At 40.8% G+C, this 274971-nt stretch overlaps 4 protein-coding genes and 1 pseudogene across 6 annotated transcripts; 3 read left to right on the top strand and 2 right to left on the bottom strand.

Annotated features, from left to right (window-relative positions):
• The first annotated feature begins 17629 nt into the window (after positions 1-17629).
• Positions 17630-56352, top strand: LOC140499584 (cytochrome P450 4F2-like). The gene is made up of 13 exons (XM_072601197.1): positions 17630-17723; positions 22439-22655; positions 38207-38351; positions 43919-43972; positions 44309-44436; positions 45267-45388; positions 51333-51603; positions 53912-53978; positions 54153-54282; positions 55052-55185; positions 55400-55464; positions 55746-55828; positions 56026-56352. The coding sequence occupies exons 2-13, from the start codon at positions 22440-22442 to the stop codon at positions 56234-56236; spliced, it is 1626 nt and encodes a 541-aa protein (XP_072457298.1). The 5' UTR covers positions 17630-17723; position 22439; the 3' UTR covers positions 56237-56352.
• A 39554-nt stretch (positions 56353-95906) lies between these two features.
• On the top strand, positions 95907-116285 carry LOC140502194 (cytochrome P450 4F2-like). Its single transcript, XM_072606510.1, has 12 exons — positions 95907-96122; positions 101188-101332; positions 107189-107260; positions 107578-107705; positions 108530-108651; positions 111165-111435; positions 113927-113993; positions 114168-114297; positions 115066-115199; positions 115414-115478; positions 115751-115833; positions 116031-116285. Exons 1-12 carry the CDS (start codon positions 95907-95909, stop codon positions 116239-116241), a joined length of 1644 nt encoding a protein of 547 aa, XP_072462611.1. The 3' UTR covers positions 116242-116285.
• Positions 116286-129689: 13404 nt separating this feature from the next.
• On the bottom strand, positions 129690-202330 carry LOC140499583 (cytochrome P450 4F2-like). The gene is made up of 13 exons (XM_072601196.1): positions 202222-202330; positions 178794-179010; positions 151948-152092; positions 139160-139213; positions 138702-138829; positions 137690-137811; positions 133014-133284; positions 131924-131990; positions 131525-131654; positions 130924-131057; positions 130619-130683; positions 130263-130345; positions 129690-129993 (listed from the first exon to the last, which is right to left on the bottom strand). Exons 2-13 carry the CDS (start codon positions 179007-179009, stop codon positions 129801-129803), a joined length of 1608 nt encoding a protein of 535 aa, XP_072457297.1. The 5' UTR covers position 179010; positions 202222-202330; the 3' UTR covers positions 129690-129800.
• On the top strand, positions 179115-179959 carry LOC140502193 (dolichol-phosphate mannosyltransferase subunit 1 pseudogene; annotated as a pseudogene).
• Positions 202331-220092: 17762 nt separating the features above from the next.
• On the bottom strand, positions 220093-272577 carry LOC140499582 (ultra-long-chain fatty acid omega-hydroxylase). Of its 3 annotated transcripts, none has more exons than XM_072601193.1 (13): positions 272335-272577; positions 252776-252998; positions 240531-240675; positions 234206-234259; positions 233898-234025; positions 233394-233515; positions 232611-232878; positions 231801-231867; positions 229875-230004; positions 229076-229209; positions 221892-221956; positions 221367-221449; positions 220093-220816 (listed from the first exon to the last, which is right to left on the bottom strand). In XM_072601193.1, exons 2-13 carry the CDS (start codon positions 252995-252997, stop codon positions 220609-220611), a joined length of 1626 nt encoding a protein of 541 aa, XP_072457294.1. In that variant the 5' UTR covers position 252998; positions 272335-272577; the 3' UTR covers positions 220093-220608. The 3 variants fall into 3 exon arrangements, with proteins under 3 accessions (XP_072457294.1, XP_072457295.1, XP_072457296.1); XM_072601194.1 differs by lacking the exon at positions 272335-272577 and adding an exon at positions 265467-265729; XM_072601195.1 differs by lacking the exon at positions 252776-252998 and having other exon boundaries at positions 272335-272477.
• Positions 272578-274971: the final 2394 nt, after the last annotated feature.

Genomic DNA, 274971 nt, shown 5'->3' with positions numbered 1-274971 from the left:
GGGGCAACACATACATGTACACGTATGTACCCTGGATAGACAGCTTTGGGGATACTGTGTTCAGGTCTAGGTGGTACATTTTAGGAAGAACTTGACCTGGTTCAGCATTGGTATGGGCATCCATGATGTTACTTTGTCCTGCTGCCCCCCAGGATGACTGGCCTCTAGTGAATATGTTCTCCCAATTAACCTAAATAACCTGCATAAAAACTATTAATAACCCAATAACCAAACCCTCTTTCTTTGGTATCTCAGTATTCTCTTCAAGAATAGGCCCCCCTACTATTAGCATACTGCAATTTTTTTAAAAACTCAAGAGACACAATTTCTGGGTAATTAATAATTTTATTAACAATGCTAGGGTTTTAATAATAAAAAGAATGGTCATTTGGCCATCTCTCTCTTCGACCAAAGATGATTCATGGTGGTGGACTCATAGTTTAAATATGCCTTGGAAGGGTGAGGTTCCTGACGGTGGCAATCCAATCAACTCTGATTGGTTGACAGTTAATGAGGTGTAGACTTTATGAAGAGAAGTCCTTACAATGAGGGGCTAGGAGAGTGACATCATGTCCCTTTTGGACTAAGAGACTATCTTCTCCCAGACTACCCTCAGTCTTGGGCAATCGAGACAGAGGATATACCTGTACCCAAAGCTGCTTGAATGGAACACCATGGGGTCTGACCACAACTGAGGAGAAAGTTCAACCTTCAGAGACTGAGCTTTGAAATGAACCTTCTTAAAAAAGGAGGAACTCTGGATCTTCTCAAATCATTGTTTATTAGTAATTATTTCTCCCTTTGAGTTGTACCATAAGGCTGAATGTGTACTTGGCTCTTTGTGAAGTGAAAGAGGGACTTCCTGAATTGTTTGACTGTGGTCCATCAGTCCTAATTTCATTTACTTTGGAGGTGATTCCAAACCACAGGGTGGCACTATGACCATGGGAGTCTGATGGAGTCTGTGGAAAGGAGGTGACAGTGAGGCTAGAGAACTTCCCTGAAAAAGGGCTCACCAGAGAGAAGAGGATTGCATTGATTCTTTATGGGTGGTTGTTAATCTTTTATGTGTTTTCTTTACTTCTTTATGCCAGAGTTATCAAAGAGGAGGATTCTGGGCAGCATCAGGCCCACAACATTCTAGAGTACTACATGAACTAGATTAAAATGTAAAGGAAAAATATTAAAAATAAATAAAGCTACAACAAAACATAATGTCAATATATGAGTTTTCTAGTTAATATATGACCCAAAGGGATACTTATGTAAGCCCTCTATATTGAGTCTAATACCAGTGGTTTATGGGGACTTATGAGTCATTTTCATATTTTCTATTTTCTGCAGGGTAGAATAAAGTCTATGAATTGTGCAAGTGTTTGGTAGTTAGGCATCCTGCTTACTCATATTTGTGGAGAACAAAGCATGAATTATATTCTGATATTTCCCAGAGCAAACTCCAACTGTGGAGCTCATAAGTTAAGAAAGAAAGATCTTAGGGCTGCTATTCAGATTAAACCTAGTTCGTATAAACCCAGAGTTTAAGGGACTTGAAGTCCTGGGTTGCAAATACTTGACTCTTTCTAGTATTTTTCATGTAAATCAAAATCATGTTTAAAGAATTTGTCTTCTTTCTTTTGTCTGGAAATTGGGGACAACATTTGTCCATCTTCAGCTCTCTAGTATGTCTTCTTTTCTCAATGGAAGCCCAAAGATTATAGAAAGCATCATGATAGTCATACTCATATCTATCCATTTTCAATTTAGGATGATGTACTTTGGGGTCTGATGGCTTGGGTTTCTTGAGGATGATTTGGTGTTGTCTTTTTAGATCCTTCCTAATCAGAGGTTTCAACTACTTTTAGGAAGCTAAGTGACACAGTGGATAGAGCACTTGGCCTGAAGTTAGGAAAGACCTGAGTTGGAATTCAGCCTCAGACACTTACTAGCTGTGTGACCCTGGGCAAGTCACTAAACATCTATTTGCCTCAATTCTCTTCTATAAAATGTGAATATAACAGTACCTACCTCCCAGTGCTGCTGGGAGGACCAAGTGAGATAATAATTATAAGGTGCTTAACACAGTGCCTGGCACATAGTAGACATTATATATAATAACTTTATATTTATTATTAATAACATACATATGACATTATATATGCATAACATTATATATGTAACAATATAAAATATAACTATAATGTTAGCTGTGATTACTATTATTTCAGCCATTTTTGTTCTGCTTCTCTCAATCTGATAATCATTATCATTGTTGGAGAAAGAATCAAGAAGTGAGTGGTGCCGTCTTCTGTCCATTATTCATGATCGTCTTTCCATTCATTCCAAGCAGAGGCCTGATTCCTTTCTTAGTCTTCCATTGGTAACCAGCATCTTTTATTGTTTTAAAGGGTTTATGTTTATATCAATGTGGGTACTCCCTCCATAGGTATAACATATGGCCCAATCCTTCCTCTCTTAATAGTTACTTTGTTTGGTTTCTTCCAATATCAGCTTAGCTTAGCTCAGGATGAATTTATCTCAGGATAAAACCATCTTTTGTCTCAGTTCTTCCCTAGCCCTTAGTCATTGAATGGGTGTTGCCTCAGACAAACTAAGGCTTGGAAAAGACCTCAATTTAGAAAAGCCAAGGTCATCTATTTCTTCCTGGGCTATTTCCAGTCCTCTTGACTTTTGTCTTGCCACTGGATTTTGATGATTCTGGAGGACAGAGTGAGGCTGATCACTTTACACAGCTCTGTCTCATGTAAATCCAGTTCACTGATAAGTCGAGACAAGACTCTCATGATGTCATTGGCTCCCTTCCAGAATGAAGGAAGAAGGAGAAACAACAAGAAACTCATCTACAGAAATGTCTTCATCATGGAGACGGCTTCAGCTGTGATATCCAACACATTCTCACCACCCTCAGTTGCCTCTCCCCTGGAGGGCAGAGCAACCAGCTTCTCCCATTGCTTCCTTCTGCAGAGGGCTGCTCAGAATTTCCAGCCAACTCTTCATTTCCCATTCACTGCTCTGCTTGCTTTTGACTATGCAAACAACATCCCATAGAAGACCCTCTCCTCCCTCCTTTTGTGGATTATCTTCCCCAATTAGATTGTCAACTCCTTGAGGGTAGAGATTGTCTGTCTTTTTCTTATTTGTATTCTCAGTGCTTAGCGCAAGGCCTGTCACATAGGAGGCACTTAAATATTTGTTGACTATTGGACCATACAAGAAAAGCTTATCCATGTCTGAGTGAAAATCATCTATACAGAAAATGTGCCCAGACTTTAACAACTTTCTAGGAAATCCTTATTTTACAGATGAAGAGACTGAGATCTAGAAAGACAACTTGTCCGAAGCAGTAATAGTAGTATCAGAATTTTTACTTATCTGATAGAGAGTTCCCATTTTCATTCTGAAACAGGCCCATGTTTCTGATATTCTGGCTTCCCATCTTCCCATGCATAACTCTGCTCAGGGGACCCAAACAGTATCTCCTTACACTCAGGCATTTCAAGTCCACCTAGAGTCACCTAATTTTGATAGAACCTATTTAATGGACCCCTGTAACCTTGTCACCATCCCATCCTCTGGACTCATGTAGCTGGTAAAAAAATTTTGGAGGTTATTATGGCTTGGAGGTGCCCTGAAGTTTGTAGACTCTCAGAAACCACTCAGGTGTACCTAGAACTAAACTTCAAGAAAGTTCCTGAAGCACTTAGAACCCTAAAATCCTGGATTTTAAAGAGGCTTTACCGAATACATGAATCTCACCTACTTTCAGAGATGTAGACCCAGCCTTGGAATGCTCCTATAGCAAAAATTCTTAAGCTGGGGTGTGTGAATTAGTTTTGAGAAAAATAATTTGAACTGTATTTCAATATAATTGGTTTGTAATCCCATGGATTTTATTTTGTGCGTTTAGAAACATTATTCTTAACAGGGGTTCATAGCCTTTGGTTGTTCAGACATTTCTGACTCTTTGGGACCCCACAGACCATATAGCATTCCAGTACTGTCCTTGGGATTTTCTTGGCAAAGATACTGGTCTGTCATTTCCTTCTCCAGTGGATAAAGGCAAATAGAGGTTAAATGATTGAGAGAGGTTAAGTAAGATATTGTCTGAGGCTGGATTTGAACTCAGAACTTCCTTACTCCAGACCCAGTACTCTATCCACTGTGGCACTTAGTTGCTTCCAATGCCTCCATGGGTTCTGCCACACTACTAAAATGACCTGCAACCCCCAAAGGTTAAGAACTCCTATAGAATCTCCTTCTTAGTCTCCCTTACCTTCACTGCTTCATCAGGCTCTATATAGTCTTTCTCCATACTGCATCTCATACATGTAAACCAGAAGCTTTCTTTTTTTCCCAGCAGTTAGACTTCTTTGATATGCCTAGAACTACCCATCGATACTCCTGGACATACTTAGGATCTAAGAGACTCCCCTAACAAATGTTGAAGCAGTCACATACACATTCCTAGATGTTAGAATGCACAAGATTGCCCTGACGTGCCCAGAACCAGAGCTACTTTCAGAGATATTCAGAATCTTAGACAGCCTGTCGATATATTTCACCACAGCAATGTTTCAAAATACAGGTAAAGTCAGGAGATGAAGATGTAAGCGTAGAACCAACCACAGAAATATGCCTCAACTATCTGGAAGATGATAGAGAACTGGATTTGGCATTGGGGAACTGAACTCAGATTGCAGGTCTGCTTTTTTATTATTTGGGAGACTCTGGGCAGATTCCTCACCCAATTCAGGGAGCAGTTTCTTCATCTTCAGAAATAGAGGGTTGGAAAAGATGCTTAAAATCCTTTCCAGTTCTACATATAAACTTACAGTCCTATGTGAACATGCTTTGTTTACCATAAAGTGCTGCGAATTTTTGAAAAATAGCAAAGGAATTATTATGCATGAGAACTGTAAATAAGGATACTCCTAGAAACATGTAGAACCTAGGAATAACTTCCTTAATGAAAATACAACCAAATACAAAATATACTTAGAGACTTTTAGAACCCCAAAGATACTCTTGATCCAGAACAATGATACTCCTAGAAGTATCAGGGAGAGAGCTAGGTGGCACAGTGGATAGAGCTGGGGCCTGGAATAAGGAAGACCAGCTTTGAAATCCAGTTTCAGACACTTAATAGCTTTGTGACCCAGGCAAATTGATTAACCTCTTTTTGACTCAGTTTCTTCATAGGTAAATTTGGGATAAAAATAGCACCTACCTCCCAGGGTTCTTTGCACACTTAGCACAGTGGTATATAGTGTGTACTGGTCTTTAGTAAGTGGTATATAAATGTTACCTGTTATTTTTAACTGTTATTGCAAATTCCTTTGTAGCACTAGGAACTAGCTTGGAGAGCTCTTCCTCACCAATGAAAAGAAAGAAACCAAGAATTACTCCTTTCTCTTCCTCATAGAAGCATTTTCAAAATGATTCTTTAAAGGTTCAAGTGTGTACAGTCTTATTTGTCTTGTGAAGTCTGGATTCAAAGGACCACACTTAAGGTTTTTCCTCATCCAAAAGGATGGTAGGAGCTATCTGTTCACCAAGAAAGTAACCTTCCATGGTCTTATTTTTTTTCCCTTTTTTAGGCATTTTCCCAACCAGTTACTTGACTTTTGGGTCCTTTGTCAAGAGTAGGGTATACTCTGGGAATCTGTAATATCTCAGTTCCTCCAAGGTGGCACAATCCAAAATGTACACTGGTCTGGGAGGAGGAAGATATTTTTGTGCCCAGACTCTTAGCAGAGTTTCCTCTCCACAGCCACCTGGCCTCCAGTTCTGCCAAGCCAGCAGTTGGGGGTGGGATTCAGTCAAGCTGTGGGGGCAGAGCCGCCATTCAGTGTGAGACAAACAACAGCTCCCTCAGGGCCTCTACACAGGGCTGAGATAATAATTAGCTCCTCAGCTCCCCCAGGGTGTTTACGATCCAACAATGGATGTGCGCTGCGGCTGAGGTGGGAACCTCCACTGCCCACCCAATGTGGCCTCTGCAGCCACTGCCTGAGGCCAGAGCTATGGGAAGGCCCTTCTCCCTTCCCAGCCAGCTGAAAAAAACCTTGTCACTGACCTTTGGCACCTGTGGGTTGAGGGATCTTCGAACCTGCTGCTGCTGGGACTGGGGATTCCAGGACTGAGGATTCTGCCCACGAGGGCTGTTCTCAAGACGTGAACCACACGGCCAACGCTAGGCTGGGCTCCGCTCCTCATCCAGTGCAACACTTTTCCCATGGGCCTTTCAGGTCACCCTGGGCTGGAAATCTCTCTGTTGTTCTCCACTTCTGCTGCACCAAAATTTGTTGAGAGTCCCTCTCTACAGGTATTTTATGGGCTGTGTGGGGAGAGCCTGCATTTTTGTGTCTTTCTACTCCACCATCTTGGCTCCACACCTGGAATGAGCTCTTTAGATAAGAATAAGATAAGAATTGATTCAACCAAGAGAAAGCTCTCACTCTTACCCAGGGGGAGATTCTTTGAAGTCTCTCAGGAGGCAAGTTGGAAATCAGGGTCTTGTTGAAGCACTGATCCCTCTATATGTCTGCTGTTTCCCAAAGTCTTTTCTGTCTCTCCATGGTCTCTCCCCAAAAAGAGTCTAAAACCATGTGTGTCTCCAAGAATACAAATGGCAAAAACAGGTATACAGGTACAAGGTACATGCCACATATCCATCTTCACAGAATTTCCAGCAACATAACTCAATAAAGAGTACCTACAGTGATTCTGTTGGTGTACATTGACTTTCATTCAGTAATTAAGAAACTCCAGGTCCTCTGGGGAAAGGTTGTCTTGCTCTGATAACAAGTTACCCTCAGAAGATATGCTTACTCACTCTGAGCTAATTGAGACAGTGATTGTGAACACTGACAACAACTGAGCTCTGACCCAGTTCATTGGTGACAAACAAGATGATATTACATGGAAAGGAAAGGAATCTCTCTATTCCCTGGAGACATGGCTGATACATGCTGCAGAAAAAAGCATTTGCCAGAGATCATCAGATTCAAAGGTCATCTACTTATTGATAGCCCACTGTAATGATTTAACCTATACCCCAGGGGGAAATAATCTAGGTTAATTACTTCACCATAGTACACACCATTTAGGTTCACAAAACCCTGAGAGATATCTCTTCAGTTATCAATCAATTTTTTAAAAGCAGTAAGCACTTATTATGTGCCAGGCACTAAGATAAGCTTCATCTTTATTGAGGTGAACCATGTCCACTGTTTCTTTTCTCCTTGCTCTTGATCACCCTCCTGTTTCTTATACTTTTCCTTTTGGAGTTTTGCTTAATAGTTACTTTTTCTTTCATGCTAGTTCTTTAATTCTTCCTCTCTTTTTTTTATTTTCAGTTAGATAAGTGGAGTCCTCCTTCTTCTCCTCCTCTTCACCTTGTTCTATTCATTGGGTTTTTTTTATTTCATTTTCTGCATCTCTTTCTAGAGAGGATTTTTTTCTTCATTCTCTTCACTATCCTTCCTCTCCTCATTTCTCCTCTAAATACTATTCTCTGGTTCATAACCCTTGTATTTAGCTAGTCCCTCTCTGCTCTCTACATTCCTTATGGAATCAAAACTTTCATGGCACCCAATTTGGGCTCTCCCCTCCAAATAGTTTTTGCCACTGCAATGCAGTTTCCCCTCAACCCTCTTTTCCATTGCCTCTTGTCCCAGAAAAATGCCAATTCTTGTAGGTGATACAGAATAGGACTTCTTAAACTTTTTCCATTTGTGACCTTTTTACATTCAAGAAATTTTTACTCGACCCCAAGAATATGGCACATAAAATAGGTATACAAATCAAACATTTCCTGATAGTAAATCATAAAGAAATTTATTTTAAAACAGTCCTTTGGTATACACATAATTTTTACCATTTTTAAAGATGAAAGAAAATTTACATACTAATGATATGGATGTGCTTGTTTAATATTACACAAAGAATTAAAGATTGGTAGAATATTCAATATTTAATACTGATATTTTGGTCATTGTGCCTTCAGAAGCCTCCTACCACTGCCAAATTTTTGGCAACCTCCGCATTTGGTTTGAGATCAAGAACCACAGTTTAAGAAGCACTGAATAGAAGATAAAAACCCATGGCAAGACCCTCCCTCCTCCCCAGTAATATAGTCCATCACTGACTTATGACCTCTCCTTCCTCACCATTTGTCTCCTCCCTGGTCCATATCTCTTACTCCTCCAGGCACTAGTTGCTCCTAGAAGTTCTGACACACCCTCTCCTGAGTCAGGATGAGTGGTGTCTCTAAGGAACAAATCCCTACAGATAAAATCCAGTGCAAGATCCCCATTTTCCTTCACAGAACATCTCTCTTCACTCATGAGAGCATTCATCAGTGGCATCACATCCTACCATCAAAATGGGAACTCTTACTTTTCTCCCCTTTTAATTTCTCTCCCTACCTTTTCACCCACTTCCCTACAGACTCTCCTTTTCACAAGAGACTACAGCAGTCATCTTCTTCCCATTGCTAGCCTACAACTTGAGCAAGGCACATTACATACTCTCTCTGTCCACTTTCTGTCCCCCTTTTCATGCATTCTTTCATTTTATAACTTAGTCACACACATACACACACACACAAATTGATCTACCTCAGATTTTTTTATTCAGTTGTGTCTGACTCTTTGTGATCCTATTTGGAGTTTTTTTGACAGAGATATTGAAGTGATTTGCCATTTCCTTCTCGAGATCATTTTACATATGAGAAAACTGAGGCAAACAGGATGAAATGACTCCCAGGGTTACCCAATTTATAAGCATCTGAGGACAGATTTGAACTCATGAAGACAAGTCTTCATGACCTCAGACTCAGTATACTCCACTGTTCTACCCAGCAGCCCTCATATGGGAGGCAAAAAACTTAGTCGATAATGCCCCAGACCCAACTCTACACCATCATCTTCATCTGATATCTGACTTCTTTCCTCCCTCCTAGTGCATATTAGAATGAAGTCTGGGGAGGAGCCAAGATGGCGGAGTAGAAAGACACACATATGCTAGCTCCAAAACCCACAGCCCATAAAAGACCTGTAAAGAAGAACTCCCAACAAATTCGGGAGCAGTAGAAGCCACAGAACAACAGAGCAGACAAGATTTCTGTTCCAGAGAGACCTGAAAACCTGACACGAAACGTCTGTCACACACCAGACCCAGAGCAGAGCCCAGCCCTGCCTTGGCCACGTGGCACCGAGAGGAGCAGATCCCAGCAGGCTTCAGGGACAGAATCTCCAGTGGCCCCACAGGTCCCTCCACCCACAGGTGACAAGGGTTAGTGAGAGGGTCTCTTTGGCTGGTCGAGAGGGGAATGGGGTATCCCCATAACTCAGGCCCCCTCGGGAGGCAGCAGCAGAGGCGGCAGTGGACAAGGCCTCCCAAAGCAGGCAGGAGCTTGGATCCATTGTTGAAGGTCTCTGCATAAACCCCCTGAGGAAACTAAGCCCTGTGAGGTGGCCCTGCCCCCACCTGAGCACCTGAACTTAACCTCACACTGAATAGCAGACCCTGCCCCCACCCAAAGCCTTGACGCTGGGAAGCAGCATTTGAATCTCAGACCCCAAGAGCTGGCTGGGCGGATCTGGAGGCCAAGTGGGTGTGAAGAGGAAGCTCAGAAGTCAAGTCACTGGCTGGGAAAATACCCAGAAAAGGGGCAAAAAATAAGACCATAGAAGGTTACTTTCTTGGTGAACAGGTATCTCCTCCCTTCCTTACTAATGAGGAAGAACAAAGCTTACCATCAGGGAAAGACACAGAAGTCAAGGCTTCTGTATCCCAAACATCCAAAATAAATATTCCATGGACTCAGGTCATGGAAGAGCTCGAAAAGGATTTTGAAAATCAAGTTAGAGAGGTGGAGGAAAAACTGGGAAGAGAAATGAGAGAGATGCAAGAAAAGCATAAAAAGCAGGTCAACACCTTGCTAAAGGAGACCCAAAAAAATGCTGAAGAAAATAACACCTTGAAAAATAGGCTAACTCAATTAGCAAAAGAGGTTCAAAATGCCAATGAGGAGAAGAATGCTTTAAAAACCAGAATTAGCCAAATGGAAAAGGAGGTTCAAAAGCTCACTGAAGAAAATTGTTCTTTCAAAATTAGAATGGAACAGATGGAGGCTAATGACTTTATGAGAAACCAAGAAATCACAAAACAAAACCAAAAGAATGAAAAAATGGAAGATAATGTGAAATATCTCCCTGGAAAAACAACTGACCTGGAAAATAGATCCAGGAGAGACAATTTAAAAATTGTGGGACTACCTAAAAACCATGATCAAAAAAAGAGCGTAGACATCATCTTTCATGAAATGATCAAGGAAAACTGCCCTGAGATTCTAGAACCAGAAGGCAAAATAAGTATTCAAGGAATCCACAGATCACCGCCTGAAAGTGATCCAAAAAGAGAAACTCCTAGGAACATTGTGGCCAAATTCCAGAGTTCCCAGGTCAAGGAGAAAATACTGCAAGCAACTAGAAAGAAACAATTCAAGTATTGTGGAAATACAATCAGGATAACACAAGATCTAGCAGCTTCTGCATTAAGGGATCTAAAGGCATGGAATATGATATTCCAGAAGTCAAAGGAACTAGCACTCAAACCAAGAATCACCTACCCAGAAAAACTAAGTATAATACTTCAGGGGAAAAAAATCATCTTTCAATGAAATTGGGGACTTTCAAGTATTCTTGATGAAAAGACCAGAGCTGAAAAGAAAATTTGACTTTCAAACACAAGAATGAAGAGAAGCATGAAAAGGTAAACAGCAAAGAGAAGTCATAAAGGACTTACTAAAGTTGAACTGTTTACATTCCTACATGGAAAGAAAATATTTGTAAGTCTTGAAACTTTTCAGTATCTGGGTAGTGGGTGGGATTACACACACACATGCACACAGAGCACAGGGTGAATTGGATAGGATGGGATCATATCTTTAAAAAATGAAATTAAGTGGTGAGAGAGAAATATATTGGGAGGAGAAAGGGAGAAATGGAATGGGGCAAATTATCTCTCATAAAAGAGGCAGGCAAAAGACTTTTCAGTGGAGGGAAAAAGAGGGGAGGTGAGAGAAAAACATGAAGTTTACTCTCATCACACTTGACTCAAGAAAGGAACAAAATACACACTCATTTTGGTATGAAAACCTATCTTACAATACAGGAAAGTGGGGGATAAGGGGATAAGCAGGGTGGGGGGGATGATGGAAGGGAGGGCATGGGGAGGAGGGAGAAATCTGAAGGCAACACTCTTGGGGAGGGACAGGATCAAAAGAGAGAATAGAAGCAATGGGGGCAGAATAAGATGGAGGGAAATATAGTTAGTCTTACACAACACAACTATTATGGAAGTCATTTGCAAAACTACACAGATATGGCCTATATTGAATTGCTTACCTTCCCAAAGGGAATGGGTGGGGCGGGAGGGATGAAGAGAAGTTGGAAATCAAAGTTATAGGAATAACTGTGGGGTACTGTTCTTGCTACTAGGAAATAAGGAATACAGGTAATGGGGTATAAAAAGTTATCTGGCCCTACAGGACAAAAGAGAAGATGGGGACAAGGGAAGGGAGGGATGACAGAAGAGAGGGCAGATTGGTGATAGGGGCAATTACAATGTTCTGTGTTTTGGGGTGGGGGGAGGGGACAAATGGGAAGAGAATTTGGAACCCAAAATTTTGTGAAAATGAATGTTAAAAGTTAAATACATAAATTGAAAAAAAAAAAAAAGGAAAGGAAAAAAAAAGAATGAAGTCTGATCAGATGGTTCTGTTCCTAGCTAGCTTATCTGTAGCCCAAACACTATTAGTGCTGCCACTACCACAACAAGAAAATGCTGCAAAGTTCCATATGTTCTAACGTTACTGTGTTTCCTTTGTCTTTACTAATTACCATTAAACAACACAATTAATGAAACAGTGTCTAGCTATGATGTAATAGACAATACCACCAAAACAAAAAGAAAAGCAAATCCTTACATTTTAATGATAAAAAAAGGAATGAAGTCTCTTAATAATCTCTTTACTGTCACTGTTGCTATTGCTATCCTTTCCTACTTCATTCATTTGCTTTTCTTGCATTTCTGTTATCTGGAGTGTTTAATAAGTAAATAATGCCTTCAGGTCTGGTTTTTTTTCTAAGAATGTTCCAAATCCCCTTTATTATTGATTGTCCCTATTTTTGTATTTATGGATAAGCTTAGGTTTTCAGGGGAAGTAACCATAGGCTACCTCTTGAGCTCCATTACTCTTTGAACACATTATTTCATTCCCTGCTACTTTTTCTAGTGAGGACAGAATAATCTTGCTAATCAAATTTCTTTTCCTTTTTATTTGAAAGTTTTCTTCCTGGTCATTTGCATAATTTGCTGTTTCTAAAGGAAATTGTTCAATTTAACCACTTGAAGTTTACAGTCTTTGATTTGTTTGTGTTTTTTTCTGGAAGCAGTGTACAGATTCTTTTTATTGGTATTTTGCTTTTTGTATTCAGAAGTTCTGGGCAGTTTCCTTGTATTATTTTTTATACTATGCTCACATTTTACAGATACTTAGCTTTTTTTTTAACTCTTCTTGTTTTTCTGGGTGAGCTATAATCCTTAAGTGGTTGCTATATGTGCTGTCTTCAAGAATTAATATATTTTGCTTATATGGAGAACATGCTTTCTGTTAATGTTCTTGGTTTTTCTTTTCTACTTTTCTTCTTCAATATTGTCTTTTACTTCTGTGTATTCATATTACCAATCAGTTGTCTCCTTTTTTGTTTCTTTGGTGGCTGTGCTATGGATTCAGGTTTTTCTATTCTGTACATTATTTCTACTGGACAGGCTATAAACTCTGCTCCCACAATTCTCATTTCTCTTTTAAAATACTCAAGAACCACATGTTGCAATTCCAAGCTTTCCCCAAGGAGCCAAGATGGAAGAGTACAAAGATGCACATATTCTAGCTCTTCCCCCACAGCCCAAGCTTTCCCCAAAATCTGCAGCATCAGGTATTCAATCACTTTCCTTTGTTCTGAAATATTTATTTACAGATGTCTGAAATCACTTCTTAGCTCTGGAGGCCATGTTTCCCTCTGCTGTTAACATCTTCCCTAATGGTATATTAGTGCATGTTTAAGTTCTTTGATTTTTCTTCCTCCTGAGGCCTTAGGTAATTCCACTCTTTTGTTTCTTTATTTACCTCTATTGCTCATTTTCTGACTCCTTTCCTTCTGATGGTGTCCCGGGACTAGATCTCAAAACTCCTAACTTCCTCCCATGCTGAGCAATTCATAGTTCACTAATTTAGTTCTCTTTCACAAATAAATGACTTTTGGAGGAAGAGAACTAGTCACAACTGAAAGGTGTATCTTTTCTTCAAGCATATAATGGAGTGCCGCACATTCACCTCCACACACATAGTACCCTACCCTGTTCCAGGTCTCTGACTCACTAATATAAAGCACTGTCATGATGTTGCTGTGGCAACCTGGGCAAATTTCTGCCATGTGGATCTTGGACTTCCAAACCACTGGGGAAAGGATTGAGTGAAAATTTAGGGTTAAATTCTATTACAAGTCCCTATCTGTCTCTCCCCTCTCATGCAAGGCTCTGTTGCAACACAAAATGTTTCCAAGGCACTTTCTATGAAGACCTCAGCAAATTTTCTGCAATTTCGAGTTTGGATCTCCAGGACACTAGAAGAGAGAAGGGGTTAGGGTGTGATGTTGTTTTTTTGCAATCCCACATATAAGATCAGCTAGTGCAGCCTCTCTGCAGAAGCTGATATGTGTTCGTCCTTTGTTGCCAAAGAAGACCATGCCATCAGAGAAATGATGACATGACTTGCTCTTGACTTTGTTTTGAGTGAGGGAGGGCTGTGCAGGTCACCAGCCTCACTTCTCCTCCAGAGCCATCTGAATCCAGTGACCAGATGTTCATCAAGATGACTGGAGATGACTCAGGATGAGGCAATTGGGGTTAAGAGACTTGCCCAAGGTCACACAGTTAGTGAGTGTCAAGTGTCTGAGGTGAGATTTGAAATCAGGTCCTCCTGACTCGTGCACTGGTGTTCTTTCCACTGCACCACCTAGCTGCCCCTGCAGAAGGTGATGGGCAATATGGAAAGGGGTGTGGACTGAGTCTGAGAATAGCACTAGTTCACAGACTTTTTAGCCATCTTTGATGATCATCCTACACAATAAGAACAATAGAAATTGTTTTATCTCTAGCACACCACTTCTCTTTTGGAAAGGTCTGAGCATTTGTAAAGAACAAAGAAAATGTCTCTATTTTATTGGTCATGTGACTAGGAAGTTATTATATATATGCACGTATATATATATACATATACATAATGACTTATATGTAAAATAAATAAATATTATGTGTAATATATATAAATTAAATATATAACATTACTTCCTGGTCACATAAATATGTATATGAAATCTATGTTCTTATTACTTCCATAAGTGGTCCTAATTCCACTCTATAATAACAGGAAAAAGAAGGTTTAGTTCCCCTTCTACTTGATGGCTTTTTAATCCCTAAAAATATCAGTAATAGGTAAGAGTTGAACTGAGAGACTCCCAGAAGAGAAGACAGGAAAGTTCAGAAACAAAGTTCAAAGTTTAGCACATGATAAAGGACAAGAATCAGTTAACATAGTCTCTAAGAAGAATTCAAAGGAGAGATTACTTCAGCCTAGGCCTTTGTACTCCCTGTTTTATATCCTGACAAAAGAGAACTTCATACCTCCTAACTGACAATGAGAATTTGAGGATAAGTTCTGCTTTCCTTACAGGAAAGAATCTGATAAGTTATCACACCTTTAGTAAATTTGTGGGATGGAGGGAAGAAAACAAGAATTTTATTAAATATCTACTATGTGCTGAGCACCTTACAAATATTGTCTCATTTGATCCTCACAACAACACTGCAAGATAGATGCTATTATTTTCCCTATTTTACAGTTAAGGTAATTGAAGCAAAAAGGTTAAATGACTTTCCCAGGGTCACATAATGTCTGAGGCTAGATTTGAACTCATATGGAGAATTAAATGCTATAAAGTTCTGAAGATAATCATATGTTCTACTACTGGTACCCCACTTCTTCTCACCTTGTCCAGCACCCTCTACTAGAATGCATGGACCATTACCGGGGACATTAATCCATTCAACTTTGGAATTGGCAATTTGGGGCTGAGCAGTCTTGTTTGATGACCAGATGAGCTTAGTCCATTCTCTTTAACTGACTCCTAGGCCATGCTTTATAAACCATCCAGCCATCCCACTGTCTACTTGACCATCTTGTCTTCTGCTCTGTCACCATTCCGCATGCTCTTTCCTTTCACCTTACTTTTCTGCTATTACTCTGAGGATCAAACCAACACTGTCATTTCTCCCAGAAAGAGAGCCTCATTTGGCTGCCCAATGGATCAATTCTCACTATCCTGACCTTTGGTCACCACTGTGTTGTATTCCTTTATTAAAATATAAGTTCTGGGGGAGAAAGTACTCTGACTTTTTATATTTTTATCTCCAGAATTTTGTCTGACATATAGTAAGCACATAATAAATGTTTCTTCATTCATTCACCCAAAGTGAGGCACCAAAGAAGATTTTTTTAATAATATATTATTTTTCCCCAACTGCACATGAAAACAATTTTTAATATCCATTGTTCTTCAGAAAAATGATATATGTTGGAAATGTTGGAAAATTGGAACACTATTGCATTGTTGGTGGAGTTGTCAACTGATCCAAGTGTTCTGAAAGACAATTTGGAATTATGCCAGAAGGGATATCAAACTGTGCATACCTTTTGACCTAGCAATACCACTTGTATGCCTGTATCCCAAAGAGATCATAAAAATGGGAAAAGGACCCAGATATGCAAAAATATTTATGGCATCTCTTTTTGTGTTGGCCAAGAGTTGGAAATTGAAGGATTCCCATCAACTGGGGAATGGCTGAACAAGTTGTGGTATATGAATGCAATTATATTATATTATGTTATGTTATGTTATATCATATTATATTATATTACATTACATTATAATACTATTGTTCTATTAGAAATGATGAGCAGGTAGACTTCAGTAAAACCTGGAAAGACTTACACGAACTGATGCTGAATGAAGTGAACAGAATTAGAAGAACACTGTATACAGTGATAACTACATTGTGTGATGATTGACTTTGATAGATATAGGTCTTCTCAGCAATGCAAGGATCTAAGATAACACCAAAAGACTCATTACAGAAATTGCTATCCACATCCATAGAAAGAATTATGTAATTTGAATACAGATGAAACCATGCTATTTGTTCTCTTCTGTTTGTTTCTTCTTTCTCTTGGTTCTTCTCATTGCTTCTAATTCTTCTTTACAACATGATTAATGTGAAAATATGTTTAATATGAATGTATAAGTAGAGCCTATATCAGATGGCACACCATCTTGGGGAATGGGGAAGGGAAGTAGTGGGAGAAAATTTAGAACTCCAAATCTTATGAAAGTGAATGTTGAAAACAAAAAAATTAAAATTTTAAAAAATAAATAAATAAAATGAGTTGTTTTTCTTTAAGTTTTGATTTTCAAATTCTATCTCCTCCTCCCTCCTCACCACTCTCCCTGTGACAGTAAGAAATCTGATATAGGTTATACATATGTAATCATGAAAAATATTTCCTTATTAGTCATTTTGTGCAAGAATATTCTACAAAAAGAAAAAAGAAAAGAAAGAAAAAAGTGGAAAAGAGTATTCTACAGTCCATATTCAGATCAATTCTATCTCTGGAGACACATAGCATTTTTCATCATAAAGTCTATGGGATTGTCTTGAATCATTGCATTACTGAGAATAGCTAAGTCATTCACAGTTGATCATCCTGCAGTATTGCTGTTACTGGGTATAATGTTCTCCTGGTTCTGCTCCCTTTATTTGCTTCAGTTTCAGGTTCCAAAAACGGTCTTAAGAAAAGGCTGAAGAGCAGACAGAAAGGATTGTAGCTTCTGCTTCACAGAAGAAACACCCCTCCCTGTGCATAGTGGAGGTAAATACAAGATCTGGAAACACAATCCTCCTTATGTGAGTGGTTACTAGGTATTAGGCCATTGCCAGGGTCAATAAACAACAGGGAGCGTGGGAGAGCAATGCTTAGTGGAGAGCTGAAAAAAACAGGCCCTGGTGAGTGGTGGGAGACAGCAGAGTAGATAGGAAGAAGGCTGAGACTGAGACAAATAAGTTAGGGGACAGTGCCTGGAGGGCTTTCCTCTTCACCCATTCAGCTGGCACAAGACTGAGAGGGAGAGAAGAGAAGAAGAGCTGGGAGGGAGGCCTGGAAGTTAGTGGAGGAAATTAATTTAGAAACCTGGGCTCCTTTCTCTCTCACCCTTTCACCTAATGATGCTCAACTCTTGGTCTCATCAAATAGACTTGATCTTTTTTGACCCTTGCATCCAGCCACCTCCCTCTCCTCTGCCAGCCTCCACCCAGGTACTGCTCCTTCCCTGTGGCCCTTCCCTTGGTCTCTTTCCTGTGAAGGTGGAGTCTGGGTAGGGATATAAGAACAGTAGAGCCTTCTCTCTGACTTTAGAAGGCAGTGAGGAGCGAGTAGATTCCTAGGAGAGCAGCTGAAGTGTGACCTTGAGCTCCCAGTGCTACCTTCCTCTGAGACTGAGACAGAAACTCAGAGACACAAGGTACTGTCTAAAAAGAAAAGGTTGAGATCAAAGATGGGGTTGGACAGGGAATCTCTCTAATCTGTGGAGGGAAAGATGAGAAAGGGATTGAGGATGGGGGTAGATACAGGAAGCTGAGAGGAACTGTGGCAGAGGAGAGAGTAAAAGCTGGGGGAACAGGAGGCACTAGAGAAGTGGGAGTGGGGAGAACCAGGGGATACAGTTGCAGGGAGAATGGAGGTTGGGGAAAATCTGAGCACAGGGAATTCTCAGTATAAACAGGCTTCACTGTGAGCTGGGTACAGAGTCCATCCAAGAGAGAAAGAGATGGAGACAGGTCAGACTGGGGCCCTGGGGATTGCCAACTAGAAACCCAACTGGCAGTCAGAAAGAAAGAACAGTGTCATAAAGGGGAGGCAGGAATCACAGCCCTGATAATAATGTCAAATTAGTCCAAAGGGGAGGCTTTGAGATTTAAGGAGGGATTATATAAGGAAAAAGGAAGAAACTGAGGCTTGTCAGTCTCCAAATCTTACTGGGAGGGGCAAGTTCTCTCTTTTCTATTATACGTCTTTGTAACTAATCTTTGACTCACCCCCAAATCCCAATCCTTTATTCTCTGCCTTCTTTTGTACTTTTTGTCCCATTTCCTCCCCACCTGTACTCAGGTCTCTAGGGTAATATTTACCATTCATTGTCTGTGGCAAGTGTTTACCAGGCCACAGAATCTTTTTTTTTTTTACTGATTATTCCTTTTTAATTTTAATCAAAGGAAAGTTTTATTTTTTAAAAAGGAAAAAACTGAAATACATGAATCAGCAACCATTAGTGCCAAAGAGATATGTAAATCCTTGAAGTCATTTAGGATCTTGAGTGCAAAGGCCTCTCAGGCACAGTCTACTCCACAAGTTCCATCTTGGACCACTGCTCTTCTCAGGCTGCTCCTTAACAATGGACAGGCATATGCCATTTATTCCTCTGTCCCAGTCAGTCATAAACCTGGTTTGGATCAGAAAAGGACAAAGGACAAATTTCTGAGTACGTCCCTAGAAATATCCTTCCAGGTTTCCATGGAATTCTTAACAACTACTCTTCAGATCCAGTCATTCATCCAGTTCTGAATCAAACTGCTCTCCTCTCACCAATAGCTGTTCATCTTATGAAAAAGTAGTGTGAGATACTTCATCAAAATCCAGTTCTACCACATCCAGAGCATTCTTCTGACTTGCCAATCTAGTTATTGTGCAACAAATCAAAATGAGGTTGATCTGGCATGATCTATTCTTAATGAAGTCATGTGGCTTTAAGGATTGCTGCTTTTCAGTTCTTTTGTGGTGGCAAAGAATTGGAAATTAAAGGGATTCCAATGCACTGGGGAATGACTGAACAAGTTGTGGTACATGATAGTGATGGAATGCTATTGTGGTATAAGAAATGATGAGCAGGCTAATTTCAGAAAAACCTGGAAAGACTTACATGAACTGATGTGGGTCAAAAAGTACAAAAGAAGGCAGAGAATAAAGGATTGGGATTTGGGGGTGACTCTGATTAGTTATAAAGACGCATAATAGAACTGTTGGAAAGATAAGGGAATAAGAGAAGGAAGGGGCTGATAGAGGGGAGGGAAGACTGGGAAAGTGGTAGTCAGAAGCAAAACACTTGAGGAGGGACAGCATTAAAGGAGAAATAAAGAGAGAAGGATAAATGAGGGACAGGGAGAATAGGATGAGGGAAATACACAGTAACCATAACTGTGAAAACAATTTACAAGAAGTTTCTCTGATAAAGGCTTCTTTTCTCAAATATATGGAGAACTGAGTCTAATGTATAAGAATGCAAGTCATTTCCCTACAGATAAATGATCCAAGGATATAAAGAGGCAGTTTTCAGATGAAGAAATCCAAGCTATCTATAGTCATATAAAAATGTTCAAAATCACTACTTACTGAGAAATGGATGTTAAAAAACTCTGAGATACCACCTCACACCTATCAGATTGGCTAATAAGACAGAAAAGGAAAATGACAGATGTTGAAGGGGATGTAGGGAAGCTGGGACACTCAAGGATTGTTGAAGTTGCAAAAATGATCCAACCATTCTGGAGAGCAATTTGGAACTATGCCCAAAGGGTTATAAAACCACATATAACCTTTAACCCACCAATACTACTATTGAGTCTAAATCCCAAAGAGATTTTTTTATAAAGGAGCAAGAACTACTGATGCAAAAATATTGATAGCAGCTTTTTTGTGGCATAGAGAATTGAAAATTGAGGGGATGCTCATAAATTGTGGAATGTTTGAACAAGTTGTGGCCTATGATTATGATGGAGTACTATTGTGATATAAGAAATTATGAAAGAATTGGTTTCAGAAAATATGAGAAGATCTGTATTAACTGATGCAAAGTGAAATGAGAAGAACTAGGAAATCATTGTCCACAGTAATAGCAATTCTGTGATGATGATCAATTGTGAAAAGACTTAGCTACTCTAATCAACAAAATGATCCAAGACAATAATGATTCAGGATGCAAAAATGAAACCTGATGAACTTTGAATGCAAACTGAAGTGTAACCTTCTAGCTTTATTGCTTTTTGTGATATAGTTCAGATGGAAATGTATTTTGCATGATTTCCACATGTATAATTGATAACATTGTGCTTGCCTTTTCAATAAGTGGTGGAGAAATGAGAGGGAGGGAGAGAATTTGGAACTCAAAATTTAAAAAGAAAGGAATGCTAAAAATAAATAAGGATTTTTTAAAAAAGAAAGTTATCTCCTCCAGCTTCTCTACCATTCTCAAAATCCTTTGAGTCATCCTTAGTAGTAACTTAATAATAAAAGTCTCCAGTATTTTCAACCCTGTAGAATATGATTTATTCTAATCTGATTACTTTAACTTCTTAAAGGCAATTAGATGTTCTTATCTCGATATTTCTCTTAGATGTCCATTCCTTCTTAGCAATTTTGGCTTTATCCTTCTCAGTCCAACAATTAGTTTCTTTGAAATATAAAACAGAAGCAACAATAAAAAAAGGCCAAATAGTTCATCTGTCTCACTGTTGTACTCTATTATCATCCCACATCCCCTGAACAGTTACTTTAGCCCTTCTTTCATCCTCCTTTTGCCTCCAACATAACTAAAACATCCTTTTTGATTATTTTTACCATTTAGTATAAACCTCAGTTCATTCTGGGATTTATTACTCCTAGCACCATTTTTATAGTTTGGTGATATACTTTTGTAATCATACTAAGTGACTTAACATTGTTTCCCTTTTCTACCTAAGACTTTTAAAAATCTGAGTAGGTTGATGAATTCTCTAGAGGATTTCCCATTTTCTTTCTCATCAGAGTAATTTGTGTTTGTGTCTTCAGAATGTGATTATTGAGAGCTTTCCCCTCCCCCTTGAAAGTCAATTCTAATCCAGAATATTAGATAATTGGATCTTACTGATGCTTTCTCTAAATCCTTTGTAATTGACTCTCTCAAAATCTAGATTATGTAGTAGTTCTTAACTTCCCTTTCCTTTCATGATGGCCTGGTCACTTTCTCCCAAAATTCCCATTATTTCTACTTCAGCAACCACTTCTGCCTCATTGGTCAAAATCAGGCTCAGATAAGCAATTTTCCTAATTATTACCTCTACCTTTTGAGGGATGAAATGATAATTAAGATAAAAATAATAGCTTGCATGCGCATATTACTTGTTCTTTAGTCCTTCCAACTCTATGTGAAACCATAGACTTTATTCCTGAGGTTTTCTTGGCAAAGGTAGGAATGGTCTACCATTTCCTTCTCCAGTATTCCCATTTTACAGATGAGGAACTGAGGCGAATAGGGATTGAGCAACCAATTCAGTGTCATACAGCTAGTAAGTGTCTGAGGCTGGATTTGAACTGAGATCTTTTTTTCAGGCCTGGGGCTCTATTCACTAAACCACCTAGTTGTCTTTAGACTAGCTTACAGCTAATGTCCGCTTTCTGAAATTACTTTCTTTTTATATTGTATGTATCTTGTAGAGACATTGTGATAAAAGTGGCCTGAAACTAGAAACTCTTTCCTCTTAGTGTGTATTTAATAGGGACTCAAGGAAGTCCACGCCCCAAACCTTTCTTCACTTACCTCTTTGGAAACATGGGGCAGGGAACCTGAAGGACAATGAGGGTAAGAGAGGGTAAGAACTGGTCCCAGTAAGCACAGCCGGGAAACTGGGCATCCCTATTTCTCCACAACTGTCCTCTTACTCTATCTCTTCCCTTTCCTCATGACTTTCCCAGCCCTGATATCCTCCCTCCCTTTTCAAACCCTGTGACCCTTATTGATCCCACCTTCCTATGTCTTTCTTCTATATTCCAACTTTTATCTCTTATTCTTATGCCTCTTCCCCCACATCCCTCCCCATATTTCCTCCCCTTGGCCTTCCTTCATGTCTCTCACCTTATGTCAGTTATATGCAGGGATGTGTTGGCAAATGATTTACAACTGGCCTACTGGGGGGGTACGCATGATACATGTTTAGCTTTAATCTCCATCATTAATACTTTTCCATCACTTTTTAAAGTCTAGACAACAAACAAAACAATAAATCAGGTCTTTATTTGTCTAATTGTTAAATGTTCACTCTGAAAATTGAACAATTGGCTCAAGAGTTAACCCAGTTGGCTCCAGCACAGTTGCCTTCCCCTCCTGTTTTTCCCCACTAAGTTCTCATTTTTTATCTCTCTCTGCAGGATGTTGCCTCAGTCTGAGTGGGTGTCTCACCAGCTGGGCCTGGAAGGGCTGAGCCCTGGAGTTTCCTCAGGTCTGCTCCTGTGTTGCTTGGCACTCAGCACTTGGATCTTGGCCCATGTCTTGTCCTCTGTCTATAGATACTACACCATCTGCCAGTATTTTCGATGCTTCCCCCAACCACCCCTTCAGAACTGGTTCATTGGCCATCTGGGTCTGGTAAGTGGGGAATCTTGAGCCAAGAGCTTGGAACTCAGTGGAGAGATGAACTGATTAGACTAGGTATTTGAGGGGACTGAGGGGGCTAAGGAGCCTGAGTAGTTAAAGAATTAGAGTGGGAAAGAGAAAAGACAACGACCTGAGCAGATCTTCACAGGGGAAGAGTAACCTGGGCATCATGTGTTCCAAAGTCTTGGCTGATGCAAATAGAGAAAGGGCTTCTGGGAAATGTTCATGCTCCAAAAATGCTTATGAGGGGATACAGAGAAAGAAGCTGATTTCACAGTGTGATGTGGAGACACCAGGAAAGAGAGAGCTCAGGTTGAATGGGTGCCCAGAACTGAACACAACACTTCACGGTCCCAATGTGACCCACCCACCCCGGGACAGGAGCAGGGTGGGGGTGGGGGTGGAGCAGAAAGCAACAGGGTTCTCACTTCCCTTGTTGGGAATATCATGCATCTATTTATGCTGCGTGAGGTCACATCAGCTTTTTGGACCAGCGTGGTACAATGTTGACTCCTAGTAAGCATGTGTTCAATAAAATCCCCAGATCTTTCTCAGACAAATAAGTTCCAAATGCATCTATCTATACTGTAATCTAATCTATATGATCCAGAACAGAAGTGTCAAACATGTAGCTAGCATTCCTGAATGCAGCTGGAATCAGATTAAAATGCAATTGGAAAATACTTAGCAAAATTGATGGAATTGCAAAAGAACACGGATAACGTTAACATGTGGTTTTCTAAGTCAATATTGGTTGGTTGTTGTCCTTGTTCTCAAAGAGGACCAAAATGATATCACCATGATAAAGTCAAATTTCAATGTGTCCAACTGTGACTTATCAGACCAATACAAACTCGAAATGCTCTACCACATATTGGGCATAGATAGTCCATGTGAACCATTTGGGGTGGTTACTCCAAATTTGCACATCTCATATTCACTTTGTGTTGTCTCAATTCTGCTTTGCTCATAGAGCACAGCACCTTTTCTGATGTGGGCACACCATGCTGAGTGGTCCTATGCCAGTGTCTCCCATGTCACACAATCAAATCCAAAGTTCTTGAGAGAGACCTTGAGAGTGTCCTTGTAATCGCTTCTTCTGACCACCATGTGATCTCCTGCCCCATGTGAGTTCTCTATAAAATGGTCTTTTTGGCAAGCATATGATTTGCATTTGAACAATGTGGCCAGCCTATCAGAGTTCTGCTCTCTGAAGCATAGTTTGAATGCTTGGCAGTTTAGTTCAAGTAAGAACTTCAGTATCTGGTACTTTATCCTGCCAGATGATCTTCAGAATATTCCTAAGACAGTTCAAATGGAAGCAATTCAGTTTTCTGGCATGGTGCTGGTAGACTGTCCATGTATCACAGCCATACTATTGTGTTTGTCCTTCATTCTCATAGAGAACCATGACATCAAGATGATGAAATGACTTGCAATTGACTTTGATCTGAGGGAGGGAGGGCTGTGCAAGGTCACTAATCTCACTTTGTTCTCCTGAGCCATCTGGGTCCAGTGGCCTGATATTCATCAGGATGACTGGAAATGGTCCAGGATACAATGTGAGACCCTTTCAGGCTAAGGTCTTATCACGTTCTCACTTTGAGTGAGATACACCCATTCAATGAATAGGCTTCTTTAAGCAGTTACTCAAGGGATGGCCCCTTTAATAAAAAAAAAAAAAAATCAAACTGAGAAGGGAAGACCCTCAGGACTCTTGGGTCAAAGAGAAACAATTACTATTTATTAATTACATTTACTCTGTGCTAGGTGGGTGGGGACTTGTTGTCCAGTCTATGAGCTCCAGAGTGAATTGGGTTTAAGGCTTGATCTTTGAGCAAGAAATGTAGTCCAGTAATCCCAAAGGAAAAAAAAAAGTAATTTTTAGCCATGGAGTGTACCTTCTCCTGGGTAGAATACCAGAGGATAGGAGAGGAGAAAGAAAGAAAATGCAAACATTGACATAGAGGGTGTTAGCCCCCAGGATTGGACTTGCATTGTGTAAACCCAGAAATCTTGGGGAAAAGTGGAGTCTGGGTTACACATGTGAGCTTCTTGAACTCAAGGGCTGCTTTTGTTTTTTTCCTTTCACCCCCCCACCCAGTGTCTGAGAGGCAGAAAGTGAGAACACCAGCCTCACAGCCATGAAGACCTGGGTTCAAGTCCTGCTTTTGATGCATCTTAGCCATGGTCTAAGACCCTCAGTTGCAGAGAAGGTGATGAATAGCATTAGTAAAGGGAATGTCTCTACTAATGATATCAAAGGTGTAGCTCCTCTCCCTCTCCCTCTTCACAGTACCTTGAAAACACTAGGCATTTAATAAACATCATATTAAATCAATCAATGTCATTGTTCTGAGTTGCAAAATTATTTGCACATGGCCCAGCTAAAATCCCACCTTCAACAGAAAGTCCATTCCTATAGAATACTCTTTGATTCTATTGATAATCAATTCATCTTGTCTAGTTCTTGTTGACATATCGTTGTGTACATGTCTCCCCCATTCAACTGTGGGCTCCTCTAGACCAAAGACTGCCTTTTTCCTTTCTTTTTATCCCCACTTGGCACAGTGCCTGGCACATAGTAGGGACACTCATTTAATGAGTCCTAAAAGTACTGACTTTCGTCACTTAACACTGAACACACATTTCTCCCTGCTGAGAAATTAAGAGTCACAAAGCTGAGGATTTAACATGAAAACCAGTAGAAAATTAAGCTGGAAGTAATGCTTAGGTTACTGATCTCTCTATATCCTTAGGATTGTGGGTAGGGATGGAAAGTAGATAATAATACAAGTTTGCATTGTCTATGAATGTACAATTTCCAATGTACTTTCACACATAGCCTCCGAAGTGGGCAAGGCAGATTCTATAATCTATGGAGTCTTCTGTCTCTTGGTCTAGTGCACTTTATATCTACTCTGCCTCTCAATGGTGTAGTTAACCTTGCAGTTGCTCTCCCAGAAATTCTTAGGAAGGAGGGAGATTGGTAGATGACTCTTCACAAATAAAGGAGATAGCATCTCTTCTAATCTCTCTGTACCTGAAAAAAGTCCACTCAATCAATACAGAAATTAGATTTTACCCTTGAAATTTCTACCATCTTATCTTCACTGGCGGCTTTCCTGCAATTTTCCCAGCACAAGAAATGACAAAAACAACTAGGGGTTAGGTTAGTCTTCCAAAGCAGATAATTCTCTTAGGAAAGTTATAGGCATACAACAATGAGATCAGCACAACAGCTAGCTAGACCTTCAGTTTGGTAGTCAGTCAAATACCCCTTCTCTCCCAAACTTTTCTTTGGAACCTCCCAAACACTGAGCTAGCTCTGACAATACATGCATCAACCTCATTGTCAATGTATACATCCCTGGACAGTACACTACAAAGGTAAGAGAACTTATGCACAGCATTAAAAATTTCTCCATTTGTTGTAATTGATGGTTCCACATATGGATGGTGTGGTGGGGGTTGATGGAGCACCTGTGTTTTGTTGGTGCTCATTATTAGTCCAACATTAGTACAGGCAGCACAGAACTGATCCATACTTTGTTGCATCTCAGCTTCAGAGGCTGCATTGAGTGCACAATCATCTGCAAACAGAAAATCATGCACCAACACTCCCTCCACTTTGGTCTTGGCTTGCAGCCTTTTCAAATTAAAGAGTTTACCATTAATAAGGTAGCTGACCTTGATACTGTATTCATCCTCATTGAAAGCATTTGACAATATGGCTGAAAACATGATGCTAAAAAGCATGGGAGCAAGCACACAGCCCTGTTTCACTTCATTGGTGATTGGGAAGGCACGAGAGCATTGTCCACTATCCAGAACCTGGGCAAGCATAAAATTGATGTACCATACTGATGAACTTCTCTGGGCAACCAAATTTAGACGTAATTTTCCATAAGCCCTCATGACTAATAGTGTCAAAGACCTTGGTCAGATCCACAAATGTTGTGTACAGACCTCTCTTCTGCTCCTGGCATTTCTCCTGGAGTTGCCGGGCAGCAAATACCATATCAACTGTTCCTTGGCTCTTTCTGAAGCCACACTGGCTCTCAGGTAAATGACCATCTTCCAGGTGAAGGATCAGCCTATTAAGGAGGACTCTAGCAAGAACCTTGTCTGCAATAACTAAGAGAGAGACCTCTGTGATTGTCACAGGACAATCTATTCCTTTTACCCTTATAGAGATGGACCATGGAGGCACCCTTGAACTCCTGGGAGATAACCTCCTCTTGCCATATAACCTGGAAAATTTCAGTCAGCTTTTGTATGTCCTCCTACCTTCTAAATCTCAGCTGGAATAGAATGAGCACCAGGTGCTTTGCCACGTGAAAGGAACTTAATGGCACTCAAAACCTCTTCTTCAGCTGTAAGTTCACCTAAGCAAAGATTGACTTCAACCCGAGGCAAACTATCAATGACCGCAGCATTGATTGATGATAGTCTATTGAGAACACTATGGAAGTGTTCAGCCCATTTCTGTAGGATCATGTACTTATCACTAAACAATGTAACTCCATCAGTACTGAGTAGTTGTGACGCACCATAGGTTTTTGGTCCACAAATGGTTTTCAGGGTATCATAAAAGTACTTCAGATTGTTACTATCAGCATAAAACTGGATTTCATCTGCCTTTTTACTGAGTGAGGAATCCTGCATCTTTGCTTGTACTTTACTTTTGAGGGATGGACTATCCTGCTGGTAAATCCTGTGGAGTTCTCATTTCTCATTTAGCAGCTTCTGAATTTCCCCACCATTTTCATCAAACCAGTCTTGGTGTTTGAGAGTGTTCTGACCCAGATAAGCAAATGCAGTGCTCTACACCAAATCCCTGAAAGCTGCCCACTCCTTTTCTGCTCCACTGTTGCTAACTGTGCATTGGTTCAACTTTCCCTCCAATTTAGCAACAAACTGTTCTTACTCAGAGAAGATCTCTAATTTGTTGACATTAATTCTGTTGGTACTCATTTTGCCTTGAGATGGCACTTTTAATGAATGCAAATATTTAGCTTGAAAAAGATAAGTCTATGATCACTCCAGCACTCTGCACCACATGTTGCCTTCATCACTCTCACATCTTGTCTGTCTCTTCTCCTTACAATCACATAGTCTATTAGATGCCAATGTTTGTTGCGAGGGTGCATCATTGAAGTTTTATTGCATTTTGGTAAATGGAAAACAGTGTTGGTGATGAGAAGGTCATGAGATGCACAAGTCTTCAGCAGTAAATGACCATTGTTGTTGCTGTTTCCATTCCTCCCTAGGATTCCCTGCCAAGTCTGGTAGTCTGACTCTACTCCAGTATTAAAGTCACCCAGCATTATAAGCTTGTCCTCTTTTGACACATTGATGATAAGGGTCTCTAGGTGTTCATAAAATCTTTCTTTGACCTCATCAGGGTTTGTCATGGTAGGAGCATAGGCACTTATTATGGTGCCGTGGCATTTTCCTGCAAGTGGTAATTGCATTATAATGAACCTGTCATTCACTCTTTTTGGCAGGCATACCAGCTTGTTGACTAGATTAGTTTTGATTTCAAAACTTCACAGCATTCCCCTTCACTGTGGCCACTCCTGAAAATATGTGTATCCAACTCCAACAAACAGGCCTTCACTTGCCAGCCTTGCTTCACTCAGGGCTGTTATTTGGGTGTGATACCTGTTGAGTTCTTTTGCAACAAGAGCAGTTCTTCTTTCAGGTCTACTGAATTTTGTGTTGTCTATAAGTGTGCACATATTCCATGTACCAATGGTGAGTGAAATCATCTTTGCAGATGTTTTTATATGTTTTGTACATTTTTTGGTATTTTGACCACAGAGTACCTGCCTGCCATGGTAATCAGTCCAGGTTTGAGTAAGTAGACAGTTTTTAGGGCACCTTTTCTAGCACCCTTCCACACACAAAGAGGTGAGCAATACTATCCTTAAAAGGCTGCTCAGACACCCAGGGGGCTGCCAGATCCCACTGCTTCTTCTGGTGAGAAACAACCCTATGTCCTGGGCCACCTGTGTGTAGGTTTGTAAGTACAGCTCCCAGTATAACCTCACCTGCTGCCTCATCACTTGCCTGTTGCCACAGGACTTTAAGGTATAATAGTAAAATGGTTTTTGATTTGTGTGTAAATTGGATTTAAGTGAAGCAGAGTTGCACGAAGTCGTCAGCCTGACTCTCTCCTCCGGAGTCATTGTAGCCCAGTGGCAGGACAGAATCAAGACAACTGGTGATGGATCAGGATGCAGTGGATGACCTTGGAGTCCTCACAAGCTCTAAGTGCTCCACGTAGCCTGCTTCAGCTGCCTTCAAGGCCATTGGAACAAATTATTCTCATCTGCCCATTCCACTGGGGAAGTCTTCACATGCTTGGAGTAGACACCCCCTAACTTATCAGTGGGTTTGAGACCCCTTGGTTACTTTCAACCTGGTTTGGCCCATCTGCGAAACCAGTTTACTAAGATGTGGCTGCTGCACATGCTGCAGCTTCTTGGAGTCACAGGTGTGTTCAGGGAGGACCAATACCTTTGGTGTGATAAGTCAATTTAATACCCAGAGGGATCCTTATATGCACCACTAGGACAGAGGATTTAGAGTTGGAAAGGGATTTTAGAAATTACCAATCCAAATTTCTCATCATTACATATATATATATATATATATATATACACACACACACACACACACACACACACACACACATACAAAGATACATATATACACAAACATATATATATCTGAAAAAACTAAGGCCTAGAGAGATCAAATTACATATTCAAGGTCATGGAGGAGTAGATGCTCAGACTCCAAATATAGTATTTTTCCACTAGAGCATATTTCCCCAATGCCATCATGAAAGTCCTTGACTAACGCGTCATTGAAATCCAGGTATATCAAAGATTATAGCAATATCACAAAGATCAAACATTGTGACCAGGTAGGATTTACACCAGGAATACAGAGAGCATATCAATAACAAAATGAATAAAAATCATATAATTATAATAATAAATGCAAAAAAAAGATTTTGACAAAATACAACAGCCATTCCTATTTTTTAAGTCAATAGAAAGCATAGGGATCCGTGGAGTCTTTCTGAAACTAATAATTTCAAGTAATGTCTATCCAAAAGTAATTATTATCTATAATATGGATAAACTAGAAGCCTTCCTAATTAGATCAGCAGTGAAGCAAAGATGTCCATTATCAACATTATTATTCAATATTGTACTAGAAATGCTAGCTATAACAAGACAAGAAAAAGAAACTGAAAGAATAAAAATAGGCAATGAGGAAACAAAATTTTCACTCTTTGCTGATATGATGATATATTTAGAGAGCCTTAGAGAATCAACTAAAAAACTGTTGAAGCAATTAACAACTTCAGCAAAGTTGAATGCTATAAAACAAATCCACATAAAATATCAACATTTCTTTATACTACCAACAAAACCCTGTAGCAACAGATAAAAAGAGAAATTACATTTAAAATAACTGTAGACAGTATAAAATATGTGGAAGTCTCCCTGACAGGAAAAGACCAGAGATTATATCAACACAATTACAAAATGCTTTTCATACGAATAAAGAGAGATCTAAACAATTGGAGAAATATAAATTGCTCATATGCAGGCCAAACCATAGGGGTAACTAGGTGGTGCAGTGGATAGAACATCAGACCTGGAAACAGAAAGATCTGAGTTCAAATCCAGCTTCTAACACTCCTTACCTATGTGACCCTAGGCAAGTCATTTAACCCCAATTTGCCTCAGTTCCTCTTCTGTAAAATGAGGACACATTGGAGAAGGAAATGGAAAACCACTCCAGTGTTTTTGCCAAGAAAACCCCATGAATAAAACATGGGTTCCTATAGAGGCAGAGATGTGCATATTCATCCTTCATTGCTGAAGAAGACCATGCCATCAGAGAAATAATGGCATGACTTCACTTGACTTTGTTTTGAGTGAGGGAGGTCTGTGCAGGTCACCAGCCTCACTTCTCCTCCAGAGCCATCTGAATTCAGTGACCAGATATTCATCAGGATGAGGCAATTGGAGTTAAGTGACTTGTCCAAGGTCACACAGCTAGTGAGTGTCAAGTGTCTGAGGTGACATTTGAACTCAGGTCCTCCTGACTGGTGCTCTATCCACTGCACCACCTAGCTGCCCCCAAAGGGACAGACATGACTGTTGGGACTGGAAGCTCAATTCTGTGTGGACGGTCTCAGGCGGGTAAAAGTGGGACTTCTAAATCTTAGAGTCTTACGAGGCCCTCCATGAACAGCGGGGGTTCGAGAAGGTCAGACTGAGCTAGCTCGGCTAGCTCGGGTATTTCCGCCTCTCCCCCGGAGATACCTGATGGGTGGAGTCTCCCTGCCCTCGAGGTCGTCCCGGATTGGAGCACACCTAGTTACCTAACAGCATGGTATTGAGATGCAAACTGTGTGGCTGAAGATTAAGTAGGATTGAGGAAGCCAGAAAGCTCTCTCTTAGCACGTGTGGAGCCAAAGAGGATAGTAGGGCTCCGCTTCTTTTCTTTCCTCTCTCCCCTCCCCCTCTCTCCTCGCTTGTACTTCTACTTCCAATCCCTTAAGCTTAGCCTCCTTAGGAAATCTCCCCCTCTTCCTCCTAAGGAAGAGCCCCCTGCACTTGTAACCGAAACCCTGTAATAAAGCTCAACCCCTGTTCGACTCTGGAACGTCCTTTCTCTCATACGTGCATCCGGCGTGGCCAGCCGAAGACCTCGGAGGTGAGGTAGGAAAGACTCGGGTAGCCCAATACAGGCCTCTAGGCTTGGCAGTTGGCGCCCGAACAGGGACTGGGAGCGTAGATAATCCTGGGTGCTTTTGGGGTACACCCGGAAGGGGCTGTGAAAGAAGCGAGTCCCGAATCCTAGATTCAGAAGGAGAGAAAGTGGAGAGAAGCTTCCCAAACCCCTGGGAAAAGGGCAGAGATGGGGAATCTATTGCCAGTAATAAAGCCAGAGGAACAGGAGGTCTGGGCTGAGAAACTTCACAGGGAATGCAGGGAGGTCTTCCTTAGGAGGAAGAGGGGGAGATTTCCTAAGGAGGTTAAGCTTAAGGGATTGGAAGTAGAAGTACAAGCGGGGAGAGAGGGGGAGGGGAGAGAGGAAAGAAAAGAAGTGGAGCCCTACTATCCTCTTTGGCTCCACACGTGCTAAGAGAGAGCTTTCTGGCTTCCTCAATCCTACTTAATCTTCAGCCACACAGTTTGCATCTCAATACCATGCTGTTAGGTAACTAGGTGTGCTCCAATCCGGGATGACCTCGAGGGCAGGGAGACTCCACCCATCAGGTATCTCCGGGGGAGAGGCGGAAATACCCGAGCTAGCCGAGCTAGCTCAGTCTGACCTTCTCGAACCCCCGCTGTTCATGGAGGGCCTCGTAAGACTCTAAGATTTAGAAGTCCCACTTTTACCCGCCCGAGACCGTCCACACGGAATTGAGCTTCCAGTCCCAACATATCCCCTTCTTTGTTATGCGCGGAGCGCACCTGGCTCTAGAGCAAACAGTGGCTGGAGGCTGAGTGGATTAAGGAAGGCCTTTAGCCTATGAGTACCCTACAACAAGACTTCATTCACACAGAAATCTGCAGCTAGCACAACTGACAAAGGGAGGCATCAAATAAAACAAAGATGAAACTAAATGTCTGAGTTACAACAGGGGAAGTGCAATCAACTAATCCCAAAGCATATTTTAAGAGAAGCAGGTGGTGTAGGCGCCTTACATCACCACTCCCTTAATCTTGCAAATGGATCTATACAGGTGGAAAATTGGTCACCTCCTCCCCACCCAAGTGTTCTGGGTTTGTGACATGACTAAGCAACTGAACAGCTAAAGGTCAAGCCAACATAATAAAAATGACAATTCTACCTAAATTAACTTGCATATTCAGTGCCATAGCAATCAAACTATAAAAGGAATATTTTATAGAGTAATTGTAACAAAAATTCATCTAAAAGAACAAAGTGACAAGAATTTCAAGGGAATCAATGGGAAAAAATGTTAAGGAAGGCACCCTCATAGTTCTGGATTTAAAACTATATTATAAAGTGATGATCATCAAAACAATCTTATACTCACTAAGAATTAGAGTGGTAGGTCAATGGGATAGATTAGGTACACATACAGTGTTAAATGACCATAGTAATCTGCAGTTTGATGAACCCAAAGATCCAAGCTTCTGGGGTGAGAACTCAAGACTTGAAAAAAATTACTGAGAAAATTTGAAAGCAAATTGGTAGAAAATAGGCAAGACTAACATCTCACACTTCACACCAAGATAATGTCAAAATGGATAAGTGATTTAGATTTAAATACTGCTATCATAAGTAAATTAGGGGAGCATAGAAAAATGTGCATGTCAAATGTATGGGTAAGGGAAACATTTATGACCAAGTAAGAGACAGAAAGGACTATGTGGATAAAAAAATGATAATTTTGATTACATGAAATTAAAAAGCTTTTGCACAAACAAAACTAAGTCAGCCAAAATTAGAAATAAAATAGGAAAATGGGGATGGGATTAAAGGAAGTTGCTCTACTAAAGGCTTCATTTCTCAAATATATAGGGAATTGAGCCAGATTTATAAATATAAGAGGCATTCCCCAATTTATAAATTCTCAAAGAATATGAAAAGTCAATTTTTCGGAAGTAATCACTGCTATCAATAATCACATGAAAAAATTCTGTAAGTCACTATTAATACAATAAATGTACATTAAAACTACTCTTAGAGATTGCCTCACACCTATAAGATTGGCTAACATGACAGAAAAGAAATATGACAAATGCTGGAGGGGATATGGAAAACTTGGGACCCTAATGCACTCTTGACACTGAAGAATTGATTTGGCACTATGCCCAAAGAGCTATAAAACTATAAAACAAACTTTTTGGCTCAGTAATACCACTACTAAATCTATATCCCAAAGATATCAAAGAAAAGGGAAAATGTTGTATTTGTACCAACTATTTATAGCAGTTCATTTTGTGATGACAAAGAATTGGAAATCAAGGGCCTACTCCAGAGAGAGAATTGGTGAACTTTGAACGCAGTTTGAAGCATATTTTTAAATTTTTTCTTTATTTTTATTGTTTTATTTGTGGGTGTTTTTTTGCAACATGGCTAATATGGAAATATACTTTGCATGACTTCACATGGATAATGAATATCAAATTGCTTGCCTTCCCAAAGGTAGAAAGGTACAGAATTTGGAATTCAAATTTTTTAAATGATTATTAATTTTTTACATGTAATTGGGAAATATTTAACAAAATAAATAAAAATAATTAAAGCCAAAAAAAACCTCCCAGTATATTGTTAGTATGGCATTCCCTACCTTACCTGTTTGGCATGACATGTACCTTGTGAAACCTTGCTGGCTTTGAATGATCACTTCTCCTCTTTCTTAGTGCACATTTACCTTCACTTTAGTCATGTAATAGATAATTTTGAAAGGAATAGGCAAGAAGTTCCCTGCCCTGCCATTTGAAAATTCTACTGCCTTCCCATTTTGGAAGATCAGGACTCTTGATTATTTCCAGTTGTAAGCTACATATCCAGTTCTTCAAGACTTTTCATACCTGCCAGCTCTTGGCAGTGTCCTGGGACCTGTAGTTATCTGAAGACTGGTGACTGGATTTCCGCTCTCCATTCACCATTTTTGTTGCATTCGTCCAAATCTAGGTATCATTCTCCCTTAAAAGAGAAATTAACAAGACCTCAGTAACTCTACCTCTCTCTTTTATCTGTATCATCATCTTAATCATAGTAAGTGAAGGGCTTGTCTTTCCAGAAGTTTGATGAAAGGTAATGAGGTGTATAGTAAGGAGCATACTCAATTTGTTAGAGAGGAATCCAGTTCAAATTTAAGCTTTCCTATTTACTAAATGTAGGACCTTGAATAAGTCACTTCAGTTTTCTCAGATTTGTTTCCTCTACATAGTGAAGTGTTTGGAATAAATGAATTATAAAATGAAATAGCCTTTATAGAGCATTTGCCACTATGTGCCAAGCACTGTGGTAAGGGCTTATGCAAATATAAACAAGACTGTTCTGGCCTTCAAGGATCTTACATTCTCACAGGAGAAGACAACACCTAGAAGAGAGTGGTGGCCAGGGAAGAGTGTTTCAGAGAGGAAATTCAGAGAGATGGTGGGTGGAGTCCTACAAAAAGTAATCTGCAGATCTTTTCCAGGAATGATAGTGTTGATTGGATTACTGTCACTGTAAAAGATAATTCCCCAGGTCCCTAATATTTCAGATTCTATGTTTCCCTCTCCTTTTTCTCTTCATCATCACAGCAGTGAACCTTAGTTCCAGCCCTCTGAACTGCCCTTGATTCCCCATCAGTAGCATCTTCTTTCTTAGGAGCCTTCTGCTGGCCTCTAGGCTCTTTGTTTTACCTTTTAGTTGGGGCTTCTGGATCTCCCTTTCTTCAATGTGAAAAAAAAGAACTGTGATACTCTCCTCCTAACCTTTTCTTTTTCACATGGGTGAGACAAAAGTAAAGTAGTAAGAAAAAGGACTGAGGAACTTCCAGAAAGCGTGTCAAGTAGGGAGAAATTTTCAGTGACTTACAGTAGAATACAGCTGGATGGTATGGTGGGTAGAGTGTTAGACCTGGAGTCCAGAAGAGCTAAGTTCATTTCTGGTCTCAGACACTTACCACCCTGGGCAAGTCACTAAATCTCAGTCTGATTCTGTTTCCTCATCTGCAAAATATGGATCATAATAATAGTTTCTACCTCTCTAGGTTTTTGCAAAATTAAGTGAAATATTTGTAAAGGACTTTGGAAACCTTCAAGTTCTATATAAATGCTAGTTAGCAGCAGTAGAAGCTCTTTGTGGTTGATACTGTTTATTGATATTAATCAGAGATTGACTAAATCTTTTAATATCATTTTTGTTATATTTGTATATATTGTTGTCTTTCTTTGCTCTGAATCACTTTAGGGGCATTCTGTATTTCTTTGAAGTCTTCATTTTCATCATGTCTTTTGGTGCAGTAATATTCCATTATATTCCTAGGCCATAATGTATTCAATTGGACCCCAATCAATAACAATCCATTTTATTTCTAGTTTTTTGCTATCACAAAAAGTTTTGTGATTAATAGTGTGTTATGTAATAAGACCTTTTTTGCGTATGTGCACACTAGTGGGACCACTGAGTCAAAAAAGTATGAAAAAGTTAATGAATTTTCTAAGCTCATTCAAAATTGTTTCTCAGAATAGTCAAACCAAGTCACAATTTTACCAGCAATGTATTGTGTGCTTGACTTCTCAGTTTCTATAACATTTTTTGTTTCCACACTAGTGCATTGTTGGTGGATATGTGAACTGATCCAACCATTCTGGAGAACAATTTGGAATTTTATAGCCCAAAGGGCTATAAAACTGTGCATACCCTTTGACCAGCAATACCACTACTATGTCTGTATCCCAAAGAGATCATAAAAATGGGAAAAGGATACACATCTACAAAAATACATATAGCAGTTCTTTTTGGCAAAATGGCAAAGAATTGGAAATTGAGGGGATGCTATCAATTAGGGAACTGCTGAACAAGTTGTGCTATATGAATGTAATGGAATATTATTGTTTTGTCAGAAATGATGAGAAGGTAGATTTCAGAAAAACCTGGAAAGACTTACATGAACTGATGCATGAAGTGAGCAGAAATAGGAGAACATTATACACAGTAACAGCAACACTGGGTGAAGACCAACTTTGATAGACCTAGCTCTTCTCAGCAATACAATGATATAAGACAATTCCAAAAGACTCATGATGAAAAATGCTATCTACATCCAGAGAAAGAACTGAAAATGAATACAAAAAGAGTCTGAAGGCAGATTGAAGCATACCATTTTTTAAATTTTTTTCTGTCTCAATGTTTTTCTCTTTTTTTCTGATTCTTCCTCCAAGACATGACTAATGTAGAAATATGTTTAATAATAGTGGACAGGTATAGCCTATATCATATTTCATTCCAGCTTGGGGTGGTTGGAGGGGAGGAAGAGAGAAAAAATTGTAACTAAAAATCTTATAAAAGTGAAAAGCTATGTCTACATGTAGGAAAAAATAAAATACTATTAAGTGGGAGAGGAAAATGAGTTGAAGAGGAATACCTCTCCAGTATCTTTACCAAGAAAACCACAAATGGAGTCACAAAGAATTGAACATGACTAAAATGAATGAACAACAACAAAAGTAATATTAGGCAAGAAGTCTAAACATTGACAGTATTCAAAATTAATTTAAATTAGTTATTTCATTTACTGATTGAGTCATAAAATTGCCTCTGAACTAATTATGCACGTATATGTATGCATTTATGTACGTATATGAACGTACATATATCCAAAAACTGAGTTGAATTCAATAACTATTAAGTGTTTACTCTACTACATATAACTGTTAGAGATTAGGAATACAAATATGAAAAAAATGCTTTCTATAATAAAAGAGCTTATGTAAAAAGAAACGTTTCCATTTTTAATATTTTCCAATTTGATGGGTGAAACCCTGAAAGGTTTTTTTAACTCTTATTATCAGAGATTAAAACATTTCTTCAAAGGGCTATTTATTATTTGCATTTCTTCTGTAAACTATTCTTATTTTGCTATTTGAAATGGCTACTGGTCTTATACAAAGCATAGAGATTAGACTTGTGATTTCATCCATTAGGGAAGAACTAGATAAAGAAATTCCCTTTATCAAAGTAAACTAAGAATTTCCTAGAGCACTGAGAGAGTAAGTGCCAGTGTCCAGGCTCCCAAAGGCAGTATATATCACAACCAGGACTTGAACCCAAGTTTTCTTGGTTTCAAGACCAACTGTTCTTCCCAAGTCTTATACATTGTGCATCAGTTCCCTCTAAATCTTGAATAATAGACATTCCCCAAAGATATTGGATGAAAAGAATTTTATTTGTTTCAATTGAGTACTTTCATCCTGGAAAAAGAGAAAACTTAATGGGAAATGATGATTATGTTCAAGCTGTCATGAGGAAGATGAATTCAGTCTGCCCCCTTTAGCCCCAGATGAGAGAGCCAGGATCAGGGGGTAAAGGTGGAAAGAGGCCAAAATAGTCTTGCTATCAGAAACACTTCCCCCCAAACTGGAATTGTCCAGAAGTGGATTGGGTTCTTTTAGGAGGTGATGGGTCCCATGCACAGTAGGTCTTCAATCAGAGGCTAGAGAGCCACTTGGGTTTGTTATGAAAGAGATTTTTGTCTAGGTACAGGTGAAACCAAATGGCTTCTGAGCCATCCCCACCTCCACTGAATCTAAGAATCTCTCATAATTTAGCAATCCAGTAGTCTTTCTAGGATGCCACAATGGGCTCCCATGATGATTTCATTAAAAAGATGCCTCAGAAAAAGCACATGCTTCTGAACCCCTTAGATTCCTCTCCAGCCTGTCCCCATGATAGAGGGAGGAAGGAGACAATATTCATTGGTGGTTCTTTGAAACCTGCTTGGAAGTCATAACTGCACATTTTTTTGCTCATAGATAAACAACAAAGAGGAAAATTTGAAGCAGATTACCAATATTGTGGCCACCTTCAGGGAGGCCTTTCTACTCTGGATGGGACCTTTCCGTCCAGCGGTTTCACTCTGCCACCCTGACTACATCCGGCCTCTTACTTCTGCATCAGGTATGGAAATCCTAGAGGTCAGTGTTACTTTGACAACTTCTCACCCATATGGCCTTCTCCAGTGATCCAACCCCTCTCCATCATCTTACCCTCTTTTAATCCTCTATACTGTCGCATTAACCCTTCTCCTCACTTCCATTATACAAAGTCCCCTGGGTTCTCCAGGAACTGAAGCACCATTCTCAGTGTTCTGTCTTCCTTCTCTTTCTGCACTCAACAAATCAACTAAACAACCATTTACTAAGTACCTCCCACAGGCATCTCTATTTCTCTGTATAGTCCTCTATATCTGCCTCGTGCTCTATTTTTCTCTTTAGTAGTCCTTATTCACTTCCTTGCTTTCTATTATTCTTTGGATTCCCTGCCTTCATCAGTTCCCTTAGGGCTTCTTGGTCCTTCTGTCTTACTTCTACCTTATTCTTTCCTCCATCTTCTGTTTCCATCTCATATTGTCCATTTTTTTCCTAACACTAAACAACCACTAAGTTCCCCTAGGTATGCATAGGCTGAGAAAAGTGAGAGCAGAAGAGAGAGCAAAGAGCATTTTCCTCTATTGGGGATGAGTCTGAAGCTGTTGCTAGTGTGTCTTTCTCCCCTAGTGAGAGAGGGTGATGTTTGCAGCTACTTTCTGGCCATAACCAACAGCAAAGGAGAGTTTATTATGTGGACATGGAACGGCTGAGGTTGAAGGAGAATGTTAGGAGTTACTTTAGCCCCAAAGATCCTTTTTTATCAAGGAATTTTCTGCGTTGGAACAGAGAAACTTAATGATACATGAAAGGAGAGAGATCACTGTTCTCAGGAGGAGGAGGAGGAGTGGTAAAGGGGGGAAGTGACAGAGAAAGAGTGGGAGAGGGAATGATTATTTCTTTTGGGTAGAGTTCATTGACTTGTGGGCAGACTTTGAGGGCTTATACTCAGGGAGATGATATTAGCACTAGAAGCATGAGGATGTATGGTCTTGGGCAGAACCTGTGTTGCAGAGATATGGAGCTCAATCTTGCTTAGGCTCTCCCTGTGTAATAGCATTGAACTTAAAGTCGTAAGACCAGGGTTTAACTTTTAGGACTGCCACTTATTGGCTTTATGACACTAGATAAGTGATATTGGCTTCTCTAGCTCTGTTTCCTTATCTGTAAAACAAAGAAACTGAACTACAGAACTCATAAGGTCTTCAAACTCTGACACCCTGTGGTGTTTTTATTTGGAACACGAGAAGATAGCAATCAGCTGAAAAGTATCTTTGAGAGCTTACTGTGTGTCAGGCACTCTGCTAAGTACTGAAGATACAAAGAAAGGCAAACATAGTCATTGCCCTCAAGGTGCATATACTCTAAAGGGGGAAATAACATGGAAATCCCTACATAGGAAAAATAGATGGAAGTCTCAGAGGGAAAGGAATCTGCAAAGTCTTTGTAGAGGGTAGGATCTTAGTTCCAATTTGGAGGAATTCAGGGAATCCAACAGGTGATTAATGAAGTTAGCATATGATCTCAGTCTTCACAACATACAAGGTAGATACCATTATTATTCCCATTTTATAGATGAGGAAACTGAGAAGGAGGCATCATAATTGACTTACCTAGGGTCACATGACTGGCTGAGTATCTAAAATAAGATTTGAACCGAGGTCTTCCTGACTCCAAGTCCAGAACTCTATCCACTGAGCATGATGAAGGAGAACATTCCGGGAATTAGGGACACCCAGCACAAAGGCATAGAGAAAGGCAGATAGATAGTCCCAGAAGAACAGGAGACCCAACCGTGGAAGGTGGGTCTCACTAACTCACTAACTAGATAATTACCCTGTAAATTCAGTTAGATTCAATATCCATTTTTAAAACTCCTACTACATGCAAGGTATTATACTAGATATGGGATGCAAATGTTGTAACTGTTTCTTGCAGTTTATTTGCAGTTTCCTCTTTATTGTTTTTAAATTAGCTTTTTGAAGTCTTTTGTATTTTACCTCCCAATCATTTCTGGATGTTCCTGTACTGTGTCCTCTACCCTAACAGTCTTAACTTCCTTTCCATTTTCAGAGATTGTAAGGCACAGGTCAATGAATAGGCATAATTCTTACCCAACATCAGGAAGTATGGGTGAAAAACTCATAACATCATTTCCAGTAGGATTGTACCAATGCACTAGACATGCCATGTTGACTCCATTGTGTTTCTGCTATGTACATTAATATGAGACTGAAATACCCAGACCCTGTGCCTGTTGCGAGACGGCAAAGGAGCCATGCCATACTACCTGACTGCTGCTAAAGTCTCTGCCTTTGGCCAGAATGGAAACTTACAGGGAATACATAGAAAAACATTCCTCCCCATAAGATGTTAGCAAATTCCGAATCTTTTTGGTTCCTGTTTCAGTATGCCTATGCCTAGTCAAGTCAAACTCATAAACTATTATTAGGAGGTTACTTAAAGTTTCCTGTGCAATTATCTTTTTTATACTATATTATGGAAATGCTTGTTTTATTCCATAAATTAAAAAAAAATAAATGTCTTTAAAAACCTTTGTAGTCACCAGACACTAGTTACTTACTAGCTATCTAAATACTGGGCATACAAAGAAAGGCAGAAACAGTCACTTTTTTCAAGAAGCTCACAGTTTAGTCTCCATTCTGGAGAGCAATTTGGAACTATGCCTAAAGGGCTATAAAAATGTGCATACCCTTTCATCCAGCAATATCGCTTCTAGGACAGTATACCAAAGAGATCATAAAAATGAGAAAATGCCCCACATGTACAAAAATATTTATAGCAGCTCTTTTTGTGGTGGCCAAGAACTGGAAATCAAGGGGATGTCCATCAATTGGGGAATGGCTGAACAAGTTGTGATATATGAATGTAATGGAATAGTATTGTGCTATAGGAAATGATGAACAGGTGAACTTCAGAAAAACCTGGAAAGACTTGTATGAACTGATGCTGAGTGAAATGAGCAGAACTAGGAGAACATTATACACAGTAACAGCCACAGTGTGCGAGGGCTGTTTCTGATAGACTTAGTCCTTCACAACAATATAAGGATCTAAAACCCTCCCAAAGAACTCTTGATGCAAAATACCATCCATACCCAGAGAAAGAACTATGGAATTGGAATGCAGAAAGAAGCAGACAATTTTTTTCTTATGTTCTTGTTTTTCTTGTGTTTGTGTTTCTTGTGTTGTGTTTTTCTTGTGTTCTTTTGTATCGGTTTGGTTTCTCTCATGGTTTCTCTCATTGTTTTTAATTCTTTTATGCAACATGACTAATGTGAAAATGTGTTTAATAAGAATGTAGGTATAGAACCCATATAAGATTGCATGCCATCTCGGGGGGGGGGGGGAAGAAGGAGGAGAAAATTTAAAACCTATGGAAGTGATTGTTGAAAACTGAAAACAAATTAATTTTTAAAAACAAAAGAAGCTCATAGTCTAATTGGAGAGACAATATGTAAAAATAAACATGTACAAGCCAGATGTATACAGGATAAGTTGGAATAATCTATAGACAAAAGGCACTAGCATTAAGAGGAACTGTGAAAGGCTTCTTGGAGAAAATGGTTAAAAAAGCCTGGAATCAGAGATGAGAGGAGCAGAGCAGTCTAGGTTTGGGAGACAGCTTTCCTAGGGTTTCTGGTTGGAGGAGCAGCCAGAAGGGCCAGTGTCAGGAAATCATAGACCATATGAACATGAGTAAGGTGTGAGAAGACTGGAAAACATCTCTGATTCTGTAATTCTTTGGCATGTCTGGGATCCTCTCTGGGTGTAGCAGGTGTAGATCAGAGGCCATGTTCAGTGTTATATTTCCAACATGCTACTTTGGGTCATGTCTCTGGCTTTATGAGAGCTATATCTTGACAAGAAATCAGAGTATATCAAGTCTGTTTCTGGAATCATGCCTAGAGTTGTATAGGACTATGCTTGATGTGGGGCTATAATTATGTCTGGTTTATATCTGGATCCATGTTTCTAGAACCACATTCTGGGTATATCTGGGGCCATAGTGGCAACTATGGTAAAACTTGAGGCAACTGGTGGTAGGGTACATAAAGATTTGGGCCTGGAATCAGGAAGATCTCAGTTTAAAAATGGCATCAGACACTTTACCAGCTGTGTGATCATGAGGAAGTCACTTAATTTCTATTTGCCTCAGTTTCCTCAAAGTTGTTATGAGAATCAAATGAGATATTTGGAAAAGCACTTAGTAGGTTCTGTATAAATGCTTATTCCCTTGTCTTCCCTTGCCTCCCTTCCTCATGTGTGATGTTTCTGGGGCTACACTTGAGACCATATAGGACCATCCCTGAAGTATATTGGAAGCCATTTCTGAAACCATCAAGGTCATATGTGGAATGTACCTGGGCTATCTGAGCTGGCTTGGTACCGCGTATGAAATCATGCCTAGGTTACGTCTATAGTCATATCCAAAGATGATGCCTGGGCCCTGAATGGGATTGTATTTAATATTGTGTCTAGAGAGGTATGGAATTTGTGCACAGAGCCATGTCGAGGAGTGTCTAGGTCGTAACTAGATATACAAATTAGTATATACACTATTGTGTGTGAGCTCATGTCTAGAAGAGTGTCTAGGCCATATGTGGAAGTGTCCAAGTCCTGTGTGGCCAGGATGTGTGTCATGTGTTAGGGTATAAATGGTCTGAGCCATATCTTGGTGACTTATCTGGGCCATGCCTAAGAGGTCTGTGTGCTCTCTGGAGGATATCCGAGCCATGTTCAAGTTTGGTATTGCCCATGTTCAAGAACATCTGAGCCAAGTCTATGAAAGGAGGGTTCAGAATCATATGTGGTTAGTGTCTGAACTGTGGGGCTTGAGGACAGTGTCTCAGGGTTTGCTACAGCCCTTCCTTACACGTGTGTATGTAAGTATGTATATATGAACCATTATATCCAACATGATTTGAACAATATCTCAGTGATCCCTGGAGATATGCCTGGGGCCATGTCTGGATTATGCCTTAGGAATACAGAGCCATGTCTGATTGGTTCAGGGTGAGCCACACCTGGGCCATAGCCAGGGGTCAGCAGGTCCAAGGTGATTTGGGTCATTTCCAGGGTCTTTTATGGCCAAAATCCATCCAGCCTATCAGTATATATTGGGGTGTTCTCCTGCCTTCATTTTCCTACTCCTGTTCCACTCACTCTCCCACCTCCAGACTCACCCATTCCTCCACGTTACTCTGCTGCACTCTTGTTCTTTTTGTCCAGTCTGTACACGGTTTGAAGGGTGATTCTTTTGGTGCTGGGGAGGGGCAGAAGAAAGAAACTCCAGCCCCTGACCTTTCAGCATGGAACATTGGGACCCCAAGCCAAGGCTATATTGCCCTCCCTTGGCTTCTCCTTGGGTGTCATATGTTACAGCATATTCCTTACTCTACTTTCTCACTACATAGGGATATGTGTATAGAGTAAGCTAGCTATGCATATGTGTGTATACATATATATACTCATATATGTATATGAGTATACTCATATATGTATATGAGTATAATATATACTCATATTTGTATGTGTGTGTATTCATCCCCTTTGAAGAATTTATCTCTCTCAACAGCCTATATTGCACCCAAGGATGATCTTATCTATGGATTCTTGAATCCCTGGCTGGGTAAGTAATGAGTGTGGTCAAAAATAACACCAGGAAGCAGAGATAAGGCCCAAGAAAAAGACACTCAAGTGCCCTTAACCTACGGGACTGGGAATCCTGGGAGTGAGGTGTTTATAGGCAGGGATATGAACAGCTGGTGGGCTGGTGTGTGGGGAACTAAATCTTGAGGACCAGAAATAGGTGAGGGACTCAGGGCTAAGTAAATGGCTGAGATAAGGGGCAGGTGGATTCTACTGGGTTTGGAGCTCTCTGTAGGAATCTAAGTAAGGGTTCTGGGGGTGGCAAGGAAATGAGGGGATGGACCTAGGCTACTTCTACATCTTTCCCCCTCACCAGGGGATGGGTTGCTCGTGAGTAACGGAGACAAATGGAGTCAGCACCGGCGCCTCCTCACCCCAGCTTTCCACTTTGACATCCTCAAGCCCTATGTGAAGATATTTAACCAGAGTGCAGATATCATGCATGTGAGCCTGAAGGGGTCTCAAGTGGGTTGGGGAAAGAACATCAACCACAGCTAGATCCTACATTCAGCACCTACCCTCCTAGACCAACTTGGGTTACAACAGGTGTGATAGTGGACACAGAAGAGCTGTACCTAACAGAAGATGATGAGGGCTTTGCCCATGGTCAATGAACTTGGAAGATTCTGAATATAGAAACTACAGTGATTTAGTCCTCTAGAAACAACGAAGTCTTAGCAGTCCAATCAGCAAAAACTATAATTTAACATAAAATATTAATAACTGCCAGCTGGCAGCAGGGGTGAGCTCATTCCCTGCTTCACAGTTACCCAAATCCCCATCCCTCTGAGCAATGACCCCACACTCAATTCATGTGATCTCTGTTTCCTTCCCTGCTGAGGAGAGAGTGATTGCCACATGCCTTAGGCATGGTTAATAATAGTTGTCCATGCACAAAAATGTCTACTAATGGCTGTGAGACATCACACCATCCACCCTCTCTTACCAAATGTAGCTTGGCTTTAGAAGGGAGGCAGACCCCATAGACACCATCAACCAAGAGCTTCTTCTGCTACGTTTCATGGGGTAAATCACTTTGCAATCCCTCAAACACCATTAAGGACATACAGTAAATCAGGGGCAGAGTAGGAGCAAGACCTCAGTTGCTAAATCCTAGTTCTGACTCCATCCTTCTGACACATTATCACGGTGGCCCAAAGCTCCACTCTGCTGTCCATGGCAAAGGTTTCTCTCTGTGTGTCTAGAGAGACTGAGGTCATGAGGCCTGATCCTGGGAGGAGGCCAGCCCCATACTTTCTCTCTTTCTTTGACAGGCAAAGTGGAGGCGACTATGTGCTGAGGGTAGCACTTACCTGGATATGTTTGAGCACATCAGCCTCATGACCCTGGACAGCCTGCAGAAATGCATCTTCAGTCATGATAGCAACTGTCAAGAGTGAGTGCCCTTCTGGGACCTGGCTGTGGGGTCTCAGGAACTAGAGATGATATAGCCCCATGTGAACACATGGAAGCAAAATCTCCAGGGAGGGAGTGCACAGTACCAAGGACAATATCTGCAACAGTGAGGAAGGAGGGGCAGCTCAGGGCTGATCCGGTAAATGGAGTTCCCATAGATGACTGGCTACTCATGACTTTACTCCCTCAATTCCTGCTCTAAATCCTTACCAGACATGCTGCCTTTAAAACTTCCCCAGACCCATTTTTTTAAGGAAAGGCACCAGAGAAGTTTTCAATATCAATTATTTGCAAGTCAGGCAATTTCAATACAGTCTGAGCACTAAGCAGGTACTTAACTGTGGCATTGCTGTGCATTGTTTACAGAAGTCCCCAGTGACAAGTCTTGACTCATAATTAGGAGTCATTTCTTTTTGTTTCCCCTTTGCTACCTTTTCCACCTTCTGGGTCTCTAGTTTTCATTTCCTTTCAATACTAACCATCTTTTCCCCATCCAATTATCTTTCTGGTTCTTTTCTTTGAGTTCAATTTATCCTACAAGGGGCTATCTTGGTGGTGGGGTAGGTTACTAAGAAACTCAAGAGAAAAGACAGATGGGTGAAGTTGGACTGTTGACTGGGGAAGAGTAATGAAAGAAAATCCAGAGAGGAAGACAATTGGTAACATGTGATCTGATGTGAGGAAACAGTAATGTGCAAGCAGACAAGGCAGGGAGGACTCATCATCAAAGGTTTGTGCAGTGACCAAAGATTTAGCCAGAGACATTCAGCATCACATAGAGGGGACTCAATAACAGATATTTTACTTTCCTTCAAAAAATATTTAAAGTACACAAATTTGAAGTTATTTTTTATGTAGTATTACTTCCAGAATGTTTGTTACATAATTACCTGGTAATAGTGAAACTCAATAAATATATATAATATATTCATATACACATATATGTATATGTACCTACATATATGTTCATACATACACACCTGGTGACTGTGGCACAGCGGATAGAGTGCTGAGAGCTTGGAGTCAGGAAGACTCACCATCCTGAGTTCAAATATGGACTCAGACACTATCTATGTGACCATGGGCAAGTCATTTAACCCTGTTTTCTCAGTTTCCTCATCTGTAAAATTAACTGGAGAAGGAAATCACAAACCACTCCAGTATCTTTGCAAAGAAAATTCCAAATGGAATCATGAAGGGTCAGACACAACTGAAATGACTGAACAACAAAAACAACACATGTGTATGTGTGTATGACAAGATAAGATATTTTCTAGCAACATTCCATATGGAATAAACATGCAATCTCTTCTCCATTTGTATCATAATAGGATCATCTTCTGTCCTGTTCATATGGAAAGAATACTATCCTCTGAAATTAAACCTTACTGTCTCACTCTGCTGATGAGTAGATAATAGAGAAATATACACATATACAATAATGGGTGTGCCTTTACTCCATCTAATATATTCTCACACTATTAATTTCTTCATTAGATCTGCATACCCAGAGCTAATACTTAATTTAGACAACACTTGGTCATTGACTGGATCCCAGCCTTGAAATCTCTAATATTTTTTGTTCACTCATTTCAGTCGTGTCCAATTCTTCATGACCCCATTTGTGGTTTTCTTGCCATTTCCTTCCCCAGCTCATTTTACTGATGAGAAACTGAGGCAAACAGGGGTTAAATTATTTGCCCGGGGTCACACAGCTAGTAAGTGATTGAGGCCATATTTGAACTCAGGTCTTCCTCCCTCCAGGCTGAGCACTCTATGCATTGCACAGTCAAGCTACCTGATATAATTGTATATATGATGTAACTATTTATAAATAATATATACATATAATTCCAAATGTTACATTTAAAACTGTCCTTCTTGTTAGTGGTTCTTTCTGAACTTCCTTCTGTTCTCTTCTGTGCACTTTGAAATATTTCAAAAAATCTTTTTTTGCATCACTGTTGATAAGCTCTATCTTTCCCCCAAACCCTCCCCCAATTTATAATCAAAAGAAAAAACCCTTGTAATGAATAAGTAGTCAACTAAAGCGAATCCAAATAGTGCTGACCTACAAAAATGTGTATATCTCTTTCTGTGCCTTGAACCTATCACCTCTCTCTCAAGAAATAGATGAGTAATATATGTCATCATATATGGTACAGTTGTCCTCTGGAATCATAGTTAGTCATCACTTTGGTCAGAATTATAAAGGTTTTCAAAGTTGGGTTTTGTAAATTACATTTAATTTTCAGATCCCTAGTTTTCCCTCCCACCAACAATCCACCAACTCCAATTGAGGAAGAAAGAAAAACCCTCTTACAAATGTATAATAGTCAAGCAAAATAAATTCCCAAGTTGACCATGTCCCCCTCATTTGCACTCTAAATCCATCACCTTTCTAACAAGAAATTGGCAAGCTATTCCACCTTGAGTTCTCTGAAATTATGATTAATCATTATTCTTATCAGAGTTATTAAGTTTTTCTAAGTTGATTAACTTTACAACATTGCTGCTATTTTATAAATCATTCCTCTGGCTCTGCTCATTTTGTTCTGCATCAATTCATGCAAATCTTTCCAGATTTCTCTGAAACTATTCCCTCATCATCTCTTATGGCATAATAGTATTCTATCACCTTCATACGCTATAACTTTTTCAGCCATTTCCCCATTAATGGACAACCCTACAGCTTCCAAAGTTGGTTTTCTTTACAATGCTATCCTTATGTAAATCCATCTGATTTTGCTCACATCGCTCTGTGTGAGTTCAAATTCTCAGGGTTCTCTTTGTCATTTCTTGTAAAGCAGTAATATTCCATTTTATTCATGTATCACAATTTGTTCATCCATTCCCTCTCCCTTAAATTCTAGTCCTTTTCTTTGTCTTTTTCCTTCTCTAGTAAGACTCTAGACTTACTTTCCTAAATCACACACACATATTCATAAGTCAGATTCCTAAAGCGAGAATCGCTACATCTTTCCATGAGAATGCTATGGTACCACTTATGACAGTGGAATGGCTTTCTCTTCTGCTAAGGCTAATACCTCCATTCTAGTGTATTTCCTGCCCCCTACACCCTACTGTTAATCACCAATTATTAGTGCCCAGCTCTGTTTATCCAATTAGCATCAATTATAGTTTTCAAAATGATACTTACTTTAAAGATGGAGGATGAACAGATGTTATTTCTCCCACTACCTAGAGACACGTTTGCCCTGACTGCACCGCAATCTCTGGGAACAGTAGACTCAAACAATTCAGTTTTTACAAAGCATATATCTACCAAGTTCCTTTCTGAATTCTCCATAGCTAAAGGATGAATTGCTATCCCTCCCTCTTGGCTGACTTTGATTTGTGCTGATCAAGTCGCTTCCAGAAAATCTCCTAGACTTCTGATGACTCAAGTCCTAGGATCAACTCTGACTTCTGGATTTCTGTTGGCTTACCATTCTCACCTTTCAAAGCTCACTGGCCACCTTCAATCTAAGAGCAGGAAATAACCAAGACAAAAGTAATAGCAGGACCATGTACTCATGGGCTAAATGGTAGCTCTGGGTGAGAGACAGCCTGAGGTTCCCCCATTCCCCACCCCAGGACCTACAGCAGCTTGTCCTCCTTCTTGAACATCAGCTAGTCTAGAAAGTCAAAGCCAGGAGACTCTAGCTGGCTGTGTATTACCTCCTGAATGCATCTCAGTTCTGACTCCGTGGTGGATCACAAATGTTCCTCTTCACCATAGGGTGAGTGGACTAGAAGCAATTAAAGAATACAGAAGCTGCCCTCCCATGGGCAGCAGGGATTGCATCAACTGAGCATCCAACACACGTTCCTATGGATTCTTTTCAATGGTCAGTCCTCCTTTATGCTTTTAATCTTCCCCTCATTATAAGGAAGTTTATTTTGCTTGTAACTATTCCCTCCAGAGTATTGTCTCCCCTTTTAATTATCCCTTCTTCCTATCCCACCTTTTCCTGTTGAGTGTGAAAAATTTCTACACCAAATTCTTTGAGTCTGTCTGTGTGTTCAACATTCTTATGTCTGTTTCAGATAAGAGTGAGGTTGATCTGATCAATAATCAATCAATAAACATTTATTAAGTGCCTACTATGCGCCAGGCACTGTGCTAGATGGTGCCTACTCCTTGTACCCCTTTCTGCGTACGTGTATACTCTTCTGCATGCATCTCAATTGTGAGAAATAACTAGTTCCATGACCTCCTTTCTCCTTTCTACAGTAGTAGATTCTTTTTATCCTCCCTTCTCTTTTCCCTTTTCCAAACCACAAAATAGAACCAATACACTTCTAGGGCCTCTGTTTTATTTGTTTAACTCCCATACTATCATTTGAAGATGTTAGAATTTTAAAGAGACGGTTGTTTCTTCTTCTCTCCATCTAGGATATATTTTCCAGTGTCTTTAAAGCTAGAAAAAATTTTTATCATGCCTAGTGTCTTCTTTGGGTTACTCATCTCTTCAGGTTTAGTTCTTGAAATGGGGTTCTGTAACCCCTGCTGTACTTTTGAGTAGGCTGGTAAACCCTAGTTGGACTCACCCTGATTCCCCTGGATTCCTCTACATTCTTATACTTCCCAGGGTTAGGTCTCCTTGGATCTCTGAAGGTCAAGGCATTGAATCTTCAAGGCCTTCTGTGACATTGCAGGACAGAGTACTAGGAACCTCAGAGACATTGATCTGGTTGCCTAATCTGTCTGGCCTAAGTACTGTTGTGCCATCTTGGTCACTGCTATTCCTGGTGGCTTCTAAGGTCCCTGTTGTGTTTGTCCAAATATCATGGAGATTTCTCATGAGAACCCTGTGCTCTTGCTTTTTCCAGACACAGAGTTATAGATATATAACTTGACTGGAAGGTTGTTGGCTTGTTTGTGATGGTACTGGCTTTGCAAGTGAGCCTATTTCCTATGCTCATGAGATTCTCTTTGAATTTTTTGGCAATTCTTGGGTGGAAGACACCACTTCCTATAGTTTTTCCTTAGATATCTTGATCATTATTCAGTTGTGTATGAATTTCAGGTGTTTTCTAGAGTAAGGATATGGGAGTTGGGTATCCTGCCTCTGTTTAGATGAGAAATCTTTGCCTGTTTTCTTAGGCATACCTGTGTCAGAGGTCACAAGATTGGGTGGTCAGAGGTCACAGCTTATTGTAATAATAGTTTAGGCCAACAGCTGTGTGTTTCTAGAAGGAGGTACATCATTGCCCTAGTCTACATCTCCATCCATACTATTTCTCTATGCAGGGCAGCATTCAGTTCTGGGCATCACATTTTATGAAAAAATGCTGATAAAATGTAATATGTTCAGAAAATGGCAACTGGGATACTAAAGGAACCACAGATAATACTATAAAAACATCAACTGAAGAAGCAGGTGGAAGGATAATTGGTAGTCATCTTCAAGTAATAGAAGGGTAGACAAGGGAAGAGGGATTAGACTAGTTTTGGGTAGAAGACCCAGCATAATCAAAAGTAGTGAATGGAAATTGCAGAAGGCAGATTTGGATTTCATATGAAAAGAAAAAATTTTCTAACAAGACTGAAAAAAGTAGAATTTATAAATTCAAAAAGGAGTAAACTCCCCCTCACTTGAGGTCCTCAAGAAAAAGGGATCTTGTAGCATTGATTCCTGTCAAATTAAGGGTGGTTCTAAAAAAACAAACAAACAAACCTCAGTGGTCCCTTCCAGTTCTGAGATTCTATCATTCTGCTAACATTTTGGAGGAAGAATGGGTAGGAATGTGGGGACCAACAATGGTTTTGAGATGTGAGAAAGGTAATGACAATGATTAGGACAGGCAAACTTGGGGTGGAATTAGTTTGCAAGGACAATAAGGAGTTTGGTCTGAGCTACGTGGGTTCTCTTCCTAAGTGGCCCAGAGCCTGACCCTGCCCCTCCTACTTTGCACAGGAAGCCAAGTGCCTACATCTCCACCATCCTGGAGCTGAGTATCCTTGCACTGAAACGTTTCAATCAGTTTCTTCTATACTGGGATAGACTATACTTCCTCACCAGAGATGGAAAACGCTTCTCCCAGGCCTGCCACATTGTTCATGACTTCACAGATGCTGTTATCCGGGCCCGCAAACAAGTTCTTGCTGAACAGGGTCCTGAAGCCTTTCTCAAGAACAAGGGTAAAAGCAAGACCATGGACTTCATAGATGTGCTGCTGCTGGCCAAGGTGAGTTTGTGGGGAAAATGAAGTCTAGCAGGCTTGGGAAAGGGAGGGGAGGTGTTCAGGGGCATGCAAAGGGCTTCTCTGTAGAGAGAAAGTCATGGCCCTCTAGTATTAGACTTGGAGTCCGGTGTAGAGGGGTGGGTGACTTAGGCCCTCATTAAAACCATATTTAACTTTTTTCTGTCTTCTACAAAAAGCTTTTTCTTCTTCTCAGAAGCCCTAGTCTTTACAGCATCATATTGAAAAGGGCTTGTTCTTTGTACTGGTGTAGAATAGCTCTCTAAGCTGATTCCTGGTATTACAAAGGAATTTGCAATAATAGTTAAGAATAAAAGCTAACATTTATATACCACTTACTAAGTGTCAGTATATATACTATGTACCACTGTGCTAAGTGCTTTACAAGTCTGTGCATTTGATTATGTACATTTGATACTCGAAACAACCCTAGGAAGTAGTATCATTATTATCCCAAGTAATTCCTATGGGAAAACTGAAACAAAAAGAGGCTAATCTACTTGCCTAAAGTCACAAAGCTATTAAGTTTCTGAAATTGGATTTGAACCCTGGTCTTCCTGACACTAGGCCCAGGCTCTATCCACTGTGCCGCCTAGCTACCCCTGAAATACCTGGGAATATCTTTATGACTGGATCTCAATATGTCAAGAGTATCCTTAGAGTTCTAAAGGTATCTAACTATCTTTAGTACCTGGTTGTATTTTCATTAAGGAAATTATTTCCAGGTTCTATAGGTTTCTAAGAGTATCCTTATTTACAGTTCTCATGGATAATAACTCCTTTGCTACTTTTTTTTTAAATGCACAGCAGTTTATTGTAAACAAAGCACTTTCACATAGGATAATGGGTTTAGAGATAGTGCTGGAGAGAACTTTAAACATTTTCTTTTCCTTCCCTCTAATTCTGAAGATGAGGAAGGTGAAGCCCAAACTGAGGGATAATCTGCCCAAGGTCTCACAAATTGTAAAAAAAAAAAAAGAAAACCGGCAATTCAGGCACAGATCCCCAATGCCAAATCCAGGTCTCCATCAAGTTCCAGATAGCTTAGGCATATTTCTGTCTTTGGTTCTACGTGTATGTTCTCATCTTCTGGCTCTACGTGTGTAAACATTGCTGTGGGTAAGAATATCGGCAGGCTGTCTAAGATTCTAAATATCTCTAGAAGTAGCTCTGGTTGTAGGCATATCAGGGCAATCTTGTGCATTCTAACTGTATCCAGGAATGTGTGTGTGACTGGTTCTACATTTGTCAGGGGAGTCTCTTAGATCCCAGGTATATTCAAGAGCATCAGTGGGTAGTTCTAGGCATATCAAAGAAGTTTATCTCTGTTGGGAAAACACAAAGGTTCTGATTTACGTGTATGAGACACAGTATGGTAAAGACTATACAGACCTTGATGAAGCAGTGAGGGCAAGGGAGACTAAGAAGTAAGGAGATTCTAGAGGAAATCTTAACATTTTGGGATTGCAGATCACTTTAGTAGTGTGGCAGACCCTACGGAGGCATTGGAAGCAGCTAAGTGCCACAGTGGACAGAGCGCTGGGCCTGGAGTAAGGAAGATCCGAGTTCAAATCCAGACTCAGATGCTTACTAGCTTATTTAACCTCTGTCAATCACTTAACCTCTGTTTCTTTAATCCACTGAGAAGGGAATGGCAAACCACTCCAGTATCTTTGCCAAAAAATAAAATTTCCAAGGACAGTACTGGAATGCTATGGTCTATGGGGTCACAAAGAGTCAGAAATGACTGAACAACAAAAGCCTATGGACCCCTGCTAAGATAACGTTTCTAAATGCATAAAATAAAATACATGGGATTACAAAGGGAATGAATTATTCTGAGATACAACTCTATATTTTTCCTAAAATTAATTCACATTAATTTTAGGCTGCGCCTTCATCGCTAAAAGTAGATGAGGTTGACGTATGCAGTAAAGTCTCTGTTCAAATACAGGATTCTAGAGTTCTAAATGCTTCAGGAACCTTCTGGAAATCTGGTTCTAGGTACACCTGGGTGGTTTCTGAGAGTTCTACAAACTTCAGGGGACCTCCAAGGCATAAAAGCCTCCAAGGTTTTTAACAGCTACATGAGTCCAGAGGATGGCGTTAGGTGTATCCAGAGTTTCTGGGGTTGGTGACAACTTCACAGAGGTCAATTAAGTAGGTTCCAGTGAAATTAGGTGACTCTACATGTACTTGAAATGCCTGAGGGCAGGGAGATGCTGCTTGGATCCCCTGAGCAGAGTTATGCCTGGGAAGATGCCAAAAACTCAGAAATGTGGCCTTGTTCCAGGATGAAAATGGGAAGTCTCTGTCAGATAAGGAAATCCGAGAAGAAGCTGACACCTTCATGTTTGAAGGTAAGGGGGTAAATGGAGAAGGAGGGGCAAGGCTTAGACCTTCTTTGACCTCTTCTTTGACCAATACTGGCCTAGATATATGGGTATGTTTCTTCTTCCCACACAGTCTAGTAATGGGCATTTCTAACCATCACACCACTGCCCTGGGTCTGTTTTCCTCTCCCCACACTCCAGGGCATGATACAACTGCAAGTGGCATCTCCTGGGCCCTCTACAATCTGGCCCAGCATCAGGAACACCAGGACCGCTGCCGTCAGGAGATACAAGAGCTCCTGAGAGGTCATCAAGTGGAGGAGGTTGAATGGTCAGTGCAAGCTGAGGCTGGGGTTGGAACCATGGAGTCAGGGCTAGGGATTTCCTGAGGTGTGTGTAGTCAGAGGTTAAGCCTCTGTCTACCCTGTCCACAGCCAAGGACATTCCCAAATGAACCATCCCCAATGGTAATAGCAAAAGCTAGCATTTATATAGCACTTCGATGCTGGCCAAATATTTTACATACGTTGTCTCCACTGATCCTCACAACAACCCTGGGATGTAGATGCTACTATTAGCTCTTATTATCCCTGTTTTATAGATAAGGAAACTGAGGAAGACAGGTTAAGTGACTTGCCTAGGAATATATAGCTAGCAAGAGAATGAAGCAGGATTCAAACTCCCATCTTCTTAACTCTAAAGTCTTCACTCTGTCATCCCAACATGGCTGAAATTAATCCTTAGCAGATGATGGATCCCATTTACTCAAACAGGCTCCTCCTTACCAACAGACACATAAAGACAACCCAAAGCAGTTTAATTTCACAATCCACAACTGATTTCAGTTTAACTTAACAAAGCTTCTATCCAGGGCTAAAACATAGGGAAATTTTCTCTGTCAAAGCCCCCTTCCCACATTTCATCCACAGTTTTGTTAATATCCTCTAACATCTGATTATAAATGTCCCCAAGCTCTGATTAATAAGTTCCTTCAAGTTAACACCTTCCTCCCTGCCCCTGCTTTTTTCAACAAAAATTGAAGGGTTTATGTCCTCCCTTTCATCACTGTGGGTTTGGGCTAATGGTTCTTCTGTCCTCAGGGATGATCTGTCCCAGATGCCCTTCCTGACCATGTGTATCAAGGAGAGCATGAGATTGCACCCACCAGTTCCTTCTGTGTTCCGCCAATGTGCCAAGGACATCAAGCTCCCTGATAGTCGAATTATTCCCAAAGGTGCCTTGACTTAGTTCACATAGCAAAGGGAGGGAGAGTCATAGAATGGGGGAGGGGAAGTTTGGAGGAAGGGAGAATGGAAGATGGCAGATGGTAGGTTTTACCATGGGAAGGAGCCAAGGTAGTCACACTGCAGGGTTTAGAGGGTCATGTCCATAAGTGTAAGTATGGAATTTGGGGACCATACTATTCACTCTCTCTTCTCATCTTTTAGGGAATGTATGCCACATTAATATCTTTGGAACCCACCACAACCCAGTTGTATGGCCCAACCCTGAGGTACCAACCACAACCCTTCACCCCATGGCTAATCCAAGCTAAGGGTTAGGGATACTGGTAAGGTGGAACTGAGCCCCAGAAAGATCAAAAAGTAAGAACATCCCAGGTGGAACTTTCATGGCAGAGCTGGGAAAAACAGGAGGTGATATCTATATGTCCTTATGAAGTTCTCATACTCATTCTGAGTATGATCCCATTCTGGGAGAAGCCTATTGAGCTTTGGTGGATGTGACCCTGGGATAACCCCCACCAACCTCTCCAATCATGTCCCTGTATCCCAGGTCTATGATCCATACCGCTTTGATATCCAAAACACCCAGAAGATATCACCCCTGGCATATATGCCCTTCTCAGCTGGACCCAGGTAAGATAAGAACATCTATTTGTCCATTTACATCCTTGAGAGATATCCTCATCCCTCTAGGTCAGTTTGAGTAGCACCAAAGTTCCAAAAGAGATCCCACCTCTTTGGGTTATGGAGGCCCCATCCTCAGAGGGGTGGAGGAAGTGGGCAGGATTCTCAGAGACAGTTTGACTTCAGGGCCCCTCCACCTTGAACAGGAACTGCATTGGCCAGAACTTCGCCATGTCTGAGATAAAAGTTGTGCTAGCCCTCACTTTGCTGCGATTCCGCATTCTCCCTCATGAGAAACCAGTCCGAAGGAAGGCAGAACTGATCCTCAGAGCAGAGGATGGGCTGTGGCTGAAGGTGGAGCCACTACAGCATCCTTCTAGTACTGAGACTCACCTCCAAGGAATCCCTCAGAATTGATGGATAGACATTTTCTCTGGTCTTGAGCAGGCATTAGAACCTCATGGTTGCCTTCCTTTCCAATCATCCATGTCTTTATTGTTATTCTTCTAAATAAAACATAGTTTTACACCTCATATTTTGGCATTCATTGTGAGTCTCTATGCCAAGAAGGTCATGCTAGGAGCAGGGAATAGAAGCCAAGAATCTATGTTTTCAAACTTAGTCTCTAGGAAGAGGCAAGAAAGAGTTCAGAGATTTATATGCTCTAGCACCTCAGTCTCTGAGCTCTTAGCCCCTAGTCTAGGTAGATCAGTCATATTGACAAATTCAACCGTATTAATTATGAGAAATTGGACTATTTGACATATAAGATTCTTCCAATTCTACAATTATTGAACTCTTTCAATAATCACAGTGATTAACTGGAGAGATAGACTAGATCTAGCCTGGCAGACTCCCAGAGAAGGAAACTATATCAAAGAACATTCATTTATATACCTGCTATACCTAAGCAGGAAGCTCTCATTTATTATCCCTGACAAATGTTCACCCACTCTCTAATTGATAACATTTTAAGTATCTTTGAGAGCATTTGGCATTACCCTTTCCCCCATTCCTTTTTCTATCCTTTCAGTCAATCTCTGTTGTTCCTTTCTCTTTGTCATCTCATGCTACTTAAGGCTCAAGGCTGAAAGGATCTGTAGCTCCCAATTTGGTCTCTTACTGACCTTTCCCATTTTAAATGGTTAGTTTTTTATACCTGGCCTCTTACCTATTTTCTATCTTCTTGCTCAGTCTCAATTTTCTCTGGATATTGATATCTTCACAGAGCATAGATTATAGAGCCAAATTGGAAAGGATCTTGTATATTATCAACTCTAACATGTACCTGAAGAATAAATTATTCCAACAGCATCTTCTTTCTGAAGAAGTCCTTCCCTCCTTTTGATGGACAGCTCCAATAGTTTGCTTTTATTTTTTGTTTTTTGAAATACTATCAACACAAATCTTTCCCTAGCTGGTCCTAATTCTACTCTCCAGGTCCAAGCAAAACACATATTATCTTTCGCCCATCTCTCTTCCTAGTCCTTCAGTTCATGAATAACAAGAAGAATAAGTAATAGCTGAACTGAGTCTCAGCAGAGAAAGTAAATGAGAGTTCAGTTCAGTCTTGAGAAGTCCAACATTCAACAAACAGCTAATCGAAGGTTTGGAAAAACTAATTAATGGAAGGATTCCTTATTGGAGTTCATTTCACATGCTTGCTCTTATCCTAAATATTTGTACTTTCTGGTACAGCCTGGATGAGCAGAGAGCCAACACCTGGCTAAGAGAACTGAAAAACATTTTCTATCTATTGGCTGACAACGTTGATTTAAGAACTGCTGTAGCATCCCCTGTTGGGGAGAAATATATTAAACACAGCGCTTCTAGTAGATGAAGGATTGAATTACAAGTGGCAATGAAATTAGAACCTCAGCTGAGGACTCCGGCTCAGGCACAAGATGTTGCAAGAACAAATTTAAGAACAGACAAAATGAGTTATAGCATAACCTCTACAGAAGAAAGGCTTATTAATCACAACACCCTAGCTCCATGAAGGATGATGGAGGTGGCTAAAAGATCTGGTGAAAGAGCTGTAACCACAAAATACTCACTTAGTGTGTGTGTGCGTGTGTGTGCGTGTGTGTGTGTGTGTGTGTGTGTGTGTGTGGGAAATAGGGGCCTTCTTTAGTATGGGGTGGGGAGAGAGGGAAAGATATAGCTTGGAACTTAAAATGTAACAAAAAATTAAATTAAAGACAAATACAAAAATAAGAACTTTAACATTTTTAACCATACTACTTTTTTTTAAACTCAGGTATTTTTCATCATAGTAAATAAGTTACACATTCAATTCAAGTTTCTCTAGGTTCTCCTCTAGGCAAACATAGGTCCTATCCTGAGAAAATTCTTTGCTGACCCTATGATTATGACATAGGAGATATTGAATCAAAAGTACCCATGAGTGAAATTGTTATTTTTATTTTTCTAAGCAAGCCTCTCTGTAGTCTACTGGCATGTCTCATCTGGCCTGTAAGGCTTTTATTTTTTAAATCAGCTTCTCCTACATATTACAAGATCACAACTTCCCATGAGGCTTCATTCTTGTGTCAGTGGTTCAACAGTATAGTTCTTAATAAATCATAGGTAATAACTGCTCAATTCTAGAAAACTCCTTCCATCTTAAAAGTTCTTTGAACATGGACACAACAGGAGCATCTTTATCTTCTCTGGGTGGTGGCTCATCTCTTCTTGAGATATGATCTACAAACTTGACAGAAATTCTACAAAACTGACATTTAGCCATGAAAAATTTAGGCCATTTCCCTTTAGTTACTCCAACATTTGTATTCTTCCAAGAACCAAAGATATTATCAAGATATGCTGACATTTAGTTCATATATCCAACTACTTTCTCCACTGGTCTTTGGAAACTAACAGGTTTCCTGGACATTCCTTGCAGTATAAGATCAAACTGGTAAACATCCAGCTGAGTGTATAAAAGCAATCCTCTTGTCTTTTTCTGCTTTAGGAGTCAGGTATAAGCCACTGTAGAAATCCAGTTCTGAGAACCAGGGGCTGTCTGATGGATAACTCAGTATATCTTGAACTCTCATGATGGCATACTGTTTGACTTGGCTTCTTTATTCAAAGGCTAGAAGTCAATACACATTCATATTTTTCCATTCTTCAAAAATAACACTAGGGACAATTCATATTGCCTCTTGGATGATGGTGTGATGACACTATTAACCAGCAAATTCTTAAGATGGCTTCTGAGATTATCTATCCCAGACCACAGACATTTCCCTGAATGGTAAGGAATCAGTCAGTGAGCTTGAGCACATCCCATTCATACAGTAAAAACACATCTGTCTTCCTGATGAACTACCTCAATAACTACTTTTAGACTTCTATTATGAGGGAATCCCCAAAGTCCAATTTCTCTGGAAACTTTAGATGAAAAAAGCAAGTATTCCTGTGTACTTCTTGTCTCTGCATGATTTAATCCTCCTGCACAAGCCAAACAGATAGACTAAGCACTGAAGTATAGGGACCTAACTGGCTGTTTGCCATATTCTACTCATATCTGGAATTTGTGGTGAGTCTGCATGCACCAGCACCAGAGTGCCTTTAACCTTGATGACAACAGCAATTTCTTTGGGAAATTTTGAAGTTCCTTCAATGTATGCCAAGGATGAATGGTTTTGTCATTTAATTTTCAAGGACAAATCATTCCAGAGGCTCAAACTACACTTACTTCAAATGTCTTCTTAAAATGACTGTAATCTGATCATTCCTTTGGCTCCATTGTTCAGGACAATGATGTTGCCTACGTGATCCAGCTTCACTTTCTCTTTTGTCTAAGGCCTGATGAGTGGACCCCAGATCCCTAATCCCTCTAGGCGGAGATTTATGTATTCTAGAAGCACATTTGGTACTAGAGTTTCCTTCTTAGAATGGAAGTCATAGTCACCTAAATCTCTGGGTGACTTAGAGTGTGAATATCCTTATTCACCATCATCCTCAGTTACGTCACCCTCCAGAGAATCATAAAATGCTAGAACTTACATGTACTCTAGTTCACCTTGCAATCATTTTTTTATCTTTATACTACCTTTATTTCCCACCCTTTCTTTTCCCACCCACCCCCATCTCTAGCAAAGAATAACAAAGAAGAAAGCAATTCAGCAAAACTAACCTAAAAACAACCAAATCTGGGAATTTATACACGAATACATGCCTATTGCTCCCCATCTCTGCAAAGAAGGAAGAAAGGAAGATTCCTATATTTCCTCTTCGGAGACAAGTTTTGGTCACCATAGCTATACACCATCAAGGGTTGTAGGGTTTTGTTTCATTTTGTTTTGCTATTTTCACTTAAATTATTGTAGTCATTTTATATAGTTTTGCTAGTTCTAGTTACTTCATTCTAGATCAGTTCATTCAAGTATTCTCACATCTCTCTGTACTCTTTATGGTCATCATATTTAGGAGTAATATTCCAATATATTAATATATTCCAGTTTTATTCATTCTCAGTCAATGGGTATCTACTTTATTTTGAATTCTTTTCTGCAACAAAGAAAGACATTATATTTTGGTGTAGAGAGGACCTCTCTTTGGCCCCCTTGGGATATACTGCTCTGAGGCAAAGGGCATAGACATTTCAGTCACACCTTCTTGACTCAATCCAAATTGCCTTCCAGAAAGAGTGAATTGATTCACAGCTCTAACAACAGTATTAGTGTGTCTGTATTCACAAGGCAACTCCCTCTCCCCCAAAACATTACCTATTCCAGTCTTTTAGATCTTTAACAAATTTCAGACATGATCTATTTTAAAAAATAAGTCATGTGGGGAAGCAGTGAAATGTATTACAAAAGGCACTGGATTTGGTCAGAGGGCCTGAGTTCAAATTTTGACACTACTATTACTGCTTTGAATGAGTTGCTTTCTAGGCCTCAGTTTCCTCCATTATAAAATAAGGATTTCCTAGAAAGTTGATAATGTCCATTCCAGCTATAAATCTATGATTCTAAAAGACAATTTAAAAGTTGAAATGACTAGGAAATAAAATAACATGGTATGTTAGTAGTAGTGAGAATGAGGCATAACAGACAGGCAGCCAAATGCTGTTCTGATATCTGGAAGAAGATATTTAGATTATACATATCGTTTTCTGTGTGTTTATGTATGCATGTATGTATATACACAGCTATATATCCATACATATGTGTATATATACACATATCTGTATGTATGTCTGTGTGTGGACATATATGCATGGACATATGATGCATAAATATGAAAATACACCTATACTTTCATCTATATGTATGTATGAGCATATACGTGCAATGTGTCCATATATGTATGTGTGTATGCATATGCATGCCTCTGCTTTATGTGCACATGCACCAAAGTGGAGGGAGAGTTGGTGCATAATTTATTGTTTGCAGATGGCTTTGCACTCAATGCAGCCTCTGAAGTTGAAATGCAACAAAGTATGGATCAATTCTCTGCTGCTTGTGCTAATTTTGGCTTAACAATTAATACTAAGAAAACACAGGTGCTCCATCAGCCACCACCACATCATCTATATGTGGAACCATCAGTTACAGCAAATGGAGAAGTTCTGAATGCTGTGGATAAGTTGACTTACCTTGGTAGTATACTTTCCAGGGATGTACACATTGACAATGAGGTTGACACGCACATTGCCAGAGCTAGCTTGTGAGGCTCCAAAGGAAAGTGTGGGAGAGAAGAGGTATTAAACTGACTACCAACCTGAAGGTCTACAGAGCCATTGTTCTGACCTCATTGCTGTATGCTTATGAAACCTGGACAGTATACCAGGCCAGGAAACTGAATTGTTTCCATTTGAATTGTCTTAGGAAGATGCTGAAGCTTACCTGGCAGGATAAAATAACAGTCAATGAGATCCTTTTTCAAACTAATCTGGCAAGCATTCAAACTGCTGAAAGAGTGCAACTCTGATAGACAAAACACATGCTTGCCAAAAACACTATATCATGGAGAACTCATACAGGGCAAGCATTCACATGGTCAGAAGAAGCTATACAAGGACATTTTCAAAATCTCTCTTAAGAACTTTGGAATTGATTGTGTGGCATAGGAGACACCGGCTTAGCACAGCCCAGCATGGCATGGGAGAAGGTCTAGAAGCAAAGCAGAATTGAAGTAGCTCATACTAAATGTGGGAGGCACAAATTTAGAGAATCCACTCCAAATGTTTACCTGGACTATTTCTGTCCAATCTGTGGTAGAATATTCTAGATTCATATTGTGTGGGATGGCTCAGGTCCCTACTTAGATCAATTACTCAGAGGCCTCTCAAAGTGACGACAGAAAGTTTATTTACTAGATTCTTGAGAATCGGGACACTCCTACACCAGTTCATCTGGAGTAGGAAAGACAAAGACAAAGAAAAGGCAGTGATTTATATAGACCCTAACTCAAGTCCCTCCTCCCCCACTGACCATTATCCTCATTGGCTGAGAATATGATCTTACATTCTAGACACGAAATCTAACCAATCCCTTTTGAAATGAAGACATCGAGGAATTATGTAAGTTTTGTCCAGTCATTGAGACCCTAATACACTACACAGTTTTATATCCTTATGTGGAACTATTCTATTCTAAAAATATTGTAACCTTGAGCCTTTAGGCCTTACCTCACCCCTGGGGGAAGAATTACAATCTGAGAAGTCTTCACTAAACCTTTCCCACTCAATATTGATCTGATCAGCCACAATCAGATCCACTGTACCTTGACTCTAGCAGAGTGATGTCCTTTTGGTTCTCTAGAACAAAGGACAACAACCATATGCACATATATATGTATGTATTGTACTTATGTATACATACACACCCACTAAATCAGAGGAAGACCTCCTAGCACCCTGGGTGTATTTTGTATATAAGTGATTTGAACTCAGACATAGATAAGACTCTCATAGTATGGTCCAATAAATAAATATTTGTGTCTCCTGTGTGCCAGGCACTGGGCTAAACACTGAGAATACAGCTAAACAGGATGATGTTTGCAGAAACCAAACAGAGAAGTTATTAAGAGATGAAGGATTGGCCATATGCTCTACCTATGGAGGGAGTACCCACACTGATATGAACATAAACACATTAAATTAATAAAAGATGCTGGTTACCAATGGAAGACTAAGAAATGAATCAGACTTCTGCTTGGAATGAATGGAAAGAGGATCATGAATAACGGGCACAAGATGGCATCACTCACTTCTTGATTCTTTCTCTCCAACAAGCAAAATGATCATCAGATTGAGAGAGGCAGCACAAAAATGACTAAAATAATAATCATAACTAACATTATAGTATCTACTATGTGCCAGGCACTGCGTTAAATACATTACAATTATTATCTCATTTGATCCTCACAACAATACTGGGAGGCAGGTACTAATATTATCCACATTTTATAGAAGGAAATTGAGGCAAATAGAAGTTATGTGACTTGCCCAGGGTCACACAGCTAGTAACTGTCTGAGGCTGGATTTAAAGTCAGAACTTTCCTAACTCTAGGTCCAATGATCTACCCACTGTACCACTTAGCTTCCTAAAAGTAGTTGAAACCCCTGATAAGTAAGACAGCAGCAAATCACCATCAAGAAATCCAAGCCATCAGACCCCAAAGTACATCAATCTGAATTGAAAAATGTATAGTTATGAGTATGGTTGTCATGATGCTTCCTGTAATCTTTGAGACTCTATTGATAAAAGAAGACATACCACAGAGCTGAAGATGGACAAATGTTGTCCCCAATTTCTAAACGAAAGAAAGAAGACAAATTCTTTAAACTGAAGGTTAGTGATCTTGACTTTGATCTATAGGGAAAATACAAGAAAGATTCATTAAAGTGATAGTGTATGATGAGTGCTTTTGCAACCCAGAGCCTCTAGTCCTCTAAACTGTGGGTTTACACAAACTTGATTTAATCTTAATACTAATCACAAAATAGCATTTTTTTACTTATTAGGTCCACACCTGGAGTCCACCCTGGGAAATCTCAGAATATAATTTGTATTCAGTTCTCCACAAATACGAGTAAGCAGGATGTCCAGCTACCAGACACTTGGATAAGTCACAGAATTTGTTCTGCCCCGTGGAAAATACAGAAAATGAAAATGACTCATAAGATGCGTAAATAAGTAGTGTCAAACACAAATAGAAACAGGGGCTCACATAAGGATCCCTTTGAGCCTTATGTTGACTCTTCACTGGCAGCAGAGAAATCATTTCTCTCATTAGCTCCAGAAGCAAAGCGTTTCTCCACACTCTCCCCACTCCTCCACCACACACACCCAAGCTGAACAGTGGAGTAGTATAGGCTCTAATCTCTTTACTTAGGTTTTGATTCATCTACTTTTGTTTCCTAATGCCTTTTACTCAGCTTCTTCTCTCCTTTTCTATTCTCTGACTTCTAGTGCCTGAAAGGAGGGTCTCATCATGAGTGATGTTTACATTGAAAAACATAAAATTCACATTTGTATTATGTATAGCACAAATAGTTATTAGACTAAAATCCCATAGTACCAAAAGAGTTCTGCAATGCCTAGTTGCTCATCAATAAAGTCCCCAAAATAGTAATATTCAGATTAGCTGCTGGAAAACACTGTGTTGCAGTGGTCTCCATCATCACTCAGTTCTTTCGCATGTGAGTTGCTTTCAAACACATTTTCTTAGCTTTTCTATTTGCAAGTCTGTTTTCTCTAAGAACCCCAAACTATTTGGGTTGCTTCAAAGGATTTTCTTGTGTGTTTTTTTTTCACACAGATGCCCTTTTGTTTTGCTTTACAGAAAATAAAGCATTCACACAAGAAAAGCATAGTACCTTACACCTAAACACAACAATCTTAGGGCTGTTAGGTGTCACATTCACTGGATATAGCACCCAACCTGGAATCAGGAAGACTCATCTTCCTGAGAGCAAATCCAGCCTCAGACATTTACACGCAGTGGGGCCCAGGGCAAGTTACTTAACTTCTCTTTGCCTCAGTTTCCTCATCTGTAAAATGAGGATAATGACAGAGCCTTCCACAAAGGATTGTTTGTGAGGATCAAATGAGGTCATATTAGTGACCTTAGCACAGTATCTGGGACATAGTAGTCACTTTATAAATACTTCTTCCCTTCCCAGGCCCATTACTCCTTCATGACTGGAGTAGCGCAGATGCCGTCTAACTATTCTATTTCCAATTGATCCTGCACAGCTCCCATCCTCAAATTAGTCTCCATAAAGAGCTTCTCTGCACATAACCCACAGGTGGCTTCGAGTTAATTACTGAAATGATCTTTTTCTATAATGAAATTTACATGCTTTATTTTTGAAAATTGTAAAAATAGAAATTCAGATTTCACTACAGTCTTCGCATTTCATAAGAGGAACTGACTCTCCTCCATGCCAAATTCTAAAATTGACCTCAACACTTTCTATGTATATCAGAGCCTGTTCTCTGTCCCCTTTTAAATGTTTCTATTGAAAGCAATCTCTGCTCCCCTCCCTTCCCCAGGCACCAGGCTTGAAACTTCAATCATCTTTAATTCCATGTTCTCCTTCACTCACCTACATTATATTCAATCGTCAGTTCCTACTCATTCTACTTCCTCATCTCTCATCCCCCTCCTCTCATATTTGTCGACACCCCAGTTAAATCCTAGTCATTTTTCACCTGAATTACTGGATTATTTGTTAGTCTTCTTCCTTTCAGGTCTGAGTTCCTTATGGCTACTTCTCATGTTAAGAAATAAATCTTTCAAATACACAGGTGTGACCATATTACTCCATTATTCCAAAATCTCCAAAGGCTCCTCATTGCCTACAGAATATAATGCAAAATCTAGTATGGAATTCAAGGGCTGCCACAGCCTACCTTAAACCTATCTTTCCAGTCTGATTTCACATTCCTCCTCTTCACACACTGTATGCTACAGATAAACTGTCCCAGATTCTGCCTTCCCTTTCCAGACTAGAAATGGCTTTTCATTGACTTTCCCAGTCCACCATCTCAACTGAGCTATAATTCTTCCTTCACAACTTCCTGTCAAGATGGTTACCTAAATGGGAGAAAGACCACTGAGCTCCCAAATGCCTACTTCAAGGAAACCCTGAAGTTTAGACCAGACAAAATAACGGTCAGGAAATCCAATGGGAAGCAACGCAAAATGACTTCTTCAACCACAGGACTGTACAAATGGTCAGCCAGAAGCCTGTGAGCAATAGGAAAGGGGGTTCTTCCAGCAAAGCCAGTGCTCATGTGACCAAAGACAGCTCATGTGTAGTCCACAAGCTTCGATGTCTGGAGGCAACAAGAGAAGGCTCTCCTGAGAAAACAGCAATTCATATCAAGCCCTTCCTTCTCTGAACCCATGTAACCCTCATTTAAGCATACAATCTAACCTTGTATTTCAGTTCATTCCTAGTAAGATTAGAAGTCTTCAAGGGCAGACAACATAACCTAGAGTGGAGAGCTGAGTAAAAATATTTGGATTTCTATTGAGTTTACTCAGAACTCAAAGAGAGTGAAAAAGACCTCCAGGAGGCCTGATTGATCTTGCTATCTAGAGAAAATTGAGGAGAACCTGACTTCTGGGTTTAGGAGCCAGGTGGTATAAACATCGTAATGTTCAGCAAGGAAAGTAGTGCAGTTGATGTGAGAATTGGAAGGCAATCGCTGTACCTGGGGTTGGGTTGGCAGGTTGTAACTGGCATATACAGGTATACCTTGGAGAGATTATGGATTCAATTCTAGACCACCTCAATAAAGCAAATATTGCAATTAAACAAGCCACATGAATTTTTTTTGGTTTCCTAAAGCATATAAAAATTATTTTTACACTATACTGAAGTCTATTAAGTGTGGGATAGTATTATGTCTAAAGAAAAATCTAGGTATGTACATACCTAGATTTAAAAATATTTTATTGCTAAAAAAAATAAATGCTAATCATTATCTGAGCCTTCCATGAGTCATAATCTTTCTGTTGGTGAATGGCCTTGCCTCGTTGTTGACAGCTGATGGTAATTCCTGAAGATTGGGGTAATTCTGCCAATTTCTTAAAATAAAACAACAATGAAATTTACTTCATAGATTGACTCTTCCTTTCACTTGAACATTTAAAGGCCATTGTACAGTTATTAATTGGCCTAATTCAAAATTGTTGTGTCTCACGAAATAGAAAAGCCCAAGGTGAGGGAAAGACATGGGGGGATGACCATTCAGTGCAGCAATCAGAACACACACATTTATTGACTGGGTTTACCATCTTATGCGGGTGGCAGTTCATGATGCTCCAAAACAATTACAATAGTAGCACCAAAGATCACTGATCTCTGATCACCATAACAGATATAATCATGAAAATGTCTGAAATATAGAGAAAATTACCGAAATGTGACACAGAAAAATGATATGAGCACATACTGTTAGAAAAATGGTGCTGATAAACTTGTGTTTGACACAGGGTTGCCACAAGCCTTCAATTTGTTAAAAAAAAAAAAAGCAATATTTGCAAAGCACAATAAAGCAAAGTACAATAAAACAAGGCCTGTAACAGCTGAAAGAAGCAGGACATTCACTGCTGATGTTTGAAGGCTGGCCAAATCATATCATGTAGGCAGAGCTGCAAAGTGCTTAGAGAGGAGACAGATATGATACCATGAAAGAACAGCCTAGCTGTTCCTCTAGCTGTAGGGGATCTCTAAATATCTCTTCCTTTGCATCCATTGTTACATGTCTCCATTGCTTATAGGGACTAAGGGGATATTGTGTGCTCAAACATGTTAGGGCAGATGCTGCCTGCAACACACAGTAACTGCCATTTCATCTACCCAAGAAAGAAATCTTCAATGCGAGTGGGGACTCCTTCCAAGAGATGAGCTTTCATCCTGAGCCCCTGCAAAATGCCAAAGAAAGCAAGAGAAGGATGTCTTTTTATCATGGGGAACCACGTGAGGGCTACAGATCACATTCAGAGCTCTCTTTAGATTTAAAGGGAATCACTGGCTAGAAGTGAGGAGAACTGAGATCCAATCCAAGCCATGCTACTGTGTGAACGACTTTGTGTAATCTTACCAAGTCACTTTATTTCTCTGGGTCTCAACTTCCTTCCTCATCTGTAAAAAGGGGGATGATTACCACTGACCTCTCTGCCTTAAAGGATGCTGGGAGGAGATGAGGTCATGGACAGAAAATTGAGGTGAAAGGGTAAGTACTGGAGAAGGCTCACATGTGATGGTGACCGAGGTCTTTGCTCCACCATTTCAACCCCCTCAGGCTAAATTTAGGGAAAGAGACTGAGAGACATAACTAGGAACTTTTATAGCAATAACACCAACCATGAATGATGGTTGAGGTAAGGTACACTAAGTCATTCATCATTTGGGGTTCAGGGGAGATACGTAAGACCAAAATGCAACTTGAAATTGAGGGCACAAAGCAGAGTAGAGCCAGACTTTACCCAAGTCTACCTTTGATGACTTCCACATTTAACTGATTATTCTTACTTATTAGATCCTTAACTCCATTCCTTACTGAAGCACTGCAGCAACTTCTGATTTCTTTTTTTTCTTTGTGGAAAAGCCTTGGTCACCTTGCTGAGACAAATGGAGAAGACGCCAGCCCCTGCTGACCCCAGCTTTTCATTTAGACACCCTCGAGTCCTGTGTAAAGATCTTCAGCCAATCTACAAACATCATGCATGTTAGCCCAGGCAGCAGGTGGACAGAGAGAGTGCCAATAAGGTTGAAGCCTACACTGAGTGCATTCCCTGCTAGGCCCACCTGGACCACGTAAGGTGTGATCAGACATTTCACTTTACCATCTCTTCAAGTTATCGCCCCATGTATCTCCGCCCCTTTTCAGTCAGACTCCTAGAAGAAAGAAACCTCTTAATGCTCATTGCTTCCCCTTCCTCTTCTCTCACTAGCTGCTGAATCCCTTGGAGTCTGCCTTCTGCCCTCATCACTTAAGGGGAACTGCACTAAGGAAGTTACCAATGACTTTCTTAATCCTCATTATTCTTGATTAGCTTGATTAGCTTTTTATGGTTGAGTGATGAGATTGGAAACCATATTGCGAGGGGCTGAGCCATAAGAAGAGAAGAAGTGGAGAAGTTTGTCTATGAAAGGAACAAGATGTGAAGCAAGTAGGTTGAGGGAATGCCTTTGCACAGACAGAATTCTCTATGCAGAGAATTCATCTGTTCTTTGGACTTTCTCCATGTGACCATGTGGCTTGTTTAATTGCAATATTTGCTTTATTGAGGTGGTCTAGAATTGAATCCATAATCTCTCCAAGGTATACCTGTATATGCCAGTTACAACCTGCCAACCCAACCCCAGGTACAGTGATTGCCTTCCAATTCTCACATCAACTGCACTACTTTCCTTGCTGAACATTACAATGTTTATACCACCTGGCTCCTAAACCCAGAAGTCAGGTTCTCCTCAATTTTCTCTAGATAGCAAGATCAATCAGGCCTCCTGGAGGTCTTTTTCACTCTCTTGAGTTCTGAGTAAACTCAATAGAAATCCAAATATTTTTACTCAGCTCTCCACTCTAGGTTATGTTCTCTGCTCTTGAAGACTTCTAATCTTACTAGGAATGAACTGAAATACAAGGTTAGATTGTATGCTTAAATGAGGGTTACATGGGTTCAGAGAAGGAAGGGCTTGATATGAACTGCTGTTTTCTCAGGAGAGCCTTCTCTTGTTGCCTCCAGACATCGAAGCTTGTGGACTACACATGAGCTGTCTTTGGTCACCTTGGAGAATCCTGCGTTTCCTTCAAACCTCAGCTCAAGTGTCGTATTGAGTAACTACTTAAAGAAGCCTGTTCATTGAATGGGTGTATCTCACTCAAAGTGAGAATATGATAAGACTTTAGCCTAAAAGCCATGGTCTCATATTGCATCCTGGGCCATTTCCAGTCATCCTGATGAATATCAGGTCACTGAACCCAGGTGGCTCAGGAGAAGAAAGTGAGGTTGGTGACCTTGCACAGCCCTCCTTCACTCAAATCAAAGTCAACTGCAAGTCATGTCATCATCTTGATGTCATGGTCCTCTTCGAGAACGAAGGACAAAAGCAACAACAACAACAACCCCTCACAACGTAAAAAAAAATTACCTTGCATTTATTTTATGCACACTTTTGTAAGGCAGCTCAATCATTAGGTTGATAGAGTCCTGGACTTGGAGTCAAGAAGATCTAAGTTCAAATCCAGTCCCACATACTTGCTAGCTGTGTGACTCTGGGCAAATCATATAACTTCTGTCAGGCTCAATATCCCCATCTGTAAAATGGGGGTAACAATAGTATCTACCTCCCAGTATTGTTTCTAAACCTTTAAATACTATATAAATATTATTATTATTACTGTCACTATGACAACAGTGGCAACATGAACTTTGGAGTGGACCATACTCAGTTTTAAGTTCCCACCTCAACTTGTACTTGACTCATTCCCTATTTAATGTCATCTTCATGAGTTCTAGGATGCACTAGACACATGGATACATCCTTATTACTTAATAAAATGTAACCTATCCATCAGTCAATTAATTTAGCTGAGAACATTCACCAGTTCATCAAATCTCATTTATTTAGCCAACTGTAAAAAACTTCATTTTAATAGTGGTTATTCCTCTCTCTCTCTCTCTCTCTCTCTCTCTCTCTCTCTCTCTCTCTATATATATATATATATATATATATATATCTATATCTATATATATATATATATATATATACAGATATGTGTATATATATGTGTGTGTGTGTGTGTGTATGGGATTATGGGATATTAGAGGATTTTATATATATATATATATATCAAATCCCCTAATATTCCGTAATTAAATAAAGATTAGTTGGTAGATATGCAATTTTTCAGTGAATCAGTCAATAAACATTTATTTAGCACTTAATATGTGCCACACACTATGATAGAGGCATTGGGGTTACAAAGGAAGACAAAAGAGAAATCCTCATCACAAGGAGCTCACAGTCTAATGAAAGAGACAACATGTAAACAATTATGTATTAACAAGATATAGACAGGATAAATTAGAGGAAATCAGCAGAAGTAAGACATGAGAATTAAGGGTGATTGGGAAAAGCTTCTTATAGAAGGTGGAATTTTAGCTGGGACTTGAAGGAATTCAAGTAAAACCAGGAAGTGGAGTTGAGGAATTGAATTGAGAAGGAGGAGGAGTTGAAGTGGGAAAGAATTCTAGCCATGGATGACAGCCAACGAAAATATCTGGAGTCTGGAAACTTCCTGGTTTTATTCAAGGAATAGCAAGGAGACCAGTGTTACTGGATCAAAGAATACCTGGGAGATGGGGAGAGAATGTAGAGCATAAGAAGTTTGGAAAAGTGTAGGAAGGACTTTTAATGACAAATGAGGAATTTTATATTTGATCTTGGAGTTTATAGGGAGTCAGTGGAGTTTATTGAATAGGAAGGGTGATGTGGTCAGACTTGAGCTTTAGAAAGTTCATCACTGGTAGCTGAGGGTGACCTGGATAGAGAAGAAACTTTTGGCAGGGAAATAAATGAGGAGAATATTTCTATAGTCAAAGGTGAGGTGATGAGGGCCTACACCAGGCTGGCAGTAGTGTCAGAGGAGGAAAGACACATATGCAGAGATGTCATAAAGGTAAAACTGACCAGCTTTGGCAAGATATTGGATGTTGGTGGGATTGGGGGGAAGAGGTAAGAAAAACAGAGGAGTCAAGTATGACATATAGGTTGAGAGCCTAGATGACTGGAAGAATAAGGATACCTTCAATACAATAGTAAAGTTTGGAAGGAGGAGAGCTTGGAGGGAGAAAGATAATGAATTCAGTTTGAGACATGTTGAATTTAACCTGTCTTTGGGACAGCCAGTTTGGGATGCTTAATAAGTAGTTGGAGATATGAGTCTGGAGATCAGCAGAGAAGATAGAACTGGATGAGTAGATTTATTAGCAAAATCAATAATAAAACAAAGATAAGCATAAGTAATTAATTACCATATGCTACTGTGAAAAAACAATCATAGCCAGAGTTACCTCAGTCACTATAACAGCCAAGGACTTTTCTTCACTTCTGGAGATAGGATTTCACCGTTCAGTCCACTGAAGATATTGTCGTTGATTAGTTATTCAATCATGTCTGACTCTTCATGACTCCATGGACAGTAGTACTCCAGGTATTTCTATCTTCACTATTTCTCAAAGTCTGTCCAAGTTCATGTTCATGATTTCCATGAAACTTTCTAACCATCTCCTCCTCTCCTGTCCTCTTTTCCTTTTCTTCAACTTTCCCAACATCAGGGTCTTTTCCAATAGGTGTGATCTTCTCCTTACGTGGCCAAAGTATTTAAGCTTCAGCAATTGACCTTTCAGTGAAGAGCCTGAGTTAATTTCATTAAGTATTGATTGATTTGATCTCCTTGCTATCCAAGGGACTGTCGAAAGTCTTCTCCAGTACCACAATTCAAAAGCATTAATTTTGAGGCACTCAGCTTTCCTTATAGTCTGACTCTCATAGCCAAACATTCCTAAGTGCCTAATATCTACCAGGCACTATGCTAAGCATTAGCTATACAAAGAAAAATAAAATGCTCACAACTTAATCAGGGAGAAAACGTAGAAACAACTATGTAAAACAAGCAATATATGATTTGCTAGACAACTTTCAGTAAAATCTATTTTCTGTTCCTCAGTTTCTTCATCCATAAAGTGAGGCTGATACTTGTACTACCTACCTTGACATAGGTTTATTTTGAGGAAAGTCCCTTAATCTCACTGGAGTTGGAGAGATGTGTTCCATATTTTGACCCAGAGTTACAACACAATACTCTAAAAACGTTTTCCACAGAAATATTTTCCCCTCTTTTCTATCCTTCCTTAATAGTCATTAGCTGTCTTGTCAACATCTTTGGAACCCACCACAACCCAACTGTGTGGACCACCCTGACCAACCTACACCAGTTCCTCTCCTCATGATGTCCAAGCTAGGGGACAGTAACACTCATCTGGAATGGACCTGAGCTTCAGAACAGGTCATACAGTAGAATCACCTGGACATAATCCTCAGGACAGGTCTGGGGAGGGCAGAAAACCCTCATCACCTCTCTCCCTCCCCAATCCCAAGAAGATTCTGGTTTGTTTTGGTTTTTCCTAAGAATGGTGTGTCTGCCCTAATTATGATCTCTTCATTTGGAGGGAGTCTATTACTTTGGAGTAAATCTGGCATTGGATGTACTCCTGGCATTCCACCCCTGCTCCATCCTCTAGGTCTTTGACCCATACCCGTGACCCATGACTCCAACAACTCCCAGAAGATGCCAGTACTGGCATTTATACCCTTCTCAGCTGGATACAGATGAGGCCAACACACTTGCTTACCAAACATCCTCCCCAGATTCCATAGGAAATGTTTTCATCCCATTAGGTTTGAGTACACAGTTCTAATCTGTCATAAAACTCCTCTCCACAGAGAAAGAATCACTCTTCCATTTGACCTTGACATCCACTGTGACACTAATCAACACCTATGATGACCAACAATGTGCCTGTCATCCTACACACACACACACACACACACACACACACACACACACACTTTGCTCATGTTGTTAGTCACCACAAATCTTGAACAAAGACCATAGTTCCTCATCTCCACCTGCCCACTCTTTTTATATACTATTTGCCATTACATTTCATTTTTCTTGGATGATCTTCTTGCATCATGCCATGGTTCCTTCAGTTGTTCATTAATACTCAATTCATAATCCCATGGAAGAGAGAGGGGTTAATAAGAAATTGTCCAGATGGAGCCAAGATGGTAGAATAAAGGCAGCGACCCACCTGAGCTCTCGCCCAAACCTTTCCAAATACCTTTAAAAGTGACTCTAAAGAAATTATATACCAGAAGAACCCACAAAAAGATGGAATGAAGCAAATTTCTAAGTCAAGACAACTTGGAAGATCAGGAGAAAAGGTCTGTTGCACCAGGATAAAAGAGAAGTATGCTTGCACTGACAAGACCCCAGATAACCCAGAGTTGGCCTCAGGACAACTGAATCACTAACAGCAGTGAAAGTTTCCAGACCCCTTAGCCCACAGAAGCCAAAGAAAACTAAAAGGTCAGCAGGAAAAGTCTCTCCTTCCTGGGTGAGAATGGAGTGGAGTCCACCACAGGCTAAGCCAGCATAGCCCAAGCCACAGAAAACCAGAAGCAGGCCTTGGCATTGACTGAATCAGCAGTGGCAGCAGCTACTTCCAGAGCTCATAGCCCACTAATTGTAAGGAGGTTGAACAATTGGTCAGAAGGAGATTGCAGGGGTCTTTTTTGCTAGCACTGAGGTAGCACTCAGTTTCTTTGTCCATAACTGAAGGCAGGTCAAACTGGGTGACTGTTGAGGGCCAGGGTGGAGTGCGGTTGACAAGATCAGGATAGACCTTTGGGGAAACTGTTCTTTGAGACCATGCTCATTATCATCTGGAATGGCTCTCCATGCCCCCCAGATGTTGCTGTCTCCGTGAGACAAACAAGAGAATTACAGAAAACAAGGGGTATGTAAAATAGATGCCCTCTAGGCTAACAGTCTTTAAAGACAATAAGACTGGCCAAATCACTGGGACAGGAGATGAGCAGAATGTCATGTAGACTTGCAGTTTCTGTCTATATATACCCTAACCCTCGGATCAATAAATGGAATTGGTCTATCTTTTCCCACCTCCCGTATCTTTCTTCTTCACCACATCACCAAGCCGTGTTGGGGCGCAGGCCATCCGCCACAAGTGACTGTCTTAGGGTAAGAAGCACTAGCACAACAAAGTTTGTGGTGACAGAAGCAGGGGGATCCTCCTCAGTTCCAGGGGAAAAAAGAGTGGTTGTGGTTGTTCACAGACCAGAGCACAGGCTAGGAGAGTAGTAAACACCTCTCCTTGGATCATATCCCCTTGGAATAACTGAAAACTTACAAGTCCCTAGAATGAACTCTAAAAATAGCTGCACAAAACCCCTGAGGCCTGAAATAGTGTGCCCTCCATTCTGAAAGCAGAGCACTACTTCAGAAAAAAAAAGTTTAAAGTCAAGGAATAGACTGAGAAAATGAACAAACAATGGAAAAACTTTGACTTTTATGATGACAAGGAATATCAAAGCACACGCTCAGAAGACAAAACAGTCAAAGCTCCTACATCCAAAGCCTCTAAGAAAAATATGAATTGATCTCAGACCATGGAAGAGCTCAAAAAGAATTTTTAAAATTAAGTAAGAGAGGTAGAAGAAAAATTGGGAAGTGAAATGCAAGTGATGCAAGAAAAGTATGAGAAAAAAGTCAACAGCTTGGTTAAAAAAAAAGACAGACAAAATACTGAAGAAAATAACACCTTAAAAAACAGATTAGGCTAAAAACAGGTCCAAAAAGCCAATGAGGAGAAGAATGCCTTAAAAAATAAAAGTGGTCAAATAGAAAAAGGAGGTCCAAAAGCTCATGGAAGGAAATAATTTCTTGAAAATCATAATGGAGCAAATTGAAGCATTATGTGAAATTAAGAAACAGTAAACAAAACCAAAAGAATGAAAAAATGGAAGACAATGTAAAACATCTCATTGGAAAAACAATTGACCCAGAAAATATATCTAGAAGAGATAATTTAGAAATTATTGGACTATCTGAAAGTTGGAAATCAGGGTCTTGTTGAACATTAACCTCTCTACTTGTCTGCTGTTTCCCAACGTCTTTTCTCTCTCTCCATAGTCTCCCCCCAAAGGTTATACAAGTACAAGGGAACTGTTAATAACAGACCACATACATAGCTTCACGGTTTCCAACAACATACCTCAATAAAGAGTACCCTATAGTGACACACTGGCTTCCACTCAGCAATTAAGGAGCTCCAGGTATGGGGGGCAGAGCCAAGATGGCAGACTAGAAGGACAGACCTGCTCTAGCTCTCCACCCATAGCACATAAAATACCTGTGAAAAATGACTCTAAACAAATTCTAGAGCAGCAGAAGCCACAAAATGACAGAGTGAAACAGATTTCTAGCCCAAGACAACTTGGAAAGCCAGAAGGAAAGGTCTAAAACACCAGGCTCAGAATGGAGCACAGTGCAGCCTGGGCCACACAGCACAGACAGGACTAGAGCAGGTTCAGGGTGTGGAATCATGTGAAGCTGCGGTTCCCAGATTTCTCAAACCACAAATGCCAAAGATAGCTTCAAAGGTCAGTAAGAAAGCCTTTTCACCTGGGTGAGAGGGGAGAGTGGTCAGGCCCCAGTTCTGACCCCAGGGTGGCAGCCACTTCCATTTTTGGAGCCCTTGGAGGAATCAAGCAACTTATCTGAGTCTCAGTGCTGAGTAGCAGTCCTGGGGTGAGGATGAGCACTGGCTTGGTAGACTCGAGGTGGGTGTGGAGAGGGAATCCTACTGGCAGTACCAGGACAGGAAGAGTGCTTGTGGTTTCTCACAGACCAGAGTGCAGGCCAGGAGAGGAGTAAACTCCTCTTCTTTGATTGTGTCACCTTGGAGGAACTGAGAACTTACAGGTCCCTAGAGATATCTCAGAGAACAGCTGCATAAAACCTCTGAAGCCTAGGATGGTACACCCTCCACTTAACAAAGGACTCAAAAGTCAAGAAACTGGCTGGGGAAATGCTCCAAAAAAAGGGGAAAAATAAGACTATAGAAGGTTACTTTCTTGGTGAAAAGGTATTTTCTTCCATCCTTTCAGATGAGGAAGAACAAGGCATACCATCAGAGGAAGACATAAAAGTCAAGGCTTCTACATCCAAAACCTCCAAAAAACTATGAACAGTCTCAGGTCATAGAAGAGCTCAAAAAGGATTTTGAAAATCAAGTAACAGAGGTGGAGGAAAAGTTGGGAAGAGAAATGAAAGCAATGCAAGATAATCATGAAAAGCAAGTCAATAGCTTACTAAAAGAGACCCAAAAAAAATTGCTGAAGAAAATAACACCATTAAAAATAGACTAACCAAAATGGTAAAAGAGGTCCAAAAGAGGAGAAAAATGCTTTAAAAAGCAGAATTGGCCAAATGAAAAGGAGGCTCAAAAGCTCATTGAAGAAAATTGTTCTTTAAAAATTAGAATGGAGCAGATGGAAGCTAATGGCTTTATGAGAAACCAAGAAATTATAAAACAAAAATGAAAGAATGAAAAAATAGAAGACAATGTGAAATATCTCGTTGGAAAAACAACTGACCTGGGAAACAGATCCAAAAGAGATAATTTAAAAAATATGGGACTACCTGAAAACCATGATCAAAAAAAAAAGGCTAGGCATCATCTTCCAAGAAATTCTCAAGGAAAACTGCCCTGATATTCCAGAACCATAGGGTAAAATAGAAATGGAAAGAATTCACTGATCACCTCCAGAAAGAGGTACCGAAAGTAAAACTCCTAGGAATATTGTAGCCAAATTCCAGAGTTCCCAAGTCAAGCAGAAAATATTACAAGCAGTCAGAAAGAAACAATTCAAGTACTGTGGAAATACAATCAGGATAACACAGGATTTATCAGCTTCTACACTAAGGGATCGAGGGATTGGAATATGATATTCCAGAGGTTGAAGGAGATAGGATTAAAGCTAAGAATCACCTACCCAGAAAAACTGAGTATTAATACTTCAGGATGAAAAAATTAAATTTCAATGAAATAGAGGACTTCCAAGCATTCTTGTGGAAAAGACCAGAGCTGAATAGAAAATTTGACTTTCAAATACAAGAATTAAGAGAAACATGAAAAGGTAAACAGGAAAGAGAACCCTTAAGAAGTTCATTAAAGTTGAACTGTTTACATTCCTACCTGGAAAGGTGTTATTGGCAACTCATGAGACCTTTTTCAGTATTAGGTTAGAGGAAATGTGTATATATATATGTATACGTATATGTATATATGTAGGTGTGTATGAATATGTATGTATGTATGTATTTATTGTATATGTGTAGGTATGTATATATACATGGGTGTATACATGGGTGTATGTGTATATGTATATATGTATATACATAGACAGAGGGCACAGGGTGAACTGAATATGAAGGGAGAATATCTAAAAAAACAAAATCGCCTGTTGAATGGAACGTACTAGGAGTAAGAGAAAGGGAGAGATAGAATGTGGCAAACTATCTTACATAAAAGAGGAAAGAAGGAGCTTTACCAATGGAGGGGAAAAAGGGAGAGATGAAATAATTGAGCCTTACTCTCATGGGCTTGACTTAAGGAGGGAATAACACACCTCAATTGGATATGGAAATCCATTTTACCTTACAGGAAGGCAAGAGGGAAGGGAACAGGAAAGAGAAAATAATAGAAGGGACAGCAAATTGGAGAAAGGAATAATCAGAAGTAAACATTTTTGTGGGAGGACAGGTCAAGGGAGAGAATGAAATAAATGGAGGGCAGTATAAGATAGAGGTTAGTGGTTAGTCTTTCACAACATAACTATTATGGAAGTGCTTTGCATTGTTACACATGTATAACCTATATTGAAATGATTGTTTTCTCAGTGAGGATGGGTGGGGAGGGAGGAAGGGACAGAATATGGAATTCAAAGCTTTAATAATGAATGTTAAAAAATGTTTTAGCATGCAACTGGAAATTAAGATATACAGGCAATGGAGTATAGAAATCTGTTTTGCCCTACAGGAAAATAGAGGGGAAGAGGATGGGAGAAGGATGGGTAATAGAAGGGAGGACAGACTGGAGGAAGTGGTAGATGAGGTGCATGTTGTCTAGAGTGGGGGGTGGAGAGAGATGGGGAGAAAATTTTAAATTCAAATTCTTGTGGAAGTGAATGTTGAGAAATGAAAAATAAATAAATTATATATTAAAAAAAAAAAAGCAACTCCAGGCATTCTGGGGAAAGGTTGTCTTGCTCTTATGACAAGTTATCCTCAGAGAATATGCTTACTCACTCTGAGCTAATTGAGACAGTGATTGCGAAAACTGAGAACAGTTGAGCTCTGAACCAGTTCATTGATGACAAACAAGATGATGTTAGACATAAAGGAAAGGAATCTCTTGATTCCTTGGACACATGGCTGATACATACTGCAGAAAAAAGCATTTGCCAAAGGTCATCAAATCCAAGGGTCATCTACTTATTGATAGCCCACTGCAACAATTTAACCTTTACCCCCTGGGAGAAATAATCTAGGTTAATTATTTCACCATAGCACACACCATTTGGGAACAGAAAACCCTGAGAGATATCTCTTTAGCTATCAATCAATTAAAAAAAAACAGTAAGCACCTACTATGTGCCAGTCACTATACTAACCTATGTTTCAGCTTTATTAAGGTGACTCTGTGCCCACTGGTTCTTTTTCCCTCACTCTTGATCTCCCCACCTATTACTTACCCTTTTGCTTGTGGAGATTTACTTAATAGATACTTTTTTATTTCCTGCTTTAATCTAGTTCTTTAATTCTTTCTCTCTTTTTTTCTTCTCAGTCAAGTAGAATTCTCCTCCTTCTCCTCCTCTTCAACTTGTTTCATTCACTAGGGTTTTTTTTTCATTCTCCACATCTCTTCCTGGAGAGAATTTTTCTTTTTCACTCTCTTCACTCTCCATCCTCTCCTCATTTTTATTCTAAATCCTGTTCTCTGATTCATAACCCTTGTATTTATCTATTCCCTCTCTACTCTGTACATTCCTTGTGGAATCAAAACTTTCAAGGTACCCAATTTGGGCTCTCCCCTCCAAATACTTTTTGCCATTGTAGTGTACAGTTTCCCACACCCAGTGGCTTTTTCCATTGACTCTCCTCCTAGAAAAATACCAATTCTTGTAGGTGAAATAAAATAGGGTTTCTTAAACTTTTTCCACTTGCAACCCTGGGTATAAACGTGTGTAAAATACACCAGTCTCCTTCAGACCAGTTGTTCAACCCCCTAACAGTTTGTGGTGTATACAAATCAAAAATCTGCTGATAATAAATCATAAAGAAATGTATTTTAAAATAATTCTTTTCCTGGCATACATAAAATGTTACCATCGATTAATGATGAAAGCAAATTTGCATACTAAAGAGATGGATGTGCTTGTTTATTTTTACACAAAGAATTAAATCTTGGTGGAATATCTCATACTGATATTTTCATCACTATGCATTCAGAGAGCTCTTACTGATGCCAAATTTTTTGCAGGCTCCACATTCAGTTAAGATGAATGTTAAGACCCACAATTTAAGAAGAACTGAATAGAAGGCACAACCCCATGGCAGGACATCCTTACACAATTATATTGTCCATCCTTGGCTTATACTCTCCCTTTGGCCACCTTCCTTCCTCATTTATCTCAAAATCTCCTCCCTGGTTCCATGTTCCTTATTCCTCCAGGTACCAGTTGCCTCTAGAAGTTTTGACACACACCCCTCCTAAGTCAGGATGAGGGGTCTAAGCAACAAATCCATGCAGATAACATCCAGTGCAAGATTCCCATTTCCCTTCACAGACCATCTCTCTTCATCCATAGGAGTATTCATCAGTGACACCCCATCCTACCATCAAAATAAGCACTCTCACTGTTCTCCCTTTTTTAATTCTTCTCCATGCTTCTTTGCCCACTTCTCTACAGGGTCTCCTCTTCCCAAGAGACCAAAAGAGTTATCTTCCTCTCATTGCTAGCCTTCAACCTGAGCAAGGCACATTATATAACCTATCCATCTCTCCTCTCCCTTTTCATGCATTCTTTCATTTTGTAATTTAGTCACACGCACACACACACAGACACACACGCACAATTTGATTCACCTTGAAATTGTTGCTCAGTCATGTCCAGCCCTTCATGACCCCATCTGGGATTTTCTTGACAAAGATACTGGAGTGGTCTGCCATTTTCTTTTCCAGCTCATGTTACAGATGATGAAGCTAAGGCAAACAGGGTGAAGTCACTTTCCCAGGGTTACACAACTAATAAGTGTCTGAAGACAGATTTGAACTCAGGAAAATGAGTCTTCCTGACTCCAGGTCCAGTACTCTATCCACTGTTCTACACAGCTGCCCTCATGTAAGAGGCAAAAGATTCAGTCCATAATGCCCAAGATCCAGCTCTACACCATCATCTTCATTTGACATCTGGCTTCACTCCTGTCTCCTTGTGTACATTAGAATAATATCTCTTCAGATAATTCTATTCTAGTTAACAAACTCATTTGTAGCCTAAACACTATTAGTGTTACCACTCCTACAGCGAGAAAATGCTGCAGAGTTCCATATTTTTTATACTATTATGTTTCCTTTGTCTTTACAATTACCATTAAACCACACAATTAATGAAACGATATCTAGCTATGATGTAATAGACAATACCCCCAAAACAAAAAGAAAAACAAATCCTTACATTTATAATGATCTAAAAAAAATGAAAAAAGAATAATCTCTCTACTGTCACTGTTGCTGTTGCTTTCCTTTGCTACTTCATTCATTTGCCCATCCTGCATTTCTGTTATCTGGAGTGTTCAAGAACCAAATAATATCTTCAGGTCTGGTTTTCTTTCTAAGAATGTCTGGGTAGGTCACCCTAGGCTACATCTTAAGCTCTGTTACTCTTTGGAACACATTGTTTCATTGCCTCCTCATTTTTCTAGTGGGGACAGAATAATCTTGTTATTCAAATTTCTTTTCCTTTTTATTTAAAAGTTCCTCTTGGTCATTTGCATAATTTGCTGTTTCTGAATGAAATTGTTCAATTTAACCAATTCAAATTGTTTTTGATTTTTTCTGGAAGCAGTGTATGGTACTGCTTTGTACTGGTACTTTGTTTTTTGTGTTTAGAAGTTCTGGGTAGTTTTATTGTATTATTTCTTACACTATGTTCACATGTCACAGACAGGTAGGTTTTTTTGATTCATCCTGTTTTATATGTTTTGCTTATATGAAGAACATGTTTTCTTTTAATGTTATTGTTTTGTTTAGTTTTACTTTTGCTTTTCTTCTTCCAGATTGTCTTTTACTTCTGTGTATTCACATTCCCAATCAATTGTCTCCTTTTTTGTTTCTTTGGTGTCTCTACCACAGATTCAGATTTTTCTATTCTGTCCATTATTTCTTCTGGACAGGCCATAAATTCTCATTTCTCTTGTAAAACATTCAAGAACCATACGTTGTCATTCCAAGCTTTCCCCCAAATCTGCAGCATCAGGCTTTCAATCACTTTCCTTTGTTCTGTAGTATTTATTTGCAGATTCCTGAACTCATTTCCTAAGTCTGAAGACCATGTTTCCCTCTGCTGTTGATATGTTCCTTGTTGGTATAATTGTGCATGTTCAAGTTCTTTGATTTTTCTTTCTCCTGAGGCTTCAGGTAATTTCACTTTTTTGTTTCTTTATTTACCTCTATTGCTCACTTTCTGACTCCCTTCCTTCTGATGGTGTCTGTGAGACTAGATCTCAAAACTCCTAGTCTCCTCCCATGCTAAGAAATAATTCACTAGTTTAGGTCTCTTCCACAAATAAGTGACTTTTGGAGAGAGAGAACCAGCCCACTTGAGTGATGTGCTCTTTTCCTTGGTCTTATAATGGAGTGCCACACAACCATACACATATCCACAAATCCATAGTATCCTACCCTGTTCCAGGTCTCTGGCCCAGTAATATAGAGCACTGCCACACTATGACTGTGAGAACCTGGGCAAATTTCTGCCATTTGGACCTTGGACTTCCAAAGCATGGAGAAGAGATGACAGTGAAGATTTAGAGTTACAAGTGCCTGCCCTGCTCCCTCTGTTCTTCTACTCTCATGCAGGAAACTGTTACAACACAGAATACTTCCAACTTCTATGAAGTTCTCAGCAAATTTTCTGCAGTTTGGAGTTTGGATCTCCATGGCACTAGAAGAGCTATTATTATCACCATTTTACAGTTGAGGTAACTGAAGCAAAGAGGCTAAATGACTTGCCCAGGGTCACATAACTAGTAAATGGCTAAGGCTAGATTTGAATTCATAGGGAGAATTGAATAGTACAAGGGGGATAGGGTGTGATGTTTAGTTTTGTGGACAACTAACAGATAAGATGAGCTAGTGTAACCTCTCTGCAGAAGCTAATGGGCAATGTGGGAAGAGGTATGGAGTGAGCATGAGAATGCCATTAGTTCATAGAATTTTTAACCATCTTTGTGTTCTTGATGAACTAGACAATAGGGAGAAATTAAATTATTTTATCTCTAGCACATCACTTCTTTTTTGGAGAGGTCTGAGAGGTTGTAAAGATCAAAGAAAATAATGCCTCCATCTTATTGGCTGTGTGATTCAGAAGTTATTCTAGTTTTAGAAAATTAGAATGACTTCCAAATCACACAGTTCCATGAATGGTTCTAATCCTATTCTATAATTACAAGTAAGAGAAATATTATTTCCCCTTCTACTTTATGGCTTTTTAAAACCCTAATAACAGTAGTAGGTGAGAGTTGGACTGGGAGAGATTAAAGGAAAGTTCAGACAAAGTTCAGAGTTTAGCAGATAATAAAACACAAGAATCAATTAACATGATCTCTAAGAAGAATTCAAAGGAGAGATTATTTCAGCCCAGGCCTTTGTACTCTCTGGCATATATCCTGACTAAAAAGAACTTCCTAGCTATTAACTGACAATGAGAATTTGAGGATCACTTTTGCCTTCCCTACAAGGAAAAAGCTTCAAGTAAATTTTGGAAGTGGATAAAGGAACAAGAATTTTATTAAATACCTACTATGGGTCAGTTACTGTGCTGAACACCTTACAAATATTATTTCATTTGATCCTCACAACAACCCTGTGAGGGAGTTGCTATTATTATCCCCATTTTACAGTTGACGTAACTGAAGCAAAGAGGCTAAATGACTTGTGCAGGGTCACATAACTAGTAAATGGCTGAGGCTAGATTTGAACTTAGATGGAGAATTGAACACTTCAAGGTTCTGAACACAGCCATATGCTCTGCTACTGTTGCACCACATCTCCCCACTTTGACCAGCATCCCCTACACCAGACATCTAGAGGCCCAAGCCCATTGCTGGGGACATTAACACATTCAACTTTGGAATTGGTGACCTGGGGCTGAGCAGTCTTGTTGGATGATGAGATGAGCAGCGATGAGCTTAGTCCATTCTCTTTAACTGGCTCCTAGACCATGCTTCATAAACCATCCCACTATCCACTTGACCATCTTGTCATCTGCTCTGCCATCATTCTGCTTGCTCTTTCCTTTCACCTTGCTTTCCTCCTCTTGCTCTGACAATACAGTCAACACTCCCATTTTTTCCAGGAAGGGAGCCTCATTTGGTTGCCCAATGGATCAGTTGTCATTACCCTGACCAAAAAGGCACTCAACCACCACTGTGTTGTCTTCCTTTACCAAAATGTAAGCTCTGGAAGAGCAAGGACTCTGAAATTTTATATTTTTATCTTCAGAATTTTGCCTGACATATAGGAAGCACATAATAAATGTTTCTTCATTCATTCACTCAAACTGAGGCAACAAGGAATGTTTTCTTAAACAATATTTTCTTTTTCCCAAGTACATGTAAAAACTATTTTAATATTCATTGTTTTTTTAAGTTTTGAGTTCCAAATTCTATCCCTCCCTCCCTACCACTCTCTCTGAGAAATAAGCAATTAGACATAGGTTACATATGCGCAAACATGGCAAACATTTCTTAATTAGTCATTTTGTTCAAGAACACTACAAAAAAAAGAAAAGAAAGAAAAAGAGTATGATTCAGTCTGTATTCAGAAAATATCAATTCATTCTCTGGAGACAGATAGCATTTTCTATGATGAGGCCTATAGGACTGTCTTGGATCATTGCATTGCTGAGAACACCTAAGTCATTACCAGTTGATGATCATACAATATGGCTGCTACTGTGTAAAATTGCAGTTCCTGTAGGTCCCAAAATAAGATTTTAAGAAAAAACTGAAGAACAGACAGAAAAGATTGTAGTTTCTGCTCCACAAAAGAAGCACCCCTCCCAGTGAATAGTGGAGGTAAATACAAGATCTGGAACCATTGTCCTCCTTGTGTACATGGTTACTAGATATTAGCCCATTTCCAGAGTCAATAAAAAGCAGGGAGCATGAGAGCAATGCTTAGTGGAGAACTGGAAAAAACAGCCCCTGGTGAGTGGTGGGAGACAGCAAAGGAGATAGGAAGAAGGCTAAGGCTGAGGCAAGTAAGTTAGGGACGGTGCCTGGAGGGCTTTCCTCTTCACCCACTCAGCTGGCACAAGACAGAGCGGGAGAAAAGAGAAGAAGAGCTGGGAGGGAGGCCTAGAAGTTAGTGGAGGGAATTAATTTAGAAACCTGGGCTCCTTTCTCTCTTACCCTTTCACCTAATGATGCCCAACCCTTGATTTCATCAAATAGACTTGATCTTTTTTGGCCCCTGCATCCAGTCACCTCCCTCTCCTCTGCCAGCCTCCACCCAGGTTCTGCTGCTTCCCTGTGGCCCTACCTTGGTCTTTTTCCTGTGAAGGTGGAGTCTGGATGAGGTATAAAAGAACAGTAGAGCCTTCTCTCTGACTTTAAAAGGCAATGAGGAGCGAGTAGATTCCTAAGAGAGCAGCTGAAGTGTGACCTTGAACTCCCAGTGCTACCTTCCTCTGAGACTGAGAAAGACAGAGACTCAGAGACACAAGGTATTGTCTAAAAAGAAAAGACTGAGATGAAAGAATGGGATTGGACAGGGAGTCTCTCTAATATGTAGGGGACAAGATGAGAAAGGGATTAAGGATGGGGGTAGATACAGGAAGCTTAGAGGAACTGAGGCAGAGGAGAGAGTAAAAGTTGGGGGAACTTGAGAGGCACTAGAAAAATGGGAGTGGGGAGAACCAGGGGATACAGTTGCAGGGAGAATGGAGGTTGGGGAAAATCTGAGCACAGGGAATTCTCAGTATAAACAGGCTTCATTGTGAGCTGGGTACAGAGTCCATCCAAGAGAGAAAGAGATGGAGACAGGTCAGACTGGGGCCCTGGGGATTGCCAACTAGAAACCCAACTGGCAGTCAGAAAGAAGGAACAGTGTCATAAAGGGGAGGCAGGAATCACAGCCCTGATAATAATGTCAAATTAGTCCAAAGGGGAGGCTTTGAGATTCAAGGAGGGATTATACGAAGAAAAAGGAAGAAACTGGTGCTTGTCAGTCTCCAAATCTATTATACTTCTTTAATCATTGACTCACCCCCAGATCCCAATTCTTTATTCTCTGCCTTCTCTTGTACGTTTTCTCCCATCCCTCCTCATCTGTACCCAGGTGTCTGGGGTAATATTTACCATTCATTGTCTGTGCAAGTATTTACCAGGCCACAAAAATTTATTACTGATGGTCATTATTCCTTTTTAATTTTAATCAAAGGAAAGTTTTATTCTTAAAAAAGAAAAACTGAAATACATGAATCAGCAACCATTAGTGCCAAAGAGATATGTAAATCCCTGAAATCATTTAGAGTCTTCAGTGCAAGGGCATCTCAGGCGGAGTTTACTCCACAAGTTCTGTCTTGGACAACTGCTCTTCCCAAGGTACTCCTTAACAAAGGACAGGCATGTGTCTTCTGTCCCAGTCAGTCATAAAACTGGCTTGGATCAGAAAAGGACAAAGGACAGATCTCTGGATACTTCCATAGACCTATCCTTCTAGATTTCCATTGAACTCTTAACAACTACTCTTCAGATCAAATCATTCAACCAGTTTGGAATCAACCTAACTGCTTTCTCACCAATAGCTCTACATCTTACGCAAAAATGGTGTGAGATACTCTGCCAAATGCTTTGCTAAAATCCAGTTCTACCATGTCTACAGCATTCTTCTGACTTGCCATTCAGATTATTCTGTAACAAATGAAAATGATGATAATCTGGCATGATCTATTCTTTTTTGGGGGAAGGGGGAATTAATTTATTTGTTTTCAGTTTTCAACAATCACTTCCATAAGTCTTAAATTTTCTCCCCCTGCCCTTCTTCTCCCTCCCTGAGACAGCTTCCAATCTTATATGGGTTCTACACATATACTCATGTGAAACATATTTTCACATTAGTTATGTTGCATAATAGAATTAAAACAAATGGGAGAAATCATGAGAAAAACGTAACATAAGAGAAAATAGTCTGCTTCATTCTGCATTCTGATTCCATAGTTCTTTCTCTGTATGTGGATGGCATTTTGCCTCAAGAGTCCTTTGGAAATGTCTTAGGTCCTTGAATTGCTGTGAAGGGCTTAGTCTATCAGAAACAGTCCTCGCACACTGTGGCCACTACTGTGTATAATGCTTTCCTGGTTCTGCTCATTTCACTCGGCATCAGTTCTTCCAAGTCTTTCTAGGTTTTTCTGAAGTATGACTGTTCATCATTTCTTATAGCACAGTAGTATTCTATTACATTTATATACCACAACTTGTTCAGCCATTCCCCAATTAATGAACATTCCCTCAATTTCCCTTGGAGGATTTCATTCAAATTTCCATTGAAATTCCATTCCAATTTCTTGGCCACCACAAAAAGAGCTGCTATAAATATTTTTGTATATGTGGGACCTTTTCCCATTTTTATGATCTCTTTAAGATACAGCCTTAGAAGTAATATTGCTGGTCAAAGGGTATGCATGATCTATTCTTAATGAAATCATGTTGGCTTTAAAGATTGCTGCTTTTCAGCTCTTTTGTGGTAGTGAAGAATTGGAAATTGAAGGAATTCCCATGAACTGGGGAATGGCTGAACAAATTGTGGTACATGATAGTAATGGAATATTTTTGTGGTATAAGAAATGACAAGCAGGCTAATTTCATAAAAACCTGGAAAGACTTATGTGAACTGATGCCAACTGAAATGAGCAGAATCAAAAGAACATTGAACATAGTAATAGCAATATTATATGGTGATCAACCATAAATGACTTAGCTATTCTCAATAATAGAGTGGTGCAAGACAATTCCAAAGGACTCATGACAAAAAATGCTATTCACATCCAGAGAAAAAACTGATGACGTCTAAAAGCCAATCAAAGCATACTCTTTTTAATTTTTAATTTTAATTTAATTTTAGTTTTTCTTTCTCTTGATCTGTTTCTTTCTTCTTTATATCATTTTGCATCAGTTCATGTTAGTCATAAATTCTTCTCTGTATTCATTACCTTTCGTGTGTCTTATGGCAGAGTAATATTCCACTGTATTCATATACCACTCTTTATTTTACCATTGCCCAAACGATGGACCTCTATCTACTTTGCTTCCAGTTTTTTGCTAACACAATAAGAGCTACTATAAATATCTTAGTATAGATGGAAACTTTCTTTTTGTCAGTGACTCCCTTGGAGGTATATGCATAGAAGTAAAATCTGTCAATGTTATGGACATCTTAGTCACTTTATTTGCATAGTACCTAATTGTTTTCCAGAATGATGGGACTGATTTTAAGACTAGTCAAAATTGAATAGATGATCCTCATGCTCTGCTTCATCATTGGGGTCAAACTCAAACAGAAATGAGGCCACTAAATCATAAATAAGGATCCCTGCAGGCTGCATATTGATTTTTTAAAAATACATATAAACACTATCTATGGTTTTTCTGGTAATTTTATTTAGTTAGCTATTTCCCAATTCCATTTTAATTATGCATTAATTTTGTTTGTGCAAAATCTTTTTTCATTTCATATCAAAATTACTTATTTTTTCTTTGAAGTTGCTTGGTAGTTTCTTTATACATGTTCATAGGATCATGGATTTAGAATTGAAAGGTTACTTAGAGGTCACTGAATACAGCACCTTCATTTTATAGATGAAGAAACTGGAGTACAGAGAACTTAAGTGACTTGCCTAGGATTACCCAGGAAGTCAGTGAGGGAGGCAGTATTTGAAAGGGTGGTACCTCCTGAGGCTTTCATAAGCATCAAGTCATGATATTCAAAAAGTTCCTTCACATGAGGGTAACCCCATGCAAATGCAAATGAATGTGGGTGCATGAAATCGGTTCTCCAAACCATTATATGTCTTTTCTTTCAAAGGGAGAAGTTTCTGTTGTAGAATTAGAACACAGAACAATCTTGCTGCAGAGTGTAATATTGGGTAGCAGAATAGAAATCTGGCTCTGAGGCAGAGAGGATTCAAAGATTCCTTCCAGCAATAAAGTGTGATAGGGGAAGGGAGGCAAGCCATAAAGCTATCCCAAAGTACAGGGCAGAGTCCTCCTTGTGACTATAGAGTCTATTGGTGGAAGGATGGAAAGTGTTTTGGTTTAAACTTCCCTTTAGTCCTCAAGGTGTAAGGGCAACCTGGGCAGGGCTATTGATTTCAAAGTGTGGTTACAACAGGCTGTGTAAACAGTGACTAATATAAACAAAATAAAATTACCATTATAAATACTCAAATTAACTACAAAGAGTATATGAAGGAAGATGCTATCTGCATCCAAAGAGAGAACTAATAAATAGAAGTATATGTAGAATGATTTTACACACATGTACATATATACATATATATGTATCTATATATGTTTATATATTTGTGTCCAATGGTAACCATCTGGGGTGGGGAGTAAGTAAAGAAAACAAAGATATTTATATGATATCTTTATTATGTATTTAAAAGGAATAACAAGTGGCATACAGTAGATTTGCTGTTTCATGTGCAATCCTCTTTTATTATACTAGGTTATAGAAATTCTTGCTTTATTCCATAAATTAAAAATTAAATAAATAAAACAAAATTTAAAAAGGAAAGTGGAATGAGATCTTTCAAAAGGTTACAGACAAAGGTCTATAACCAAGAAATATTTAGACAAAAAAAAATGAGTGTAATCCAGTAAGGAAAATAAATGGATCTTCAATGAAAGAATGGACTTTCAAACATTTTTGATGGAAAAAGACCTAAAGCAGAATAGGTATTTTGAAATACAAACATGGGAATAAAGAAAAAAATTGAAATGTAAATAAATACAAATTAAAAAATAAAGTGCGTTGTTATCTTAAAAAAAAAAGAAAAAAGAATTGACCTTGAGATATGAGGAGATAGCCGAGGTCTAAGTCTAAATTGCTACAAGGTGCTTACTCAGGGAACAGTTGTAATATTCATCATAAGTGTTATCTCCATAAAATCATAAAATCTTAGTGTTTGAAGAGACCTAAAAGGCCATGAAGTCCACTTTGCACTTGACCAAGCAACTTTTCTACAAAATCCCCAGTAGTCGTCCAGTCTTGAATGAATGAATGAATCAAGCATTTATTACGTACTTACTATATGCAAAGCACTGTGCTAAGCATTTGGTATACAAATAGAAAAGTAAGACAGTCCCTTTCAAGGAGCTCACATTCTAAAGGGCAAGACAATATACATGCAACCTTACAGCTGCAAGTCAGATAAAGAGGTTCCTTGGTACTTAGGGCATAGGAGCAAAGTAAATGGTAATACCTCTTCTTTAATGTCATTTCCACTAATAAAATCATATAGATGTTATTTTTTTTCAATGAATGGAAAAATCACCATCTCCTGAGGGAACCCATTCCACCCTTTGAATAGATCTAATTCTTGGGATGTTATTTCTTATATCAAGTCTTCAAGGAGCTCACTTTCTACTAGGGATGGGGTAGGGATAAGACATGTTCATGGATAGGTATAATCCAAGGAAGGGAGTTAAGTTAGTAAGGGAGAACTCAAGTAAAATACTCTAGGAAGTTCTGAAAAGAGAAAGGACCTAAAACCAAAGGAATCAGAAAAGGCTTCATGGAGGAAGTACCACTTGAGTTGAATATGGAAGGGAGAAATGGATTCTAAGATGGAGAGGTGAAGAGGTAGATCATTCCAGGAATGCAGAACAACTTGTGTAAATGCAAGGAGGTAAGATATCTGACGTCAAGTTCAAGAAATCATTAGTAGTTTAGCTGTGCTGGAACATTTAAGTTCTTAAAGCAAAATGATAGGAAACCAGGAAGTAGAAGTATGATGGATCCAGATCATAGAGGACCTTGAATGACAGACTGAGGGCTGCATTTTTTCATAGGAAGTGACAGAGGTTTATGAGCAGATAGGTAACATGGTTAGACCATCTAGCAACTGTATGGGAAATGGATAGGCAAAAGGAGCGACTGAGCAGGGAGACCAATCAATCAGTCAAAAAATATATATTAACTACTTACTATGTGCCAAGCATTATGCTAAATTCTAGGGATTTAAAGAAAGGCAAGAAGACGCCCTCAAGGAATTTACATACTAATAGGGGAGATAAACAAATACAACACGGAGGAGAATTATAATCTTAGAGGAGAAGGTTCAAGACCACTAAGGAGTAGGAGCTACTCCCATATACCAGGGGTTTTGTTTCTTCTCAGGCCTTTGGATGGTCTGAACCTATGACAGGCTCCTTGTGATTTATAATGCCAATCAGGAGTGGGCTGAAGCCAGGTTCTACTGCAGAGTGATTGTTAAATTTTGTTGTGACCATTATAGTTCTATCGATGAACTAGACTTAAAAAAGTGATAGAGACAACATTAATAATGCAGATTAAACTTTAAATGAGTCAGAGAGCTAATGTTCACATGTATAACCTATATCCCATTGCTTTTCATCTTGGGCAGGGAGAATGTGAGGGAGAAAGAAAGAAAAATTTGAAACTCAAAATCTTATAAAAATGAAACTTATCTTTACATGTAAATGGAAAAAATAAGATACTTTTTACCAAAATAATACTTAAATAATTTCTGAAAAAAATGAATGAATCAGAGGGTTTGTTGCTTAACATTTACCAGCAGATCCCTGGTAATGCTTTTCCAGTGTTTTATTATAGAGGGAGACTAGCATCTTGTGTCGCCTCAAACAAAGACAGGATCCCTTTTTCCAAAGTATAAACCATTCCTCAGCCCCCAAGTTCCTTATGCCCAAACCTTATCCCTTAGCCTCTCAAACTCACTAAATCCTGATGTCCCAACTTTGAGCATTTTTCCCTTCTTCCTCCCTCAGTCCCATCCTTGAACTCTCCTTGGAGCCCATTGTGGGCAGGACATCCAAGGCCCAAGGCTACAGGTAGCTGGGGCAAAGAGGGACGGGAGACACCTCTTTAATTCAGGAAATAACTTTTAGCTATCTAGAGATTTTCCAATATATTAACACTCATATAACCTCCCAAGGAGCCCCATCAACTCCTGCCTACCTATCAAACAGCATATCTATCAAATAGATTCAGTATGCCAACAATGTGATGCGGTATCCAGAAAAACTGAGACAATCTTAAACTTCATGAAGACAGGCATATGATCCAAGGACAGAAAGGTGACAGTAGGCATAGTAAATACAGTCAGTAATAGTAATAGTATTACAGTCAGTTCCCATATTGAGTTTATATTCCTTTCTAAGAGTCACAGTTTAGGAAGGCTGTGATAAACACAGGAGTGTGCAAAAGAGGACAATTAGGTTGGAGAAGGACTGTTAACCTCTCTGAGGTTAAGGAGCAAGAGGTAGGCTTTAGTTCATGGCTCAGATATTTTAGTTTGGACTTTGTTCAGAGACAGCCTAGAATACCCAAAGAATCAAAAGCTCCTGTAGCAGCAACCAAAGAAGCCTCCCAGGTGGGACTATAAATGAGAATATCGCCCATGTACCGAATTAAGCTACTATCTCTTAGTTTCATGTCCCTTAAATCTCTTCCCAAGGCCTGACCAAATAAATGGGGGCTACCCCAAAAATCTTGGGGCAAGACTGTCCATGTTAGCTGATATGGATTTGATTTCCCAGGGCGTGTCCATTCAAAGGCAAAAATAAATTGTGAGTCTGTTTGAAGAGGTATACAGAAAAAGTCATCTCTGAGATCCAGAGTGGAAAGCCATTAGGTACCCCCAGGAATGTGAAGGAGTACAGTAGATGGGTTAGAGACTATGGGGTGTATGGGAATAACAGTTTCATTAACAGCCCTGAGATCTTGAACCATTCAATACTCATTAGGATTTTTACAGGAAAGATAAGGATATTACATTGGGACTAGCAAGGGACAAGGATTTTATACTTAAGAAATTTTTCAATCCCTTCCAGTCCTCAGGGTTAATTGGATATTGGCAATGACGGGGGAACAACAGCTGGGATGGCACGAGTAGCTCACCCAAGAATTCCCTGATCCCAAACAACTGGCTCAATTGTCTCCCACACTTCCAAGGGAACATGGGGAAGTCTAGTGAACAGAGGAAAAAGAGAGATGGGAGGCTTAGCTAAATAAAACTGGCTCCCCAATTTCACCATAAGGTCCCTTCCCAACAAGGATGTGGGGGTAAGAAGAGAGGAAAAGTAAGGAATGTTCAAACAACAGATCCTCAAATAGGCAGAGAAGGGGATATGTCTCTCTGTATCCTTAATTTTCCTTTCAATGCCATTGACCCAACAGGTCGAGGGGTGAGTAGGGCCAGAGTAATCAATTCAAAGAGAGAACATAATCCCTTTACCAATTATAAATCAAGTCACCTTACCTTCAATCTCAATTTTTGCCCCATGCTTGGCGAGAAAGATGGAAAAAGTAGAATTCTTCTGATAATCCCATTCTGGGTCACTAGTGGGAACAGCAGTTATTCTAGGGGGCAAGGAAGGGGGATACTTCATGGTATCAGAGCTAGCCAAATGATCCCCAAACTTCTGGGCCTGTTCCCATATTCTCCTCTTCTCGTCAATGGTATAGCAGGTCCAGATGCCATACTCCACCAGGAAGTGGACTAACTTCTCTGGTCATCCTTTAATATCAGTATCCACTGCTCCCAAATGTCATCACCCTTCACCACCAGCATACCTGGTACATTTCATTTGGTTGTGCACACAGGAAATTTTTAAAAATTAATGGCAAAGCATTTATTGACTAGTTAATAATAAATTCATCAGATAAACCAAAGAACCTAAAGCCTAACTAAACAATTGTTAAATCAGCATTTGGTAAACATTGCCCTAAAAATACAAGGTAGCAGGGTTGTTGGTTTTTTCCAAACTTTCCCTTTCCCTCAATATACTGAACAAGCTTTTCGGCCTCTTACCTAAGAAGGTATCTTTCCAACCAAACCCTGCTCCCTGTTCCCTTTACCCCCTGCTTTTCCATGGAGGCTCAGTAGTGAAGTTTAAGGACTATTGACAGAAGGTCTCTCCTCCTGAGGTATAAAATATTAAGTTTTTTACCTTCCTATATACTGCCTATACTGCCTATACTGACCAGAGTCCCAGGGTCAGGCACCACAAACTGAGCCACAGGAAGCAAAATGGCTGAAGAAATTATGAGAAGGAAGGAGCCCAATTAATCGTTCCTGTCCCAGCTGCAGCCAGCTATGATCCCTAAACAGTAGCAAGGGTTTCCTGCAGATGGAAAAGAATAATGCATGCAGCCCACCTGACTTCAATAGAAATGGAAAGGGTCAGAGAGGGGTTCCGGACTAATGGGGAGCAGTAGCTTTAGCAAATAAGATTCCCAGGGATTGGGAAAGCTGCACCCAACCCCCTACAATTTCAGCATCTTTGACAGCCTCTGTGAGAGGGCTGTTTCAACATAAGGATATACTTGATCATCGACTACCCCCTGTACATATCTCCATGCCCTTATCTCTTCTCCTCTTTCCCTATTTAGACCTTGAGAATGGGGATGAAACCTTCCAGAGCCTAGATGAGATGATGCCATCACACAATTCACAACTTCTGCAAGATGCCTTTCCTGGCCTTGTTCTTTAATCTTGCAGACTTGCATAGACTTTGTTCTTCCCCCACATCCCTCCACATATTTCTTCCCCTTTGCCTTCCTTCATGTCTCTCACCTTATGTCAGTTACATGCAGGCTTGTGCTGGCAAATGTTTTACAACTGGCTTTCAGGGAGAAGGGGGTAAATATACATGACACATGTTTAACTTTAATCTGCATCTTTAACATTTTTCCATCACTTTTTTAAGGCTAGACAACAACTGAAACAATAAATCAGGTACTGATTTGACTAGTTTGATAATTTCCAAGATGTAAATGCTCACTCTGAAAACTGAACAATTGGCTCAAGAGTGTAATGGTAATTTAAGGTCAATTTATAAACGTAATTATATAAAGGTAATGAGTGGGATAGGTTTAGTGAAGACTTCTCAGATTGTAATTCTTCTCCCAGGGGCGAGGTAAGACCTAGAGGCTCAAGGTTACAATATTTTTAGAATAGAATGGTTCCAAATAAGGATATAAAACTGTGTAGTGTATTAGGGTCTCAATGATTGGATAAAATTTACATAATTCCTCGATATCTTCATTTCAAAAGGGATTGGTTAGATTTCGTGTCTAGAATGTAAGATCATATTCTCAACTAATGAGGATAATGGTCAGTGGAGAAGGAGGGACTTGCATTAGGGTCTATGTAAATCACTGCCCTTTTCTTTGTCTTTGGCTTTCCTACTCCTACAGGTTCGCCCTGCTTCTCGAGAATCAAATCTCTTTTCTGTTATCACTTTGAGAGGCCTCTGAGTAACTGATTTATGTAGGGACTTGAGCCATCCCACACAGTAATTTGAGGTCCCATTAATAGGACTCAATATCTTTTGTTAATTTCTATTGAGGTACTGAACCAGAAGGTCCTGCCCTCCAGTTCTGAAAAGTGTAAAAACACTCTGAGGTGAGGTTTTACTTTGGGGCTCACTCATTTGAAGTATTTGTTTAGCCACATGAGACTCTAGGCAGCTGCTAAGGAGCCCCCCAGCTTTGAAAACACAGATGTTGGTGCTTCTCTCTCTGGTAACCACCTATGTAAGTAATGGTCAGACAGTTGGATCTGTCTGTTGATCTATGATGTACGTATTGCTTATGGTCAGACAGTTGGAAGCCCTGTCTGTTGGTCTTTATTTCCTCTGTTTGCCTTTTCTCTGAAGTTCAGGATGATGACTTTTTCCCCTGAGCTAAGTGAATGATATATGTGCTTGATTAAAATAGATTGTTGACCCCTCAAAAGTTGCTTTCCTTTTAGGAAAGCAGATCTAAGAACTTGTACAGTAGGCCCTCCTGTGTATGCTGGAGTCCTTACCGTTTCAAAGACCTATTTCAGCTGGCTCCTGCCAGCTGACTTCCCCTCCTGTTTCTCCCCACTAAGTCCTCATTTTTGGTCTCTTTCTGCAGGATGTTGCCTGGGTCTAAGTGGCTGTCTCACCAGTTGGGCCTGGAAGGGCTGAGTCCCACAGTCTCCACAGGCCTACTCCTGTGCTTCCTGGCACTCAGCACATGGATCCTGGCCCACATCTTATCCTCTGTCTATAGATACTACACCATCTGCCAATATTTTCGATGCTTCCCCCAGCCTCCCATTAAGAACTGGTTTATTGGCCACCTAGGGATGGTAAGTTAGTAATCTTGGGCCAAGAGCTGGAGAGAACAATGAAGAGATGAGCTAGGGAACTTAATGGACTAAGTATTTGAGGGGACTGAGGGAAGCTAAAGAGCTTGAGCAGTTAAGGAATTAGAGTGGGAAAGGAAAAAGACAAGGACCTGAGCAGATCTTTACAGGGAAGGGTAACCTGGGCATCCTGTGTTCCAGAAGTCCTGGGCAGTACCAATAGAGAAAGGGCCACTGGGAGTTATTCCTGCAGAGAGAAACAGAGAAGGTGGCTGATTTCTCAGTGTGATGTGGAGACACCAGGAAAGTGAGAGCTCAGGACAAATGGGTGCCCAGAACTAAACACAATGCTATGCACTCCCAATGTGCCCCCCCACTCCACCCCACCCCAGAGGGCAGAGGACAGCAGGGCTCTCAGTTCCCTTGCTGGGGATAGCATGAATCTATTTATGTTGCCTGTGGACACATCGGCTTTTGAGGCCACAGAGGTATAATGTTGACTCCTGGTGAGCATGAGTCCAATAAAATCCCCAGATCTTTCTCAGACAAATAAGTTTCAAATGCATATAACTATGTTGTAATCTAGTCTCTATAATCCAGAACAGAAGTGTCAAACATGCAGCTAGCATTCCTGAATGCAATTGGTGTCCCAGAGGGATCCTTATGTACATACACTATTAGGCCAGAGGATCTGGAGTTGGAAAGGGACTTTAGAAATTACCCATGCAAACTTCTCATCATTTTATACATATATATATATATATATATATATATATATATATATATGGAAAACTAAGGCCTAGAGAGGTCAAATGACTTGTCCAAGGTCATGGAGGAAGTAAAACCAGATGCTCTGACTCCAAATACACTTTTTTCCACCAAAGCATACTGTTTCCAAGGATATCATGAGAGTCCTTGAATAACATCTCCTTGAAATCCAGATATATTGCAAATTATAGTAATATATCACAAAGATCATATACTATGACCAGGTGGGATTTCAACCAGGAATACTGGGTGGCCATATCAATAACAAAACAAATACAAATTATAATTATTATCAATAAACTCAGAAAAAATTTTGTCAAAATACAATTCCCATTCCTGTTTTAAAAAACACTAGAAAGTATAGGAATCAATGGAGTCTTTCTTAAACTAATAATTTTAAGTAGTATCTTTCTAAAATCAAGAGTAAGACATTCCTCAATTTATAAATGGTCAAAGGATATAAACAGGTACTTTTCAGAAGAAGAAATCAAAGCTATCAATTATCATATGAAAAAATTATCTAAGTCACTATTGATTAGAAAAATGTACATTAAAACAATGCTAACACAAATATTTATAGCAGGTCCTTTTCTGATGCAAAGAATTAGAAATTGAGGGGATGCTCATCAATCGAGAAATGGATGAACAACTTGTATTTGGTTGTGATGGAACACCATTGTACTAAAAGAAAAGACAAGCAAGATAATTTCGGAAAAACCTGGGAAGACTTATATGAACTTATGCAAAGTGAAGGAAACAAAACCAAGAGAACACTGTATACAGTAATAGCAATTCTGTAGGGAAAATCAACTGAGAAAGATTTAACTTTTCTAATCGAGACAATGATCCAAGACAGTTCCAAAGGATCCATGATAAAAAATGCTATCCATCTAAAGAAAAAACTGACGAACTCTGAATGGAGATTGAAGCATACTTTTTAAAAACTTTTTTATTTTTGTTGTTTTATTTTGTTTGTGTTTTCTTTTCAATATGGCTAATATGGAAATGTGCTTTCCATGATTTCACAGGTACAATCTATACCAAATTTCTTGCTTTTCTAAGGAGTAAGGCATGGGAAGAAGGGAGAGAACTTGGAATTCCAAAAATTTTTAAATGATTGTTAAATTTTTTTACATGTAATTGGGAAATATTTAACAAAGTAAATTAAAATAACTTAAAAAACAAAGACACTGACAAAAACGAAATCCAGGAATATCCTTAGTATGGCATTCCCTATCTCATCTTGTAACCCTTTTTCATAGAGAAAATGAAATAAGTTTGGCATGACATGTACCTTGTAAAGCCTTACTGGCTTTTAATGATTACTGCTCCCCTTCCTTAATGCACATTAACCTTCCCTTTAATCATGTAATAGATCATTTTGCCAGAAACAGACATAAAGTTCACTGAACCATAGTTTGAAAACTCTACTTCCTTTCCATTTTGGAAGATCAGATTATCGGTAGCTGTAAGCTACATATCCCCTTCTCCAAGACTTTTCACACCTGCCACCTCTTGTCAGGGTCCTAGGACCTGTAGTTATTTTAAGGCTAATGATTTTAACTCAATGAGCATTTGCCATTTGCCATTTTCATTGCATCCTTCCAAGTCCAGACATCATTCTCTCTGAAAAGAAAGAGAAATTAACAACACCTCAGTAATTCTACCTCTCTCCTTTTTCTGTATCATCATCTCAACCACAGTAAGTGGAGGGTTTGTCTTTCCAGAACTTTGATGAGAGGTAATATGGTATAGTAAGGAGCATGCTCAATTTGTTAGAGAAGAATTCAGTTCAAAGTTAGGCTTTCCTACTTACTACCTGTAGGATCCTGAGTAAATCACTTCATTTCTCTCAGATTTGTTTCTTCCACAAAATGAGGTGTTTGGAACAAATGAATCAATGAATTATTAAATGAAATAACATCTATAGAACATTTCCTATATGCCAAGCACTGTGCTAAGAGCTGGACACGCAAATATAAACAAATAAAACCATTCTTGTCTTCAAGGATCTTACATTCTCACAGAAAAACACAACACCTAGATGAAAGTGGTGGCCAGGAAAGAATGTTTCAGACAAGAAATTCAGAGGGATGGTAGATGGAGTCCTACAAAAAGTAATCCACAGCTCCTTTCCAGGGATGGTATAGTTATTTGATTACTGTCACTGTAAGAGGAAATTTCCAGGTCCCTATGATTTCAAATCTACATTTCAAATCCTATGATTCCCTTTCCTTTTTCTCCTCTTCATTGTCATACCAGTGAACCTTAGTTCCAGCCCTCTAAACATCCCTTGCTCCAGCATCTATAGCATCTTCTCTTTCTTAGGAGCATTCTATTGGCTTCTATGCTTTTCATTTTACCTTTCAGTTGGTGCTTCTGGATCTATCATAAGCTCTCCTTCTAACCTTTTCTTTTGAACATGGGCAAGACAAAAATAGAGTAGTATTAAATACAAAGAACTGAGGACCTTCCAGAAAGTGTGTCAGGCAGGGAGAAATTTTCAGTGACCCACAATAGAATGCGGCAATCTGGTATGGTGGTTAGAGTGTTAGACCTGGAGTCAGAAAGAACTGAGTTTAGTTCTGGCCTCGGGCACCTGCTACTCTGGGCAAGTCACTTAAACCACAGTCTGACTCAGTTTCCCCATCTGCAAAATATGGATGATAATAATAGTTCCTACCTCCCAGAGTTTTGCAAGAATAAAATGAAATATTTGTAAAGGACTTTGCAAACCTTAAAGTTTTATATAAATGCTAGCTAGCAATAGGAGCTATTCGTCAGAATTGATATTGTTCACTGCAGTTAATCAGAGTTTGAGTCTTTTAATGTTTTTTTTTTGTTATATTTGCATATATTATCATCTTTCTTTACTCCTTATCACTTCAGGGTCATTCTGTGTTTCTCTGAAGTCTCCCTTTTCAGCATTTCTTTTGGTGCAGTAACATTTCATTATATTCTTGGGCCATAATTTATCCAATTGGTCCCCAATCAATCACAACCCATTTTGTTTCTAGTTTTTTACTACCACAAAGTGTTTTGTGACTAATAGTGTGCTATATAATAGGATTTTTCTTTAAGTCATTGATATGTTTGAGGTATGTGCATAGTAGTGGAACCATTGGGTCAAAGTATATGAACAAGTTAGTGAATTTTCTCAACCTATTCTCAATTGTTTCTCAGAACAGTTAAACCAATTCACAATTCCACCAATGATGTACTGTATTAGAGTACTTCCCTTGTTTCAGTGTATATAACATTTTTGTTGGTTTTTAATATTCTTTTTCAATTTGACAGATGAAAGCTCAAAGTAATTTTAAGTCTTATTATCAGTGACTTAGAACATTTTTTCATGGGAATATTGATTATTTGTATTTCTTCTGTAAACTATTCTGATCTTGCAATTTGAAAATGGCTATTGTTCTTATACAAAGCATAGGGATTGGACCTGTGATTTCATTGATTAGGGGATTCCTAGGGAAGGAAACCCATTACCAATGCAAACTTAAACCTTCTTTGAAACTTAGACTTGAAACTTAGAATTTCCTAGAACACTAAGAGAGTAAGTGACTAGTCTAGGGTCACAAAGACAGTATATATCTGAAATAAGACTTGAATGCATGTCCACCTGGTTTCAAGGCCAGCTCTACTTCTCTAGTCTGATACATGTCAGTTCCCTATAAATCTTGGATAATAGATATTTCACAAAGATACTGGATGAAAAGAGTTTTGTTCCAACTAAGTACTTTCCACCTAGAAAAGAGAAAACCTAATGGGAAATGATGACTATGTTCAAGCTATCATGAAGAGTATGGACTTAGTCTGTCTCATTCAGATGCAGAAGACAGAACCAGGATCAGTGGGTAAAGCTGGAAAGGCCACAATAGAATTGATGTCAGAAACAGTTTCCCAAAAATTGGAATTGTCTAGAAGTGGATTAGGCTCTTTCAGGAGACGATGAGTCCCCTGCACAGTAGGTCTTCAATCAGAGGCTAGAGAACCACTTGACAAGGAGATTTTTGTCTAGGTGCAGGTGAAGTCAAATGGCTTCTGAACCATCTGCATCTCCACCAAATCTAAGAATCTATCACTATTTAGCAATCAAATAGTCTTTCTACAATGCCACAATTCTTCTCCTGATAATTTCATTTAAAAGATAACTCAGAAAAAGCACATTTTTGAACCCCTTAGATTCCTCTTCAGACTTCCCCATGATGGAAGGAGGAAGGAGGTGGTATTCATTGGTGGTTCTTTGAAGCCTGCTTAGAAGTGGTGACTCAGACTTTTGTTTGATTTATAGGTCGACTTCAAAGAGGAAAGTCTGAATTATGTTATCAGTGTTGTGGCCACTTTTAGGGAGGCCTTTCTACTCTGGATGGGACCTTTCCGCCCAGTGGTTTCACTCTGCCACCCTGACTACATTCGGCCTCTTACTTCTGCATCAGGTATGGAAATTCTAGAGGTCAACGTTACTTTGGCAACCTCTATCCCAGGTTGCCCCTCAGGTTTCTAGGACTCCCCCATAGGACCTTGTCCAGTGATCCAGGCCCTCTCAAACATCTTGCCCTTTTCTAATCCTCTATACTGTCATATTAACCCTTTCCCTCACTCCCACTGTACCAAGTCCCCAGGGTTCTCCAGGATGAGAAGTACCATTCTCAGTACTCTGTCTTCTCGTTCTGTGGCTCAACAAATCAATTAAACAACTGTTTAATAAGTGTCTCATGTAGGCATCTCTATTTCTCTATATAGTCCTCTATCTCTGACTGGTGCTTTGTTTTTCTTTTTAGTAGTCCACATTCATTTCCTTCCTATGTATTATTCTCTGCCCTTCCCACTTCCATCAGTTCCCCCTAGAACTTCTTGGTCCTTCTGTCTTACTTCTACCTTCACCCTTCTTCCATCTTTTGTTTCCATCTCATATTCCCAACTCTTTCCTAACACTGAATGATCACTAAGTTCCCCTAGATATGTGAAGGCTAAAAAAAGTGAGAGTAGAAGAGAGAGCACTGTCCTCTTCAGGATGAGTCTGAAGCTGTTCTCAGTGCATCTTTCTTCACTGGTATAGGAGAAAAATGTTTGTAGCTACTTTCTGGCCACATCCAATGGCAGAGGGGAGCTTATTTTGTGGATCTGGGGCAACTGAGGTTGAAGGAGAATGTTAGGAGTTGTATTAGCCCCCAAAGATCCTTTTTCACCACAACATTTTCTATGAGGGAACACAGAAACTTAATGATGAATGGAAGGAGAGAGATCCCTGTTCTTAGGAGTAGTAGTAGTGGTGGTGGTGACAGGGGGAAGGTAATGGAGAAAGGTTCCTAGGGTCAGTAGAGAAAGAGTGGGAGATGGAATGATTATTTCTTTTGGGTAGAATTCACTGGCTTGTGCACAGAGAGATCTGTAAACAGGCCCAGACACTGAAGGCTTACCCTCAGGGAGATGATGTTATCAAGGAAAACTGCCCTGATATTCTAGGACTAGAGAGTAAAATAAAATGGAAAGATTCCACCAATTATCTCCTGAAAGAGATCACAAAAGGAAAAATTCTAGGAATATTGTAGCCAAATTCCAGAACTCCCAGGTCAAGGAGAAGAAATTATAACCAACCAAAAAGAAACAATTCAAGTATCATGGAAACACAATCAGGAAAACTTGAGATTTAGCAACTCCTACATTAAAGGATTGAAGGACTTGGAATATGATATTCTGGAGGCTAAAAGGATCTAGGATAAAAACGAAGAATCACCTGCCCAGAAAAACTGAGTATAATCTTTCAGTGGGGAAAAAATTGATATTCAATGAAATAGAGGACTTTCAAGCATTCTTGATGAAAGACCAGACTTGAATAGAAAATTTGACTTTCAAATTCAGGACTCAAGAGAAGCATGAAAAGGTAAACAGGAAGGAGAAATTACAAGGGACTTACTAAAGTTAAACTGTTCTCATTCCTATATGGAAAGGTGATGTTTGTAACTCATGAGATCTTTCTCAGTATTAGGGTAGTGGGAAGGAATATGTGTGTGTGTGTGTGTGTGTGTGTGTGTGTGTGTGTGTGTGTGTGTGTGTATGTATGAATATATATGCATATTATATATTTGCACATAAGGACAGCTAGGTGGTGTGCTGGACAGAGCACCAGTGCAGGAGTCAGGAGGACTTCAGGAGGACCAATCTCACCTCAGACACTTGACACTCACTGGCTGTATGACCTTGGGCATGTCACTTAACCCCGGTTGCCTCATTCTGGGTCATCTCCAATCATCCTGATGAATATCTGGTCACTGGATTCAGATGGCTCTGGAGGAGAAGTGAGGCTGGTGACCTTCACAGCCCTCCCTCACTCAAAACAAAGTCAAGTGCAAGTCATGTCATTATTTCTCTGATGGCATGGTCTTCTTCAGCAATAAAGGATGAACACACAAATATTTGCACATATATGTGTGCATGTATCTATACATATAGCCATAGATAGAGAGATAGAGATAGATAGATGATAGATAAATAGATAGATAGATAGACAGACAGACAGACACAGACAGACAGACAGAGAGACAGATAGATAGATAGATAGATAGATAGATAGATAGATAGATAGATAGATAGATAGATAGATAGATATAGACAGAGGGCACAGGGTGAGTTGAATATGAAGGAATGATATCTGAAAAATAAAATTAAGGGCTGAGAAAGGAATGTACTGGGAAAAGAAAAAAGGGAGCAGTAGAATGGGGTAAACTCACATAGAAGAGGCAAGAAAAAGCTTTTTCAGTGGAGGGGAAGAAAGGGGAGGTGAGAGGGAATGAGTGAACCTTACTCTCATCAGATTTACCTTAAGGCAAGAATAACATACACACTCAACTGGGTATGGAAATCTATCTTACCCTACAGGAAAGTAGGGGGGAGGGTATAAGAGAAGGGGGATGACATAAAAGAGGGAAGATTGGGGGAAGGGTACTCAGATGCTAAAAATTTTGAGGAGGGATAAGTTCAAAGGAGAGAATAGAATAAACGGGTGGGGGGGTTGGATAGGATGTAGGAAAATATAGTTAGTCTTTCACAACATGACTATTATAGAAGTGTTTTGCATGACTACATATGTATAACCTATACTGAATTGCTTGCCTTCTCATTGAAGATGGGAAGAGAGGGAGGAAAGGTGAGAATCTGGAACTCAAAGTTTTAAAAAACAAATATCAAGAATTGTTTTTACAAGCAATTGGGAAATAAGATATGCAGGCAATGAGTATAGAAATCTATCTTGTCCTACAGGAAAATAAAAGGGAAGGAGATAAGAGAAGGGGGGGTGATAAAAGGAAGGGTAAGTTAGGGGGAGGAGAAATCAGAATTCATGCCATCTGGGGATTTTGGGAGGGAAGAGATGGGGGAAAAATTTGGAACTCACAATCTTGTGGAAGTGAATGTTGAGAACTAAAAATAAATTAATTGACTGAAAAAGAAAAAAAAACACTAGTGTCTGGTAAGACACTAAATACTTACTAGTTATCCAAGCACTAAGGTATAAAGAAAGGCATAAACATTCAGTCCTCTAACGAAGATTACAGTCTAATTGGAGAGATAACATGTAAAAATAAACATGTACAAGCCAGATGTATACAGGATAAATTGTAATAATCTATAGAGGAAAGGTACTAATATTAAGCGACTATGAAAACTTCTTGGAGAAAGCAGGATTTTAGCTCGCAGATTAAGGAAGCCAAGAGTCAGAGATTAGGGGGGTCAGAGTAGAATAGGTTAGGGTGTCTTGTTAGAGGAGCAACCAAAAGGGCCAGTGTCAGTAGATGATAGACTACATGAATGGGAGTAAGGTGTGAGAAGACTAGAAAGCATTTCTGATGCTGTAATTCTCTGATACGTTTGGGACCATATCTGAGTGTAGCAAGTGTAGATCAGAAGCCATGTTCAGCGTTATGTCTCCAGCATGGTACCTTGGGTCACATCTCTGGCTTTATGGGAGCCTTGTACTGCCAATAAATTAGGGTATATTAAGTTTATTTCTAGGATCATGCCTAGAGTTGTATAGGACCATGCTTGATGTGTGGCTAGAACTATGTCTCATTTGTATCTAGAACCACATCTTGGATATATCTGGGGCCATGGTGGCAACCCTGGCAAAACTTGAGGCAACTAGTGGTAGGGTAGACAAAGATTCAGGCCTGGAATCAGGAAGCCCTCAATTTAAAAATGACATCAGACACTTTATGAGCTGTATGATCATGAGGAAGTCATTTAATCTCTATTTACCTCAATTTCTACTACTATAAAATGGGGATAATATCTTGCAGAATTGTTATAAAAATCAAATGAGATAATATTTGTAAAAGCAGTTAGTAGGGTCTATATAAATGCTTATTCACTTGTCTTCCCTTCCCTTCCTTCCTCATATGTGAGGTGTTTCTGGGGCTACATTTGAGACCATATAATACCATCCCTGCAGTATATTGGAAGCCATTTCTGAAACCATCAAGGTCATGCCTGGAACATGCCTGGGCTATCTGAGCTGGGTTGGTACTGATAATCATTTAATATTATTTTTAGACTCTAATAAGGGCCAGGGTCTGAATTAATCAACCAGAAGAAGAGCCTGGACCTAACAGCTACTTTGTTCTCTGAGTAAAACAAGGCCAGATGGGGCTGACTTAAGAGCATTTTTCTTCTGTTGAAGGATGAGACACTTAAGCCAAGACACTATCTTGAATAATGGGACTTCTCCCATATATTAATATTTTGTGGACATATACTGTGTTATGGCATGTTAATGGTAAAGAAACACATATCCTGGGTCATAATTTCAATTGACATTTTGTCAACTCTCTTATCTTATTGTATTTACAACTTATTTAACTAACTCCTTTTCTCACGGTATAGTTAAAGATGTATGGGGACCATAAAACTGAAGGACAGACATCCTGGGATTGTCCTAAAACAGTTTTAAGCCTGGTCATTCTTGTATTGGACAGTCAGAAGTTTCCTTATGGCTCCATGATCATGTATCTGCTAGTTTTAAGGGAATAAACTATATGGATTTACATATAACCTATTCTGTTTGCCTCTTTAACTAAATTTTCAGATCAACAGTACCATGTTTAAAATCATGCCTAGGTTATGTCTATATTCATATCCAAGATGGTACATGAGCCATAACTGGGACTGTATTCAGTGTTGTGTCTAGAGTGGGATGGAATTGTGCACAGAGACATGACAAGGATTTCCTAGGTCATGACTACGTATGTAAACTAGCATATACACTATTGTGTGTGAGCTCATGTCTAGAGGAGTGTCTGGGTCACATGTGGAAGTATCCAAGCCCTGTGTGGACAGGATCCATGTCATGTCTTAAGGTATAAAGTGTCTGAGCCATGTCTTGGTGACTTATCTGGGTCATGCCTAAGGGGTATATATGCTCTTGGGACGGTATCTGAACCATGTCTAAGTTTGGTACTGCCCATGTCCAAGAATATCTGAGCCATATCAATGGAAGGAGGGTTCAGAATCATATGTGATTAACGTCTGAACCATGGGGCTTGGGGCAATATCTCAGGATTTGCTATGGTCCTTTCTTACATATGTATATGGTTAGAATCTGAGCCATTATATTCAACATGATTTGAGCAATGTCTGAATGATCCCTGGAGATACACCTGCAGCATTATGCCTAAGGAGTACAGAGCCATTTTTGACTGGTTCATGGTGACCCACGCCTGGGTCATAGCTAGGGGTCAGCTAGTCCAAGGTACTTTGGGTCATTCCCAGGGTCATTCCCAGGCCCAAATATATCTAGCCTATCAGTGTATCCTGGGTATTCTCCTGGATGTTTTCCTGCTCCTGTTGCACTCACTCTCCCACCTCCAGGCTTGCCCATTCCTGCATGCTACTCTCTGCTATTCTCTTGTTCTCTTTGTCCAGTCTGTGCCTGGTTTGGAGGGTGATTGTTTTGGTGCTGGGGAGGGGCAGAGGAAAGAAACTCCAGCCCCTGACCTTTCAATCATGAATCATTGGTACCCCAGGCCAAGGCTATATTACCCTCCCTTGACCTCTCTTGGTGTGTCATATCTTATGACATACCCCACAAATGGGGTAAGGATACCTCACTTCCTATGCAGAGATATGTGTATAGGGTAAACTAGCTATGCATATGTATGTATATATATGTGTGTGTTTATGTGTGTGTTTGTATATATATATGTATGTATGCATGTATGTATATGTATACATATATATACTTATAGATACACATATTTGTATGTATGTGTATGTATGTATGGAGTGACCCCACTTGAAAGGTTTATCTATCTCAACAGCCCATGTTGCACCCAAAGATACTCTTCTCTATGGATTTTTGAAGCCCTGGCTTGGTGAGTAATGAATATGGTCAGAAATAACACCAGGAAGCAAGGATAAGACTGAGAGAAAAGGCACCCTTAGTCTATGGGGCTGGGAATCCTGGGAGTTAAGTGTTTGTAGACAGGGAAATGGTGGGCTTGTGTGTGGAGAAGGCTGGAGGATTGGTATTATGGGTGAGATACTCAGGGCTAAGCAAATGGCTGAGATAAGGGGCAGGTTGAAGTTATTGAGCTTCGACATCTCTGAAGGAGTTGAAGCTGGGGTTCTGGGTGGGCAAGAAATTGAGGGGATGGACTTCGGCTTCTTCTACATCCCTCCTCCCCACCAGGGGATGGCCTACTCGTGAGTGAAGGAGACAAATGGAGCCAGCACCGGCGCCTCCTCACCCCAGCTTTCCACTTTGACATCCTCAAGCCCTATGTGAAGATATTTAACCAGAGTGCAGACATCATGCATGTGAGCCTGAAGGGGTCTCAAGTGGGTTGGGGAAAGAACACCAATCAAGGCTAGAGCCAATATTCACCACTTACACTCTTGGAACACCTTGGATTACAACAGGTGTGATGATGGACACAGAAGAGCTATAACTAACACAAGATGATGTGAGCTTTGCCCATGGTCAATGAACTTGGAAGATTCTGAATATAGAAACTGCAGTGATTTAGTTCTCTAGAAACAACAAAGATTTAGGATCTAGTCAGCAAGGATAATCACTTAAATTTTAAAAAATAAAACAAAAGAAAACTATCAACTGGAAGCAGGGGTGAGCTCTTTCCCTGCTTCACAGTTACCCACATCCCCATCACTCTAAGTAATGACCTCACACTCAAGTTATGTAGTCTCTGTTTCCTTTCCTGCTGAGGGGTGAGTGATTGCCACATGCCTCAGACATGGTTGATAACAGCTGCTCAGCACAATGACTGTGGGACATCACACCATCCACCCTCTCTTACCAAATGTAACTTGACTTTAGAAGGGAGGCAGAGCCCATAGATACCATCATCCATGAGCCTCTTCTGCTTCGTTTCATGGGGTAAATCGCTTTGCAATCCCCAAACACCATTAAGGACATACAGTAATTCAGGGGCAGAGCAGGAACAAGACCTCAGTTGCTAAATCCTAGTTCTGACTCCATCCTTCTGACACGTTCTCAACGTGGCCCAAAGCCCCACTCTGCTCTCCATGGCAAAGGTTTCTCTCTGTGTGTCTAGAGAGACTGGGGTCATGAGGCCTGATCCTGGGAGGAGGCCAGCCCCATACTTTCTCTCTTTCTTTAACAGGCAAAGTGGAGGCGACTATGTGCTAAGGGTAGCACTTACCTGGATATGTTTGAGCATATCAGCCTCATGACCCTGGACAGCCTGCAGAAATGCATCTTCAGTCATGATAGCAACTGTCAAGAGTGAGTGCTCTTCTGGGCCCTGGCTGTGGGGTCTCAGGAACTGGAGATGATATAGCTCCATGTGAACAAGGGAAGGAAGAACTCCAAGGAAGGAGTGCACAGTTCCAAGGACCAGATGTGCAACAGTGAGGAAGGCGGGGCAGCTCAGGGCTGATCCTGTAACTGGAGTTCCCATAGATGACTGGCTACTCATGACTTTACTCCCCCAATTCCTACTCTAAATCCTTACCAGACATGCTGCCTTTGACACTTCCCCAGACCCATCTATTTAAGGGAAGGCACCAGAGAAGTTCTCAAATTTGCAAGTCAGGCAATTTCAAAACAGGCTGAGGACAGAGCAGGTATTAACTGTGACACTGTTGTGCATTATTTATGGAAGCACTCAGTGACAAGTCTTGAGCTTATAATTAGGAGGCATTTCTTTTTGTTTCCTTTTTACCAGCTTTTCCATTTTCTGAGTCTCCAGTTTTCATTACCTTTCAATATTAACTGTCTTTTCTCCTTCCAGTTCTCTTCCTCATTTTTTTTTTCTGAGTTCTAGTTATCCTAACAGGGGCTACTTGTTGGTGGGGCAGGTTACTAGTGTAACTCAAGAGCAGATGGATGAAGTTGGACTGTTGACTGGGGGAGAGCAATAGAAGGAAATTCAGAGAGGAAAACAGTTGGCAACATGTGATCTGATGTGAGGAAATAGAGTGATGGCAAGCAGACAAGGTAGGGAGGACTCATCATCAAAGGTTTGTGCAGTGACCAAAGATTTAGCCAAGGAGACGTTCAGTAGCACATAGAGGGGACTCAATAATAGATATTTTACTTTTGTTCAAAAACGTTTAAAATACACAATTTTACAGTTATTTTGCTATTTCAGGTTCTCAGAATTTTTGCTATGTAACTGCTAATAGTTAAACATACTAGATATTTAATATATTAGTATACACATATACACATGCATACGTATGTGTATATGTACATGTATATGTATACACATACACACTAGCCAACCAGGTGGCACATTGGAAGAAGTGCTGAGAACCTAGAGTCAAGAAGATCTATCACCATGAGTTCAAATCTGCCCACAGACACTTACCAGCTGGGTGACCCTAGGTAAGTCACTTAAGCCTGTTTGCCTCAGCTTCTTCATTGGTAAAATTAGCTACAGAAGGAAATGGCGAACAACTCCAGTAACTCTGCCAAAAAAACCTCAAATGGGTCATGAAGAGTCAGACATGACTGAAATGACTGCGAAACAATTACATATGTGCGTCTAACAAGTCAAGACTTTTCTAATAATATTCCATATGGAATAAAAATACAGTCTCTTCTCGATTTGGATCATAATCAGATCATTTTCTGCCCTGCTAAGATGGAAAGAATGCTATCCTCTAAAATTGACTCTTACCATCTCACCATGTTGATATGATGATCAATAGATAATTGATATAATATATGTAGGATATAATAATATATCTCAGAGATACATGCACATATACAATAATGTGTGTATCTTTATTCCATCTAAAATAGTCTCACACTATTAATTTCTTCATTAAGTCTGCATGCCCAGGGCTAATACTAAATTTAGACAGCACTTTGTCATTGACTGATTCCCAACCTCCAGATGCCCCATTTCTATGGTTCACTCATTTGTCACTCATTCATCAAGTCAAACTATTCCTGACCTCATTTGGGGTTTTCTTGCCATTTCCTTCTCCAGTTCATTTTACTGATGAGGAGCTAAGGCAAACAGGGTTAAGTGACTTCCTCAGGGTCACTTAGCTAGTACGTGTCTGAGGCTTGACTTTAACCAGGTCTTCCTGGTCCATATCTTTATCACACTATTTCTCTATCTAGAGGAGTATTCAGTTCTAGAGATCACATTTTATAAAAAAAAAAAAAATGCTGATAAAAAGTAATATGCTTAAATAAGGTCAACTAGAATGATAAAGGGTCTGCAGACGATTCTGTAAAACCAACTGCAAAAGCAGATGGAGGAAAAAATGGTTGTCATCTTCAAGTTATGTCAGGACACACAAAGGAAGAGGGATTAGGCTTGTTTGGGGTACAAGAGGGAATAACCAGAAGTAATAAGTGGAAATTGCAGAAGACAGATTTGGATTTGATATTAAAAGAAAAAATTTCCTAACAGACCTGCAAAAAAGAAAAGTAGAACCATAAATTCAGAAGATAGTAAACTCCCCCTCACTTGAGGTCCTCAAGAAAAGGGGATCTTGTGGCACTGATTCTGGTCTAATTGGGAGTTATTCTAAAAAAGCTTCAGTAGTCCCTTCCAATTCTGAGATTCTATCACTCTGTTAATGTTTTGAAGGAAGAATGGACAGGATTGTGGGGACCCAGACTGATTTTAAGACTGGATAAAGGTAGTGACAGTGATTAGGAAAGGCAACCTGGGAGTGAAATTAGTTTTGAAGGACAATTATGAGCTTGGTCAAAGATATATGGGTTCTCTTCCTACCTGTCCCAGAGCCTGACCCTGCCTCTCCTACTCTGCACAGGAAGCCAAGTACCTATATCTCCACCATCCTGGAGTTGAGTGTGCTTTCAATGAAACGTTTCAATCAGTTTCTTATGTACTGGGATAGACTGTACTTCCTCACTAGAGAAGGGAGACGCTTCTCCCAGGGCTGCCGACTGGTGCATGACTTCACAGATGCTGTTGTCCAAGCCCAGAAACAAATCCTTGCTGAACAGGGTCCTGAAGCCTTTCTCAAGCACAACGGTAAAGGCAAGACCATGGACTTCATAGATGTGCTGCTGCTGGCCAAGGTGAGTGTGTGGGGAACATGAAGTCTGGCAGGCTTGGGGAAGGGAGGGGAGGTGTTCAAGGGCATACAAAGGGTTTCTCTATGGAGAGAAAGTCATGGGCCTATAGTATTAGACTTGGAGTTCAGGGTAAATGGTTGGATGACTTTTGGGCCCTCAATAAAACCATACTTGACTTTTACTGTCTTCTTCAAAAGCTCTTTTTTTCTCCTTAGAGGTACTACCAGTAATGGGGAACCAGCAGTCTCCAGGTCACATGTGGCCTTCTAGGTCCTTAAGTGTGGTCCTTTGACTGAATACAAACTTCACAAAACAAATAAGGCCAGATACAAGGATCTAGAAAGTCATATGTGGCCTCAAGGCCCCAGGTTCCCCACCCCTGTGCCCTTAAAGAATCTTTTTGAAAAGCACTCTTATGAGGAAGGGTAAGGAGTAATTCTCGGTTTCTTTCCTTCTGTTGGTGTGCAATAGCAATTCAGGTTGGTTCCTAGTATTACAAATGAATTTGCAAAAATAGCTAAAAATAACAAGTAACATTTATATACCACTTACTAAGGACCAGTATACATACTATATACCACTGTGCTAAGTGCTTTACAAGTATTATGGCATTTGATCTTCACAACAACCCTGGGAGGTAGGTGTTATCATTATCCCAAGTTTACCTATGAGGAAACTGAGACAAAAAGAGGTTAATCAATTTGCCCTGGAGCACAAAGCTATTAAGTGTCTGAAATTGGATTTGAACTCTGGTCTTCCTGACCCCAGGCCCAAGCTGTGTCACCTAGCTACCTTTGATCCATCTCGGAGTATCTTTATGACTGGTTCTGGGTATATCAAGAGCACCTTTGGAGTTCTAAAAGTCTCTAAGGATATTTTGTACCGATTGTATTTTCATTAAGGAAATTATTCTAAGGTTCTATATGTTTCTACAAGTATCCTTATTTACATGAATAATAATTACTTTGATATTTTTTAAATGCACAGCATTTCGTAATAAAAAAGCATGTTCACGAAGAATAATGGGTCTGGATATAGTTCTGGAAAGGACTTTAAACATCTTCTTTTCCAGTCCTCTAATTCTGAAGACGAGGAAACTGAAGCCCAAACTGGAGTTTGCCCAAAGTGTCACAAATCATAAAATCATTAAAAAAAGCAGACAGGCAAGTAGGACCCAGATCCCCAAAGCTAAATCTGGTTCTCTATCAAGTTCCAGATAGCTTAGGTATATTTCTGTGGTTGTTTCTTCATGTATGTTCTCATTCCTGTATCTACATGTATATTGAAACTTTGCTGTGGTTAAGTACTTCAGCAGGCTATCTAGGATTCTAAATATCTCTAGAAGTAGCTCTGGTTCTGGGCACATCAGGGCCATCTTGTGCATTCTAACTGTATCTAGGAATATATCTATGACTGCTTCTACATTTGTTAGGGGAGTCTCTTAGATCCTAGGTATGTCCAGGAGTATCAGTGGGTAGTTCTAGGTGTGTCAAAGAAGTCTAGCTCTGCTGGGAAAAAACAAAGTTTCTGGTTTACATGTATGAGACACAGTATGGAGAAAGACTATACAGAACTTGATGAAGCAGTGAGGATAAGGGAGACTAAGAAGTAAGAGGAGATTCTATAGGAAATCTTAGCCTTTTGGGGTTGCACATCACTTTAGTAGTATGGCAGTCTATAGAGGCATTGGAAGCAGCTAAGTGCCAAGTGGGGTGAGTGCTATGCCTAGAATAAGGAAGATCTGACTTAAAACCTAGCCTCAGACACGAACTTACTTAACCTCTGCCAAGTCTTAACCTCTGTTTGCCTTGATCCACTGGAGAAGGAAATGGCAAACCACTCCCATATCTTTGCCAAGAAAATCCCAAGGACAGTACTAGAACGCTATGGTATATAGGATCACAAAGAGTTAGAAATGACTGAACAACCAAAGCCTATGGACCCCTGCTAAGAATAATGCTTCTAAATGCAAAAAATAAAACATACAGGAATACAATCCAATTATATTGAAATACAGTTTGAATGATTTTTCTTAAAACTAATTCACACACCCCCAGCTTCAGGACTTTTCCTATAGGAGCATCCCAAGGCTGGGACTGCATCTCTGAAAGTAGATGAGGTTCATGTATTCAGTAAAGTCTCTGTTCAAATACAGGATTCTAGAGTTTTAAGAGTTTCAGGAACCTTCTGGAAATCTGGTTCTAGGTACACCTGGGAGGTTTCTGAGAGTTCTACAAACTTCAGGGGACCTCCAAGGCATAAAAGCCTCCAAGGTTTTTAACAGCTACATGAGTCCAGAGGACGGCTTTAGGTGTATCCAGAGTTTCTGGGGTTGGTGACAACTTCACAGAGGTCAACTAAGTAGGTTCCAGTGAAATTAGGTGACTCTACATGTACTTGAAATGCCTGAGGGCAGGGAGATGCTGCTTGGATCCCCTGAGCAGAGTTATGCCTGGGAAGATGCCAAAAACCCAGAAATGTGGCCTTGTTCCAGGATGAAAATGGGAAGTCTCTCTCAGAGAAGGAAATCCGAGAAGAAGCTGACACCTTCATGTTTGAAGGTAAGGGGGTAAATGGAGAGGGAGGGGCAAGGCTTAGACCTTCTTTGACCTCTTCTTTGACCAGTACTGGCCTAGATATATGGGTATGTTTCTTCTTCCCACACAGTCTAGTAACGGGTATTTCTAACCATCACACCACTGCCCTGGGTCTGTTTTCCTCTCCCCACACTCCAGGGCATGATACAACTGCAAGTGGCATCTCCTGGGCCCTCTACAATCTGGCCCAGCATCAGGAACACCAGGACCGCTGCCGTCAGGAGATTCAAGAACTCCTGAGAGGTCGTCAAGTGGAGGAGATTGAATGGTCAGTGCAGCCTGAGGCTGGGGTTGGAACCATGGGGTCATGGCTAGGGATTTCCTTAGGTGTGTGTAGTCAGAGGTTAAGCCTCTGTCCACCCTGTCCACAGCCAAGGACATTCCCAAATGAACCATCCCCAATGGTAATAGCAAAAGCTAGCATTTATATAGCACTTTGATGCTGGCCAAATATTTTACATACGTTGTCTCCACTGATCCTCACAACAACCCTGGGATGTAGATGCTACTATTAGCTCTTATTATCCCTGTTTTATAGATAAGGAAACTGAGGAAGACAGGTTAAGTGACTTGCCTAGGAATATATAGCTAGCAAGAGAATGAAGCAGGATTCAAACTCCCATCTTCTTAACTCTAAAGTCTTCACTCTGTCATCCCAACATGGCTGAAATTAATCCTTAGCAGATGATGGATCCCATTTACTCAAACAGGCTCCTCCTTACCAACAGACACATAAAGACAACCCAAAGCAGTTAAATTTCACAATCCACAACTGATTTCAGTTTAACTTAACAAAGCTTCTATCCAGGACTAAAACATAGGGAAATTTTCTCTGTCAAAGCCCCCTTCCCATATTTCATCCACAGTTTTGTTAATATCCTCTAACATCTGATTATAAATGTCCCCAAGCTCTGATTAATAAGTTCCTTCAAGTTAACATCTTCCTCCCTACGCCTGCTTTTTCAACAAAAATTGAAGGGCTTATGTCCTTCCTTTCATCACTATGGGTTTGAGCTGATGGTTCTTCTGTCCTCAGGGATGATCTGTCCCAGATGCCCTTCCTGACCATGTGTATCAAGGAGAGCATGAGAATGCACCCACCAGTTCCTGTTGTGTTCCGCCAATGCGCCAAGGACATCAAGCTCCCTGATAGTCGAATTATTCCCAGAGGTCCCTTGACTCAGTCCACATAGCAAAGGGAGGGAGAGTCATAGAATGGGGGAGGGGAAGTTTGGAGGAAAGGAGAAAGAAAGATGGCAGATGGTGGGTTTTACCATGGGAAAGGGCCAAAGCAGTCACACTCAAGAGGTTAGAGGGTCATGTCTATGACTGTAGGTATAGAATTTGGGGACCATATTATCACCTTTCTCTTCTCACCTATTAGGGACTGTATGCCTCATCAGCATCTTTGGAACCCACCACAACCCAGCTGTGTGGCCCAATCCTGAGGTACAAGCAACAACCCCTTATCCAATGGCTGGTCCAAGCTAGGGGTTAGGGATACTGGTATGAGATGGAACTGAGCCTCAGAAAGATCAAAAAGTAAAAACACCCCTGGTGTAACTTTCATAACAAAGCTGAGGACAACAGGCGGTAATATCTATTTATCCTGATAAAGATCTATCTGTTCTGAGTATGATCCCATTGTGGGAGAACCCTTGACCTTGGGTGAATGTAACACTGGGATAACCAGCCTCTCCAACCATATCCCTATACCCCAGGTCTATGATCCATATCGCTTTGATGCTCAAAACACACAGAAGATGTCACCCTTGGCATTTATGCCCTTCTCAGCTGGACCCAGGTGAGACCAGAACATCTGTTTGCCCATCTACATTCTTGGGAGATATCCTCACCCCTCTAGGTCAGTGTGGGCAGCTTCAAAGTTTCAAAAGAGACCCCACCTCTTTGGCTTATGGAGGCCTCATCCTCAGAGGGGTGGAGGAGGTTGGGAAGGTTTTCAGAAGCAGGTTGACTTCAGGGCCCCTCCACTTTGAGCAGAAACTGCATTGGCCAGAACTTCGCCATGTCTGAGATGAAAGTTGTGCTGGCCCTCACTTTGCTGCGATTCCGTGTCCTCCCTCATGAGAAACCAGCCCGAAGGAAGGCAGAGCTGATTCTCAGAGCAGAGGATGGGCTGTGGTTGAAGGTGGAGCCACTGCAGCATCCTTCCAGTCCTGAAACACACCTCCAAGGAGTCCCTCAGAACTGATAGATAAACATTTTCTCTGGTCTTGAGCAGACATGAGAACCTGATGGCTGCCTTCCTTTCCATTTCTTTATTGCTGTGATTCTAAATACAACACAATTCTGCATCTAATATTTTACATTCATTATGTGTCTCTATGGCAAGAAGTTCATGCTGGGAGCAGGGAATAGAAGCCAAGACTCTGTGTTTTCAAACCTAGTCCCTAGAAAGAAGCAATAAAGATCTCAGAGATCTAGTACTCTAGGGCCTCAGGCTCTGGAGCCCTTAGTCCCTAGCCTTGACAAATTACTCATAAATCCCTCTGTACTAATTATGAAAAATTGGACTAGTTGGTCTGTAAGGTTCTTCCAATTCTACAATTAATGAACTCTGAATAATCATGTGATTAACTGGAGAGAGAGACTAGATCCAGGCTGGCAGACTCACCAAGTAAGAAATTGTGTCAAAGAGCATCCATTTACAAATATTCACCCACTCTCTAATCGGTAACATTTTAGTTATTTTTGAGAGCTCCTAGCATTACCCTTCCCCTATTCTTTTTCCTGCCCCCTCAGTCAAGACTCCAGTTCAAGGACAACATGTTGCTAGAACAAAATAAGAATTGTAGCATAACCTCTACAGAAGAAAGACTTATTAATCACAGCACCTTAGCTCCACAATGGGTGGTGGAGGTGGCTAAAAGATCTGTTAAAGGAGCTGCAACTACAAAATGCTGTGTGTGTGTGTGTGTGTGTGTGTGTGTGTGTGTGTGTGTGTGTGTGTGTGTGTGTATGAAATAATGGATTTCGTTGTGTGGGGTGGGGAGCAAGGTAACGACATGGCTTGGAACTTAAAATATGACAAAAAATTAAATTAAAAATAAATATGAAAATAAGACCTTTAAAACTTTCAACAATGCCCTTTTTTTAAACTCAGATATTTGCCATCATAGGTAATAAGTTACACATCCAATTCAAGTTTCTCTAGATTCTCCTCCAGGGAAACATTGGTCCTCTCCTGAGAAGATTCCTTACTGGCCCTATGATTTCTCTATGACTTAGGAGATATAGAATCACCACTATCCATGGGTGAAATTGTTCTTTTCTAATCTAAGCAAGCCTCTCTGACCTCTACTGGCATGTCTCCTCTCCTCTTTAAAGCTTCTGCTTCTTAAATCACCTTCATGTACATATCACAAGTTCACCACCACCCATGTAGAAATAACTCTGTAATCTTGAAAGAAGCCATTCAATGGTTTAGCAGCAACAGTAGAGTTCCTAACAAAACAGAGACAATAACTGCCCAGTTCTAGAAAACTTCCATCATAAAGGTTCTTTGAACATGGACAAATCAGGAGCACCTTTATCTTCTCTGTGTGGATGCTCACCCCTTCTTGGGATGTGACCTACAGACTTGGCCAAAACTGTACAAAACTGACATTTACCCTTGAAAAATTTTAGGCAATTTTCTTTTCGTCACTCCAACATTTTTATTCTTCCCAGAGTCAATGATGTTTTCAAGATATGTTGATGCTTAGTTCATATATCCAACTACTTTCTCCATTAGTCTTTGGAAACTGACAGGTTTCCCTGACATTCCTTGCAGCATGAGATGAAACTGATACATATCCATCTGAGTTTATAAAAGCAATCTTCTTGTCTTTTTCTGTCTTGAGAGTTAGGTAGTGGACACTATGGAAATCTAGTACTGAGAACCATTGTCTGTCTGATGGATAATTCAATATATCCTGAACTCTTATGATGGTTTGACTCCTTTATTTAAAGGCTAACAATAGATACGTTCATACTTTTCCATTTTTTAATAATAAGACTAGAGGCAATTCATATTGACTGTTGGATGATATGATGTTATTAATCAACAAATTCTTGTGATGACTTCTGAGATCATCAGTCCCAGAAAACAGACATTTCACTAATAGTATGGAATCAGTTACTGAGCTTGAGCACATCCCATTCATACAATAAGAACACATCTATCTTCCTCATGAACTATCTCAATAACTGCTTTTAGTCTTCTGTTATGAGGGAACCTCCAAAGTTCAATTTCTCTGGAACCACTTTAGAGGAAAAGAACTAGTGTTCTTGTGTTCTTCTTGTCTGTATGATTCGATCTTCTGGCACAGGTCACACAGATAGAAGTATTGGAACCCAACTTGCTGTTTGCTGTATTGTATTCATACCTGGAATTTGTGGTGAGTCTACACGTACCAGCAGCAGCATAGCTTTAACCTTAGTGAAATCAGAAATTTCTTTGGGAAATTTTCAGATTCCTTCAATGTATTCCAAGGATGGATGGTTTTGTCACTTAATTTTCAAGGACAAATCATTCCAGAGGTTTTAAGTGTACTTTCTTCAAATGTCCCCTTGATATGACTGGAACCTATTCATTCTTTGGGATCCATTGTCCAGAACACTGATGTTGCCCACATGCCCTAGGCTCACTGTCACTTCTGTATGAGGACTGTTGAGTGGACCCCAGATCCCTAATCCCTCTAATTTATGTATCCTAAAAGCACATTTGAGACTAGAGTTTCCTTTTGAGAAAGGAAGTCATATTCATCTAAATTTCTGGGTGACTTAGAGTGTGTCTATCCATGCATATGTGTACATATATACATATGTATATGTGTGTGTATCATATGTGGACATACACCTATATTGCTTAAATATACACATACACATGCCTCCATCTACATGTATGTATTTGTGTGTGTTTCCATATACACATATATATATACATGTGCTGCCTGTGGCACATACATATGTATATATTTCATATGTGTATATGTATACATGCACACCCATTAAATCAGAAGAAGACTTCCTAGCATTCTGGGTGTATTTGGTGTATAGATGATTTGCACTCAGACATAGATAAGCCTCTCATAGTATGGTCCAATAAATAAGTATTTGTGTCTCCTGTGTGCTAGGCCCTGGGCTAGGCACTGAGAATACAAATGAGAAAAAACAGACAATCCCTGCCCTCAAGGAATTGACAATCTAGTAGGGGAAGATACTCCATAAAAGGAGGGAGGGGAAGGGTCCTCTGTGGGGTGATGTTTGCATAGTCAAAAGCAAGCAGAGCAGCAAGAGGGAAATGAAGAGTTGGCTGGAAACGCTTAGCAACCCTCTACAGAAGGAAGCAATGGGAGAAGCTTGTTGCTCAGCCCTCCAGAAGAGAGGCAACTGAGGGTGGTGAGGAATTGTTGGGTATCACAGCCGAAGTCATCCCCATGATGATGAAATTTCGGTAGATGAATTTCTTATTGTTTCTCCTTCCTTCATTCTGGAAGAGGGTCAATGACATCATGAGAGTCATGTCTTGACTTACTGGTGAATTGGATTTAAGTGGGACAGAGCTGTGTGAAATGATCAGCCTCACTCTCTCCTCCAGTCATCAAAGTCCAGTGGCAAGACAAAAGTCAAGATGACCGGCAATGGCCCAGGATGCAGTAGATGAACTTGGCCTTTCTAAATTAACGTATTTCCCAGGTCTCAGTTTGTCTGAGGCAACACCCATTCAATGACTAAGGGCTAGGGAAGAACTGAGACAAAAGATGGCTTTATCCTGAGATAAACTTATCCTGAGCTAAACAGGAAGATGTTGGCAGAAACAAAACGGAGCAGTTATTAAGAGATGAAGGACTGAGTCACATGCTCTACCTGTGGAAGGAGTACCCACACTGATGTGAACATTAAAGCAATAAAAGCATTATTATTTAAGCAAGTTAATTAATTAATTATTAATATTTAATTATTTAATAATAATTTAACATTAATAATATTAAATTGATTAATTTAATGAATTAATAAGTAATTAAAGCAATAAAAAATGCTGGTTACCAATGGAAGACTAAGAAAGGAATCAGACCTCTGTTGGAATGAATGGAAAGATGGTCATGAATAACAGGCACAAGATGGCACCACTCACTTCTTGCTTCTTTTTCTCCAACAAGCAAAATGATCATCAGATTGAGAGAGGCAGAACAAAAATGACTAAAAATAATAATCATAACTAACATTATAGTGTCTACTATGTGCCAGGCACTGTGTTAAATACATTATTATTATTATCTCATTTGATCCTCACAGCAACACTGGGAGGCAGGTACTATTATTGTCCACATTTTACAGAAGAAAATTGAGGCAAATAGATGTTAAGTGACTTGCCCGAGGTCACACAGCTAGTAAGTACCTGAAGTTGGATTTGAACTCAGTACTTCCATAACTCCAGGCCTAGTGTTGTATCCACTGTATCCCTTAGATTACTAAAAGTAGTTGAAATCTCTGATTAGCAAGGATCTAGTTGGTTGGCTGTTGTCCATCTTCAAAGAGGACCAAAATGACATCACCACGATAAAGAGAAGTTTCAGCGTGTCTGTCTATGGCTGATCACACCAATACGAGCTCGGAATGCTCTACCACAGGTTGGGCACAGATAGTCTGTATGAATTTTGGTGGTAGGTACTCCAAATTTATGCATCCTACGTTTACTTTGTGCTGCCTCAATTCTGCTTTGCTCATAAGAGCACAGCACCCTTTCTGATATAGGCACGTCATGCTGAGTGGTCCTGTGCCAGTGTGTCCCATGCTGCACAGTCAAATCCAAAGTTCTTGAGAGAGACCTTGAGAGTGTCCTTGTATTGCTTCTTCTGACCACCGTGTGATCACCTGCCCCTTGAGAGGTCTCCATAAAATAGTCTTTTTGGCAAGCACACATTTTACATTCGAACAACGTGGTGAGCCCATCAAAGTTATGTACTCTGAAGCATAGTTTGAGTGCTTGGCAGTTCAGCTCGAGCAAGGACTTCAGTGTCTAGTACCTTATCCTGCCAGGTGATCCTCAGAATCTTCCTGAGACAGTTCAAATGAAAGTGACTCAGTTTCCTGGCATGGCACTGGTAGACTATCCATGTTTCACAGGCATACAACAATGAAGTCAACACAACAGCTCTGTAGACTTTGAGTTTGGTATTCAGTCTAATACCTCTTCTTTCCCAAACTTTTCTTTGGAGACTCCCAAACACTGAGCTAACTCTGGCAAAACATACATCAACTTCATTGTCAATGTGTACATGCCTGGAAAGTACACTATCAAGATAAGTGAACTTATTCACAGCATTAAAAACTTCATTTGTTGTAATCGCTGTTTCCATATATGGATGGTGATGTGGTGGCTGATGGAGCACCTGTGTTTTCTTGGTGTTAATTATTAGGCCAAAATTAACATAGGCAGCAGAGAATTGATCCATACTTTGTTGCATCTCAGCTTCAGAGGCTGCATTGAGTGCACAATCATCTGAAAACAGAAAATCATACACTAACACTCCCTTCACTTTGGTCTTGGCTTGTAGCACCTTTCAAATGGAAGAACTTGCCATCAGTACAGTAGTTGACCTTAATGCCGTGTTCATCCTCATTGAAAACATTTGACAACGTGGCTGAAATCATCATCCTAAAAAACATGAGAGCAAGCACACAGCCCTGTTTCACTCCATTGGTGACTAAGAAGGCACGAGAACATGGTCCACCACCCAGAACCTGGGCAAACATGCCATCGTGAAATTTATGTACAATACCGATGAACTTCTCTGAGCAACCAAATTTTGACATAATTTCCCATAAGCCCTCATGACTAACAGTGTCAAAGGCTTTGATCAGATATACAAACATTGTGTACAGACCTCTATTCTGCTCCTGGAATTTCTTCTGGAGTCATCGGGCAGCAAACACCATATCAACTGTTCCTTAGCCCTTTCTGAAGCCACACTGACTCTTAGATATATGACCATCTTCCAGGGGAAGGATCAGCCTATTAAGGAGGACTCTAGCAAGAATTTTGCCAGCAATGACTAAGAGAGAGATCCCCCTGTGATTTTCACAGGACAATCTATTCCCTTTACCTTTATAGAGATGGACCATGGAGGCATCCTTGAACTCCTGGGGGATAACCTCCTCTTGTCATATAATCTGGAAAATTTCACTCAACTTTTGTATGAGCAATGGTCCCTCTACCTGGTAAATCTCAGCTGGAATAGAATCAACACCAGGTGCTTTATCACGTCAAAGGAACCTAATGGCCTTGAAAACCTCTTCTTCAATTGGAAGTTCAGCTAAGGAGGGACTGACTTCAAACTGAGGTAAATGGTCAATGGCCTCAGCATTGATTGATGATCGTCTATTGAGAACACTATGGAAATGTTCAGCCCACCTCTCTAGGATCTTGTCCTTATCACTAAACAATGTGTCTCCACCAGCACTGAGTAGTTGTGATGCACCATAGGTCCATAAATAGCTTTCAGGGAATCAAAAAAGCACTTTGGATTGTTACTATCAGCATAAAACTGAATTTCATCTGCCTTCTTACTGAGCCAGGAATCCTGCATCTCTCTAAGCTTTGCTTGTACTTTGCTTTTGGTTGAATTAAAAGCTGCCTTCTTAGAGGTGGATGAACTATCCTGCTGGTTTATTCCGTGTAGTTCTCGTTTTCTGTTAGGCAGCTTCAGAATCTCCCCATCATTTTCATCAAACCAGTCTTGGTGTTCGTGAGTGTTCTGATCTAGATAAGCAAATGCAGTGCTGTACACCAAATCTCTGAAAGTTGCCCACTCTTTTTCTGCTCCACTGTTGCCAACTGTATGTTGGCTCAACCTTCCCTCCCAGTTAGCAACAAACTGTTCACTCTCAAAGAAGTGCTCTAATTTGTTGACATTGATTTTTCTGGTAGTCATTTTGCCTTGCGGGCAGCGCTTTTGATGAACGCAAATATTTAGCTTGGAAAGGATAAGTCTAAGATCAGTCCAGCACTCTGTACCACACGTTACCTTTATCACTCTCACATCATGTCTCTCAGGGCAGCTAGGTGGTGCAGTGGATAGAGCACCAGTGCAGGAGTCAGGAGGACCTGAGTTCAGATCTCACCTCAGACACTTGACATTCACTAGCTGTGTGACCTTGAGCAAGTCACTTAACCCCAATTGCCTCATCCTGGGTCACCTCCTGATGAATATCTGGTCACTGAATTCAAATGGCTCTGGAGAAGTGAGGCTGGTGACCTGCACAGCCCTCCCTCACTCAAAACAAAGTCAAGTGCAAATCATGTCATTATTTCTCTGATGGCATGGTCTTCTTCAGCAACAAAGGATGAACACACAATATTGTCTGTCTCTTATCCTTACAATCACATAGTCTATTAAATGCCAATGTTTGCTGCAAGGGTGCATTCATGAAGTTTTATTTCATTTAGGCAAACGGAAAACGGTGTTAGTGATAAGAAGGTCATGTGATGCACAAGTCTGCAGCAGCAAATGACCATTGCTGTTGCTGTTTCCAACTCCATTCCTCCCTAGGACTCCCTGCCAAATCTGGTAGTCTGAGCCTGCTTTAACATTAAAGTCACCCAGAATTATAAGCTTGTCCTCTTTTGGCACATTGATGATAAGGGTTTCTAGGTCTTCATAATATTTTTGTTTGACCTCATCAGGGTTGGTCATGGTGGGAACATAGGCACTGATGATGGTGGCATGGCATTTTCCTGTGAGGGGCAATCACATTGTCATGAGCCTGTCATTCACTCCTTTTGACAGGCAAACCAGCTTGCTGACTAGATTAGTTTTTGGGTGTAGGATATGTTTAGGGAGGATCAGTACCTTGGTGTAATGTCTGCTGAGCCTTTTGGGGGGTTCTTTCCCCTTTAGTGTTCATGTGTTCCACCCAATTCTCTCACCCGTGGCTCTAAGAAGCTGCAGCAAGGCAACACCAAATCACCCTCAAGAAATGCATCAGACCCCATTCTGAATTGAAAAATGGATAGGTATGAGTATGATTGCCATGATACTTTCTGTAATCTTTGGACCTCCAAAGGAAATAAAGTTCAAGATGGAAAAAGAGTTTGTTACTGCCCTATTTTAGAATAGAATCTGTTCCACAATGGACCTCCATTGAGAAAAGACATACTGCTGAGCTGAAGATGGACAAATGTTGTCCCCAATTTCCAAACAAAAGAAAGAAGACAAACTCTTTAAGCTAGAGCTCAGTGATCTTGACTTTGACCTATGGGGAAAATACTAGAAAGTCATTAAAGGGATAGTGTGTGATGAATGCTCTTGTAACCCAGGCCCTTAACTCCCCTAAACTCTGGGTTTACACAAACTAGTTTTAATCCTAATAGTAGCCCCAAAATAGCATTGTTTTTTATTTATTAGGTCCACACTAGGAGTTTATTCTGGGAAATCTCAGAATATAATTCATGTTTAGTTCTCCACAAATATGAGTAAGCAGGATGCCCAGCTACCAAACACTTACATAAGTCACAGACTTTATTCTGCCACACAGAAAATATAAAAAATTAAAATGACTCATAACTTCCCATAAATCAGTAGTGTTAAACTCAAATAGGAATAGGGGGTTACAGAAGGATCTGTTCAGGCCATATATTGACTAGAAAACTACATATTAACATTATCTATATTTTGTTGTAGTTTTATTTATTTTTAATATTTTTCCTTACATTTTAATCTAGTGCAGGCAGCACTCCAGAATGTTGTGGGCCTAATACTGCCCAGAAGGCTCCTTTTTGTTTCCTCTGGCATAAACAAATAAAGAAAACACATAAAAGATTAAAAACAATCTATAGAGAAACAATGCAATCCTTTTCGCTCTAGTGAATGCATCTTCCCAACAGGGAAGCTCTCTAGCCTCAATGCCATCCCTTTTCCACCAAGACTCCATCAGACTCCTATGGTCCTATAGTTTGGAATCACTTTGAGTGGGATAGACTTAGTGAAGACTCCTCAGATTGTAATTTTTCTCCCAGGGGTGAGGTAAGGCCTAAAGGCTCAAGGTTACAATATTTTTAGAATAGAATAGTTCCATATAAGGATATAAAACTGTGTAGTGTATTAGGGTCTCAATGATTGGACAAAACTTACATAATTCCTCGATGTCTTCATTTCAAAAGGGATTGGTTAGATTTCGTGTCTAGAATGTAAGACCATATTCTCAGCTAATGAGGATAATTGTCAGTGGGGGGAGGAGGGACTTGCGTTAGGGTCTATATAAATCACTGTTCTGTTGTCTTCGGCTTTCCTACTCCTACAGGTAAGCCCCGCTTCTCGAGAATCGAATAAATCACTTTTCTGTCATCACTTGAGAGGCCTCTGAGTAATTGATTTATGTAGGGACCTGAGCCATCCCACACAACTTCAAAAGAAAATGAATTTAGGACTTGTTGAGGGCCAGGATGGAGTGCGGTTGACAAGTTCAGGATAGACCTTTGGGGAAACTGTTCTTTGAGACTGTGCTCATTATCATCCAGAATGGCTCTCCGTGTCCCCTGGATGTTGCTGCCGCCCTGGGATAAACAAGAGAACTACAGAATAAAAAGGATATGTAAAATAGATGCCCTCTAGGCTAACAGTCTTTAAGACAATAAGACTGGCCAAACGAGCAGAATATCACCTAGACTTGCAGTTTCTGTCTATAAATACCCTGACCCTCAGACCAATAAATGGAGTTGCCCTATCTTTTTCCGCCTGCCCATGTCTTTCTTCTTCACCACATCACCAAGTCACGTGGGGACTCAGGCCATCTGCCACAAGGACTGATAGATCACACTTCAGCAATCCAGGAATTTCTTCTTTCACCTCAGCCTTACTCGAAGGACTTGGTCTCATCTAAAAGGGATATGCATACACAGCACACTAGACAAGTAATTCTCCTTCTAGTCAGAATTAGGCCATTTAAATAACTCACTCTAATAGTGCCTGCCAAGTCTAGGTCCTTTAATCTTCTACATCCTGACTTTTATTCCCTTACTACTGTTCCTCTCAGCACCAGGGAATTAAAAGGTACAATACTCAGGAAATTCCCATAGTTGCAAAGGAAAGCTGAATCCTCAAACACAAAAATTTACTTTCAAGGAAATCCCAGAAGTGGGCACTGCCCAGGAAATTCCTACTACCATGTTGAGGCTGTGGTCGTGTATGTAACATTATCTAGGATATCTCCTATCAGGTTTGTGGAAATTACTCTGCCAGGTTCTTCTTCCCCAAAACAGACATTAAAAGTTGCTGGAGAGGAGAAATCCCATCCCCACCCCTCCCACTGCCCCCCCTCATTTCCATCACGATCACCACTATTACCACTATTGCTTCCATCTCTTCTGCCCTCAGAATCAACCTGGAAATAAAGATCAAGATGGAAAAAAGTTTGTTACCTATTTTAGAATAGAATCTGTCCCACAAGAGCACATCTTGAGAATAGATTTCATCAACCAAACTCATTACGCTAAGAGCTAATCAGGTACCAATACGGCATATGTGAGGAGGCAGATCTGTTCTGCACTAATTGCTGAGAGAAATAATTATTAATAAACAATGATTTGGGGAGATCCAGAGTTCCCCCTTTTTCTAGTTCAGTCTCTGAAGGTTGAACTTTCTCCTCAGTTGTGGTCAGACCCCACTGTGTTCCACTCAAGCAACTTTGGGTAGAGGTAGACCCTCTGTCTTGATAGTCCAAGGCTGGAGGTGGTCTGGGTGTAGAGATGGTCTCTTTGACCAAAAGGGACATGATGTCACTTTCCCAGCCTCTCACCGGAGGGGTTTCATTTCATAAAGTTCACCATTCATTAATTGTTAACCAATCAAAGTTGATTGCCACCCTCAGGAACCCTCACTCTTCCAAGGGCACATAAATTGTGATTCATCTTTGATCCAAGACAGAGATGGCCAAATGACCATTCTTTTTATTAATAAAATGCTACCATTATTAAAAATATATTAATTATTCAGCAATTATGTCTCTTGAATTTTTAAAAATATCACAGTAGGCTAATTGTAGGGTGGCATATCCTTGAAGAAAATACTGAGATACCAAAGAAAGAGGCTTTGGTTATTTGGTTATTAATAGGTTTTATTAAGGTTGATTAGGTTAATTGGGAAAGTATGTTCCTAAGGGGCCAGTCACCTTGGGTGACAGCAGGAGAAAGTAATATCATGGATCCCCACACCAAGGCTGAGCCAGGTCAAGTTCTTCTTTAAATGTGCCATCCAGATCTGAACACAATATCCCCAAAGCTGTCTATCTAGGATACATACGTGTAGGTGTATGTGTTGCCCCAAGGCTATTGTACTAATCCAATATAAGGGACCTATGGTCTCCAAGTACCCCTGTCCTGTTGCCTCTGGCACAGATGTACCTAAGAAAACAGAGGATGGCTCAGAAAGCATTATTACTGGAACACCTGTCCTTCATTATGGGACCCTGTCATTTCTCCTTATCCATTTGTGTGTGCCATGTCAATACTTCTCCATGAACCTGGGAAACATATAAGGCTGCATTAGACATTCCTCACTATCAGATATAACACAGGGAAATATAAGCCCAGATACACAATAAAAAACACTCAGGTAACCTGGCCCCTCCCATTGTTGTTCTCCCCTCACACACAGAGGTTTCACCAGGCTTCCTAAATATCAAGCCAACACATTCAGCTCTGTAATATTCCATTGAATTTATAAAAAAGAAACCCAGACTTCTAGATCTGGTTGAGTCATGACTAGCTCATCAGATTACTGGTAGCAGCTGCCTTCCTACTCAACAGGTCCAACAACTACCTGAGATGACTGTGTCAATAGCTAGGCAAACTTTCTTTGCTCACTACACAGTATCATTCTCTGCCATGAAGAAACATGGAACACTACAGATTTGAGAGACTTGTGCAAATAAACAAAATTACAGCAGTTACAATCTGTGGCACATCTAAAGAAAATTCATGGCATGCCTTTGTGAACTGCTCTTTCAAGGCACTCTACCTCATCACCAGACTGTATCAATCACCTCTTAATTTATTTCCTACCTCCAGTTCATCCTACAAAGATCCTGATGACAATTAATCCTCAGAAATGATTCTTTGCCATAGAACCAAGCTAGTCTCCATTGACCAGAGGACCATTATTATAAATCTCTTATGATCCTATCATTCAGTTTACATAGCAAATTGTTCACCATAGCCCTTCAGCCTCATTTAATAAGAAGTAGATCTCTTCCTTGCCAAACTGCAAAAGTGAACTCTGCTTCTAATATGTGTCTCAGAATGTGTCCTTCCTTCCAAATGTGTCCACTCTTAAGACATCTAGGCTTGAAATCTCAAAGTCATCCCTTCACACTCACCTACTCCCTACATTAAATTAACCACTATAGATTTGATCTCTGGGTGTCTCATATCTGTCCTCTTCTCTCTGCTCACAGGGTCAATATCCTACTTAAAAGTCTGGTCATATGTGACCGAGACTACAGGACTATTGTGATAGACTCTTAACTAGTCTTAGTCTTTCAAGGCCTTGTCTCTAATTCCTACATTACCTGCTAAGAAAATAATCTTTCAGATTCACAGATCTAGCCATAATACCCCACCACTTCAAACTTTTAAGTGGCCCTTTATTGCTTAGAAAATCAAATAGAAAACCTTCATCCTGGAAATTAAGATTCTCCATAGCTAAGTTTCCATGTACCCTTCCAACCTGATTTTACACTTCTCTCCTTCACATACCCTGTGTTGAGCCAAACCAGACTACTAGATCTTTTCCTGCACATTCTGGCCTGGAATGATCTCATCTCTGACTTCCCATGCCTACCATCTCCACCTGATAAACCCTTCCTTCAAGGCACAGCTATGTATCATTTCCTTCATGAAGCTTTTCCTGTTCCTGCAGTTTGAGGTGATCTTCTGCATTCTTATCTTTTTTATTCTTATTTGTTTTCTCCTACCACATTCTGCTTGATATTATAATGATTTGTGTACATATACCATACCCAACTTCACACCAGTAAAATCTAAGCCAGGGGTGGGAAACCTATGGCCTCGAGGCCACATGTGGCCCTCTAGATCCTCAAGTGTGGCCCTTTGACTGAATCCAAACTTCACAGAACACATTCCCTTAATAAAAGGACTTGTTCTGTAAAACTTGGACTCAGTCAAAAGGCCACACCCAAGGAACTAGAAGGCCCATGTTGCCTGGAGGCCACAGGTTCTCTACCCCTGTTAAATTTTTTGAGGGCTGTGTACCTTTTCAATATTATATTGCCAGCAGCAAAGACAGTGCTTTAAAAATAAACCACTCTGAAAGGTGTAAGAACCATCACCAATACTGTGACTTTTCATCCCTTATCCAAGGATATCAGTGCATGAGATGAACCACTTTACCATGTTCTTGCATAGTTTGTTATAACTTCTTTCTTCTTCAGTAGTGGTTGGGGACTTTCTACTATTAGGCTACCAGGTAGATGAGAGGTCAGTCTAACAGGATGTTTCTAGACAACTGTGGTTCCCATTTCCCCCTCTCCCCCACACTTCTGTGCCCCTAATGTTTCTTCCTAGAACTGAGAAGTAGGGATTCCTATCTTCTCTCACCAACCTCTACCTCATGGTATAAAGGCACAAAACAAATCCGATTTGCAGGTTAAATTTCTTTTATTCAGAAGATTTACAACCAAGACAAGGGTGACTAAAGAGCTGGCAATCTCCAGGCCTTCATGTCACAGGCCTGAGGCAATTCTCATCCATCAATTTTGGGGGGTTTCTGGGAGGTGTGTTTGCAGTGGCTCTGCCCTCAGGAACAGCCCATCCTCTGCCCTGAGGATCACATCTAACTTCCTTCGGACTGGGCTATCATCAGGGAGGATTCTGAATCGCAGTAGAGTGAGGGCCAGCGCAATCTTCATCTCATACATGGCAAAGTTCTGGCCAATGCAGTTCCTGTTCAAGGTAAGGGTCTGATAATCCCCAGGCCTTGACCCCAGTCTTATTCTGTCCTCCTGCCACCACTCATGTGGACATGCACATGCACATGTGCAAGGAAATGCATACACACATATACACACACACAGGATGGGGTCTCTATGTCTCCTAGAGATAGAGCTAGTCTTTCTTGAGGGTTTGGAGATAACTACAATGACCCAGAATGATGAGGACATTTCCCCAGGACTTCAGGGAGACAAATGGGAAAGCAGGTGTCATGGCCTTACCTGGGTCCAGCTGAGAATGGAATAAATGCCAGGGGTGACATTTTCTGGATGTTATCCACATCAAAGCGGTATGGGTCATAGACCTGAGGGAGAGGGGCAGATGAAGGATGGTGGGAATGGCCCAGAGACATACCAAGCAGATACTTCTAGCAGGGAGGCAAGGAAACTACCTTTAAGGCAGCAGATCATCCCCTGTGAGGAGATTAGTGTTGTAGTCTCTTGCCTTCCTGGATCTGCTCCCTAAAGGCACATCTGGGCTTCTATATTCCTCCTAGGCAAGAGCTCAACCATTTGCCATGAGTGTCCCTGGCCCCTAGGTCTGGCCAGATAACATGAGGGGGACTGGAGAAGAATACCTCAGGATTGGGCCACACAGATGGATTGTGGTGAGTTCCAAAAATGCTGAGCGAACAAGTACACCCTGTTAAGGAGAAAGAGATAGAGAGCCCAACATGGCCTGCAAATTCCATACATTGACTCGTCAATGTTCCCCCTCAGCCCCACTCCTCCCCCACTAACCTTCTAAGTATTATTCCTCAGCTACTTGCTTAAGAAAACCTGACACCTGCTCTCTATCTTCTCTCACACTGTACCCTCAGAGGCAGCCCTCATCATGCATCACCTTTCTTTACTATGCCATGAATGCCCAGGAAAAGGCTACCTTTGGGAATGATGCGCCCATCAGGTAGTTCGATGTCCTTGGTGCATTGACGAGCAATGGCAAAAACTGGTGGGTGCAACCTCAGGCTCTCCTTGATACACATGGTCAGGAAAGGCATCTGGGACAGGTCATCCCTGGAGAGAGCAGACCAGTCATCCTGGGGGAGGGGGCCTCAGACACCCAGTCCCACACAGTGAGGTGACATTGTCAGTGTCACGACTTGTGATCTGAAGTCTCCAGAGTTGGGGCAGCGGGGTGAGAAGAGTAGGGCACCCTGACAGAGATGTGGTCAAAGAAGAGAGAATAATAAAGGATGGAGTCTTTGGCACAGAAATCTCCCTACCTTTTAGCCCTGGGTCTCATCTGTGAACAGTTATCCAGAAAAGCATCAAATGGTCAAGAAACCTTCCTGTCTGCTAGGGGAGGGTAGTTCTGATAGGCAAAGACTGTCATCTACGGAGGCACAGCTCTAGCCATGTCACTGTGAGGCTTGGGGATGTTTCTTTTGGGGAGTGTCCTTAGCTGTGGCCAGGGTGGCAAGGGGTATGAGTTTCTAGTCCCCTCTCCTAAAGGAATCCCCCCAGTCTCCTTCCACACTGACCATTCAATCTCCTCTGGCTGACGACCCCTCAGGAGCTCCTGTATTTCCTGACGACAGCAGTCCTGGTGTTCCTGATGATGGGCCAGGTTGTAGAGGGCCCAAGAGAGACCACTTGCTGTTGTGTCATGACCTGGGAGGAAGGGAGAAGACTCCAGAGAATCGATATGGGGGTGAGGGAGTGTCTATCAGTGAACTGTGGAGTGAGAAGGAACATCATGACCACACTGAAATCAGTACAGGTTCTGAGGGGACAGCTCCTTCTAGGGTAGCCCTGGTCAAATCAGGAATCACTGAGGCTGACATCAGGAATAAGATATGAATGAGCTTCTTAAGAGGAAATCCCCTCTAAATCCCCAGCCCCCTTAGCCCCGGATCCTCCCCCTCCATCTTCCCTCTTACCCTCAAACATGAAGGTGTCAGCCTCTGCCCGAATGTCCTTATCTGACAAAGTCTTCCCATCTTCATCCTGGAATAGTACATATCTGTGGATTCTTGCCTTCCTTCCTTCCATGAGCAGCTCTACTCAAGATCCCCACCTCAGCTTCTCACTATCCCCAGGCACTACTGATAGTGTGAGGTGTAAATCCTTGAGACCTAGGCAAAATGCTTAGCATAACTCCTACTATCTAAAGCACCTGAACCTGTCCTCTGGACTCCTATTGCACTTATAGACACATCATAGAAGTCACTTGATATGTTCAAAACCCTCAGAAACTACACTGAGGACTCCCCAGAATCAGATAATGCTGGAAGACACACCTAGAATAATAAAAACTTGGATTTGGAAGGGACTCTTACCCAAAGCATGAATCCCTTTCGGAAGCCAAAAACCTATTCCTAGCTATAGCATACCCTGGGAGTATCCGGATTCTTTGATGGGCACTCTGTACTCTAATAAGTCTTGTCCCTCTCTCCTTAATACTCTTTCTCTCATGCACACTTGCACCTTAGAAATTCTAGATATTTCTGGCATATCCCGGACTCTCCTTTGATATATCTAGAAGTAGCCTTAATGGTACTCCTAGATGAACCTATAAAATAGGAAATTACCCTTGATATACCTAGTACCACAGAAATATTTGTGAATATGCCTAGAATCCTATTAACTACTCTCCTATACTTAGAAATAGCATCAGGGGATATACTTTGAGGTTATTTCTAGGTATACTAGGATAGTTAATAGGATTCCAGCCATATTCCAGATAGGATATACCTAATTATACTCAGAATCCAGATTACTCTTTTCACATACTTAGAACAGGCTACCTATGGGTACCCTGTCCATGGGAGCAGGGTAAAGGGACACTTTCCCAATGAACGCTGTTCTATGTGACTCATCGCTAGGACGTATATTATGGAACCATGAATCTGCCTTTGGCAACCTAGCTTTTCATCTTCCCCTGGCTTTCCTCCTCCACCTCCCATGGTCCCTTGGGGCTTCTGGAAGACTCCCTCCCTTCCCACTTCTCCCTGTAGCTCTAATATTCACCTTGGCCAGTAGAAGAACATCTATGAAGTCCATGGTCTTTCCTTTGGTCTCATTTTTGAGGAAGGCTTCAGCACCTTGTTCAGCAAGGACTTGGCGCCGGGTCTGGATGACAGCATCTGTGAAGTTATGTACCACTTGGCAAGCCTTAGAGAACTGCCTCCCCTGGCTGGTGAGGTTGTATAGAGTATCCCAGTATAGGAGGGGTTCCAGGTTGCGTTTTGCCACAAGGCCACTTAATTCCACTATAGCAGAGATGTAGGGACTTGGTTTCCTGTGCAAAACATGAGGGCCGTGATCAGGGGTCAGGCCAGGTGAGATCCCTGAGAGAACACTGGCCCTTCAGACTCCACTTGAGTCAGACTAAGCTCTTTAATGTCCTTCCAAAGCAGCCCCCTCCCAACTTACCTGCCCTAGTCACCAACATGACCTCTTCCCAGTCTGTCACTCAGTTCAAAACCTCTCTTGGCACAAAACTCATCTGTTCTTCCTCCATAACATAGTGACCTTACACAACCCTCACTCACTCAAATCCAAGCTAACTGCAAGTCATGTCATCATTGCCTGATGTCATGATCCTCTCTGAGAACAAAGGACAAACACAACCTGTGAGTAGACTCCTCCCTCTCTAGTCTCTTCACAATCCTATTTACTCTTCTCTGGACCATGCAGATGTTCAAAATATGACCTCCAGAACTGAACATAATACTTGCAGATGTGGCTTATTATACCTCCCTATCCTCACAGCTTTTACCTTAAACTATTGTATGGTAAATTTTAATCTTTGATTATCATAGTTCCATCGCTTCTGACCCAGGTTTACCCCCAGAGAACAGGGAAAGACTGAGAAGATATTTTTAAAGAAAAGGCTGGGCTTGACCATATCTACCCATCTCTTTGGTTTATGTTGTGCTTAACATCTCCAGTTGCTTGAATACAACTCTTCGAATGAGATTCCCAAGGATGCACACAACACAAAGAAATAGAAAGACGGGTGCACAATGAAAACTGCTAGGTAGGGTTTTCCTACTCTTCTACACAGAGGTCTCACCAAAATTTCTTGCTTTCTTGTCAATCTAGTTAGTTCTGTAATATCCCAATTAGTTCAGGCAAAACAGGCCTGGTCTTCTGGGAAGGAAAAGACACTTATAGGAAATGATAGAAAACTTCAGATGTGTGGGGAGAATAGGGACAGAATCTGCCTTCCTGCCCAACAGAACAATGGATAGGTTTTGATGATTGTGCTGATATCCGGGTCAGTGATTTGCAATGTTTTTTTAGTCACAGTGTAGTATTATTTTTTTGTCAAAAAGAATTTTGGCACCTAACTGGAGAATCAAAGGACTTGCATGGGTATATACAGTTGAAAATATGAAGCCAGTACATTCAAGGCATGTCTACTAAAACTCATAGCACACGTTTTGAAAACCAGGCTAAGGGGCAGCTAGGTGGCACAGTGGATAGAGCTCTGCAACTGGAAGCAGAAAGACTTGAGTTCAAATTTGGTCTCTGACACTTACTAGCTATGTGACACTAGGCAAATCATTTAACCTCTGTTTGCCTCAGTTTGCTCATCTGTAAATTGAGGATGATGACAGAGTCATCCACAAAGGGTTGTTTGTGAGGCTCAGATGAGGTCATATTAGTGAAGTGCTTAGCATAGCATCTGGCGCATAGTAGTCACTTTATAAATGCGTATTCCCTTCTCAGGTACATTAATCTTTCATGACTGGGCTAGGGCAGATGCCTTCTAGCTATTCTCTCTATTTCCAATTCATCCTGCACAGTGCCTGTTCTCAAATTAATCTCTATAAAGAGCTTCCTTGAACATAACCCACAACAAGCTAAAGGAAAATTATTTAAATGATTTTTTTCTATAATGGAATTTATATGTTTTATTTTTTTTTAATTGTAAAAATAGAAATCCAGACCTCACTACAGTCCTTGCCTTTCACAGGAGGAGCTGACTCTCCTCCATGTCAGATTCTAAAATTGATCTCAGCACCTTCTACATGTATCAGAGCCTGTTCTCTGACCCCTTTTAAATGTTTCTATTGAAAGCAAACTCTGCTCCCCTCTCCCCAGGCACCAGGTTTTCATTGTCCCTCACCCACCCACATTATATTCAATCATCAACCTCTACTGATTCTACTTCCTCATCTCTCATTGCCCTCTCCTCATATTTGTCAGCACCCTAGGGAAATCCTAGTCATTTTTCACCTGAATTACTGACCCCTTGATTGGTTTTCCTTCCAGGTCTGAGTTCCTTAAGCCTACTTCTCATGTTAAGAAATAAATCTTTCAAATACACAGGTGTGACCATATTACTCCCTTATTCCAAAATCTCCAAAGGCTCTTCATTGCCTACAGAATGTAATGCAAGCTCTAGCTTGCAATTCAAGTGCCTCCACAGCCCACCCTTCCAGTCTGATTTCACATTCCTCCCCTTCACACACTCTATGCTACAGATAAACTGTCCCAGATTTTGCCCTCCCTTTGTGAACTAGACATGGCTTTTTATTGACTTTCCAAGCCCACCATCTCAATTGAGTTTCAATTCTTCCTCCAGGACTTCAAGATGGCTACCTAAATGGGAGAAACACCACCCAACTCCCAAATACCTACTGCAGGAAAACCCTAAAATTTACACCAGACCAAATAACAGCCAGGAAATCCAATGGGGAGCAACAGAAAATGATTTCTTCAATCACAGAACTGTACAAATGGTCATCTAGAAGCCTGTGAGCAGTAGGAAAGGGGGTTCTTCCAGCAAAGCAAGTGCCCATGTGACCAGAGACAGGACATGAGTAACCTGCAAGCCTCTATTTCTGGTGGCAACAGGAGGAGAAGACTCTCCTGAGAAAACCTCAGCTCATAGCAAGTCCTTCCTTCTGTGAATTCATGTAATACCCATTTAAGCATACAGTCTAACCTTGTACTTCAGTTCACCCCTCACCAGATTGAAAGTTTTTCAAGGGCAGAGACTGTATCTATACCTAATATAACCTAGAGTGGAGAGCTGAGCAAAAATATTTGGATTCCTGTTGAGTTTACTCAGAGGTCAAGGGAGTGAAAAAGACCTCCAGGAGGCCTAATTTATCTTGCTACATAGGAAGAGAACCTGACTTCTGGGTTTAGGAACCAGGTGGCATAAACAGCATAATGTTAGTTCAGCAAGGAAAGCAGTGCAGCTGGTGTGACAATTGGAAGGTAATCACTGTGGACCCAGCCCTGAAATTGGGTTGGTAGTTTGTAACTGGCATATGCAGCTGTACCTTAGACATATTATGGATTCAGTTCTAGACTGCCCCAAAAAAAAGGAGTATTAAGTATTAACCACAAAAACAATACATTTCTAAAGCCCCACAGCCTTTATAAAGCTCACAATGAGTCTATAATTCAGCTAAGGTATTACTTGATCCCTTTCACATGTGAGATATTGCCTTAAAAGGGACAGCCAGGTGGTGTAGTGGATAGATCACTAGCCTGGAGTCAAGAAGACTCATCTTCCTGAATTCAAATCAGACCTCAGACAGTTTTTAGCTATATGACTCTGGGCAAGTCATTTCACCATGTTTGCCTCAGTTTCCTTACATATAAAATGAACTGGAGAAGGAAATGGCAAACCACTTCAGTACTTTTGCCGAGAAGAAAACCCCAAATGGGTTCACGAAGAGTCAGACATGACTGGCAATAGGCTATACTGACTGCCTTAAAGCCTAGATTTGAATTCAGGTTACGTGGCACCAACTGCACTTTCCCTGACACCTCTGGTACTTCTCCATTGACATGCCTCTGAGATTGGCATGCTACCTTGTCTCCTTTTCATTCCTTCCCAGATCTACTCTCCTGACCCTGACCCTCAGTCTCCCTTGTGATGTTATCATCACTTGATGCTCCTCTCTGGATGACTGACTTGTGGCACTTCACTCTGCATGGCAGCCAGTACATTGACCATGGGAGCCAACTCTGCCATGGACATTCTCCCATTGCTCTTCTACAGGCATCTGCCTTATCCAGAGGACCTTTCTGGAGTCACTCTCTGTTTCTATCACCAAGAAACCTCTCATTGGAGACATCAGGTACCCATAGGTGAAGGGAAGGGGAAACTGAGCCAGAAGGAAAATCAGAAAGGGTAACAAGTAAGTGCCTCTCTCCCAAATGCTTACTTATGCTTATTTTTTAAATTTTGTGATATGCTTGTTGTCTCTCCCTATATCATAATCTACTTGAGTGTAGGGAGTATTTCACTGAGATCTTTGTATAGTCAGTGCTTAGCACAACACCTGACACCCAGAAGGAGCATAATAAATGCATTAAGTTCCTGTTACACTGGAATTGCCATATTTGTAAATAATTGATGATAAAATAGTCACTGATGCCTTACCAAGACTAGTTTGGGGAGATGCTTAAGGCAATGTACCTCCCTCCAATGAAGTAGACCAGGGATAAGGATGGTGGGGTTTAGAATATTAAAGATCACACATAGCTAGTCAGCAATAGCACCTCCAGTTTCCATGCTAGTTTTGACCTACCACTCTTCTAGGATGGTGGCATCCTAGATCTCATCCCTAACAGTGAACATTCCCCTTCAATAGCATTTTCCTTCCCCTGCACACTGTGACTGTGTTGCTTCTAGTTTCCGAGGCCTCAAAGTCAAGAGCTGGGCTGGGACTCACTCCTGACATTGGCTGTCATGGCTGAAGACACATTTCTGCAAGCTGTCCAGCGTCATGAGGCTAATGTGGTCAAACACGTTCAGGCGGATGCTGTCTCCAACACACAGACACTTCCATTTCATCTACCCAAGAAAAAATCATAAGTATGAGTCTGGACTCCTCCGTGTAGCTGAACCTTTGTCCTAAGCCCCTGCAAAATGCCTAAGAAGGCAAGAGAAGGACCTCTTTTTGTCTTGAGAACCAAGTGGGGAATACAGATCACATTCAGAGCTCTCCTTAGAGGGATTCATTGGCTAGGAGTCAGGAGAGCAGAGATCCAATCTGAGCTAATGTCACTATGTGAACTACTTTGTGTAACCATAGCAAATCATTTTATTTCTCTGGACCTCAACTTCCTTCCTCATCTGTAAAAATGAGGATGATTAACACTGGCCTCTCTGCCTCATAGGATACTGGGAAAAGATGAGGTCATGGACAGAAAACTGAGCTGGAGAAGACTCATATGTGATGGTGGCCATGGACTGTGTTCCACCACTTCAATCCCCTCAGGCTAAATTCAGGGAAAGAGGCTGGTGGGACAGCTGAGAGATATAACTACGCAAGTTTGTACCAATAATAGCAACCACAAATGATGGTCGATGCAAGGTGGACTAAACGCATCATCATTTGGGGCTCAGAGAAAACACCTATGTAAGAATAAAATGTAACTTAGAAATGAGGGTGTGGAGCAGTATACAGGCAGACCTTCCCCAAGTCTGCCTTTTTTGGCCTCCTCCTTTAACTGATTATTCTTGCTAACTAGATTCTAAACTCTATTCGTTCCCTATTGAAGCACTGCAACAAGCTCTAATTTCTTTTTTTCCCTAGGGGAAAAGTTTTGGTCACCTTGTAGCAGTCATGGCCACCATCACACCTATTGCAATGCAAAGTGGTCTAACAGGGGATTCTTTCCATGTAGGTTTCTGGCCTCTTGGGGTCAACTCCCATCTACCCACAGCTTTTCCAGTCTTACATGCATGATGTCTGTAGACTTGTTGAAGGTCTTTATGTAGGGTTTGAGGATGTCAAAGTGAAAAGCTGGGGTCAGCAGGCGCCGGTGACTGTACCATTTCTCCCCTTTGCTCAGTAGCAGCCCATCACCTGGGAGAAAGATGGGAGGAAAAGCCCATAACCAGACCATAATAATGAATTACTCAAGATCCCTACCCCTCACAAAGATTCCACAGCATGCCCCACCCCCATCTAGCCCACACACCAATCCTTTACTTATCCCTATCCCTAAATCTCTCACCCACAACCACTAGCCCTCAACCCATTCCCACATACTAACCCTCCCAGGATTCTATTCCTCCTTGGTCCATTAATACTCAGTCCTGTAGTTCATAAGCTCCTTGGTCAAACACATCCCGAGCACTTTCTCCTCAATATTCTTCTTGATTCCTAGTGCTTCTGCCCCTCATTATGACTTACCCAGCCAAGGCTCAAAGAATCCATAGAAAGTCTTGTCCTTGGGTGCAATATAAGCTGTGGAGACATATGTATTATTTCAAGGGGTGATGTAAAGACCATATGGTGAAGACAGGAGAAGGAACATACCACAAAATAACCAAGAGGGGAGAAAAGGGAGAACTCACTCTCAAGCTGGGAAATAGGGGACTGGAGCTTCCTTTCCTTTGCCATCACCCATCCCCAACACCAAAACAACCTCCTCCTAAGCTCAACACAGAAAGGATAGAGAAAGCAAAAGGAAGACTGCAGAAATCAGGGCGAAAAGCAAATAAGATTGGGTGAAGGGCAAGAGCAGGAGGCTTGATGTGGGGGAACAACCAGACATAGCCTGATGTGCTGCCTGCACAAAACCCAGAGAAGGCCCAAAGAACCACGGGAATAGCCAAAGCATGACCCAAATCTGGCCTCTTATTCCTCAGATACCAGTCAGACATAGGACCAGACCTGACCTCACAGATGATGGGGAAGGAAAGCCTGCTTTTCCAACATTTCCCATATTCCTATGTGTTTTATTTAAGAACTCCTGGTTATTCTCCCAGGTATGTTTGACTTCACCCTGCCTCAGATGCCCTCTCACATTGGATCTTCTTTTACCCCCATTACCTTCTCACCCTTGATAACATTTAATATCATTTTTGGACTTTAATAAGGGCCAGAGTTTGAATTAATCAATCAGAGGAAGAACCTGGACCTAACAGTCTCTTTGTTCTCTGAAGTAAACTCAGATAATATCTCTGCCTATGTCAACAAGGCCAGATGGGGCTGACTTAGCATACTTTATGAGAGCCTAAACCGGAGACACTCCCTTGAAGAATAGGACTTTTTATGTATCTTAATATTTTGTGGACATACACTATGTTATGGCATTTTAATGGTAAAGAAAACACAGATATCCTAAGTCATAATTTCAATTGAAACTTTGTCAACTCTGTTATCTTACTGCATTTGCAACCCATTCAGTTAAGAAAATTCCTTTCTCATGGAATAGTTAAACACATATAGAGATCATAAATCTGAGAGATACAGACACCCTTGGATTGTCCTAAAACAGATTTAAGCCTGGTCATTCCTGTAACATTCAGTCTGATATTTCCTTCTCTGGCTCCATGACCATGTACCTGCTAGCTTTAAGGGAATAAACAAAATGCATTCAGCCTGTTTGCTTTTTTTAGTCAAACTTTCAGCTCAACAGTTAGTGGTGCTGTGACTCGGATTGGAACTGATGGACTAGGAGAGAACAGCTCCCCATCTTGCCAAAGCCAAAAGACTTAGGCACCTCAGGATTCATTTTTTCGGAAGTCTTAAATTAAATTGGGTAACTTCTCCAATTCCCAGCTTCCAAAGAACTCCCACTAGTTTGAATGAAGTCCAATATTTCCCTTTAAAGCTAGCTCAGGGGGCAGGGATCAAGTCTGTGGTCAAACGCTCTGTTTAGATCCCCTGTACAGTTCAATCTCAGGAAAATTAATACAAGTATTGCTAGCACTAGTGTTGTTAACTAAAGATAGTCCTAAATTATGTTGGTTATGACAGGGCTCTTTTGAACCAGTCAAAGTTACTGTATCTTAAAACCAAATTAAGTTTAAAGGCCAATAAAACATCTAGCCAGAAGTGGAATATTTTCATCTTGGACTTGCTGGCATGACTGAAGAAGAACAAAAGGCAGGAGCCTCTTCCCTTAATACTCTCAAAGCTACTTCAGCACCACCTCCGATACTGGCTAATTCTCTCCACCCCACTCTCCCTTCTTTCCCAACAACCCCATCCCCTCTTTCTCCTCCAAATTCCACTCCTCCTCTACACTATGCCTTGATTCCTCCCTCTCCCCTTCCCCTTAAGGATTTCCTGCAGATTACAGCTGAACTGGTCTTCCAGCTTACCAAAACACTAGAAACACAGGCTGAGGAGGATCTTAAAGCAAAAAGGGAGCTTCCAACAGCTCCCATTCCAAACTCACACCCCACCCCTAACATGATAAAGGACAGTAAACCTGGTATTTGTCACTATTATAAGAAACCAGGGCATTGGAAATATGAATGTAGGGCCCATCTCAAGGTTGTGGAAAGTCAGAAACTTCGGGGTCATCGAGGCTCCCCTCCCCTCCAAGGATCATAGATGTGCTCGGAGCAAAGATCGCCGGATCCACCCTTATTCTGTCAGGTCTGGAATCTTTGCAACTCCCTTTCCTCAGAATAATAATAGCCAATTCATAATGGGGATCTCTAACAAGTTTCTAATTCCCTCCCTCTCTGTTGTTAATTGTGAGCTCTGTTTGTATTTGTCCAGTTGTTAATTGTCAATTTGTCTGTAAGTGTATGTCTCTGTCCGTATCATGTGCGCTGTGAATGAGTCTTGTAAGATTTAAAATGCAGGCAGCCAGAGATTTCTAAGGGCTGCATCTAGGGAAACAAACAAAACTTTAAGACTTTTCCTTGTTGTTCTGGTCTGGTCAACCTGGAATAATAATGGAAAGTTAGATCATCTTAGCAGATTTTGTAGGTTGTGAGACTAATCATTAAAAAGTATAGAAACGGATCACTTGGAATTACTGGAAAAGAAAACTTCTATGACTATAAATAACTCCAGGAACTCACCTTGCTAAAAACACTCCCTCCCAAACCTGATCACTTAGCATTCCCCACTCCCTCCCAGAGTTAAGAGAGTATCTCAGAATGGGGATCTTCAACAGCCACAAGGGTTCATGTTAACCCCTCTCATCCCAGAGCAGATTACAAGAAGAAGAGGAGGAGTGTAGGGAAAACTTAAATCACCCTTCCCCAAGTGGCAAAAGGAAGTGTATGGGCAATAATTCACAGACTGGCAATGATTCTAATAGCCCTGTGCCCTTGGGCACCTTGTAGCTCACCCTTCTAGGTAAAACTTGGAAATGTCACCTAGGTCCTATACATTCTACATCTGTTGGGGAAGGAATAGGTGAATGGATCACGCCTGTGGAGAGCATTCACTAAGCCCTGCCTTCAAGAATTATCACCACTGGGACACCAGCCTTCCTGCTCTTGGTAAACCTCACACTTCTCTGTTCCAATTGCAAATATATTTATATATGTATATATATATATATTTATCTCTGACCCATTTCATGATTTGTAAAGGGAAATATAATAATGGTTATTGGTATGGGATCAAAATGATATAATGATTGTAAAATGTTTCACATAATGACTGGCATATGTTACATACAATATTATTACTATCTCTCTCTAATGTAATTTTTAACTTTGAAGTGGCTTTAATTACCAGAAGTAATAAGATCAATAATTTCTGGAAATGAAAATGATATCATCTGAAGTTATTGTTGTATTAATTCTAAAATGTATTGTATCTCTGAATTTCTCTTAGATTGTGAAATTTGTGAGGTAGAAATGTTGTCAAAGCAATTTTAATTTGGATCTTGTATATGAATTGGACTTTTAAAAGGAAGTGATGCAATTAGATAATTTGATATTTACTGTGATAGCAGATATTTTTCATCTGAAATTTTGGCTATTATGAAAAAATATGGTGGTGTAAATTTATAGTTTTCCACATATTATGCAAAGTGATTTAGAAGTGCATCAACCTAAAGTTCTTATAAACTGCAAAAGTTTCTGTATTGTAGAATTCCTACTGAACAAATGAGAATCCTTAAAAAAATTGGGGTATGATTTTCAAACCTGTTTCATCTATAAGATATATTTATGTATGCTAATTTGAAGATTTATGGAGTATGTAAAATGTCAGAATGTACTTAATTTCTAGGGATATATTTAAGGAAAATTTATTATTGTGACAAGGCTAAATTAATTGAATATGTCCTTCTTGACTTATAGAAACTAAATTTCTCCATTACAAACACCGTTTTGACTAAGAAACTTTGTGATATCTAGGAATTCTGTAATAGCTAAGAATTTAGTTTTGTTATAATACTTTGTGAATTTATATTATTTTACACCAACTTTAGTTTTGACAAATTCCAGTTTTAAAGATTTATTTTTGATTAAGGAGGAAGAAAGAGATATCTATCATTTTTAAAGTTTCCAACTAATTTTCTTCATAAAAGTTTAGTGAACATCAGAATAAATTTTAAATTGTTTTTAAAGAAGAGTAAATAGGAGGAGGAGCCAAGATGGCAGAGTAGAAAGATACACAGACACTTAGCTCTTACCCCACAGCCCATAAAACACTGGTAAAGAAGAACTCTCAACAAATTCTAGAGCAGCAGAAGCCACAGAACAAAGGAGTGGAGGAGATTTGTGTTCCAGAGAGACTTGAAAAACCAACAGGAAAGGTCTGTCGCACACTGGACCCAGAGCAGAGCCCAGCCCTGCCTTGGCTGCGCGGCACTGAGGGGAGCAGATCCGAGCAGGCTTCAGGGACAGAATCTCCAGGGCAATGCAGGTCACTCAACCCACAGGAGCCAAAGGTCAGTGAGAGGGTCTTTTCAACTGGCTGAGAGGGGAGCAGGATGTCCCCATAACTCAGGTCTCCTCAGGAGGCAGCAGCAGAGGCAGCAGTGGACAAGGGCTCCCAAAGTAGACAGTGGCCCTAGTCCATTATTGAAAATCTCTGCATAAAACCCCTGAGGGAACTGAACCTGGTGTGGAAGCCCTGGCCTGACCTGAGCAGCTGAACTTAATCTCACACTGAATAGCAGCCCCACCTCCACTGAAAACCCTAAGGCTGTGAAGCAGCATTTGAATCTCTGCCCACAAGCACTGGCTGGGCAAAACTGGAGGTAAGGTGGTTGTGGAGAGGAAACTCAGAAGCCAAGTAACTGGCTGGGAAAATGTCCAGAAAAGGGAAAAAAAATAAGACCATAGAAGGTTACTTTCTAGGGGAACAGGTGTCTCCCCCCATCCTTTCAGATGAGGAAGAACAAGGCATCCTGTCAGAGGAAGTCAAGGCCCCTGCCTCCAAAGGGGACTTAAACTTGGTTCAGGCAATAGAAGACCTTAAAAATCAAGTTAACAACTTACTAAAGGAGAACCAAAAAAAAGCTGAGGAAAGTAGCAGCTTTAAAAAGAGGCTAACTCAATTGGAAAAAGAGGTCCAAAAAGTCAACGAGGAGAAGGAGGTTTTAAAAAGCAAAATTAGCCAAATGGAGGAGAAGGTTCAAAAGCTCACTGAACAAAATAATTCATTGAAAGAGAGAATTGAGTCCAGGGAAACGAATTTCTATGAGTTAAACCAAGAAGTTAGTAAACAAAACCAAAAATTTGAAAAAATAAAAGATGAGGTGAAAGAACTCATTGGAAAAACAACTGACCTGGAAAATAGATCCAGGAGAAATAATTTAAAAATTATTGGACTACCTGAAAGCCATGATTTAAAAAAAGAGCCTAGACACTATCTTCCATGAAATTTATCAAGGAAAACTGCCCTGATGTTATAGAATCAGAGGGCAAAATGGATATTGAAAGAATTCATTATTCACCTCCTGAAAGAAACCCAAACAGAGAAACTCCCAAGAATATTGTGCCCAAATTTCAGAGTTCCCAGATCAAGGAGAAAATACTGCAAGCAGCCAGAAAGAAACAATTTGAGTACTGTGGAAATACAATCAGTATAACACAGGATCTGGCAGCTTCAACATTAAGTGATTGAAGGGCTTGGAGTGGGATATTTCAGAAGACAAAGGAACTGGGATTGAAGCCAAGGATCACCTGCCCAGCAAATCTGAATATAATACTTCAAGGGAAAAAAATGGACATTCAGTGATATCATCGAATTTGAAGATTTCATGTTGAGGAAAAGACCAGGTCTGTATTTAAAAATTTGACTTCCCAAGACAAGAATGAAGAGAAGCATGAAAAGGTAAACAGAAAAGAAAATTCATAAAAGACTCTCTAAAGCTGAACTGTTTACATTACTACATGGAAAGAAAACATTTTTAACTTTTGAATCTTTTCTCAGTATTTGGGTAGTTGGAGAGATTGTACATACACAACACACACACACATACACATAGATAGATAGAGTACAGGGTGTGTTATGTCAGAAGAGATGATATCCACATACACACACAAAAAAAATAAAATAAAAATTAAAGGGTGAAGGAGGAAAATTCTGGAAAGAGAAAGGGAGTAATGGAATGCAGCAGGCTAAAACTCATAAAAGAGATAAGAAAAATCGTATTCAATGGAGGAGATAAGGGAGAAGGGGAGCGGGGAGGAAAATAAAGCTACTCTCCCCACGTATGGCTGAAGGAGGGGATAACATGCTCCCTAAATTTGATATGAAAATTTATATACACCACAGGAAAGTAAGAAAGGAGGCAACAAGTGGAGCAAAGAGAATGTTAGAAGGGAGGGCAATTGGGAGAAGGGAGTCACTAGAAATAAACACTTTCAAGAAGGGACAAGGTCAATTGTAGGGGGGGAAAATAAGGGCGGATAGGGTAGGTCAGAGGGTAATATAATTAGTATTACATAACATGATTACTATGGAAGTCTTTTGCAAAACAACACATATTTAATCTGTATTGAATGGCTTCCCTTCTCAGTAGGGCTGGGGAGCGGGACAGGGAAGGAGAGAATTCAAAGTATTAGAAACAAATGTTGAGACTTTTTATTGCATATAATCGGGAAATAACTACAGGGATAGGGGTATGGAAATTCATCTTGCCCTGCAAGAAATGAGAGAAGATGGGGATAGATGAGGGGTGGGGTGTGATGGAGGGGGGGTACATTGAGGGAAGGAGTAATCAGAATGCAAGGTATTAGGAAGCAGGGGGAAGGGAGTGATGGGGAGAAAAATTGGACATGTTAAAAAGTGAGGTAAAAGCAATTAGTATTAAAACAATAGACTGAATTAATTACTGAAAATAAATCAATGCCATCTTTAGTTTGGAGAAAAGAATTTCAGTCTAAATTTCCAAGAGGAAGGTAACCTCAGGTAAAATTTGGCATTGATGGAAAAATCAAGGTTTTGATGGTAAATTAGATTTTATGATTGCCATTTAATCAAGAACTAGAACATGTAAAGAAAGACATGTAAGCCACTTAAGACTTGCCTCAAAAGATGTTCCTTAGCCAAAGTGAAACTATAATCATATTTGAAACCTGGTTATTGGAACTTGCCATTTTTAGATGCTATGGGACTATTAAGTGACTGTTCTTCTGAGTCTAACTCCAGGTACGGGAAGCAAGAAAGGCAATCTGAGCCTCCAGTATATGATGCCAGTAAGATGATGAGATGCTGGTATGAACTGCATAGGTGATCTCAAGGGAAGGCGGGGAGAGCAGCTGTTCAACATGGGCTGAGGTGGGACTCTCCTGACTCAATTTCCTCACTGACACCTGGCAGACTTTAAGCCTGACTGAATGCAAGTGGATAATCTAATCCTTCCTGGAACTGACATGAAGTGGGGGAGATATTGTATCCCTGCAATGTCCTTACTATTGGTGGCAATTTCCTATAGTCAAGAGGTTTGTAAGCTTAATACCAGACCTATTCAATTATAGATTATGGGTAAGGGAACATTTGAGGTTGTCAAAAATTAAACTATTAGGCATAGGACTTTAGACCAACAACATTAAGTTAGGGTCCTTTAATTCTTAGTAATACTGTGGAGACAATTAGGTCAAGAGCTTGTGAAGTTAGCAACATAAATATTATCTCTGTCTCAGTTGGTTAATGTTTTAAAAAAATTCTTTTGTGGTCCATATTGTAAATGCTTTAATAAAATGTATCACCTGACCAAAAGTTTGAATTGCTTTATCTGTTATAAACCGCGTTAAAAATAAATAAAAAGAAGAAGAAGAGCAAATACTTTTACAAGAAATGTTTTGAAAAATCTTGTGTGATTTTTGAAAGGTCTGCTAAATTTTCAAGATAATTCACTGTTAAATTAATGTGATGATCTACAAAGCAGAAGATATCTTGCTATTTTTATCTGAATTTGTTGTCACTTCATGGCCTAAGCAAGAGTTAAAATTTGCGTTTGAACATATCGTATGTAAAAGACTTAAATTCTGAAGTATGTCATTCTTCCAAAGTGAGTATAATTAGGGGAAAATAACAAACTTATGAAACAAAAACATAAATCCATCAACCTGTAAAGTTAGTCATTAACCTCTTTGCTTTGTTTAAGCTAGAATGGGATTCCAGTATAGTTATGCTAGTAAAAAGCAATAACTTATGAGCTATCTTATCTTATGGTTAAAATGTAAAGGAAAGCAGAATAATCTGAATAATGGGACTGAGAGATTTGGAAAAGAGAAATAAATGTTTGACTGAAAATGTGGAAGGCAGATAATAAAGTTTGGGAACAAATGGGAGTTATCCAAAGCCGTCTTGTCTCTAGATAGTTGTTCTGGATACCTTTGTGTCAGTTTCAGATGGCTTAAGTATGTTTAGAGAGTGTGAGGAAGTATTTTAAGAAGACAAGAAAAATTATGTAACTTGATTTGATAATTAATAACTCAATCAGATTTGAGATAACTCTATCTGAAGGATACCAGTCAATATTTATTTGCTATTTAAGACTGAGACTGCAATTTACTATTATTTTAAGCTCTGATTACGAAAACAGTTGTCTAAGTTATCATAAAGTCAATTGGCATGAGCTACAGGCTCAGAAGTGCTAAAGATAAATTCCTGGAAAGGTTTTGAAGATGACCTTGTTCACAGCCTGTGTAGGATCTTCCTAACTCTGTTTCCCAAATGTGCTGTTTTCTTTCTGAAAAAGGACATTTGCCACTTGATTGCTCTTAAGTCTTGCTTTCAGCACCTAGTGACCACATGATTGGCTGTCAGATAATGACTCATTCCTGTAATTAAAAAGAACTAAGAAAGTTCTTTCCTTCTGTTAAGATATATGGTATTGTCCCTGTTATTCTTTTATAACACATTTCTATAACCAAGAAGTGCTGTAAGTACAAAGTTAATCTATTAAATAATAAATGGAAATTAGAACATCTCAGAGTTACTATAATGGGATGCAGGAATGAATAGTTTACAATTTTAATGTATATTCATGGTCAAATAAATAAATATAATACAGAGATAACATCCTCCAAAGGAAGAAATGATTAGACAAAGTAATAAGACAAAATTGTAATGTGATAGAGGTCTAATTAAAAAGGATAGCAAATTTTGAGGAAAAGCAACAGAATCAGACTCATTCCTCTAAGAATTATATACAGATGTATATGATTGGCTTCTAAAAATTTATCATGCAAGATAATATGATCTCACATTTGGATTTCTGAGCAAAAAAATGTATAAGATAGTGGTAAAAGTAAGTTCAATTGCTTCTTCTTTGTTAAAGTACCTGTCCAATAATTTTAAAAGGCAGATGAGTTCATTTTATAGTTGGACCCTCACATTTTAAGAGATTCTCATTCCAGGCACAGAATTTAGGTAAAGACAGAATTCATAAATAATATAAACTCAAATTCTCTGAAGTTTCAAAAATGGAGAACAAATTTTAAGTGATTTTACTAATTCATATTGTCAGAATTATCTGGGAACTTTTAGATCTGAACCAGAGAAGCAGAACTCCATTTGTGAACTGTCCTAAGAATAAAGCCTACCGTCAAAGAAAGGATATTTAGTATCAGATAACTACATGAGACATCTGGGATTCAAAAAGTACTGGTTAAATGGACATTGGGAATAAGGAAATGGGATACCAGGAACTTGATGTTAGTTAACATTGGGAATAATGATTGCATTTATTTGTATGGTTCATGTTTAAGTTTTCTTGTTTATCTTGGTGACATGTAAATCTCCCTTCTCAAAACTGGTCTATTGTGAGCCATCTACATTTTAATCTGTACCTGACTTCATGCAAAAATTTTGTGAACTGTGAGAAAAACTTTATTGTGTTATTCGAACCTAGCCCTGTGTGACTAGGAACCTGAACCATTTATTGTACTGTTTGAACCAAGCCCTGCATGGCTAGGAAACTGAACTATTTCTATGTGCCTTTACCTATGTAACTATGTTGTGCTGTTACCTCTCAATTATCAAATCATATTTTCTGGGAGCCTCTGTCAGGTCTGTCTGATTGTATGGACTCTTGGACTCATCTGTCACATCTATTGCCCCTGCACCCAAGTGAACATCTAAGCCCATAGGAGACCTTGCCCTTCAATTTTGAAGGGACCTGAAAAAGACAATATCAGACTTGGACAGCTTTCCCAAGAGTCTTGACAAGACCTGCATGAAGAACAGCTCCCTCCCTACCTGAGTCCCTTGCATACCCAGGACTGGTTTAGAGGTTTTCCCATACCTGTCTTGGTCTACAGGGGAAGCCTTCAGTTTACCTTTGATCAAAAGGAGGAAATGATAATATTTAATATCACTTTTGAACTTTAATAAGGGCCAGAGCTTGAAGTAATCAATTAAAAGAAGAAGCTAGACAGATCTAACAGTTTCTTTGTTCTCTGAAGTAAACTCAGAGAATACCTCTGCCTATGTCAACAAGGCCAAATGGGGCTGACTTAGTATACTTTATGAGACCCTTATCCTGAGACACTATCTTGAATAACGGGACTTTTTCTATATCTTAATATTTTGTGGGCATATACTATGTTATGGCATATTAATGGTAAAGAAAACATAGATATCCTGGTCATAATTTCAATTGAAACTTTGTCAACTCTGTTATCTTACTGTATTTACAACCTATTCAATTAAAAAAATTCCTTTCTCATGGAATAGTTAAACATATATAGAGATCATAAATCTGAGAGACACAGACACCCTTGGATTGTCCTAAAACAGATTTAAGCCTGGTCATTCCTGTAACATTCAGTCAGAGATCTCCTTCTCTGGCTCCATGGCCACATAACTGCTAGCTTTAAAGGAAGAAACAATATGCATTCAGCCTGTTTGCTTTTTTTAACCAAACTTTCAGCTCAACACCCTCTAACATCCCTTCACCTCTGTGGCCTTCCTTCTCCCATGATTGATTTCTGGGGTCTCCATTTTGAAGAAGAACCCAGACCTGCCATCCTTCATTCCTCTCCTAGCTTGACTTCTACATCTCCTTTCCCTCACCGTTCTCTCCCCCTTGTCCTCATTAAAATGTCAGCTCCTTAAAGGCAGAGACTATGGTTGGTTTGGTTTGGTTTTTTGTGTGGGGAGCAGGGTTACTTGTACTTGAATTCACTCTCAGGAGAGTGGTAGCATTTGATGGTGGTGTTCTGTGATTCATGGCTACATGGTACTACCAGCAGAATATTACTGTTTAAAAAGAATGAGTTTTGGTTTCAGAGAAAGCCCTGGGGTCTTTGAAAGCTCTACCTAATTTACCAAAGGAAATGCAGACTTCTCTTTCACTTCTATTTTATTTTTATAATGTTGATTGTCCATACACAGCATAACCCCCAGAGAATATAAACTCAACTATGGTGGTGACTATGTTTGGTGACTCGCTCCTGTCCAATGCTAAGATTCTTCCAGCCCTAGGCCATCTTCCCTTAAGGGGGAGGGGAGGAACCAAAGATCAGGGAGTGGGTGAAAGGGGAGGAACTCAGGGGTTCCCCCTACCTTCTTTGAACCAGAGTATTGGTTGGCATTCAAAGCTCTCCACAAGTTGCCCCACAACTGCCTTTGCAATTTTCTTTTACCTTTCCCTTCTCCTTGTACTTGCAGTTCATTGACTCCTCCTTGCTGTCTCTTACACCCCTTCAGGACTTTTTATTGGCTATCTCCCATCCCTCTTCATCTCTACCTTGTGGCTTTACTCTCCAAGTCCCAGCTAAAATCTCGCCCTCTCCAGGAAACCTTTCCCAAGTCACTGTAATTCTAGTGCCTTCCCTGGCTCATTGGTTCCAATTTATAATAGGTATAGGGATGGATATAACCATAGAAACCAACAGAGAGATAGATAAAAATGGATATAGATAGATAGATATGCTGAGATGGATGTAGACGTAGATATGGATATAGATGCAGAGATGAATAGATATAGGCATTGATATATACCTATAGACACAGAGATGAATATAGATATAGATATGGCAACAGGTATAAGATTGAGATAGAGATGAATATAGATATACCTAGATACAGAGATGAATATCTATGTGGACATAGGTATTGATATATAGATACAGTGATGAACATAAATATAGATATAGATACAGGTATAAAAAAGAGATAGATACAGAGATAGATATAGATATGGATAAAGATATAGAAACAGAGATGGATATAGATATGTGCATGGATAAACATATGGATATAGATATAGGTATGGATATGGGTATGGATAGATGTGGATATAGATATGGGTATAGCTATTGAAAGATATTGATAGGTATGTAGATATAGGCACAAAGATGGATGTACATAGATACAGATGTGGGTATAGGTATAAATATAGGTATGGATAGATGTGGATATAGATATTGATATAGGATTAGATATAGATATGGACATAGCTATAGACACAGACATAGATATATAACAGGAACTTCTAGCTTCTATCTTTCTCCTCTGTCCACTCTCTCCTTCTTTGTTCCTCTTTCTTTATTTTTCCCACCATTCTCTTCCTCTTCTTCCCCTTCCATCACATTTCCATTCCTCTTCCTTATTCCGTCTTTTCCCATTTAACAGCTTTCATTGCACTCTGTCCCAAGGAGAAGGTAAATTCTTGAAGGCAACAAATATTGATTTTTCTCACTGTATAAGGTGTTCTATGATCACATGTGCCAGTGGGAGGATTGATGAATAGCTGAGAGGGCAGGCAGGGATAGATGTTGCCATGGTAACCATGACTCTTGGAGTTTACATACCTGACGCTGATGTGACAGGCTTGATGTAGTCTGGATGGCAGATGAAAAGAACTGAGCGAGTGGGTCCACCCCACAATAAAAAGATATTCTTGAAAGTGGTCACAAATTTTTTAATATTCTTTATGCCTTCCTCATTGGGTGGGATCTGTAAATAGAGTAATAGAAAGAGTTAGCACTTTCAAACAACTTTTATGGAAATGCCAAACTCTCATGGTCAGGAAAAGGCTGAAGATTCCCAAAGCAGTACAGATGTTTGGGTTTTTCTGAGGGTCATCTCCTTCATGCAACCAACATGACAAGTTATATGGCATCATAGAAACAGTTCAAGCTTGGTACAGAGTCTCAGAATTGCAGGGACTCCAGAAACCATCTAATCTAACACACACCCAAGCAAGAATCTACTGGACAACATACTCAACAAGTAGCCCTTGTGTTTCTTCTTGAAGACCCCCACTGAGGGAGAAGTTTCTACTTTCTCAAGAAAGTTCGCCCCATTTTGAGATGGCTGTTATTGTTACCAAGCTTTTCCTAACTTCAAACCTAAATAAGTCTCTATATTTTCCATCCATTACTTCTGGGTCTGCCCACTGCAGTCAAGTGGGACAATTCTAATTTCCCTTCCATAATTTCCTTCAGCAAAAGAAGACAATAACTCCTAAATTGAAAAAAAAATCTTTGTATCCAGTTCCTCAGATAAACATATAATATCTGAGATATGTAAAGAACTGACACAAATATGTAGGACCAAGAGCCATTCCCCCAGTAAACAAGTGGTCAAAAGATACCAACAGTCTTTAGAAGAAATGAAGATGATCAATAAATATATGAAAAATTCTCCAAAATCACTAATAAGGAAAATACAAGTTTAAAACTCTGGACTTTAACTTATTAACATGGAAAAGATGATAAAAAATGCATTCAATGCTATGAGAAGACAGGAACAATAATACACACTGTTAGCAGAATTGTGAATTGATTCAATCATTCTAAACAGTTTATAATTATCTAAGAAATTCACTAACTGGTACATATCCTTTGATCTAGTTATTCTGGTATAGACCCAGAAAGAGAGGGAGGGAGGGAGGGAAGAAGAGAGAAAAACAGAGAGAAGAAGGGAAGGAGGAAGGAAGGAAGGAGGCCTGTGTGATCCTATTTCATATATAATGGAGGTTACACAGAGCATGTGCAAAGATTCACTTCCTGCTTCTAACTGTCCAAATGTGAGTGACTGAGTGCTGAAGAGGATTGATGTTGGACACTGAGCCAGAAGAACTGACAGAACAATGGATCTTGAAAAAGACAATGACTGCCTCTCTTGATCTGTCTTCCTGTGATCCTGGAGCTGGTATCATACAGCTCTGGGACTTCCTGTGAAGAGGGTAGGTGGAATTGCATCTCACTATTTTCTACCCTTTGGCTACCATGGGACCACAGCTCATGGCAGTTGAAACACATGTCCTTCCCAGACAACTTCCATTGGAGGTCTCATTGGACATTACCCTATTGGGGAAGATAGAGACCCTGTGCAAGCCTGGGCCTGGATTTTTGAGCAGACTCTTTCATCTTTGTGCTCTCGTGGTCTTAGGTGTATAAGCATCAATATCTAAATGAATGTGCCCTGCTCTATCCTAAGAAATTACCTGTGAGTTCCAGAGTTTCAGATGTTCTGACTCACTTGGTGAGAGTTTACTGGCATGGCATGGGGTGGAGAGAGGGGAAAGGAAAGGGGAATACCCAACAGGTACATCAGTGTTTCTTGAGGGAGAAGATCATTGTGAAGAAGATGAACCCAAATCACTGGTCTACCTTCCTTTTGACTTTCTCTGTGTATTTTCCTGTCATTAAGAGCAATAAAAATTCTTGAAACGTTCCAGACACTGGAGAGGAGAAGAGGAGCTAGAACATTCCATCCTGTAGGGTCCAACAGGGTCCCACGAAGGTCAGAACTCAAGATCAAGAGTAGGTGGTGCCAATGGAATGAAGGAGTGGCCTTACCCCTGATATACAGGGGAATAAAGCTAAGATGCCCTTCCAGGGCCAATAACCCTCCCTAGGACCCAACACCAGCAAAACACCAGCATTCTGACAGGGCATGAACAAAGGGACACCTCCAATCTCTTGAAAAGATTTAGCAGTTGAGGAAGAAGCCACAGAGTTCCATAATGAGTCCTGTTTCCATTTAACCTGAAGGCACCAAGGACTTCTTGAGACATGTAGCAGCTAACACCATCCCACCCAGCTTGAGGGTGCTGAGATGGACACTGAGATTCTCTGAGAGGCAACACCTTGGAGGTGAGGAAGAACACTCAAGGGTCCAGCCTCTACCACAACATCAAACCCTATCACCCAGGCTAGGTCACGTTAAACCATAAGATAATCATTCAATAAACATTTACTAAGTACCTACTCTGTGCCAGGCATTCTGCCAAGAACTGGGGATACAAAAAAGATTAAAGACAGTACCAGCTCTTGGGGAGCCCACAATCTAATGGGGGAAAAAACATGCAAACAACCATGTAGAGACATGCTATGTACAGGATAAATAGCACATAATCAACAGAGGAAAGACACTAGAACCAAGAGGGATTGGGAAAGTCTTCCTGTAGAAGGTGGAATTTTAGCAAAGTTTTGAAAGACAGAAGCCTCCTGGCATCAGCGGGGCTGCCAAGAAATAAGAAGTCTCTCGGTGCTTTCTTTCTACACTTAACTGTTCCCTATTATATTTGAAACTCTCAAACACAACCAGAAGGGACTGATTAAAAGTCTCTGGCAATTGTCTTTTCAGTGATGCCTTCAATGCTGTTTAACAACTATCTTTACTATTAGAGAACAGCATGTACTAGAATGAGAAGTCCCCAACCACAGGGGAATGCCCGTTTGGAGCCACATCACACCAGGTAAATGAGAGGACGGACAAACACACTACCCCAAGAATTAACCAGGAAAGGCACAAGGGGGAATTTTTGAAACAGTACAGTGACAACCTTCCTGATCCCTAGAGGCTTATTTAAGTCTACATCTTTCTCTACAAATAAACATATTTCCTTAGGTTGCAATAAGCTTAATTATTTACAGGAAATAACAATTCCAGGTGGTACAATGGGTAAGAGCCCTGGAATGAGTTCAAATCCCATTTCAGATACTTACAAGCTGTATGACCCCAGGAAAGTCACTTAGCCTTTCTCAGACTTAGTTTCCTCATCTGTAAAATGGAAATTATATCATCACCTACTTCACAGGGCTGTTGTGAGGATCCAATGAGATAATAAATGCACAGCAATTTGCATGCCTTTAAAGAACTCTACAAATGCTGTTATTATTATTAATAATTAAAAAGTCAAGATTTCAAAAGATCATAGATCAGAATGTTGGGCTGAATTTAATAGCATATTTAATGGGAATAAATCCTATGATTTATGATCATAGATTTAGAGCTAGCAGGGATCCTAGGAGAAAGAGAATGGAAACAAACAATTATTTGTTGTTGTTCAGTCATTTCAGCTATGCCCCACTCTTTGTGACCCCATTTGGAGTTTTCTGGACAAAGATACTAGAGTAGATGCTATTGCCTTCTCCAGTTCATTTTATAGAACTCAATGGGACTATTTTTCCCATGACAGTTGGACATACTGCACAAAGAATTCTTTTCAGGAAATTGATAAATGTTGGAGAGGATGTGGGAAAATTGGAGCACTGATTGGTGAAGTTGTGAACTGATGCAACCATCCTGGAGAGCAATTTGGGGCTATGTCCAAAGGGCTATAAAAATGTGAATACCCTTTGACCCAGCAATGTCACTACTAGGTCTGTATCCTACTGAGATTTTTTTTAAAAAAGGAAAAGAATCTTTTTGTACAAAAATACTTACAGCAACTCTTTTTTATGATGACTAAGAACTGCAAATCAAGGGTATGTCCATCAATTGGTGAATGGTTGAACAAATTGTAGTATACGATTGTAATGGATTATTATTATGCTATGAGAAACGATGAGCAAGATGATTTCAGAAAAACCTGGGAAGACTTACATGAACTGAAGCAATGTGAAGTAAGCAGAACAAGGAGAACATTGTACACAGTAAGAGCAAAATTGTGGAATGATCAACTACAATAGACTCAGCTCTTCTAAGCAATACAATGATCCAAGATAGTTCCAAAGAACTCATGATGGGAAATGCTATCCACCTCCAGAGAAAGAACTCATAAGAGTCTGAATGCAGATCAAAACACACTATTTTTCAATTTTTTTTTCAAGAGGTTGTTTTTGCTCTATGTTTTTGTTCGCAACATGATTAATATGGAGATATGTTTTGCATGATTGCACATTTATAACCTGTATCAAATGGTTTACCGTATCAGGGAAGAGGAAGTAGAGGAAGGAAGGGAAGGAATTTGGGACTCAAAATTTTTTTTAATTAATTTATTTATTTTTAGATTCTGACATTCATTTCCACAAAATTTTTGAGTTCCAATTTTTCTCCCCAACTCTCCCCTCCCCCCTCCCCATAATACCTTGAATTCTGATTATCCCTTCCCTCAATGTACCCTCCTTTCTATCACACCCCACCCTTCCCTTATCCCCATCTTCTCTCTTTTCTTGTGGGACAAGATAAATTTCTATACCCCATTACCTGTGTTTTTTATTTCCCAGTTATATGCAATAATAATTCTCAACATTCATTTCTAATACTTTGAATTCCAACTTCTCTCCCTCCCTCCCTTCCTACCTACCTACCTATCCCCACTGAGAAGGCAAGCAATTCAATACCAGCTACATATATGTCGTTTTGCAAAAGACTTCCATAATAATCATGTTGTGTAATACTAACTATATTGCCCTCTATCCTACCCTGTCCCCTTCCCTTTTCTTTATTCTCTCATTTGATCTTGTTCCTTCCCAAAAGTGTTTACTTCTAATTACTCCCTTCTGCCATTTGTCCTCCCTTCTATCATCCCCTTCATCCCACCTGTCACCTTCTCCCCTACTTTCCTGTAGTGTAAGATAAATTTTCATACCAAATTTAGTAATCATATTATTAGCTCCTTAAGCCACATGTGAAGAGAGTAAGCTTCACTTTTACCCTCTCATCTTCTTCCTTTTCTCCTCCATTGAACAGGATTTTTCTTATCTCTTTTATGAGTTATAACCTGCCCCATTCCATTTCTCCCTTTCTCCTCCCAGCATTTTCTTCCTTCACCCCTTAATTTTTATTTTATTATTTTTTTATGGATATCATCTCTTCTGACTCAACTCAGTCTGTATTCTCTGCCCAGGAAGTCTGTTCAGGTAATGTTCCTCCCAGGAGGGCTGTGCTGGGTTGAGCTCCGCTTAGGATATGATGAGACAGACCTTTCCTGTCAGCCTTGCATGTTACCCTTGGCTGGAAACCTCTTTCACTCTGTTATTCTGTGGTTTCTGCTGCCCTAGAAATTGTTGAGATTCATTTTTTGCAGGTATTTTGTGGGCTGTGGGTGAAGCACTAGAGTATTGTGTCTTTCTATTCCACCATCCTGGCTCTGTCCCTTAAAATTTTTTTTAAAAGAATGTTAAGGGGGCGGAGCCAAGATGGCGGAGTGAAAGCAACGACTCACCTAAGCTCCTGGAAAAACTCCTTTGGATATTTCTGGGGGGAGAGTCTGACCAGACTTTGGAGGTGTAGAATCCAGTGGGAGACGGACTTTGACAGATTCGGAGCCCAGGCTGGACTGGAAGGTCCACGGGAGGGATCTGTTCCGTGGGGGTAAGAGCCTGGCGCACAGCGCAGCGCGGTCGGCGCGGCAGGGCGGAGGCGACCCGAGGGGCCCGAGAGTGGCGGGCGAGACCAGCGGAGCAGGAGATAAGCCAGGCCGAGCCAACGATATCAGCGCAACAGCCTTTGAAATCTTCAGCCTAAAGACGGGACTTCAGTGGGTCACTACTTGAACATCCAGAAGCTGGGATGCCGGAGTGATCAGTAAGTGCTCTCCCCTCCCCCCCGATGACCGTGAGGGAACCATAAAATTCTTCCCCAGATTGATCCTGGATCAGTGGGAGCAGCAGAAGGGGGCGGGTGGTCTCATAACACCAGAGGCTGGAGAGGTGGCAAAGGGGGATTCTTCCTACCGTGGTGGAGGCTATCTGGAGGGACAGACGACCCAGGGCAGAGAAAAATTCGCACTGAGACCCAAGCAAGCCTCAGCCAGGGAGACGAGCCCCAGGAGGGGCGGGAACACGCATTAGCCTCTAGGCGTGCCCCAGCCCTCCAGGGGAAAAGGGAAGACAATAGGGAAGCTGGGATCACCATCCCCCTGGACCTTGCCTTTGCCTCAGGCCAGCTGAGGAGATATCCTGAGAACAGACCACACCTCCCACACACCTATCAAGCTAAACCCAGGGTTGATCTGGGAAACAACAACAACAAAAAAAAAAAAAAGCCTGCTTTTAGCCTAGACAAACATCAACTCAACTTAAAAGATCTGTACCTTCTGACTGAAAGAACCAAAAGCTACAACACTCAGCCAACATCATGAATCGGAAAAAGCAGACGAAAAGTGAAAAAACCATAGAATCTTTCTATGGGGATAAGGACCAAAACACAAACACCAAAGAGGTCAGAGCTGAGACTGTACTTCCATCTGAAACCTCAGATGGGACTATGAATTTCTCCCAAGCACAACTAGATTACCTGGAACGTCTGAAGAAGGATATAAAAGAAAAACTGGCCAATGATTTTAAAACCATAAAAAAAGAATTCACTGATGAGAACATCAATCTGAAAAAGAAAATTGAAGAAATGGAAAAGGAAGTTCAAAAATTAACTGGAGAGAATAATTCCCTAAAAGGAAGAGTTAATCAAACGGAAAAGGAAACTCAAAACCTAATAGGGAAAATTGATCAGATGGAAAAGGAAACCCAAAACCTAACTGGGAAAATTGGTCAAATGGAAAAAGAAGTACAAAAATTAAATGGAGAAAATAGCTCCTTAAAGGGAAAAATTGGCCAGATGGAAAAGGAGATGCGAAAGCTAACTGAAGAAAACAATACGATCAAGATCAGAATTGGGCAAGTAGAAACTAATGACTCAATGAGGCAACAAGAGTCAGTCAAACAAAATCTAAAGAATGAAAAGATGGAAGAAAATCTAAAATATTTAATTGGAAAAACAACTGACCTGGAAAATAGATCCAGGAGAGAAAATCTAAGAATTATTGGCCTGCCAGAAACCCATGATGAAGAAAAGAGTCTGGACAATATCTTCCAGGAAATCATCAAGGAAAACTGCCCAGAAGTACTAGACTCAGAGGGCAAAATAGTCATCGAAAGAATCCACCGTTCCCCACCGGAAAGGGATCCCAAACTCAAAACCCCAAGAAATATAGTTGCCAAATTCCAGAGCTATCAAGTGAAGGAGAAAATACTACAAGCAGCCAGAAAGAAACAATTTAAATATCAAGGTCACACAGTCAGGATCACACAGGACCTTGCAGCTTCTACATTAAAAGATCGAAAGAATTGGAACCCAATATTCCGTAAGGCAAAGGAGTTGGGACTCCAACCGAGGATCAACTACCCAGCAAAGTTCAGCATAACATTTCAGGCAAGGAGAAAGTCATTCAACGAAATAAGGGATTTCTAGAGCTTCCTGACCAAAACACCAGAACTCAATAGACAATTTGATCTTCAAATGCAGGTCTCCAGAGAATCATAAAAAGGTAAACAGAGGGGAAAAAACAAAAACAAAAACTTGCAACTCAATTAGGGCAATCTGTTTACCTCCCTGTAAGGGAAGATGCTACCTGTTAATCTTGAGAACTGTGCAGCTATTATGATAAAAGGGATATATGTAGAGGGAACGGGCATAAAGTAAATGATGTCATGGCAAAAATATGATTTAAGTATGAGAAGGGAATGTAATAGGAGGTGTGGAAAGGGGGAAGCAGAAAATGGCAAATTATATCACAGGAAGAAGTACAAAACCATAGTAGAGGGAAGGAGGGGAGGGAGATGAGCATTGTTTGAGAGGTACTCTCATCTGATTTGTTCAAAGGAGGGAACAATAACCTTAAGCAGATAATCCTAACTAGCTCTATAGGTAGTAGGAGGGGAAGGGGGAAGAAAGGGGAGGGTGGCTAAAAGGGAGGAAAGAAGCAATAAGAGTAAAGGGGACTAAAAGGGAGGGGGGCTAAAAGAAGGAGGGGAAGGCTGCAGGAGGAGGGGGAGAAAAGTGAATACTATTGAGGAGGGGAAGGGAGACGGGAGAGTTAAAAGCACAAATGGTGGGAAAGAGGGTGGAGGGAAATACACAGATTGTAATCATAACTGTGAATGTGAATGGGATGAACTGTCCCATAAAACGGAGACGGATAGCAGAATGGATTAAAAGCCATAATCCAACAATATGCTGCTTACAAGAAACACATTTGAAACGGGGGGATACACATAGGATAAAGGTCAAAGGATGGAGCAGAATATATTGTGCTTCAGCTCATGTAAGAAAGGCAGGAGTAGCAATCCTAATCTCAGACAAAGCAAAAGCAGAAATAGATCTAATCAAAAGGGATAAGGATGGAAACTATATCCTGCTAAAAGGCACCATAGACAATGAAGCAATATCATTACTAAACATGTATGCTCCAAGTGGTATAGCATCCAGATTCTTAGAGGAGAGGTTGGGGGAGTTGAAGGAAGAAATTGATAGCAAAACTATACTAGTGGGGGACCTCAACCTCCCCCTCTCTGAACTAGATAAATCCAACCTTAAAATAAACAAGAAAGAGGTTAAGGAGGTAAATAAAACTCTGGATAAGGTAGATATGATAGATCTTTGGAGAAAATTAAATGGGAATAGAAAGGAATATACCTTTTTCTCAGCGGTACATGGAACATTTACAAAAATTGACCATGTACTAGGACATAAAAATCTCACAATCCAGTGCAGAAAGGTAGAGATAATCAATGCATCCTTTTCAGATCATAATGCATTAAAAATTACATGTAATAAAAGGCCATGGAAAGAGAAACCAAAAATCAATTGGAAACTAAATAATCTAATTCTAAAGAAGGATTGGGTTAAAGAAGAAATCATAGAAACAATCAACAACTTCATTCAAGAGAATGACAATAGTGAGACAACGTACCAAAACTTATGGGACACTGCAAAAGCAGTTATTAGGGGAAGTTTTATATCTCTGAATGCTTACATAAATAAAATAGAGAAAGAGGAGATCAATGACTTAGGCTTGCAGTTGAAAAAGCTAGAAAAAGAACAAATTGAAAATCCCCAAGTAAATACCAAATTAGAAATACTGAAAACCAAAGGAGAGATTAATAAAATTGAAATAAAGAAAACTATTGAATTAATAAATAAAACCAATAGTTGGTTTTATGAAAAAACTAATAAAATTGATAAACCTTTGGTTAATCTGATCAAAAAAAAGAAAGAAGAAAACCAAATTACTAACATTAAAAATGAAAGGGGTGAACTCACCTCCAGTGAGGAGGAAATTAAAACAATAATTAGAAACTACTTTGCCCAACTTTATGCCCACAAATTCGATAATCTAAACGAGATGGATGAATATTTTAAAAAATACAAATTGCCCAGATTAACAGAAGAGGAAGTTGAATACTTAAACAACCCCATCTCAGAAAAAGAAATTGAACAAGCCATCAATGAACTCCCTAGGAAAAAATCTCCAGGGCCAGATGGATTCACAAGTGAATTCTATCAAACATTTAAAGAACAGTTAATTCCAATACTACATACACTATTCTTGAAAATTGGGGAAGAAGGAGTCCTCCCAAATTCTTTCTATGATACAAATATGGTTTTGATACCCAAACCAGGAAGAGACAAAACAGAGAAAGAAAATTATAGACCAATTTCCCTAATGAATATAGATGCAAAAATTTTAAATAAGATTTTAGCAAAACGAATACAGCATCTAATCACGAGATTAATACATTATGATCAGGTAGGATTCATACCAGGACTACAGGGCTGGTTCAATATTAGGAAAACTATTAGCATTATCGACCACATCAACAACAAAGCTAACAAAAACCACATGATTATCTCAATAGATGCAGAAAAAGCTTTTGACAAAATACAACATCCATTCCTACTAAAAACATTGGAGAACGTAGGAATAAAGGGAACTTTCCATAAAATAATAAGCAGTATCTATCTAAAACCTTCAGCAAGCATTATATGCAATGGGGATAAGCTAGATGCATTCCCAATAAGATCAGGGGTGAAACAAGGTTGTCCATTATCACCACTATTATTCAATATGGTACTAGAAATGTTAGCTGTAGCAATTAGACAAGATAAAGATATTCAAGGAATTAGAATAGCCAAAGAAGAAACTAAGTTATCACTCTTTGCAGATGATATGATGATTTACCTAGAGAATCCCAGAGATTCAAGTAAAAAATTACTTGAATTAATAAACAACTTTGGCAAAGTTGCAGGGTACAAAATAAACCCACACAAATCCTCTGCATTCCTATATATTAGCAACAAAGTTCAACAGCAAGAGATAGAAAGAGAAATCCCATTTAAAGTTAGGGTAGACAGTATAAAATACTTAGGAGTCTACCTGCCAAAACAAACCCAGGGACTATATGAACACAATTACAAGACACTTTTTGCACAAATAAAGTCAGATTTAAGTAAGTGGAAAAACATTAGTTGCTCATGGGTAGGCCGTGCTAATATAATAAAAATGACAATTCTACCCAAATTAATATACTTATTTAGTGCCATACCAATTAAACTATCAGACAATTACTTTCTAGAGCTGGATAAAATAATATCAAAATTCATTTGGAAAAACAAAAGGTCCAGAATATCAAAGGGACTAATGAAAAGAAATGCTTGGGAAGGTGGCCTAGCGCTACCAGACCTTAAACTGTACTATAAAGCAGCAATTATCAAAACCACTTGGTATTGGTTAAGAAACAGAGAGGTAGACAAGTGGAATAGACTTGGCACTCAAGATGCAGTACGCAAGGAATATAGCAACCTTCTGTTTGATAAACCCAAGGACCCCAGCTTCTGGGTTAAGAACTCATTGTTTGACAAAAATTGCTGGGAAAACTGGATAACAGTGTGGCGGAAATTAGGCATAGACCCATACCTGACACCGTACACAAGAATAAAGTCCAAATGGGTACATGATTTAGGTATAAAGACTGATACCATGAATAAACTGGAGAAGCAAGGAATAGTGTATTTATCAGATCTATGGAGAAGGGAAGAATTCTTTACTAAAGAAGAGATAGAATGCATTATGAAATGCAAAATGGATAACTTTGAGTACATTAAACTGAGAAGTTTTTGCACAACCAAACCCAATGCAACCAAAATCCGGAGGGATATAGTAAATTGGGAAAAAATTTTTACAGCTAAGCTCGGGGATAAAGGCCTCATTTCTAGAATATATAGAGAACTGACCCAAATGTATAATCATACAAGTCATTCCCCAATTGATAAATGGTCAAAGGATATGAACAGGCAATTTTCAGAGGAAGAAATTAAAGCTATCTATAATCATATGAAAAAATGCTCTAAATCACTATTGGTTAGAGAGATGCAAATCAAAACAACTCTGAGGTACCACATCACACCTATAAGATTGGCAAACATGACAGAACAAGAAAATGATAAATGCTGGAGAGGATGTGGGAGAGTTGGAACACTAATTCATTGTTGGTGGAGCTGTGAGCGCATCCAACCATTCTGGAGAGCAATTTGGAACTATGCCCAAAGGGCTACAAAAATGTGCATACCCTTTGACCCAGCAATATCGCTACTAGGACTATATCCCCAAGAGATCATAAAAATGGGAAAGGGTCCCACATGTACAAAAATATTTATAGCAGCACTCTATGTAGTTGCCAAAAACTGGAAGTCAAGGGGATGTCCATCAATTGGGGAATGGCTGAATAAATTATGGTATATGAATGTAATGGAGTACTATTGTGCCATAAGAAATGATGAACAAGAAGACTTCAGAGAGGCCTGGAAGGACTTATATGACCTGATGCTGAGTGAAAGGAGCAGAACCAGGAGAACTTTATGCACAGCAACAACCACAGTGTGTGAGAGTTTTTTCTGGTAGACTTAGATTTTTGTAATAACACAAGAACTTCTGAAAAAAAAAAAAAATCCCAATGGTGGACCTCAAGGCAAAAAGCCTTCCACACTCAGAGAGAGAAATATGGAAGTCACTCACATAATGTAGCAGATCATGTTTGTGTATGTGTATCTGTTTGTGTATCATGTTCTGATTTGTTATACGGATTCTTTCATTTATCTTAGTCTGACTACATAGCATGACGATAGTGAAAATATACTCAATAGGAAAGTATATGTAGAATCTATACAGAATTGTATGCAGTCGTGGGGAGGGAGGGAGGTAGTGGGGGGTGGGTGGGGAGGGATAAAATCGCAATTGTATGGCAGTGATTGTTAAACATTAAAAAAAAATAAAAAAAATTAATAAAAAAAAAAATAAAAAAAAAATAAAAAAAAAAAAAGAATGTTAAAAATTGTTTTTCTTGCAATTAGGGAAAACGAATTTCTTTAAAAGAGTTCTTTTTCAGGTTTGAATGGGACTCGATGGCCTCCATGGTCCCCTCTAACTCTGAAATTCTGTCATTTTCCAATTTTATCAAACATCTATGACACAGGGCATCTAGGTGGCGTGGTGGAGCCTGGAGGTAGGAAGCATCATCTTCCTGAGTTCAAATCCTGCCTTAGATACTAGCTAGCTGCATGATCCCAGGAAAGTCACTTAACTCTGCTTGCCTCATTTCCTCATCTGTAAAATGAGCTGGAGAAGGAAATGGCAAACCACACCAGTATCTTGGCCAAGAAAACTTCAAATGGGACAGGAGGAGTGGGACATGACTGAAACGACTAAACAACAACCACTTACAACATCTAGACATCATGCTAAGCACTAGAGATACAAAACCAAAACAGAAACAGCCCCTGCCTTCAGGGAGCATCTAGACTATTAAGGTCTATACAGAAATCAAGGAATACATGATAATTGATGGAGGAAGAATGCACTAACAGAAGAAGAGGCTTCTCCTAGAAAGTGGCCCTTGAGTAGAGCCTTGAAGGACCTTAAGGATACCTAGAAGCACATGGGAGACCAATAACATAAAGGCACAGCAGGAATTGAGATGCCAAGGTCTACAATTATTAAGCAAATTTAGCTGGAACATAGGAGTGAAGGTGAATGAGATGAAATCAGTCTAGCTCCAGGTTTGGAGTGTTTGGGGGTTTGGTTTTTTGGGTTTTTTTTTTTTTTGACAACTACCTCCCAGTTGTCAAGCCTGGTCCTGTGAACCTGTGCTAGAATCCAAGCAGGAAGCTGTAAGGGAGGAATCTACCTCTGCCAATGCAAATCAGCAGTTTCTAGTCTGGGAATGCCTGGAGCCCTGAGAGGTAAAGAGAAGGTGAGCTGGTGGAAACTGATTAAAGTGGTACCTGGCCCTGGCCTCTAGGACTCGTGAAGGCTAAATTCATCTGACAGTTCCCACTTGCTTGCTATGGCATGATCACAGTTAAGTTTCTTGGGTCCCTGCCCTCATCTCTCATAGCCATTAGACAAAAGAAATACCCAGATTTCATTGATCCACCAGTCCCACTGCTTTCCCCTCTTGGATTGGGGAAATGGGGGGGGGGAGGGAGGGGAAAGAGTTGACCAACTTGTTGCATGTCTTAGAACTAAAGACAGTTGGGGGCTGCCCCCAGGCTGTCCATCCCAGTGGAACAGTGTCTCCACCCCCTTTGTCCTGCAGAGCTCTTGCCAATGTTACATAGACAGTATGGATCAAAGGTGAGTCTTGAATGTAGGTCTTCTGGATTATGAGTCCTTCTCTCCATCTATTACACTACACTATCTCTCAGATTATGAAGGTTTTTTTACATGTTACATGCGAATTTATCTTCTATTTCAGTAACAATGAGCAACAAGAGACCAACACAGATCTAACCATGTCATACCTCTATTCAATAAACTCCAATGGCTCTGTATTATCTCCATTTGGCTTATAAAGCTCTTCACAACCTGGCCTGACTAACTTCTCCAGCAAATTATACATTTTACTCTTTGCCTCACACCGTATGAAGGAATCAAAGTAGCTTTCTTGTTGTACCTCAAACATCTCCTATCTCCATGCCTTTGCACTGGCTGTCCCTCCTGCCTGATGCACTCCCTCTTCATCTCTCCTTCTTAAAATCCTTGGCTTCCTTCAAAGTTTGTGTCACCTTCTATAGGAAGCTTTTCCTGATTCTTCCTTACCCCTAGCTATCACTGCCTCTCCTCCAAAAAAGTACCATATGCATTTTCTGTGTGTATAAATATATACATGTATATAGTCTGCATATGTCTTATACATGTATATGTTATAGTATCTGAGGTAGGCAGGTGGCACAGAAGATAGAAGCAATGAGCCTGGAGGCAGAAGGACCTAAGTTCAAAACCTCCCTCAGATACTTACTGGCTATATAACCTTGGGTTAATCTCTTTTTGCCCCAGCTGTGTAATGGGGATGGTAATACCACCTACCTCCAAGGTTTTCATGATGATCAAATGAGGTATCACAGTGTCTGGCATATAATAGGAGCTATATAAGTGCTAATCATTTGTTAGTATGTTAAATTTGTCATTTGTTAGTATGTAGGTTCTTTGAGGGCAGGAAGTATTTTACTTTTGGTATTGCTTCCCCAATGACTGACATAGTGATTTAAGCAAACACTTTAACAAATTCTCATTCATTCATTGATAGAGAGAAAAGACAAGTCCAGAGGGAAGGTAACAAAATATGTAAAAAGAAGAGAGGAAAAGATAGAAAATAGGAGCAGGGAGCTCAGGGAAAGTAGCTGGAGTCCCAGAACAATCAAGTAAAGGAACCAGTAAAAGACTGCCTCCGTAGCTTGCCTTAAGGAACTCTTGTGATAACCTAACATATTTATAATTTGATGCTATTAAATCATAGAGTTTTGGACTCAGGACATTAGAAGTGGGAGAGATTCAGAATGTCAGAGCTAGGTGGAAGCTTAGAATGGACAACATAGACATTCAGAAAAGGACCTTAGAACACAGAATGTCTGAAACTGACCAGTCCTTAGTCAGTCAGTCAAATATTTTAAAAGTGCCTTAAGAACATTTAATATGGGCTAAGCATTTGGTGATACAAGTATCTTAGGACAGAAACAGAAACAAAATCCAAACTGGAAGGAGCTTAGATCAGAGAATATTGGCACTGAAATTATACTAACCTACAAGAGAGAGATATCTGCCATTAACGAGGAAATCACAGGGCAGGGAAGTGAGGGGTTGGAGAGGGTGAAATCCTGAAGACCAGGTCAGGCCAAGAGTTAGGGTTCCTCAGATTGCCAGGATTCAAGGGAGTCATGCAGAAGTGGGAGGACTGAGAGCAGTAGAGATCCCAAGATGGGGAGGCTGGTCTGCAGCTCAGAAGGACCCATTACCAGGAGCCACTGCAGACTGACTATTATATGACACAAGCTGCTTTCCCAAGCCTGCAGCCCCATATGGTGGCAACATGCACTCCCTGCCACTACGCTGTTCAGATTCAAACTTCATGGGTTGGGCCACAGTGCCCCCTGGTGGCTTAGAAACCCAAATTCCTGGTCTTATTTTGGCTTAAAGGAAGGGAAGGGAGAGGTTGTGATTGTCGTGATTGTGTTATTTTATTATAGTTGTTATTATCCCTTTTACAGATGAAACTGGCTCATAGAGGTTGTGACTGGCTCAGGTTAAAGCAAACAATATATCTCAATACCTAAGCCAAAAGAGACCTGCAACCATCTGGGAGATCTATTGGGGTAGGAAGATGAAGCTTAGCCTGTTTTCCCAAGTTTGAAAGTAGGAATAGTAGGAAAATAGAAATAGGAATACATATGAGATGGAAAGTAGCAACCAGTGGAGACAGCTTCTTATCGGGCTATATGTAAGTTCATCCTTCGTTGATGAAGAAGACCATGCCATCAGAGAAATGATGACATGACTTGCTCTTGACTTTGTTTTGAGTGAGGGAGGGCTGTGCAGGTCACCAGCCTCACTTCTCCTCCAGAGCCATCTGAATCCAGTGACCAGATATTCATCAGGATGACTGGAGATGACCCAGGATGAGGCAGTTGGGGTTAAGTGACTTGCTCAAGGTCACACAGCTAGTGAGTGTCAAGTGTCTGAGGTGAGATTTGAACTCAGGTCCTCCTGACTCCTGCACTGGTGCTCTATCCACTGCACCACCCAGCTGTATCGGGCTATAACAGACAAAAGGAAAGTGGAGAAATATTCATTTTAGCAAACAGTTGCTAAGACTATTTCTATTAGTTACTTTTGTATTCCACTTTCTATACCAATTAAATGCCATTTGCGGATGCCATGCTGTTGTTTGCCTCGGTTCCTATTAGCACAATATTAATTAAATATCTAGATCATGTTGGTTTTAGAGATCCACCCTTCCACACTGAAATGAGGCTAAAACTACACAGAGTTCACTTACCAGAAAATCCTCAAATAATTAAAAGATTTGGTGATTTCAGCAATTCGAGTGTTCCTTCTAATTGGTACTCTGCTAAGTACTATTACAAATATTAGCCCATTTAATCCTCACAGCAACCCTGAGAGGTAGGTAATATTATTACCTCCACTTTAAAGTTGAGGAAACTGAGGCAAACAGAGGTTAAATGACTTCCCAAGGTTACACAGCTACTAAGGATGTGAGGAAGGAGTTGAAGCCAAGTCTTCCTGATGTCAAGCCCCACCCTGTGGCCCCTGCATGGCCTACTTGCCCAGGGCAGGATGGCTGCTTAGCAATAATGATAACAGATGACAGTGAGAAGGTCTAACTACTCAACTTTATTTTGTGTCTGTTTTTTCTTCCAAGGAGAATGAACATTGCAGTAGAAAAGACAAAGAAAGTAACTAATGGGAAGAGTAGGACCCTAGGATAAGTAGGGAAATGCTAGATCATGGTCTAGCAAGATCAGATGAGCTACACTTCCTCAGCTTGAAAGAACTGGAAAAAGCAATTGCTAAACCATTGTTACAAAGATCATGGAGATGGGAGAAGTACCGCATGACTAAAGAAGAAAAAATTATAACTATAGTAATGCCAACAATAACCACAGCTAATATTTATAAACTAAGGTTTGCAAAGTATTTTACATATTTTATCTGATTTGTTGCTTACAACAACCATTTGAGGCAGGTGCTATTATTTCTCTTTTGCATATGAGGAAAGGAAGAAAACCCCAAATGGCATCATGAAGAGTTGGACATAACCAAAAAATGACTAAACAGCAACAAAAATCATTGAAGCTTATTCATTGAATAGGTGTATCTCGCTCAAAGACACCTGAAAGGGTTAGGGCCTCCCATTGCATCCTGGGCCATCCCCAGTCATCCTGATGAATATCAGGCCACTGGACCCAGATGGCTCAGGAGAAGAAAGTGAGGTTGGTGACCTTGCGCAGCCCTCCCTCACTCAGATCAAAGTCAACTGTAAGTCACGTCATCATCTTGAGGTCATGGTCCTCTTGGAGGACGAACAACAAACACAAGCATAGTTGTTTACTTCAGTTTCCTCATCTGTAAAATGAGCTGGAGAAGGAAATGGCAAACTATGCCAGTGTCTTGGCCAAGAAAATTTCAAATGGGTCAGGAAGAATTGGACAGGAATGAAAATGACTGAACAACAGCTACCTACAACATCTAGAAATCATGCTAATCACTGGAGATACAAAACCTAAACAGAAATAGTTCCTACCTTCAAGGAACATCAGGACTATATAAGACTATTATATACAGAGATCAAGGAATACACGATAATTTATGGAGGAGGAGTGCACTAACAGTAGAGGAGGCTTCCCCTAGAAAGTCGCCCTTGAGTAAAACTTTGAAGGATTTTAAGGATACCTAGAAGTACATGGGAGATTGACAGTATGAAAGCACACCAGGAATGGAGATGCCAAGGTCTACAATAATTAAACAAATTTAGCTGGAACATAGGAGCGAAGGTTCGTTGCCAAAGAAGACCATGCCATCAGAGAAATGATGACATGACTTGCACTTGACTTTGTTTTGAGTGAGAGAGGGCTGTGCAGGTCACCAGCCTCACTTCTCCTCCAGAGCCATCTGAATCCAGTGACCAGATATTCATCAGGATGGCTGGAGATGACGCAGGGTGAGACAATTGTGGTAAAGCGACTTGCCCAAGGCCACACAGCTAGTGAGTGTCAAGTGTCTGAGGTGAGATTTGAACTCAAGTCCTCATGACTCCTGTACTGGTGCTCTATCCACTGCACCACCTAGCTGCCCCAGGAGTGAAGGAGAATGAGATGAAATCTAGGTTTGGAGTTTTTTGGTTGTTGGGTTTTTTGGGGGGAGGGGCGGGGGGGGGGGGGGGGGAGATGTGTGAACCTGTGATTGAATCTAAGCAGAAAGCTCTAAGGGAGGAATCTCCTTCTGCCAACGCAAATCAGCAGTTTCTGACCTGGGAATGCCTGGGGCTCTAAGAGGTAAAGAGCCTTTGAGCTGGTGGAAACTGGTTTAAGTGGTACCTGGCTGGTTCTAGTCTCTAGGGCTCATGAAGGCTAAATTCATCTGACAGTCCCCAGATCCCTGGCCACTTGCTTGCTATGGCATTGTTACAGTGGGTCCCTTCCCTCATTTCTCATATCGATTAGACAAAGGAAATACCAAGATTTCACTGATCCACCAGTCCCACTGCCTTCCCCTCTTGGATTGGGGAAATTGGGGGAGGGAGGAGGGGCAAGAGTGGAGTAGCTTGTTGCATGTCTTAGAACTAACACTTGGGGGTGCTCCCGCACTGCCCATCCCAGTGGTCATCCTGATGAATATCTGGTCACTGGATTCAGATGACTCTGGAGGAGAAGTGAGGCTGGTGACCTTGTACAGACCTCCCTCACTCAAAACAAAGGCAAGTGCAAGTCATGTCATTATTTCTCTGATGGCATGGTCTTCTTTGGCAATGAAGGATGAACACACACATGAGGAAAGGAAGGCCAAGAGAGGTTTGATTACTTGTACAGCATCACAGAAAGTAAATCAAGAGAGAGGATTCAGGTCATTCTGACCCTAAGCCCAGTGCTCTATCCACTGTGACAGGAAGGAGGATAGAGTCTCCCAAATGTAAGTCAGTGAGATTGTTTTCATTTCCTGACAAAACTCTAAAACATGGTAATCAAAGGGACTTAGAGTGAGCTTGGGCAACACTAAGAGGAGTACGTCTTCAAAGAACAAGGAAGATAGTCTGACTGTCCTTGGTCCAAATCAGGCTACATCTGGAGTACTGAGTTCTGTTTGAGGTGCCATGTTTTAGAGAAGACATTGACAATCTAGAAAATGTACAGAGAAAGGGTCCAGTATGATAAAGAGACTGTACATGGTGCCATACGGGAATCAAATGAAGGAACTTGGGATGCCTAGTCTGGAGCAGAAAAGACTTGGGAAAAATGGGAGCTGTCTAGATATCTAGAAGAAAGGGGGGACTTGTCCTGCCTGCCACCCAGAGAGCAAAACTAGGAGCAACCAAAGGAAGCTGCAGAGAGACTAATTAAGGGTTGATGTAAGGAATATCTTCCTAACCATTAGAGTAAAAAGGGCCATTTTGGGAGGTAGTGAATATTCTCAGTAGGAGTCTTCCAGTGAAGTTTAGATGATCATTATTGAGAACAGAGTGGATGCTTCTTCAGGTTAAATACCCTCTGAGGTCCATTACAACTCTTAAATTCCCTGATTTCTCAGACAGAAATTTTTAACTTGAAGGATGTCAAAGTCCAACAACACAGTAGGTCCATGTGAGGCACTAAGGGTCCAGAAAGGAGTCAGGGGAAGTAAAGAGAGAAAAGAGTTCAAGTGATGAAGGAAAGGGGAGGACTCATCTGCCCACAGAACACTCAATCATACTGTAAAAGACCTGCTCTCTTGGGTACAGGGGACCAAGTAGATAGAGAGATGGAGGCTATGTCTTGGACAGGGACCCAATAAGAGGGAGTCCTAAGGTAGAGGAGACAGGAGAGATCACCTCAGTTTTTGAGGGACCTGGGTCCCCAATAAAGACTAAGCCGAACTCCCTCTCATCCTGTGATGGCTCCTGGATTCCACCTGGGGTCTTTGCCTTCTTCCTATCTCCACATCCCCCTGAGAAAAGCAATACCTTTCTCCATCTCTTGGAGGTTACTGATGAAGAATTACTCCAAGGAGTAAGTATAGGGTGACTCTTGTTATATTAGCACCACCAAGTGATGGGGTACAGGCCCAAACCAAGACCTTTTCCCCTTGGATCAGGAGGGCTTTTGTCACATTAGTCTGAAGGGCCCCTGGAAAGTCTGACCTCTGGAGGGGCTCCTTGGATTCCCCTTCCATTTCTCCCAGGCCAGATACTCCTTATCTTCTATTTAGCATTCTTTTGATATTCCTCTCTTTGATCCTATTACCAGCCACTCCCATCAGGATCCTCCCTGGGTTTGATCTATGGAGACCATCCTGGGACCCCAGACTACCTGGTGACATCTGCTTCTGGCCCAAACCCTCCATTGTCTGATATCTCCTGATTGCCTCCAGCTGTTTCCAACACTTGACCAGTCATCCCCTCCTTGGACTTCTCCTCAAGATCCTGCCTAAACCCCTCCTCCCATCACTCTAGACTACCAGACCACTCCCAGATCCCTCCTACAGTCTTTTCTGTATTTAAGGTACATTCTGCCTCCATGAAGGAACTCAGACTCAATCCAGCTCAAACTCTGTCTAACTGAGATTCTATCTGGCCCACTTGTGAATATAAGCGTTACAAATGCTTAGGCTCCTTAAGAGCCAACCCAAGGTGGTGAATCTTTAATAAACTTTGTCTTTCTTGGCTTTAAGAAGGCTTGAGCCAACTTCCTAAACTCATCATATGGTTCCCTGAGATGAAAGAACTGATAATCTCAAGTTATTCCAAGACTGGAAGGTATGTAAGCCTCCCCATCTCCCTATCCTCTTCACACTCTCCAAACACCTTTGTGTGGGATGGCTCAGGTCCCTACATAAATCAATTACTCAGAGGCCTCTCAAAGTGATGACAGAAAAGAGTTTTATTCGATTCTCGAGAATCTGGACAATCCCACAGCAGTTCACCTGGAGTAGGAAAGCCGAAGATAAAAATCAGGACAGTGATTTATAAACCCTAACGCAAGTCCCTCCTCCCCCCCACTGACCATTATCCTCATTAGCTGAGGATATGGTCTTACATTCTAGACACGAAATCTAACCAATCCCTTTGAAATGAAGACACCGAGGAATTACGCAAGTTTTGTCCAATCATTGAGACCCCAGTACACCACACAGTTTTATACCTTATATGGAACTATTCTATTCCAAAAACACTGCAGCCCCGAGCCTCCAGGCCCCACCTCACCCTTGGGAGAAAACCACAATCTGAGGAGTCTTCACCAAGTCTATCCCACTCACCTTGAAAGCAGATTTTTGGACCTGGTCTCAGGTCTCTGTATAGGGCAAATTCTCTGAATTACCTGGGAGCTAGGGAATTAGAGAAATGGCAATTATCAGGACTTTTTTGTCCTCTTATTTTTGTTTTTGTTTTTTGAAGGCTTACTCCCACATCCTCCTTTACAGAGGGAGGGACTTCCAGCCCCACTCCAAGTAATGGGTTAATTCTCTTCAGTTCCAAAGAATTCGCCTTTGGGTTGTCTCTTACAAAATTGGAAAAAATTTGGCTTCTCTAAAGAACTTAAAAAAAGTTGATGTTCTTTTGCAACACACTTTGGCTTTAGTATCACCTGAAGAACAATGAAGTGTGGCCCATTTTGGGGACCTTACAATGTAAAACTCTTTTACAGTTAGAATTATATTGTCACCAAAAGGAAAAATGGATAGAAATACCTTATATAAGGGCCTTCGTCAAACTCTCTCAGGACCCCACTCTCAGAAAAGATTGTAAGATGCTTGTAGCCAGAGCAACTCCACAAAAGGACAATGGGGGTGAATTGGACATTAGGGTCTCAGCCTCACCTCTCCCTTATCTCTGTTCCCACCATCCCAATTCCTATCCCCACCACAATCTCCCCCAGCCCCTCCCATCACTCCTTTACCTCCCCCAACCATGGCCATCCCTTCTTTGCATTGGTTTCCCTTCCGTTTTCTTGTACTCCAACCTCCCTCGATTCCTGCCTCATTTACCTTCCACATCTCCTATCCTGTAAATCCTCCCATGGCCTCTCCCCCTCGGCTACCCCAGCTCAGCTCCCAGTCACGGGCCTTGCTGAGGTGCCTCCCTCTGCAGTTCCTTTCACTGGGGCAACATTCACTCAGGCCTCAGGCCCCACCCCCACAGCAGTCTCTGAGGTATCTCTCCCTTTAACCCCTTTGCCTCCTCAGGTGCCAGCTGATCTTTCTCCTTGCCAGCCAGATGCCCTGGCTTTGCAGCCCAAACCAGTTGAGTCAGCATTCCCCAGTCCCTTCCTCATGAAAACTGGGACTTCTATCTCTCTAACCAAGCCCGGGCCCCCACAGTGCCCTCAAGGTTTTTTCCCTTGAGGGAAGTGCATGCTCCATATTTCATTCAGGTTAAAGAGAAACTAGGGAAATACTCAGAAGATTCCACTAGGTTTACTGAGGGTTTGGGGGATATATCCCTACAATTTGAACTTTCTTGGAAGGATCTGCTTATTCTTTTCTCTGCCTGTTGTACCATTAAGGAGAAGGGGAGAATTTGGGAACATGTCCAAAAGATTGGGGATGGCATGGCTAAGAATGAGCAGCTATTATTCCTGCTAATGACCCAGGATGGGATTATCAAAAAAGTGAGGATAGAGGAAAGAGAGACTGTATGGCAATTTGCCTGTTAGAAGGCCTAAAAACTGTATTTCAAAAACAAGCAAATTTTCAATAAGTTAGGGAAATTCGTCAGGGAGAAAAGGAAAACCCTGCCCTTATTCAAGACAGGCTAGCAGAAGCTATTAAAAAGCATACAAATTTGGATCCTGACTCCATAGAAGGGACAGCAATCCTTAGCGTGTATTTCATTAATCAGTCTGCCCCAGATATTAGGAGGAAGTTGCGGAAATTGGCAATGGGACCCCAAACACCTCAGGTCCAATTACTAGAGATAGCCTTTGGAGTCTTTAACAACAGAGACTTTATTGCAGCAGAGCAAAGAGAATGAAGAGGAAGGGCCAGGGACAGGGAACATGCTCAATTCTTGGCTGCTGCCATGGCCAGGAAAAGACCCAGGGAGCACCCCTCCAGGGTGCCCCCTTGGAGGAAGGCTGGCCTACTTGGGAAATGGGGAAACCTGCTTTCGATGCCACAAGGAGAGTCACTGGTCCAAGGAGTGCGCCTCCAGGGCACCCCTCCCAGAGAGAGCCCCAGGAGCTAATGCCTGTGTGACCAGGAGGGACATTGGAGGAAAGATTCTCCCTCAGGTTGGAAAAGTGATGGAGTCACCCCCCAGTACCCTGTCTTCTAATCTTCTCAAGACTTGAAACAAAGGGAAAGCCTAGGTGCTGGCAGTGCTCCCACTTTCTCCACCTCTCTCTCCAAGCCCTGGGCAAAAACAAAGGCTGAAGGTAAGGTTACCCACTTTAACATGGCTAAGTTCTCTGCTTTAGCCAGTTACTCTGGCCCTACCCGTCCCTTGACCCCTCAGGTCATAGGCATTGAAGGGGAAACTAAGGAATGTCTCCAGACATACCCCCTCCCCAGCCTGCTTGAGGATCTGTTGTTTAAACACTCCTTCCTTATGCCCTCCTCTGACCCTGCCCCCTTGTTGGGAAGGGACCTGATGGTGAAATTGGGGAGCCAATTTTCTCTAGTTAAACCTCCCATCTCCCTTTGACCTCTGTTCACTACATCTTCCCCGGTTTACTTGAGAGTGTGAGAGACAGTTAGGCCAAATATGTGGGACACTGGAATTCCAGAGAGAGCTACTTCTGCCACCCCAGCCACTGTTAGTCTCCCAGACCCTAAAGTGCTCCCCCATCTCAGCCAGTATCTGATTAAGTCTGAGACCTGGGAAGGACTACAACCTTTAATTGAAAAATTCCTTAAGTATAAAATCCTTGTCCCTTGTTCATCTCCATGCAACACTGCAAGCCTTCCTGCAATAAAAGCCTAATGAAGAATATTCACAATTTATTTTTGTTTTAGAATGTACTTTTCCTGGGGAATCAAGTCCATGTCAACTAACATGGACAGTCTTGCCTCAAAGCTTTCGAGTTAAAACCCTTATTTATTTGGCCAGGCTTTGGGAAGGGATTTAAAACACCTGAAACTAGCAGGCAGTGGCTTAATTCAGTATTTGCACGATATGCTTATTTGTAGCCCCACCCAGGCGGGTTCTTTGGCTGTTGCCACATAAGCCCTTAATTTCTTAGGCATTCGAGGCAATAGGGTCTCTTTGAACAAAGTCCAGATGGAATGCTAGTCCATAAAGCATCTGGGCCATGAACTCACGCCCATCTCTCTCTCCTTAACTTCTGAGAGAAGGACAATCCTATCTATCCCTGTTCCAGCCACTAAGAAACCAGTTCGAGTGTTTTTAGGCATGGCTGGATTTTGTAGGCTCTGGATTCCTAATTTTGGTTTTATTGTTAAACCCCTTTATGACCCTACTCAGGGCACCGACTCAGACCAGGCTAAAGCTTTTGACACTCTGAAAACTGATTTGCCCACCACCCCCTCACTAGCCCTACCCAACCTAGAAAAACCTGTCATTCCATGTTGATGAAAGGAGAAGACAGGCTTTGGGAGTCTTAATCCACTCCTTAGTACCTGACCTTAGGCTAGTTGATGTTTCTATTTACTCAAAATATGTTTTCCTTGTTCTATATAACCATGGAGCAATCTGGAAAGAAAGGGGATATCTGACAGAAAAAAACTCCCCTATCAAACATGCCCTCCTAAGTTTCGGTCTTGCCACAGTTTTCCTTAGTTCCCTCCAGTGAGAATATTTTTTTCTTTTTACTTCTCTCTCTCTTGTGAAACTGTTTCTTTTTGAATTGGCAATGACAGTATTAACCCTTTTTCTCCTCCTCCCTGATACTTTAAATACATTTGGCCTCCAAAAGTGGGAGGATAACTCCTTGGTCAAACAGGGAAACTCATTAGGAAGGGGGGAAGTCGACTTTTGCAAAAGTTCCCCTCCCCAATACGACTTCCTCAGAGGTCTATGCCACCCCTTTTATGTTGGCGATCCCCCTACGGGCTACTCTTTCCATCTCAACACCTTGCTTAGAAGTATGTCCGGAACTTTACATTGACCAGCTGTACCAAGTGTTCCAAGGGAGCATTTCCTACTTGCACCTTTGACAGCCTCCTTCCCCCTACTCTCCTAATAGGTTTAAGGCACAATACCACAGCTCCTTCTAGTTATAAAACTCTTATTGATCTCCTAAAGATACCCTTCTCAACTGGGAGCTTAATGTGCAACCATTGTGATCCTTGGGGCACCCAAACTCAGACCATAGTAATGCCCCCAAATCATCTTCTTTATGGGAATCCTGGCTTCTTTCTATACTTGCCCCCCATTCTTATTCCTTTCTTAAATTCCTTGCCAGATTTGTCTTTTCCAGAATGCAAGCCATCAACTTCCAGATGACAGCCCAGGCTATACACCAACCTCTGACTGAATCCAAGGTCTCCAGCCCACTGGACCTGGTACCACCCCAGGTTCTGAAGTTTGACCCCTTGAACAGGATCCATCGAGGCAGGTACAGCTCTATGCCCCTTGCCAGCAGGAAGCAGTTTCAGAAGCTGAGACCTTCGCCATTTACCCCAAAAGAATTTGGGTCCGATCTGTTTGAGGGGGGAATGATGGTGTACAGGCCAAAGTCAAGACCTTTTCCCCTTGGATCGGGGAGGGCTTTTGTCACATTAGTCTGAAGGGCCCCCAGAAAGTCTGACCTTTGGAGGGGCTCCTTGGATTCCCCTTCCATTTCTCCCAGACCAGATACTCCCTATCTTCTATTTAGCATTCTTTTGATATTCCTCCCTTTGATCCTATTACCAGCCACTCTCATCAGGATCCTCCCTGGGTTTGATCTATGGAGACCATCCTGGGACCCCAGACTACCTGGTGACATCTGCTTCTGGCCCAAACCCTCCATTGTCTGATATCTCCTGATTGCCTCCAGCTGTTTCCAACACTTGACCAGTCATCCCCTCCTTGGACTTCTCCTCAAGATCCTCCCTAAACCCCTCCTCCCATCACCCTAGACTACCAGACCATTCCCAGATCCCTCCTACAAGTCTTTTCTGTATTTAAGGTACATCCTGCCTCCATGAAGGAACTCAGACTCAATCCAGCTCAAACTCTGTCTAACTGAGATTCTATCTGGCCCACTTGTGAATATAAGCGTTACAAATGCTTAGGCTCCTTAAGAGCCAACCCAAGGTGGTGAATCTTTAATAAACTTTGTCTTTCTTTGGCTTTAAAAAGGCTTGAGTCGAATTCATTCGAGAAGGATCTAGCATGTCAGTATTTCAGGTTCCCCAGCACCCCTAACCTCATCACAAGGACATCAGAGAAACAGAGCACCCAGCTCACCGTTCCCTAGAGAAGGTCTACTCAACTCCTCAGACTCTCAGTTCCCCATTCTAGGCTCAAATGTTCAGTTCCTATCATTCCCTCAGGCTCTTGGTCCTTCAGTGCCTTCAGATTCTGTGTGTCCCCAGACCTTCCAGGTCTCTTCCCACTGATAAGCTCAGACCCTCTACCCACTGAAGCCCACAGCCTCTTTATCCTCTGAGCCCCCCACCCCTATCCTAGGCCTAAACCTAGATGTCCCCACTCACCACTCCTGCATGGCCCTTAAGCCAGCTTCTTAAGGGGGGTTCAGGGAAACATCGAAGTCTGCGGGTCTTGATATAGAATTGGTGGAGAAAGGTCAGGCCTTTGCCCAGGATCCAGATGCTAAATGTCAGGAAAAGCAGGACCAAGGCTGAAGAAGTTTTCGACTCCAGTCCTGGCAGGCCCAGCTGGTGAGACAGCCACTCAGAACCAGGCAGCATCCTATAGTGGGAGAAATAGGGTGGAATAGAGGGGAAAGAGAAATAATGATGAGTTACAAGGTGACAGGCCAAAGGGGAAGCCATGGGGCAGGGAAACAGGGGAAAATGTGGAGAAAGAGGGCTTCCCTAACCAGTGCAGGGTCCCTGCGAAGAGGAGGGAAGAAGGCTCCAGCTGAGGCTGCAGGAGTGGAGAAGTACTCGGTGCTTCTCCCCATCTACAATGAACAAAAAAATTTACCCCTCATTGTGTGGTTGTTGGTGAAGAGCTTCGAAGAAAGTGGAAACAACTATGAAATTATCGTCATAGATGATGGAAGTCCAGATGGAACGCAAGAAGTTGCTTAACAGTTGGAAAAAATCTATGGGTCTGATAAAATTCTTGAGGCCCAGAGCTAAAAAGCTAGGACTGGGAACAGCATATATTCGTGGGATGCAACATGCTACGGGAAACTTCATTATCATTATGGATACTGATCTCTCACACCATCCAAAATTTATTCCAGAGTTCATTAGAAAGCAAAAAGAAGGTCATTTTGACATTGTTTCTGAAACTTGCTACAAAGGAAATGGAGGTGTCTATGGCTGGGATTTGAAGAGAAAATATGTCGGCAGAAGAATCAACTTCTTAACTCAAATTTTACTGAGGCCAGGAGTATCAGACTTAACTGGAAGTTTCAGGCTATACCAAAAGGAGGTTCTACAGAAATTAATGGAAAAATGTATTTCTAAAGGATATGTCTTCTAGACGGAGATGATTGTTCAAGTTAGGCAACTGAATTTTACCATTGGAGAGGTTCCAATCTCATTTGTGGATCAAGTTTATGGTGAATCCAAGTTGAAAGGAAATGAAATAGTCTCCTTTTTGAAAGGACTATTGACTATGTTTGCCACTACATAAAATGATGCTATTCATTTTATATTTAAATTATCATGTTCATTTCATTTTAAGCATAAGACAAAAAGATCTGGTTGCTGATTTTAAGTTGTACTCTTAAACCATAAACAGTAAGGTAAGGTAAATTTCGTATATACCCTAATTTTTTTTTCTGGAGGCCAATGTATTCCAAAGTGGATTTCACATCCATGTAAAGAAAGAAGGAATATTCTTTATGTCTGTTTACAGTTGTAATAAGATTTATAAGTAAATGTTATAAGACTTTTGGTTTGGATAAAAAACAATGTGGAGAAAGATACAAGAGGAAGAAGGAGAAAAAGGGGCAACCAAGAAGGGAGGGATACAAGAAGGGAGGTGATAGGAGAGGAGCAGGGTTTTGAGATCAGAGGGAAAAGTGACAAGGTAGAGAAAGCCAAGAAGGGAAAGGGAGGAGACAGGGAAAAGGTGGCAGGGAGAGAAAGGCCATGGAGGAATGAGGAAAGCCAGGGTCTGTGTTTGCCGTGATTACCTTCTCTGAGTCTCCCTGTCCTTCAAGGAACCACACTGAAGCAAGCATCCTTCCCCCATATTCTTGGGAGGCAAAAGTGAAGTATGGGAAGTATGCAACATGCTACAGGATGGGAATGGATTGTCTTGAGGGGAATGGGAAGGGATTGTCTTGAGTCCCCAGGAGCACTGCTGGAGGAATGTGCCCCTGTTTTCAGGTTCCTATCGGTCTCTTTCTGGCTCCCCTTTTAGGCTTGGAACTCGAGTGCTTTGTGAAATACAACATTGGAGCTGGCTCATGTTACCTCCCTATACTTCTCTCTCTGGAGGTTGGGCCTCTTCCTGGCCTGATTCCTAGTCCCAGAATCCTAGATTTCTAAAGGGAAAAGGGGGTATATCTCTCCCTAGCCAAGGAATCCTTCACCATCCCCTTTGCTAGCTAAGCTGACTAGATGATGAAATATCCAAATGATTGTTTGAGCTAGAAGAACTGGTGATTAAATGTATGTGTGCATGGAATGGAACATCACTCCACTTCTGTCCTTCCTATTAGGGAAATTTATGGACTGTTTTCAAGCATAGGACTTGTCACAAAGCAAATACTTAATAAATGCTTATTGATTGGAGAGTGATTTGTCTTCACTCCAGCCTCCATGTGGCTGCAAAAAAAATGTGTCCTAACTGGGCAAGCTTGCAAGACCCTTGACTGTCTTTGTCCCTCTTGTTTTTTCTTTCCTCATCTTAAGTGAACAAGAATCCAGGAAAGAGGGAAAGGAAGGAAGGAAAAAGAAAAATGTGCTAAATATATGTTTATTTATTGGAAGTGAATGGGATAGGTTTAGTGAAGACTTCTCAGATTATAATTCTTCTCCCAGAGGTGAGGTAAGACCAAGAGGCTCAAGGTTACAATATTTTTAGAGTGGAATAATTCCGTATAAGGATATAAAACTGTGTAGTACATTAGGGTCTCAATGACTGGATGAAGTTTTACCTAATTCTTCAATATCTTCATTTCAAAAGGGATTGGTTAGATTTTGTGTCTAGAATGTAAGATCATATTCTCAGCTAATGAGAATAATGGTCAGTGGTGGGGGGAGGGACTTGCATTAGGGTCTATATAAATCACTGCCTTTTCTTTGGCTTCGGCTTTCCTACTCCAGGTGAACTGGTGTAGGATTGTCCCGATTCTCGAGAATCGAATAAATAAACTTTCTGTCATCACTTTGAGAGGCCTCTGAGTAATTGATTTATGTAGGGACCTGAGCCATCCCACACAGAAGGAAGGAATAAGAAAAATGTGCTAAGTACATGTTTATTTATTGATTGGTTGGTTGATATTGATGGAGATGGGATCTGAACCCCTAAAAGGAAAAGACCATGTCTTTGGGATCTGGACCCCAAAAAGGAACAGCCCCTAAACTTTCCCACAGGACCCAGTCCCTGGCATTCACCCGGGGCATCACCAATCCCCGTAATCCTTTCAACTGTCCTTTCATTGTGACCCCATGCCCTAACCTCCATTTCTCTGTAATATAATTAATATATTAATTATATAGATTCTCTGTAACCTCTAACCTAGCCCAGACCTTCATTATCTAGATCACCCCAGGCCACTTCTCACTCCTAATTCCAGGTAAACACCCTCTCTGTAACCTCCCAGTCACCCTAGACTACTTGTCTACTCCCATTCAAATCTTTCCATTCACCTTTCCCCATAAAAAGGGCCAGTCTTGTCAACTAAATTTTTCAGATTCTTAAAATATGGCCAATGGTGCACTCACTAGGAATCTCACCCACCCCAACCAGTGTTTTAATAAACCTTATCCCTGGCTGAAAGAAGGCTTGAGTCAAATTCTTTCAAGGTAGGACCCACATCTTTTGACCTTGAATTTCAGGGTTCCCATCACCCCTAGATTGCAAAAGATAGAATACACTTGACAAGCAGGCATGCAACCATTGCTTGAAGACCTCCAGTGATAAGGGAATGCACTACCTTCTCAGGAAGCCCATTCTGCTCTTCACAACAAATTTTAATCTCTTTGCCACTCCCCGCCCATTAATTATTCTTGGCCCTTCCCTCTGGGATCAAACAGAATGAAGCTAATCCCGTGTCATAGAGTCAGCTATCATGTGCTCCAGGGTCATTTCTTCTCCAGGTTGGATTGTTTTTGTTGCTTCAAACAGTCCTCATGTGGCATGAACTTGAGGCCCTTCACCTTCCTGGGTACTGTCCTTTGGTGCTTATCACCATTCATCCTAAACCATGGAGAGCAGAACTGAATACAAATACTCCTTGCCTGGCCTGAAATGGGCAGAATACAATGGTTATCACCATTTCCCTAGTCCTGAACACACCTGCCTCTCTTATTCAGCCTAAGCCTTCATTATTAGCCTTTTTGCTAGGCAGGTAACTTTGTTTTTTATTAAGTTTACAGACAGAAGGCTATTTTCCCAGCAATTGATAGGATCTCAGGGCTCAGATCTTCTTGTTTTGAAGGTGGGAAAGAGGGGAGGAGAGAGGGACTATCAGGAGTAAGGTAGCAGGAATTTCTGGTTTTCTATAGGTTTCTCCCAGAACCATTGAATTCTCCTCTCCATATTCTCCCTTGCCCTCTGAACTAGAAAGCTTCACCACCTCAGATTTAAATCCTTCAGTTTCCTGCCTAGAGAGGCCTACCAAGGAAAGTGAGGATTGGGGGAAAGAAGGAGAAGAGTATGGGATTTGGGACTTAGAGGCTTAGGGGCTTACAAATGGAAATGGAGGTGGGGAAAATGGGTAAGGGGCTAGGCAAAGAGAGGGATGGGTTGTATTCTCGAAAATCTGACCCTGATGTGGACCAAGTTGGTACAGGGTAGAAGTCTCAGAAACAGCTCAAAATGGGCATTAGAAATGAGGGAGCAGGTGACAGAGGATCAGGTCAGCAAAGGATCCCACAGGACATAAAACCCTCAGATGATGAAAATAGTAACCAGGAGCCAGCAATCTCATTGGTTGCCTTGCCCAACTGGTCCTCTAGATCGAAAGTGTAGAAGCTCTGAAAGCTGCCTATACCCTAGTACAGCCTGAACCAGATAAAAATGTAATTGGAAAATGGTTATCAAAATAGATAAAAAATAGTTAACCATAGATAACATTTTAAAAGTAGGATCCTTATTATGGATTAGTGACGCTGTTTCTATTTGAGTTTGATAACACAACTCTAGTCCCTCCCCATATAGGTTCCAGAGCAATCCTCCTAATACTAGGTATTAGGTAGCTCAGTGGTTCCCTATTACCTCTAGGATAAAAAACAGACTAGGCTGGCATGAAGAGCCCTCCATAGTGTGCTTCCAACCTCCCTTTTGCATAATTATGTTCATGAACTATGTGTCAGTCAAACTGTACTTCTAGTTGTTCCTTGAACTTGACATGAGGTCTCTTACCTTCACATAAGCCTTCCCTCATTAGTGAAATACATTCCTTTGTCCTATCTACCTTTCAGAACTCGTCTTCTTTTAGTGCTCAGCCCAGATGCCACCTCCTTCATGAAGGCTTCCCTTGATCCCCCTCTATTTCTTGACAATGGAAAAGAGAAAATTAAAGTTTCCTTAAAGAAATGATGCTAGAAGGAAAAAAAGGAAGGAAGGAAGGATCAGTGAGGAGGACATTGCAATACTCTAGGTGAGAGATGATGACTGTGTGAGAGGAGGAGGGTTTGGATAAGACAGTAATAAAAACAGCAATACTTGGTAACTAATTATGTGAGAGAGGAAAAGGGAAGAGTCCAAGATAACTCCAAGGTTACAAACCTGGCAGAATGTAAGAGTGCTCATGACCCAGACTACACAGCTAGTTGACCAATAATAGAACCAATATTAGAATCCAGGTCTCCTGATTATTCATTCCAAAATACCATGCTTCCTCTTCACACTTGATGTCATGCCTGAAATCTGATATTTCAATAGACTCCACTAAACCATTTAATTTAGTTCAGTAAATATTTATTAAGCATTTGTATGCCAAGCACTATGAAAAGCATTGGGAATACAAAGAAAAAAGTGAGACAGGCATCCTAATACACTATGGAAGATATGTGGATTGATGCAGCCTTTTGGAGAATGATTTGGAATTATGGAAGAATAATCATTGAACTGTCAATGACATTTGACCCAGTAATCACACTACCTGGCATCATCCCAAGCAGGTCAAAGATAGAAGATCCAAGGTCTGTTGAGGTACTGGGTCAGAGCATCATGCCCTCTGGCTCCAAAAAGTGTAAAAATACTCTGAGGGTGAGGTTTTACTTTGGGGTTTAGCTTTTGTAGGAGTATTTGTTGGGCCAGATGATAACTCTGGGAAGTTACTAAAGAGCATCCCCTACCCTGGCTTTGAGAACTCAAATGTTGTGCTTCCCTCTCTGGTAACTGGTCAGACATCTGTACCTGTCTGTTTAATTATGATCAGACAGAGGAAGCCATGTCTGTTGATTACTTTGGAATTCAGGGTGTTGACTCACCTGAACTAGTGAATGATATATGTGCTTGACTAAAGGATTGATATGGGGGGGAGGAGCCAGGATGGTGGACTAGAAAGATGCACATATACTAGCTCTTCCCCCACAGCCCATAAAATACCTGTAAAGAAAGACTCTCAACAAATTCTAGAGCAACAGAAGCCACAGAACAATGAAGTACAGGAGATTTCTAGCTCAGGGTGACTTGAAAGGCCAATGGGAAAAGTCTGTCACACCTGGTCACGGGTCAGAGCCCAGACCAGCCTTGGCTGTCAGCAGGGGAGCTGGAAGGAGATCCTGAACAGGCCTTAGGGGTGGAATCCCCAGCCACAGTAGTGGCGGTTTGCAGATCCCTCAACCCACAGGCTCTAAAGGTCAGTGAGAGGGTTTTTTCAGCTGGCTGAGAAGGGAGTAGGGTCTTCCCATAGCTCTGACCTCAGGCAGTGGTGGCACAGGCCACATTAGGCAGCAGTAGCTCCCACAGCAGCCCACATCCATTATTGGATCGGAAAACCTCTGGGGGAACTGAGCAGCTGATCCTTACCTCAGCTCTGTGTGGTGGCTCTGCCCCCACCTAATGCTCCTGGAGGAATTGAGCAGCTGATCTTTATCTCACACTGAATGCTGGCCCTGCTTCTGCCTAAAGTCCCTGGGGGAATTGAGCAGTTTATCTGAATCTCAACCCCCAATGCTGGCTTGGTGGAACTGGAGGCCAGGTGCTTGCAGACAGGAATCTACTACTCACAGATTCTGGGCACAAAAGTTTCTTGTTGCTCCCAGACAAGTGTACATGCTTAATTGTGCCACCTTGGAGGAACTGAGATCCCCAGAGTATACCCTACTCTTGACAAAGGACCCAAGAGTCAAATCACTGGTTGGGAAAATGCCCAAAAAGGGGGGGAAAAATTAGACTATAAAAGGTTACTTTCTTGGTGAACAGATATCTTCTCCCATCCTTTCTGATGAGGAAGAACAATGCTTACCATCAGGGAAAGACATAAAAGTCAGAGCTTCTATATCCCAAACATCCAAAATAAATATTCAATGGTCTCAGGCCATGGAAAAGCTAAAAAAGGATTTTAAAAACCTAGTAAGAGAGGTGGAGGAAAAATTGGGAAGAAAAATGAGAGAGATGCAAGAAAAGCATGAAAAGCAGGTCAACAACTTACTAAAGGAGACCCAAAAAAATGCTGAAGAAAATAACACCTTTAAAAATAGGCTAACTCAATTGGCAAAAGAGATTCAAAAAGCCAATGAGGAGAAGAATGCTTTAAAAACCAGAATTAGCCAAATGGAAAACAAGGTTCAAAAGCTCACTGAAGAAAATAGTTCTTTCAAAATTAGAATGGAACAGATGGAGGCTAATGACTTTATGAGAAACCAAGAAATCACAAAACAAAACCAAATGAATGAAAAAATGGAAGAGAATGTGAAATATCTCATTGGAAAAACAACTGACCTGGAAAATAGATCCAGGAGAGACAATTTAAAAATTATGGGACTACCTGAAAGCCATGATCAAAAAAGAGCCTAGACATCATCTTTCATGAAATTATCAAAGAAAACTGCCCTGATATTCTAGAACCAATGGACAAAATAAACATTGAAAGAATCCACCGATCACTTCCTGAAAGAGATCCAAAAAGAGGAACTCCTAGGAACATTGTAGCCAAATTCCAGAGTTAACAGGTCAAGGAGAAAATATTTCAAGCAGCTAGAAAGAAACAATTTGAATGTTGTGGAAATACAATCAGGATAACACAAGATCTGACAGCTTCTACGTTGAGGGATTAAAGGGCTTGGAATATGATATTCCAGAGGCAAAGGTACTAGGACTGAAACCAAGAATCACCTACCCAGCAAAACTGAATATAATACTTCAGGGGAATAAATGGTCTTTCAATGAAATAGAGGATTTTCAAGCATTCTTGATGAAAAGACCAGAGCTGAAAAGAAAATTTTACCATCAAACACAAGAATCAAGAGAAGCATGAAAAGGTAAACAGGAAAAAAAATCATAAGGGACTTACTAAAGTTGAACTGTTTACATTCCTATATGGAAAGACAATATTTGTAACTCTTGAAACTTTTTTCAGTATCTGGGTAGCTGGTGGGATTATACACACACACACATAAACACACACACACATATAGAAAGAGAGAGGGAGCACACACAGTGAGTTGAATAGGAAGGGATCATATCTAAAAAATAATAAAATTACGGGATGAAAGAGGAATATATTGGAAGGAGAAAGGGAGAAATGGAATGGGGCAGATTATCTCTCATAAAAGAGGCAAGAAAAAGCTTTTTCAATGGAGGAGAAAAGAGGGGAGGTGAGAGGGAAAATGTGATGCTTACTCTCATCACATTTGACTCAAGGAAGGAATAAAATGCACACTCATTTTGATATGAAAACCTATCTTACAATACAGGAAAGTGGGGGAGAAGGGGATAAGCAGGGTAGGGGGATGATAGAAGGGAGGGCAATGGGAGGAGGGAGGAAGAGATTAGAAGTCAACATTCTTGGGGAGGGACAAGGTCGAAAGAGAGAATAGAAGACATGGGGGCAGGATAGGATGGAGGGAAATATAGTTAGTCTTACACAACATGACTATTATGGAAATCATTTGCAAAACTACACATATATAGCCTATATTGAGTTGCTTGCCTTCCCAATGGGGATGGGTGGGGAGGGAGGAAGGAAGAGAAGTTAGAACTCAAAGTTTCAGGAACAACTGTTGAGTATTGTTCTTGCATACAACTGGGAAATAAGAAATACAGGTAATGGGGTATAGAAATTTATCTTGCCCTACAGGACAAAAAGAGAAGATGGGGCAAGAGAAGGGAGGGATGCTAGAAGGGAGGGTAGATTAGTGGTAGGGGTTTTGGGGTGGGGGAGGGGAGAGGTGGGGAGAAAATTCAGAATTCAAAATTTTGTGAAAATGAATGTTGAAAACTTAAATAAATTTTAAAAAAATAAAGAATTGATATATGCGCTTGATTAAAGTGATTGTTAACCCCTTGAAAGTTGCTTTTCTTTTGTGAATGAAGATCTAAGAACCTATGATAGCAGGTACCCCTGTGTATGTTGGGGTGCTTACTGCTACATGGCCATACCTAGAACAGCTGTTCTGGGGTCTGATATTCCTTTGCCTTTAGATAACTTGGATACTACATTCTAATATTCCATTTCAAGATTATAGAATTGTCATAGATCATCAGAGTTAGAACCCCCCATCCCCAGACCATATAGTGTAGGCTCTTCAGTGTTAAACAGATAGGGTTGCCCTCAAACAGTTGGATACACCTGCCTTCCCAGAGGTAAACCTGGAGTTTCTGACTAACTCAGGCCTCTTGAGGGCACTTATGGAGTACTCTAAGTGTAGTGGGTGGCTACTCTGGGTGCTTTCTATATGGGCTTACTTCTCCTGAAACTATACCCATGCAATGAGATTGGGGATCCCCAGGAGGGAAAACAGCTTCAACTACTCTCAGGGTGATAGGTGGCTATCCCTCCTTCAGAGTTCCCACCAGTATACTTTCCATTAACAAACTGATGATGACTCAGTTAGCCCTTCACAAAAGCCTTTACTCATGTAAAGCAAGAATAATCATTATATAACATTCCACCCATAAACCAAAGGAACTCATACACATGGTGAGTGCTCTGGGGTGGTGGAGGGAGAGGGGCAGAGTAGAGGACACACAAAAGTAAAGTACAATGATAATGAGGCATGTGCAGGGAATACTTGTGGCCAGAGACTCTTACAACTCTAGAAGTACACTCTTCCCTGTCCTTTCTCTGTCTCAGGACCATCCTTACAGTGTTCATTAATGAACAAGGTATCTGTATTGGATAGGTGGCTACTCTGCTAAGCTGTCCTGGGCTGGGTTATTCTGCTACAGAACTGTTGTTGTTCAGTCACTTTCAATAATGCCCTACCCTTTGTGACCCCTTATGGAGTTTTCCTGGCAAAGATAGTGGAGCCATTTCCTTCTCGAGCTCATTTTACAGGTGAGGATACTGAGTCAAAGAGAGTTAAGTGACTTGCTCAGGGTCACACAGTTAATAAGTATCTGAGGCTGGATTTGAACTTGGGTCTTCTTGTCTTCAGGTCCGGCACTCCATCAGCTCTGCCACCTAGCTGTCCCTGGACCTGGAGTCAGGCTGACTCAGCTTCCTGGGTTCAAGCCAATGTACATCTATCCAATAATCATAAAACAGTTCTGGCCTCAGAGTTTCCCCATTATTAACTCCAAACTTCTGTTTGTTATATTGCTGATAAGCAACTGGGGAATAAGGCACTGAAGCCAATCTTTGCCCAGGGGAATTACGCTGTCTCTGTGGGCTGCTTTCCAAATTTATTTTGTATATAAGCCTCATATTTGTCCTTGCTTTTGTCCCTGTAGAACAAAGCATGAAAGGGGACACACCTTTACAAAAGCAACAAACTGAAAGACCAGCCCCAGAAGCTGAAAACCCTGGCCAGGAAGTTTGTGAAAGCTGCAAAACACAACTAGCAGATCCCACACAAGACAACATTTCCAGGTTCCTCCCTGAACCATCAGTAGCAGTGCTGGGTCCTGAGAAGTTGGATTCTTGGAGACTATCCAGTAGAATCACCTGAGAGGAATGGAAAGAAACTCAGCACTGGATCCGCAGGGCTTTCACAACATGAAACCTAATAGTTAGCATTTGCACATAGTACCCTAAAGTTTGCTAAGTGTTTTACAAATATTATCTCATTTTAACCTCACAACAACCTAGGAGATAAGTTACTCTTATTATTCCTATTTTACAGATGAGGCAATTGAATCTTTCCAGGATCACTGAGCTACTGAGGATCTGAAACCAGATTTGAACTCAGGTCTTTCTAACTCCCATCTACCTCCCTATACATTGTTCCACCTAGCTGCCCCTAGCAGAATGGAATGTAGGCCTTAACCCAAGAACTACAACAAATTATCGAACTCCTGGACAACTGATCATTCTAGAAAGATTGTCTTCTCTGAAATGAAGGAGTTTAAGAAGCGCCTGAAAGACCTACTAGGCAATGGAATGGAATTTTTATTCAGCTTCATAGTCTGAGTAAAAATTCCACTGCCTAGCAGGTCTTTCAGGTGCCTCTTAAAACATGCATGTGGAACACCAAGCCCTGAACAAACAAATGAAGATGAATCAGCATAGTGGACTCTAAGTTCAGGATGCCCAAGAGTACCTGCTCATGAATAAATGGTTCTAGAAATGGGAAGGTACCCTAAGCAACTAGGAGTTTAATGTGTATCATAGTCCAAGCAACTTTATGAATGAGGACATAGGTGCTGCACCTCTTCAAACCTGGACAGTTTTAATTGGGGAGAAAAGCCCCAAACATAGGCATTTCTGGGGGGAACCTTCTAAGAAAGAAGCTCCTCAGAGAAAAAAATACTAGCAGAGACATTCAGAGAGTTTTGAGAGGACCTGAGAGAAAACAGCCCCTCAGAGAAAAGATATTTATTAGAGGCAAAGATGGCCCAAGTCACTTATTTCGCAGAAGCTAATTTATACATGGCTGCTATGAATATCTTGAAGAGACGTCTAGGAAATCTTGGCTAGAATATTATGGTAAGTGTAGAACCATTGAACAGTGGCGGTCACATCTGGCAGAAACGTGGATTTTGGTTTCTCACCCTAAGAGAAAGGTGAGTCATTTCACACAAGGAGCTTCTGCTTTGAAGCTGGAGTCAGTCACGGACCAATGAAGCAGAACAAGCTTAAAGCAGAGAATAAGGAATTGAGAGTGTTCCCTGAAGCTTGAAGACAGTCAAGCTCAGTTGGGCCCAGCTGAGTGGAAGACTCAGAACTGATACTGACTCTTGATTATCGAAAGTAGTCAAGCCCAGCCGAGTGGAAGGTTCCTAGGACATCAGCTGATCTAAGAGAATAACTTAGGGTCTGCTTTATTCCCCATGGAAATGCCTTTTTAAAAAGGTTTTGCTTCTGTTACTGATACCTGAATGAATTAGAGAAAGAAGAATCCTCTGCTTAAGAGCTATCTAGAGAAAAAGAGGCTGATGTGCCTTTCCCTTTATTGCCACCTCCGGCTTAAGATGGGAAAGAACCTTAACCAATAAAGCAGATTTAAGTAGTTCTATAGATCCCCAGCTTATGGGGAAGAACTTTTACCAAAAGAGTATTACATTGCCTTAGAGCCCAGCTAAGTGAATCAGTCAGGAGTAAAGAGGCAGTGCTCAACATGTAATTTATAGTATGGTTGGTTCCCTAAGGAAACGAAGGCCATCAAGGACTGCAGTGCAGAGGTACAGTCATGAGTACCCCCCTCCCATCCCCACCGTGGCAAATGTATTTCCCTCCTTACATGCCTCCTAGCTAGCTTCTTGTAAGTTTGTGACATTTTCCCAAATAGACACTGTTTACATGATGTGACCCAGATTTAAACGTAGCCTACTGTGATGTGACTATTCTTGCTTTTGCACTGTTTTGTGATTGAGTTAATAGAATCATCTTGACCGATTTGTTTAAATGGTAAGCACAGCAGTAGGGGGCTCAGGAGCTACCATTGTGAAGAGTAGGCACTTAGCTTCCCCACACAAGGGTTATCTAGAGAACTGAGAGTAAGCTTTAGAAGTAAGGACATTTCCTCTCTTGAAATCTCCCAACTTGCCAACATGAGGACAGATTGGGGTAACAAAATCAGCACAAGAGCCTAGAGAGTAGGGATGCCTGCTTGTCGCCATGCTACACTAATACCTTGTCCTATAGGATTTGTACATCAGAAATCATATTGATTTACACATGGGGGGAAAGTGATGTGTGATTCACAACAAACAGGACCACTGAGTCAGGAAAATACCGTACGCAGGTCAGGACTTTCCTAAGAAAATGAATCATCAAAGAAAATAAAACTATGGAAGCCTGAACTCATCCTTCACAGGCAGTTTGAATAGGAAAGCTAGGCAATGGACTCAGTTACCAGATGATAATGTAATAATTAAGTGAACTTTAAACAAAAAAGGACAGGCAGGGAAAGAGAAATGCCCACATCTCTCTGCAATTCCTGCACCTGCATGGAAAGAATAATGACTAGTGGGGAGACTAGGAACTTATAGAAGATAAATCAATAAACGCATGGCCTCAGATCAAAAGGTGACATCTGGGCAATAAATGGGGTGAAAAAAGAGATTCTTGGCAAAAATGCAAATTTGATTGAACCTAGATGAGATGAAACCCAGAACAGGAATACATCTCCAGTAGGTTATATGTCATTCAAAAGGAACAGGTTTGTTTTGTTTTGTTTTCAATAGCATTACATAAAGGCAACTAAGTGGCACTGTGGATAGAGTTCCAGACCTCTAGTCAGAAAGAGTCATCTTCATGAGTTCAAATTCAACCTCAGAAACTCAGTTGTGTGACCCTGGGAAAATCACTTTACCCTACTGGCCTCAGTTTCCTCATCTGTAAAATGAGCTGGAGAAGGACATGGCAAACCACTCCATTATCTTGGCCAGGAAAACTTCATAAAGGGTGACAAAGAGTAGGACATGACTGAAACGATTGAATGACATCAAGAAACAAAAGAACTTAAATTAAAAAGAGCTGGCATGACTTCATCACAAACAGGTCATTCCAGACTCATCTTGATTTCTTTTCTGGAATATACATTAGACTAATAAATAAATGAAACATGGTAGATCTAGTTTGTCTAGACTTTAGAGTTTTTAATAGTTTATTATTTTTATTTCTTAACAATCTTTTTTATGAATCCATCCCCCTCACTACCTCCATCCCAAACTGAGATGGGGGAAGACACAAAAAATAAAGCCCTCAATGTATGTCTACATAGCTCAGAAAAATAATTCCCCATATTTGCCAGGTCTGAAAATGTATATCTCTTTCTACATTTTTAAGTCTGTTGCCTCTCAGGTAAGCCCTTGTGAAGATGGTAAATAGGGTCTAATGAAAGTTAAAGATGAGTTGATTATGTTTGGAAGAAACCACAAAAGAGGAAAAGATTAAAGATTAGTGAGGGAAAGGATGAATCAAAATTAAACTCACTGGTCTAGAGTTTGCAGTCTCGCTCTTCCCTCTTCCAAAAATCATTTCCTACAGTACCTCTCCCATTCACCCACATCATTCATTCAAACTGTAATTGATGGCATGTTTCATCTTGATTCTTTTGGATTCATGGTTTGCCATTCTATTGGTCAGAGTTCTAATGTCTCATTTTATAAATTGTCCTGTCTCTTTCTGTGCATTTTAATCTGTATTAGTCCATAGATAACTTTCCAGTTTTCTCTGAAATGATCCATTTCAGCATTTCATAGGGCACAATAATGTCACATTACACTCATATACCACTGTTTGCTTAGCCATTTCCCCAAAAGAAGACACCCTCTTAGTTTTCAATTTCGGCCTATCATAAAAAGAGATGCTATAAATTTTTTGCTGAATAGATTAAATATTATATTAAATATTAAATTAAATTAAATATTTCCTAAAAATACTTTTTACTCTTTTCTTTTATTTCTTTGGAGATATAGACTTAGTAGTGGGATAGTTTAGTCAAAAAGTATACAGTTTGTGTACCTAGACTGTAGCAAAACATTTGATAAAGTATGTCTTACTACTTTGGGAGAAGAAGATGGTGAGAGGTGGTCTAGACAATAGGAAATAGATTGCATGGCTCTCCTCAAAGTATAGGCATTGTTGCTTTGGTGTCAAGTTGTCAGGAGGTCTCCAGTGAAGTGCCCCAGGCATCTGTGCTTGGTCTATGTTATTTATCAATGAATGACTTTATCAATGAGTTTATCAATGATTTATATAAAGGAAGAGAGAGTTTGCTCATCCGATTTGCAAATACTAGATGCTAGACTGAATCTAATATGATTAATTTCAATACAGAATATAAGCATGAAGTCCAATGCTTGTAAAGCCGGGTTTTAGAACATGTAGATGCTACATAAGTAGAATTCTGGTTTGGGGAAGAAAATTCTCAAGAGACCTCGAATGACTGTATAAAGGGTAGAATTGACATGATAACTTTAGAGAGGAGACATTCTTCATTCCTGCTCTAAGAGAGAAAAAAACTGTGAAAGGTAACCATGGAGGGGAAAACTAACCCTGATTTTTGGCTATCTTATCTCCCTAAAGACTTTAAGAAACTCCTTGGGTGAGATCCAGACCCCTCTCTTAGTATATTTTCATGTATTTTCTGGTATATTGTAACCTGTAGAATTTCTCCAATTTTTGTTTGAAATCTACTTGGGCAAATAGGTTTACTCACCATTCACTATTTGTGATGGTCTTTTGTGTGAGCATTTGGTGAGGAGTCAAGCCTACAGGTATAAACTTGGAGTTCCTTCCTTTTTAAGGCTTAGCAAGCAGGGAAACTAGTAATCTTTTGTGAGGTTTTGTTGTTTAAAAATTTGTACCCTTAAATTATCAATTTAAGGGGGAGGGAGGGAAGATAGATATAATTCCAGTCCATATCCCTTCTCTCAGAGTACAGACAGAGAAGCCAGCAGCTAGTTTCATGGCCCCTTCTCTAGCTCCCCTTTAGGAAGGAATCTAAGTCCTTGAAGAGAGAAGCTAGATTCCATAGATATCTATCAGTGCCTCCCCCATGAGCCATATTTAGGCAATCCATGTAAATATACACATGTTACGCAGGCAATACACATACCCCCACACTTGAGTTTAAAAAATCAACTTTACAACTGCAGGATAAGGGAAATATGGTTAGACAGGAAAAATTTTCATTATCATTTGATAATGAAGGATAAGCTTTATATAAATTTTATTTATAGTATGATTCACCATAAAGATTTATGTGACAACCAAAAAAGCTAATGCAAACTTGGGCCACATTAAAACAGGCATCATCGTCAAGGAAAAGGAAGAGATATTGCCCTCCCTTCTTTGCAGACACAGGGGCCAATGAGTCTGGAACCTTGTATATACTGTCATGAGACAGCTGATAGTACAGAGGCTACAGTACTAGGTCTGGAGTCAGGCACTCATCAGCTGTGTGATCCAGGGCAAGTCATTTAATCTCTGATTGCCTCAATTTCCTCCACTGAAAAAACAAGGATAATAGCATCTATCTCCCAGTGTTGTTGGGAGAATCATATGAGATATTTGTAAGAAGCACTTTCTTAGCACAATGTGCTATCTACTTATTCCCTTCCCTTTCTCTGTTAGAGTAGGATGATGTTTTAGGTATAGTGAACTGATTTGTTTTTGTTTTTGTTTTTGTTTTACAAAGAATTGCCTTCTAGATAGGGTGAGAGATTCAGAAAAAAAAATAATTTTAGTGACTGAATGGAGAATAAATTGGAATGCAAAGAGCCAACTGAGGCCTAAAGAGATCAAAACACAGGCAGAGATTATTCTGAAAAGGAAAATGACGAATACATAACATGACCAATGTGGCTGCATATCAACCAAATCAAATTTTTCAAAAGCATAGAGAAAGTGGAAGCAAGAATGAGTAATCAAGGATAACTGCAAAAGTATGACACAAGTGGTATTGGCCAGAATGAACCAAAGCTGTTGATAGACACTGAGGATAATAAATGGGAGACTTTGGAACTGTGTTATAGGCAAAAGAGCAATCAAAGAACAGAGAGAAAACCACTTCACAGGGAGGGAGGACAGTGATGTATGATGGTGAATGGGATGAACTCTGCCTCATTTTCTTCTACTGTCTTTGAACTGAGAAAGAGCAAAGAATGGCGAGCCAGAAATGGAGATCTACTAAAGAGAAGACAGAGACAAAGAGACAGAGAGAGAGAGAGAGAGAGAGAGAGAGAGAGAATGGGTGTGTGTGTGTGTGTGTGTGTGTGTGTGTGTGTGTGTGTGTGTGTGTGTGTGTGTTTAAAGGGCCATCCAACTTCCCTCAATAAATTCAGATTCAAGTCTCCAGGCCTGAGCAAAACTAACTAGCACACTGAAAGAACTGGGAGGGCGATGGAAACACCACACAGCTCTATCTACACATTGAGTGAATGATCTGGGAGAATGGAAGAGGAGTTGTAAGACCTGATTTTTGAAAGATAAAAGAAAGAGATGGCAAACTCTAGGCCAGTGAGTTTGACTTTGATTTATTCTTTCCCTCATTCATCTTTAATCTTTCCTTCTAACCCTGCTGTCCCAAACACAACTGCCACCCATCCTTTTAAAAAAAGTACTTCAGTAGATCCCACTTACCATGTCATAAGCCATTAGTCTCTCTCTGGCCTCCCTTTCTCAGTCAAATTCCTTGTATAAGCTGTCTACACTCTACCTCTACTTTCTCTGCTCTCACTCTTTTCTAAACTCTCTGTGACTCTGACTTCTGACCATATCACTCAAGTGAAACCTTTATCTAAAGCTACCGTGATCTCACTTTTGCTTTCAAGTGCCCTGATTGAAGTCTTTTGCAAAAATATACCTTCAAATGTAAAATGTAGAAAGAGTACCTTAACTTTGGTGGCATCCTCATCATCATCATCATCATAGCTGGCATTTACATAATGCCTTAAAGTTGGCAAAGCACTTAAATATTTTATATTCTTTTGTCCTCATAACAACCCTGGAGGAAGATGCTATTATTATTCTTATTTTACACGTAGGGAAACTGAGGGTGACCAAGATTAAGTGACTCGCCCAGGGTCTCACAGCTAGTTAAATGTCTGAGGCCAGATTTGAAGTTGGATCTTCCTGACTTGAGATCCAACAATCTAGCCGCTGTCCCCCACCCCTTTGGACTCTACAAATTAGACTTGGAAAGTCTGACCTTTAGAACATCAAACACTGAGTAACTTATAAAGCTTATCATTTAACCAGTTGTTTTTCCTCAAAAGAAGCCAAGTAAAGTATGGCATAGGTCACTGGTACAGGTAAACTCAATCACTTCAGAGGCCTGATAGTGTAGCATGATCATTGGAGGAAATATATTTTCTATTCCTCATTTGAGTTGTCCTGAGAGGAAACAGTCACTTAGACCACTATTTTAGATTTGTTTGCTTGGTTTTTTTTTTAACTGTGGATTAGTATGTTCCCTTAGGCTAGGTCTAATCACTTGGATCAGGCATCTTCTGTTTCTCTAAGAAATTTGCCCCTGAACAAACTCCAGGGAGAAGGGATTGGGGAAGGGGGTGCCTAGAAGACCACCCAGGTTCCTGATAGAAGAAATGCCAGGAAGAAGTAGATAGAAGTGGCGATGACTGACCGAAAAAGTCCCAGATGGAGAATGGAAGGTGGTCCAGAACTATGATCAAGAAAGCCCCCAAAGGACACAGAAGACACGCTGTGTGCTGATTAAAGAAGCTTCAGAGGGGACAGTAAAGGCGACATTCCAATTGAAAATATCCCAGGGGGATCAGAAGACGAGCCAGAACCCTGATCAGACAGACAACTGAAGCACTCTGACATAGGACACTGAAATCTGTCATCCCTCTGAGTGGAGACTAGGGAACCACACCCACAGAAGGGAACCCAGCGAATAGAGGTCAGAATCAAATAGGGTTGGTCAAATCATCCAAAAACATGGCAGAGCATTGAGTCTGACCCCAGCCCTAGGTCATAAATCAAAACCTGAGGCTAGAGGTTTTAATAAACAGAAGATACTGAACACTAGGAAGAAATATTATGGATCAAGAATGATTCAAGAGGAAAACCTAGAATAAAAGAATGACTCCACAACAACTAAAAGCAAGACCTTGGGAAGAAAATGCCATGGTAGCAAAGACTATAAGAGTATTTGAAAGAAATAAAGCAAGAGATACAAAAAGGAATGCAGAAGTTGGGAAGAAACTGAATGATTCTGGATGGATTCTATAATGATCTAAAATCAAGTCAGGAAGCTTTGAGGCTAATTATACTCTTTGGGCTCTAGAAAACCAACATTCCCACTTGAATATTCTGATCATCCCTATTTACCAAGTCACTCTCCAACCCTTTCTTTTGAGTGGTGTTTGGAATAGGTTGTAGCCTTAAAAGACCAAAAGACCAAAAAGACCCAGCTATGTCTCTTTCTGATTGATTCTATAGGGCTTATGGTCTAGTATATCTCTGGCCATAAGGATCTGGTCAAGTGACGCCTTTCACAGACCCCCAAGGTTTGGCCAGATTAAACAACCATCAGACCTCTGGATTCATAGGTTCCCAAAACAGCCATTCTATACCACCCTTGAAAAAGAATTGCTTTCTTGTTATGAGGCCCTTGATGCTACTGAATGACCATACCCTTGCCCTCCATTCAAAGTTGCTTATTATTAGTTGAGTGATGCAAGATGACTCCTCTAACAAGATGGGTAAGTCATGGGAGGCTTGCATTTTTCATTGGAAATGGTACATTCAAGAGCATGTTTGTCCAGGTTTCTCTGCTGTGGAACCTTTTACAAATATCATGTATATAGTCTGAGACTTCCAGTCCCAGTTTCAGGGCTGTATCCCCTCCGCTAGCCCAATATGCCTCCACCAAGGAGGACTTAAGTCTTGGAAAACACCATTTTGCCTGGTTAGCTAATGGTTCTACCTGTTATGAGAGAAGTATACAGAAGTGAACTTCAGCTGTTGATAGAGTAACAGATGCTGTCAGGTCCTCCCAGTGGCTCAAGTGGAAAGCTGCATGGCCAGCACGCAAGAGAGCCTTGAGGGATGGAATGGAAAAGACAAGATTTGTATTTATAGTGATTCCTGAGTAGCGATTAGGGTCTGGCTTAGGGTCTGGGGCCTGCAAAGAGCAGCACTAGACAATTAAAGACTCTTCTTTAATGTTGGGACAAGTAGAAGAATTGTATTGTTGCCTCCTACTGCATACAGTTGTTTATAGGGCATGTTAGTTCCCATTAGAGACATCCCATACCTTCCCTTGAATTAAATGATCCGGCTGATGATCTTAAGAGATTAAGGACTGACTCCATCATCAATCTAGATGCTATGCAAGGTTCTATGCTTTGGTAAGTGTGAGACCTTATAATCCCATTAAATGTGTGTTCGTCCTTTGTTGCCAAAGAAGACCACACCATCAGAGAGATACTGACATAACTTGCACCTGACTTTGTTCTTGACTGAAGGAGGGCTGTGCAGGTCACCAGCCTCACTTCTCCTCCAGAGCCATCTGAATCCAATGACTAGATATTCATCAGGATGACTGGAGATGACCCAGGATGAGGCAATGGGGATTAAGTGACTTGCCCAAGGTCACACAGCTAGTGAGTGTCAAGTGTCTGAGGTGATATTTGAACTCAGGTCCTCCTGAGAATGCTACTTAAGTAAGAAGCTACTTCTGCTCAACAAAGCTCTTCATGCCTAGTATATGTTCAGAAATTTTGCTTAACTATCCACATTTGTTTTAAAGAGCTTTGTTTTTCTTCCTTTTATTTCAGTTGGGAGAATGGGAGAAAGAGGATAGATTTCGGTTGAGGAAAAAAATAAAATTTAGAAATATTAATGCCCAATGCAGAATTGGACTTGGCTAAAGCCACTCCTTGATTGAACTATACAGGCCAAAAACAAAGGCTTTGGTGTTATCTTCATTCTGTTGCTAATTCCTACTTCTTGCTTGAGCCCTGGCTGTCAAGCAAGGTGACCTTAATTTCTCCTTAAAACAAATGTGTCTCAGATATATCAAAGGAGTTTAGTCTTTGTCTTATGTAATGGCCAGTTCAGTGACAATAGCATTTGAGACTGATCTAGCCCTTTGAAAAATCCCTTAAATTCCCCAAAAGGAGACCCAAGAAGGGAAGATTCTGTGGCCCTCCCTGAGGGGTAAACTTTAAATGGATCATCAGGCTGAGTTACTTGATGCCAAAACAAGACTTTGGTGGGGAGGGGCTTTCCCCCCTCAACTTCCTACTAGAGAGAGAGAATTTACCTCAGGTATACCAAAACAGTACTTTTCATTCAAAACCTAGCTTCTTAAGGAAAGTTAGAAGACTTAATATCCACTGTCTGGACAATTCATCAACCAACAAGGGTTTCTCTTTCAGGGTTCCAGTGAAAGGAGTACTGTTCTCAAGACTAGGTATGCCATTTTCCAATTGATAAGTGATCAAAGGATATGAACAGGAAGTTTTAAGATAAAGAAATCAAAGCTATCTATAGTCATATAAAGAAGCATTCTAAATCACTTTTGATTAGAGAAATGCAAATTAAAACAGCTATGAGATATCACCTCACATCTATCAGATTGGCTAATATGACAGAAAAGGAAAATGATAAATGAAGAGGATATGAGAAAACTGGGGTACTGATCCACTGTTGGTTGAGTTGTGAACTGATCCAATCATTCTGGAGAGTAATTTGGAATTATGCCCAAAAAGCAACCAAACTGTGCATATTCTTTGATCCAGCAATACCACTATTAGGTCTATATCCCAAAGAGACCATAAAAAAAGGCAAATGACCTACATGTGCAAAAGTATTTACAGCAGCCCTTTTCATGGTAGCAAAATATTGGAAAGTGAGGGATGCCCATCAATTGAGGAATGGCTGAACAAGCTATGGTATATGAATATAATGGAATGATATTATGCAATAAGAAATGATGAACAGGTAGATTTCAGAAAATCCTGGAAAGACCTATGGACTGATGCAAAGTGAAATGAGCAGAACCAAGAAAACGTACACAGTATCAGCAACATTGTGTGATGATCAACTATGAATGACTCAGCTTTTCTCAGCAACACAATGATACAAGATAAATACAAAGGACTCATGAAAGAAGATGCTATCCATATCCAGATAAAGAACTGATGGACTCTGAATACAGATCAAGGCATTTTTTAAACTTACTTTATTCTTTCTCATGGATTTTTTTTTGGATCTGTTTCTTCTTTCACAACTGTGACAAATAGAGACATATTTTTTACATGATAGCACATTTATGAACTATATTAAACAGCCCACCATTTTCAGAAAAGGGGAGGAAAGGGAGGAAGGGAGAAAATGTGGAACTCAAAATCTTGTAAAAAATGAATGCTAAACATTTTATTGACATGTAACTGGAGGAAAAAATAAAATACCATTAAAATTAATTAATTATTTTTTTTAAAAGTCTAGGCATGATTGGTGATTTGTAACCTCTGACCCTCACATTCTTCCTTCTGCTAAAGATGGAGAAAGCATTCAGAAAAGACTGAAATGAGTTCTTGGCCCTAGTGAACTTAGACACCATTGGCAAACAAACAGTTTGTATGTTTGCCAGATCCATGTCCCAAAAAAGGGGTTCTACATTCTTCATCCGGGAAAAGGCCCTTCCTCAGTCACATTCCTGGGGGTTCATCTCTTACTTTCAGCCTAGAATTCACTTCTATTCAAAAATTTAATAGATTTTCAGTTTAAAATACCTGGGCATGTGCTCTTGGCAATAGGAAAGAGAAAGAATATAAGACACTTAGAGGCAAAGAAATGTTGAACACAGACATATAGTAAAATAGAAAAGCAAAAGTATACCAAAACCCAAGTGGGATTTGGAGGCTGACTAGCTTCAATTTTCTCCTCTTTTTTCAGAGGGTCCAAACAGCTTTGGACCTCCAGGTCTTCCCCTTTGGACTGATTCCCAGGGTTATTATCCCTGCTTCCCATAAGTACCATGATCCTTCTCTCTGCCTGCACTCTTGACTTCCAATGGACATCTTCCAGGGCCCCAACCTGCCCTGTCTCCATCTTTCTCCTCTCTTCTATACCAGTTCCAACATCCATTCCCTAAGTTTAGGCATCCATCTCTCTATCTTACATTCACTGTCTCCAGCACCTTCCAAGTAGCATGGAGCTCCTAGTCAGTTTTCCAGCCAATGTGACCCAAAGGTGAACCAACATTACAGAAGGACCTTATTGTTAGCAATAACAGCCATTGATGCCCAGAAATACTAGTCCTGGCCAGGTTATTTTCCTTCTGAAAAAGATATAGTGTCTCTCCCTAAAACCTGTCTACTAGTCTCTTTCAGTAGAATCATGACGAGAAAAGAGAAAAAACCCTTTAACACATGAAGGCAAGGTAACTTAGAACAATATAACTGACCCAACTTCCAGTCAAGTTTGTTTGCAGTGAAAATTCCCTGTGCCCAGCTCTGTCCAATGTTCAAGCTCCCTTCCATTCCTGTTTTTCCCTAGCCTCCTCTCCAGTCTCTTTCTAGACTCATCTCTGTCTTCTCCTCATCCCAGCTTCCTGTACCCATATCCATGCCCAGTCTTATCCTGCCTCTTACAAACTAGAACAACTCCCTCTGTAGTTCTAGGACCTTCTATGTGCCAGGTATGGTGTGCTAAGCATTTGCCATCTGCCCACAGACTACTTTCCTAAAGCTTCAGACATCAGGCTTCTCTCATCCAGGAAGCCTTTTAAGTACCTGTTCTCTGTATCTGCTGTCTGTAACTCTGGAAACCAGTCACCTTCTGTTGTCTGGGTGCCACCTACTCTTCACTTTTATCCAGAACCAGATCCATAGATCCTTTAGATCATACCTCAGACTCCACCCCTACAGGTAAGAGGTGAGGGTCACTGATCCAGACTGAAATCTGATCAGAAGCTAGCGCAGGGAAGGGAGCTAGAGATACAGGGCAGAAAAGACTTTGCCCTTGTTGTGAGCACAGATTAGTAGTAGGTTAAAGGACATGAGAGATTAGAAGCCAGGCTCCTAAGGTCATTCCCAACACTAATAGCTACCTTCTTGCTCCTCCCCTTCTTTTCCCTTTCCCAACTATGTGTCCTGGTTAGAGAGATAAGTGCAACCCTTTTCCCAAAGCCAAGATCCTTTATCCCAACTGTCTCAATATGGTGTTCCCTATTTCACCTTCCCTTCCCACTCCTTTCATCTCCTTTTCACTCCTTTCCTCTAGGTGGTACAGTGGATAAATAGCTGGACCTGTAATCAAGAAATCTGACTTCAGATTCAGATGGTTATAAGCTATTTGACCCTGGAACAAGTCTTTTAACCTCTGTATACTTCATTTTCCTCCTCTGTAAAAGGGAAGTCATAATAGCACTAATCTCCTGGAGATGTTGTGAGGACAAAAAGAGATAAAATTTGTAAAGAACTTTGCAAACTTCAAAGCACTACACAAATACTAATTATTATTGCACTATCCTATCCCTTTCCAATTTTTCTCAAATAAGAAAAGGAGAAAAATAGGCCCCAGGAAATAGCCAAGGTGTGAAGGACACCTGCAGTTTGGGGAATGCCTGGCACCCAACGGCTTCTGGCATTAACTGGCCTCCTTCTGGAAGGCAGAGACTGCCCATCTTGTCAATATCCAGAATCACCAAATTCTGTTGATTCCCCCTCTACCTCTATCCCATTATTATCTTTTCCTAACTTTCACCCTTGTTCAGATCTATATCGCTTCTCTCCTGGAGAGTTACAGCCAACTTCTAACTGGGCTTGCCATCTGCCTAATGTAGTACCTGCTTAGACCAGGCTTCTTGTTTGCATGGCCTGTGCTCCTCCTAGACAGCACCAACTGGGGACAAGAAATGCAGTGAGAGGAGGGGATTGGAGGGAAGGAAGGAAGAGGAATCACAAGGAATTACCCAGAACTAAGAATCAAATATTCATATTAAAAACTCTTGCATAATGCTTTCATCTCAGCTAGCATTCTATAGCTATCTTCAAAGACATCTACAATTTGAGATCCCAGCCTTTTCCATCGCTATGTTCTCTCCTCTCACTCTTTTCTGAACCCTCATCATTTTTGCTGGTTTCTCTGAAACCATCCCCTTCATCATTTCTTAGAGGATAATAGCATTCTCTCACATATATACCATAACGTGCTCAGTGATTCCCCAATTGATAGGCATTCCCTCTGTTTCCCAATCTTTGACACCAGAAAAAGAATTACTATAAATATTTTTGTATCTGTGGGTCATCTTCTTCTTTCTTTGATTTCTTTGGGGCATAGATCTTGTCCTCATTCATCTTGACCTCTCTGCAGCTTTTGACTCTCTCAATCACTTTTTCCATCTGGATGCTCTCTGTCTTCTCTGTAGTTTCTTTCTAGGGTAGAGGACGCTACTCCCTTGGTTCTCTTTCTATCTGTCTAATGTCTTCTCAGTCTCCTTCGATGGCTGGTTCCTCATCCATATCATGCCTGCTAATGAGGTGTCCCCAAGGCTCTGTCCTGGGCCCCCTTCTCTCTTTGCTCTATACTATCTCAGTGATCTCATTAGCTCCAATAGGTTCAGTTATCATCTCTATGCAAATGATTCCTAAACCTAGCACATTTTGGAACTTGCTTCTAGGAGCCAATTGTTAAAGTTTCACTGTGAACATTTATATCTCAAAAATGGGCCCGTGCTACAAGTCAGAGCTTGATTTATTATTCATTTGATTGTCTAGTCTTAAAAAGGGTAGGTGGCAAGTGTTAATAATTCAGATTAAACTTAAAAGTGTGTCATGCATTTTTTTTGGAGATCTAGTGATTAAATATTTGTCAGTATACCTCTGCCCAGATCTATTCATCCATCCCTAACCTCTCTCCTGAACTACAGTCACACATCACCAAACAATTTCTAGTCATCTCCTTGTCCCATAAGTATCCCAAACCCAACGTGTCCAAGACAGAATTGATCATCTCTCTCAAAAAAGCTTTCCTTGCTTTTGGATTTTTCTGTTATTGCAAAGGTCCTAGCTGTCCTTCCAGGCTCACGATTTCAATGTGTGTCATGCTAGAATCTTCAGTCACTTTTACCCCACAAATCTAATCCGCTGTCAAATCTTGTTTGTGCTATTCCATCACCTCTCCTACATGTCCCCTTCCCTCCGCTCATAGAAGACTACCAAGGTGACTTTTCTAAAGCTTAGATCTGACCATGTCACCCACTCTGCTCACTGAGCTCTAGTGACTCCCTATTACTTCTAGTGCTTTCTTTGTTTAGCATTGAAAGCTCATCATAACCTAGTCCCTCCCTACCTTTCCAGTCTGCTTATACTTTTGTCCCTTCCATGAATTCTGTGATCCAGCCATACTGGTTTACTGGATGTTCCTCATAAATGACACCCCATCTCTCACCTCCATATCAATATTTTCATTGGCTGGAATGCTCACCCTTTCCACCTTTTGCAAGAGGTCTTTCCTAATTCCCTCTAGCTATTAGTGCTTTCCCTTCTCAGATTATCTTCCATCTACTCTGTATGTATCTTGTATGTACCTATTATTTATACATTGACTTATTTGTTTATATATGAATTGTCATCTCCGTTAGAATGGAAACTCCTTGAGGTCAAGAATTCTTTTGCCTTTCTTTGTATCACCAGCACTGCACAGTGCCTGACACAGAGTAAGTGCTTAATAAATTTCACTGACCCTACGACTGAAATGGCTAGAAGGTTGCTAATTGTACTGCACAGGGTATTTAAAGCCAATTGTTCTCTTTGCAACTTCTCCCAATGGCTCTTGGCTCTGCTCTCTGAGGACAAACAGAACAAACCCACATAATAACCTCCCCCACATAATAACCCTTCAGGTACTTGATGACAGCTCTCATGTTCATCTTGTGTCCTCACTTATACACCACCAATTCCTTACACCAATTTTCAAATGACATAAGCCCTTCACTATACTGATAACTCTACACTGACTGTTCTTCAGCTTATCAATGGCCTTAAGCCATGGGGCCCAGAATTCAACATAATACTCCAGATGTTGTCTAATGAGGGTAAAGTAGGATGAGACTGAGACCTCCCTGTTCTTGGAAGAAATACACCTTTTGTTCAGACCAAAATGACATCATCTGCTGCCACATCACGTGGCTGGCTCATGTTGAGCTGCAGTCCACTACAACCTCCAGATCCTTTTCAGAATAACTGATGCTTAACCCAGTCTTATACTTGTGAAGTTGATTTTTTTGGACACAAAGACTTTACATTTATACCTATTGAATTTCACCTAGTTAGATTCAAACCAATGTCCAAGATCTTCTTGGGTTTTTATTCTTTCATGCATAGTATTAACTACCCCTCATCTGTGAATTTGACAAAGAGACAATGATAACCCCTCACCGTCTGAAGCCATTATCTATGCATATGACCTACTATTCCTTGCCTTCTGTCCTGCTTTTAGGTAAAGTATTGGAGACAGCTATGGCCTTATGAGCCTCAAAACTACCAAAAGTCAAGGAGCTGAACACATTCCAGGTTTTGTGCCAGGCAGCCCAGCATCAAGACTCTGAGGAATGAGCTGAGGGATGCAGCCCAGTGCTAGCTGAAACACATACACTTAGAAGTGAATGGGGTGAGGGCAAATGCTGTCTTGAAGCTGTGGTAAGTTTAACCCCATTCTCTGCGGAGACTGAAGAAAAGGAAATGCCCTGTAGTGTTGGGGAAAATGATTTTACTTTTGTTTTTGCCTTGTGATGAAAGTAAATATCCCTTTAGCAAAGTTTACTGATATTCATTCATTAAAAGGATCTGGGACACTAATCACTGGCAACTAAGGCTAGGGAAATACCAATATGAAGGCTTGCTTAAGGCAATAGAATTAGTGAAAGATACTTACAACCCCTCAAGGGTACCCCTTAAATCCTGATGCTTCTTGCCTTGTTATGGGAGAATGAACCCAAAGTATCCCTACTCAGGTAACTCATATCTTGTCCTCTTCTCCATAAGAATAGTATGAGATGCTTTATAAAATCTTGCTAAAATCTAGAAAAATATGTCCACTACATTCCTTTCATACACTAGTTTTGTAATCCTGACTCCCCCCCCCCCCAAAAAAAGACATGAAGATGGTCTGGTATGACCTGTTCTTGTGAAGTGATGGTGATTCTTTATGGTCCCTGCTTCCCCTATCTAGATGGTCAACAATTATTTCTTTCACAATGGATTCTAAACTTTTCCTAAGAATCAAAATCCTTGGCCTAGAAACTATGCACCCCATTCTTATGCCTCTTTCAAAAACATACCATTTTCCCTTCCCCAATCTTATGGTGCCTCTCCTGTTTGCCACAATCTGTCACTCAAAAATCATATCCACAAGTTCTTTCAGACACCAGGAATTTTGTTCACCTGGGCCATGTGATTTGAATTTTCAAAGAGGGAATAAATGCTTTTTTAACATCTCTTTATTTTTCTTGAGTATAAACTCCCTGCTAGTCATTTTTGACTTCATCATTTCCAATGGAACAGCAATTCTCCTTATAGAAATCAGAAACAAAATAAAACAGTTGAGCAACATGGTTTTGTCTCTACTGTAAATTATTATTGTCCCGTCCACTTGAAGCAAAAGTCCTATCCCTTTTTGATCTTCCATTTTTTTGTGTATGTAAACATTTACAAAAAATTTCCTTAGCTTCCTTCACCAGCTTCAATTCATTCTTAGCTTTAGCATTCGCAATTTTCATACGGCTACACCTAGTCTTGCTTCCATCGCCTGTACATTTCTTTTAAAAAAAAAAAATCCATATTGACTGGTGCATTAAAAATGCATCTAAACCGATCTCTTCAGATAAATCCCACTTACCCATCTCATCAGAATAGTTTCTATTTGTTTCTTCTTTTATTCTTAAGTATATTTCATCCTTCCGGGACTAATTTCCTCTGAAGTATTTTAGTCTGTGGGATCATACTTCTATGCCCTTTGAACCTTGTGAAATCTACTTTTCCAAAATCTAGAGCATGTGTCAGCCTATACCCAGACATCCTCTTCTATCATAAACTCTAGGAAAGAGTACTTACTTCTCCAGAGGTTTCCATCATTTCCATCCCAGCAGCCATTTCTCTCCTGTTGTTTTGAAAGAGATTGAGAATAGACTTTCTACTTGTTTGTTCCTCTGACTGTCACTAAGGCAAGTGAGAAATGTCTTATCTGCTCTGCTTTTAGCACAAAGAGAGTAAATGGCTCCAGTGCTTAGCACAGTACTTGTTTCTTAATAAATGTTGATCAATTGATTGAGTAACTGAAATCCCCAATCATTGCTATATTATCCCTTTCTGCAGGCTTGGGATCTCTTTCCCAACCTCATCTATTTCCTTCTGTCCAGGTGACCCACATGGCACACAACAACGACAAAATCTCTTCTATTTTGCCTCTTCTGAGCTTTAGCCACATTTTTTTGCCAGTTTCCCTCTCTGACTCCAGGATTTTTTAAGTATGATTTCTTAATATACAGTACTTCCCCCTACTTTACCTGTGCTGTTTCTTTTGAATAAGCTACTCCCATCCCAGAAACATGGGCCAGTCATAAATTTCATCCCAGTAAGTCTCTTTATGACAACAGTTGTCTCCCAGGGATAGCACCTCTAGTTTTTTTTTATTAACTAATGTCATTTTTCTCGAATTTTGTTTGCCATGAATATCTGGTTGTCTTAGCTACAAGTCTTTCTTTGGACGATGACTCTCTATGGTATCTAACTTGAGAGATAAAGATGGAAAATCTCTTTTCCTCATCCTTTTAGTTTAATACCAATTAGTTCTACAAGATACCTGGCAAAAACATTCTGATCAGTTTTTGTTCAGTGGACTTCACATCTGGCCAGGTATCTGTCAAGTCCATATTGAACTGTTGTCCAGAAATCTAAATCCCATTCTCAAGCACCATTTTCTTAGTCTCCATCTCTCCTGCACTTCTGAGGTTTACACAGAATAGATATTAACAAATATTTATCAAACAACTGCCAGAATGTAATTGTGACACAAGAAAACTAATGGATCAAGGTGACACACCCCCATCTCTAAGCTTTCAGTAAAAATACCTAAGATGAATAGTCAGAAAAATCAAGAGGACAAAATGAGGACAAAGGTTGGAGACTGGAAGTCATTGCAGGTGAAACTTTCTAGATATCAAACTGGACTGAAGCTAAGGATGCAACAAGTGTAGGGAAGGAAGAGTACATTTATAGCTTGCTCCCCACCCCCCACGCAATCATTCAAGGTCCTTGGCCTTTCCCCTACAATTTGTTGGGATAAGAATGCCTCAGAGTTCACATGGGTTATAAGGGTAAATGTGAGTTCTCCAGTGTTATTTCATAACGTGTTTACCCTGAGCAGTGTTTGTATATTTTTGTCTTGTTGATACAGATTTAATTACTATATATTTGAGGTTGTTAAGTTGGGTGAATTTTGTTCTTTAAAAAATACTCTGCTACTTTGCTGATCACATGTAATACATTTTAGAAAGGTCAAAAATATTGTTCTAACAAATAGATGGCACAATGGATAGAGAGCTGGACCTGGAGTCAGTAAGACCTGAATTCAAATCCTGACTCATATATTTATTAGCTGTGTGCCTTTGGCAAAGTCACTTAACTTCAGTTTCCTCAAGTATAAAAATAGAGAGAATAAAGCACCTTCCTCTCAGGATAGCTATAAGGATCAAATGAAATTATAAATTATAATGTACTTGGTATGTGCTGTATAAATAATAGCTATTATTATCTTTATTATTTTTTAAGTTTTGTTGCCTAACAGAATAAGATTCATCTATTTGGAATTACACCCTTTTATGTGTCAAAATATTGACTTCTTTTATATAGTCTCTCCATCCTTGACTTCCATGACGCTATTCTTACAGATATCCTCCTAGCTCTCTGACTACTGCCAGACCTAGAGGCCTGTATTGGGCTACCCGAGTCTTTCCTACCTCACCTCCGAGGTCTTCGGCTGGCCAAACCGGATAAACGTATGAGAGAAAGGACGTTCCAGAGTCGAACAGGGGTTGAGCTTTATTTCAGGGTCCAGGTTACAAGTGCAGGGGAGTCTTCCTTAGGAGGAAGAGGGGGAGATTTCCTAAGGAGGCTACACCGAATATCAGGAAATCTAAATCCTCCAGCTCCCCAGGGTATTGTTGCTCGTAAGCAGTCATTTGCTCTCCGACCGCTCCCCATTTTTCTCTTGATATTCCTGCCTGCTTGAGCCAAGGAGAAACTTTCCAAATCCTTTTACAAAATTCTCGGAGGTCATCTAACTCTATTGTGACCCCCGCCTTCCTGCATTCCCTGTGAAGTTTCTCAGCCCAGACCTCCTGTTCCTCTGGCTTTATTACTGGCAATAGATTCCCCATCTCCGCCCTTTTCCCAGGGGTTTGGGAAGCTTCTCTCCACTTTCTCTCCTTCCGAATCTAGGATTCGGGACTCGCTTCTTTCACAGCCCCTTCCGGGTGTACCCCAAAAGCACCCAGGATTATCTACGCTCCCAATCCCTGTTGGGGCACCAACTGCCAGGCCTAGAGGCCTGTATTGGGCTACCCGAGTCTTTCTTACCTGTCCCAGGTCTTTGGTTGGCCAAACCGGATAAACGTATGAGAGAAAGGACGTTCCAGAGTCGAACAGGGGTTGAGCTTTATTACAGGGTCTAGTTACAAGTGCAGGGGGGTCTTCCTTAGGAGGAAGAGGGGGAGATTTCCTAAGGAGGCTAAGCTTAAGGGATTGGAAGTAGAAGTACAAGCGGGGAGAGAGGGGGAGGGGAGAGAGGAAAGAAAAGAAGCGGAGCCTACTGTCCTCTTTGGCTCCACACGTGCTAAGAGAGAGCTTTCAGGCTTCCTCAATCCTATTTAACCTTCAGCCGCACAGTTTGCATCTCAATACCGTGCTGTTAGGTAACTAGGTGTGCTCCAATCCGGGACAATCTCGAGGGCAGGGAGACTCCACCCATCAGGTATCTCCGGGGGAGAGGCGGAAATACCCGAGCTAGCCGAGCTAGCTCAGTCTGACCTTCTCGAACCCCCGCTGTTCATGGAGGGCCTCGTAAGACTCTAAGATTTAGAAGTCCCACTTTTACCCGCCCGAGACCATCCACATGGATTTGAGCTTCCAATCCCAACAGACTACTTCTCCTATCTCTCTTTTGCAAGACACTACATTGCTGAAACCTCTCCATCACTAGGTATATGTTATTTTGTGGCCCCACTGCCCAAGATAGGGAGTACATATATTCCTTGTTCCTCATGGTATCTTCTATATCCTCAGCCTACTGTCATTACTAAACAAGGTTCATTTCATCTGTCTATATAACCTTCTCTAGGTCCTCATAACAGTATTCTACCAGCCCTCAAGTATTCTCCTTTCTCTAGAAGTTCTTATCATCTTCATTTTCACACCAAACCCTCCCTCATAATGTGACATTTGAATATCATATTGATGGGTCCTCAAACACATTGACCTCCCAGTTCACCAACCTCCTCGATTCCCATGGTTTACACATTTCCAGAATAGAAATCTCTGCTGAAGTCCTACTAAGCAATCAACCCCATCTCCCTTGGAAGATCTCCAATGAAGGTCAATCCACTACTTCCCAAAAGAGCCCATTCCACTTTTGGAAAATTCTAATTGTCAAAAAAAAAAAAAAAGTTTTTACTTACATAAAGCTCTAATCACTTCCTTGTAACTCAGTCATTTCTTTTAGACCTGACCTCTGGTGACAAGAACAAGGCTAATGACTGTATTACTTGTGAGCATTTCATTTACTTAAAGACAATTATTGTGCACTTTCCTCAGTCTTCTTTTCTATTCTTTCAATGCTACCATCAGCTACATTATTCTGGAAACTATACATATCCCATTTCACACTAAGTTCATATCGGCTTCTATGACACATTGTCAACTCATATGGAGCATCATGACAGTCCATGAAAATTCAGAGGTCTTCTGTAGCTGTGTCTACTCTATCCTGTGCTCTGGCAGTTGACTTTTTTAACCCAAGTAAAGGACTTGATATTTATCTTCAAAACATCTTATTGTATTAAATGTGGCCTATTATTCAAGCCTATAGGGTGGGGAAGGCAGAAATTTCAGTTTGGTCCTTCAACTATCCCTCACAGCTATCCCTCACAGATTCATGTTATCTAAAAATTTAAGAAACACATCACATGTCCTTTCAACCAAGTAAGTGAAAAAAATGTTGAGCAGAACATGGTGGAAGTTCAAAACATGTGGAGTCACATTACAGAATCTTCTTCAGTGTAGATGTCAATCCGCTAATCACTACATTGATCACCAACTATGAAATTCTGTGGGATTCTGTGTGACCCAAGGGGGAAATTGAAGAAGAAAAATGCTTCCAAGCAATAGACAGTAACAAATGATTACAGTAATCTTGTGTTTGGCAAATGTAAAGATTTAAGCTTTTGGAATAAGAATTCATTGTTTGAAAAAACTTGTTGAGAAAATGAAAAAGCAGTCTGGCAGAAATTGGGTATAGATCAATATCTGACACCATTTACACCTTTTATAAGATCAAAATGGATACAAAAAATAGATATCAAGGGAGATATCACAAGAAATTAGAAGAGGGGGGCGGAGCCAAGATGGCAGAGTAGAAAGACACACATACGCAGGGTCTCCCCACACAGCCCATAAAATACCTGTAGAGAGGGACTCTCAACAAATTTTGGAGCAGCAGAAGTGGAAAACAACAGAGTGGAGAAGATTTCCAGCCCAGGGTGACCTGAAAGGCCCACAGGAAATGTTGGTTGTGCAGGACATGGAGAGGAGCGTGGAGCCCAGCTCAGGCTTGGCCAAGTGGCAGTGCGTGACAAGACTCTGGAAGGAGGACACCTTGGGGGTGGAATCTCCAGTCATAGCAGTGGATCCTCAGATCCCTCAACCCACAGGCACCAAAAGTCAGTCACAGGGTTTTTTCAGCTGGCCAGGAAGGGAGAAGGGCCTTCCCATAGCTCCAGCCTCAGGCAGCAGACTGCAGAGGCCACATTGGGCAGGCAGCAGAAGTTGTGACGGCAGCCCCTACAGCAGCCTGCATACATTGTTGGATTGTAAAACCTCTGGGGGCACTGAAGAGCTGAGTCTTGCCTCAGCCCTGTGTGGAGGCCCTGGGGGAGCTGGTCTTTGTCTCACACTGAATGGCAGCCCTGCGCATCCAGCTTATCTGAAAATCAGCCCCAGCGCTGACTTGGTGGAACTGGAGGCCAGGTGGCTGAGGAGAGGTAAATGCTAAGATTCTGGACACAAAAATCTCTCCCTGCTTCCAAATCAGTGTACATGCTGGATTGTGCCACCTTGGAGGAACTGAGATATTACAGATTCCCAGAGTATACCCTACTCTTGACAAAGGACCCAAAAGTCAAGTAACTGGTTGGTAAAATGCCCAAAAAAGGGGGAAAAAAATAAGACCATAGAAGGCTACTTTCTTGGTGAACAGATATCTTCTCCCATCTTTTCTGATGAGGAAGAACAATGCTTAACATCAGGGAAAGACATAAAAGTCAAGACTTCTGTATTCCAAACATCCCAAATAAATAGTCAATGGTCTCAGGCCATTGAAGAGCTCAAAAAGGATTTTGAAAATCAAATAAGAGAGGTGGAGGAAAAACTAGGAAGAGAAATGAGAGAGATGCAAGAAAAGCATGAAAAGTGGGCCAACACCTTGCTAAAGGAGACTCAAAAAAATGCTGAAGAAAATAACACCTTGAAAAATAGGCTAACTCAATTGGCAAAAGAGGTTCAAAAAGCCAATGAGGAGAAGAATGCTTTCAAAAGCAGAATTAGCCAAATGGAAAACGAGGTTCAAAAGCTCACTGAAGAAAATTGTTCTTTCAAAATTAGAATGGAACAGATGGAGGCTAATGACTTGATGAGAAACCAAGAAATCACAAAACCAAACCAAAAGAATGAAAAAATGGAAGATAATGTGAAATATCTCATTGGAAAAACAACTGACCTAGAAAATAGATCCAGGAGAGACAATTTAAAAATTATGTAACTACCTGAAAGCCGATCAAAAAAAGAGCCTGGACATCATCTTTCATGAAGTTATCAAGGAAAATTTTCTTGATATTCTGGAACCAGGGGGCAAAATAAATATTGAAAGAATCCACTGATCACCTCCTGAAAGTGATCCAAAAAAAGAAACTCTTAGGAACATTGTGGCCAAATTCCAGAGTTCCCAGGTCAAGGAGAAAATATTGCAAGCAGCTAGAAAGAAACGATTCAAGTATTCTTGAAATACAATCAGGATGACACAAGATCTAGAGGCTTCTACATTAAGGGATTGAAGGGTGTGGAATATCACATTCCAGAAGTCAAAGGAACTAGGACTAAAACCAAGAATCACCTACCCAGCAAAACTGAGTATAATACTTCAGAGGGGAAAATGGTCTTTCAATGAAATAGAGGACTTTCAAGCATTCTTGATGAAAAGACCAGAGCTAAAAAGAAAATTTGACTTTCAAACACAAGAATCAAGAGAAGCATGAAAAGGTAAACAGCAAAGAAAAATCATAAGGGACTTACAAAAGTTGGACTGTTTACATTCCTACATGGAAAGACAATATTTGTAACTCTTGAAAACTTTTTTCAGTATCTGGGTAGTTGGTGGGATTACACACACACACACACACACACACACACACACACAGAGAGAGAGACAGACAGACAGAGAGAGCACAAGGTGAATAGAATAGGATGGGATCATATCTTTAAAAAAATGAAATTAAGTGGTGAGAGAGAAATATATTGGGAGGAGAAAGGGAGAAATGGAATGGGGCAAATTATCTCTCATAAAAGAGGCAAGTAAATGACTTTTCAGAGGAAGGACAAAGCAGGGAGGTGAGAGAAAAAACATGAAGTTTACTCTCATCACATTCGACTAAAGGAAAGAATAAAATACACACTCATTTTGGTATGAAAACCTATCTTACAATACAGGAAAGTGGGGGAGAAAGGGATAAGCAGGGTGGGGGGGGGATAATGGAAGGGAGCAATGGGAGGAGGGAGCAATTAGAAGTCAACACTCTTGGGGAGAGATAGGATCAAAAGAGAGAATAGAATAAATGGGGGGCAGGACAGGATGGAGGGAAATATAGTTAGTCTTACACAACATGACTATTATGGAAGTCATTTGCAAAACTTCACAGATATGGCCTATATTGAATTGCTTGCCTTCCCAAAGGGAATGGGTGAGGAGGAAGGTATGAAGAGAAGTTGGAACTCAAAGTTTTAGGAACAACTCTTGAGTATTGTTCTTGCAACTAGGAAATAATACAGGTAATGGGGTATAGAAATTTATCTCGCCCTATGGGACAAAAGAGAAGATGGGGATAAGGGAAGGGAGGGATGTCAGAAGGGCAGACAGATTGGTGATAGGAGTAATTAGAATGCTTGGCATTTTGGGGTGGGGGGAGGGGAGAAATGGGGAGAAAATTTGGAACCCAAAAATTTTTTGGAAATGAATTTGAAAACTTAAATAAAGAAATTAAAAAACAAAAGAAATTAGAAGGAAAAGGAACATACTACCAAATTTATGGAGAGAAGAATTTATGAATAAATAAGAAATAGAGATCATTGTGAAAAATAAAATGGATAATTTTAATTACATTAAATTAAAAAGATTGTACGAATAAAACCAACGTAACCAAGATTAGAAGGAAAGCAGAAGAAGGGGGGGGATTTTTACAAACAGTTTACCAAATAAAGATCTCATATCTCAAACATATAGATCATTTTGTCAAACTTATAAGAATATTATTAACTTCATTAACTTTGATAAATGGTCAAAGACACTTAAAATCCAGGAGTCAAATGCAATTGATCAATGGTCAAACGCAGTTTTTGGATGCAGAAATCAAAGTTATATATAATCATATGAAAAAATGTTCTCTAGAGAAATACAAATCAAAACAGTTTTGAGATCATCTCACACCTATCAGATTGGCTAAAATGATAGAAGGGGAAAATGACAAATATTGATGAATACATGGTAAATTAGGACACTAGTACACTGTTGGAGGAACTGTGAACTGATCTAACCATTTTTGAGAACAATCTGAAAGTATGCCCAGAGTTATAAAACTATGTCTACCTTTCACCACTATTAGGGCTGTGTCCTAAGGTGACCAGGGGAAAGGGAAACTAATCTATATGTTCTAAAAAATTTATAGCAGCTTTCTTTGTGGTGGTGAAGAATTGGCAATTGAAGGGATACCCATCAATTGGGGAGTGGCTAAGCAAGTTATGGTATATGATTGCAATAGAATACTACTGCGCTGTAAGAAATGATAAGCAAGTTGATTTTAGAAAAACTCGGAAAGACTTGCATGAAATAATGAAAAGTAAAATAAGCAGAAGGAAGAGAACACTGTATGTAGTAACAGCAATATTGTTCAGAGAATAGCTGTGAATGACTCAGTTACTCTGAATATTATAAATACTCAAATCAACTACAAAGGACCATGAAGGAAGATGCTACCCTCCTCCAGAGAAAGACATGATAAATAGAAGTATACATAGTGTGGTTTTACACTGTTGTGGCTTGTAATTCATCCTTTGTTCTTAAAGTAGACCAATGACATCAGAAGGGTGATGTCTTTACTTGAAAGTGAATTGGATTTAAGTGGGTCAGAGTTGTGCAAAGTCATCAGCTTCACTTTCTCCTCCAAAGTCATTGGAATCCAAAGTCAAGACAACTGGCGATGGCCCAGTGGTTTTATATAATATGTTAGTGTCAAGTGGTAGCCTTCTCTAGTGCTGGGTGAGGAGGAAAGAAGGAAGACAGTTTGGAATTTAAAATGGAAACAAAAAATATATAATTTTAAAAAAAAATTTTAAATGCTTCCAAGATTTCCAGATAGGATCCTAGGGAATATGGTAGAGTCATTAATAGGAGTGAGAAAATTGGGAGGAGGGACAAATTTTGAAGGTAAGGTGATGAGCTTGGTCTTTTCCCATTGAGTTTATGAAGATATCTAATCAGGTCTAGAGGTCATCAGAGAGGTTAGAACCCAGGGGTCCTTGCATATATTATTAACTGGTAATTCAGTCAGCCCCAAATTCACCTGTGCTATCGTCTAGGCCCTTCCCATCACAAGAAGAGTGTAAGAGATTTCCTCAAATACCTTGCTGAAATCCACCGATCAGGAATGTAGAAAGAGAAGCAATGTCAGGAAGACCTAGTTAAGGGAGTGTCCAGAAAGGAGTGGTGGTCAGTGGTGTATAATGCTGCACAGAGGTCAGGAAGGAGGAGGACCCAGGATTGGGGAAGAAGGTATTGAATTTGACAATAGTTGCCTGGGAGAAAACAGTTTCAGTTGGGTGGTAGGAGTGAAGGTCAAAATGCAAGGCATCCAGAAGTGAGAAAAAAGGTGAGCACATGCAGGTAACAAGCATAGAAAGGTTTTTTCCTAGGAGTTTGACTGTGAATGAAAACAGAGACAAAGGATAAGCCTGAGGCAACCATAGGAGCAAGTGAAGATTGTCTAAATATGGGGAAGATCTAGGTATGCTTGAAGACAATGAGGAAGAAATCAGTGGATAAGAGTATATTGAAAACTAGATAGGGAAGAGATAATCAAAAGTAGGAATCCTGAATCTGCCAATTCCCACCCATATTATGCCTTGGGCCAGTGTTTCTTTAGCTGTAAAATGAGGAAATTGGACAAAGTGGCCCTAAGGTCCCTTCCCACGCTAAATCTGATTATAGTCTGTTGTCTTAAAACATTCCAGCAGAGGGAGCTCCAGGATACATAATCCATTCCCCATATACTATTGTGGTTGTTCTTCGTTCTCCAGGAGGACCATGACAGCAGGGAGATGATAACATGACTTGCAGTTGACTTAGATTTGAGGGAGGAGGGCTTGTGCAAGGTCACCAGCCTCACTTTCTCCTCCAGGGCCACCTGGGTCCAGTGGCCAGATAGTCATCAGGATGACTGGAGTTAGCCCAGATACCATAGCACTGAATTCAAAGGGTGAAAGGCAGGGACATTTTCCCCTCTATACAAGGTCAGGCTGATTGCTGAAGATGGAAGACCCAGCACTCAGAGATGGAATTCTGTGAACCTTAAGCTAGTCACTTAGCTTCATTGGGAACTTCAGCTCTATAAAGAGGTAAAGGAACGAACATGATGATTCCTGTATCCTGTCTCAAGGGATTATGAGTAAAAGTTCTTTGTAAGCATTAAAATACTGTAGAAAGGGAGCTGCTGTGATATTCCTCAGCCCTGGATTTAAGCGCCTCCACAATCTACCTTCACCCAGATCTGGCTGCCCTGAATTCAATTCAATTCAATAAATATTTACGAAGGACCTTCTACGTGCCAGGTATGGTGCTAAGCATTTGCCATCTGCCCACAGACTACTTTCCTGAAGCTTCAGACACCAGGCTTCTCTCATCCAGGAAGCCTCCTAGAGTCAGACAGATGACCCAGTACTAGGATCCTGCTAGGCATATCATGCCATCCCTAGTCCACTTGGGATGAGACAAAGGGGCAGATGTAGAATGTGAAGAGGAAAGGCAATCATCAGGTATTATACACCAAGAAGCCCCCACTTGGTTTTCTTTGGTACTGGAAAAAAAAAAAAACTAAGCCTACTCTCTATCATCAAAGAACCCTGGAGAGTGAAACCCCCAGGGAATCTCCCCCGCTTAAAGAATGAAATCCAAGCTATCAATAGCCATATGGAAAAAAATGTTTCTAATCACTAATAATTGAAGAAGTTCAAATTAAAACAACCGCGAGGTTCTACCTCACATCCATCATATCAGCAAACATGACAAAAATGAAAAAATGAAATTGTTGGAGGGGTGGTAGGGAGATGGACACATTGAAATACTTTTAGTGAGCCTGTGAATTGGTCATAGGATTATGACCTTAGAGACTCAGAGCCAGAAGGAATTTTAGAAGCCACTGAGTTCAAACTCCACTCTCACTTTTACAAATGAGGAAACTGAGGCACAGAAATTACTTGTCCAATATCACCCAATAAATATGACAGTCACATGTGAACGTAGTTCTTGGCCCAGCCATTGTGTTAAAAAATTTGGAACTATACCCCAAAAGTCACCAAAATGTGTACCCTTTGACCCAGCAATGCCACTACCAGGCCTATCTATACCCCCAAAGAGAGAAAAGAAAGAGGGGAAGTACCCATATTTACAAAAACATTGATAGCAACACTTTTTGTTGTAGCCAGAAACAGTTGTGACCATATCAGGACCCTGCTCAAAAATTTTCAATGTCTCCCAAAGGCCTCCGGAATAAAATAGAAACTCTTGTGTTTTGGCATTTAAAGTCGGGTACAATCTGTCTCCAGCCTGTATTTCCAGATAGCTCACATTACTCCCCTTCACATACTCCACATTCCAGCCAAATGACTTTTCCCCAATTCAGCATTCCAGCTCTCATCTCCCAACCTTTGCAAAAGCCATCCAGGGTGCCTGAGAAGCCCTCCCTCCTTACCTTCTTCGATACTTTCAAAGTGTAGCTCAGAGGTCACCTCCCACAAAAAGGCTTTCCTGATCACCCCAGTTTACTTAGTTCTCTCTTCTCCTTCAAATTATCTGGCATTTACTTATCTGCCTACAGGTTGTATCTTCCCATTAAAAAGTAAACTTTCAATGGGCAACTTTCATTTTTGTCTGTTCTTCTGAGGGCCTAGAACAAGGCTTTGAACGTACAAAGGAAGGCTTTGTGAATTGAATCGGATTAGTGTTGGGGCTTTTATACCTCTGTGCATCCCCTCCCCCAACCAGCCTCTCCAATATCCTCCTTGGGAAGCTGGAGTAACAGAAGGACTGGCTGAAGTCATGGCTCTACCTTCAATGCATTACTTAGCCTTGTCTTTTGTCATCGTTCCCAGTTTTCCGGGTGTGAACTGAAACCTGAGTTAGGGTGATTTGCATTTCTCTTATTATTAAGGATCTGAAGCAATCTTGGGTTATGGATAGTTTACACTTCTCCTTTTGAGAACTCTTTGTATATATCCTTTGCCTGCTTATCTATTGAGAAATTCATTCATCGTATTTATATATATACACATGTATATATTTGTCTTTATTCCCTACATTTCATGGGATGCCATATCTTATCTATTAAATCTGATTCAAAGGTTTCTTCTTTCCCCTGCCCCCATGCCCCTGTCAAGGCTCAATTTTCAGTTTCCTTTTTCTCTTTTTTCTTCTTTTCCTTCCTCTTTTCTTTTTCTTTCTTTTTTCCTTTCTTTCCTTTTCTTTCCCTTTCTTTCAGGCTTGAAATAAAGGTGTTACACATAGGTCCTGTCCTTCTCTGATCTACATAGGAGTTTTGACCTTCTCCGTTTTCTAACTTGGGTTTGTTTGCCTCTATTGAGGCAACCTGGCGGTGCCCCTCTTTGCAGGGAATCATGCTGCATGTGCCACACTTTCTTCTTATTCCCAAACAGGCTGAGCCAGATTGACTCAGAATTCCTGAGCTCGAGAGCCATCAGCCTCAGCCTTCCCAGAAGCAGGGATTCTAGACATGTGCCTGCCTTTCTTGTTTTCCCAGCTGCCAGTGTCAAAGGGAGTAGAACCAGAGTAGATAGATCCTAAATCTTACTGGTTTTATTAAACAAAATCACATAATTTCAGAAATGTACAGACAGATCTGGAAAACTACATTCAAGATGAGGGCCTTTGATTTTCTTTTTTCTTCCTTTTTTTTCTTTTGTTTTAAAAAATAAAATGAAAATGAAAACAGCAAATGAAAACAGCTTAGGAAGTCCAATCAGCTTCCAGAGAGCAAACCCAATAATCAGAAGGGAGTGGGACAGCCCCCACAAAAATAAAGAGTGGTTGGAAGCTGCAGGCCCCTTCCTGGTCCCCACTTCTAACAACCCCTAAGGTTGTTCTTTCAAGAAGGAGGGCAAGGGAAGATACCCTTGGGTATCCAAGAGTGATGGTGAACCCAGTCCCAGGTTACCAGGTCTCAACCCCTAGCATAAGGAGAGAGAAATAGCAGGGAAAGGAAGGGGTTCACACAGCTCCAGACCTCAGGACTTCTGGCCATCTCCCCATTCTTGTTTCCCACTCCCTCCAGTCTCCACCCTGAATTGGGCTCATTGCTGGGCCTGAGTCATAGGAGTCGCTGTAGTCTGGGAGGACAATGGTTCCACATTTAGCCAGATTCCATTCTCTGTCCGTAGGATCAGCTCAGGCTTCCGACGCACCTTCTTGGTTCTGTCCACTGTGAGCCGGAACCGAAGTAAAGTCAACGCCACAACCACCTTCATCTCAGACATGGCAAAGCTCTGACCAATGCAATTTCTGTCCAAGGAAAGGTTACAGAAATCTAAGTCATGACCCCCACCTTAAGCCCTACTGGAGGATGTGGGGAAGGGCAAAGAAAGGGCAGGATATAGCAACACTCTCAGTTCTAGACCCTGAAAGAAAGAGAGGAGATGGGGAGAAGTGTGACTAGAATACACCCAACACCAGATGCTGAAGGAAAGACAGGACAGTGGGGACAAGAAGGAGGAATATGAAGAGCATACACCCAGCCATAGGCTCTGCTTAAAGGAAGAAGGGAGAGAAAGTGGCAAGTATATAACCAGCCTCACACCCTGGAAAAAGGGATCCGGGTTGTTCCCTGAGCAAAAGGCCAACTTGGACCTCAGTCTCTGCAGAGATGTCCACGAATTTTCTATGTGTATTCCAGGAATACTATGGACTGATTGAAGACCCCCTACACAGAGCTGCCTGACTCTCAGACCCAGCCCTGGGGATGGAGACTCTTAAGACATCCTGCAGTTTCTAGGGGAAAAAAAGGAGCTACAAGAACCAAGGCTGGTGATAGAGAGGCAAGAGAAAAGGCTACCTGGGTCCTGCTGAGAAGGGAATGTAGGCCAGGGGTGATCTCTGCTGAGGATTCTCAGGGTCAAAGCGATAGGGGTTGAATACCTGTAGGGAATCATAGACAATGCTTGTTAAATGAGGGACCTCCCCAGGGCCCTCCCTCAGTACCCCAGAGAGGTCTGACTAGGGGATATTCTAGCAGAGGCCTACATAGAGAAGGAGCATAGAAACTTGGTTGGTTCATCTATAATTGTCATTCGAGTATGGGGCCACCAATTGCCTGGTAAAGTCTTGTTTGGTGGGACTGGGGAGAAAGAGAGGGGATGGTATGGGCCAAAGAACAAGTAGGTCAGAAGGCAGTTCTAGTCTCACTAGGAGCCAGCTCTAATCTAGCTGGGCTGCAGCACAGAAGGCCCAACCACAAATGACTTGGTCTTCAGTTCCATGTTTCAAGGGCAGCTCCCCAGGGCAGGTAGGGCAGACAGGACTTCCTAGCTCCTATGGGAAAGGGAAGGAGCCAAGCACAGAGAACACATCGTTTCTTTACCTTGGAATCAGGCCAGACAGAAGGGTTGTGGTGGGTCCCATAGATACTGACCAAGCAAATAGTCCCTATATGGAAAGAGGTCAGAATCATTCAGATGGAATGGGATGGGGTACGGAAAGAGACAGGGAGATTTTCAGGAAGCAGCTCCAGTTTGCATTCAACGAGGCTGCCCCACAGAGTGGTGCTCCCCACACTGGGGTGAATCAAGAAATCAACCTGGAACAGTGGAAAGTATTTTGTGGGGGATAGGGTAGAGAGGACAGTGGAGCTAAGGATTTCATTTTAGTTAAATTTAACAAATATTTATGCATGGTGAGGGGGGTCAATGATACAAAGCCTATAGATACAGATATATAGGTATGTGTACATACATATACACACATGCACACACATATGTATTTTATGTATATGTATGCTCAAAAATTTATAGCAACCCTTTGGGGGTAGCAAAGAACTGGAAACAAGGTAGATACTCTTCATGTGGGGAATGGCTAAACAAAGTATGGCATTACATGAATGTAGTGAAATATTATTCCATTATTATAATGAATGTTATTATTCCTTAATAAATGATATTAAGAATTCAGAGAAGCATGGAAGATTTCTATGAACTGATCCAAAGTGATGTAAGCAGAACCAGGAAAACAAGATACAACGACTACAACAATGTAAGTGGAGAGAACAACAAAACAGCAACAATGAAAACAATAAAAGTCAGCAAGTGAATACTGTTCAATTATAAGGACCAGATGTGGATCTAAAGAAGAACTGAGAAAACACACCTGCTTCCCATCTTTGCAGAGGTCGGGGACAATAGGTGCAGCCACTGCACATACCATTCGGACAGTTGATCCATTGGTTGGTTTTACTGAATTACTCTTTACCACCACCCACCTTTTTTTTATTCTTTGCACAAAAGTCAGGGGTGGAGAGGCTCTCTAAATAGGGATAGGGCTGCCTATATGGAGAAGGGGAAGGATATTACTTGAAATTTATGAAGGTATATCATATAATGAAATATAATAAAGCATATAAATAAAACCTTTTAAACAAGTATTTGTGTACCTACTATGTACAAAGATCTGTCCTGGGTGCTAGGAATGCAAAGACAAATGAGAAACATCACAGTTGATGCTTTCCAGAAGTTTATGCTTGGCTAGGGCAATACAAATAAGTAAACAGAAACAGCAGATACTGAGAAAGAAGAGAATATGGACAACTAAGGGTGATCAAGAAATCCTTCTCAGAAGAAAGTAAGAAGACGTCACATGAGCTAAGTCTCAAAGGAAGAAGGAATTCTAAGAAGCCCTGTTGAGGAGGGAGTGCATTCCCGATTCGAGAGATAGCCCTCTGTGGATCACAAAGGCAGGAGAGAGAGTGATGAGTATGGGCACATCTAGTAGGCCATTTGTCTAGAATACAGAATTTGTGTGAAATGTCCAGGACTACTAGGCTGGGGTCAGACTGTTCACGGTCTTAATTGACAAACAGAGGAGTTCATATTTTATTCTACAGGAAATAAGGGACCACTGAAATATAAACAGAAGAAATAGGAAAAAAAATATAGGGAATTTGGGATCGAAGGAATTATTAGCAGCTGAAGGGCTCAGAAAAGGCTTCATGTAAAAAGGAAAGGAGGGATTTTATGAGTCAGAGGTGAATAGGAAAGGCTTGAGAGACTGCAAAGGCAGGAAGAGGAGAGATGGGGTGTTGTGAGTGAGGAACAGAGAGAGGCTAGTATGACTAGACTGAAGGTTCAACAAGAGGGAGTAATGTACAAAGAGGCTGGAAAGATGGTGTAGAACTTTAAAAGCTAAACCAATGAGTTTATATTTTATTCTACAGGCCATAGGGAGCCACTGAAGTTGATTGAATAGGTAGGAACATGGTCAGATCTGTGCTTAAGGAAAATCACTTTGGCAGCAGCGTGGAAGATGGACTGGCATGGGGAGAGAGGAGGGAGAGAGGTCGGTGGGAGGCTATTGCAATGATCAAGGCCACAGGTGATGAAAGCCGGAACTAAGATAGCAACAGCTGTGTGAGAAGAGAGAAGGGATCAGATATGAGAAATGTTATGAATGTGGAAATGACAAGATTTAGCAACTATGTAGGTATGTGGGGTAAGAGAGAATGAGGAGTCTGTGATTAGCGCTAAGGTTATGAGCCTAGGAGATTCAAAAGATGGTGATACCTTTGACAAAAATAGGGAAGCTGGGAGGAAAGGAGGGTCTGAGAGGAAAGGTAATGAGTTTTATTTTGAACATGTCAAATTTGAGATATCTACAGAGCATCCAGCCTGAAATACTTAATACAGTTTGCAATATTAGTAATACAGAGCTGAAGCTCAGAGGAAAGACAGAGCCTGAATATATAGATCTATCACCTACATAAAAATGGTAATAAACCCATGAGGGCTGATGAGATTACCAGGTGAAAGACTGCATAGAGAGAAGAAGAAGGAAGGCAGTAAGAATTTATTAAGTGCCTACTATGTGCACAGCATTGTGCTAAGCACTTTACAAGTTATCTCACTAAATCTTCATAGCAGCCCTGGAAGACAGGTACTATTATTATACCCATTTTACAGTTGAAGAAACCAAAGCAATCACAAAGTTAAATGACTTGCTCAGGGTCACACAGCTAGTATGTCTCTAAGGGCACATTTGAACTCAGATCTTCCTGATTCCAGGCCCAGTGCTCTATCCACTGCGCTACCTAGCTGCCTCTGGAGAAGGTGCAAGACAGAGCCAACGGCAGTACTCACAGTGAGTTTAAAATGTAGATAAACCAGAAAAGGAGACTGAGAAGGTATGGTTACACAAAAACCCAGAAAGGACACTATATCCAGGACACAGCTAATCAACAGTGTTACATGCAGCAGATAGGATGACTAAGAAAGACCATCAGATTTGACAATGAAAAAATCGAGCAAGCATTTGGTGACCAGGAAGGAAAATTAGGTTATGGGGGAGCCATCTACACACAGATAGTAACTGAATTCATGATGGATAAAACAATTATCAAGAGTGAGGATATGGCAAGAAAGGCAAAGAGGGTGTAGGAAAGAACCCTGGGTTTCTTCCCAAGGTTAGGAGACTGGGAATGGATCCAGCAAGGGAGATATAAAGGAACAGACAGTAAGAAGGAGAAGAACCAGGAGAAAGTAGTATCCACTGAAACCTACAGAGTTTTGATAGTGTCAACACGTGCTGAGGTCAAGAGGAATGATGTCCAAAATGATCATTGGGTCTGGCAATTAAGAGATTTCCATTAACTTTGAAAAGAGTAGTTCTTACTTCAGTGATGAAGTCAGAAAACAGATTACAAGAGGATGAGAAATGAGTGAGGGTGGAGAATAAGTGTAGAAATCTTATTCTAGGGGCTTTGTTGTGAATGAGAGGAATGCTATCAGATTGAGGAAATGGTCAGGTCCTTGAAGACATAAGTCTTCAGAGGCATGGAGGAGGCCTCTGCATTATAGGCATTAGGGAATAAATCATTATATAGGGAAAATTTCAAGATTAGAGAGGGGAAACAAGGGGAGATGATTAAGGAGCAAACTCTCTGAGGGGAAAGGAGGGCATCAAGTAGTAGAGAAATTAGCCTTGACAGAGAGAAAACCCATCTCTTCATCAGAGACAAAGATGAGAACAAAAACCCGAGTATGAATCCCAGCTCTGTCGCTGATTTCCTATGTGATCTTAGACCTAACTTCTCAAAGTCTCATCTTCCTCATCTATAAAATGAGGGGGGTGGACTAGATGATCCCTAAGGTCACTTTCAGCTCTAAATCTATGCTCCACCATCTACTGCTCAGAATGCCAGCCTCCTCTCTAATTCTTGAAATCCTTTTCTTTCAAGACACAGCTTAGGCACCACCTTCACAATGAAGCCTCCCAGATTCCTCCTCAACCCCCAGGTGAAAACAAATTTCTCCTAGCACTTAACCTGTTTCACTACGCTGCCCATATCATCACTTCTATTTCATCATTCACCACAACCAAAAAAAAGGGTTTTTTTAAATGAAAAAACAGTCCCTGACCTCAAGAAGGGGTCGTAGAAAGTTGGAGATGACTGTACAACAATTAATGAGACCAAAGGTCTCATTAAGTTCCTCCAAACTCATGAATTCTAAGTCAGCAGGTTCAGTCAATCACTCTTTGCTCTGACAGAAAAAAATCACTTCCCCTTTCTGTGTCTCAATTTCTTCATTTATAAAATACAGAGCAATGGATGAGATGACTTTTAAGGTCCCTTCCAGCTACAGCATTTTGTGAATTTACTCTTCTCCCAGGTTATGCAATGAGTAGATCACAGAGCCACACTTACTTGAGTACATGTTGTATCCCACATATTAGTGAGAGGGAAGGGGAGACAGCATGTAAAGAGAAAAGTATATCTCGTGCTTATTTTGGAAAGATGGAGAGAGCACTAATAATAAGGAAATGGATGGTACAGAGAGGCTGATTTCTATTTGATAGGAGGAAAAATATTCTAACTGTAATGTCCAAAAGAAAAATGGTGTACCAGCAGTTCCCTATCACTGAAGGTCTTTAAGCAAAGGCTGAAGTTCACTGTTTGCAGAGGGTGTTGTAGTGATTAATGCTGCTCAGGTGTCAGGTTATGAGATCAAGGGCAACTAGATGGTGCAGTGGGTAGAGTGCTGAGCTTGGAATGAGGAGCACTCATCTTCCTGAGTTCAAATCTGTCCTCAGACACTTACTAGCTATGTGAACCTGGGGAGGTCACCTAACCCTGTTTGCCTCAATTTTCTCACCTGTGAAATCAGTAGGAGGAGGAAATGGCAAACCATCCCAGTATCTTTGCCAAGAAAACCCCAAAATTGGGTCACAGAAAGTCAGACATGACTGTAGAACAACTAATGAGACCAAAGGTCTCATTAAGTTCCTCCAAACTCATGAATTCTAAGTCAGCAGGTTCAGTCAATCACTCCTTGCTCTGATATAACATACAGCTTTGAAAAAATTCACTTCCCTTTTCTGTGCCTCAATTTTTTCGTTTATAAAATGGAGGGCAGTAGATAAGATGACTTTGAAGGCCCCTTCCAGATATAGCATTTTGTGAATTTTACTCTTCTTCCAGGTTATGCAATGGATCGATCACGGAGCCACACTTATTTGAGTACATGCCATACCCCACATATCAGATTATAAGATCCTTGAGGGCAAATACTCTTGCTATTTTCATCTTTGTATCTCCCAAGGACAAGCACAGAGCCTTTTATAAGATAAGTATGCAATAAATAGCTGTTGTATTGACATGCACTCTCTCCCTGGAGTCCCAGCTTCCTCATTTCCTAGGATATAAATTCAGAAGGGATCTCAGAGGCCATTTATTCCAACCTCTCATCTTATAGATGAGGAAATGGATGCCCAAAGAAAAATGACCTTGCCTAAGGCCACACAGACAGTGTGTGCTAGAGTTGGAATTCTGACCTAGGTCCTGCTGATTTTCTCTTCAAAATGTCTCTTGTATCCATCCTTTCTTCTCCAACCTCATGGCCCCTCTCCTAGCCCAGACTCCCAGCATACTCTATTTTGGCCCCTGCAATCTGTCTCTACAGGCAGTCCAACACATCTTCCTGAAATAACTCTAATGTTGTTATTCCCTTGCTCCAAAATCTTCAGTGATTCCCCGTTGCCTGTCACAGAAGGTACAGACTCCAGGTTTGTATTCAAGATCTATGATATGATACTTCACTACTTACCCATGGGTATCATCTACCACTTGACCGTCCACACTAGGCAGCCTGGTCTCATTGACTCCTGCCCGTGCCATCCTCTTTTCCATGTCTGACCATGCTATTCCTCTTGCCCAAGATGCCTTTCCTGATCTTCACTATCCAAATTCTTGCCATTTGCAGGGTCAACTCAGCCCACTTCCTCCATGAAGCCCCAGCCTTGCCTCATCGTAGGGCCTCTGCTCTCCCTCTTCATTCTACTGAATCTACTGATCTAAGGTCACCAGTAACCACTTAATCACTAAGTCCAGTGGCCTTGTTTTAGGCCTCATCTCTTGACCTTTGATACTCTTGTTTCTTCTCATACCTTTCTTTTTCCCTCTCAGTCTCCATCTTCTTCTCAACTCCTCAATGTGAGTGTTTATCAAGGGCCTTCTCCTCCACTCTTCACCCCTTATAGGTCTTCCATGCCCACTTGGGCAGGTCCAGGGCCATATTTATCCCACTTATGTCCTCTACTTCAGAGGAAATCTATCTCACATGTAGGACTTTTATACCTTTTCCTTATCCACCCTCTGAGCTTCAATAAACTTAGCCCATCTACTCATCTCCATTATTTATATTATACTCTATAAAAGTAGTCAAATAACCTCCCTTCAATTCCTCCATCATGCCACTGCCAGAATAGTCTTCCTTACAAAGAGTTATAGTCATGACCCTCCTCTCCTCCAGATCTCCACTCGTCTCCCTATTACCACATGGTGATAGTTTAAACTCTTGTGTCTGCCATTCATGATTCCCAATAGACTGGTGCCCCATTACTTTTACATCCTTTTCTCCTATTACTCACCTCCAAACACTTTATTTTTGAGCCAAACTGAACAACTCTGCCCCATTCCATGCATCTTCTGTACTCTCCTACCTTTGTGTCTTTGCTTAAGTTCTCCTAATCCTAGAATGCCCTCACCTTTCTCTCTTTTACTGTTAACCCGTTCTATCAATCCTTCAAACTCCCACTCAAATGTCATCTCCTCCAAGAAGTCTTCCCTGATTCTCTTCTCCCCAAATGTTAACACCTTCTCCCTCAGACTTTACATGACACTTTTAGAATTCTCTAGTGTCCTTATATAATATTGTATATTATGGTTTATATTTAAGGGTTTTATCCCTTACTAAACTGTAAGTCCTATTACAACTTGAACAATGTCTTTTCTAATTTTTTCTGCACACAGTAGATACTTTAATAATGTTTGTTGGATTAAATAGAACTCCAAGTGGCACCTATTATCCAAAGTCTATTTGGGCATTTATCCCATCTAACCATGAATGGTTCTTTACCTATTTCCTGTGTGCCTGGCCTGCCCACAGGGTACCATAAGGACTATATAATTCTAGGCCTGACTGGGCAGAGAGTAAGCCCTCACAACAGCTGGACTTCAATGGGATCCCTGAGGAGTCTCCTTCCCGGGGCTCAGGTTGGCACCTTTGGGGATGATGCGTCCATCAGGCAGCTTGATGTCCTCAGTGCAGCGGCGTGAAATGAGGGTGACAGGAGGGAAGATGCGAAGGCTCTCCTTGATGCACATAGTGATGAAGGGCATCTGGGCCAGATCATCCCTGGGGAGAAGCCAAGCCTCTGACCTTTTGCCTCAGGCCTCCCAGCCAAGTATTAGAGACCTCAGCACCAGCCCTGTCACTGACTCAAGGTGTGACTACAGTGTCTCCATCTCTGGGGTCCATTCCAGTTTTAATAGCTCTGATGGGCACCTGTCACTCCCCACCCCCATCCCACACTGGCTTAGTGTCCCTCCCTCCCTCCCCTCATCACATCACTGCTATACTGACTCAGGCCCCAGGGCCACATTCTCCCACTCAAGACCTTCACTTCCCTAGGATTCTAGACTCACCCAGCCTCACCCTAGAACAAGGTTTCATCACTCACCCTTCTCAACCCTCTGAGCTCAGACAACCTCGGCCCACCCACTCCTTCCTTTCAGTGACTATTGTCAAGCAACTTCACTTCCCTCCCAGGCTGACTGGTGTGCCATCTCTCCACACCCACCACCCCACCCCCCAATACCAGAGGAAAATTCCAGGAGAGGTTCCAGGGGCAACATTAGGAATGACTTTCCATTCCACCTACTGCCTCAGCTGGTTACTCCACTTGCAAAGGCTCATGGGGCTGGTAAGTCTATAGTCACATAGGGCCTCCCCAGTGTGATCCCTTCCTAGTGGGTGTGTCAGGTTAAGAGAAGAAACGCAGGAAAGCATCTAACACTCACCACTCAATCTCTTCTGTCTCTCTCCCTTTCATAATCTCCTGGATCTCCTCTCGGCACTTCTCCTGGTATTCAGGGTGTCGGGCCAAGTTAAATAACGCCCAAGAGAGGCCACTGGATGTGGTGTCATGTCCTATGAGAGTTGAGAAGGGAGGGGAGAGGAGAAAAGGAAGAAAAAGGTCATGTGAAGAAGAACATCTCTACCCCTTTTCCATGGATACCAATGGCATCCATATCCAACACCAGGGCTTCCAGAAGGGTGGGTGAGACACACAGCCTTAAAACTCCTGTCCAATCTGCTTCCTGGATACCCTTTCTCTTGTAAAAGTGAATGAAAAGAGGCTGACACCAAGATAAGTTACCTAATCCAACAGCGGTAATAAGAGTACGGAACTACCTAATTAGAAAACAAGGCCAAGCGTTGAGTCATTGTTCAAGGATGACTTTGACTTCATGCCACTTCTCTGTAGCAACCCTCACTCATCACCCCTCTCTCTTCCGTCTATGCCTTTCTTCCCTTTCCCTTCCCTTTCCTTCCTATACCCCTTCTCACTCTCCTACTCACCACTAGCTGGTTACATCCCCGTGGGCAAGTTGCACTTGACCTAAGATACACCCCCAATGAAATAGGGATCCATGGGAGTCCCAGTATGAGTGCAATAGGGATAGCCAAATTAGGTTTGAATCTGGGCACTGATGTCTACCAGCCAGTCGGTCTTTGGCAAGTCATAGGATCACAGGATCATCTCTCTGAACCTCTCAGCCTCAGTTTCCTCATCTGTAAAATGGGGAGAACAATCTTGCTACCTGACCTAAAGGGGCTGCTGTAAAGAAAATAATCATAACAGTTCACATCTATATAGCACTTCTCTGGGGAGCTTTGCAAAGCATTCTTACATGCTTATTTGATCCTCACAACCACTGTGAGAGACAGGTGTTATAACTGTAAAAGATGAAGAAAAAGACTCAGATTTCCCCAAGGCTGAACAGGTAAGAAGCATCTGTGGCAGGATTAGAACCCAGGTCTTCCTACCTCCAAGTCCAGTATTCTATCTACTGAATCACACTGCCTCTCAGAGTCCAAAGTACACTACAGACCTTAAATAGGATAGACATGTAAGCTATTAGTATTTTTAATGTGGAAAAGTTTAGATATCCTGGAAAAGTAGCACATTATGCATCCAAGTATTCTTAGGGAAAAAACAGACACAATTTGTTGTTGTTGTATTCATTCGTCATTTTCAAAGAGGACCATGACGTCAGAGAAATGATGACATGACTTATACTTGACTTTGTTTTGAGTGAGGGAGGGCCATGCAAGGTCACCTGCCTCACTTTCTCCTCCTGAGCCATCTGGATCCAGCGACCAGATATTCATCAGGATGACTGGAGACAGCCCAGGATGCAATGGGAGACCTTGGCCTTTCAAGCTAAGGACTTTTCAGGTACTCACTTAAAGTGAGGTAATGTCCATTCAATGAATAGGCCTCTTTAAGAAATAGTCAGGGAATGGCCCCTTTAAATAGAAAAGAATAAATAAATACATAAAACAAGCCCTGCAGGGGCAGGAGACTCAGGACCCTCAGAGTTGTTGTTTCAAAGTTACTATTGACATTCACTCTAAGCACTTAGAGAAGCACCACTTCTCATGGCCAGAGGCTAGCCCAGAAAGACCTTGGAATACCCCAAATTGAACCTGCAACCCATGAAACCCCTGAATTCTTAGCTAATCTGTCCTGAACAGAAAGCCTCACTGTCTTCCAACCTTAGGCTCAAACAAATTCTCAAACTGGGGTCAAATATCTGTCTGAGGTCTGCCCATCCCTCTGACCTAGGAACTCTGTTTGAGGATCAAACACAACTGGGTTCTGTGAACCTCTTCTTCCTCCTTGACGTTGCCAATCTCAACTCTCTTCCTGGGGTCCTCACCCTCGAACATGAAGGTATCTGCTTCTGCTCGGATGTCCTCATCTGACAGCTGCTTCCCATCTTCATCCTAGAAGGGGTACCAGTTGTGACTGATTGGCCCCACCTCTGCCCAAGAGAGGCAAAGGCCATTCCAGGAGCAGACACCTGGCCACCCTCCAGGGCCACCCTCCAGAACCACCCTCCAACTCCCAGGGAAGGGAGAACTGGAGGGAGCACTCACTACCCAATGCTAGTCAAGGAACAGCAGAGAAGAAGGAAGGGAAGGTAGGAATCAACCCACAAGCAATTGTTCAGAGCCACCATGTATCAGGCCATAAGCAAAAACAAAGGCAAAATAGCCCTTGACTTCAAGCAGATCAGATTCTAATGGGGGACAATATGTACATACATAGGACAAAAATAAAAGGGAAGGAGAAGTAGTGTGAAAGGAGAGCAAGAAGTGGGAGAAAAGGAAGAAAGGGGAACAGAAGAGAGAGAAGAGGGGAGGGGAGGGAAAGACAGAGGAGGAGAGGAAGAAAAGGGGAGAAGAGGCATGAAGGGAGGAGAGGAAGAAGAAAGAGGACTTGCTAGGCGATTGTTTGTGTCTGTGCTTCGTTCTCGAAGAGGACCATGACATCAAGATGATGACGTAACTTGCAGCTGACTTTGATTTGAGTGAGAGAGGACTGTGCAAGGTCACCAACCTCACCTTCTTCTCCTGAGCCAGATATTGAGTGAGAGATGGTTCAGAGAAATGCCATAAAGTCAAAGTTAGGCTTTGACCATGACTCTAGGCCCTTCTTCACCCTACCCTGGGCCTTTCTTGCTCACCTTGGCCAGCAACAGCACATCAATGAAGTCCAAGGTCTTGCCCTGCTTGGATTTGAGCCAGGCCTCTGGCCCTTGCTTGTTTAGGGTCTGTCGCCTCTCCTGTATGACTTCAGTAGTGAAGTGGTGCACAGTGTCACAAGCCTCCTTAAAGCGCCGCCCATCTGCTGTCCGGTAGTAGATGAAGTCTAGATGGTGGTGGATACGATACTGACGCTTCACTACCAGGGCACTCAGCTCAATAATGGCTGTGATATAGTCACTCATCTTCCTGCAAGGCAGAGGAAGCATAAGGTTACAAATGGATAAGAGCAGCCTCAAGTATGAGGAGCAAAATGAGCTAAGCTCTTCCAGCCTGGTCATTCTGCCCTGTGAATTAGAACCATGGAATATAGAATGTCAGAGCCAGGAGGGCCCTTAGAACATGGAATGTCAAAGCTAAGAAAGTCCTTAAAACATGGAATGACAGAATGTCAGAGCTGGGAGGGACCAGTAGGGAAGAGTTGAACTAGATGACTTCTAAGATCCCTTCCTGCTCTAGGGTCATATATGATCTTATTTTCCTTCTTTCTTGCAGGGCCGGGGGCAGGCAGGAGGGTAGGAGGAGTACAAGGGTGGAAAGAGCAATCATGCACTCACATCCTCACATCTAAGGGGATCCCTAAAGAGGTAGAATAAGCTTCAGGTTGCTGATGGTTTCCTTCTCCCCACCAGTCCCCATTCCCAGTCATCAAGGGGCCCCCCCGACCTAGGACAGTTGAGACCAGACACTAACTAACTACTCACTCCTGGCAGTCACTGTTATAGCTGAAAACACATTTCTGCAAGCTGTCCAAAGTCATGAGACTGATGTGCTCAAACATGTCCAGGGAGACCATGGCTCCAGCACCCAGACGATTCCACTTGGCCTGTCCAAGAGAAAGGGAATATCATAAGTAAGGGATGGTATGCCTCCTGCCAACAACAGTGCCCAAGCCCAGTGCAGCATGCCAAAGCACTTCAGTAGCCACTGAGACCCAAAAAGGGTACAAGAGAGGGCAGAAAGAAGAGTTCTGGAGGAGGGGAATCACAGATTCATAGATTTAGAACTGGAAGGAAACTTAAAAAGAAATCATCAGGTTCACCACCATCGCCCCCTCCATTTTACAGAGCAGGAAACTTAGGCCTAGAGATGAGAAATGACTACCCAAAGTTGCGCAGGTAGAAGGGAGAGAGTCAGCATTCAAAGATATGTCCTCAGGCTTCAAATCTAACACTCCACTGCTCCTAGAGAACAAGAAGAAAGCTCACGTGCATGATGTCTGTACTTTGGTTGTAGATTTTCATGTAGGGCTTAAGGATATCAAAGTGAAAAGCCGGGGTCAACAGGCGCCGGTGCCGGCTCCATTTATCTCCTTTGCTTAGCAGCAGCCCATCCCCTGGTAAGAGAGCCAGTGATGGAAACAGAGCAGTGTCCAGCAATTTAGTGCCCCTAAGGGGCACCTGCCACCATCTTGAGTCAGGAACATGTCAATATATCTGTCCCTCCCCTAAAACCCATTATTGTCTGACCCAATCTCCTTCTCCTGAGTCAGAGGCCTAAATCTGCCCCTACTCACCCAGCCAGGGGGTCAGGAAGCCATAGAAGAGCTTGTCCTTTGGAGCAATAGCAGCTGTGGGGAAAAAATAAGGATTCCGTCACAGGTCTGTGATCACAGTCTGGTGGCTTCCAAGTGGCCCATCTTCATTGGACATGTGGCCCCTGACAGTTCTACTTAGCTAGGTTCCCCCTCCTTGAAAGCAGTCTCTGTTTCCACCTCTGTTTCCTCTTGACTTCCTCAATCTCCACTCATCCAATCCTTCTTCCCAACAACAGCAAAAAAAATCCATTCCCTTAAATTCAAGCTGATAGTTTGACTCATTCCCAGCAAATCTTAAGATTCAGCTGAATTTTCAGATCCCAAGGTAGAATGGATAGAACTTCAAGTCAAACGTTATATGTCAATTCTATCAACGGAGTGGATACAACAGTGAACAGTGATTATTAAAATTCTGTTGTATCGTTTTAGTCATGTTTTTCTGATGAGAAAAATAGCATTTTCATTTTAAATAAAATAATGCAACTCAGTCTTTGGCGGAGAAAAAATGTACCATTTTAGGAGACATAGTGTTTTGTTTTTTCAAAGGAAGGTAAGATGTTTCAGGTTTCCATTTAAAGCTTGCAATAACTGACAGGAACCCTACAGGGTTGCTTCCTCTTCCTTCATGGTAACATTAAATGTGTCTTTAGTCTGGCCCAAGAACATGAGGTCACCAGCAATAAACAATAATGGGCAGATTCAGAAAAGTTATTTGGAATCATGCCCCCAAAGTTACTAAACCTCTGACCCAGAGATACCACAAGTAGACCAATACCCCCAAAGAGATCAAAGAAAGAGAAAAAATGCCCTATATGTACCAAAATAGTTATGGTGACTCTTTAAATATTTTATATTTATAGCAGCTCCTTTGTGGTGGCAAAGAAGTAGAACCTAAGGGGATGCTCATTGACTGGGGAATGATTAGATGAATTATGATCTATAAATATAATGGAACATGGGCAGTTTCAGAGAAAACTGAAAAGACTTGTATGAACTAATGCAGAATGAAAGGGGCAGAACCAGGAGACTAATTAAGTAAGATGGCATTTGTAAAATGCTTGGCAAAACCTGTATAAATACTAGCTATTATTATACGCCAGGTACTGTGCTAGATGCTGGAAGTATAAGTCTAAAGAAAGAAAGAATCTCTATTAAAAGGAAACTTATACTCTAGTGGATAAGATCATAAGGGGAGAAAGATACATATATGATATGTACATGCACATTTACATGTATATATTATACATAATGTATATTATCTATGCAATAAACATAGTACAGAGTGCTAAATCTATGATACTGTGACCTCTCCAAGACTCAGTTTACCCATCTATAAAAGAAGAATTATGTGTATTTTATATGCACAAATACACCCACATACTAGCAAGTGAATCAGAAAAGACTTCATGCAGGAAGGACCTGCATCTTGAAGGAAGGAAACTCCTAAGAGGGAGAGGTAACAAGGTGACTCATTACAGGTATGAGGAATGGCCAGTGCAAAGGCATGGAGATAAAAAAAGAGGGTTCATGTGTGAGAAACAGAGAAAAGGCAAATTCGACTGAATGGCAAAGTGTTGGGGAGCAAAGTCCAATGAGACTGAAGAGGTAGGTTGGGGCCAGATTGTAAAGGCCTTTAAAAGCAAAACAGATCCTAGAGCAATAGAAAAATGTTATAGTTGACTGAATAAAGGAATCACCTGTTTACATCCATGCTTAAAGAAAATTACTTTTTATAGCAGGATGTGGGATAGACTGGGGAGCTAAGTTGTACAGTGGATAGAGCACTGGGCCTGAAATCAGGAAGACTCACCTTCCTGAGTTCAAATCAGGCCTAAGACACTTACTAGCTATGCGACCCTGGGCAAGTCACTTAACCCTGTTTGCCTCAGTTTCCTCATCTGTAAAATGAACTGGAGAAGGAAATGGCAAACCACTCCAATATCTCTGTCAAGAAAACCCCAAATGGGGTCAAGAAGAGTTGGACCTTATTGAACAACAATGGGATGGACTGGAGTGGCGAGACTCTTGAGGTGAGGAGACCAGGTAAGAAGCTGTAGCCTGTGTGAGAGGTGAGGAGGACCTGAACTAGGCTGGCAGCTGTAAAAGTAGAAAGAAGGCATCAGATGTAAGAGATAGTGTGGAAGTAGAAATGGCAAGATTTTTCGAACCCAAATATAGGACTTTGTATTTATCCCTATTCAGTTTCATTCCAAGTTTCAAAATTCTCACCTCTCTGCTCTAGAACCCTGAGTTGCTCAGAGACATGGAACCCAGATTTCCAGTATACAACTTTATCTCTGAGACTTTCCTTCTTGACTCTTGTCATCTATGGTAGCTATCTCTCCCAGCATTGTCATCTGCAGATGTGATGAGCGTGACCTCTAAGCCTGGGGTTCACCATTTGTTTGGTTTCATGAACCCCTTTGGCAGTCTGGTGAAGCATAAGATTCCTTCTAAGAATATTTTATTGCCTATATTCTATAAGTGAAGTCAATGCCAAACTTCAGTTAGAGGTTAGTGAAAATAAAAATATTATTTTTTCTCCCATACAAGTTTACAGACATCTTGAAAGCTATATCTGTAGACCTTGTGGTCTATAGATTAAAAATTGCCTTCATGAAAGTCATTGATGAAAATGTTAATTAGAACAGGACCAAACATAGGTCCTAACATAAGTCACTAAAGACTTCTTTTCAAATACAGGGCTATGATACTTCCTGCTGCCATATGTACATCTGTATACGTATATGGTCCAAAGGACCTAAGGACAATCCCAGATGATAACAATACACCAAAAAAATCAGAACAGAGCTAGAGAAGACTTCCCCAATGCCTTGAGAAAATAGAACTTGTCTTGGAGATAATGTGAACCCAGTTCCTGTTTGACTAGTGTCTGTCCCTGGAGCCAGCTAGGACCTGAGCTGAGCATTTGGAGGGTGGAGCTCTAACTGGATGGCCCTACAACAGGCCCAAGGCACTGTGCACAAAAGCCTCGGGACAGGACACCCAGCCTTCATTTCTGTTCCCAGTGCTGATTCACTGGGACCTTAAGCAGGCCCACCCAGCAGATCTCTCTGGTCCTGGATTTCTCCATCAGTTTGAGAATATACTCATCCCAACACACCCAGTGCCACTGAGTCAACAGTGAGGCAAAAATAGTAAAAAGACCCAAGCCTTCAGTTGAAAGAAGTAGTGAATATAGAGAAGCAACGTTTTGTCCATAGGAGGTGCTTAATAATTGCTTGTTAAGCCCAGTTCTAGCTCTGGAAGTAACTTAGTCTGTGACCTTGGACAAGGCATATCATCTCTCTGAGTCTCATCTATGGAATGAAGATAGAATTCATTCCCAGCTGCTCTCAGGAGCCTGTTGTGAGGATCTGATGGGAAATAGTCCCAACTTGTATTCATCTGTTGCTTTCAGATTTGCAAAATGCTTTTCTCAAAACAACCTCACTATAGGGGATAATCTCAGCATTTTTTTAGTTCCAAGTTGGAGATGAGAAAAATGAGGCACTGAAAAAACTAAATGACTTGGAATAGCTCCCTAGCCAATAAGTGTCTGAGGAAGGATTTCAATTCAGCCTCCTTCTACTATGTGCACTCATATTTTGTGGAGATGAAGAGGAGGGGAGGAGAACCTGAAGTTTGTTAACAGGTACTCAAAATTAGGATTATAGATGGCTGGAGCCAGAAAGGACCACAAAATATAGCATATTGAAGCTGAGAAGGTCCCTAGAACAGAAAATGTCAGGGCTAAGAGGGTGCCTAGAACCTAAAACGTTAACATTGGGAGAGCCCTTAGGACATACAATGTCAGATTTGGAGGGCCCTTAGAACACGGAATGTTAGTTAGAGCTGGGAGAGGCCTTAGAACTAAAATGGATTTTAGAATACACAGTGTCAGAGCGGAAATCGATCAGCAGTATTTATTAACTAGGCCTTGGGCATTAAGTTAGATGTCCTGGATCCAAACAGAAAGAATGAAACAATCCTTCCTCTCCACAAACTGGCATTCTAATGGGAAGGGGCATAAAAACAATGTCCGGACAGGCTTGAAAGCCAGCATTGGTCCACTATGCACACTCCTCTCATAGAATGCCAGAGCCAGAAGGAATGTTCAAACACAAAAAAAAAAACCCATAATGTCAGGACCAAGAGGAGCCTTAGAACATAGAGTCTTAGGGGGGCCCTTAGGATACAGATTCTCAAAGCTAGAAGAGAGAGAACCTAATCCCATTACCAGCCATTTTACAGATAAGAATCCAAAGTTTCAAGAAGGTTAATTTGACCCAAAGTCACAGAACTAATAAAGAGTGGTGTTCTCCTTACTTCTAGCCCACAGTACCCCACTTTTTCTCCTATAGCTAGGGAATGGGGGTGCAGCTAGACTAGAATGAAGCAAGAGAAGTACAATATAAACACAAAATAATTTCTAAGAAAGAAGTAGCACTACCAGGAAAAGTCTCTCAAAGGAGATAGCCCTTGAGCTGATACTTGAAGGGATCTAGTTCCTCCTAAATGTGGGATTCTTAATCTATGAAATAGGAAGCAAATGAGTGGACTGCTCATTGGCCCCAGGGAAGGGGGAAGGGAGTTTCTTCTCAACAATGTGACTGAACAATATGGGACACAAAACAACCATCTTGGGCAATAGATCTCCATTGAGACATTTCCTGTGGCTTGGCCCAGAACTTCTAGTAGGTGGAGAGGCCCTAGGAACAGAGCCCCTGGAACTCAAGAGTCTACTCTGCCAGCAGAGTTCAAGATCAACCAACTTGACAATGGAGACTTCCCTGACATTTGTATGTTCATTATAAAGTAGGGAGGGGGTGGAGGAAAGAGATAAAGGGATGACTGGAAGAGGGGGGCAGAATATAGAGATTCCAGGCCTTTGGGAGGAGGAGGCACTGGGCAATGTGGCAATACTGACTCCTCTCCTCCCCAGCCACAAAATTATCTTCAATGAGTCATATCAGATTCTCAAGCATAAAGTGAGCCAGAACCTTGAAATACATCCTAGAAGTCCAATTCACACTCTGTTAAGATGCCCAGCTACTCCCTTAGAACAACCAAGAGAAAACACAGGCCCATTAATACACTTCATGGGATGACAGATGAAGACCTGGGAAAAGGTTCAAATCCTAGTTCCAGTCCTTACTAGTGTGACTCAATGCCTGTGTCTTCATCTCTAGCAGGAAGATACCCTCTAAGAGCACTAAATCTATGATCCTACAACTTCTCTGAGACTCAATTTCCCCATTTGTAAAATTGGGATAATCAGACTCATGCTACCTATCTTCACAGGATTGCCATGGGGAAAGCACTTGGGAAAATGTAAAGTACTAGAGGAAGGGTCTTTAACCCAGGATATGTGGATAGATTTCAGGGGATCCATGAACTTAGATGGAGAAAAAAATATATATTTCTTTTTTTATTTTTAATTTATGGAATAAAACAAACATTTCTATAACATAGTACAATTAAAAAAAGATATTTACACATGAGACTGCTCATCTATTCTGCACAACTTGCTGTTCCTTCCAAATATATGTCAGAATTAAGGTGTAAATTTCTTTTTTTTTCTTCCCTCCCTCTCAACCCCCACCCTAGCGATGGCTACCAATAGATCAGTTGGGGAATAACTGAACAAGTGGTAGTATGGGACTGTGATGGAATACTACCATGCTATAAGAAATGATGAACTCGATGATTTTAGAAAAACATGGAAAGACTCGCACTAAATAAAGAAGATGAAATGAGCAGAATCAAGAGAAAATTGTATACAGTAACAGCAATATTAAATTATATCGTTATATTAAATATAATTGTTTATTAATATTAAATATAACAGGACATATTAATTTTATTAAATAGCATATGTTTAATATTAATTATTAATATAATATTACATATTGAGTTATTAAATATTAATACTTAACATTAAATATAAAGGACATATGAAGAAAGATGCTATCTGCATCCAGAGAAAGAACTGATAGAGGTACAGAATAATTTTACATTATATATACATATGTGTGTGTGTATGTATAAAATTGGTTCCCTTTGTGACGCTTTGTGTTTTATTTTACACAATTAAAGACATTATTCTGAGAAGGAGTCCGTAAACTTCATTGGACTCACTGCCAAAGGGTTCATGATGCAGAAAAGGTGAAGAAAATCTGTGCTAGAGAAATGTGGGCTTGTCATAGAAAGTATAAAGGGAAGAAACAGCAAATCTGGAGAATGAAGAGAGCAGGACCTGCTGGCCCTGGGTCTCTTGCTGGGAGGGGGCTGTTGCACTCACCTGAAGCTCCCAGGAGTGGTTTGATGTAGTCAGGGTGCACCAGGACCAGCAAGGGCAGAACGGGCCCTACCCAGACAAGCACAACATGGTGCATTTTGTTGAGGATCTGCATTTCGTCTCGGAGGCCCGTCTCATTGGGCAGGAACTGCAATCAATCACACAGATAGCCACCAGCTCCCCCAGGCCTCAGGACTCAGGGGAGTGGGGTTAACTCCAGCTTTCCCTTCCCATCCCCCCCTCACCCCTTACCCCATCTCATCAGAAAAGCCTGAAATTTGGACCAGACCTTGGGAGGACATCCAATCCAAACTTCCACCCAGCTCTGTACATATGATCATCTAGTTTTTCAAGGCACCAAGGTGGCCTGTTGGATAGAGTGGGCCTGGAGTCAGGAAGTCTCGAGTTCAAATCCAGCCTCAGACATTTACTAGCCATGTGACCCTAGAGAAGTCACTTGTTTGCCTCAGTTTCCTCAATTATAAAATGAAGGTAATAACAGCACCTACCTTACAAGGTTGTTGTGAGGACCAAATGAGGTAATATTTGTAAAGCGCTTAGCACAGTGAATGGTACATAGTAGGTGCTTAATAAATACTTGTTTCCTTCCTTCCTACCTTCCTTGAATATTTCCAGGAATGGGGGCTCACGACAGAACCATGGCAACTAGTTGAAATTTAGAACTGGGAAGGACCTTAAAGATTGTCTATGACAAAGGTTCCCAAATTTATTTGGCCTATGGAGGTAGGTAGGCCCTTTTAAAAAAAAAAAATTACTCATCACCCTCCGAAAATCTACTTTTTTTAAGTCTTTAATAGTTGGTTGGGTTTTTTTTTTCATTTACATCATTTCAAAAAATACATAAAATATTTTAAAATGATGCATCTTAAATTTAATAATTTGCTGTAAATTTGTTTTTCCTGCATTGAAATTTTGCATCATATAACTGCATAGTATGTATTATAAACAAGTCATTTCACACACATATTCCTGCTAATGCATGCTAATGCATTCCCAACAATGTGAGACACACTGCCTTGCCAACACTTGCTTGTTAAGACCTCGCTAGGTAGATTTGACCACTAATTGGCTATAACTTGCATTTTGTGTGTTTATTTGAAAAACAATGTAATCGCTAGATTTTAACTGTATTACACAACAGATGAAATACGTATGAATGATTTTTCAAATTTTTTTTCTCTTCTCTTTCCTTAAGCTTCCCCTGCTCCCTTATTTTTATTCAACACCCCTCAAATGCACCTGAGACTTCCCTGGATCATTCCAGCACCGCCCCCGGGGGCGGTTTCACTCACTTATATCTAGGAAGGCCTCTCAGGCAACTCATTTAATGGTTTGGTTAATTTAACCATTAATTTAACCATTTAACCTCAACTGTGGTTGATAATTTAAAACCAAATCTGAAGTCAGAGCATCTGGGTGCCATCTCATCTGGGCTCCATACTACCTGTGTGACTTTGCTTGCTTCCCTTTTCTGAACTTCCTTATCTATAAAATCAGGGTCACTGGACAAATTGTTTGCTCAGGTCCCCTTCAGGCCTAAATCTTCCCAGTAACTTTCACCCATTGGGGCTACAGAATAAAAGTTTATCCCCTCTTCCATATGACAATGCTGTAAATATTTTAGGAGAGGTCTCATGTCCCCTCCCCAATTCCCAGGTTAAACCATCCCCAAGTCCTTCTCATCGGTTCCCTGTACACAGAGAATCTTTGATTTTGTCAGTTTCAGAAATTCCTAGTATGAGACTTCCCTCCACAATACAGATTACAACCACCTAGTAGAAAAGGAAAGTTATCTGGAGTACATGCCCTGGATTCACAAGTAGTAAGCAACAAAAGTGAAACTTGAACCCAGCTCTTCCTGACTCTATCCTCTATACCACCTGCCTTTCATGTTTGTATTTACTGAGCATCTGCAGTCTTCCACCATGATAATGCCAAAGCTAAATAGAAGTTTATTGAATTGAGTATTTACAGACTTCCCAACAGGGTCGCCCTCTTCTGAGGACTCATGCCTAGAGGACATTCCTCTCTCACCTCCCCCCCTTAGAGGTCATAGAGGACATAATTTCCTTCAAAGCTCAACCATCATCTATTTTGTATATATTTGTAATATACCCATTGTCTCTCATAACTAGAGTCTAAGTTTCTTTAGAGTAGGAAATGTTTTGTTTTTGTTTTTGTATTCCTAATGTCTAGCACAGTTTCTTGCACATAGTAGGTACTTAGTAAATATTTGTCTGATGATTGGGGCTTTTTACTAAAATGTAACATCCAGAACTGAACATACTATTTAAGACTTCACCAGCACAGAATACTAACTAGGGTGGTCGACCCAAACCCCCTATGATTTACTTGCCACTCCAGCTGGCAAAGACCTTTCCCCTCTTGACTTCACATCAGGCTTTGGCCATGCTTCTTTTATGTATTTATCAAATGTTACACATACTTCAAGGACCATGAATTTATCCACATGACTCCATCCCTATACAAATACACACAGCAGTCTCTCCATGTCTTAAGGCAAAAATGCAAACTCAAATGGAAATGGGGCCAGTAAATCACACAGAAAACTTCCTACGGTGCATATTGACTTACACTACTACATATTAACAGTATTTATGCTTTATTATCTTTTTTATTTATTTTGTTAAATATTTCCCAATTAAATTTCAATCTGACTTCTGCCAAAGGAAGAGAAGAGCTCATGCTGCATGTTTGACAACTGTGCCTTAAGGGACATGAGTCACTGGAGTTATCATCATGTAGATAGCTTCCTAGTGAGAACCTGCTCTGAATTCAGCTCATCCTGTTCTCAGATGATTGATATACAGTACATCTCCCTGCCCATCCTCAAAGGCTTGCTACCTAGGGAGAACCTACCAGCATCTGATCTCTGCTGACCTAAGTCGAGAGCACAATGTCCCCTCCATGCCCAGATGAGGCATCAGAATCAGATTTCAGGAAACTTCTACCCTGTGCTATTTTGTATTATACATACACACACACACACACAAGCACATATATGTCCTGTCCCCCTGCTAGAATGTAAGTTCCATGAGAGCAGGATCCATGCAAGAGTTTGGAGGCATAGGACTTTAATCCAAATCTGGGTTCTGCCACTTACTCCCTGTGTGACTTTAAGCAAGTCACTTAACCTTCTGACTCGCAGTTTTCTTGTCTGAAAAATAAATGGATCAGAATATAGGACCTCTAAAAAGGGTTGTTATTCTGTGATCTTATCAAGCAAACATTGTATGCCCCCAACATGATGTATTAAATAGAGTACTGGGCCTGGAGGCAGGAAGAGCTGAATTCAAATCCAGTCTCAGACACTTAGTAGCAATGTGAGCCTGAACAAGTCACTTAACCTCTGTCTGCCTCAGTTTCCTCATCTGTAAAAAGACACATGCCTCCCAGGGTTGTTGTGAGGATCAAATGAGATGATATTCGTAAAGCATTATGATGGACCTATAGTAGGTACTTAATAAAAACTTGCTCCCTTCCCCCAGCCTCTAATACAGTGTTCTGTATAATTATAGGCACTTATTTAATGTTTCTCAAATTGAATTAATACTCAAATATTCAAACAGATCTGTGCGCTCATCAGTTCTGGATACAGGTCACAACCCTTCCATGGCTGCCTGTCCTGTGAAATTCTGACCTAAAATCTGGCCACAGGAGAGCCACCAAATGTGCTGAAGATATTCCTTCCTTTCTCTTGACGTTGTAAGGATGCCATTGGAGCACTCTAACTTTCTACCCACCCTCCTCTGCCTTTGCCATGTGGCCAGCCCATGTCTCTTCCTCTCTCCTAACTCCTTGTTAATGTCCTTTACTCCAGTTCTCTGGAGTTCCTCATTGCTCTCACTTGGCATGTGCCCTTCCTCTGCCCTCTGGGTGATGCCCATCTTAAGTATTTCAGGACAGAGGTATCCCACATCTTACTGTCATAGAGCAATATTGTCAGTAGGTTAGACTGGAAATAGAGGCCTTTAATTTTTGTAACCTGGGGATCTAGCCTGGGTATTTGCATGATGTTCTCCATGTTCATGAAGAGAATGGCTATACAAAGCTCTAGAGTTTGAAGTTCTAGGGATGTGTGAAGGTTGACACTTGTGAGAACTTGGGAAAAGAGAGTTGCTTTTTCCTGACTTCTAAAGGCACAAGCTGTCTGAGGTCTTCTTCAAGGAAAGGACCCTGGAGGAAGAGAAAGACCTAGCAGCACACCTTGGGCATCTCCCTATTTCCAGCTTTCCACATTAGAGATTTTGAAGAATTTCCCCTTGAATGAGATTGGGGACTCTCACTTGAGCTAAAATATCTCAACTGCAGGAAAGTCCATTCACTCTATGCATTGTCTGGTATATTCTAATCCATATAACTTCTCTGGTTTCTGTTTGCTATTGTCTTTGACAAATGGGTTTATCCTTTATTATTCTTTTGATATTGTGCAGCTATCATTTGGTGGGAGGTGTGTCAAGCTGTTGGATATAGCTTGAGGAACTCCTTTCTAGTTAAGAGATGGAAATCAAGAAAGTGGTGTGAAGCTAAACATTATTTTCCCTGGTTTAGCAATATTTAAGGAGGCAGACAGATATAATTCTAATCCCATAAACCCTCTCTGAGAAGGGCAGAAAACTTTCAATCTCCTGCATCCATGCATCCTTAAGGCTGCATCATTTTTTTTCTTGCTTTATATTTTTCCCCTTAAAAATATTTTATTTTTTCCAGTTACATGTAATGATAGTTTTCAACATTCATTTTTATAAGATTTTGAGTTCCAAATTTTTCTCCCTACCCAAGACAGCAAGCAATCTGATGTAGGTTATACATGTACAATCATGTTAAACATATTTCCACATTAGTCATATTGTGAAAGAAGAATCAGAACAAAAGGGAAAAACCACGAGACAGTTAAAAACAAAAGTGAAAATAATCTGCTTCCATCTGCATTCAGACTCCACAGTTCTTTCTTTGGATATAGATAGCATTTTCCAACATGAGTCTTTTGGAATTGTCTTGGATCGCTGTATTGTACAGCTGCACTTTTGACAAATTCATGTGAACGTACACACAAGCTACACGCAGGACCTTTCCTCTCCAATTACAACAACAACAAAAACAAAAAAATCCAGGTATGGCGTGCATGTGCGCACATGAGCACACGCATATACACTCATACTTTTATGGGAAATTTGGGATCTGCAAAAGACATTGCAATTTCCTGAAAGAATTTCAGCTTGCTTCCCTCCTCCTTTTCAACTCTGAACCCAGACCATCACTTCCTTACACTGTCTGGCCAGGGTATATATACAAGTTCTATAAGATGTCCATGCAAATGCATATTGAAATCTGGACAACAGACATTCTTTATTTACATCATTTTTTGTCTGTTCGTTTGTTTTTCCTGACAGGCTTCAAATTCTTTCGAATGAGCCATTGCAAATCTCTTTCCCAAGATTGCAATATCCTCTGCTTTACTGCCATTAGGCCCAAGGTCATTCGCAAATAGGAGCATATTTTAGAGGACACCACAACCCACAGATAGTCAATCAATCCCTCTTTGACCTGAATTTTGTGCCAGATGACCTTCGTCACCTTTGATGAGTATACATCTCCCTGCTGTGCCTCACCAGTTGTTTATCAGAAAAGGCCATTGGTCTTTTTGTTGTTGGGGGGGAGGGGGTTTAAGTCTCTAATGTGGTTCTACTGAATCAAATGCTTATTAAAAATCAAGAAGCAAATACACACAATGGAATTTTATACCTTGTATATAGCTCAGATAAGTGTGAGATGGTAAAAATGTTGTCCATCATTACTTATGGTTTTTGAAAGCTTGCCTCTTCCCTACTAATATTCTACATGAGGATACCCTTGATTCATCTATAGGTGACTCCCTTAAAGATTTTTGTAGATGGGAGAGTAAACACAGAGGTCAGCAGTTACTGATGTCCAATTAGTCACTTTTTTTTATAATTCTCGAAGTCCAAGAGAACAAATATAACAGTCTCGGCTCTCAAGGAGCTCATATTCGCAGGCTCAGAGGTTCATAGATACACAACTGGAAGGGACCTCAGAACTCATCTGGTCCAACTCCTTTATCATATCTGAGTATACATCATTTCAACCCATTGAGGGAATGGGGGTAGGGATATGTTTCACCTTTATATCTCTAGCACCCAACACAGTTCCCTATAGTCAGTCTACTTATTAAGCTTTATATAAAAAACTTTTTATTAAATATTGTTAAGTGCCTACTTATGTGCCTGGCATTTTGCGCAGAAGTATTTAATAAATTTTTATTGAACTGAATTAGATTCTCTCCACAAGACCAAAACTCCCCTCTGCTCCCTGAGAAAATCATTGACATACACTTAATTAATGTTGAATTGAAAAAATAATAATAATAGGTCCCACCTACTAGACTATAAGCTCTTTGAGGGCAGGAAACTATTTCTTACATATTTGGCAAGGTATATAAAAATGGGTTGAATGAAAAAAAAAGTTCCTAACCATTACAAAGAAAAGAGGTAATATAGAGACTTGACAGTCTCTCCAGTATGAAACTTTCATTGGTCATATCAAGATATCATTCATATCTCCCCCAAAGTTTAAATGTTCTCCTCCCATAGCACAGGATCATAGACACAGAGCTGGAAGGTACATCAGAAGTCATCTAGGCCACCTCCCTCATTTTATAGAGGGGAAACAGAAGCAGATGGAGATGAAGGGACTTGTCCAAGGTGACACAGTCTCTGAGATGGGATCCAAACCAAGGTCCTTCTCTTAAACCAAGAATTTTGGCACTGTACTGCATAGCCTACCATCTGTACTTCCTGTAATAACCCCTTTGTCAATAGAAATCGTGGAATTCAAAAGATCTTTTGAAGGTATTTAATAAAGCTTGCCACTCAATACACAGTCCTTATTTATAGTATCCCTTATTGTATTACAGTCTTCTGGTCTCTAGCTTGATTACCTCTAAAGGGATCAATGGAAGAAAGAAGGAAGGAAGGAATGAAGGAAGGAAGGAAGGAAGGAAGGAAGGAAGGAAGGAAGGAAGGAAGGAAGGGAGCCTCTACTTCAACAAAGCAACCTATCTATCCATTGCTAGAAAGCTCATTTTTATGTTGTCTAAATTTGCCTCCCTTTATATCTTATATGTTCATTTGCTTTGGGGAATTTCATAACAAGGACCTGTGATTTCATTAGTATGGACACTCTGCTCCAGTTATGTTGAGAGCAACCCACTCACATCTTAGTAGCTGGTCTTTGTAAGTTACTGTGGAAAAAAAAAATATGAACCTCAGCATCAACCTTCTGATGCTGAGAGTCCCTACAATTATCAAGACAAAACTTCTGGTGACAGACATAAGCTCAACACCAGCCCAGTCCTCAAAACCATTTGGCAAGGTTGAACTTGCCAGAGCATGGGCTGCTGCTGACACAGCCTATAGTGAGCTGGGCTCAATTCCAAGCCCCAGCGAGGCATCAGTGGATAAAGAAGTGGGATCTGGGATCCAAAAGTACATACAGAGCCACCTTGACTCAATGAAGAAATGATTTTTCCCTTACTGTTGGTGGCAACTGTGGGTTGATGTGACTTTAGGTTGATCTATGTGTAGGATTAAGGAATTAGAGAATTTTGGAGCTGGAAGAGACCTTCCAACCTTGGAAGGACTGGGCCTCTATCCTGAAGTATCTATATCTGAACAGGAAGCCCCTCTCTCTATACATTATGCCCACCAAATGATCAGTCTCCAGGGGTGGGGAGCCCACCATCCTCCAAAGAAGCCTATTACATTTCTGGATAGTTTTCTTGTTAGGAAGTTTCCCTCTTATATCAAGGGTTCTTAACCAAGGGACCATGGTAGATTTCAGGAAGTTCATGAGCTTGCATGAGAAAAAAAAAATTTACATCTCTCTTTTCACTAATTCTAACTGAAAGTTACTTAACTAACTTCTAACTGAAATTTAACATTTCCATAAATTTTGGTTTTTTTAAAAGAAACATGATTCTAAGAAGAGGTTCATAGCCTCCGGGTTTCCAAATGGGTCTAGTACACAAGTTTACAAACTCTTGCTTCACACCAGTCTGAACCTTTTTCTCTGCAACTTATCCATTTCCCTCCTTATTTAGCCCTCTGTGACCAAGCAGAACAACTTGAATTCTCCTTCCAACTTGTCTCCTAGATTATTCCAACAGTTTTATTTTTTTAATTAACCAAAATATATTTTTATTTTAAACTTAAATACAAAAATCAGAGAAAAAATTATACCTTTTATACTTCAATAATGCTCTCATCTTATAATATAGTTTAAGGTCCTATAATACTGAATCTGCTTTCTTTATATAGATTTCCTTGTTTTCTTTGAAGTTCCTGATCTTTGTTCTTCCAAATGATCTGTTATTATTTTTTCTAACTCAGTAAGATTTTTTTTAGTAATTTAATTGGGATGGCATTACATAAATAGATTAGTTAGGTAAGACTGTCATTTTTTTTATTATATTGGCTTTACCCACCAGTGTTCTCTTACAGCTGATGTTCTGTCTTTTTTGTGGAGGATATTTGGAGAGTTAAACGTTTTTTGACCTCCTCTGCCATCTTCCTGGAATCCTCTCCCCCAATAGTCTCCTAACAGGTTTTCCCATATGTACTCTTTTCCAAATCATAAAGAAGTATGATTTTGAAGAAACAGTGCTTAAATTGGAGTCAGACAGTGTTAGTTTGAATTCCAGGTTTATTACATGTGTCCTTGGATAAATCATTTGAGACTCAGTTTCCTCATCTGCAAAGCTAAAATCAAATGAATGATACCTTCTCCCATCCTACTACCATCTGTGTGAGCTTGTCCCATTGAATCCAATTAGACAGAATGGTTCAATAAAATGGAACTTTTCCAAATGAGATAGGGTTAATCAGAATTCTTCTTTCCTGCCCCTATTTCCACCTCTTATTATATGTAGAGAAAGCGACGATCATTTATCAGAATGTGAAGGAAGAGAATCCTTCTACCAAGAGGGGTCAGGGCAGACTTGTGAAGAAGCTGCCTCCCCTGAAGCTGACCCTTGAAGAAAGATAAGGATTTTGACAAACAGAGACAAGGAAGGATGGAGTGCCTTCCCAATTTAGGAGGTGGTACATCCCTGTGCCTTACAGGAACACATTTTGTAGAGGAATAGGGTAAGATGAGGTTAGAAATTTAAGGTAGTAATTGATGTGTTCAAAGGATATGAACAGGCAGTTTTCAGATGAAGAAATTAAAGCTACCTTTAGTCATACGAAAATTTTTCTAAATCACTATTGATTAGAGAAATGCAAATTAAAACAACTTTGAGGTACCACTTTACATCTATCAGATTGGTTAATATGACAAAAACAAAAAGAAAAAGAAAATTATAAATGTTGGAGAAAATGTGGGAAATTGGAACATTAATATGATGTTGGTGGAGTTGTGAACTGATGCAATCATTCTGGAGAGCAATTTGGAACTATGTCCAAAAGGCTATAAAACTGTGCATACCCTTTGATCCAGTAATACTTCTACTAAGTTTGTATCTCAAAGGGATCATTAAAAAAAGGGGAAAGGATTGACATGTACAAAAAGACTTATAGCAACTTTTTTGGTGGTGACAAAGAATTGGAAGTCAAAGGTATGCCCATCATTTGAGGAATGACTGAACAAGTTGTGGTACATGAATAGAATGGAATACTATTGAGCTATAAGAAATGATAAGCAGGCGAATTTCAGAAAAACCTGGACAGATGGAAATGAACTGATACAAAGTGAAGTGAGCAGAACCAGGAGAACACTGTACACAGTAACAGCAACACCTGATAGACTTAGCTCTTTCCAGCAATACAATGTTCTAAGAAAATTTTAAAAGATTACAGCCAAAATATGCTATCTGCATGCAGAGAAAGAACTAGGGAGTCTGGATGTAGATGGAAGAACACCACTTTCTCTTTTTTTTTTCTTTCTCGGGGTTTTTCCTCTTTTTCTGATTCTTCTTTCACAACATGATTAATGTGGAAATATGCTTAATATGATAGTATATGTATAATCTATATCAAATTGCATGCCATCATGGGAAGGGACGTAGGCGAGGGAGGGAGGAAAAATTTGGAACTCAAAATCTTAGAAAAGTGAATATTGAAAACTGTTTTTACATGTAACTGGAAAAAATAAAATAATATTAAGAAAGAAAAAATAAGAAATGTAAAGTAATGCCAGATTGCAGAAGGCCTTGAGTGCCAGGCTAAAAAGTAAATAATAGGGAGCCATTGTTGAGTTTTGAGCAGAAGAGAGTCATGACAGGTCTGTGTCTGGCAGTGTAGGAAGAAAAGACTGACAGTAAGTGAATTGAAAAGGGACTGAGAAGAGGGGTTCCAAGCAACCAACTTGCAAAGGAGCTTTCAGAAACAGGTAACTGGAGAGGTCCTACATGTGATCAGGCTTGGAGTCTGGGTCCTCACTGACCAGGAGGGGGAAAAGGAAATTCAGAAGCACATCAACCTGTAGTACAAGTATGCAGAATACGGAGAAATAATGGTTAACAGCTCCATGCTCTTATGACCTGTCATTATAACTTTCACCACCAGCACATTCATCACTTACTAAAGCGTGTGTATATTTTATTAAAATGCCCTCTATAATGAATATCAATGACAGAATAATGATTTGCCTTGGCTGTCTGCCTTCTGGACTGCTGCCTAGCCACTTCCAGGCAGCTGGCCATGCCAAGGCCTCAGCTTGTCTCCTGTATCCATTCTCTGAACTCCCTTAGAGGAGGTCGCCTTCCCCACCTTAATTCAGACCAGCTATCACTTCAGTCCCTTTCCCTCTGGGGCCCTTCAGACCAGCCAACAAAGCTAGTCCTTCAACTGGATATTAAGGAATAAGAAGCCCATGGTTCTCAGCTCATTCAGCCTAGTGCCAAAGCTTGGGTCCCCTAGTGATCAATCAATAATCATTAATTATGTACTATGTACCAAGCTCTGTGCGGAGGGGCATTGGAGTTACAGAGACTAAAGAGTACCAGGCCCTATTTTCAGGAGTTTAAACATGGACATATTTAAGTATCGACCTAATGTATAGAGAATGAGAACAACAATCCCCTACGAAGGGAGAGCCCTCACGGCTGGGGGGATGGCTGGATTTCAAGACAGGTCCTTAATTACTTCTCAGGCCTCGCAGATTGTCGGGCATGGCTGGGACCTCGCAGACTATGCAGTCCAACCCCCTTCTCACTTTATAGGGAAGAAAACTGAGGCTCACAGGAAGAGATTTGCCCGACATCCGGTCAGCAAAAGGTGAAAGGAGGAATTGGGTTTTGTCCAAGGGGTGGTCTGGATTTGTTATTTCACCTGTGTCCTGCACTCAGGGGGAGACATTTCTCTATAGGAATGCATATCAGCAACTGTTCTGCCACTCAGGGTCAAAGAGTTTCCCTGGGGCATTGAGAGGGTGAAGATTTTCCAGGGGCCATACAGCCAGTAGGTGTCAGCAGTGGGACCTGAGACCCACCTGTATCCTTTCCCTACTTCTCCTTTCTTGACTCCTAAAGACTAACTTTTCATCTCCATACTGCTTCTTATGAAAGGTCATAGGACAATAGATTTATGCTTAGAAGCAGTCCTGGAAGGCACCTAGTCCAACTGCATCACTTTACAAATGAGGAAAACTGAAGCCCAAAGAGATGAAGTGATTTTCCCAAAGGTAGTAAAGGAGAGAGACAGGATTAGAACCCAGTTCCTCTGGCTCCAAATCCAGTGTTCTTTCCACTATACTATTACCATCCTTTAATCCAACCTCTACTCGACCCCTCATTGTTGCTGTGCTCATTCTTCGTTTTCAAAGAAGACCATGACATCAGAGAAATGATGACATGGCTTGCACTTGACTGATTTGAGTGAAGAAGGGCTGTGCAAGGTCACCAGCCTCACTTTCTCCTCCTGAGCTATCTGGATCAAGCAACCAGATATTCATCACTAGAGTGGAGAAGGAGGGTGGGAAGTATCTTATCCTGGGCTACGCTAGTCAGCTATAAAACATGAAGATACGCATTTGAACCAGGTCAAGGTAGTGCCATAGAAATAAAGCCATACCATTTGGGGACCATGGAGGGTAGATAACTGGGAGGTTTGGCTTAAGATATGGATGAATTCCAAAGGAATTTTTCTTGGATGAGTATCCCCTTTCCCTATCCCAAGACCAGCACTTACCATGCCCAAATGGCCCAAGAGCCAGTTTCTCCGGGGAGGTTGAGGAAAGCATCGTAACCTTTGGCAGGTGACATAAAATTGATAGCATGCTTGGAAAACCCTCAGGAGGAGGCGGAAGAAGAGGAAAAGCAGGGATAAGAGCAGTGCAGAGATGACATAGGAGCGGAAGGAGGTCTTCTCAAGCCTCAGCACCCTCAGTACTTGATCCGTGATGGGCAACATCCTGGAGGAGAGATGCATGCAAGCACAGGGGATACATGGAATTAGCAGGTGTGCACATTAGGGAAAACCTTTGTGATCACTCCTGAACAACAAGAGGACCTCCAGAGCTCCCTTTCATCTCTCCCCACCCCCATCCCTCCCCACCACCAAAGAGCACTGAACAATCCATCTACAGCACATTTCCAATGGCTCCCCAGGGCACTCTCCCTCCAGAAATTAGTTTGTAATTACTTCAAGGAAGTCTGGCATAGAAGCTAGAGAACTAGCCTCAGAGCCAGAAAGACCTGGCTTAACGTCTCCCCTTTGACACACACTGATTGTGTGACCCTAGCCAAATTAATCAACTTCTCGGTGCTGCAGGCAATTGTTTAAGACTACAAAAAGAAAATGCTGCTCTGCCTTGGTAAGGACTGTTTCCTCCCCTGGGAGTTCCTTAGGCCAGTAGTTCTCAAAGTATGGTCTAGAGACCCTTGAGGTCTCTGGAACCTCAAGTCCTGAGATCCCTTCAGGTAGGGTCCACAAGGTCAAGACCATTTTTAATAATAATACTAAAATATTTTGACTTCTAATATGATAAAGATCAATAGATAAAACCTGTATAATCAAAAACCTTTTGGAAGGTCCTCAATAATTTTTAGGATTATAAAGGATCCTGAGACCAAAAAGATTGTTGACCACTGCCCTAGACCAATGAAATCACAGATCCAGTCCCAGAATCTAGTCCCTGCATCCCCTAGATTTTGTATTTACCTCATTGGGTACATTTTGTATCCTCCCCAAACCCCTCCCAGTAGACTTTAAGCTCTTGGTGGGCACAGACTTCTTTGTGTCCTCAGAACCTAATATAATACTCTGCCTCTAATAGGCCCTTAATAGGTATTCACTGAATTTCATTTCAATGAGATGACCCAGACTCCTTAGCTTGGTGTTTTAGGCTCCCCACATTCTGCTCCCTACTGACCTCTCCACTTTTAGCTCCTACCACTCTACAGCATGAACCTGATCGTCTAGCCTCTGGACAGCTGCCTAGCCACATCCAGGCCCATGCTCCTACATCTGCTTTTTGAACTCCTCAGGACACAGACCTGCCCCTTCAGCCCCAAATTTCTCTAGGGATCCTGGGGGGGCAACCGGCATGGCAAGTCCTACAAGATATGGAGACATCTTGGTGTTCCCATGTGTGAACAATCCATCTCTTGTTCTCCCTACAAACCTAGACTCACTCCCACTCCCTGTCCCCCAAATACCTTTCCCCCACAAATGTTGGGTCCATCCTTCAAAGCTCAGATCCAGTCCCATCTTCTTCACTAATTCTCCCCCCTAACAAGAAGTGTGACTTATTTCTTTGGAATTCTCAAAGTCTTTACTTCCTCTATCATGCACTGGCCACAGAAGCCAACAAAAGATGACAAGTGATGGATAGCACTTAGAGGTTTTAAAAACACCTGGCATGCATTATTTTATTTGATCCTTACCTTTAAGGAGGTAGATATAAAATTATTATCTCCATCTTACAAATGAAGAACCAGAGGTTCAGAGAACATAAGTGACTTGTCCATGGTCAAGCAGCTAGTTAAGTTCACTAACGCTGGTGTCTGCCTTCTGTTGATTATCTCCAATGTACCTGTGTGGTACATTGTTTGTATGTTATCTTCCTCCATTAGACTGTGAGCTCCTTAAGAGCAGAAACCATCCTTTGCCTTTATCCATATCCCTAGTGCCTAGCACATAGTACGTGTTTCATAAATTTTTATTGATTGACTGAACTCCGGTCTCTCCTGACTTCAAGTTCAATGTCCTTTGTGCTGCAGTGGAAAAGCTCTGGTATTAGTGGAACTGGGTTCAAATACCACCCAAGACACTTACTAACTGTGTGGCTAGGGCAAGTCACATGGTCTCTATGGGCCTCAGTTTTGTCATCTGTAAAATAAAGAGGTTGGGCTACAATGACCTTTGATCAATTCCATTTCTAAATCTATAAAAATGATGATCATCACCATGATGAGATTTCTAATTACCAGGGTTGTAATTAGGGCAAGGCAACCCCACCTCTCCCTGCCCCACCATAGCACTTGCAAATCTTCAAAGACCTGAGAACAACTGAGCTTAGCAACTAGTTAACAAGAATAATTAGTAAAAATAGAATACTAGCAGGTGGGCTACTTCATTTCTTTTTCCAGATAGTTGGGGTTAAGTGACTTGCCCAGGGTCACACAGCTAATAAATGTCTGAAGGTAGGTTTGAACTCAGACTCCAGGCAAGGTGCTCTATCCACTGCCCCAGCCTGCTTTCTTTCTCAAAACCATAGGCACTCCCTCAGCAAAACTGCCCCAGGTAGCAGCTAGTTCCAGCTCTTGCTGTTTACCCTTCCAGTATCTAGATCAAAGGTGCACACTCATAGACAAATAGGTGCCAGTACACACGCACACAAACACACAGTATCAACTTGTTGGTTCCTATTTTGCATACATCTGTATCATCTTCCTACCCACACTGCGCAGGAATTGAATTGTAGGGTACCCTGATATCCCTCTCAGCTGCAACCACAGGGCTAATTAATGGCCAAAGCCCTAGCTAGACCCAAGGACCTCTTGGTCTGTCACTAACCAACTGTTTGACCTCAGGCAGAGTCCCTTCCCCTCTCAGTGCCTGAGCTTTGTCTCTTGTGAAATGAAGTTGAACTAGATGGTTTCTCTGGTCACTTTCAGCTCTTAAGTTTAAGGATTCTGCTTGCTTAAAAGGCAGTGGAGGACCTGGGTTCAAAGACATTGGGCAAAGCACAACCCCTCTGTTGATTAATTCCAATTTACCTATATGTCTCTTGTTTGTATGTATTTGTTTGCATATTATTGTCAGGCCTTAGTTTCTCGGTCTTTAAAATGAGATATGACTAGAATAGACAACCTCTGAGGTCTCTTTCTACTCAGAATCTATGATCTCAGGAGCTACAGTAGAAACCCAATCATCAAAGGATCCAAGTTCAAACTCCATCTCTGATACTCACTATCTGTATGACATGACATGACTTGCAGTTGACTTGGATTTGAGTGAGGGAGGGCCGTGCAAGGTCACCAACCCCCCTTTCTTCTACATCTGGGTCCAGTGGCCAGATATCACTCAGGATGACTGGAGATGGCCCAGGATGCAATGGGAGATGCTGGCCCTTTTAGGTTAAGGTCTTATCAATAACATTAGGCAAGTTCCAGAACTTCTCTGGGACAATATTTCCTCTCTTGTGAAATGAAAAGATAGGCTTAGATGGCCTCTGAGGTTTTTTCCAGCTCAAAATTCCTGGTGCCATCATTATATCATGTCATCCTCCCTCTCATTTCAAACTACTCCTATGCAATGAATCTTGGAAATTAGAGTTTTGGAAAAGGGAATTGGTTGGGGCAGTTTGCTACAGAGTCAAACAGTTAATCCCATCTAGAAGAATAACCTTCACTGTCATCCTCAACAGCTCCCACCCACTGTCTACACTGGGTTAGATAGAGTGTGGATTCAATGGAATAGCCACAGGACAGACACACCTAAGTAAATAAGCAGATCAAAGAGGACAATATATATCTAGGCAATAATATACTGTCCTTTGCATACTAAATATGGACCAACACTGTCACACCTTCAACAGGACAGACTGCCAATTTTTCTAGAAGTGGAAACAGAGCAAAAGGAGTCACATGCTCTCAAGAGTCATCTTCCAATCCCCACTTTGTGACCTTGTGACCAATGGCATCATTGGCCTACCAGTGCTAAAAGCACACTCTGGAGTGGGAGACAGCCCATGCTGACCTGCATTGTGCTACAGTGGATGGAGTGTTGAAACTTAGAGTTAGGAAAACCTGGGTTCAATTTTCACCACTGACTCTTACTAGACCTAAGGGTAAGTCACTTAATCACTCTGAGGTCAATTCCTTCATCTGTAAAATGAGGAAAATAATACCAGGAATGGATACTTCACAAGTGTTTTTGTGAGGACCAGAAATATGTAAGGTATTCTCCAAACTTGAAAGTTTTTATCTTCTAGGAGTCAATTAACATCCTTTATTAAGCCCAGGTGGTATGAACAGAACTGATCTCACTACCTTAGGAAAGACCTTACCAAGAGACCTCCACAGATACATAAACAGTGTGTTGTAGTGGTAAGGATGCTGGCTGTAGGATCAGAGCTCAAAGTTCAAGTCCTGTTTCTCCCACTTATTAGCTATATGACCATGAGAAAGTTATTTTTGACCTCTCCCAAGCTCAGATTCCTCACTTGTACAATGAAAAGGTTAGACTAAATTGGTTCCTAATTTTTTGGAACCATTATCTTATTTTGGAACCATCTATCTTATGAGAACCATTTGAAGGGATTGTTTCATTCTTTGTTTTGTATCCTGCCTCAACCCCTAACCCAGTGTGTGGCACATAGTAGGTGCTTATTACACTTTTATTAGTTAACTGAAAGTATTTCATGGCCCCCCACATGTGATCATACATCTAGAGATAGAAAGGGCATCCTTGGTCTCACCACTATACTGTACTGGCTCATCCTGCTTCATACTGTTTGATTACCTAACCTCTTACTGCCTCTATAAGACTACAATTTGAAGGATGCTTCCATATCTTTAATTTCTGACATTGAACCTCAGGGTCAATGGAAAAGTTAAAAAGTCAGCCCAATGCTCTAGGCCTACCAAGATCTCCCATCCAGGAGTTCTTAACCTAGGGTCTGTGAATCTGGTTTTTTCCTTTTTTACTTTTTAAAAAATACTTTCATAACTATAAGAATTAGTCCCCTAGGCTTTTGAAATAAACTCAACAAAAATCTCACACTTAGGTAGGGACTGGCAGTTTACAAAGAACTTTCTTCCCAACAAATGCACTCTACCTCATAAGTATAAAAAATATTATACCCATCCTACAAATGACTGACAGAAGATACTTCCAGAGCACCCATGCATGAGATTCAAGCTGGGGGTGAAGGGTGGGGGAGAGAGTAGTTTGTAAGACAATGCTACAGGATTCATGTTAATGGTGTCAATAGAACAATGAACCAGACTTTTGTGGTCATTTTCAATAGAGGAACCCCATTTGCAGGAGGATGAGTTAGAAAACATTCAAAGGAGAGCAGCCAGAGCAAGGAATGCATGTTCCATGAAAATTGGTCAAAGGAACTGAAGATGCTGACCCTGAAGAAAAGAATATTTTTAGGGGATTCTGTTCAGTATCTCCACATCAGTGCAAGGAATATTACATAAGCAACTCTTAGGTAAAGGGCTCCTGGGCCAACATAGATAGCTATCTGAAAGGCTGTCAAGATGATCAGATGGCCCCAGAGGGCAGTGCAAGTTGTAGGAGGGCAGATTTCAACTAAGTTTGTAATGAGGAGAAATTTCCTATCAATTTGAGCTGCCTAGAAGTCAAATAGTACTTATAAGGTAGTGAGTCCCCTGTCACTAGAAGTCTCCAAACAAGATCACAGAAATGTCAGAGTTAGTCAGAAACCATTCAGTCTGACCCAGACATGGACAAGAATCCTCTCTACATATGCTTGAAGATTTCCAGTGGAGAATCCATTCCTTCATGAAAGAGCTCCTTAGACTTGTGGATGGCTCCACTTATCAAGGTTGTTTCTGTTTTGTTTTTTAAGTCTAGATTAACCTCTTTGCAATAGCTAGTACAGCCCTTTGAGGCCAAACTGAACTTGTCAAATCCCTCTTCCACGTAAATACAATTATCCTATTTCCCACTGCCCCTGTGTCTCCTTTTCTACAGATCTTTCAAATGAACCACCTTCTACATTTTGTGTGCGTGGGCGTGCCTAATTTCCCTCTTAGAATATAAACCCCTTGTGGGCAGAGATTGCTTCACTTTTGTCTTTGCCACTAAAAGCAATGTTTGTTGATTGGCTGATATGGCAGGAAGTAGACTAAATGACATGTCGATTGTGCTGCAGAAGAGACTTATCTCAGATGGGAATGTGAATGACTCAGAAGATCATGCATCTAGAATGGGAAGGAACATCAGCAGCCATCTAATCCAACTCCTCATTTTGAGGAAACTGAGGTCCAGGGATATTAAGTTACTCCCCCAAGGCCCAACAGGTAAGAAGCAGTAGAGCTGGGCTTTAAACCCAGATCCTTTGACTTCAGAGCCAGTGTTCCTTCCCTTCCCTAGATGACTTCTGAGGCCCCCTTTCAGCTCTGAGAATCTGTAGTTCCTTCTCTCCACTTCATCCACATTCCTACCAGTGACAATATTTGTCATTTCTCCTTTCAGCTTCCCAGTCTGTTTTCTATTGTGGGGCTCGGGAAAGGCCACAGATAAAAGACTAAAATTTGGGAAGGTGGACTTCAGGATACCATCACTACAAAGAAGTCAGTGACCTCTCCTAGAGGACAAGATCAGGACCTAGACTCAACGACTGAACATTCATCTGTCCGTACTCTGAATGACTCTTCCTGGCAGACACTTTAAAGGAAGAAAAAAGGTAACAATGCACACGAATGGGAAGACATTCCAAATAATGGTTAAGACCTGAAAGCCAGAGGCAAGAGTTTAACAAGAGAGATTTGCTTTCACTGGGCCAAAGAGAGTCCACAAGAGAGGGGCCACTCAGTGGAATTCTATCTAACCTTTATGCCACTCACACATTGACTTCTGGGTATGTGTATATACTAAACAGGTGCTATATAAACACTCACACACCTGCACGCATGAGTGCAACCATGAGTTTGTACACACAAACAAAAATAACACATCCTTGTGATGGGTGGGAAATGGAAATAGGCATTTATTGAGCATGGCCAAGAAATGTGCCAAATGTTTAAAATATTATCTCATTTGAGTCTCATAATAACTCAGGAGCTAAGTGCTATTTACTAACCTCACTTTACAGTTGAGGAAACTGAAGCAGTCAGAATTTAATTGACATGCTTAGGATCACATAGCTAATAAGTGTCCAAGGCTAGATTGGACTCTATCTTCTGGGACACCTAGCTGTCTCTCCTCTAATACTAATGGCCTTAATGCTACTTGCCCATTTTCAAGAATATAACCTACAATTTCAAAATTGCTACTACCTTCATAAAAAAGGAAAAAAGTCCTACACATATGAAAATATCTATAGCGGATCTTTCTGTGATAGCAAAGAATTGGAAATTGAAGGCATGTCCATCAGTTGGAGAATGACTGAACAAGTTGTGGTATATGAATGAAATGGAATATTTTATGTTATAAGAAATGATTAGCAGGTGGATTTCAGAAAAACCTGGAAAGACCTACATAAACACATGTAAAGAAAAAAGGGCAGAAACAGGAGAACATCATGCACAGTAAGAGCGATTATTCATTGATCAACTATGAATGACTTAGCTCTACTCAGCAATTACAATGAACCAAGACAATTCCCAAAGATTCATGATGAAAAATGCTATCCAACTCCAGAGAAAGAACTGATAGAGTCTGAATGCAGATCAAAGTGTACTGTTTTAACTTTCTTTATTTTTCATGATTTTTTTCCTTCTGTTCTGTTTTTTTCCCACAACATGACTAAAACAGAAATATGTTTTACATGATTTCACATGTATAACCTATATCAAATTGCTTACCATCTTGGTGGGGGGAGAAAACTTTGGAAATCAAAAATTATTTTAAATGAATGTAAAAATTGTCTTTACATATAACTAGAAAAAAATACAATTTTTAAAAAAATTGCATTACCAGTAAGTAAGTGGGAGAGGAGAGACCCTTCCTGCTTTGGGGGGGTTTAAGACTTGTGTGAGAGCTCATGCATCAGTTTCTCTCACCTCAACTTCTCCATCAAGGAAAGATACAGCACAGAAAAGGAGATTTGGTTTATAAGTCAGGAGACCCCAATTCTAATTCTGTCAGCAACTTGCTGTGTGATCTCATGTAAATCATATCCCCTCTCTGAGCCTTCATTCCTTCTTTGTAGAAAGAAGGGGTTCTTAGATAAGTGGATATTTAAGGTTTTTCCCAGCTCTATTATTCTATGATTCTATGTATGCCTCACCCAGACAGGTCAGAATACTGCTAGCAGACACGACTGTGGGTCAGTACTTGACCACTGTTTCTCAAGACCCATGAATCCATCCATCCTTCTACATTCCATGAATTGCCATGGGCCCAAAAGTGTCACTTCAAGGCCAACTTTCCAGTGATAAGTCTTCCAATGCTTGACTAGGCAAGTCAATTTCCCCAACATTTATAAAGTAATCCCTATGTTATGAAAAAATGCATTATGTTAGATATTCAGGAGACAAAAATGAAAAACACAGGGTCAAAGTCCAAGGACAATGGACATATGCAGTCCGTTTTCACTCTGTACTTGAAGCCTTCTCTGTTTGCTAGGTCCTGCCACAGCTTGTGTCCCACTGGCATAGACTCTACTACTTGTAAGTTGTGAGACCTTGAGCATATCAATCCACTTCTGTGGGCCTCAGTTCTCTTATTTGTAAAATGATGGGACCAGATACAATCAAGGTTTTTAACCTTGGGCCTCCAAGGGTTATGTGGATAGATTTCAAAGGGTCCATGAACTTGGATAAGAAAAAAAAATCTTTATTCATGACCTTTGGTTTTCTTTGTAATCCCTAGGTTATATTATATGTTTTACATTAGAAATTTTTAAATGTTATTCTGAGAAAGGGTCCATAGGTTTCACCATACTGCCAAAGAGGAGCATGATACACACACACACACACACACACACACACACACACACACACACACACAGATCAAGAACCCTTGCACTAGATGGACTCTTAAGTCTCTTTCATCTCTAAATCTATAATCCTAAGAACCTTAAGTCAATACCCTACCATGATATGTGATCTACAGGAGGCCTTTAATGGAAGACTAGTACAACTGCATGGTACAATCAATATGATTCTGAACTTGGGGTCAGGACAATTTGAGTTTAAATTCAAAGGAGATTTGGTCTACAAGTTTTACTTACTTCCTTACTAGTTGTGTGACTCTGGGCAAGTGACTCAACCTCTTTAAACCTCACTTTCCTCTTCTGTAAAATGAATGTGTTGAACCCAATGGATTCTATGGTCCCTTCAAGCTCTAAAAATCTATGACTCTGCATCCCAGGGTTTTTAGCTAGCAGAGCATGTTCAACCAATTGACAGATGACAACTGGTTGGATGAAGAGTCAGGATCCAAAAAGATCTTGACAGGCTAGAATATTGGGCCAAATCTTTTTGTTGTTGCCATTTTTAACTTTTTCATATACAGTTGAGATTTCATCAATTTCAGGAGCTAAGGATGGGGAGACTCCCTCCAAACTGCTTATAGTCTTATAGTGCTACCCAAGACTTTGAAAGGTTAGACAATCTGCCCAAGGCCAAAGAGGATGAAATATAATGAGACACCTCTCTTGACTTCACCTTTTAAATAGGGATCATAATACTTGCTTGTACTGTTTTCACAAGGTTGTTAGGAAGAAAGCACTCTCCAACAACAATGAAACATTATATTAATGAGAGTCATTAGGGAGAGGGACTAGATCTCTGATTTATTGGTATAGGGAACTCCCAGATGGAGAAATTCCTTTTACCAACTTAGGTCCACACCTTTAATATAATTTATAGTCTTAAAGAGATTCCCTGAACACTGAGTGTCATCAGTCACTTCATGTAGAAGGCAGGATTTGAACCAGGGTCTCTCTGGCTCCAAGATCTGCTCTCTATCCACTAGTCCACACTGCCCCTCATGAGGTATTATGATAAGAAATGTCTGATCTAAATGGTACTTATCCTCATGACCAGCAGGGTCATTTCAACCAGAGATTGCTACACCAAGATGCTCCATGAAAAACACTTTTTTCTGGTCCCTGAAATCCTGGCAGACAGCCTAAAATAGAAACACCTGGCAAATTATAATAACTGGTGGTACAAAAAACAAGTAATGGTTCCCTATTTCCTCCCAGGTAAAGTTCAAACTGTTTAACCTGGTATTCATAGCCCTCCACAATGGCCACAACCATCTATTCCTTTGCCCATCTCTTATATTATTGTATGCACGTTGTTGTTGAGTCATTTCAATCATGTCTAACTCTCCATGACCCCAGTTGCAGTTTTCTTAACAGAGATACTAGAATGGTTTGCCATTTCCTTCTCCAGTTCATTTTACAGATGAGGAAACTGAGGCAAATAGAGTTAGGTGACTTGCCCAGGGTCACACAGCTTTTAAGTGTCTGAAGCCAGATTTGAACTCAGGAAGATGTCTTCCTGATTCTAGGCTCAACACTGTCCATTGTCACCAAGCTGACCCAAACTCCACTCAATTTAGGGACCTAACTCTTGACCAAGCAGCCAAGCTTACCATGACTTCTTTCTTAGCTACTTTGAGAGGCAAACGCGTACAAAGCAGAAAGAGGGGCTAGCCTTTGACAGTGACATTTACTTTCTGGGTGACCTGGAGTTAGGTCTCCTAGCTGCAAGTCCAATGCTCTTTTCATTATACCAGGCTGAATCTTCTACCATATTAGTTCATAAGTGCCCCCAGTCCAGAGAGCTGATGAGAGTACCCCATGGAGATTCATCAACACAGACTTCAACTCTTGTTAGGAGCTGATAATTATTGATTATCTATCTTCTCATATGATTGATATCTATCTTCTTGAAAATAGAACTCTAAACTTGAGAAATTCTCTTTGCAGAGTCAAAGAATAGACAACCACAGAGAGACTAGAAGAGTTCCTCCCTTTTAATTCCACTGGCATCCCTCACAAATGAGCAGCTAAGAGTTCAGTCCAGTAGCCATGCTGCTGAAATTCTGGCCCTGGCTTAATACCTTTTTGCTTCTCTGGGTCACCTGCCCAAGGCCCAGAATAGACCTGAGCTTTTCCATACAGATATCAGGACACCCTCGATCGGTAGTCTTATAGCTGCTTATAATACATGGGCCAAATATGGTACCTAAGTGGATTCCCATGGAAGCTGGTTCCCACTGCCATACCCTCTCTCCCCACTAGCTGTTGCTGTTATTGTTGTGAATTGTTTCAGTCACCGATTCTTTCTCACACCATTTGGGATTTTCTTGGCAAAGATATTACAGTGATTTGTCATTTCCTTCTCCAGCTTGTTTTATAGATAAGTAACCAAGGCAAATAGGTTTAAGTTACTTACCCAGGGTCCCACAGCAAGTAAGTGTCTGAGACCAGTTCTGAACCCAGAAAGATGAGTCTTAATGTGAAAATATGTTTAATGTGATTGTACATGTATAGCCTATATCAGATTGCATGACGTCTTGGGGAGGGGGTGGAGAGGAAAGGGTAAAAAAAATTGGAACTCAAAATCTTGTAAAAGTGAAGGTTGAAAACTATCTTTGCATGTCACTGGAAAAAAAGAAAATATTATTAAGTGAAAGAAAAAAAAAGGTAAGTCTTCCTGACTTCAGGACTGGTACTCTATCTACTGTGCTCTCTAACTGCCCTCTCCCACCAGAGCCATAGCAAATTATTTACATGTTTTGAGGCAAGTATGACCAAAGGTACCCAGGGAAAGAAGTATGAAAGGTACCCTCAAATCAGTTTTTAAGACAATCTCAGGTGAGTATGTGGGATATCACAAAACCCTCTAGAGGAAAGAGACCCCAAGACACTGCCTTTTGGGGGTGGGGGAAATAAAGACCCCAGAATATCATTCAGATGAATATGTGAGAACACTGAGAGGCTGCTGCCAATCAAGCTCCTCATGAAGGAGGAAGAAGGTAGAATGTAGCTGGACAGTTTACTTAGAGTATGGCTACATCTCCCAATCTAGTAGCTTCCTGTTTTAATTAATTATTCAAGCTAAACTCAATTATTTCTATTTGCTAAAAAATATTACAAGTGCTGTCAGCACCCTCTAAATTTTTATACCTCTGGACAAAGCCAATTGTTCCATCCTAGTTACAGCTTTGTTCCTCATCTCTAGTCATCTACCTTGCTTTAGAGCTTTAGTTTGTGGATATCCCCTCCTTCCCTCGGACAAACTCTCCAACGACTGGGATGGTGTCTAACTTCTACTCTGCATCCCCAGAGTTTACCACAGACCCTGACGCCAGACACCCCTGAAGTATTGCACTCTGCACATAGTAGATGTTTAATGGGCATTTATTCAATTTAAGTATCTACTATGTTTAAGCAACTATACTAATCAACAGGGATACAGGGATAAAATACGACTGTCCCTGCATTCAAGAAACTAACAGTCTGCTGGGGAATATGTCAAGCCCACCAATGTTGAGGACTTTATAGAGGGGATTTCTGTTCATACGCAGACTGGACTAGATAACCCTCTGAAGACACTTCTAACTGGGCACTACTGTGATTCTGAGTTAGTCCTTCTAGGAAACAGACTCACTAAATCCAGTCAAAAGCAAACATCCCACTCAAGTTCCACTAAGGGAGTAAGCAAATGAGACCAAAGCCTTGCTCCTTCCTTCCTACAAACACATCCCTACCAGGTACCTCTCCACGTGACCAATCAGGTTCCCTGTTTCCTTTGTAGTCAATGGTGCAGCTTAGTGGGTTACGTGCAGGCAAGCTTCTGGAAAAACAAGTTTAGTTTGTTTGCCTCAGTCTCTGGTAGAGAAATCACTCTCTTCTTCCAAAGCCCCAGAAAAACACCACAGGCCCTCCTTCCAAGGAAGAGCTGAACCAAAAATGAGCATTCCTTGCTAAGAATACAGTTACGGAGCTTTCAAGGAGAGCCCCTCCCAAAAAAATTCCCATGATTCTCTAGCTGGGGCGGGGGGGGGGGGGGGGGGGGGGGGGGGGCCAAAAATACTTAAATTAGAGCTGGCCCCAGCTGACCCTCATTCTTACTGTTGACTCCAACACCAGTTAACCATCAAGTCAACATTCCCTACTAAGGGAATGTGGAAACCTGGCTTCCATTTCTGCAAATGGGAGGAATTGGACTATGTGAACTTTCAATTCAATTTACTGTTATTAAGTGCCCCTTAGGTGCCAGGTGGATTGACTCTAATGCCTGGCACATAGTAGGCATTATATAAGCTTCTTCTTCCTCCTTCCCAATTATGCATGAAAGCAGATGATATTTACATATATTGCCCTTCTTAATTTGCAAAATGCTTTCCTCACAACAATATTATAAGAAAATTCTTTAATCCTATACACATGAATTATTATATTCATTTTACAGGAGAAGAAACAAGTTCAGAGAGGGAAAGTGATTTGCTCCCATATCACACAGCTAATAAGTAGCAGAGCTAAGATTAAAAATCCAAGGGGCAGCTAGGTGATACAGTAGATAGAGCACAGGACCTGAGTTCAAATTCAGTCTTAGACACTTGACGCTCCTTGAGGCTCACAAGCTGTGTGACCTTGGGTAAGTTACTTAACCACGATTGACTCATGTGTCCCCTCAAAAAAAAAAAAAAAAAAAAACAAGCCCAGAGCTCTTTCTGTGAGCAAGCATTGCCTCTCTCCCACACATACTATCTAGCTGTATTCTCCAGGATCTTAAAATCACACAGGTACAAATTCCATCTCTTTTCAATGCCTTGGCTTCCTCTCTCTAATAGAGCACCTGTCAAGGAGTAGGAAACCTGTGACCTCGAGGCTGAAGATTTCCCATCCCTGGTGGTTTGTTGGAAAAGAAGACCAAAATGTTTTTGTCTCATCTCATCCCATGAGAGCCACAAGGGGGTCTAGACCAGGGGTTCTTAATCTTTTTAGTGTCAGGGGTCCCTGGGCAGACTGATAAAGCTTAAGGGGTCCCTTGCCAAAATAATGCTTTTATATGCATAAAGTAAAATACAGAGGCTTACAAAGGAAACCAATTATAATGGAATAAAGATGTCATTTTTCCTCATTCAATTTCATAGACCTCAATCTACTTTCTGACCAGTCACCTTTCCTCCTGTCTTTTCTCCTCCTGATCATGTTGGCTTTTTCATCTCCCCTTTGTTTTATCTCTTTCTATTAGAATGTAAACTCCTTAACAATTAGTGGTTTAGGTAGTGAACTTACTAGAAATATAAAAGCCATGTTCATCAGGTATTATAGATAGACAGCCGGGATCTAAAATGAGATTTTCAGTCCCTTGAAATACAAGTCTAATACTCCAGCAACTTAGGATGATAGGACCCTTGCTCAGCTCACCCCATCAAGCAGGTACTTGGCAAAATTAACTGGTTACAGAAGGGCAAATCCATCTCCACCACACCTCTAACCCAAGATCTCCACTGCTAAGAGGAGTTGTCAAATTAGAAGCCATTTGGTCCAGCCCAGGAACAGGCCTGGCATGACAAGGTCCTCAGGGAAAGCTGGGTGGGGTCATGTGGCCCCTAGCCAGCAGTACCCCTTCTTCCCCAAGCCCCAGACACAATCAGGTGCTATCAGCCCATTTTGCATGTCCAAGCATGATGAAACAACCTAGACTTGCTAGGGATGCAGGGTAACACCCAGAGGGACCCATCCAGTCTGGCAGGTCAGGTTCCTTAGCTTGTAAGAACACCAGTTATACAAGGTGTTTGGAGCCATGCAGACAGGTAAAGCAGTAGGAATTCCAGGTGTTCCTCTGTTCCCTGGCACAGAGGCACATATTTCTTATTTAATAGGAGGCAGTGAGTGGGCATGTAAAAAAAAAACTCTGGATTTGTAGTTAGAGCACCTGGATTTGAATGACAGTTTTTCTGCTTCAGTCTCCTTAAGCAGGCCAATCACTCACACACACACATACACACATACACACACTTTGGGTCTTGGTTTCCTCATCTTTAAAATGGAGGAGGGAGAATAGGAAAGGGGAGTGGATAATCTCTGAAATTCCTTCCAACTCCGGATCTAAGATTCTGTAAAACCTCTGCAACATTTAAGACTCTATAGTAAACTCTCTCTGCTCCAATCAGACTGCTCTGGCCCTCCCCCAGACACTTTTCTTGCATGTTCTCATGACAAGGCCATTCAGTCCAATAAAAAATTTATTAAGCACCTACTGTGTACAAGGCACCAGGGATACAAGATGAAAAGCCGCTCCTGCCTGTCCTCAAGGAGCTTATGTTCTCCAGAAGGCTTTGTTCATTTTGCTCCCCAACTTTAAAAAAACTTTCACCTACATCTTCTCCACAATCTGAACTTTCCTCATCCTTCGAGGATCAACACATTATCTAGCTCCTTTAGGAAATCCCAATAATGCTCTAATTATATATATTGGTGTCTTAACCCTCTGCCAAACCATAAGCTCCATAAGCACAGGCACTGTCATACCTAAACTTTGTATGTTTCCCAGAACCCAGCCCAGCGCTTTTGGTCTAAAGCTATTTAATAAATAGTTGTTAACTGTATGGAACAGCAATTCCATTTCATATACAGTTCTTTTTTTGTATACTGAAATGCTGGTGATTAGTAATAGTTAACAACAATAGCTGGAATTTATATTGATTTATTTATGTTTAAGGTTTGAAAGCACTTTACAAATATTACCTCATCTGATCCTCACAATAACCCCAGGAAGTAGACACTACTGTTAGCCTCATTTTACAAATGTATACACTAAGGCAGATAAAGGGTAAATGACTTACCCAGGGTCACCACAGGTAACAGGTGCCTGAGGCTCGATTTAACTCAGGTCTCTCTGCCTCCAAGTCCAGCATTCTATGAGTGAATGAATAAATGGCAATCCAAGCCCACCAGGATTCTCTTCTCTCCCTGAACCCTGCTAGCAATCACTGTCTGCCTTGTATTCTTGATTAAATTTTGAATAGCAGGAATAGTAAGAGCTTACTTTTGCTTTGAGGTTTACAAAGTGCTTTGCATTCATTATTTCACTTGGAAACGGTCTTCTGAGATAGGTGGTATCAGTCCCATTTTACAGATGAGAAATTCCGAGAAAGAAAATACCTCAACCAAAAAAATACCAACTGCAAGTACCAGAGTATTAAGCATGAGTATTTAAGATTACAAGTATGACTCCCTTTCTCCTACATACAGCTGCTGAGTGCCTGCTCTGTCTCCAACAGGACTGTAAAAAACATGTCCCAAGGCTAAGTATGACCCATGAGAAGTATTCGATCATGGAACCAACATGCGGTAGCAAAGAATCTCCAAGGACATCCGTCCAACCTCCAACTAGGCTCAACAAATGTTTACTACCTACTATGAGAAAGGTACCATTGGATGCTGGGAATAAAAAGATAAAAAATGAAGTACTCCTTGCATTCCATAGAGGAGAAACAACACAGATAAGCAAGTACAAAGTGTATACAAAGTTAAGACAATGTAATTTCTGGAGGACAGTTCTAACGGGGAATAAGGTAAGAGGGTACTACATCTGAATCTGGAAGGAAACTAGGAATTCTAAAATGAGTCAGAGGTGAGGAGGGAGTGAATCTCATACATGGGGGACAGCCTATGCAAAGGTATGGAGGTGGGGGATGAAATGACAAAAGGACTAGTTTGGCTGGAAAAATAGAAAATGCGAGGAGGAATAAAGTAAAATAAGCCTGAAAAGTGAGTCTAGAACCAGATTGTGTAGCGTTTTAAATATCAAAACAAAGGAGTCTGTTGATCCTAAAGGCAATAGAAGACACTGAAGATTTTTCAGGAGGGAAATGCTATAGTCATATCTGAGCTTTAGGACTATAAATTCAGCAACCATGAGGGGGACGGATTGAAGAACGAAGACTAGAAGCCAAAGGAAGTTATCCTCTCCCCTGGAAAAATGGTACATTTGGAGGCTTGGCTTTCTAAGATTATGTAAGCACCACTTCCTCCAAGAAGGCTTCCATAGCTAGTCATCCGTTAGATCCCATGGGGATCTGATTCTCTGAACACAGTCTCCTATATCATGCCTCTGGACACTTAGTGTATGGTGCTTTAGTAATTAGACTTTTTTTTATCATTATACCTGATCTCCCCAACCAGCTCCACCTTTAAGATTATGGAAAGTAAAAGGTAGCATGGACTTTACAACATAGAATAGAGCCCTTAGAAAATTGAATATCAAAGGTGCATAGTTCCTTGGAACATAGGATTTCAAAGCTAGAAGGCATCTTAGAACATAAAATGTATCTTGCACCAGGCTGAGCACATAGGAAACTCTCTGTACACACTGGCTGAGTTAGACACATGAACAGATTCTCCCCCATGTATTCTGCCCTGAAAAAAACTAGATTACTCTCTCTCCCTGAAATTCCTCTTTTTATTCATTCATTCTAGTCATTCTTTAGCCTACTCCTTACGCCTGGAATCTCCTCCTCTTCTCTCTCTGTTGGCTTCTTCCTACCCATCATTTAAAGTTCAACTTAAATGTCACCTTCTCTGGGAAGCCTTCATGCATCTCCTGAGGTTAATAAGGTCTTTCTCCAAGACTTCATCTTATTTTATGGTACAATGGGAAGAGCACTGCCCTGGAGTCACAGGACCTGGGTTCTAAACCCTGCCTCAGATGCTACTTCTGTGACCTTGGATAAGTAATTAAACTTCTCTGGACCTTAGTTACTTCATCTATAAAATGAGGAGTTGAGCTAAATAAACACTAGGATCTCATCCTATTCTAAATCTACTGTCCTACTAGATTTTAAGTTCCTTGAGGGCAGGAACCAAGATTATGTCTTATCTAAACCTTGTATCTTTCCAGGACCTTTCACGCAGCAGACACAATAAATTATTACATTATAACAGAAAGACAGGTAATATGCCTTAAGGATAAGCAGAGGCATTAGGTAGAATGAATATCTCTGATTTGAACTCTGTAGCATGAGTCGAGGAAGTGGGATGGAGATTGAGATCACCGGCCAGCCCTGACACAATTCTCCATCATCCAAAGCTATATCAAATCCCATGGCCCAAAAGGACAGATTTTGCATTCTGGAGTCCCCAAGGAGTCCATCTTTGTGCGGCCCACGTTAGCAGCTCTTTCTGCTACCTCCCCTTTAACCCACAAACTTCTCTCCAAGAGTCACGAAAATGAGGTGCATACAAACAGGATCATCTCAGACTTTCCAGGGGACTGTCCACTCTGAACAGTGGTAGGCTGCAGAATTTACCACGGGGTAGCATCATGTAGTAAAAAGAGTGCTAACTGAAATCAAGAGTAGGAACATGGATATCAGGGACTTTAGAGGCAATCAAGTCTAACATCTTTATTTTACAACTGAGGAAATCAAGGCACAGAGAAGTTAAGTGACTTGGCTACCATCACACATTCAAGTGTCAGAGACAGAATTTGAACCCAGGTCTTCTTAACTCCCAAGTCCAGCACCTAACCACTACAAAACTCTGACTCTCAGTCTGGGTTCAAGTGTGAGTGTTGACTCTGACATACTAGCTGTGCAGTCCTCAGAGCTTCACTTTCTTTCTATGTAAAACAGAGAACAGTACTCATATTACCCACCTCACAAGGTTGTTCTGAGGAAAGTGCTTCATAACCTTAATGTACTATAGAAGTGTGAGTTATTATTATCCAGGACATGGATAGGCCCTAGTTGGCAAGCATCTTTAGAAGCCACCATGGTGAATGGGACACCAAGTTGTTCTTTGACCTATCTGGATTAACTGGTGACTATTAAAGCCAGGTTTTAATAGTTAATGTCTGGGCTGAACCCCAAGAGACTTGGAAAAATCTGACTCTCTGAAACTGATCAACTGACTAGCCCAAGCCCCAGCTACATGAATGTCAGAGGGTCACCTCTTCTCCACAGAACAGGAGACTATATGCTCCTCAATCTGAGCAACCCTTCCCTCATTCCTCCCCCTCATATTGAGTATCCCATCTACTCACACATTCAACAATGAAGCCTCATCACCGGAGCAGCCACCAGACAGCCACCCCAAACATAAGACACCTGCAGCTGGCTTGGCTTAGCCACCCCAATTGCTCAGGGGGCCTGCAGTAGAGATACAGCTGATTCTGGGAGGGGGGGATATTTGAACCCTGTGAGATCTCTCTGATTACAAGTGATACCTGGGTTCATTGAGATTTCTCAGATTACATGTCATAGCAAGACAGGGAGAGTTCTCTCTTTCGTTATTTCTCCTCCTTTGTCCTTTCACTCTCTCTTCCTGCCATTGTCCCTTTCTCTCCTATCACCAAAGGATTTTGCAGAAGCACCCTTCTGAAAGATAATCTGTAGCGGACTAAAAGTGAGATATTGGATGGATACTAGTTCTATAACATCAGGTCAATAAGGAAAAGAGAGCTTAGGGACAGAGGGTGTGTGTGTGTGTGTGTGTGTGTGTGTGTGTGTGTGTGTGTGTGTGTGTGTGTGCCTTGGACCTCTCCCCACATAGCCACAGTCTTCCTCAGACTCACCCTCCATCTCTACCCTCCAGCCCTGCCACTTAGTTTCTGAGAGATCCCCTTACTCACCCTTCTTTCTTCAACAATGCACCAAACTCCTGCTTGCACCTCGTCTGCCACAGGAGAACTGACAGACTGAGTTTTAAGAGATGTCAGAAGGTGCTCTAGGAAGCTGTCTGCTCCACCCGGCAGTGACTTAGGCACTGAGCACTGGGACTACAAACCCCAGGCTATAACCCCTTCACTCGCCATGCTATGTCATCAGCCTACGCAGCCACCCCCAAGTCTGCTCACCATGGGCACACCTTCCCCTGAAGGACACACCTACAACCGGACTCACTGGAATCAACTCCCACCCCACCTTCCTTAGCCAGGATTACAAATGGGCACTGTTCCCCACAAAGAAAAAACCTTTTCTAGGTCACATTCTTCTGCTCCAAAATTAACTACTTTCTGATATCAGGAGAAGTATATCAAAAGAGTGGAAAGTACCCTACATTTAAAGTTGGAAGGCTTGGGTTCAAATTCCAGCTCAGACATTTACTTTAAAATAGGGCTAGTAAAAATGTCTATACCATTTACTTCTAAGGATCATGAGGAAGGTGTATGTCCTATAAAATGAAGTTATCATTATTGTTGTTGTTATATCTGTTCTTCTCCCAGGCCAGCCCTGATCTCTCCCCATTAGGCATCTTGCCCCACCCCTCATCACCTGAATGCCAGCCCTTGGATGTCAAGGATCTCAACCTCATACCCTAAGCTCCCGTCCCCACTCCTCTTACCACATTCTCCCTAAACTCCACCAACCACTGTTATCACTGAATACGCCCTAACACGCAATCTTCTCTCACCATCACTCATTGACTCCCTCCTCTGAAGAGGGAGCTCTCAGGTATTAAAGTGCTTCTTTGTCCTTGTAACAACCTTCCTGTGGCTCCCTTCACACTGAGGCCAGCAAGAATGCTTACAAGGACTGTAAGAGGGTAGGAATTAAGATCCTTTTGAATATACTCAGGCTGTCAACCATCAATCCTCCACTCATCCTCATCCCCATCCCCACCTTCATCCCCATCTCCAACTCCAAGCCCATTTTATTGCGCCCCTAGGTGAAGGCAGGAAACCTACCTTGGCTGGTCTCCCACACCCAGTCTTGACCTGCACTACACAGCCTTAATGAAACTCACACCCTAGCTTTCCCACCCTCTCCTCCAGATGTGATTCCAAGTATGCACAGCTGCACTGAGTCCGGTGTCCCCAGGGCATCCTCTCCAGTGACAGGCCCTGGGACGCTCCTGCCCCCTGGTGACTTCCCAACATCACAGTCAGGAAGCTGTTCTTCCCAGACTGTTGCCTTTGAACACAATGACTGATCAGGTGTGCAGACCTGGAAGCTTCAACATTCCCTCCCCATCCCCACATGTGAGGCAGAGACCAGTAACAGATCTTCCTAACCATGGGACTACATGATTCATTAATGAGTAAGTGACCTCAGACCTTGGTCTAAGCAACACACAGGTCAATGGAGCCAAATGAATGGACAAATCATGGGCCTAGATCAGCTTAAAGAGGCCAGGTCACATGAACTCATCCAAAAGAGAAAATCGTTGGCAACAGGGACTGACATGGAATCCAACAGAGAGAGTGAAGTATGAACTCTATACTGGTGCAGCAAAGTTGAATGGACCTCTAGGGGCCATACCAGGAAGAGTCCTTTGAGTCTTTCCGGGATTTCAAGGACTTGGTGATTCATTGCTGGTGCCTTTAGGGGATAATGAATTTTCTGGCTACTTCTAATGTGTGGTAGTCCGAGGGTAAAAAGGTTTGGCATTTTAGAATGAGTTATATATAACTAGCTATTTCCATGATACCTCCCCCATTAGAATGTTTTGAAGAAGTAAGTCATTTTGACTATTATAAATACCCAAATTAACTAGAAAGGATATGTAAAGGATATATGAAGGAAGATGCTATCTGGATCCAGAGAAAGAACTGATAAATAGAAGAATGTATAGAATGATTTTACATATATACATGTGTGTCTAATGGTATCCATGGGGGGGGGGGTTTGAAGAAAAAAAGAAATTTATATAACTTCATATTTAAGAGGAATTGTACATAATAGATGTGCAGTTTTGTATGCAATCATCTTTTTTATTATACTATGTCATGGAAATGCTTGTTTTATTCCATAAATTAAAAATAAATTTTAAAATTTAATTTTTTTTAAAAGAATATGAGCTTCCTGAGGGGTAAGAATATGTTTTTTTGCCTTTCCTTGAGATCCCAGTGCTTAGCACAATGCCTGGCTTATAATAACCTGACATAAGTCAGCATTGTGCCTAGGAGGGGGCAGCCTCCAATTTTTGTCTTCTTTTCTCTAATACAGGACCTCGTGAGATTGCTTGAGGCAGCTGGCATCTTCCTCTTCCCAGGCACTTAAGCATCAAGGTAGTGGCTACTGGGAAAGTTGTGGTGGCAACAGAAGTAGAGAGGCCTGCAAGAAAGAAAGAGGGAACAGTGGAAAGAAGGATTTCTGGTACTGACTATATGCAATGGAAATGAGAAATTTATTTGCCTGACAGCTTGACTGAAATTCTTGGGGTGGGGGGTGGGGTGAATATATTTGATACAGAAGCAAATTTTGTTTCAGCCTCTCTTTTGATTTTGTTTTGTAAATATATTTCTTAAAAGAGGTTTTGTTTTCTT

This window comes from Notamacropus eugenii, chromosome 4, assembly GCF_028372415.1.
Source record: "Notamacropus eugenii isolate mMacEug1 chromosome 4, mMacEug1.pri_v2, whole genome shotgun sequence".
NCBI lineage: Eukaryota > Metazoa > Chordata > Mammalia > Diprotodontia > Macropodidae > Notamacropus > Notamacropus eugenii.
The sequence above is the reverse complement of the archived record's forward strand: the minus strand, read 5'-3'. Positions and strand labels throughout refer to the sequence as shown.

Bases quoted from the DNA above. Each gene is read 5' to 3' on its own strand.
- LOC140499584 (XM_072601197.1), top strand. From the start codon at position 22,440: ATGTTGCCTCAGTCTGAGTGGGTGTCTCACCAGCTGGGCCTGGAAGGG. The intron at 55,186-55,399 runs GTGCCTTGACTT...CTCATCTTTTAG, and splicing joins TAGTCGAATTATTCCCAAAG to GGAATGTATGCCACATTAAT. The intron at 55,829-56,025 runs GTAAGATAAGAA...CACCTTGAACAG, and splicing joins CCCTTCTCAGCTGGACCCAG to GAACTGCATTGGCCAGAACT.
- LOC140502194 (XM_072606510.1), top strand. From the start codon at position 95,907: ATGTTGCCTGGGTCTAAGTGGCTGTCTCACCAGTTGGGCCTGGAAGGG. The intron at 96,123-101,187 runs GTAAGTTAGTAA...TTTGATTTATAG, and splicing joins TTATTGGCCACCTAGGGATG to GTCGACTTCAAAGAGGAAAG. The intron at 107,706-108,529 runs GTGAGCCTGAAG...TTTCTTTAACAG, and splicing joins AGAGTGCAGACATCATGCAT to GCAAAGTGGAGGCGACTATG.
- LOC140499583 (XM_072601196.1), bottom strand. From the start codon at position 179,009: ATGCTGCCTGGTTCTGAGTGGCTGTCTCACCAGCTGGGCCTGCCAGGA. The intron at 139,214-151,947 runs GTATGTAAACTC...ATGTCTCCACAG, and splicing joins GCCTGTCACATCAGCGTCAG to CTTATATTGCACCCAAGGAC. The intron at 137,812-138,701 runs GTAAGACTGGAA...TTTCTTGGGTAG, and splicing joins AGTCTACAGACATCATGCAT to ATGAAATGGAAGTGTCTGTG.
- LOC140499582 (XM_072601193.1), bottom strand. From the start codon at position 252,997: ATGTTGCCCATCACGGATCAAGTACTGAGGGTGCTGAGGCTTGAGAAG. The intron at 240,676-252,775 runs GTAAGTGCTGGT...GATTGATTGCAG, and splicing joins TCTTGGGCCATTTGGGCATG to TTCCTGCCCAATGAGACGGG. The intron at 230,005-231,800 runs GTGAGGACCCCA...CAACTCTCATAG, and splicing joins AGATACCTTCATGTTCGAGG to GACATGACACCACATCCAGT.